Raw genomic sequence first — 269,488 nt, 5'->3', positions numbered from 1 at the left:
GTGTAGCTGCTTCTGTTGCTTTAAGCCCAGAAGGATCGTGAGCATCTTTGGTGTCATTCGGGACACTCCGCTGTGGGCCATCCCCAGGAGGCAGGGCCCAGTTGCCCATGGCAGCTCTAGGCTCAATGGTCCTTACAGCTCCCAGCCCCACAGAGGAAGCAGGTGTCCTCAGCCGTTACTATGGCAAAATACTCGAGAAAGGCCCTGATTGGCCAGGCTTGGTTCCTAAGCCCATCCTTAAGCCAATCACTGCAAGCAGAAGAATTGGGGGCTTGATTGGCCAGGCCTGAGCCCCATGCGCATCCTGTAGCCAGGAGGAGGCTGAGAGGAAGGATGTGGATGGGGGATGAGTGCCTATCTCACCCGCCCCTTAAAAGGAACACCGTGGGCCCGGCCAGGGTGGCTCAGCGGGTGGGTGTTGACCTATGAACCAGGAGGTTGAGGTTAGATTCCGGGTCAGGGTACATGCCTGCGGGCACAGGCCTGCGTTACTGGCTTGATCCTCAGTGGGGGGTGTGCAGGAGGCAGTTGATCAATGATTCTCGTCATTGATATTTCTATCTCTCCCTCTCCCTTCCTCTCTGAAATCAATAAAATTATTTTTTCTTAAAAAGGAGCATCATGGGTCCCCTGCTAGGCAGATACCGAAAGACATTTTGTAAAAAATTCAAGCACCACTATACACAGAGAAGGACACAGATCTTAAGGGTCCAGCTTGATGCATCCCGCACTGGAGACCCTGCATGACCACCATCCAGAGGAGACATGGCACCTCACAGCACCCAGAGCCCCCCCCTGTACCCCTCCCCCCAAGATCCCTGCCGCTGGACCTCAGCCCTGCATTTCGTCTGGCTTCCACGTTAGCTCAGACCATCCCGAACACCCCGCCTTTACAGAACCTGTCCGGTCACCTCGGAAAGACAATGACACATATACGAGTGGCCTGTGCACGGATTCGCTCAGTGAAAGGAAATCCATTAGAAGGTGGCCGGCGGGGCAGCACCGGGCGAGCCGGGCCAGACATGCTCTGGAGACAACCTCCTGGTTCATGGGTCGATGTTCAATCCCGAACCACAGGCCCGGCGGGGAGGGGCCGGGGTTTTATTTGTAGCGAAAAGCAAACCCCACTGAGGCCCGATGCCAGAGCAGAGCCAGCTTTCCGGAGAGGGGGCCACCTTTTCCTCACGCCCATTTCTCAGGGTGGGGAGGGTGTGACCCGCCGGGCCGGCCTCGGGCAGCGGGCCGGGGGCTCGCCCTGGGCGAGGGGAGGCTCAGGGTGGGAGAGGCTGGGCCCCTCTGCCCGGGAGACCTCAGAGGCCGGCTCTGTGTCTGAGGCTCCTTCCCCGTGCTCAGCAGTGGGCGGGCGGGCGGGCAGGCGCGGGAGGGGTGTGGACTTGCGAGAGCTAACCTTGAACAAAGGAAGCGGAGAGGCTGAGTCCGCGGGGCTTTCGCGGGGCTCACCTCCATCAGAGCCCCTCCCCGCAGCCCACAACAGTCCCGGAGGCTTCCTGCTGGGCTCCTGCCAAGGGGTCCCCGTGCCCGGCTTCCCTCGCCCCCAAAGAGGGCCTTCCCGGTCCTTCTCCCTCACCCCGGGGGCAGCTGTGACGCGGCCCTGTGGGCTTCGGAAGCAGGCCCTGCCGGGGGGCTCAGCGTCAGAGCGTCGCCCGCGAACTGAAGAGTCCGCGCCTGCCGCCCAGGCGGCTGCCCTTGGCCGGCGTCGAATTAGGACCCTTGAGTGGCCAGGCTGACGTCCGTCCCACTTATGGGATGGCTGTGCGGCTGGGGGACAGGCCGGGGCTGAGCGGAACCTCCCGCGGGAGAAGGTGAGGGCCCGGGGGCCTGTGCCTGGGGCAGTGCCCGGTGCGGTGCTTGGCAGACACGGGACCGGAAGAGCTGCCGGGCTCCATCCCAGCTGCACAGAGCAGCGAGCGAGCCCGCGATCGGGAGGGACTTTCACCCCCTCCCCGCCGCTCCCGGCTCCCGGCTCCCGGCTCCCAGGGGACAGGCCGGACGGAACCCCCCTCCCTGGTTCTCACTGGCGCCCGTGATGAGGGGCTAACAGTCCCGGATTCAGAAAAGGCTGGGAAAGTGGGGCTTCCGCCTGCGCGCTGCGTGGCGGGCCGACCGCCTCGAACCCAGGGCTCTCCGTCTCTGCCCGCTGTTCCGGGCTGGTCCCCGCCTGGCCCGCCCCGCCTCCAGCCTCTCGAGCGCCCCCTGCACAGCTGGCAGCGGTTACGGCCCTGGGGGCTCAGAGGCGCCTCCGCGGCCTCCTCCGCCAGCTTCCCCGCCGCCGGGGCCTCAGGGCCCTCCCTCCGCACTCCTCCGGGTCCCGGGGAGCAGGTGCCAGGATGGGGGCGGCCAAGGCCAAGGCCGCCCTGGGCCCCGGCGTCTGGCACCGGACTGCGGGAGGGGGCGCGGGGTGAGAGGCGAGAGGGAGGGGGAGAGGGCAGGGGGGAGGGGGAGAGAGCGGGAGGGAGGGGGAGGGGAGAGGGTGCAGGGGAGGGGGAAGAGGGGGAGGGGGTGGGAGGGGTGAGGGGGGGGGAGAGAGAAGGGCGGGGGGGACGGGGAGGGGGTGGGAGGGGGTGAGGAGGGTGAAGGGGCGGGAGGGGGAGGGGCGGGGGAGGAGGGAGGGGCGGGGGGCGGGGGAGGGCCGTGGAGAGAGTGGGGGTGAGAGGGAGGGAGGGGGCGGGGAGGAGGGGAGGGGAAGGGTGAGAGGGAGAGAGGGGGGAGGGTGAAGGGGCGGGAGGGGGAGGGGGAGGGGGAGGGGGGAGGCCGCCCAGACCTCCGCTGGGCGCTGGCCTCTTACCTCGGCGGCGGTGGCGGTGCGAGGCCCCGCAGGCCGTGTTACGGGGCAGCGCCGCCCGCACGGGGTCTGCGTGCGTGACGCGGGGCCTCTGGGAAGGCGAGGCGGGTCTAATGGCACAGCGGCTCCGCACGCACCGCACGCACCGCACGCACCGCACGCACCGCACGCACCGCACGCACCGCACGCACCGCACGCGGGATGGTTGGCGCAGGCCCTGCCCGCAGGCGGTTCTTGGGGAGGCCGCCCCTCCCGCGCCCGGAGGCAGCACAGCTGACCGCCAGCGTGGGCGGGGTCAGAGGTCAGAGGTCAGAGGCCACGCACCAGCGATAAGGAAGGCCACCGGCGGGGTCAGGGCTGAGCGTGGACCTGAGGCCCGGAGGGCAGGGTTCGATCCTGGTCAGGGCCCGGGCCGGCGGCAGCAGCTCCCTCCCGGACACGGCCGCGCTCTGCCCACCCTCAGTGCCCACCGCAGTGCCCACCCACCGTAGGGCCACCCGCTGTGCCCACCCGCAGTGCCCACCCGCAGTGTGTTCACCTGCCGTGCCCACCCTGCGGTGCCCACCCGCGGTGCCCACTGCAGTGCCCACCGCAGTGCGCCTACCCTCAGTGCCCACCGCAGTACCCACCCGCCGTGTGCCCACCCGCCGTGTGCCCACCCTCAGTGCACCTACCCGCAGTGCTCACCGCAGTGCCCACCCACCGTAGGCCCACCCGCCGTGCCCACCCGCAGTGCGCCCACCCGCAGTGCCCACCCGCAGTGCCCACCCGCAGTGCCCACCGCAGTGTGCCCACCCGCCGTGCCCACCCGCAGTGTGTTCACCTGCCGTGCCCACCCTGCGGTGCCCACCCGCGGTGCCCACTGCAGTGCCCACCCGCAGTGCGCCTACCCGCAGTGCCCACCGCAGTGTGCCCGGCGGAGGGGCCCCGCGCTCACTGCCCGGGCGGCCGGGCTCCTCACTGTGGAGCCGGGTGCTGTTTCGCTCAGCTCCCCGGAGGCTTCCCCAGGAGCCGGGCCAGCGCCGGGCCGCAGGGGCCGTGCAGAGGGCCAGTCCGTGCTGTTTCCAGCCCCGTTTGTGGCCGTTTGTGACAGCTGCCCCCGGCTGGTGTGCTCAGTGGTTAGAGCGTCACCCCCTTCACTGAAGGGTTTCGGGTTCGATTCCCGGCCAAGGCACATGCCTGGGTTGCAGGTTCAATCCCGGGCCTGGTTGGGGTGGGCATGGGAGGCAACCAATCACTGTGCCTCTCTCCCATCGATGTTTCTCCCCTCGCTCAAAAAAGTGGATGGAAACACACCCTGGGGGTGAGGATGGACAACCACCACCAGAACGAGGAAAACAGCTGAGGAATGGCCGGCTATGCAGGCGGCTGAGGGGCCGGAGCTGGGGGGCGGGGGGCAGGTTGCCATCCTGGCTGCCGCGCCTGAACCTCCCTCCCATGGGGCGGGCCTTGAGCCGCCTCCTTCCCGAGGCCAGACAGCCCAGATGCTGCTCCCCGAGGCCCTGGCCAAGCCCGGGGCCTGGCTCCCAGCCAGATGCTCCCGCCAGACCCTGCCCTGCCTGGATCAGGAACCAAGGGGACAGGGAGGTGGGGGAGGGGGGGTTAGAGCCCCGCCCTGCTCTCGGACCCAGGGCCGCCATCCTAACCGGACCTCCAGGCTCTTACCACCGATGTGGCGTGTCTGTGTCCCTCACCCCCGTGCACCCACGTTAACGGGGAAAGGTTCCCGGACCTGCTGTCCCTCCCCCCGGGGACCCCACCGGAGCCCCCAGTGCAGCCCCAGGTTTCCAGGACCCCAGCCAGTGTGTGTTCACATGCGACCCCTCGAGTGGCCCACTAGCCCGGGGCCAGCACAGCCGGCTGAGGCGGAGGAAGGGACTCCGTACCCTGCTGAGCACTTTATTTTATTTTTATTTTTTTAATATATTTTATTGATTTTTTACGGAGAGGAAGGGAGAGAGAGAACTAGAAACGTCGATGAGAGAGAAGCATCGACCAGCTGCCTCTTGCACACCCCCTACCGGGGATATGCCCGCAACCAAGGTACATGCCCTTGACCGGAATCGAACCTGGGACCTTTCAGTCCGCAGACCGACGCTCTACCACTGAGCCAAACCGGTTTTGGCCCTGCTGAGCACTTTAATCACCGACGGGGCTGAGCGGGACTGAGCCAGAGGGCGGCAGGCCGAGAGGCCCACGTCTCCGCCTCCCGACCAGCGGGCAGCAGCAGCGGGACTAGGGATGCTCGGCTGGGTGAGCCCCGCTGAACCTTCTGGCGCTTCCTTTTCTTTCAGCTCAGAGAGGCGGGCGGGAGCAGGGGGACACCTGGAGGCCCGGGTGGAGGTGGCTGCTTGCAGAGAGGAAGGAGCTGGCCCAGCGCCCACTGGGGGCGCCCCTGGGGGAGGGAGCCCCTGGGGGAGGGAGCCCCTGGGGGAGGGCAGCCCTGGGGGAGGGCAGCCCCTGGGGGAGGCAGCCCCTGGGGGAGGGCAGCCCTGGGGGAGGGCAGCCCTGGGGGAGGGAGCCCCTGGGAGAGGGCAGCCCCTGGGGGAGGGCAGCCCTGGGGGAGGGAGCCCCTGGGGGAGGGCAGCCCTGGCTAGTCCACCCCCGAGGAGTTGGTCAGGTAGAAGGGGCGGATGACCCCCCGGAAGCTGCTGAAGGAGCCCTCGGGGCAGGGGAAGAAGGAGGCCCTCCGGGAGCTGTTGGCGCCCAGGGCGCCGGGGACCGGGGCCTTCCCGCCCTCGAAGCTCGTGACGTCGGCCACGAAGCGGCCCCCGCAGAGCATCAGGGCCCTGTTGGCGTAGCCGATGGTGGGGTCGGAGGAGCCGGACCGGGAGAGGCCCAGCACGGGCACCTCGTCGGAGGAGCAGGAGAAGCCGTAGTCCCAGCAGGCCTGGACCGTGGGCAGGTAGACGAGGGTCCAGGAGACGCGGCTGTCCCGGAAGAGGAAGCTGGGGTGCGGCGGCGTCTGGAAGGACCCCGTGGGCGCGGACGTGGGAAAGTAGCGGCGGTAAGGGTCGTAGCCGTAGCGGTAGCGGTGCGAGGCGTAAGGGTCGCGGCGGGCGGGGGCAGGGGCGCGGGCGCTCTTGTCCACCACCCAGCTCCAGGTGGGCGCGGTGTAGAGCCGGGGCCGGTAGGCCTCCTGGCTGAGGTTGTGGCCGAGGAGCTCGGCCAGCAGCGGCAGGGGCACCGTGTGGAACTCCAGCGCCTGCAGGGTCCGCTCCCGGATCAGCGCCCGGTGGCCGCGGTACAGGCCCAGGCTGCCCTGCAGCTGGAAGAGCTCCTCGGGGGGGATCATGGGGAAGCGGACCTCCCGCAGCAGGCCCTCCACGTCCCCCGGCTCGGCCCCCCGCTCCCGGCTCCAGGCGTCCAGGGCCGTCAGCAGGGCCAGCTCGCTGGGCACGGCCAGCTCGCTCCGGGAGAGCAGGGCGCGGAGCAGGGCCGTGGGCACGCGGGCCCAGGCCTCAGCCGCCGTCAGCGCCTCGAAGTTCCAGGCCAGGAACCGCACGCACAGCTCCTCCAGCTCGGGGTCCCGCGTGGCCAGCGCGTAGGCGTGGAGGTCCAGGGCCGTCCGGAAGGACAGGTCCTGGGGCAGCAGGAAGACGAAGAGGCCCGCGCAGTAGGCCTGCAGCTGCCGCGCCCCGAAGGCCGAGGCCAGCCGGTGGAAGCACTTCACGCTGCGCAGGGACACGTCGATCCGCCGGGAGTAGAAGTACCTGGAGGGGCGGGGGGCTGAGCCGGGGCCGCCCTGGGCCGCCCCTCGCCCCGCAGTACGACGGCGGGGGCCCAGGGCAGCCGCCACCTCTCTTCCGCGTCTGCCACTGACCCGCTGACCCCCGCGTGCCCCCATCCTCCCCCGGTTTGTCCCAGGTCAGCCCCCATCCCACGGAGTCTGCTCAGAGCCCTGGGCCTGGCACTGGGGCGGACCCGGCCTGGTCGGCTAGGAGAGGCCCCCCACCTCCTGTCTCCCTCTTCCATCGCCACCCTCGGGGCCACCGTCCCTGCTGGCGGGCGAGCCCGGCCCTGCTGGCGGGAAGGCCTCGGTGCCAGGACCTGCCGGCCACCCCGGGCATGACCGCTTTCACCGCACCGAGCCCCCGCCCCCACCCGGGGCCCAGCCAGCACCCTGAAAGCAGTGGGTGTCAGTGACCTGAGAAACCGCGGGCACTGGCGAGGGGCCGGTAACTGACAGGTCTCAGCAGCGGAAGGGGGTGCTGTGGGCTGGCCCCATGGAGAGCCGGGACAGGACGGCAGCTCTGCCGTGGGGGAAGGAGAGACAGACAGGCCGAGAGCCCCCGCCCCCCAGCGCTGCCCGAGGCCTGGAAACCACCGCCAGGGCCAGGGCGCAGCTGGAATCGGGCCGGTTCCCCAAGGCCAAGGGGAGAGGCGGCTCTCATAGGATTCTCAGCCACGGCTCCAACAGCCCCTCGGGGCCCCCTGGTGGTGGCATGTGAGCACTACCAGCAGGCCTTGCCAGAGAGAGAGAGAGAGAGAGAGAGAGAGAGAGAGAGAGAGAGAGGGCGGGGAGAGGTGGTGGTGGTGGTGTGTGGTGTGCGTGCGTGTGTGTGTGTGTGTGTGCACGATATGTGTATAGTGTGTGGTGTGTGCGTGTGGTATGTGTATAGTGAGTGTGTGTGTGCGTTTGTGCACGTGTGTGTGGTATGTGTATAGTGTGTGTGGCATGTGTATAGTGTGTATAGTGTGTGTGGTATGTGTATAGTGTGTGATATGTGTATAGTGTGTGGTGTGTGTGTGGTATGCGTATAGTGTGTGTGGTATGTGTATAGTGTGTATAGTGTGTGTGGTATGTGTATAGCGTGTGATATGTGTATAGTGTGTGGTGTGTGTGTGGTATGTGTATAGTGTGTGTGGTATGTGTATAGTGTGTATAGTGTGTGTGTGGTATGTGTATAGTGTGTGATATGTGTATAGTGTGTGGTGTGTGTGTGGTCTGTGTATACTGTGTGTGGTGTGTGTATAGTGTATGTGTGGTATGTGTGTAGTATGTGTGTGGTATGTGTATAGGGCATGTGTGGTATGTGTGGTATGTGTGGTATGTGTGTAGTGTGTGTGCGCGTGTGTGTGTGCCCAGCCGCCCGGACACCCACCTGATGAAGTCCGTGACCACGGGCAGGCACTCGGCGTCCACCTCCATGGTGACCGAGCTGCCCGGCTCCGCCCACAGGGCCTGGGCCTCGGGGTTGCTGGCCAGGATGAGGCTGTGGGCGCACAGGCTCAGCGGCTCGGCGCCCTCGGCCTTCACGGCCACGGTCAGGTCGCAGCCGCGCTGGCCGTCGAAGATCTGCGCCAGGGCCGCGGGCAGCGCCGCCGACAGGTCCAGCGTGTGGGCGCCGCCGGTCTCTGGGACGGGCAGGGAGGCACCGCTCGCTGGGAGGCTCAGCCAGCTCCGTGACCCGGAAGTACTTCTCCCGGAGTCAGGTCCCCCTTAAACTGCGGCCTCTGCCCCCCGCCCCCCACTCAATACGGCTCCTGGGCCATGGACGTCTGCCCGGAGTCAGGGTGCTGCCGCCCCCAGCGGCCCCATCCTCCCGGCCTCACCCAGGCAGCCCCTCCGGGGGCGGACCCGAGGGGCTGCTTCCACAGCGAGGCCCGTCCTTTAAACTTCAACCGATCGATCGGTGGATGGATCATCACATCGCCTTCTGACCCCACGCCTCCTGTGACGGCCCCCAGCAGAGGCCTCGGGGGCCTCAGAGCCTCCTTCGGGCCCGGGCGCGGTGGCGGGCATGCGCCCCACCCCCCAGGCATCACGGGAACTAACTCCACCTGCTCTTCCTTCGCCCGTAGGCTTAGGTCGGTCCCGACACCCAGTGGGCTCAGCGCCCGCCCCTCCCCACCCGCCTCTCGGAGTGTCCTGTGTGCTCCACACGCATGGGGGGCCACTGTAGGTGCTTCCTGCCCCGCACCCTGGCCCTGCCTGGTGCTCCCCTGCACCCTGGCCCTGCCTGGTGCTCCCCTGCACCCGCCCCAGCCTGGCTCAATCCCCAGGGGGGAAGGAGGGCACACAGGAGACAGCCAAACAATGATTCTCTCTCATCATGATGTTTCTCTCTCTTTACCTCTCCCTTCCTAAAATAAAAAAAAATAAAAAAAATAAAATAATAATAATAATAAAAAGATGCCCCAGCCCTGGCTGGTGTGCTCAGTGGTTGGAGCACCCTCCTGTTCACTGAAGGGTGGAGGCTTTGATCCTTGGTCAGGATGGGGCGGTACGGGCAACCGATGTTTCTCTCTCTCTCTCCCTTCTTTCTCTCTCAAAAAGAAAGAAAAACCCCCAGGCCCCTCAGCCCCAGACGGACCCTCAGCCCCAGGCGAACCCTCAGCCCCAGGACAGACCCTCAGCCCCAGACGGACCCTCAGCCCCAGACGGACCCTCAGCTCCAGACGGACCCTCAGCCCCAGGCCGGACCCTCAGCCCCAGGCGGACCCTCAGCCCCAGGCCGGATCCTCAGCCCCAGATGGACCCTCAGCCCCAGGCGGACCCTCAGCCCCAGGCGGACCCTCAGCCCCAGGACAGACCCTCAGCCCCAGACGGACCCTCAGCCCCAGGCCGGATCCTCAGCCCCAGGCCGGACCCTCAGCCCCAGGCGGACCCTCAGCCCCAGGACAGACCCTCAGCCCCAGACGGACCCTCAGCCCCAGGACAGACCCTCAGCCCCAGACGGACCCTCAGCCCCAGGCCCCTCAGCCCCAGACGGACCCTCAGCCCCAGGACGGGCAGCTGTGGCCGGGCAGCCGGGGCCCGGGTGAGGCTGCGTTGGGGCCGCAGGAATGAACCACTGGCGCTTAAAGAGCGAGGCCTGCACTCTCAGCCCCTGGGCGCGGGGCCGTGGCTCGGGGACGACCCGGGACTGCAGGCCGGGCTGCTGTGCGGGCTCTGCAGGTGGCCCGCCTCCTGGAGCTTGAGCTACCTCCAGCCCGCCCCCAGGTGTGTGTGAGCTTGGAGGGCCGCGTGCTGGGCGGGGCAGGGGGCATCCTGACTGGCTCCTGGGCCCCGGGCAGGATGCTGGGGGGCGGGGAGCCCCGGGGGCCCAGGCTTTGGGGGGGAGCGCGCACCGTTGCTGCAGATGACGCCGGCGTCCTTGCTGTGCTGGCACTTGCTCTGCATCCAGCCCAGGGACGAGCAGTTGGCCAGCGAGGGCTCGGTCCCCGAGCACTGCACCTCGTCCAGCATGACGGGGCCGGTCCCTGTGGACAGAGAGGGCGGGCGCTGGAGGGCCGCTCCCCTCTCTCTGCGCCTCCAGCTGGCCTTCCTCCGGGCCTGTCCGCTTCGTGGACAGCGAGGTGCTGGAACCTCGGGCACCCCCTTTAGGAGTCTTCCTGCTCCGAGCTTCCCTTTGGGGTGAAGGCTCTGAGCCCGGGCACAGGGCAGAGCGGGACACCCTCCGTGTCCCAGGCGATCCCCCCACCCCAGGGCCGGCTGCTGTGGGGCGGGGGGGGCCTACCTGGCCCAAAGGCGGCCCCGCCCAGGGCCTCGGTGGCGTTGGCGAACCCCAGGGCGCGGCAGACGACGCCGGCGTCCACCAGGTCCCACAGGTTGTCGCACACGGTGCCCCACTGGCCTCCGTAGAAGATCTCCACGCGGCCCTCGTTGGGGGCGTCCCCGCTGGCCAGCCGCATGTCACCATCGCTCATGCCTGCGGGGCTCCGAGGGGACCCGGGTCAGCGGGCAGCGGGCAGGGCTGGGGCGGGACAGGCCGGAGGCCGGCGCAGAGAGCGGTCCCGGCCCCGGGGCCTGGTGCCGCCCCCCGGCTCAGCCCTGGCTGCAGCGGACGGTGTCCGGGGCAGTTCTCAGAGGGCACTGCCGGTTTCTGGGGGGCCACAGTGAGGCAGGCCCCCCCCTCGGGGTAGAGAGCCAGGGGCAGGCGCCGGGACTCTGCAAGCCATTGCACCCCGCATCTGGCTGGGTGCACACCCACCGTCCCTGCCCCCATCCCTCCCCTGGGAGCTGGAGGGAGTGGAGAATTCCTTAGTATCCCCCAGAAGGTGAAGCCTGGGCCTCAGTGAGAGGTGTCCTGAGCTGACCTGTGACCTGAGCTGACCCTGTGACCTGAGCTGACCCATGACTGAGCTGACCCATGACCTGAGCTGACCCTGTGACCTGAGCTGACCCATGACCTGAGCTGACCCATGGCCAAACTGACCCTGTGACCTGAGCTGATCCCTGACCTGAGCTGACCCATGACCTGGGCTGACCCATGACCTGAGCTGATCCCTGACCTGAGCTGATCCCTGACCTGAGCTGACCCATGACCTGAGCTGATCCCTGACCTGAGCTGATCCCTGACCTGAGCTGACCCATGACCTGAGCTGATCCCTGACCTGAGCTGACCCTGTTACCTGAGCTGACCTGTTACCTGAGCTGACCTGTGACCTGAGCTGACCCTGTGAACTAAGCTGATCCCTGACCTGGGCTGATCCCTGACCTGAGCTGACCCCTGACCTGAGCTGACCCCTGACCTGGGCTGACCCTGTGACCAGCACCGGTGGAGCGCTGCCTGGCCGCCTGCAGGGACTAAGCCTGCCCAGCCAGGGAGACACCGGCGGGCGCTGGGCCCAGCTCACCTTGAGTCCCTACGACCAGCAGCCACAGGCAGAGGAGCCGGGGGAGGGCCATGGCGGCCGGGGGCCACGCCCTGCAGCAGAAGGCGGCGGAGTGAGGCAGCAGTGAGCCTGCCCGGAGCAGGCACAGCCCTCGGCCCTCACTGAGGGGAGGGCAGAGGGCGTCTTGGGGACCCTACGCAGAGCAGGGAGGGTGCTGGCGCCCCAGGGGTCCCTGGCCTCTTCTGAAAGACGTGCTCCAAGGACCTGCAGGACCTGCCGGATGAAGGGGGCTGGTGTCTCTGGGCAAGGGCCGGAAACAGCTCATCTCAGAAACCAGGCCCTGGGGGGCCGGGGCTGGGGGCCGGGGAGGGTGGGGAGGGCCAGACTGGGCAGGGCGGGGCGGGGCGGGGCGGGGCGGGGCGCCGGGCCAGGCAGAGAGAGGCCCAGGCCCTGCATGAGTGGCTGGAGGTCCTGCAGACGGAACATTCCGTGACCCTGGGGGGAGGGGAGCGAGAGCAGGCTGGGGGGGTGCACGGGGGGCGCGGACATCCCAGCCGGCCAGGGGGACAGAGGCCCTGGGCAGCCAGGAGCGGGGACAGGCCTCCGGCCTCTGTGCAAATTGGCGAGAGGGCTTGGTCCTCTGGAGGCGCAGCCTGGGCTTGTGTGCGGGTCAGGGATGGTGAGGCTGCCCCGAGCCGGCGGTCCACAGGCGGCGACCCCCCGCCCTGGGGACCCGGGAGCAGGCGATGACCCTGGGCTGGGGGCGGGCAGCGCCAGGGCCCCTCAGGCAGCACCCACCTGGGCTCGAAGGCACCGCACGGCCTGAGCGACGCCGGTGGCCCTGGGTCCCGGCTGCAGGGCCTCGGAGACGGCCTTTGCCCGACCACAGAGCAGCGCTCCCCACACCCGGGAGTTTCGATTCCCAGAAGCCACGTGACTCGGGGCTCTGCTGGGGTTGGCTGCTCCGCTGGGGTCCCTCTCCTCCCTCCCCCCTCCCTCCGCTCTGCCCTGGGTGTGGGTGAAGGCAGATCGGGGTGAAAGAAGTCTGCTGTCCGGCCCCAGGGGAGGGGAATGGCGGGAAGGCCGGGTGGGCTGGGTCTGCTAACAGCTGGTGGAAACGCTGACAAACCTCAAGCTGCTCAGTCTTCAGCCCAGGTCCCAGGAAAGCCCTTCCCGTCACCAAAGCCGACGGGTCCGCTCCCGGGCTTCATGCCGCCCCCCCCCCCCCCCACCGACCGAGGGAACGTGGGAGAGCGGGAGACGGTCCCCAGGGTCTCGGCTCTGACGGGGACGGCAGGCCCCAGGCCATCTGCGTCCGCGTGACAGTGTGGCTGGCGCTGCCGGGCCGGAGCCACTGCTGAGAGCGCCGGGGCTTCTGGGATGCTCTCCCGGGCCCCAGCCCGGCCCCACAGCAGGCAGGAGCCGCACTGCGTAACCTCAGACATGAGCTGCTTACTGGTTCACTAACCCTCATCCGAGGGTATTTTCCGTTGGTTTTTAGGGTGAGGGGGAGAGAGCGGGAAAGACGGAAATATCAAGAGAGACACATTTGCCGAAGCCAGTTTGGCTCAGTGGTGGAGCATCAGTCTGCGGACTGAGGGGTCCCGGGCTCGATTCTGGTCAGGGGCATGTGCATTGGTTGCGGGCACATCTCCAATGGGGGGTGTGCAGGAGGCAGCTGGTCGATGTTTCTCTCTCATTGATGTTTCTAACTCTATCCCTCTCCCTTCCTCTCTTTAAAAAATCAATAAAATATATATAATAAAAAAAAAAATCACTGATCTCAGAGAGAAAGGGATCAGCTGCCTCCTGCAGGCCTCACACTGGGATGGAGGCTGCAACCTGGGCCTGTGCCCTGACCGGGAATCGAATCGTGACCTCCTGGTTCACAGGTGGACGCCCAATCACTGAGCCATACTGGCTGGGCTAAATGCTCTTCTATCATCTGAAAATAAGGGGTGGGCTGTTTACAAAGTGTGGAACCTGGAGCTGTGGCCCCTCGCAGGCCGGGAGGGTCAAGGGCCGGAGAGTGCGGAGGGCGCTGCCCGGACAGGGTCAGGGCTCCCAGGGCCCCGAGGTGGCGGCTCCCCCCGTCAGCCTCTGGGGACACGGGGGGTGGGAGGACAGGAGTGGGGTGAGGGACAAAAGGAAGAGGACGGCCCGCCTGCTGCCGCCAGCGAGGCCTCTCCTCCTGCTCCTGCTGTCCGAGGCGGCCTCCTTAGGGCCTGTGTGGGGTCCTCGGCCCGGCGCGGCTCCAGGCTCCTGTAAGTCCCGCACCTCCAGCCGCTGCACAGGTGCTGGCGTGAGTGGCTCTACTGTTGCCTTGTTCCCACGCGGACAAGGAAGTCAGGGCACCTGGCCACAGCGAGCACCTGGGAAAAGCCAGGCCCGACGCCAGAGGCCCGGCCGCGAAGGTGCTGCCCACCAGCAGCGACTGGGCCCACCCGCCCCCTGGTGAGCCTGCCCTGGGTGGCCCTCCGGCTCTGAGCCCCCCGGGTGAGCGTGAGGTGCCGGGGCCTCTGCCAGGCCCCTCTCGGAGCCCTGGGCAGCCACACGGAGCAGGAGACCAGACCAGACCTCGGCCCCCTGCGCTTTATTGTTCACAGAACCTCGGCTCCTGCGAGGAGGAACCGTCAGTCACAGCGGCAAACGGGGGGGGGGGGGGCCCGCTTTACGGAGTCTCCAGCCTGAGGGGTGCTGCAGCTGGCCGGGGCGTGGCGGGGCACACGAAGGCCCGGGGTCTCCGGCGGTGACTGTCCCCACGCCCGGCTTCCCAGTTCCACCTGCACCTTCACGGGAGCAGTGCCCGTCGCTGCCGCCCGCCAGGGAGGGCTCAGGAGGCCCGGGCACTGGGACGGGCAGCCCCGTGGGAGCCGCGCTCCAGGGACACAGGACCGCCAACAGCTCGCCTCCGTTCGCTCACTTTCACGTCTCGGAGAAGCAGCGGGTGCTCAGCTGCACAAAGCATGAGGCCCGAGGGCTCCCTCCCCACCCCCTGGCGGTCATTTCCAAGCTGAGAAGTCTGGGACGGGTCCTCGCAGGGCAGGCGGCCCTCCTCGCAGTCCCGCCCGCGCTCTCCTGGGGATGAGGCAGCTTCTGGCCAGGGCCTCTGCCACTCCGTCTGGCTGGCCCGTCCTAGCCCTCCGCCTGCTCCCTGCGGCATCGGGACAGGCCCGGGGCCGGGACGGCAGAGACAACCGGGGCTCGTGTGGAGTTTCCCCGGAGACAGGCTGCTGGCTCCCGGGAAGAGAGAGGGCAGGAGGGACAGGAAGAGCGGCAGGGCCCTGGCGCCCCGTCCAGGAAACCAAATCCAGCCGCTCCTGGGAGCTTGGAGGGCACGGGGCCGGGGGCCTCGGTCGCTGCGCCCCTGGGCCCGGGCCCAGGGTAAAACCCGCCTCACCCACTGCAGCTCTGACTTCCTCTCGGCCGCCGCGGGGAGGGGTCTCACTGCGGGACTCTGCTCTGTGTCATAAGAGTTGGCCATTCCTTTTTATAAGGAAGGAAGCTGCTTTAATTCCAGTAAGTTAATAATTAAAGCTTCAAAGAGCTTCGGAGCCACAGAGTTTCCCTGGAGGAGGAGATGGAACCGGCCGAGGAGACAGAGACGGCCATGTGAGGCTGGGACCTGCTCACAGCCCTGCCACATCTGCCCATCCGTCCGTCTGTCCGTCTGCCCACAGTGCCAACAGGTCCTCTCCGGGCAGGAGGGGTTCGGGATGGAGCGGGGCTGGAGGTCCCACTGGACAGGGGCACTCCAGATCCCGTCTCTGCCGTGTGCCAGACGGGCTCGGCGCTGGCCGACAGCAGGAGCCAAGACACATTTAGCGAAGAGAGAAGAGAAACGGAGGCCAGAGGGAAGGCAGGGCCGCCCGGAGCCTGCCCTGGGGTGGCCCCTCCGGCTCTGAGAGGTCCCTCAGCTGCTCCCGGGGCCCGAACTCTCTACTCTGGAGACTCCAACCCCAGACCCACCGCCAAGTCCCGGAAGCAAAAGAGCAAAACAGACACCCGCAGAGGGCAGCCCGGGCTTTTCGGAGCGCGGGGCCCCGACGGAGCGCACTGCCCCCGCGGCCCCGCGTCTCCCATCAGATGAACTCGATCCCCTCGTACTTGACGTCCCCGACCTTGGTCTCGGGCAGCAGGAAGCGCCCGTCCAGCGTGAAGGCCATGATGTAGGTGGCCACGCGGCCGCCGTCCTCCTCGGACTTGAGGGCCACGATGACCTGGTCGCCGGTGCCGGGCACGAACTTGAAGGAGGAGAAGCCGTGGGTGGGCACGGCGGGGCCCACGCGGCGCGCGGCCACGGCGGCGAAGTCGGGGCCGGCGCTCAGCAGCAGGTTGGTGCCCTTGCGCTCGTCGTCCCGCTCGCGGTAGCGCTGGTGGCTGGCGCGGCGCGGCAGGAAGAACCAGCGCTGCAGCGTCTCGCTCCAGCAGGCCGCCTCGTGGATCAGGTAGCCTGCGGGCGCAGGGCCGGGCGGCATGCACTGGCTGCTGCAGACCCCGGGGGGAGGGGGGTCCCACACAGCCCTGGGGCGCAGGGCAGGGCCCAGCATGCACTGGCTGCTGCAGACCCCGGGGGGAGGGGGGTCCCACACAGCCCTGGCCCTGGCGGGTGGGGGGGGGGGGATCCCACAGCCCTGCCCTCCTTTGGGTCCCCGCGTCCCCCGGAGGAACGAGGAGGGACATGACAGCCCACAGAGGCCCTCCCGCCCGGGCCCGTCTTCCTGGCCCAGCTCCCCCGGGAGGCCCGGCCGCGCGGTGCCGTCTGTCCTCCGGCTCCCCGCGCTGGCCAAGCACAGGCGCAGGGGAGGGGACCAGCAGGGGCCCTGCGGGGCGGGCTCTCACCCTGCGGGGCACGGGGCCTCGCTGGGGTCCTGGGCCGCATCCCCCCAAGTCCGGAGCTGGCCAGCCCTCTCCGAGCACCACGACACCCCACTACGACAGCGGCCTCTGGGGGCTGCGGGGAGAACCAGGGCTGCCCCCACCTCCGCCCAGGTCAGCCCCCCAGCCCAGCCTGGGGGCCCTGTCTCGGGGGCGCCTACCTGGCGGCTGGATGCCGGCGGCGGCCCGCAGGGCGTGGTAGTGGGCCACCCAGTTCTCGTGGTGCACGCTGCCCCGGAAGCTCACCACCTTCACCCACTCGGGGTTCTCGTTGACCACCTCGCCCGTGGTGGTGGTCCACTCCTTGCCCAGGCCGCCCACGTACAGGTGCTGGTCCTTCACCGCCAGCCACTCCGCCTTGAAGCCTGCGGACCGGACGCGAGGGACTGAGCCCCGGCCTCTGCCCACGGGCGCCCGGCTCCGGGGGTCGGGCCACCCTGGGCGTCAGAGGTCACCGGGGTGAACTCGAGTGGACAGGGCAGCCTGGGCCAAGCCCCATCCTGGAGGGTCAGCAGCCGGCACACTCCTCAGCAGACTCCACAGAGGGACGTGCTCTCCCCTACAGTCCCTCCCGGTCCTCCCCCCGCACGTGCTCCCCTGCCCCCCGTGTGCTCCCCTGTGCCCTCCACGCCCCCGTGTGCCCCCCACGCACCCCGTGTGCTCCCCCAACCGTGTGCCCCCCACGCACCCCGTGTGCTCCCCCGTGTGCCCCCCACGCCCCCGTGTGCTCCCCGCCATGTGCTCCCCACGCCCCATGTGTGCCCCCCAACGCCCCGCGTGTGCTCCCCCAACCGTGTGCCCCCCACGCCCCGTGTGCTCCCTAAGCCCGTGTGCTCCCCGCCGTGTGCTCCCCACGCCCTGTGTGTGCCCCCCACACCCCCCATGTGCCCCCCAAGCCCATGTCTCAACCCATGTGCCCCCCACGCCCCGCATGTGCCCCCCACGCCCCCGTGTGCCCCCCCCGTGCGCTCACCCTTCCCCACGCTGCCGTCGCCGTCGGACAGGATGACCCAGGGCACGGCCGTGGCGCCCTCGATGCGGTAGACCACGCCCGTGCGGTCGTCCACGGAGTAGAGCTTCCCGTTGAAGACCGCCAGGTCGGACAGCTCCATGCCCCGCCCCTTCTCCGCCAGGTGGGACTCCAGGACCCGGGGGCTCGGGTCCCACTCCACGGCCACGCGGTCGCCGCTGGGGGACAGGGTCAGGTGGCCCTTCTGCAGGTAGCTGAACCACGTGTTCTCCTCCCGGGCCTTGGAGTCCGTGTCCAGGTCGGCGATGACCGCGATGCGGTAGCGGGTCCCGCCCGGCGTCCGCTGGGGCGCCGACAGGGGGTAGGTGTCATTGTACCGCTCGGCGGCCGCCTGGCCGAGCCGCCAGTTGTGGGCGCTGGGCGCGGGGGGCCTGCCCGGGGCCGGGCGGTGGGCGCAGAGCAGCCAGAGCAGGGCGACGCCCACGGCGGACGGCAGGAGCACCCTCCAGCGGACGCGGAAGCGGGGGTCGGCGGGCTTGCTCATGGACGCCAGCGCGGGAAGGCGCCCCGCACTGATCCAGGCGGAGGGCATAGACTCACTCCATGCCGGGGGCGGCGGGGCTGGCGGGCGGCTGTGCGGCGGGCTGGCGGGACCTGCACACGGGAGGGAGGGGGGAGGGGGGTCATGACAGCACAGCTTCCTGACACCGGGCTCCAGCGACATCTCGTACCCCTCTTCAGGGAGAGGGCCGCCTCCCACAGCACCCCCCCCCCCCCCAGCTGCCAGAGGGCTGGCAGGCCAGGTACTGAGGGCACAGGGCTGCGTCCTGTCAAATGCGCCTCGTCCGGGAAGCCCTCCCTGGAGGCCCTGCTCCTGACAGCACCTCCACCCCTCCCCGGCCCCGCACACACCACGGTGCACACACCACGGTGCACACACCCCTGTCCACTCGCCCCGGCCGGCGCCTGCCTGCCAAGCAGGTGAGCTGTGGCCCCTCCTGGGCTAGATCTGTGGCTTCGAGTGCAAACACAGAACAGCTGCAGGCCAAGCAGAAATGGTTGTTTCTCGGCAACATCTGCCCCTGGCACCTTCCTGTTCATGCCCAGGACGGGAGGGGCCAGAGCCCGCAGGGCCTCACTGCCTGGAGCCCAGCGGCCTCACGGGCCAGTGGAGGAAGCACACACCACTTCCTCCGAGCCCCGTCCCCACCCCCCCCCACCCCCCCGCACAGGGACCAGCCCGAGGCCCCGCCGTCAGGGCACAGGGACCAGTGGGCAGGCTGCCGGGCGACGGCGGCCACCACATCATCCGCACCGCCTGGCGACTCCCTCTCCACCTCCCCCTCTCCCAGCCCCCGTCCCCGTGCCTGGGCCACTCTCTGCCCTCTGTCCGCTCACTCCTGGCGGGTCAGTAACTCCTGTGACTGTGGCCCACCTGCCACCCCGTCCTGGAGGAACAGCCCCGTCCGTCCCTCCTTCCGAATCGACCTCGTAACCCACAGCGAGGGCTCCCCACACCTTCCAGGCTGCGTGCCCGCCGCCCGTGGCACCTGGCACAGGAAGGTGAGCTGCCGGCCGCGGGCACCTGGCACAGGAAGGTGAGCTGCCAGCCGCGTCCGCCGCTGGAGGCCCGGGGCAGAGGAGGGCACGGATCTTTATAAAAACCCAGCAGCCGCCGCCGCCCGGGGGGCCTCACCCACACGGCCGAGGCCGAGGCCCGAACCCTTCCTGCCACACCAGGCTGACCGCACGGCAGCGGCAGCCGGAAACCAGGGCACCCGCTCTGTAACCGTAACCGCTCCCACCAGCGGCTCCGCGCTCAGGTGGCCGCAGACAGCGCCCGGCGAGGACCGGGGACGGCACCCTCCCGCACCCCCGCGGGGCAAGGCTCCCGCTTTCCAGGGAGAACGGCTCCCGGACACGCCTGTTCGTGGCTCTCGACAACCAGCTCTTCCTGGTGGAGCAGGTCGGCACCGGCGCGGCACAGGCTCCCGGCCCCGGGGCGGCACCAGGGAGACCCTCGGCTCGGAGTGAGCGGGCTCAGGCCCTACCTTCCCGGGCCATGCTCGGCGGCCCCAGCCTCAGGCCTGGCTCGGCGAAAGGGGACCCTCCGGGAGCCGCCAGTGACCACGGGGTCCTTTCCAGAGCTCCTGCTCTGCCAGGGGTGGTGCCAGGAGCGGTCCGACAGGTGGCAGAGCAAACAGCCCAGCGGCTCCGCCCTCAGGGCAGGGAGGGCATCCCGGATCTGAGATAAGGGGCGGCTCCCAGCTCCCGGCCTCTGCCCCGGACTGGGCAGCGCTCTCCTCCAGCGCCCCTGCGGCCGCCGCCTTCCTTCCCGCCAGCCATGGCCTCTGCTGCGCCCACAGAGCCCGAGTGCCCGCCCCGATGGGAAACAAGAGCTGAACCCCCTGCCCTCGAAGACCCTTCCGAGGCCAAGGCCGCCAGCCGACCACCTGGAAGCATGCTCGCCCGCCGCACCCCTTCCCCGGCACCCCAGCATGCACCGCTCCCTGGGCCGCCCCTCTGTCCTCAGCCCCCACCCCAGGGGAGTGCAGGAGGCTCCTATTCCCGCTGTCACGGCATGCGGACTCGACAGCTGGGACACAGCTACCCTGCAGCCCCGCAGGCCGCAGCCGGAGGGCAGTATCGCTGGACTAAAGCAGAGGGCCGGTCCCTCCTGGGACTGGAGCAGAGAATCCGCCTCCTGCGTGTTCATTTCCCGCCTCCAGTGGCCGCCCGAACCTCCAGGCTTGTGCGCCGCCCCCTCCCCACCTTAGAGCCAGCATCTCCGTGCCTCCTGCTTCCTGGGAAGGACCCCGTGGTCCCCTGGGCGCTCCAGGGCATCCAGCACGACCCCAGTTTAAGGTCAGCTGACTAGCACCCTGAGCGCCCGTGGCCCTTCCTCTGCATGGGAACCGTTCCATCCACCGCCAATGACGGCCCTTACCCACGCCTCTACCCTACATGGGTAAGAGAGAAAGATGGAGACTGACCATACCTTCGCAATACCCACCAGACAATCAGGAGTATGCAAATTAACCCAACAAAGATGGAGGTTTAATTTGCATACACAGGTGAAGAGCAGCTGGGGGGCAGGATGCTTCCATGGTCGCCATGGCGATGACACAGGTGGGCCACACCGCCCAGCCCCTCCGGGCCTCTGGGCAGCGTGGGAAGGCGGAGGGCAGCTCCAGCCGGAGCAGAGGCGGTGCCGGCAGCCGGGGAGGCCCGTTCCTGCACGGATCTTCGTGCCTCGGGCCTCTGGGTACAAATAAAGGGGCACCCCAGAGAGAAACGCACATGTTCCCGGGTTCCTCTGGCATCAAGACTTCTTCCCAAGCAACTGTCCTGGTCTAACTCAGGGCCCCGTGGATACTGATGACACCGCTGACCGGCCACACAGTTACCCACGTGCACATCAGCCTGCTGTACCTGGCAAAGATTTCACTGCCGCACCCTAAGGCTCCCCACCCCTGGTCTAAGTCAACACAAAGTCCTAAATAGTCACCAGGAGAGTTTTAAAAGCCCTAAAGTTGGCACGCACTAAGCGCGCTCCAGGGATGGCCACGCTCCTGCGTGGCTGTGGGCCATAAAGCCAGGGCGTGGCTGGGTCTGGGGCACAGCTCCGGGGAGAACGGAGACCTGGAGCTCAGGGGAGGCATCCAATCGCCTCGCCGGAGCGGGATCTGGCCCCAGCGGCACCTGTCTCCCTGGGGGTGGGGTTCCCTCCCCCACCCTGTGAGGTCAGCTTCACCTGGACCAGAAAGAGCAGGGAGACCGGGAACCCTCCGTCCGACCACGGCGGCAGCCCCTGACAGCGCTCTGCTCAGGGCTGCCAGGAGGTGAGGGCGGGCCCACCAACCGCCTCCCAGCCCTCTGGCGGGCAGGCGGGCGGTCCGCCTGAACAGAGGCTCATTGAGGCCGCAGGAGGGGCACCGGGAGGCCACCTTGTCCGCAGGCTTGGGCTGGACTTCTGGAGGGGAGGTCGTGGGGAGGGGTTGGGGGTCGGGGGTTGGGGGGGCCCACAGCCCAGCCGGGAAGATCTGTCAATGGAGCTCCTCCACGGGCGAGGACCGAGGGCTGCAGAGAGCCCGCGGCTCCCGACGGATGTGCCCTGCTTCCTCCCGAGCGGCCACGCTGCTGCCAGTGCGGCCCTTCCGCCCAAGAGCCAGCGAGATTCGGTACCAGCACAAGCGTGTTCCCGCACGCATGCTTCGTTGGAAATGTGGCAGGAAAGCTGCCAAGCACATCCCCCGAGACAGGCATGAGCAATGGGGCTGGGTGCTGAGAGACTGCCCTCCTGGGGGACACAGGGAGCTGGGAAGAAGGGGATCCCAGTGCCACACAAGCCTGGGACACAGAGGACACGGAAAGGCACCGAGCCACACGGGAGAGAGGGAGCTGCTGGTCCCAGGGTGAAGCGATCCAGACCAGGGGGCGGGAGGAGCGGGGGCGGGGGCGGGGGCGGACGGTGATAGTCTGAAGCAAAGGAGAGGAAGGCCTGGGCGTGGGGGTGAAGGCTGGCCTGCTGCAGGTGTGACCAAGAGTCAGGCAGATGGGGGAGCCTAATCCCTCAGGAGAGGCCGGCTCAGGTCGGAGTTGGGGTACTGAAGTCAGAGGGGGCAGGAAAGGGCTGTCCTCAGGGAGAGGAAGGAATGCATCCATCAGGGTCAAAGGGGGTGGTGTCCCCTAGTCAGAGTTCGAAGGAGTCCACTAGACAGAGGGGGGAGGAGCCCCAGTCAGAGGGGGGAGGAGCCCCCAAGTCAGAGGGGGGAGGAGCCCCAAGTCAGAGGGGGGAGGAGCCCCAAGTCAGAGGGGGGAGGAGCCCCTAGTCAGAGGGGGGAGGAGCCCCAAGTCAGAGGGGGGAGGAGCCCCAAGTCAGAGGGGGGAGGAGCCCCAAGTCAGAGGGGGGAGGAGCCCCAAGTCAGAGGGGGGAGGAGCCCCAGTCAGAGGGGGGAGGAGCCCCAGTCAGAGGGGGGAGGAGCCCCAGTCAGAGGGGGGAGGAGCCCCAGTCAGAGGAGGGAGGAGCCCCAGTCAGAGGGGGGAGGAGCCCCAGTCAGAGGAGGGAGGAGCCCCTAGTCAGAGGGAGGAGGAGCCCCAAGTCAGAGGGGGGAGGAGCCCCAGTCAGAGGGGGGAGGAGCCCCAGTCAGAGGGGGGAGGAGCCCCTAGTCAGAGGGAGCAGGAGCCCCAGTCAGAGGGGGGAGGAGCCCCAGTCAGAAGGGGGAAGTACCTTCAAGCCAGAGTCTGCGGGAGAGCGGACGGCGGGGGAGGGAGGGACCGTGCGGAGCGGCAGCAGGCCCGTAGCAAGCGGAGCGCGGGCGGCCGCGGGGCCGCCGTCACTCACCCGGTGCGGAGTGGGTCCGGGCCCGCGGACGCGGGGACCTCTCTGCAGGCCGGACCGGGACCCAGCGGAGGGCCGACTTCCGCCCGGCGCGCTCGCCCCGCCTCCGAGCAACACGCTCCCGGCAGCCTCTGCTCTGCGGCTGCGCACCGGCCGCGGCAGGGGCTGCTGGGAGTTGTAGTTTTTGTGGCTCAGCTAGCGGGTCCCGGAGGAGGAGGCGCGGGCGGGGGAAGGGCGGGAGGGACTTTGTGCCTCCTACCCTGGCCCCTTCCCTCGCGTCACTCAGGAACCTCACGGAGCAGAAACAGGAGGGGGCGGCGGGGAAGGCTACAGCGAGGAGGCTGTCATTCCTCGAGCTGAGACTCTAGGACCCCTTGCCTGGGCCTCTTTCTGCCAGCCCCTTCTCAGAGACCCCCTCCCCCGGCCCTCCGGGCACCCGCATCGGAATGTTGATCAGTTTCCAAAGCAAAGACTAAGGGTCTGATTGCTCCAGCGGCCTGGGCGGGAGTTCCTCTGACAAACCCCTTTTTAAGTAAGGGTCTCGGGTTCATCCCTCTTCTCCAGCCCCAAGTTATCTCAGTGGAATTCATTTAGACATCCCTGCCTCTCACTCCCAAGTCCTGCAAGGATGCTCAACTCTGCAATCCTAAAAAAGCCTGGTGGGAGTGGAGCCAGGCAGGAGCAATGGGGTGGAGCTGCTGCAGGGCCTGCACCTTCAGCGTGTGAGTGTGTGTGAGTGTGAGTGTGAGTGTGAGTGAGTGTGTGTGTGTGTGTGTGTGTGTGTGTGCCTGCAAACCCCGGGCCTCTCAGGAGCCTTTCCTTAAAGTTACAGGCACAAAGGAAATTTCAAATTATGTTAACGGTGCACAGTGAAAAATAACCCCCCTCCCCCTCCCCCTACATTCCCTCCCCAGAGGCAAGCGCTATTATTAGTTTCTTGCGGTTATTCTGGCAGAGAGTTTGTGGCGCACAAACAAGTCATAAACACACATATTACATTACCTTTTACAAAAACAAATGGAAACGTGCTAAACACACGGTTCTGCATTTTGGGGGGAGGGGAGAAGAGGCAAGGGGCCAAGTCTGTTTTAATTCACTTGTGTTTCCCATCATTCTAAACCACGTCCCAACCATATATCGTGTATTACTACAATTACTTTAAATTATTCAAACTTTTATCTATATAATATATAAAAAGTAACGACCAGAGCAGCCAGTCGCTGTGATGTCCACAAGGGCCAGTGAACCAGCCAAATCTGGGGGTGAGGCCAGCTGGCCACCCCCAACCCCCTCCTCTCCCCCTGGCTAGCCCCACCCCCAGTGGGCCTCCAACACCCCATCGGCCTGCGGCCCCTCCCCCAGCCAGCTCCACCCCCGATGGGCCCCTCAACTCAATCAGGGACAGGGCTGGCCAACCAACCACCCATGGCCCCTTCCCATGGCGCCTCACCTCGGTCAGCCCCCGCCACCCTATCAGCCTGCGGCCCCTCCTCCCAGCCAGCTCTGTCCCTGATTGCCCCCCACACACTAATTGGGGGTGGGACTGGCCAGCCCACAGCCCCGCCCCATGGCTGGCCTCACCCCCAATTGGCCCACCCCACCCCAACTGGGGGCGGGGCCCGCTGGCCAACCTCCCGACAGGCCCAGCCCAGATGCACCTGATTGGGGCCAGGCTGGCTGGACCCCACCTGTGCAAAAATTTGAGCACTGGGCCTCTAGCATATAGTATATACAAAAGCCTAAGCGACTGGCCGACTGGCCGACTGGCCGGTAGCTATGATGCACACTGACCACCAGGGGGCAGACGCTCAATACAAGAGCAGAAGCCACAGGCATGGAAACATAGAACAGCTGATGAATCTCAGAGGGAAGAGGGGAGAGGGGAGGGTGGGAAGAGATTAACCAACGATCTTATATGCATACTAAAGGCCCTAGGCCTGAGGCTCTCCGACATCCCCCGAGGGGTCCCGGATTGCAAGCGGGCGCAGGCCAGGCCGAGGGACCCCACTGGTGCTCGGATCCGTGGACCAGGTGGGCTTCTGGTATCTTTATATGCCTCCCGAGCTTAAAAAAATGAAAACTAGCCCTCATCAGTTTGGCTCAGTGGATAGAGCACCGGCCTGCGGACTCAAGGGTCTCAGGTTCAATTCTGTCAAAGGCATGTACCTTGGTTGCGGGCACATCCCCGGTAGGGGTTGTGCAGGAGGCAGCTGATCAATGTTTCTCTCTTATTGATGTTTCTAACTCTCTAGCCCTTTCCCTTCCTCTCTGTAAAAACTCAATAAAAAATATATTTTTTAAAAAGAGTGTAGCATCTTCGTGGGCATGGTCAGGCTGTGCCAAACTGGTGCCCCTCACTGTCAGCAATGACTCCGCGGCCACCAGCACTGCGTTTTCCTCCGATTCCCACTCTCCGGGCCACCTCTGTGTCCTGGGAGCCCTCGCCCCCGCCTCCTGCCGGGAATTCTGTGCTCCGGGTTGTGGATCTGCACAGAAGACTAAGAATTCTTGGCTGTAATCACTCATCCACTCAGCTCAGTAGCTCATTCATGCCCCAGCCCAGGGCTGGCTCCTGGGCCCTCCACTAGGGGGCCCTCCCATTTCACTTGTTAGGGAAAACATTGCCTAACACCGTGGTCGGCAAACTGTGGCTCTCTGGCTCCTTGAGTGTGGCTCTTCCACAAAATACCACGGCCTGGGCGAGCCTATGTTGAAGAAGTGGCATTAGAAAAAGTTTAAGTTTAAAAAATGTGGCTCTCCAAAGAAACATCTATCGTTGTACGGTTGCTATTTGGCTCTGTGGACTCATGAGTTTGCCGACCAGGGGCCTAAGCCCTCGGCCTCTGCCCACCTCTGTCTAACCCGAAGCCCTGAAAAGCCCTCCCCGCAGGGAGGCCAGCGTGGAGAGCGGGGAAACGAAGGCCGGAGGCACGGGGGCTCGATTCGGGCCAGAAAGCCCATGAATGGTGACCGTGAGCCTGGGCAGCGGCTCCCCCACAGACCCTCCGTCGGGGCCTCCGGCGGGCCGAGGGGGCGTCCCCGGAAAGACCTTTCGACGGGTGTGAGGAGAGAGAGGACAGCTGGTCGGCCCGCTCGGTCTCGGTAGCTGCCGGTCCCGATCCCCACGTGCCCCGAACCTTCTAGACCTCGGGCACGGCCATCCGGGAGCCACCGGCGTGGACGGGCCGCCAGGGAGCCGGGCCTGGCTGCCAAGCTCCCATCTCAGCCGCTTCTCCAGACCTCCGAGGAGGCTGTCCCGCCCCGCCCCTTGGCCGCGGGTCCCACCATCTGACTGCCCGTGGCTACCCTTTGGCACGGAATGCAGAAGTTTGCAATTCCAGACTCTGCGCTCCTGGGACCACTGGGCAGCCCGGCCCGAAATAGCCGGGAGAGGCAGGCCGTTAGGGCCTGGGGGGCGGGAGGCCCCAGGGGCCATGGTGGCGGGGAGCTGGAGTCTGACGGACTGGAGCCAAAGGTCACGTCGCTCCCGGACAGACGTGGTGAGGAGCAGTGGCTCAGGGGGCCGAGGGGTTGGCTCACGGGGGACCCGGTGGGCTCCCCGGGCTTCTCTTCCCGGAACGTCTGCTCGGTCTGGGTGGGGGCAGTCTGGGGCTTGGGGTGAGGGGTGGGGGGCAGGAGCTGCCCTGTCCTGGGGATACTCAGGCAGCCCCTGGAGGAGCCCAGACATCCTGGTGGAGGAGGCCTGAGCTCAGGAATCCCGGTGGGCGTGGCCTGCCCAGCTTCGGGAGGCGGGGCCTCGCCGCCGGTTAGCCCCGCCCCGAGCTGGGAGATCTCTCCCAGGCACTGCTGCCGCTTCGGGCTCTGATTGGTCAATGTCGGGTTTTTGTTTTTGTGTTTTTTTTGTCCTGACTCCTGTTCTGGAGCCGGCCAGGACTCTCTGTCCTGCGGGAAGGTATTTGCCGATCGGGGAACATTCGCCCCGGTTTCTGGGGAGACCTTTGGCCGGCCATGGACCGGAACCAAGCTGTCCGGGAGACCGCCCCCGGCTGGCCGAGTTTCCCCTCTTCCTTACTCACACTTTGTTCTTTAAATATGTGTGTTTCATTGCTATTGATGTCAGAGAGGAAGGGGGAGGAGGGAGAGAGAGATAGAAACGTCCATGATGAGAGAGAGTCGTGGATCGGCTGCCTCCTGCACACCCCACACTGGGGATCAAGCCCACACCCTGGGCAGGAGCCCTGACCGGGAATCAAACAGTGACCTCCTGGTTCATAGGTCAACACCGGACCCCTGAGCCGCGCCTGGGATCGAGGACAGAGCTCCGGGGGAGGTCAGCCTGCTGGGCCCGGGCTTGTTGACAGGAAAGGGCCTCCCGTCACGCCCGGGGTGAAGGCCGGCTTATCGGGGTCTTCCTGTCCCTGATCAGCCAGGGGCAGAGCCGGGCCGAGCCTCAGGCACATGCCGGAGACCGTGCGCCGCCTCGAGGCCTCCGACAGGGACGACGGGGTTCCTCAGTCACGCCGGAGCGCCCTGAGCTCCCCCAGGCCCCGGGCCCGGCATCTCCGCGGCTCCCACGGGGGGCGGTGGCGGCTGGGTCTCTGTGGAGTGGCCGCTGGGCTCTCTCTGGCCCCCTCAGAAGCCCCCTCTCCCTCCACCTCCCTGCTCCCCGCCGGGTGGATGTCAGCCCCCCCCCCGCCTTGATGTCTTCCAGGCAGACACGCGGAGCAGAGGAGGGAGGACGGCTGAAGGCCGGCGGGGGGGGGGTCGTGGGCCCTCTGCTCTGCCTGTGGCTCCCGAACCAGCGTCCCAGGGCCTACGTCCTCTGTCCGGGTCCCAGGGACGCGGCCCCGCGTGGGGGGGGCCAGAGGGGCCGGCACTGCCTCAGGGCGGGCGGAGAGGGCGTGGGCGCAGGTCGGGAAAGAAGCAGAAAGATAGAAGGGTCACCGCAGCAGCGTCTGCTTCTCCGGGCAGACCCTGTCTCGCCCCGTGATGGGATGGAAGATTCCAGAAGAAGCCGCCTGGCTCCGGGGTTGGGGGGAGGGGGGGAACATCCGGGAACGCCGGGGCAGTTATTGGGCTGGGAGGCAGGACCAGGGGCTGGCTGGGAAAGAACGTGGGTCGCCAGCCGGTGTGGCTCAATGGTTGAGCATCGACCTAGGAACCGGAAGGTCGCTGGTTTGGTTCCCTGTCAGGGCATGTGCCTGGGTTTCAGGCTCCATCCCCAGTAGGGGGCGTACAGGATGGATGGATGGATGATTCTCTCTCATCATTGATATTTCTCTCTCTCCCTCTCCCTTCCTCTCTGACATCAGTAAAAAAATGTTTTAAAAAAGGAAGACAGGCCGGCACCGGTGTGGCTCAGTGGATAGAGTGTCGGCCTGTGGACTGAAAGGTCCCGGGTTCGATTCCGGTCAAGGGCATGTACCTTGGTTGCGGGCACATCCCCAGTGGGGGGTGTGCAAGAGGCAGCTGGTCGATGATTCTCTCTCATCAACGTTTCTAACTCTCTATCCCTCTCTCTTCCTCGCTGTGAAAAATCAATAAAATATATTAAAAAAAAAAAAAAAAAGGAAGACGGAGTGTGAGAGGGAGGAGAGCGGGGCTCTCCTAGGAAGAACGAGGCTGAGAAGGCAGTGCCAGGCCCTCACGCCCTCCTGGCTCTGACCAGGGCGACAGACCAGCTCGGTCCGAAGAGGCTGGTGTGTGTGCCCCCAGGACCTCTGCGCTCCGCTGTGGGGGTCCGCAGGTCTCCCCAAACCACCGTGGCCCCGTCCCCAGGGGGCGGCCCTGGTCCAGGGCGCGTCTCAGGGCTGCCCGGGGGAGACTCCATCCCTCCGGGCGAGCTCCCGGAATCCCGCCCCCGCCACCAGGCACCCCGGGGTTCCCAGGCGCCCCGCCCCGCCCGGGTGGACTTGCAGGCACTCCGAGGGCGCTCCCCGGGGGCCGGGGAGGAGGCGGCTCCCGGCCCGCCAGGCACACACACAGTTAACGCTCGGCGGGCTGCTGTTTGGAAGGCGGATCGGGGCCGGGCGCTCACATCTGGCGGGGCTCCGCTCCTGACGCGGCGGCCGCTCCTCCGGCTCTTCCTTCACTTTCCAGAAACCCGTTTCCGCTTCTGGCCGAGACCGGAGCCCAGGAGACCGAGGTGCCCGCCGCCTGCACCGCCGCCCCTCCCCGCCTGCCCCGGACTTTCTCCGGCTTCCCGCTCTCCGACACGTCTGTGCCCGGCCGGCCGGCGGCCCGAGATGCTCTAAGAGGCGCTGGGCGGAGGCCCGAGGACCGGCCGGAGGTAGGTGGTGGGGACGGGGCGGGGGACGGGGCGGGGGACCAGGGCTGCCGGCTCCGCTCCGGCTCCTCAGCGGCTCAGCGGGAGCCGGGCGGGAGGACAGGCAGCCGCCTGAGCTGCCAGGCCGGCCGGGAGCCGGTGGGAGGGGCCGGTGGCAGTTGTGGCAAAGCGGCCCAAAGACTGGGAGCTGGGGGGGGGGGGTGTGAGCCTGGGTCCTGCAGGGAGGGGGCTGGGCTCGGTGGCCCGAGGGTGCTGCCAGGAGTGGGGGTCTCTCCTGTGTTTTGTGGGGTGCTCCTCTCGCGTCTCTCTTCTCTGCAATTTTCGGAGGGTGAGAAAGGGAAAGGAATTGTCCCACGTCCCCCTCTGCTCCCGTGGGGAGCCCCCGCCCCGATGCCACCTGGCCCCCTGACAGCAGGGCTGTCCCGCCTGCCCGGGGCCACGGGGCGCCACCCGGACAGGAAGTGCCGGCCTGAGCCGGGCTCCGGAAGGACTCCGGCCGGAATGGGAGATGCACGTGCCTTTTCCGGGCCCCCCGGGTGCGGCCCTGACCTGCCCTGGCGCTGGGTGCGTGGCCTCTGGTGCTTCCGGGCATGGCCAGGCTGCAGGTGCGCTTCCCACCGCCCTGGCCCCGCACCGGTCCGCCTGGCCCACCATGCCGATTGCGGGGCAGCCCGTGTCTCCCAGGGAGCCCCCCCCCCCCCGGCACTCGCAGCCTCCTGACCTGCTGGGGGGCAGGGAGCCGCCTCGCTGGGGACTGGTTCTGTCCTTTTTGTCACTTAGTTTCTGAGCATGGAGGCCGCTGGGCCCACGTGGAGCTTTGAAAATGAGGAGTGGCCCTGGCCAGTGTGGCTCAATGGTCAGTGCGCCCGCCCATGCGCACATGGGTCTCGAGTTTGATTCCGGTCAAGGGCAGGTACCTTGGTTGCAGGTTCTCTCCACGGCCCCTGGTTGGCTGCGTGTGGAGGCAACCAGCCAGTGTGTCTCTGTCTCTCTCACATTGATGTTCCTCTCTCTCTCCCCCCCCCCTTCCTCCCTCCTTTCTACTCTCTCTGGAAAGCAATGGAAAGATTACCCTCAGGTGAGAATTAACAAAAAAAACAAACAAACAGAAAAGGCAGAGTGTCCTGAGGAACTGGATTGCCGCCGCTGCTGGCTGGGTCCCGGTCCCCGGGGGCTGTGAGGTCCTCAGAGGCCTTTTCCCAGGCCGGAGAGCGGCCGGCAGGCCCAGGCCCAGGCCCCAAACCGAGGCCCTGCTGCTGGGCGCGAGGGAGAGGCCGCGGGGCCCGGTCCCTGTGACCGGAGGGGAGGAAGGACGTGTGGGTGGAGGGGAGTCAGGGGTCAGAGGGGACTCGTCCTCCCCGTCTCCTCCCTCCTCCCCTGGACCTGGGAGCTGAGGGGGAGAGAGGAGCTCCAACTACCATCACGGCACTGAAAACAGTGGCGGCCTGGAGGTGTGTGTGCGTGTGCATGTACATGTGTGTGTGTGCGTGTGCGTGTACATGTGTGCGTGTGCGTGTGCCTGTACGTGTGTGCGTGTGCGTCTGTGTGTGTTTCTCACACAAGCAGGCCCAGAACAAAATTCCCAGCAATCCCACCATGGCACGTTCGGCCTCGAAGCTCCAGAGGCTCGCCCTCGCCCCGATGCTGCCGCAGTGGGACCGCTCCCGCCTGCTCTCTGGGCCCCGGAGGGCATGGGGCTGAGCAACCGAGCTCCGGCCGGAACCCGAGCTTCCCCTCCCAACGTCCTCGTCCCAGCTGCCCCCAGAGACAGGCCTGGGCACAGGGCAGGCCGGCTGCTTTCCGGGACCCTGTTCTCTCTCCTCCTCTCTCTCCTGCTCTCTCCTCTTCTCTCTCTCTCTCCTCTCTCTTCTCTCTTTCCTCCTCTCTCTCCTCCTCTCTCCTGCTCTCTCTTCTCCTCTCTCCTCTCTCTGGTGCTCTCTCTCCTGCTCTCTCTCCTCCTCTCTCCTCCTCTCTCCTGCTCTCTCTCCTCTCCTCCCGCCCCATCTCCGGAGAGGCCCAGGGCAGTGCCCGTACTCGGCATCTGCCCGGCAGGCAGCGGCGCTCCGTACCGGCGGCTGCTGCCCATCGGGGCACCGGGAGCAGGCGGCCAGGGGCACCCACAGGTGGGAGGGGACGGGCGACGTGGCCGGGGCGGTCCCAGGCTCCTCCCCGGGGTGGGGCAGCCCCTCACGTTCAGTTGGAATCTGCTGCTTTCTGTCGTTCTGCCGGTGCCTCTGCCCGCCCCCAGCCACCAGCTGTAATTAGCATGACTCACCAGCCGAGCATTTGGGCCGTGAACGTCACCCATCGGAGCAGAGATGAAAGGAATCCGGCAGATAGAGCCGGGCTGCTGGCGCCCTCCGGGACTCCGCGGCTCCTGCCCTTTTCCTCGGGGCTGGAGGCCAGGGGGTCCCTGTGCCGCCCGGGCCTGGCACTGGAACCTGGGAGTTCCGGGTCCCAGCCCCCACTGCCCCGGCAGCGCCGCCTGCCGCTCCGCCGGGGGAGCCCGTCTCCCTGCCCGAGACCCAGAAATGTTTAACCGGGGGCTGGCTTCGCAGCCACTCCTCCCAGGGCTGCGGAACCTGTGGGTGCCATTGTTGTCCTGTTTTCACCTGTGGAACTCTGCCCTCAGCGTGCTCTCTCGCCTCTCTCTCTCTCTTTAAAAATATTTTTATTGATGTCAGAGAGGAAGGGAGAGGGAGAGAGAAACATCAACGATGAGAGAGAATCACGGACCAGCTGCCTCCTGCACATCCCCGACTGGGGATCGAGCCCACAACCTGGGCACATGCCTTGACCGGGAATGGAACCGTGGCCTTGACGCTCCACCACTGAGCCACACTGGCCGGTGAACTCTGCCTTCCCTTAAGGTCAAGCGAGACCAGGCAGCTCCCCGAACAAGATCTCAGGCACATCCGGCCTCAGGCAGCGCCAGGAGCCTGCGGCGTGGAGGGCGGTGTGGACAGGCCCCGGGAAGCCTGCACGGCAGGGGGTGGGGGGCGGGGGGGCGGGGAGGGAGCAGCCCCAAGAGCTGGTCCCGTGAGGCCAGGGTTCGGCACCCTCAGGAGCCTGCCGGGTCTGTGCGGGGTCCCTGGCCTGGCAGGGCCAGTCTGCACACCGGAACCACAGACACCGCGGCCGGGCACACTGGGGGTCCCCTCTCCCCGAGCTTCTGTGACCTCTGACCCCCTCGCCTCCCGGGACAGGCTCAGCTGTGAGAACAGGGCCTCTTGGCCCCTTTGGGTCGAACGGAGTGGCCCTCAGCGCCCCGGGCAGCCCCCCGCCCGCCTCCCAGAGCTGGGCTCCGAGGGGGGCAGTGTGGGCAGGGGTACGGGAGGCTCCCTGCCACCCCCCACAGGTGCTCCTCGCCTGCCCCGAGGCCTCTGAGCCAGCCCTCCTCAGCTGGCACGGGCCTGGCACAGCCGCCTGGGCATCTGCCCGTCCAGGAGGCTGCAGGGACAGCCGCGGGCAGGCTGCCCTGGTGCCCGACCGGCCCTGGCTCCCTGCTCCCTGCTCCCTGGCTCTCTGGCTCCCTGCTCCCTGCTCCCTGGCTCTCTGGCTCCCTGCTCCCTGCTCCCTGGCTCCCTGGCTCTCTGGCTTCTGCAGGAATTTTCCTTGAAAAGAGAGGAAGCTGCACAGGAGGCTGCGGGCAGGGGCAGGGCAGAAGCAGACGGCGGGTGGCGGCCGGAGCAGGGCGGGTAGAGGGGGGCGGGGGCACCAGGACATCCAGGGCCCAGGCCCGGCCAGGTCCCTGGTGGCTGCTGCCCCTGGTGATGCCGACACGTTCCCTAACCCCTCAGGGTGAAGGGTCAGGCATTTGGGGCTCACCTGAGCCCCAGCCCCTCCCCACTGTGGGGCCGGGGTGAGGGGTCACGGGCGACACGTGTGTGAAAACACAGCCGCCCGCACCGCCACCTCCGCCCTGGCCGGTGCTTACGTGGCTCAGGGGGCTCGCCCTGCCGGGGCGCAGGGATGGTTCCTGTCTGTCCGGCCTGACCCGGTCCACAGCTGGGCGTCTGCTCCCCGCGCCCCAGAGCCCACCCTGCCGGCACAGTCACCAAACACCAGGGCCGAATTTGCCTGGGGACCCGGTCCCCTCCCCCACCCTGCTGCTCTGTGCTGGAGGCGAATTCCCGGGATCTGGAGCCCCAGGGCGGGGCTGTTTGTCCTTCTCGGGGCGGAAAACAACGGGACTAATGGGGACAAGCTGGGCCTGGTGCGCCCGGACCCAGGGCGGCGCAGGCCCCCGGCACACCCGGGCTGAGCGCCCGAGGGGCGGCCGCCGGCAGCCAGGTGGGTGGCCGCCGGGTCCTGTGTGTGCATGTGTGTGGGTGTGTGTGCACACGTATGTATGTGTGTGCATGCATGTGCGCGCGTCCACACACGTGTCTGCAGCCCGTGCTTTCACCATCACCACTTGTGACTGCCTCTCTGCGTCCCTGAACGGCCGTCTGTCTGCAGAGGCCGCTGAGGGCTGCGGCCGGCGGACCCCCCCTCCGGCGTCAGTTACCGCTTATTGAGGTGCGTGCCCTGGTTCGCAGCTCTGCCGCCCCCTTATGCGGCACCAGCGGGGCGCAGCGGGAGGTGTGTGCCCCCCAGTTTACGTAGCTCACGGCTCGTCAGGAGACGGGTGGGGGCCGTGGCCACAGGCGTGGGCCGTGCCGCTTCCGAAGCAGCGCTTTTCGGAGCGGGAGAGGCCCGTTTGGAGAAGGACGGTCAGCGGCCGCGCCAGGATCCCGTGTCCTGTGCCCTGCGTCACTCCCCCGCCCCTGTCCGTCTGTCTAGCCACCCGGCCAGTGTGTGGGCTCCCCAGCCCCTGGGAGGACGGCTCTGCCGGGAATGGCCGGGAGGTGGCGTGGAGGCCACCGGCTTCAAAGCCAGCCGCCAGCGCCGGGCCGCGGGCCGGAGGCCCCGCCGCCACGGGGAGCGCCTGGTGCGAGGGGCCGGCCAGGAAGCAGCGGTCGCAGACAGCCCGCCCGGAGGCCTGCCCGGAGGAGGTGGCATCTGGCCGGAGTCTGCAGAGCGCCTTGGGGGAGGGGACGGGGAGGGAGAGACACGGGGGGCTGGGACTGGTGTGGGGACTGCGAGTGGCTCCAGGAGTGGAGGACACGGTGTTGGGAAGGGGGGGCGGCAGGGTGAGGCGGGAGCTGGGGCGAGGCGGCCCTTTATCTCCCCGTGGCCCCGGGGCTCGGCCTGCAGTGTGGGCGCCGCCCTGGTGAGCGGGGGGTGGGGGGGATGCGGCGAAGAGCTGAGGAGGCCGAGGGGAAGGACAGAGACCTCGGAGCGAGGGGACGGGTCAGAGTGGCGGGCACGGGGGCCGGGGCCACATGGCTCCCCAGCCTCTGGCTGGGCCCGGGTCGCGGGCGCCGTCTCCACCCGCTGAGCACCCAGGCAGCGGGCACGGTGGGCACGGGGCCCGGGTCTAAGGAGCCCCGAGGGGTTCAGGGTGGTCGGGCCTGGCTCCGGCCCAGCGCTGCCGGCAGAGCTTCCGCAGAGCGCGTGCCCCTCCCCGGGCGTCCGTCAGCGCGTCCGCTGAGCTCCGTCTGTTTGTTTTGACTCAGTGAGCAGCCGGGGGCTCGGGCTACTGTTTGGAGAGCACAGCCCAGGCGGGCGGGACCGACGCCACGGCCACGGCCACGGCCACGGCCACGTGGGGAATGACAGGCAGCGGGTGTTTGGGGGAGGCGCCGAGGGCCAGGGCTCAGCGGGAGAGCCCCGTCCCTCAGGGGGCAGCCGCTCCGCGCCTGCGGCCGATGGAGGCAGGACGGAGGACATGGCGCTGTGAGCCAGAGCCGGGGCCGGGCCGGGCTGGGCCGTGGGCTGACCGGACGCCGGGCTGGATTCTTTTCTTGCCCGGCAGCCGGCGGCATGGCTCAGGGCCCTGTCTCTGCCGGCTCCCCTGGCGGCGGCTGCACAGCTTGAAGGTGCTGTCCAGGCCCTGGGAACGCCGAGACGGGAACGCTGTGAGCGGAGGGCGGTGGGCGCAGGCTCAGGCCCGTCCGTGCTCCCGTCGGACACGCGGTCGGCTCCGGAGGGGTGGGCTGCGGGAGGTGCGGGCAGCCACCTGCGGCGGCTCAGGGCGCAGCACCGGCTCCTGGCTCCCCGGCTCCCCGCTCCCCTCCGCGGGCTCTCCAGGCAGCGGCCAGCGCCGCCGGGACCACAGCCGGGAGGTCGGCCGAGGACGCCCGTCAAGGAGCCCTTTGTGAGCGCGGCCGGAGCGAGCGCCGGGCGCTGGCAGTTGCCCCGGAGGCCGGGCCGGGCCTGGGCGGCAGGCTGGCTCTCTGCCCCGTGAGCCGCTCCTGGCGGAGTCGCCCCAGGAGGATGGGGATGTTTTAGGGTGCGGGGGCCGAGGCCCCGCTTTCCTTCGCTGCTCTGTCCCCAGCAGAGCCGCCCCGAGTCCCTCCGAGTCCCGGAAAGCCCCGCGGGCCCTGGCCGTGGGCCGGGGGCACAGGCAGCCTCAGGAGCAGACGCTCCCCGGGCCCCGGGGCCGCTTCTCGGAAAGGGGGGGCCAGTGTGTGGTCACCCCGTCTCTCAGGAAAGCACCGCTCACCCCCGTGACCTGAGCCCCCGCCCCCCTCCCCCATCCGCCTCCTCTGCAGGCCTGGGGGCCCCGGAGAGGCCGGGACCGGGGCTGCCGGGCAGGAGGACCACGAGCTGGCGTCTCCCTGCCCCTCCTCCGGGGTCTGGGCGTGCGGGCCGGCTTCTGGGGAGAAACCCCATGGTCATCGGGGCTGAGGGCACCCCAACACGACGCCTCCTCCCTCCGGGCACCCGGGCCCGAGTCCAGGAGCCCTCCTGCAGAGACTCCCGCAGCACCCATGTCCACGGAGAATTCGGCGGAGGCCATGGCAGCCAGGGGCGGGGGCGGGGGCCGGGGCGGGGGGCGGAGGCAGCAGTGGGCGCTGAGCCTGGCACAGGAGGCTGCTGGCAGGGACGCCAGGCTGAGGGCTCCGGACCCAGAAGGCACGGGGTGGGCGGAGGTCCCAGCGGACGAGGGTCCTCGGGAGACACAGATGGGATCGGGGAACGTCTGGGCCCTGTGGCCAGGCAGACACTGGACTGAGTCTGGGGCAGATGGGGTTGGGGTGCAGGACGGGCAGGCGTCTGCGGACCCCGAGTCCCAGCTGCTCTTGCTTTGCGACTCCTTCCTGCCTGCCAGCCGCCCGGCGCCAGGACACGCTCACGGGCGGTCCCTGCCCCGCCGCCCGCTCGGTGTGGTGGCTCCAGCCACGTGTGGCTCCCAGGAGCTTGGGACGTGGCCAGCGTGACCAGGATCTGAGTTTTGAATTTTGTTTCCGTGTCAATCATCTGCCGTGAAACAGCTCCCCGTTGGGCAGCGCCGGCCTCGAGTGCCACCCACTCGCCATTTCAACTCCACGCGTGCCGTCCGCCCGGCGCTGTCCCCGGCCTGTCCCCTCTCCGAGGCCGCGGCCCGGGAGCTGTGGCCGCGTGGCGGGCAGCTGGCCGTGTGCCGGGGGCGGCCGATCCGGAGGTCCGCCCTCCCGCGCAGCAGCTGGCGCCCACGGCGGCGGAGGTGGGAGCGCCACGTTCACCAGGCGCTGGGCCGGGTGTGGCTCCCACAGGTGGTGCTGAGTGAGCCCCCCGCCCCCGAGGGGGGTGACTGTCAGCCTCGGGGTGACCTCACGGAGGTGGGCGGGGACAAAGGTGCCGGCCGGTTTTAACCAGAAGAAATCTCGCTCGGTCAATGTGAGCCTCACCTCCTCAAAGGGTGCACCCAGCCGCGGCCAGTGTGGCCCAGTGGGTAGAGCCTCGGCCTGCGGACCAAAGGGTCCCGGGTTTGATTCCGGTCAAGGGCACGGAGGTTCCTCCTGGGGCCGGGCCCTGGTGGGGGCTCCTGTGGGAGGCAACCCGTCTCTCACATGGATGTTTCTCCGTCTCTCCCGCTCCCACTCTCCCTAAGGATGGTGGGAACATACCCTTGGGTGAGGATGGGAGAAAAAGGGGTGCGCCCAGGCCCAGGCAGGACCGAGAGGGCAGAGTGCGGACAAGGAGGGGTCTGCAGCCTCCTGCCTCCTCCAGGCCCTGCGGTGGCCCTCCCCTGCCCCTGCTGGGAGGGGCCGCTCCTCCCGGCCCGGAGCTGGGGCCGCAGGGCGGGGAGGAGGGGTCTGTCCGAGCGGCCAGGCGGGAGCAGAGGGTGCCCTGGGCGCCCTGGATCCTGGCAGATGGGCCCCCTCCCCGGGTTTGGGAGGCGAGTCCAGACTGGAGTCACGCTGGGAGGGACCCCAGACGCAGAGGCCACGCGGGCCGGTCTCCCGGGAGCACTGCCCGCCCCGCCCGCCCCCCGAGCCTGCGCCTCTGAGAGCCGCCTCCCCGCAGGCCTGCCCCTCGGCGACGTCTGTGGGGGGCGGGCCGGCTCAGCGGGGCTGCAGCCACCGGGTCCGGTCCGGCCGCCCATGGCTGAGGGAACAGAGGCCTCGGCACACGGTTCCAAAGACGTGTCTGGAGGAGGGGGGCGTCCAGAGCGGAGCCCTGCTGCCGCACGGTCCACCCGGGGCCCCGCCTCTCCCTGGGCCGTCACCACCCCCGGCCGTCACCCCGGCCGTCACCCCGGCCGTCACCCCGGCCGTCACCTCCCCCTGGCCGTCACCCCAACCATCACCCCGGCCGTCACCCCGGCCGTCACCCCAACTGTCACCCCGACCGTCACCACAACCGTCACCCCGGCCGTCACCCCGGCCCACCGCCGCTGCCACCTCCTCCTCCGGCACAGAAGCCCTCCCTCATGAGAAGAGACCAGCAGCATCGCCCCACGGACCAGCAGGTCCCGTTCGGGTCCCGGGCAGGGCACACGCCTGGGTTGCGGGCTCGATCCCCAGGAGGGGGCGTGCAGGAGGCAGCCAACCAGTCTCCCTCACTGATGCTTCTCTCTCCCTTCCTCTCCACCTGACAAGCAATAAAAACATATTAGGAAGGAAGGAGGGAAGAAGAAAGAGAGAGAGAGAGAGAGAGAGAGAGAGAGAGAGAAAGAGGAAGGAAGGGAGGGACAGTGGGGCCCCATTTCTCAGGGGGGGTGCCCCGGGACACGTGGTGCCGGGGGAGGTGTGTTTTGGGGACCCCTCTGGGGTGGGTGCTGAGGGCCCCTAGGGGTGGAGTCAGAGATGCTGCGCAGTCTCCCACGTGGCCCAGCCCGCCCCCCCCCCCGAAGACAGAGCAGCTCTGCCCCCCCGCCCCCGTTCCAAAGCGAATGATTTGGATTTCCTTCCGCCCCCCCCGCCCCCCTCCCAACAAAACTCCAGCTTGAAGAAAGGAAAACCTCTTTCCTTCCAAGGGATGCGAGTTGGCATTTAAAAGGGAAAAAAGCGTGATTATTGAGGCGACGGGAAAACAGGAAACGCGGCGATAGGGCCGCCGAGCACGATCGACGGCGCCCGGTCAGCAGTCCGTGCAGCCGCCCGGGAGCGCGGCCGCCGAGGGACCGGCCCCGGCAGAGCGGGCGCGCACAGACGACGGACGGAGGGCAGAGCAGACGGAGCAGGAGGGCAGGGCTCCGCCAGCCGCGTGGGGGAGGCACCCAGTCAGGGCTGAGGGCCGGTGAGTCTCTGATGGGACAGGAGGGCAGCTGTGGAGTCCGCACCCCAACCCCTTCCCTGGCGCCTAAGAATTAGGGAATCTCTGGCTAACTGCTCTCTCTCTCTCTTTCTTTTTAAAAAATATTTTTTGCCGGGACCGGTTTGGCTCAATGGATAGAGCGTCGGCTTGGGGACTGAAGGGTCCCGGGTTCAATTCCGGTCAAGGGCATGTACCTTGGTTGCGGGCATATCCCCAGTACAGGGTGTGCAGGAGGCAGCTGATCGGTGACTCTCTCTCATCGATGTTTCTAACTATCTCTCTCCCTTCCTCTCTGTATAAAATCAATAAAATATATTTCAAAAAAATATATATATTTTTAATGATTTCAGAGAGGAAAGGAGGCGAGAGAGAAACGTCGATGATGAGAATCATTGATTGGCTGCCCCTACTGGGATCGAGCCCGCAGCCCGGGCCCGTGTCCTGACCAGGAATCGGACGTGACCTCCTGGGTCTCATAGGCCAGCGCTGCCCCCGAGCCAATCGCCGGGCTGGGCAGAGGGACTAACGTGCACGTTACGAACCACAGTCTCTGGCGTGGACTGAGGGCCCAGGGATTGGGGGCGGGGGGCCTGGGAGGGTCCCTGGGCCCGATGCTGGGCTGGTGGGGGACTTGGCGGTGGGGCCCGCTGACACCCAGCGGGGAGGTGGGTCCTGCGGGGAGTGGGTGCAGGGAGAAGGGGGTCCCGGGGCGGCCTTTCTGGGTCTGAGCTGTCACATGTGCCCTTTCTGTCCGGCTCTGCCTGCCCAGGCCCCTCCCCCAGCCGGCCCCGAGCATCGCCCTGGTCCCGTGGCCTCCGCGCTGTCAGGGTGAGGGGCCCCGTGGCCTCCGCGCTGTCGGGGTGAGGGGCCCCCGTGGCTGTCGGGGTGAGGGGCCCCCGTGGCCTCCCTGCTGTCGGGGTGAGGGGCCCCCGTGGCCTCCGCGCTGTCGGGTGAGGGGCCCTGGCCCAGGTGACAGCCGCCTCCCCGGGCAGACAGACCGTCACCAACAGAGAAACCGCCTCCGAGTCCCGGACCGTCAGAGGAGAAAGGCAGGCATGGATGCAGGGAGCTTGTCCCCCTTCCCGCGCCCCCGTCCCGTGGTCCCCCCGGGGGGCGGCCCTGTTCCCACGGCCGCTCCCTCACAGGGCAGCCCGGCCGGTGAACTCGGCCACAGGTCCTCGGGGTTAGGCTGGAGCCCAGGTGGGTGCTGTGCACGGGCAGCGGAGCCCGCGGCGGAGCCCCGGGGCTGTGCCTGTTGGAGCCCGAGACCGCCCTCGCCTTCCGTGGGCTCACGAGGCCCCAGGGACAGCTCGTCCTGAAGGGCTGTCCGTGCTTTCCCCCCCAGCACCAGGAGCGAGAGCGGGGCTGGCCTCCAGGAGACAGCGCTCGGGCCGGGCCTGGGCCTGGGCCTGAGCCCCGCTCCCAGTTCGATGCTCCGGGACGCTCGCTGGTGGCGCCCCCTGGTGGCCACAGAGTGCCGTGCAGCCACCTGCCTGCTCACGTGGTTGTGGGACTCGTTACTCACTGTGTTGGGTTCTGCTCATCGTGCTAATCGGGCCGGTAACACCCCTCTGGGGCCCCGCAGCTGCGGGGTCCCTTCCCGGGCGGCTGTGGGCTCGGGCAGCTGGGTGCCCCCAGGGGCCCTGGGGCTGAGGCTCGGGGCGAGCGGTGTGCACATGGATTCCGGGAGGGCTCCCGGGAGGACGTGAGTGTGCGGAGTGTGTGAGCATGTGTGTGCATGTGGCAGGGCGTGAGTGTGCATGTAGAAGTGGACCGAGGTGTGTCAAGTGTGCGAACATGTGTGTGCTTGTGAGTCTGTGATAATGTGCATGTGTGTGTTGCATGTGTGACTGTGTGACTGTGTGTGTGTGAGACAGTGTGTGTGTGTGTATGTATGAGGCAGTGTATATGTGTATGAGACAGCGTGTGTATGTGTATGGGAGAGCGTGTGTGTGTGTGTATGTGTAGGAGACAGCTTGTGTGAGTGTGTGTATGACAGCGTATGACAGTGTATGTGGGAGACTCCATGTGTGACAGTGTGTGAGATAGTGTGTAGGAGACGGCGTATGTGACAGCGTGTGTGTGTGACAGTGTGTGTGGGAGGCAGTGTGTGTGTGACAGCGAGTGTGTGTGACAGCATGTGTGACAGTGTGTGTGACAGCGTGGTGGGAGGCAGCGTGTGTGACAGAGTGTGTGTGTAACAGCGTGTGTGACAGTGTGTGTGACAGCGTGTGTGACAGCGTGTGTGTGACAGCATGTGTGACAGTGTGTGTGTGACAGCGTGTGTGGGAGGCAGCGTGTGTGACAGCGTGTGTGACAGCGTGTGTGTGTGTGTGACAGCGTGTGTGAAAGTGTGTGTGACAGCGTGTGTAGGAGACAGCGTGTGTGTGTGTGGCCGCCCTCCCGGCAGGAGCGGGGACACTGCGATGTCCGGGCCGGGAACACTCCTCTGGGCTGTGTCTCCGCAGACCTGCCGACGCCCCCCGTGTCTCCCGCAGGCGCTGGGACCATGGGCTCCCGCGGACCCGCACGCGTGGTGGCGTGCTGCCTGCTGCTGGCCTTCGCCTGTGGCCCCGTGCTGGGCCGCGTGCCCCCTGACCAGGAGCCGCAGGAGCTGGAGGGCACCAAGGAGCCGCTGCGGGACAGGGACCCTGCAGAGAGGTGCGGGTTCGGGTGCGGGTGCGGGTGCGGGTGCGGGTGCGGGTGCGGGTGCGGGTAGAGGTGAGGGTGCAGGAGAGGGTGAGGGTGTGGGTGAGGGTGTGGGTGCGGGTGCGGGTGAGGTGAGGGTGAGGCTGTGGGTGCGGGTGCAGGTGAGGTGAGGGTGAGGCTGTGGGTGCGGGTGCGGGTGCGGGTGAGGGTGAGGGTGAGGCTGCGGGTGTGGGTGAAGTGATTAAACCATCCAGGAGAAGTGATGAACTCCCAGTGGCACTGTCCGCCCGGGCCCTCAGTGAGGCAGCTCTGTGGGGCGGGGGCGGTGCAGGAACGCAGGCTCTGTGGGGCGGGGGCGGTGCGGGAACGCAGGCTCTGTGGGGCGGGGGCGGTGCGGGAACGCAGGAACGTGCAGGTTTCCGTGGAGCTGTCCACGTGAGCGGGCGGCGCTGACACCGGTGGCAGCCGGCTCGGCTCTCAGGGCTCTCACTGGAGCCCTGGGCGGCCTGGTCCCCGCTCGGCTCCTTCGGGGAACAGCGGGACTCGGGGGGCTGGGCACAGGAGCCCCCTTCCCCCTCCCCGCCCCCCGCTCCTCCGGCCCCTCTTCTGCTTCTCACTCCGCAGACACTGAGTGGCTGCTGTGGCCGCCGTCTCCCAGGCCCCGGCAGACACACAGGCACCCCCTGGCCTCCGGGGACTCTCAGGTTGTGGGGGGCACAGACACAGACCAGTCAGCCTGGCCCACAGTGCCAGGGGGGGAGCTGGGGAGACTCAGCCGAGGGGGGGCTGTGCCTGGAACGGAGGGAGCCTCCGGGGCAGGGGCGGCCGGCCTGCAGTTCACACACACACCCCTGGGGGCGGGTGAGTCTCTGGATGGAGTCCTGGCCAGAGTGTGGGTGGCTGAGCCCGGGCCTGTAGCCCAGCTTCCTGGGTGCTCTGGGTGCGGGGGCAGGAGAGGGGGCAGGTAAGGAGCTGGCCGTCCAGAGGGACTGTGTCACCTCCAAGAGGGTCCTGTCCGGCCCAGAGCCTGAGTGCGGAGATGAGGGTGCAGTGCATCCCATGGCCACACGGTGGCAGCACAGGGCCGCCACCATCCCCTCAGCCAGGAGCCAGGTCCCCCATGTCAGGCTGCACCCCCACCTCCAGCTCCTGTGGCTCCGCGGGACCCTCTCGCTCACAGGGAGTCCGCTTAGAAGCCGGAGCATCTTCTGGAAGCCCAGGGGCCCGAGGGGGACGGCCCGTCACCGGCCCCCAAGGCCTGGTCTCCAGCCCGTCCTCCCGCAGCCGCCCTCCTGCAAAGCCTCCGGTTATGGCGGCTTTGTCATCACTGTTTCTTCTGTCCATCCTCGCCCGAGGGTATTCTTTCATTGGTTCTTAGAGCGAGTGGAAGGGAGGGGGGAGAGACAGAGAGAGAGGAACATGGGTGTGAGAGAAACACATCCATCGGTTGCCTCCCGCACACGCCCTGACCAGGGCCAGGGATGGAGCCTGAAACCAAGGCACAGGCCCTTGACCGGGATGGAACCTGGGACCCTTCTGCCCGCAGGCCGACGCTCTGTCCACTGAGCCACACTGGCCAGGGTCCATCACTATTGACTCCTGTTTGCAGAAGGCAGGGGCTCTCTCCCCGTCTCACTGCAGGCCCCGGGGTCTGTGCAGAGGGGAGGCTGACGGGGCGCCGGGCCCGGCGGAGGGGGGTTCCGGCCCCCGGATCGCGGTGCCCCTGTGACCGTGCTGTCCTTGCCTCCTCAGGGCGGAAGACAGGCATGGCGGGTACGGCCCCCGGCAGGGCGAGGAGCCCCCGGCCTCCCGGTGTTACCGCTGCTGTGACCCCGGCGCCCCCCTGTACCCCTCGGTGCCCGTGCCGCAGATCAACATCACCATCCTGAAAGGTGGGGCCCCCGGGGGGCTGCTCTGTCCACACGGGGGCCGAAGGGCTCCCCGGGGCCCGGAGCGGGCGGCGGTCCCGGGGGGGGGGAGAGGAGGTGCCGTTTGGGGGCTTCGGGCCCCTCTCCCAGAGGGACGGGTCCCCCACCTGCATTCACACGCTGGGCCTCGGGGTTCCTGTTTGGGGCTTGGTGCTCCCCGCCCCCCATCAGGCCATCTGCGGGCCCTCGCCCCGCAAAGTCATGCCGGGAAGTCGAGGGGCCGGGCCCTGCGCCCCAAACACCTGCGTCCATTTGTGCCATGAGCGTGGCCCGGCCTTGCTGTCCCCGGAGGACAGACACACCCTTAGCTCCGTCCGGGGCCGGGGCCTCCCGCAGGGACCGGGTGGCCGCCCTGGGGCACGGCCCGTCCGTGGGGGGGGGGGGGGGTGCGGCTGTGCCTGACGCCCTGCTCTCCTTCGCTCCAGGGGAGAAGGGCGACCGGGGCCTGCGGGGCCTGCAGGGGAAGCTCGGCCGGCCCGGCGCCGCGGGCGTGCGCGGCCACGCCGGCCCCAAGGGCCAGAAGGGCTCGGCGGGCGCCCCCGGCGACCGGTGCAAGAGCCTCTACGCGGCCTTCTCCGTGGGCAGGAAGAAGCCGCTGCACAGCGACGCCTACTACCAGACGGTGGTGTTCGACACGGAGTTTGTGAACCTGTACGGCCACTTCAACATGTTCACCGGCAAGTTCTACTGCTACGTGCCCGGCGTGTACTTCTTCAGCCTCAACGTGCACACGTGGAACCAGAAGGAGACCTACCTGCACGTGATGCGCAACGCGGAGCCGGTGGTCATCCTGTACGCGCAGGTCAGCGACCGCAGCATCATGCAGAGCCAGAGCCTGATGCTGGCGCTGGGCGAGCAGGACGAGGTGTGGGTGCGGCTCTTCCGCGGGGAGCGCGACAACGCCGTCTTCAGCGACGAGTTCGACACCTACATCACCTTCAGCGGCTACCTGGTCAAGCCGGCCGCCGAGCCCTAGCCCGGCCCCCGCCCGCCCCCGCCCGCCCCCGCCCGCCCCACGCCCTCCCACGCCACCCCCCGCCCCGCACCGGGCGCCCGCCGCCCGCAGCTCTCCCCACGCTGGGGGCCCCACGCCCCCGCTTTGGCGTTCGACACGAGGCCCCGCACAGGAAAGGGAGGAACGAGCAGCCGTGGGCGGGGGGCCGGGGACCGGGGGCTGGGGGGCCGGGGGCCGGGGGGCAGAGGGGCCGGGGGCCAGGGGCCGGGCCTTGCCGTCTGTGGAGGTAGGATCATCTCCGGAGGTGTGATCGTGGTGGAGCAGGCGGGTGAGGCTGGCGAGCGCTCCCCGCTGTGGGCGAATCCTTAAGTGACCCCGGCCGCCCCTCCTCCTGAGGCTCCAAACGATCATGCAGATTTTGAAAGCGGAGCCGAGCCCAGGAACCGCAGGGAGAGGAGGGTGGCGGCTGCCCTCCCACAGCCCGCAGCCCCCGGGGCCCCCCCGTCTCTGAGGCTGCAGGAGAGCCTTTCCCAGGAGGAGACAGCGGCCACACCGGCTCCGTGCCTTAGGCCACAGGCAGCCTCCACGGGCCAGCCCAACCGGTGTCCACTCCCGGGACTCCCTGGGCCTCGCCGAGGGCTCGGGGTCTTTCTGAGCCGCAGCAGCGGAGGGGGGTGTCGGGCTGCAGAGGGACCGCCGGCCCTGACACAGCTGCACCTCAGGGCCCGGACCTGCAGATGTTCCTCCTCCAGCAAAGCTCAGGGCCCCCAGCGCGGAGCGGCACGGCCTGGCCTGACCCCCTCACTCCCGTCCTCGGTCCTCACCTCTGCCCTCCCCACAGACACGCCGCCCGCGCAGCGGCCTCGGAGGCAGCAGCCGTGGCGGTTAGACGGTCAGACACTTTCCTACGAGACCCCTCCCGTCTCAGCTCGCAGCGGGAGGAGCTGGAGGTTCGGCCCCCGCCTGCCTCGGGTTTCAGGGACAGGCAGTCCCACCCACTGGGGCCAGACGCCCGCTGGGTGGGGGTGGGCGCCCGGGGGCTGCTGCCGGCATCGGTGCTCTGGCCTGCGGCCACCTGTGGCCGGGCAGCCGTCCCCGCTCCGGGAATGCCCAGGCCGGCCACTCCTACTGCCGGCCTCGGCCCCCGAGTCTCCCCTTCACCATCCGGGGCCCCCGCGTCCCCCCCGAAGGAGCTCTGCTGGTCAGACGCCCGACTCCGTGCCTCTGGCGTGCCCCCCGGCAGGGTGCCCACCGCCGCTTCCCGCTGCCCTGACGCTCTCAGAAAACATTAAACTTGGCATTGTGTGTTCAGCAGCGCGGCCTCCTCCTGTGGTCACTGAGCCTCCATCGTCAGCCCTGAGCACGCACCCCCCCCCACCTGTGGGAGGCCCGGGGCCTCGGATGGGTGCCTGGGGACGTGGGAGCCCAGTGGGCACTGGCTGGGTCCCCAGCCGCCTCTGGCCTCAGGGGACGCAGCCTGTGGGGTGCCCTGTGTCGAGGAGCCCTGCGTGGCAGGTGGGACTCGGACCCCTGCATCTGATGGCTTCCAACAGCAGAGACCAGTTCTCCCCGGTCCCGGAGGCTGAGAGCCCGAAGTTGAGGTGTGGGCCGGGCCTGTGGGAGGTCCTCCCTGCTCTTCCAGGTCCGGGCCCGGCGCTGGGGGGTTTGGGGCGGCGTCACTGCCGTCTCTGCCCTGTCTGTCTGCACACAGCCTTCCCCTCGGGTCCTTACACCCCCCCCCCCCCCCCCGGCACTGGTCCCTCCCGAGGGCCCAGCCAGGTCCAGGACAGCCTCCTCTCAAACCCTCAAGCCCCTGATCTCCGCACAGCCCGCAGCTCCAGAGGAGGCACACGCACATGCACATGCACACACACGCACATACACATGTACACGCACACACATGCACACACACACGTACACGCACGGGGTGAGGATAGGGCTTCTCTCTCAGGGGAACACCACCTGCGGGCTCGCCCCCTCCACCCCCAGGCCTGCCCTCTCCTGCCCCCGCAGCCCATGTGGCCGGGGCAGAGGCTGCTGCTCCCGGCGCCTGCCAGCGGGCGCTCAGCCAGGGCCTGACCGGCTGCCGGCGGGCAGTGCCGAGCTGCCCGCTCCTCTGGCCGCACGCCTGGCGTCCTTCCTTCCTGGTCCTCGGTGAGTGTGTGGGCGCTCAGCCTGGGGCTGGGGCCAGACCGGGCAGATGTGCCATCTGCTTCCTGCAGACAAAGGGCAGGTCCCGTCCCCCGTGAGGCCCGGGGCAGGGCTCCCTCCCGCGCTGGGAGCTGGCCGGCTGAGCGGAGGAGTCAGCTTCACCAGGTGCCCCCGCCAGCCTCCCTCCTGGGACAGTCCCGCCTCGAACATGCCAGCTGGGAGAGGAGGCTGTGTTTGCAATGGGCCCACCCACTGCCTCCTTTTTATAAAAAATATTTTTCATTTCAGAGAGGAAGGGAGAGGGAGCGAGAGATAGAAACATCAATGGTGCCAAAACCGGTGTGGCTCAGTGGATAGAGCGTTGGCCTGCGGACTGAAAGGTCCCAGGTTCAATTCCGGTCCAGGGCATATACCTTGGTTGCGGGCACATCCCCAGTGGGGGGTGTGCAAGAGGCAACTGATCGATGAGTCTCTCTCTTTGATGTTTCTAACTCTCTGTCCCTCTCCCTTCCTCTCTGTAAAAAATCAGTAAAAATATTTACAAAGAAAAAAAAAGAAGAAAGAAAGAAACATCAGTGGTGAGAGAGAATCATGGACCAGCTGCCTCCTGCACCTGCACGCCCCCCACTGGCAATGGAGCCTGCGACCCCAGCATGTGCCCTGACGGGGAATGGAACCGTGACCTCCTGGTTCACAGGTCGACGGTTCCTGCCCCCTCTTTCTCTGAGTGTCACCCGCTCCCTGCCAGGCGCTGGGGCATGGTCACCCACACACACACAGGGGACAGCCGCCAGGGGACTGCTCTGGGTTAACTGAGGTGACGGGCTGCCAGCCGTCACCAGTCCCCTGCGCCCTCTGACCCTTCCTCACGGCCGCCCCGCCAGGAGGGAGCGGACGTCCCTGGACACCCCTCACGCTCAGGCGGACCCGCCGGCCGGAGCAGAGGGACCCGGCGGCGCAGACTCGGGAAGGAGAGGCTCCGGAGGCCTGCGGGGCAGCCAGGGCGGAGGGCGCTCCCGTCCTCCGGGGTCAGCATGTGTGTGTGTCCGTCGTGTGTTTAGCTTTCTGTGGGGCTCACCATGGGAACCCCGCCCAGGGCGGCCGGCCGGCTCCCGGGGGCGTGGGGACGGGGTGAAATGAGGCTGCTCGCCCAGCCCATGAGAAAAACAACAAACACCAGGAAGTGGAAGAAAAGGATGAAAACAAGACGCCTCCGTGTGTGGAGGGAGGCGGACCTGGCCTCACACCGCACACTCTGCACACTGGGCCGGCCGGAGGCTGCACGCAGAGCGGGAACTGTACGTGTGCAGGGGAAACTCCGTGTGAGTGATCACAGCCTGGGACTGGGCCACGGCTCCCGAGCCGTGGGCCACGGCAGGAGTCACAGGGAAACAGATAAACGGGGTGTCGTCAGCATGTGCGATTCTGGGACCCCATTAGGCCCCACGGGACCCCTTAGGACAGCGAAAGGCCCTCCGAGGAGGAGGAAACGTCTGCAGACCGTGGACCTGAGGAGGGACTGCCACTCGCCGACACGGACCACCTCTGTGCCTCAGACACACAGACACCCTGCGAACGGACACTGGACCCCAATCCACTCCAAAGGGAGGAGGCCAAACGACCAATGAGCACACGCGGAGCGCTGGCATCATCAGTCGCTGGGGAAACGCAGGTCAGAACCACAGGAGACACCACTTCACGACCCCCAGGGGCCCTGGTCGGTGCTGGCGAGGACGGAGACGTGGCGTCCGCTCGCTGCTGGCGGGGCCCAGGGGCAGCCGCTGCGGGAAGCAGCGGGCACAGCCGCGGGAGCCGGGCACAGCCGCGGGAAGCAGCGGGCACAGCCGCGGGAGCCGGGCACAGCCGAGGGAAGCAGCGGGCACAGCCGCGGGAGCCGGGCACAGCCGAGGGAAGCAGCGGGCACAGCCGCGGGAGCCGGGCACAGCCGAGGGAAGCAGCGGGCACAGCCGCGGGAGCCGGGCACAGCCGAGGGAAGCAGCGGGCACAGCCGCGGGAGCCGGGCACAGCCGAGGGAAGCAGCGGGCACAGCCGCGGGAGCCGGGCACAGCCGCGGGGAGCCGGGCACAGCCCCAGGGTGCCAGCCAGGGAGCCCCAGGGTGCGGGCCAGGCCGCGGCGAGGTGCAGACCCCAGAGAGAAAACCCGTCCGCCAGCACGCGCTCGCAGCCATATTCATAACAAACAAACATGCAGAGCCCTGGCCGGGGCGGCTCAGCGGACAGAGCGTCGGCCTGTGGACCGAAGGTCCCAGGTTTGATTCCGGTCAAGGGCACATGCCCGGGGTGAGGGCTTGATCCCCAGTCGGGGCGAGCAGGAGGCAGCCAATCAGAGATTCTCTCTCATTGGTTTCTCTCCCTCTCCCTTCCTCTCGGAAATCAATAAAAACATATTTTAAAAAAAGGAAGTAAGAGGTTTATTATGTTCTTTAAAATGTGGAACTAACACAGGCGTCTGTCAGCTGAGGGTCAGACCAGTATGAGCAACGGGAAGGCGGGAGGGCGGACCCTGCCGAGGGCTGACCCCCCAGAGACCGACCCCCCAGAAACCGGCCCCCCAGAGACCGACCCCTCAGAGACCGACCCCGACCCCGACCCCACAGAGACCAACCCCCCAGAGACCGACCCCCCAGAGACCGACCGACCCCCCAGAGACCGGCCCCCCAGAGACCGACCCCCCAGAGACCGACCCCCCAGAGACCGACCCCCCAGAGACCGACCCCACAGAGACCGGCCCCCCAGAGACCGACCCCCCAGAGACCGACCCCCCAGAGACCGGCCCCCCAGAGACCGGCCCCCCAGAGACTGGCCCCTCAGAGACCGGCCTGGTGGGAGGAGCCCCCGTGCTGCGGGCCCGATGAGGGGAAGTGCCCACGCGGAGGCGGGTCAGCGGCTCGGGGCGGGAAGGGGGGCGGGAAGGGGGGCTGGGAGGCTGGTGGAGTCCCCGGTCCCACCGGGAGTGGCCTCAGGCACGTGGCGGCTGGGGCCCTGTGGTCCCGGCTGTGGCCCGGCTGTGGCCGCTCCCGAGAGCGGGAGGAGAGGCCCAGGCCCGATGGCTCCAGAGATGCTGCCCGCGTGGGGGTGGCCGCCCCTTCCAGGCCGCGGGGGCGGGGGGGCTCCCACAATGGGGGGGGGCTCGGAGGCTGGGGAGCGTGTGGTCCGGGGAGCACCCGAGCCCGGCCCCGTCTGCCGTACCGGCCGTCGCTCTCACTCCGGGCCCGCTCCTGGTGACAGGTGAGGCTCATCCCCATCGGAGCATGGGCAGCCCTCCCCCTCCCCCCCCCCGCCCCCGGGGCTGGGCTGGGCGTGTCTCCTCGAGAGCCCGGAGCCTCTGCACAACCCCCCCCCCCCCCCCCGAATCTGTCAGCTCCCGCCTGAGCGCCCTGCCCGGCCTTTGAACCGGGGCCCCGAGCCCTCTGCACACCCCCTGGAGTGGAGTGGGCTCCTGCCTGGGCCTCTCGCCGAGACAGAGGCGGCAGCTTGTTGGGTGGCTGACCATCCTCACCTGAGGAAACTTCCCCGGGAGAGCGGAGCGGGGAGGAGGGGAGAGAGGGAGAGAGAGAGAGAAACTGATGTGAAAGAGACTCGTTGATTGGTTGCCTTCTGCTCGCACCCCGACTAGGGCCAGGAATCGAACCCGAGACCCTTCGGTACACGGGCCAACGCTCTACCCACTGAACCACGCCCGGCCAGGGCCACGAGGCGTCCCGTTAGCCCCCCACCCGGCAGCCCTCTCCGCGTGGGCCCCACACCAACCAGGAAGCCCCCCCAGGCCCGCCTTGTCCCTCTCCGCTGGGGTCTGGGAAAGCGGGGAGCCCCGAAGCCTCACCCCAGAGCCAGCCCCATTGCTCTGGGCGGCTAAGGCTGGGGTCAGGGGTCAGGGGTCAGGGGTCAGGGGTCAGGGAGGGAGACGGCAGGGTGAGGTGACTTCTCCTGAAGGGGGACCAGCGAGCATGCTGGAGCCGCCCGGCGGGTGAGATCACCCAGCGCGGGTGCCAGGGGCGGCGTCCAGAGCCCAGCCGAGCCGGCACAGCCTGACAGGATGGGGGAGGGGCGGAGTGGCCTCGCCTGCCCCGGATGTGGCTCCACAGGCCCAGTCACAGGAACAGCAGCCACTCCGGACATCACCAGCACGAAAAACTCCGGCCCGGCGGGCTCAGGGCTGCGCATCGGCCTGTGGACCAGGGGGTCCGGGTTCGATTCCTGGTTAGGGCACAGGCCCGGGTTGTGGGCTCGATCCCCAGTGAGGGGCGTGCAGGAGGCAGCCGGTCCATGATTCTCTCTCATCATCAATGTTTCTCTCTCTCCCTCTTCCTTCCTCTCTGAAATCAATAAAAAAAATTTTTTTAAGTAAAATTCTGTGCTCCCAGGGACACCATCAGGGCAGAGGGGCCTTTCCCTGCACCCGGCGGCCCGGCGAGGGCAGGGGCGGCCCTGGGGGGCTGCACGGGCCGGAGGCTGGGCGCCAGGTACCTTGGGGGGCCCCCCCCACAATGGAGGGAATGTCTTCACTCCGGAGGCAGCGCAGGGCCAGCCGCCCGCGGGGCCTGCGCTCTGCTCCCTGACGCCGCGGGTGGGGGTCCGTGCCCAGTCCGTGGGGCTCAGTGGGGTCATCGCCATCGGAAATGAAGACCCCCGTCTCCTGGCCCCCGCCCCCGGCCCCGCCTGCCGCCTCTGAAGAGAGAGAGACAGGACTGAGCGCGGCCGAGCGCGGTCTGGTCCAGCGAGGAAGGCCCGACCGGGACTCCGGACGCGGGACTGGAGCGGGGTCAGCGGGGCGCGCGGAGCGGGGTCAGCGGGGCGCGCGGAGCGGGGTCAGCGGGGCGCGCGGAGCGGGGTCAGCGGGGCGCAGGGAGCGGGGCCCAGCGGGGTGCGCGGAGCGGGGTCAGCGGGGTGCAGGGAGCGGGGTCAGCGGGGTGCAGGGAGCGGGGTCAGCGGGGTGCACGGAGCGGGGTCAGCGGGGTTCGCGGGGTTCGCGGAGCGGGGTCAGCAGGGTGCACGGAGCAGCCCCGGAAACTGGTGAACTGGAAGCTGAAGCAGAAGAAAGAGGAAGTGAACATCAGGACGAACTTTATGGCTGTCCGCTGGAGCACCGAGGCCAGGACCACTTCCTGTTTTGTTTTTAAATATTTTTTTATTGATTTCAGAGAAGAAGAGAGGGAGAAGGATAGAAACATCCATGATGAGAGGGAATCACTGAGCAGCTGCTTCCTGCAACCTCCACTGGGGACCGAGCCCGCAACCCGTGCCTGGGCCCTGACCGGAATTGAACCCACGCTCTATCCACTGAGCCACACCAGCCGGGGCCACTTCCTGTTTTTCGACCGCACGCCTTGCCTTCGGGAGGAAGCGGAGCCCTGGAGGTCTGAGCGCCGAGGCCGCGGTGCGCTCTCCGCAGTGAGCTCGGAGGGAGGCCCAGAGGCCGGGGGTGAACGTGCCGGGTTTGTACAGGGAAGTGGGAGCTTCCAGAAGAGGAAAAGGGGCCGGTTCCCGGTGCGTGGTTATCAGTCACACCCGAAGCCCGGTGAGAACGTGGCAGGAGAGGAACGCGGACAGAAAACCCCAAACTCCGTCCTCGCCGCAGCGGGAGGATCTTTCCGGAAGGCACAGGAGCAGCCGCCCGCCCCCCCCCGCCCCCCCCAAAGCGCAGCGCGACCCTGAATTATAAACAGCCTGACCCGGGCCGCCTCCCGAGGGGAAAGGCCCGGGCCCGCCTCCTGGGCCCGGGACGGCGGACACAGGAGCCCGTGTGCCTGGCTGCGGGCGGGGGCGGCGTGAGACACGCGGTCCGGCGGGGAGAGAGGGGCGGTCTGCTGGCGGGGGCGGGAGGCTGCGTGGAGGGGCCGGGAGGGACCAGGTGCTGCTGAGCCACACCGGGGCCCAGGGGTCCCTCAGAGGACAGCCCCCCGCGGCCCCTCACGGCCAAACAAGAGGCTTAGCCATCAGCCGGTCAAACACTAAAAGGAACAACATACACCCGGGCAGCGAATGCGGGGAACACGGACACGGGAAGCACACGGGAAGAACACGGGAAGCACATGGGAAGCACACGGGAAGACAGAGGGGAGCTCAGGGGGTGCTTTGAAAAGACGGGTAAGACAGACAGCCCTGCCTGGCCTGGATGGAACGTTGGCCTGTGGACGGAAGGTCCCGGTTCGATTCCGGCCAAGGGCACACGCCTGGGTTGTGGGCTCGGTCCCCAGGAGGGGACGTGCAGGAGGCAGCCGATCAGTGATTCTCATCATCATGGATGTTTCTATCTCTCTCTTCCTCTCCCTTTCTCTCTAAAATCAATAAAATATATTTTAAAATAAATAAAAAATGAATAAAACAGACAGTCCTCGAGCCAAAGGCGTCCAGACAGAAAAAGAGAGAAAGAGGCACAAACATGGGGCGTCGGTCGAAGGGCCGCGCCCGGAGAGGAGGAGCCGGTCAGAGGCCGCGGGCGGGCGGGCACCCCGGGGCATGGACGCCCCAGGACAGCAGGGTCCACAGGGTCAGCCGGGGAGAAAGCGGGGCGTCTGAACGGCCGAGACCAAACAGGAAGCTGAAACCCGAGAGGCCTGCGCGGGCGGCCCTGGCGGTGTCCCAGGAGCCTGACCCGGGCCGGGGACGCCCCGAGAGCAGGCGCCTCCGTTCCAGGGGGAAAGGCTCTGGCTGGCGGCCGCCCCTCCGCGGCGGGCCAGCTCGGGACACCGGCCCGGGGGGCATTGGACGTCATCCAGGCTCAGGCGGAACAGCACAGCCCGGTGGAGGCTCAGGGGGAGCCCTGACCTCCGATCAAGGAGGCTGCGGGCTCCATCCCCCGTGGGGGGCGTGCAGGAGACAGCCAATTCTCTCTCATCATTGATGTTTTTCTCTCTCTCCCTCTCGGAAATCAATAAACATATATGTGTGCACGGCCTGATACCGTTGTTACAAAGCACAAACCGTGTTACGTAGCTTCGGTCCGTACGTGCGCACACAATGATGTCAAACCACCGGGAGGGACGGGGGCCAAGCTGCTGGTTCTGGGGACCATGGGGGCCTCTGAGGGTGGGGAGGGGGCAAGGAAACCAGGAGGGAGGGGGCTAAAGAGACCCTACTGACTGCAGGGCTTTCCTCGTTAGAAGGCGAAGGGAACGAAGTGTTGGTGCAGCCCAAGCGTTAAGACAGCAGCCGGCGAGCACGGGCACCCCGTTTGCCGTGTAGATTAAGGTGACAGATGTCCCGCTTTTGGCGGGACAGTCGTTTTAAAAAAGTCCCAAATCTTGCTGAAACCGGTTTGGCTCAGTGGATAGAGCGTCGGCCTGCGGACTGAAAGGTCCCGGGTTCAATTCCGGTCAAGGGCATGTATTGTACCTTGGTTGCAGGCACATCCCCAGGCAGCTGATCAATGTTTCCCTCTCGTTGATGTTTCTAACTATCTCTCTCCCTTCCTCTCTGTGAAAAATCAATAAAATATATTAAAAAAAGAAAAAAGAAAAAAAAAGAAGTCCCGAATCTTTCCAAAAATCAGGACTTTTTAAAAATGCCGTGGGATGGGGGACGAATTGTTAAAAATCAGGACTGTCCCGCCAAAAGCAGGTCATCTGGTCACCTGAGTGTAGATGGTGGTTTGCCATGTAATATGGCAGTTTGCCGTGCATCGCGGTGGAGAGTCTGTGCTCACAGGTGGAGGCGCCAGGCGGTGGGGAGGTAGTCATGTGCAGGATGTGGGGCAGGTGAAGCCTGAGTGGGTGTCAGGTGAGAGGCCGGAGCCCGGCCCCGCCTTCTTGCACTCCGTCGGCCTGTGCTGAGGCTGGGGGGGAGGGGAGGGAATCCTTTCGAAGGAAGCAACAGCTCCAAAGGCTTTGACGCCACCTTTGCTCTTGCCCAGCTGCTCCGAGGCGTGGGTCTGAGTGAAGGCACACGCCAGTCAGCTAAAAGGTTTGCCGAGAAAAGATGATGGCTACTGTTGTGAGCGGGCTCTCCGTGTGTGTGTACATATTTAATATATATATTTTATTGATTTTTTTACAGAGAGGAAGGGAGAGGGATAGAGAGTTAGGAACATCGATGAGAGAGAAACATCGACCAGCTGCCTCCTGCACACTTCCTACTGGAGATGTGCCCGCAACCAAGGCACATGCCCTTGACCGGAATCGAACCTGGGGCCCTTGAGTCCGCAGGCCGACGCTCTATCCACTGAGCCACACCGGTTAGGGCAAGAGTTCTCCACATTGGGTGTAATTACCGGGAGCTTCTTTCCTCTCCTCGGCCCAGGCACACAGCCCAGGCGGCACAGTGGTCGGTGCTTCCGGGGACCCAGGCCCCGTCCCTGCTGTTGCTCCGCGCCCTCCACACAATGCTCCCACCGCCTCGCCTCCGACGGCCGCTGCAGCCGCCCGCCTCGCACACAGCTGGCGGCCAGCGGGAGGCAGAGGGAAGGCGGAGGGCACCCCCCACTCCAGCACCCCGTGCGTGTCTGAGTTAGAGCCCGCTCCAGTGGCCCTCAGAGGCACTGGCTCCAGCCGGGCAGTGCGGGCAGCCGCTCTCCATGGTGAGGCTTCCCTCCCGGAAGCAGGGGAGGGATGGCGGAGCCGTTAGTTCCTGCCACACCTGTCCCCTAGCAACAGCCCCGCCTGGGGAGCGGGTGACGGCGATGGCCACTCCACCTGCCTCAGCTTCCGCCGGACATCCTGGGAGGCTGAGGGAGGGGCTGGGGAAGGCAGCACAGGCCCTGGCTGAGTGGCAGACGCGGCAGCCAATGAGGTAATCCGAGTGCCTGTGCTGGTGCACAGAGTCCCGCCCAGCGGGGACCCTGCCAGCAGGACTCCGGGGAGGCCCATTTAAGTCTAAGGACGCTGATTCAGTTCTGAGGAGGAGGACATGTTTACTGATTCCCGGTCACCTCTCACCTCTCAGCTGCCGGCGAGCGCTCGGAACACCTGGCTCGGTGCAGCCCAAACGATGGTGCATCCTCCGTGCTCCCTGCGCACCGGCGCCCACTGGAGCCCCGCGCCCGCCCCCTGCAAACTGCCGGCCTCTGGATCTGTCCTCCCTCTCCTGAGTGGCCGGTGCTCCCGCAGCCTGGCCGAGGCCGGCGCCAGCCTTAGTCATTGTCGGGTGCTCGCTCGGTTATGGACGCGCTGGGGCCTCCTAAAGTTCAAAGTCCCCAGGATAATGAGGCCGTCGGCGTGGGCGGTGGATGCGGGCCAGCTGGGCCCTCTGGGCCCTGCCCCCGCCTGTGCACATGTGTGCACACGCTCACACTCACCCACACGTGCCCTCTCACACCCACACCGGCTGCTCCTTGAAGCCATTCCTGCCAGACACCCCCCCGCACCCCCCCCCCAGCCCGGCTCCGCGTTTCCCCCATCCAGGCCGCAAGTCTTAAAACCTCCTCTCCCCTGCCTTCCTCTCCCCTCCTCTCCCCTGCTGCCCCCGCCCCCGCCTTCCTCCCTTCCTGCCCTCCTCTCCCTTCCTCCTCTCCCCTGCTGTCCCTGGTCCCCTCTGACCCTCTCTGTCTGGGTCTCTCCCACCTCCTCCTGTCCCTGTTCTGGGTCCTCCGAGCTCCGAGGACAGGAAGCTCCTGCCCGCCCCCTTCATTCCCCCCTCCCCACCGCAGCTCCTGCTCCCCTCCTCTCCACCTCCCGCAGCTCCCTGGAGCGGGGCCGGGAAAGCCAGCCAGCTGGCCACAGCTGGGCAGAGGTGCAGGCTCACACCCAGCGGGGCCTAGAGGCCCAGCTCAGCGCCAGGCCACTCCTGGGCCAAGTTCACTTGGGGAGACCTGAGCCACGCGGCCTGCGCTCCCCCTCCCAGCGGCCCGCCTGCGGGGGCACAGGGCTCAGCTGCTCCCAAAAGGGGGGGCGCGGGGGTCCGTTTCCTGGGGCCGCTGCTCTGAGGACTGCAGAGGGGCTGCCCAACAGGAGCAGGGCTCTCCGCTCTGGGCCGGGGCCTGAAATCAGGTGTCGGGGGCTGTGCTCCCTCGGGGGGGAGCCGGGAAACCTCTTCAGCTTCTGGAGCAGAGGTTCCCAAACTTGTTTGTGCCGTAGACCCCTTGCCATGTTTTTCGGTTTTGGGTAGACCCCCTACTTACCTGATATTGATTTTTTTGTAAATTTCTAACTGTAGTGAAGTTTAGTGTTAAAAACTTGAAATAAAAACACATGTTAAGTTTTATACGTTTATTTATTGAATTTAAATTAAAACTACTCAAAATAAAATTTTGTATCTGTTATATAAAATATACGTAACATAAAATTTAATAAAAAATAATGTACCTACTTTTCTCCGGCATTCTCAAACAAAATAACACTGATTCACTATAATTTGTATGATAAACTACCAGTTTATATTTTTTAAAATATTTTCTCAGCACTTTCCTATTCAAGATTCAGGAAACAACGAATGAACATATTTTTCTCACATTCATATTTATAGAGTGACGAATTGAACAAGTCGGTGCAAGTTTGCGAAGCTTTGAGACAAAAATTGGCAAGAATGTTTACTGCGCGTATGCTTGTAACAAGATGATACTGGTATATCATTATGTGCAGGTTTTTATCCTACAACTTACACAATTTTATAAACATATATAATAAATTTTTTACTTCATAGGTACTTTTATAAATATATGTTTTTATATTATAAGATAATATGATGTAAGTAAATAGGTACTATCAGTGTATGTTGAGATCCACTATCGTGGACCCCCATTTTCATTTCATGGACCCCCAAATTTCTTTTTCGCTGACGTAGACCCCTTGCAGGTTGTCATAGACCCCTGGGGGTCAATATAGACCACTTTGGGAATCACTGAATCCAGAATCTGGAGGCTCCAGGCCCCTTCCACCTCATTCTCTGTCCTCACATGACCCTTCTCCAAGTTCATGTGACCCTACTCCCTCTTCGAGTGACAGCCCCCCTTGTTCACGTGACCTCGCCCCATGTTCACGTGGCCCCACCCCCTTATTCACATACTGTGTTAATGCAAAAAGCATGCAAACCTGGAAAGAATTTTTGTACGTTTATTTGAGCCAAACTCTCGACAATACCGGGAAGCAGGACCTCAATGTCTGAGGATAACGCTCCGGAGAAGTAGCTTTTCCCCGTGTTTTCTTGTTTTGTTTTTAAATATATTTTATGGATTTTTTACAGAGAGTTAGAAACATCGATGAGAGAGAATCATCGATCAGCTGCCTCCTGGACACACCCCCACTGAGGATGTGCCCGCAACCAAGGGACATGCCCTTGACCGGAATCGAACCCGGGTCCTTTCAGTCCGCAGACCAATGCTCTATCCACTGAGCCACACCGGTTTCGGCTTCCCGGTGTTTTATACATTACACTCGGAGAAAGAGCCGTCAGTGGGCCACGTGGAAACCATTGGCGATGGATTAGGGAGGCGGGAGAAAGCAGGGTGGGGAACCTCCGGGATTGGGTAGAGTGAAATGATGGACACACTTCTCTAACAGGCGGGCGGACCGTTCACAGTGGACAGGAGCTGGTGGCTTCCGCCCTGGCGCCATTGGTGTGTCCTGAGGGGCAGCGACCTTGATACCTCACGGCTGTTTCTTAGATGCAAAAGGCAGTAGGCTCGGTCAGGGAGGAAGTGGTCTCCGTCCCGGAGATGCTGGCCTGTCAGAGGCGCTGGGCTGGTGAGGAGGGCGGCCTGAGTGTGCTCTGTGGGCCCGGCGGAGTCCGGCCTCCTGGTCCCGAGACCCAGCTCGGTGCCTCCAGGCGGGGCGAGCGGGGCCCTCGCCGCACAGGGGAGCCTGTGCCCCACGGACTCGCACCTCCTCGCCATCTCTTCACAAAGGCAAGCTCACTTGTCCGGAGTCCGCCCCGTGGCAGAAGGGAGCTCTGCCTCGGGCTCCCGACCCACACACAGGTCCCCCAGGCTGCCTTTCGAACCGGTGGTGACGGCCTGGCCCCCGCGCCAACGAGGAGAGTAGAGCCTGAGCCCTTGCCCGGATGGGTGCACGGTTTCGCCGGTTTTGAAAACTGGGAACAGGGATTAGAACTGAGTTCGGTTCTCACCTCTATGGCTGGCTGACTGCGTGACCTCCGGAAGGACGCGCCTCTGAAGGAGGCTGTGAGGACAGGAAATCCGCTCAAAGGAAATTCAGGGGCTCAGACCGGGCCCGCGCTCTCCCCGCCCCTTAGACCAGGCCCCGCCCCTCTCAAGATAAGCCCCGCCCTCTAAGGTACAGGCCCCGCCCCCTCAGCCCCCCGACTGCAAAGCCCAGGCTGCACTGGCCCCGCCCCTCAGACACAAGCCCCGCCCCCTCCGGTATAAGGTCGCCTCCGGCGCCGGCACAGCCCGGAGCGGTAGCCGGGACCCAGGGCCCGGTTGGAGCCGCGCAGCCGCGTCGCCCGGTGCCCATTGGCCGCCGGGGCGGGCCCGGGCCTGCGATTGGCCGGCGGCGGGCTGTGGGCGGCGGCGCGCGGTGTCATGGAGGCGCCCCGGGTGCCGCGGGAACCTCCCTGGCCTGCCCCTGCGATCCCGGAGGAGCCGCGCAAGCTGCGGCCGCGGAGGAGGTGCGGGGCCGCCCAGGGGCCGCGGAAGGGGCAGGCGGGTCCGGGCTCAGGACGGGGTCTCCGGACCCCACGCCTCCCCTGGGTCCCGCACGCCTCGCCCGCCGCGGGCGCCTCCGTCCCGGCTGTGCCCGTAGCCGGGACGCCAACCGCCGGGCGGTGGGTTCCACGCGGCGCCCGCCCCGGGAGCTGCCTGGCGGAGCCCGTGCGGGCGGAGGGGCGGCTGCGCGGGGCTTTGATCGGTGCGGGGGGCGGAGGGAGGTTTCGTGAAGTCCAGGCCGGTGAATGGCAGCTGCGGTGGCTTCTCGCTGCTGCTCTGGGAAGAATAAAAACTTTAAAGAATGAAAGCGGCGCGTTTGCCGGGGTTTTCTGACGCCGAGTCGCAAAGGGGTTCTTTTCCCCCAGAGCAAGCCCCCTGAGGACCCGGTTATACCCCTGGCCGTCCTCCCCCGGGGAGGGGTTCCCCGGAACACACTTAGGGAAACACTTAGAAAAACGTGGACGGCAGAGAAAGCTCGGCCTCTGCTCTCTGAGGCCCTTCCTCGTCCTGGTCCCGGAGCTGCCCTGCCCCTGGGGTATAGCAAACCCGGGGAGGTGTGCCTCTGGGCTCAGCCGGCCCACACGCCTCTGAGGCTCCTTTTCTCCCCCCTTCGCTCAGAGAAAACTTAAAAAGCCCCTCTCTGCTTAGAGCCGAGGAGGCTCGGGAGGAAGCTGTCTTCCGGGAGGAGGTCCGATTCGCCCCGGACCCTCTGCCAGGTGAGACCCCGAGGCGCCCGCCCCCCCGCTGCCAGGTGAGACCCCGCGGCGCCCGCTCCCGGAGTCTCCGAGCTCACGCCGGGCTTGGGGCCGACCCCCACTTCCTGCCTCAGGCTTCAGGGATGACCCCGCCGCCTGCTGCTCCCTCTGCCCAGTCAGGTATTATGACCAGGACACCGCCAGGCCCGTCAGCTTCTACCTGTCGTCCCTGGAGGAGCTCCTGGCGTGGACGCCGGGCCCGGAGGACGGCTTCAGTGTGGCGCTGGTGCCCGCCCAGGGCCGGCAGCCCCCCCTGGCCAGCCGGCGGCCCCGCACCTTGCTCTGCCATGACATGATGGGCGGGTACCTGGAGGACCGGTGAGGATGGCGAGGAGTCGGTCGCCCGGTGGACAGCTGGGGGGGGAGAGTGCGGCTGGGGGGGGGAGGCCGGAGCGGCGGAGGGCAGCGCAGGCCTCGGTGGTGGTGTGCCTGCGCGGAGAAGGAGGGGGGTGGGTTGGGGGTAGCCAGGCTCTGTGGGCTCTGAGCCCATCCCTTTCTGCCTGCACCCGGATCTGGCCGCTGGGCTGGGCACAGCCGCAGGCACCCTCCTCAGAGCCTGGCTGGGACCTGGCTCTTCCCCGAAGGCTCTTTCCCTGCCTGGGCTCTGGCAGGCCTGCCCCGGCCCCGGCCCCGCAGGCCTGAGTTATTACAGGCCCGCCCGCCCGCCCCAGCCCGGGCCTGTGCTGCCCGTCAGCTGACTGTCTCCACCTCAGAAAACAGGCCTGTCCCGTGCGGGAGGCTTGTGGGAGAGCTGGCCATGGGGGGGGGGGGCGCGGAAGTGGCTGACGGAATGGGCGCCTCCCTGCGGGCCCCGGGCGAGAGGTGCTGCGTCCTCCCTGCAGGGTGTCCTCCCAGCAGGGTGTCCTCCCAGCAGGGTGTCCTCCCAGCAGGGTGTCCTCCCAGCAGGGTGACCTCCCAGCAGGGTGACCTCCCAGCAGGGTGTCCTCCCAGCAGGGTGACCTCCCAGCAGGGTGACCTCCCAGCAGGGTGACCTCCCAGCAGGGTGTCCTCCCAGCAGGGTGTCCTCCCAGCAGGGTGTCCTCCCAGCAGGGTGACCTCCCAGCTGGGCGCCCACACCGGGAGCTTCGGCACGGGTCCTTCTGCCTCTGTCCGCACAGCCTCATGGGACGTTTCCCTCCGTGACAGCCCGTCCACCCCATCACAGTCCCCGAGGAGTCAGGGTCCAGGGGCGCACGTGGGGAGCGTGGGCTGGCGGACAGCTTGCCGGCGGGTGCCCGGCGCAGCAGGCCCGGACGTGTGGACGGCGGGACCAGGAGAGGGGCCCTGGGGCGGCTCTGACCTGGAGGCGGCCGCGTCCTCTCCTGTCCCCCAGGTTCGTGCAGGGCTCCGCGGCCCCGAGCCCCTACGCCTTCTACCACTGGCAGTACATCGACATCTTCGTGTACTTCAGCCACCACCTGGTCACCGTGCCCCCGGTGGGCTGGACCAACGCCGCACACCGGCACGGGGTCCGCGTGCTGGGTACGAGCCGCGGCGGGGCCTGGCGGGGGCCGGGGCGGCGGGGCTGGCTGTGCCGGGAGGGCGCCTGGCTGTGCCGGGAGGGCGCCGTGCCTGGGGCTGCCCCGATCGGGGGACCAGACGAATGTCTTCAGTTCTGCGGCCGCTGGCTCGCCGTTGAGCTGCGGCTGAGACAGGAAGTGGCCCCGCAGACAGCAGCGGGCTCAGGGCTCAGGGCGGCCGTGCGGCCGTGGAGTCCTGTTGACCGCGTCCTCCCGCCGCAGGCACCTTCATCACCGAGTGGAAGGAGGGCGGGCAGCTGTGCGAGGCCTTCCTGGCCGGGGGTGACCGCTCCTACCGGGCGGTGGCCGACCGGCTGGTCCTGCTGGCCCAGTTCCTGCGCTTCGACGGCTGGCTGATCAACATCGAGAACTCCCTGAGTGTGCGTGAGCCGCCCCTGGCCGCCGGCTCGGGTCCCTCCCTCCCGGGTGCTCCTCCCCTGCCCACGCCCAGCCCAGGCCGGCTCCCGCTCCCGCTCCCGCTCCCCGCGGCAGCAGCTGGGGCCACTTCTCGCTCCCCAGTGAGAGCCAGCTGCCGCCCAGCACCCCGTGAGGCTGAGCTCTGTTCTCTGGCTCCTTCCAGGGGACTCCCCATCCCCTCCCCCTCCTCCCCCTCCCCCCCTCCTCCCCCTTCCCCTCCTCCCCCTCCCCCTCCTTCTCCCCCTCCCCCTCCTCCCCTCCCCCTCCCCCGTCTGTGCGTGGCTCGGGCTGTGTGGCTTCCTCTCCCGACACCCTCCTTTCTCTCGGTGTTTATCGCCCTGGCCGCTGTGTCCGTGTCCTTCCTGCTTCAGGGAGGACCGCAGAGGTCTGGCTGGCCCCGCCCTCTGTGGCTGTGGGGCTGAGGGTTCGGGGCCCTCGGTGGCTGTGTGCTGGGGCTCGGGGGCCAGTCTGCCCCACCAGGCACTCATGCCAAACGCCTCGGGGCCTCACGGGGTCTTGTCTCGGCCTCTGCAGGCGGCCGCCGTGGGGAACACGCCCCGCTTCCTGCACTACCTGACCACCCAGCTCCACCAGCAGGTGCCGGGGGGCCTGGTGCTCTGGTACGACAGCGTGGTGAGCAGCGGGCAGCTCAGGTGGCAGGACGAGCTCAACGAGCAGAACAGGTGAGCCCCCAGAGGGCGGCACGGCGCACACGGCTGCACACAGTTGCACACGGCACACACACTGTTGCACATGGCTGCATGCACATGGCTGCACACAGTTGCACACGGCACACACACACGGTGCACATGGCTGCAGAGCCTCCTGGCCGCCGGCGCTGTGCGGGTTTGGGCCACGGTGCTGGGCCGGCCCTGCTCGGGGTCGGGGGGCAGCCCGGGGCTGTGGCCGTGAGTGGGTGCAGGTCTGGGCGGGCGGCGGGGGGACAGTGGAGCCCGGGGCCCTCACCTCGGCCCCCACGCCGCAGGGTCTTCTTCGACTCCTGTGACGGCATCTTCACCAACTACAACTGGGGGGAGGCGCACCTGGAGCGCATGCGGGCCGCGGCCGGCGAGCGGCTGGCCGACGTGTACGTGGGCGTGGACGTGTTCGCCCGGGGGAACGTCGTGGGCGGCCGGTTCGACACCTACAAGGTGGGTGGGGGCCGCGGCCCCTGAGGCCGCGCTGGCTGAGGGCTGTCCATCCCAGGGGGCGGGGAGGGCAGCGGGCTCTGCCAGGCCGCCCGGAGCCGGGTGCCCTGCTGTGCCCAGCGCCCTGACGTGTCTCCGCAGTCGCTGGAGCTGATCCGGAAGCACGGGCTGTCGGCCGCCCTGTTCGCGCCCGGCTGGGTGTACGAGTGCTTGGAGAAGACGGAGTTCTTCCAGAACCAGGACAAGTGAGTCCGCCCGCCCGGCTGAGGGCGGCAGCGGGCTCGGGGCGACGCCAGCCAGGCACACACTCTGGCCCTGCCCTCGGGCGCTGGTGAAGGCAGGACGAGCGGCAGCCACCTTGGCTGCGTCCCACGTGGGCCCTCACCCACGGCGTGGTCCGTGGTCCGTGGTCCGTGGCTGGGGGCTGCAGTCTCTGCGGAGGGGGTTGGGGGGGGCGGGGAACACCCCGTCAGTGAGAGCTCAGGGCGTCCGGCGCCCCCCACTCCGGACTCCAGCTGCCGCGCCGTTCTCGCAGGTTCTGGAGTTTGCTGACGCGCTACCTGCCCACCCACAGCATCTGCTCCCTGCCCTTCGTCACCTCCTTCTGCCTGGGCATGGGCACCCGCAGGGTCTGCTACGGCCAGGTGCGTGCCCCACGCCGGGCGGCTGGGCAGCGGGGCCTGGGAGAGGGAGGGGCCTGGGGCTTGTGGGGGCCGACGTCACTTCCCGCACACCCCACCGTGTGCCCGCAGCCGCCTCCAACCCCGCTTCCTCCCCAGGAGGAGGCCCTGGGGCCCTGGTACCACCCGGGCGCCCAGGAGCCGCAGCCCCTGTTTGGGGAGCACCGGCCGGAGGGGCCCGGGCAGGGCTGGGTGAAGACGCACAGCTGCCTGGCCGACGCCTGGAACGGGGGCAGCTCCCTGCTGGTCCGGGGCACCATCCCGCCCGAGGAGGGGCAGGTGGCTGTGAGGTAGGTGCCCGGGCCCGGAGCCCGGAGGACGGAGGGCGGGACCCAGGTTAACTGCAGCAAAAAGCACGTCCCACACTCGACCACCTGACCCCATTCTGAGTGTCTACAGGGTGGGCCCTGCGCCGTGTGCGACCTCCCCACACCCCTCAGCTTGCAAAACCGGAAGTGTCCCCACGCCCCCGGCCCGGGCCATGCCCGCGCTCTGGTTGGCGCCCTGGAGTGAGGACCTCAGAGCGGAGATTTCGGGGTCACCAGGGGGTCTGGCCTGGGGAACAGCGTCCCCAGAGTGGCAGGACGGGGCGTGGCAGCCTGGGCCGCCCCAGTGCCCTGGCCCCGGAGGGGGAGGGGGCCCGCCTGACCGCCTGGTGCTCGGCTGTGGCCTCATCGCTGGACTTCCCTCTCCAGGCTGTTCTCCCTGCAGGTCCCGGTGCCGCCCAAGCTCCTCCTGTCCCTGGTGTATAAGCTGGAGGGGCCGGCGAAGGTCAGGGTGGGTCTGAGCTCACCACCGGGGACGCGGGCAGCTGCCACGTCGGTGGCATCTCGGCGTTGAACGGTGAGGGGCCCGGGCTCCTGCCTGCCTTCCAGGCCTCTCCCTTCTCGGACGCTGTGGGGAGGAGGCGTCCAGGAGGTGCTGGGTGCAGGGCGCGGGTGTGGGCAGTGCCCAGCACCTGCCTCTGAGGGGACGGCGCCGCCCTGGCCCAGCTCAGGGCAGGGGGCGGCTCTCAGCGTCTTCTGGCCGTGGCCTCGAGAGGGAGGACAGCCAGGGTCAGGGAGGGGCCTGGAGACCGCGGAGGGACCCGAACCCACCTGAGTACTTGCTGCTCTCCGCCCTGCTCTCCCGCTGCGGCCTCAGCCTGTCGGGCGGCCATGAGCGCCGGGCGCCTCGGGGTCTGGCCAGCCCCGGGTCCCGCTCAGGTCCTCTTCCTTAAGCCCCGTGTCCTTTCCCAGCAGAAACCAGCGACAGGCACAGACCCCGGCCCCTCCGGGTGCCCCCCACCAAGCTGGCCAGGTGGGCGGCCCGCTGTGGCCGGCGGCTCCGCGGGGGCTGGGTCCAGCGGTGAGTCCCTCCTTCCCGTCCGGCCCCGACGGGAGGGCCCACGCTGGCGGGGCTGGAGGTGCGAGCGGGCCCGGCGAGAAGCCCCGGGACTGGAGGGGTCGGGGCGGAGCCTCTGTGCAGGGGCAGAAGCCACGGAGGGGCTGGGTGTAGGTCAGGGCTGGGTCTGCCCCCCGCCGCGGCTCGGCTCTGACGGCAGCGGGCGCCTGAGCCGCGGCGGCCGTGACCGCCCGTGACCGCGTCCCGTTGGCCCCCAGCTGCTACGAGCTGAGCCTGCGCGGCTGCCTCCTGCAGGACCTCTTCGTCAGCTTCTCGCGGGACCCGGCCAGCCGGGAGGAAGAGCACTTCGTCTGCCGCCTCGGAGAGATCCAGGTCAGGGTCCGGGCCCCGTCCCGTCCCCGTCCTCCCTGGGGGCTCAGCAGGCAGAACACCGCCCGGCTGAGCGCCCCGTCCTCTCTCCTCGGGCTCGGGGAGGCGGGTGGGGAGCCGGGGGGTGGGGAGCCGGGGCGGCACCATGAGCCCTGGGACTTCCTGCTTTCTGTGCCCTCTCTCCCCCCCCAGGTGGTGGACGCCGACAGCCTGCTGAGCCCTCTGCACCAGGTGCAGGCCATCGCCGTGTCCAGGGTCAGCTGGCAGCGGGCGGCCCCGGAAAGCGAGGGCCCCCCGGAAGGCGAGGGCCCCCCGGCCGGGCTCCGGCTCAGCTGCACCCTGCACTGGTCCTACCCCCTGCCCCACGCCCGCTGCTTCCGGATCCACTGCCGCCCGGGGCCGGGCGGTGGCCCGCCCAGCACGGGGCCCCCGGGGCCGGAGAAGCCCGCCTTCCTGGGCCTGGCCTTTGCCAACCAGTACCGCGTGGTGGGCCTGGCGGTGGCCGAGGCCCAGCCCGGCCAGGACGGCCGCGTGGAGTTCCTGGTGGAGCCGGTGCCCCGGGAGGGCTTCCTGGTGCCGCAGGCCGAGTGGGGCCGGGCGGCCCTGCTGTACTCCACGCCCGGCGCCTGAGCGGACAGAGCGGACGCCGGGCTCCTCGCCCACGGGGCGTGGACTGTGCGGACGGCGGCGAGGACCTGGGGCCGCGGCGTTCCTGGTGGGGCCTCGTGACGGGAACACCGAGGAGTCGGTGTGCTGGGCGCTGATCCCCTGCGGTGCCCGGCCCCCCGGCTCTGTCCAGGCCCTCTCTGCGGTGCACATTTCCCGGGGGAAAGTGGGAGGATTGGGGAACGTTGAGTCCAGAAAATTCCATAAAGGACGCTTCCTAACGGCTGGTGCTGAGCGTGGCCACTTGATTCCGCCGGCGGAGCGATCAGAGCGAGTTTCATTGTGGCCGGGAGGCTTCGGAGCAGCCCCAGGGGCATTTCTGAGGGCGCAGGCCCCCAGAGGCCCGTGGGGTTCAGTGGGGTGGGTGCAGGGTGCTCCCGGAGATGGTGCCGGGATAGCCCTTACCCGGAGCGGCGGGAGCCTGGAGCCAGGCCACCATGGGCTGAGCGTTCCTTGTACTGTCCCCGGGGCCCCGAGCACTGCCCTGGCCTGCGCCTGCCACGTCTCCCCAGCGGTGGGCATGAGGGCCGCGGGCACGGGCAGTCTGCACCCGGGCTCCGCCTCTGCCTGGTGGGCGTGGCCTCAGGCTTGGGAGCGGGGGGGGGGGGGGGGGGGTGGGGGGTCCAGGCAGGCCCAGGCGTGCAGCCCAGTCCCCCAACCCCCATCCCTTCAAGCCCCCGGTCTCCGTGGCGGACGTGAGCGGGGTGTGTGGGCAGCCTCTGCACCGCGGCTGCTTCCTGTTGCTCCCTTCCCGCCCAGCACCTCCCTGCTCCCTCCGCGGGCCGAGGAGGCCAGTGGCTCCCCGGGGGTGGGGGGGGCCCCTCCAGCCATGAGCTCCCAGCTGACGGCTGGCCTGCTGTGGGGCTCCCTGGTGTGTGTGTGTGTGTGTGTGTGTGTGTGTGTGTGTGGAGGTCTCCACCCCACGGCCTCGGGGAATTCTGCCCCTGGGGTCCCTCCGTAGGCCTCTAGGCCCGTGGTCGGCAAACTGCGGCTCTTGAGCTTTTAGCAAAGGCCAGCTTCGGAGGACCCTAGTTAATAACAATGCACCTGCCTATATAGTTTGAGGTTAAAAAATGTGGCTCTCAAAAGACATTTCAATCGCCATTCTGTTGCCATTTGGCTCTGTTGACTAACAGTTTGCCGACCACCGTCCTGGGCCATGGGGTGACTTCCCCATCCCTGCTGCCCTCGTGTCTGCTACGAGATGCGGAGTGGCTCTGAGGCGCGGACGCTGGGGTCCCCTCCCCGCTGCCCGGTGTCCAGGCCGGGGGGGGGGGGGGGGGGGGGGGGGGGCGGAGGGCCGGGGATGGTGTCAGCCCAGTGGCTTCTCACTGTAGTGAAGGGGGAGGCCACCAGGTGGCAGTGCAGCCACTGCCTCTGCTCAGGCCCAACCACATGGGGAGGGAGGGGTGCAGGGTGCAGGGGGCCCTGGCAGCATCTGGACTGGGGGCGCCTCGGGGCTTCTGGGAGACACTGGCCTCCACCCCCGCCCGCTGTCCCAGGTGCCACGCCCTCCACCGCGGACACGGGCGCCTCGATTCCGTCTTTCCTAATGGGGAACATCTATGCCCACACGTGAGGCCCAGCGGCTGGGGCGGGGAGGGCCGGGCAGGAAGACCCCGGCGGGCTCGGCTTTTCTTGGTCCTAACTGTCCCCCCAGCACCTGAGCCCCTCGTTCTGAGCCGGGGGGGGCTCCTGGCCCTGCCCCGCGGGGGACCTGGCGGGCCGGGTGGGGGGCCTGGCGGCTGGGCACCCGAGGCGGCCCCCACAGCTGGGACTTATTTCACGAAGCCCTTTTTCTTAAAGTGCCGGCGCCCCTGAATGCTCGATGCAGAGGACGGGGCGTTTACAGCGGCAATCACTTCCTCCCTGTCCGGAGGGCAGCAGACGGGCTCCGCCAAGCACGGGGCCGGAGCTTCCAGCCCCGCGCCCCCGGAGCGCAGCCCCGTCCCCCCCCACCCCTGCCAGGGCTCACCCACAGCAAAGTTCACAGGTGGCACTGAAGCCTGCCCCCTACCCATCCCCCAGGCGTACGGCTCCGGAATAAATTACCGCCTGGAGGAAGGGAAGAGCTCACCTGTGAGAAGGCTCGGGCTACCTGGCTTGGAGTCAGCCTGCCCCACCCCCTGCCCCTGCCCCTGCCCCTGCCCCAGGCTCCTGCCCCAGCCCCAGCCCCAGCCCCAGGCCCAGCCCCAGCCCTGGCCCCAGGCTCCTGCCCCAGGCTCCTGCCCCTGCCCCAGCCCCTGCCCTAGCCCCTGCCCCAGCCCCTGCCCCAGGCTCCTGCCCCAGCCCCTGCCCCAGGCCCAGCCCCAGCCCTGTCCCCACGCCCAGGGCTTATAAGCTCGCGGTCCAGGGCCTGCTGCTCCCCTCCTGGTCATCCCTCCTCTTCCAGGGGCATTGATGGTGGCCCCGCGCCTTCACTCCCGGCCTCAGGACTGGGACCCGCGGCCGGAGCGGAGAGCTTACCTCCTAGCAGCTCCTGGGGCTGCAGCTCCGAGTCACACCAGCGAGGCTGTGGGCGGGGCTTAGTGATCTCCTGCCCAGCTCCACTGACAACAGCCCCCCCCCCCCTCCGCTCCTTGCCCCTGCAGCCCCTCCGCCCCCCTGTGCCCAGCTCTGAGGCCAGGCAGGGCTGTGGGAACCGTGAGCCCGCCCTGGCCGGGCCTGGGATGGTGGGACAGTCAGCCTGCAGGAAGACTGGGCGCTGGACTCTCGCCCACCCCCTTCTGGCCGCCGGGGCGCAGTGCAGCCAGGCTGCTCCACTGACAACAGCCCCCCCCCCCCTCCGCTCCTTGCCCCTGCAGCCCCCCCGCCCCCCTGTGCCCAGCTCTGAGGCCAGGCAGGGCTGTGGGAACCGTGAGCTCGCCCCGGCCGGGCCTGGGATGGTGGGACAGTCAGCCTGCAGGAAGACTGGGCGCTGGACTCTCGCCCACCCCCTTCTGGCCGCCGGGGCGCAGTGCAGCCAGGCTGCTCCGGGACATGCCGCCTACCCTCCGCTGTCCTCCCCCCAATCAGAGCGCTGTCCTGGTTTGAAGAAAGACGTCTTTATTAATAATCTTAATAATAATACTGTGGGTTTGGATGGTCACACCTGGGAAGCATACCGTGGTGAGAAAGGAAGCCGGCCTGGCAGAGGCCCGGGCGGGCGGGGGCGCAGCGGCTGGGAGAAGAGGGCTGGCTGGGGTTCGGGGCTCTGTACACGGAGTAGAAAAGGGGGCGCTTCGGGAGCGGATGCAGATACAAAGTGAGGTGGGCCTTCCCCCGTCAGTGAGGGAGCCATCGGGGCCTGGAGGGGTGTTTTTTGCTATTTTTTGCTGCTGCCCCAACTCTAGCTCGCTGCCTGGCCTGGGGCTTTATCCTGTGACCTGCCATTGGCGCCTCCACCCCCAGGTCTTTCTCCTGCCCCCCCCCAGCCCCACCCCTGCTCTGGCCTGGCCGTCCAGCCCCATAGCACCGTGACTCCCAACCCCGCGGTGAGCCCGGCGCCGGCCGACCCCCCGGACCAGGCCCAGAGCCGCCTCCGAGGAAACCAGACTCAGCAGTCAGAGCGCGTCCCTGGCCTCCGGGCCCCTTGGCCCCGCGTTCTCGGGGCAGGAGTCAGTCCTGGCTGGCTGCCCGGGAGCCCCTCACGTGGAGGGCGGGGGCCTGGGCGCCCCGGGTTCTGGGACCACGTCAGCCCTTGGTGCGGGGGTCGGACCCCCAGGTCCGCGGACACGGGCTGGGGCATGGCGCGGGGAGGGCGGGGCCCGGGGCGGGACTCGGTGACGGCGTGGCCGGAGCCGGAGCCGGAGCCGAGACGGACAGCTGCTGCTCCGGGGCCGGCGGCCACCCCTCTGCCTGCACAGTCCGCAGTCGGCAGCAGAGATCACGTCCTGCGGCGCCCCCCGGGGCCAGGCCCTCTGTGCGCGCCCGCACGGCGGCGGCGGGAAGGAAGACTGGATGGAGCCGCGGCCCTCTGCTCCCTCCCTCGCTCCTGGAGGGTGCGGCCGGCTCTCCCTGGCCTCCGACGGCTCCTTGCACGCGGGACCTGGGCGTGGCGGGGGTGTCTCGTTTGGCTGGATTTGTTGCTTGGATCTTAACATCTTTTTTTGTTTTGTTTTTTGTTTTGTGATTTTTTTGTTTGTTTTTGCGTTTGCCCTTCATGATCCGAGAAGGAGGTTTCACTACAACAGAAACAGAGAGGGACGGGCCGTTCCGGAAGCCACTCGGGCCAGGAGGGCGGCGCTGCGAGGGCGGCCGAGGCCGGGGGGGCCGGGAGGTGCCAGGGACGGCCCCCCAGCCCCCACTGGTCCCCGGCCCGCCTTCAGGACCCCTCCCCTCCTCTCCGGAGCTGGAGGTCAGGGGATGGCTGTCCCAGGGCAGGAGGTGCAGGAATGGAGGGCCTGGGGACCCGGTGGCAGCGGCTCTGCTGAGGTGGGCAGGGGCCTGGCGGGCTCTGGCAGGAGGAAGGGGTGAGGGGTGTGGCCACGTGGGCGGTGTGGCCTGAGGCAGCTGAGAAGGCTGTGCTCCGGCCTGATCTGCCCCCCACCGCAGGGAGCCACGCCCCCGGCCCACGCCGCCTGCTCCTGGACCGAGGTGCATGGCCAGGCCGGGCCTGGGTGGCGGGCTTTCCGGAGGCTCCCTGGCTCGGGGTTTGGGCCTGGGAAGGTGTGAGCTCACTGGGCAGAACTAAGCCCAGTGCCTCCCGGGCTGACCCGCCAACAGGAGCGCCGAGCCCAGGTGGGCATCACCGGCTCCCACCCGCTCCCCCGACCTGACCCGCTCTGGCTCCGGCTCCCCCTCGGAGCAGACCTGAGGAACGGGCATTTCTGAGCTGGGGCCGGGAGGCGGAGCCGTGGGTCAGGAAAACACCAGGCCCGGCGGGCCGCCACCCGCCACCCGCCCCGGAGGACAGCGGAGGCGGTGCCCGGGGCTCCTGGGGGAATTTCTCCCTTCTTTTTGGTTTCTGATGCCGGAGGCCAAGGCGCCTCCGCAGCTGGTGTGGCCCTGCCGGCAGCGGCACTGCCCGTACACAGGGCCAGCCCTGAGTCTCAGCTGGTGGAGAGGGGGCATTGTCCTGCCCACACTCTGGCAGGAGGAGGACTGTGCCCGGCATCTTCTGTGGCTCTGCCCCCCCCCCGGCAGGGGCGTGGCCCTGGTGCTGGCTGGGCCGTCCTGCCGGCTCAGCCCGCCCGCTGGGGGTACTGTACCTGAACCGGCTCGGGGGTGGGGAACACAACGTCAACAAAGCCAAACCCAGGGCTCAGACACACGGGGACCGGGCCACACACACGCCACCGGGGCGGCCAGCGAGCGGCTGGCGGGGCGCACTGTCCTCCTGAGGCTGGGCCTGGCTCGGGGTGCTGGGTGTGGTGTGTGCTAGAGCCTGGGACTGCGCCTAGGGGTGGGCCTCTTGCTAGTAGGGGGTGAAGCGGCTGTGCCCTCCTCGGCAGAGGCCTGCCTGCAACATCAAAGATGGAAAACAGCCAATCAGTACCGCCTTCCGGAGCGGGCGGAGAAGCAAAAAGAAAAAAGAAGAAGGAAGAACAAAAAGAGAAATAGCGAACCCCGTGTTCTGCCCCCTCTCGGTCTGCCTGGGGAGGGCGGGCGTGGCTGTTCCGGCCGCAGGAGGGTATGTGTGGGGGGCAGGGGCATCTGAGCCACGGCTCCTGGGTAAGGTGTGGGGTGTTGGGGGACTGTGGCTCTGGCCTGGCCCTCCACTGCCCTCCATCCGGGAGGCCTGAGCAGGAGCCCTCCTCCTGGGGTCCCAGGGCTGCTGTGGGGTCTGAGTTCCCCAAACATGGGGGGTGGGCGGCCCTGTCAGGGTTCCCCGGCCTCAGCTTCCTGGGGTCCCTCAGGCCAACAGCTCTGACATTCTCGCTGTCTGTCCCCGGCTCAGCTCCTGGGCAGGGGCGGGGGGGGGGGGGTCTATAGGGACCTCCCGCCCGCCCACCAGATGTCAGAAAAGGCGAGAGACTGCAAGGGCCAGGAAAGTTGGGGGGAAATAAAAAATCTTAAAAAGAGAAAAAACCTAAACGGGGCCCCGCTGAGAGGGCACGAGGGCCCTCAGCGGCAGCTGGTGGAGGCTGAGCGGTCCGGAGCCACGGGGCCTGGAGCCCAGCGCAGGCTGCGCCCGCTGCACCCGGGAGGGGGGCTCCCAGGCCACCTCCCAGCTGCCAGCACTCACCCCGCTGGGGTGCCCGAGGCTGGTTAAAAACCAAAACACAAAACAGAACCTGGGAGGGCTCACCAAAGCCAGAGGAGGTGGAAACCGCCCACGTGGCTGAGCCCCCCTCCCCCGAGGCGTTTTCATCTTTGATGCTGGACCCGCTAGCTACGGTCTAATCCCCGCCTGCCGGTCAGCCTGCCGGGGAGGGCTGCAGGGGGCGGGAACGAGGAGCCGGCTTCGGGGCAGAGTGAGCCCGGCTCTATGTGCTGACAGCAGGCGCGCGCGCACACACACACACACACACACACACACACACACAGAGACACACACACAGAGACACACACGGAAAAACACAGACACACACACACACACAGATATGCTGGGTCTCGGGGGTGTGCCATCCCCAGAGCTGGCAGAGGCCGGGAGAGCAGCCCATTCCCAGGGAGGGCCTCCAGGCAGGAACAGGGAGGGAGGGCGACGAGAAACAGAGGGCAGCCCCATGCCCCACCTCCACGCGAGGAGAAGCACAGCAGGAAGACGAGGGGGGGGGGAGGGAATGGCACGGACACACCCACACGAGGGCCCTGCCTGCCTCAGGAGCGGCCTCGGGAGGCTGGTGGTTTCCTGGCGGGAGAGGGGCCCCCCAGGTGCGTCAGGGCCGGACATGGTCCCCGGGCAGCTGCCGGCAGGGCACACCTGCCTCCGCTCCACGAGGTCAGGAGGAGCAGGGCCGCACCCTCAGCTCAGAAGCCGGCCTGGTCTTCCCGCCTCCAGGCCCGAGCCCTGCCCGCGGTCTGGGCGGTCCCCGAGGACCAGCCTGTGTGCCCCCGCCCCCGCCGCCGCCCCCCGCCCCTTACCATGGTCCCGATGCTGTAGGCGGCCGTGGGGCCGATGGGGGGGTGGTAGGGGTCGGCAGCGGTGTAGACTCGGCCGTAGCTGGGGAGACAGCACAGGGAGGGGTGGGGGCGAGGGAGGCAGTGAGGGGGAGCAGACCCCCACCTCCTCCAGGACGTGTCCTGAGCACCTGCCGTGGGGGGGGGTCCCTCCCGGCGCCCCTCCCCTTGTCCCCTGCCCGTGTGGAAGGAGGCCGGACACGCGGGCCACCCTCTCGGCGCCCCCCTGTGCTGACCTGGGGAGCTGCCCACAGGTGCCCGGGACCAGAAAGGGGCCTCACGCTCGCGTGGAGGAGAGACCCCGAAAGGAGGCCAGGATTGGGCACGGGGCTGGGGATGGGGACACGGGGGTGGAGTGTAGGGACTTGGCCACCAGGGGGCAGGCCCCCCCATGACCTTCCTCCCCCTCAGCAGTGTCACCTGACCCTGACTGCACACCTGGGCTGAGGGGGTGAGGAAGGCGTGGCCTGGGACGGGGTGCCGCCCCCACTGGGAGGGAGGGCCAGGCGGCCCCCAGGCCAGAGCCGCCCGTGGACAAGAGGGGCTGCCCTCCTCACAGCGCGGCCATGGGCCCTTCCCCGGGCTCTGGGGCTGACGGGCCGAGTGCCCACGGGGAAGGGTGCCAGCTGGGCCGCCGTGGGGGCCCCTGGACCTGACGGCAGACCACACAGCGCCTCCCCCGGGCGGAGGCCGCTGCTCTCAGGGTCATGCCCTCCCTGCCCGGTCCCACACAGCCGGAGGCAGCGGGCACAGCCACCCCCACGGAAGCACGGAGGACGGCCGGCGAGGGGCCCGGAGCACGGCCGCCGCCTCCCGATGGCGAGCGGGAGGGACTGCAGGGGCCGCCCTGGGGTCGCCAGGCCCATTCCCACCCGCTCTCCTCGGCCCAGGCCCTGTGCCCCCGTGGGGAGCCATCCCGGCCCGGAGCAGCCGGGCCTCTGGCCTGCGGGCCCCGTCCCGGGCGCACCTGTCGCTGTAGGCGGCGGCGGCGGCGGCGGCCGGCTGGGCGTATCTGTAGGCGGCGTAGCCTCCCTGCGGGCACAGGGGGAGGTCCCAGGCTCAGGCCGGCGCGGCCTCCCACCCTCACCTTGGCGGGTGGCCGGTGCGGCTGGGGCACCTGGCTGGTGCCTGAGGGAGGGGGGTGTGTGGGGGCAGCGTGTCCGCCCACATCACGTGTTCACTCTCTCATCCCTTCCTGCGTTCCGCTCACACAGCTGGGCACCCGCTGGGGGTCGGGCTGCGTGCGGGGCTGCAGCACCCGGGGGGGCCCCGGCTGACTCTGGGTGCATCCTGGCCGAGGGGAAGGTGGAGGGAACTATGGGTGCCGTGCCCGGCCAGGCCCGTGTGTGAGCGGGGCTCTGAGCCAGAGGAGCAGTGAGTGCGGCCCCATGGAGGGGGGTCCTGCCCAGGAGCCCTGCCTTCTGTTTCCTCAGGCCTCGCCCTGTGGCTCCTCGGGGATCCCGTCTGGTTAGGGACAGAGTGGGGGGCACGCTGGTGGCTCATTGGGCTGTTGCGTGGACACAGGTGGCCCTGGCGTGGCTGTGTGAGGTCCCAGGGGCGCGGTGCCCTCGCCCTCCTGGGTTCCGAGGGGACGGGACGGGGGAGAGAGCCGGGCTGAGGGGAGTGGGGAGCGGGCAGGGACGGGAAGCCACGGACGGCTCCTGGAGAGGAGCGAGCCCCCCCACCCCCCCTCTGGGCCGCACTTACGTAAATCTCAGCACCGTAAAAGCCATCCTGATACACGACCCTGGAAGCAAACGGACAAGACAGTGGAGGGAACGCCGGAGAGGGGAGGGCCGGCTCCGGAGGCTGCTGAGGAGGGAGGGGGCAGGGTGCCAGGCCTGCCCATGGGACGGGCATTTTAACAAGCGTTTGCTCCAGTGCCCTGTTTGGTACAACAATAGGGTAACAGCCTTGCCGTCAGCTCCTGTCCCACAAACCCAGGGCCCTCGGCCGCCTGGCTTCCCCCCTGCCCCCCAGGCCGCATCCCCCCACAGGGCGGGCCCCGCTGGACCCACTGAGGACATCCGCTGGGGCCCCGCGTCCCCTACATGCCCGCGGCCTTCGTTCCTGGGGCAGGTGGGCCTGGGGGTACTGCCCCTCAGCGCGGCTGCAGCGCCACGATGGGGTCCCCAGGCCCCCGCGTATATGGAGAGGCTGTCTGCCCATCCGCTCGCCCGGCCCCTCCCGGGCCCCCAGGTACTCACGCTCCGTAGGCGGGGATGGGCGGCGGGGGCGGCGCTGCCCGGAACGCGTTGTACACGGCTCGGCCCCGGCCCCGCAGGTGCGCGCCCCGGTAGGCCACGGCCGTGCCCGTGGTGGGGTAGGGGAACCCTGTCACTGCAGGAGAGGGGCAGGGTGAGGGGCAGGCAGGGTGAGGGCACGCCCTGCCCGGCCTGGCCCACAGGCCCCGTCCCGCCAGACCACGCCCTGCGGGCCTGACCACGCCCACGCGGGCTAGACCACGCCCCGCGGCCAGGCCACGCCCCCAACCCCCGCTCCTCTTCTCCAGCCTTTTACCTGCATAGAATTCAGGCCCATAGACTGCGCCGACCACCGGGTTGAGCTTCCAGCCTGGATCAGGAGCAAGGAATCCAGTCACCATCTCCCCCTCCTCCCCCACCGCACGCTGCACCTGAGACACCCCCTCCAAGGGCGGGCCCCGCCCTCTGCCATCTGGGTGGGCACAGGAGGGGGGACCCCATCCCCACCCGCCCCTCTTCCAAAGCTGCAGCCTCCAGGGGGCTCTTCCTGCTCCCCACTCACAGGGGCCAGATCTCTCCCGCCCCGAGGCCGGCGGCCGCCCTCCCATTTCACAGACGCACAAGCGGAGGCCGTGAGGCGCAGCAGCCTGCTCACAGGGCCGGTGTGCGGCGGAGCCAGCCGTGTTCCTGCCGCTCCCGCCCAGCGGTGCCCTCGCCAGCCTCCCCTCCCTGCGTGCCGGCCGCTCCGGGCCGGCCGCTCTGGCACCAGGGACCCGGGCACAACGGAGCCTCCTGTGAGGGCACGCTCCGAGCGCCCAGGCATTCAGACAGCGCGCCCACAGCTGGGTTCTGCCTCCTGGGGAGACCTCCAGGCCGAGGACGGAGTCCTTCGGGGGAGGACCCAGGACGGAGCAGAGTCCCAGAGGCAGTGATCCGAGCTGCCTCCTCAGCTCCTCTGCGGCTCTTCTCCGCCCGCTCTGAGGCCGGGCTGCTATCCAGCTGCCCCGGAGTCCCCGCTGGTCACTCTGCCCCCTGGGGCCTCCCCTGGTCACTCTGACCTCCCGGGGCCTCCCCTGGTCACTCTGCTCCCCCCCGGGGCCTCCCCTGGTCACTCTGACCTCCTGGGGCCTCCGCTGGTCACTCTGACCTCCCGGAGCCTCCCCTGGTCACTCTGACCTCCTGGGGCCTCCGCTGGTCACTCTGACCTCCCGGGGCCTCCGCTGGTCACTCTGCCCCCCAGACCCTTCACTGGTCACTCTGACCTCCAGGGGCCTCCCCTGGTCACTCTGCTCCCCCCCGGGGCCTCCGCTGGTCACTCTAACCTCCCGGACCCTCCGCTGGTCACTCTGACCCCCTGGGGCCTCCCTGGTCACTCTGACCTCCCAGAGCCTCCGCCAGCCGGTGCTGGCCCCGTGTGCTGTCAGGCCCCGGTCAGAGGCAGCGGGGACCCACCTGGGTGGTCCCTTGTCTTGTGTAAATGGCAGCACCTGCCCACACGCAGGAGCCTCCCTCAGCGTTTCTGGGCAGCCAGCACTCGGCATCGGCCGCTTGTTCCCGAGGACCAGCCGCCTGCCCGGTGCGGGGTCTGGCGCTCCGCGGGGCCGTTAGCGCTCGCTCTGCCCGCCCCAACCTCACACGGTGTTCCCACGGCCGGCGACCGCCGCCCTTCCCACACAGCTCACTGCACCTCCCGGCCGGGCGGCCTCAGCGCTGGGACATGAACCCCAGGGAGGGGCCGCTGAGCCCGTGTGCGAAGCCTGTCCTGTGGCCTCTGGTGGCCATGCCCACGTGGGAGCCGCCCTCTCTGCCAGGGCGAGCCGGAACCCGGCGAGGTCAGCCTCGGGGCCTGCGTCCCGGCCGGCGGGGTCCAGCCTCCCAGGTCCCGGGCCCTTACCGTTGGTGTAGGGGTTTGCCGTCTTCTTGTTGGTCATGACGCGGGCCGTGGCGTTATTGACCTGCTCGGCGGGGAGAGGGGAACGTGAGCTTCCGGGGGCCACCCCGGTCCTGCTCTGCGCTCCCCGCCCCGGGGCGGCGGCAGGGTGGGAAGAGGTGCTGGGCCAGGGCCCCAGGCCTCCTTCCCTGGGCCCTCCCGGCCCTCCCCCCGCCCTCCCTACCCCCACCCTGGCTGTCTCTCGGGGACCCTGCCTCCTCCTCCCGCGGCTCCTCTGGGCTGGGTCCCATCTAGGCCCTGGCCTCTCGCTGTGACCCGGTGGGTGAGGGCAGGCAGCGGGGGGAAGGGGGGCGGGAGGCAGCTGCTGGTCCCTGTGAGGGGGTCTGGGACCACTGGCCCCGCCCAACTGGAGGCGGACTGGCCTGGCTGTGGTCCTTGGAGCTGCCAAGCCTCCAACGCACAACTCTGGGGTCCTCCCAGGGTCTGGCTGACCCCCCAGGTGGGAGGCGGGCCGGGGGGAGCCTGGCTTCTAGGCCCACAAGGACAGTGACGGGCTGGGCTCTGGCCTCAGGGTGGCCCGGCCCCCCTTCCTGTTCCGGCGGAGGTGGTGGGGGGACCCTGGCTGGTGCTCCACGGGCGGCAGGGAGCTGGGCGGGTGCCCCCACAGCGCACGGATCTGAGCACCTCAATTTTCCGTCCCTCTACAATCGTCCCGTTCAGCTTCTCCCGGGCGCGGTCAGCATCCGAGCTCGTTTCAAACGTGACGAACCCAAAGCCCTGCGCGGAGAGGACAGACACGGGAGACACGGGGTGAGAAGGAAGAAGAGGGGAGGGGGCCGGGGGGGGGGCAGGGGGGGAGAGAGGAGAGAGAAGGGGTGAGTCAGCCGAGTTGAGACAGCAGCCCAGAGGTCTCCCTGGTGCCACCAGGGGGCGCCCAGGGGTGCGGCTCAGGCGGGAAGCCTTTGGCTGGGCCTGAGCTTACCGCCTGGACTCTCCCAGGGGACAGGCCAAGGCTGCCAGGGACACTGCCCAGTGCTGCCAGGGCCCAGGCCTGCGGCCCTAAGCCCACCTGGGGCCTGAGGCTGGGTTTCCGACCTGCGGGGCAACCAACACCTTCACCCTAAAAGCCGGGGGCGGGTGGGGGGCAGTGTCTTCTTTTCCCACAGCAGGGAGCAGGGCTCTTCTCTGCCGGGCACCCTCTCTCTGCCCCTGCTGCCCCCCTGCCCCCTGCTGTCCTCCCCCTGCCCCCTGCTGCCCCCCCCCCCCAGCCTCCGGCTGACCCGGGCGGGCCCCGCCCCCGGGAGGCCCAGGGCGGACAGAGGTCCCGGCAGCTTAGAGAGAAGGGAGCGGCAACAGCGGCAGCAAGGACAAGACACAGACATGGGGGGGGGGGCGGGCATACAGGCACCCGTGTCGCTCAGGGGTCCTCGGGCGGGTGGGCGGGCGGGCGGGCGCAGCTCTCCAGGAAGGGGACGCACATGGCACACGCTAGCCTGCGGCCCTACACGGCTGTAATGGTGGCGGCCTCGGGCGGCACCCACCTTGGAGCCCCGCTCGTTAAAAATGATCTCCACGTCTAAAATTTTCCCGAATTGCTGCAGAGACAGAGAGGGGGCGGGAGGGACAGGGCACGGTGGGTGAGGGCTGCTGGCTGGGCAGCCTGCCTCCCAGACACCCTCGCCGCTGCTCCCCGCCCTGGGCCCTCCTCCATGTCGCTGGAAGACGCCTCCGCCTCCTGGTGCAGGGTCCCCCCACCCCCCACGGGGTTCCCCCACCCCCAGAACAAGGCCCCTCCCACAAGCTGGGGCTGTGCCTGGTGTCAGGTGAGGGCGTCGCTGCCACCCAGGTCCCTCTCTGCTCTGCCACAGCTGCTGGTTGGCCCCGAATTCACACCCACGGGCAGGGGCTGTGGGAAGGCCCTCCCCCGCGGGAAGGGGCGGGAGCGGGCACCAGGCGGGGCTAGGGGCGCTGCAGTGACTGCACCCCAGGCCCCTCTACCGGCCTGGGCACCGGACTCTGACTCCCCTTCCTGCCCTCTCGCTGCCTGGAGCTGACGGCAGCCCTGACTCGCTCGCTGGCACGTGAGACCCTCAAGCTGTGACCCGGTCCCCCCAATGCCAGGGAGGTCCCAAGGTCTCCAATGTGTGAAATGACGGGCTCCCCTTCACCCCGAAACATCCCGGAGGTGGTGTCGCGGGTCACTGAGGCGACGTGGAGCCGCCAGCAAGGCAACCCCAAGGCTGCCCCGAGTGACGGTCCCCCAGGGCTGGCAAGCTAAGGGTGGCCTGGGGCCCGGGCCCCCAGTTCTATGTGGCCTAGGCTCAGGGTTTGGCCGCCGCTCGGCTCCAGGGCCAGGAGCGGGGTGTGTGCGAGGGAGGGGCAGATTCCTCATTGGATGACTCCCCGTCCCGCACCCAGCGGGGCTCAGGCCAGTGCCAAGGAAGGGACCCCAGGGTGCCGGGTTCCCAGCGGCCGGCTGGCCCGACGGCACGGCCTCGGACAGCCCGGGAGGAGCCAGGAAGGACAGGGCCAGGCGCTTGATTCCCGTGGACTGGATGTTGTCCCGGAGCCCAGAGGCGGGTGCCCAGCCCCCCGCACAGCAGAGGGAGCAGGCGCCTGCTGGAGAGGCAGGGCGCCCTCTGAGGAGACGGCCCCCGGACCCAGAGGCGGCAGCAGCCTGGAGGGGACCCAGGAAACCGAAGGCTGGAGGAGGAGGTGCTGGGCCTCCCTCCCTCCCTCCGTCCCTCCCTCCGGCTCAGGTCAGGACTGGCTGGACCAGGAGGCAGGAGGCCAGGAGGAGGGGGGAGTCAGGAACGGGGGGCCGCACACACTCACCCCGAACATTTGCCGCAGGTCGGGGTCCCTGAACCGGAAGGGGATGTTGGAGACGTGGAGCCGCTTGGGGTGCTGCTTCTCGGTGGGGTCGGAGGGATGGAGCGGCTGGCTGTCCGTCTGGGCCGCCTCGTCTGTGTGCTGTGGGGAGAGACCGGGGTGAGAGCTCCTCTCAGCTCCTATCGCACGGGGGCGTGGGGGCAAAGACCAGTCTGGCCCAGCCCCTCAGACCCTCCTCCCGGGCTGGGACCTGCCGGGGGCCGAGATGCTCACAGGACACGGCCCCTCCAGGCCTGTGCCCAGCTGTGCCCGGACACCAGCGCCCGGCCGGGTCTCCTTGGCCCTGTGTCCCCTCCTGGCTCGGCCCAGGGCTGACCGTGGGCCCTCAGCTCCAGGGACCACTGGGTCTCAGGGTCCTGCGTTTGCTCCGTTCCCCGACGGGACCATTCAAGGTGATGACAAAGTGGGCGTTTCCGAACCCGCCTCCGGGCACACCCATCGTGGGGGCGCTATCCCCCCCAGTCATGGGGGCTGCCTCCCCGCACTTTGGGGACAGGCGCAGTGACCCGGGGAGCCGGCCCTCACTTTGGACTCAAACAGTGTTTCTGCAGAGGGCGTCCGGGAGGCCTGGCCTCAGGAAGAATGCTGCCACTCAGCCCCCCACCCCCTCCCCCGTGACGACGGGGCTGGGATGAGGTCTGAGGCACCACGGTGTCTGGGGAAGCAGGCCCTGGCCGAGGGGGCGAGGCCCGTCTGCGGGAAGCTCCAGGATGGGTGCCGGCTCCCGCCAGGCTGGCCTTCAGCCCGGCCCCTCCCTGCCAAAGGCCCAGCGGGTGCTCCATCACTGCTGCTGGGTGTGAGCGGCTCTGACCGAGGTGCCGGCCAGCTCCCCAGGACCCGACGCCGGGGCCCGAGGCCTGCTGTGTGCCACTCACAGGGACGTGCCTGAACCGCCCACGACCGCTGGAGACTCCCTCCCCTGCCTCTGCCCACGGGCCAGGCAAGTGGGGCGTCACCGTCCAGCAGCCATCCTTAGTGGCGACAGACAGGACGGTGGACAGCGCCATGGGGCTCCTCTGCCCCCACACCCCACCGTGGGGGTGAGCTCAGCACCGAGGGGGTAACGAGACGAGAACATAACCTCCATCTCCTCCTTCCCTTTCTTGCCTCTCTGCCCTGCCTCCTGCCCCCGCCCCCCTCCCCCATGTTATTTTGGGATGCATCCTTGTCTCGGGATCAGCTTCCCGGACCCCTACCTCCAGCAAAGCCACCCGGGCCTCCTGCCCTGCCTGGCGGGAGCGAAAGCGGAGGGTAGGCCCCCTGAGCCCACAGGGAATTTGTACAGACTGGTGGTTGCGGTCTCCCTGGTGGCCTGGGGAGGGGGTGCATTGCTGACGTCCGGCCAGCAGAGGGCAGTGGTTCACTCGGCCACGAGGCCTGGCTGGAGATGGGAGCCCCGCATGGGGAGGGCGGGGAGGACCACAGGAGGCGGAGGCCACTGGTGTCGACAAGACCCAGTCCCCCCCCCCCCCCGAGCCCCCAGGGAACAGCAGAGGGCGAGGCGGGAGGAGGGGGCGTGGGGCCGGGGCACCGGGAAGGAAGCAGCAGATACGCGGGCTCAGTGAGTGTGAAATTGTAGGATGTGCTGAGGAGCCCGGCGTGTCACGGCACACTGGCTGCCCGCGGGGAGACGCGGCCGGCCCACCATTTATCGCCGCGGCCCAGGCAGCCTGCGCCCCGCCCACACACAGGCACGGAGCCACACCACGACACCTCTGCCTCCACCGCCAGTCTCGGTGGCTTTGCTCCTGCGCCCTCCTCTGTCAGCTCGCCACCCCCCCTCACCCCTCCGGGCCAGGAGCCATTCCCCCCCCCGCCCCTCCGGGCCAGGAGCCCCCCCCCCGCCCCTCCGGGCCAGGAGCCATTCCCCCCCCGCCCCTCCGGGCCAGGAGCCATTCCCCCCCCGCCCCTCCGGGCCAGGAGCCACCCCCCCCGCCCCTCCGGGCCAGGAGCCATTCCCCCCCCGCCCCTCCGGGCCAGGAGCCACCCCCCCCCGCCCCTCCGGGCCAGGAGCCATCCCCCCTCACCCCTCCAGGCCAGGAGCCATCCCCGCTCACCCCTCCAGGCCAGGAGCCACCCCCCCCCCCCGCCCCTCCGGGCCAGGAGCCATCCCCCCTCACCCCTCCAGGCCAGGAGCCATCCCCGCTCACCCCTCCAGGCCAGGAGCCATTCCCCCCCCACCCCTCCGGGCCAGGAGCCACCCCCCCGCCCCTCCGGGCCAGGAGCCATCCCCCCTCACCCCTCCAGGCCAGGAGCCCCCCCCCCCCCGCCCCTCCGGGCCAGGAGCCACCCCCCCGCCCCTCCGGGCCAGGAGCCCCCCCCCCCGCCCCTCCGGGCCAGGAGCCATCCCCCCTCACCCCTCCAGGCCAGGAGCCACCCCCCCCCCCGCCCCTCCGGGCCAGGAGCCACCCCCCCCCGCCCCTCCGGGCCAGGAGCCACCCCCCCCCCCGCCCCTCCGGGCCAGGAGCCACCCCCCCCCCCGCCCCTCAGGGCCAGGAGCCATCCCGCCTCACCCCTTCAGGCCAGGAGCCCCCCCCCCCACCCCTCCGGGCCAGGAGCCATCCCCCCTCACCCCTCCGGCCAGGAGCCGGCCCTGGCGGACCTCAGGAGCGGCCACCCTCCGAGGAGCCTGCAGCCCCCTCCACCTGGGCCTCCCCAAGGCCAGGAAGGAGGAGGCCAAGAAGGTGGTGGGCAGGGGCTGTGGGCCAGGGGCCTCGGGCAGCAGACTCAGACCCGTGCCCGGTGCTGCCATGAGCCAGGCTCGCCGACGTGTGACAAGACGGAGCGGGTCTTGCAAAGCTCCTTTCTCTGCAGCCCTGAGCCCTCACCCTCCTTCAAATCCTCTGTGCCTGTGTGCTGCCTGCCAGCCGGCTGTCCAATGGGGCTCCCCCCGCGGGGGCCGGCGGCCTGGAGGAGGCGTGTCCCGAGGGCGGCCTCCGCCATCCGTCCGGACATCTTGTCCCGCCTGGGGCGTGGGCAGCCGCTCTGGGCAGAGATGTATCCGTCCCTCGCTGCCTCTGCCAAGAGCACGAAGACGGCCGACCAGGGGATCCAACGTAGAAGAGGGGTCTGGACAAGAGGGGGCTCGTCGGCCTGCATCCCCGGTCTGAGCAGGCGGCTCGCTGAGCTGAAGGACCTCGGAGAGGGCAGGGACCGCTGACCAGGCAGACGCTCAGCCTTCAGGTGGCAGCGGAGAGCCTCCGGGGAAAGGCGGCTCCTGGAGTCCAGAGCAGGCGGGTGGACATGGCCAGGCTCCAGCTCCGAGGCGGCGACAAGGCTCCGGCAGCTCGGGGTCCAGCCGCCCAGCGAGGGCCCCGCGGCGCTCCTCGGGCCGGGGCCTGGGCACGGCCTGTCCTCCTCGAGCCCGGCTTCTGTAGGACCCGGAGCCCGGGCAGAGCGAGGGCCGCCGATCCCTCAGGCCGGCGCGGCCCCGGGGGCACTCAGCTGGTGCCCGAGCCTCTCCCCTCTCTCAGGGGGACTTCACCCAGGACTCTGGGGTCCCCTCCGGGCATGGACTCTCACAGCCACCGAGGCCACGGCTGGCCCCTTCGACTTCTGTGTCCGTGGCCAGTGAGCCCGGTGGCCGTCACTGCTTCTGCCTAGTGCTGCTCGGTGCCAGTCATGGTGCCCACGTACCCGCCGAGGGAAGGCAGACTCCACAGGCCCCGGTCAGGCATCGGGCTTTGGCGCCAGCTGCGCCCTGATCCTCTTGCCTCCCACGTGTCCACTTCCCAGGCGAATCCGGGCCCCCATCCGTCCGTGAGGCGGCGTGAGGCCTGACCAGGCGCCCGTCCTTCAGTCCATCAGGAGGCCAGCGGCCGGCAGCACGTTCCCGGAGCGCAGTCACAGACCGCGGCGTCAGGAGGAGCAGGGGAGCGTGGGGCCTCCCAGGTTGGCAGCCCCCGGGCCCGGCTCCTCCCACCGGCAGGAGCCCCGCGTCCGTGGGAGACTCCGCACCGGGGACGCAGGGCGCCGAGGTGGCGGCTTCCCGAGGACTCCGCTGGCCAGCGCTCCACGGGGGGACGGCCCTGGCGGGGCCCCAGCCGAGGGTCCGGTCCAGTCCAGTCCAGCCGGGGCGGCTGGGTGGCTCTCCCCAGAGCTAGAGGGTGCTGTCCACGCAAGAAGGGCAGGTAACAATTGCATCTACGCAGCACCTGGGGAGCCAGACTGGATCACGGGGAGGGGGCACCCATTGGGAGCAGGGCAGTGCCACTCCTGGGCAGCTCCTTTGAAGCTGCTGGCCCCTTGCCCGGACTGGGCAGCCAGCGCTGGCATGGAGCCAGCAGGGAAGTTGGATGGCTCCCCAGCCCAGCACAGCGGTGAGGCGGGCAGGGGGCGGGGGCTGGAGACCGGTGTGGGGGGGTGCGGGGTGGGCCAGGATGGCTGGGGTTTCAGGGGGATCTCAGGAGGGGGCCAGGGCAGGCTGGGGTCCTGGTCTCGGGAGGGGGGCCGGGGATAGCTGGGGTCCCGGGGCTGGTCTCAGGAGGGGGCCAGGGCAGGCTGGGGTCCTGGGGCTGGTCTCAGGAGGGGGCCAGGGCTGGCTGGGGTCCTGGGGCTGGTCTCAGGAGGGGGCCGGGGCAGGCTGGGGTCCAGGGGCTGGTCTCAGGAGGGGGCCGGGGCAGGCTGGGGTCCCGGGGCTGGTCTCAGGAGGGGGGCTGGAGCACGGCCACCCCTCTCCACAAGCTCACATTGAAGTGCAGGCTCAGCCTGCATGACAACCACATAATGAAGCTATCTGATTGGAGGGCAGCCAAGCAGGTAGATTACAAATGATCAGAAACGAGAGGAGCGCCCGCCACCAACAGCTCCGAGGCCCTGGGCTCTCCCGCCGCCGCCCCCCACTCACCCCACACCGTGAGCCCAGGCTGCCTGCCTCCGCGTGTCTCCACTGCCCGCTCAGTCCCTGGCAGCCGCACGCTCCCTCCGGGGAGGCGAGGGCTGGGCCTGGCTGGGCAGGGGCCGCCGAGAGAGGCTCCAGGAGGACCGAGAGCTGCGAGGCTGGGACCCCCACGAAGTCCCTCCCTCCACCCAGGGGCTGGCCTCGCGCCCTGAAGCTGGGTCTCGGGTCCTTACCGGCACTGTGGGGGTGCCCGCCATGGGCTGCGTGCTGGCCTCGGTGCCCGGCTGCTCGGGGTGGGTCTGTGCTGGTGTGAACAGGGTCAGGCCGTGCTCCGGGGGCACCGGGGTCTGACCTGGGTAGTCCGGGGTGGGGTGCGGCGGGGGCGGGGCGAACTCGGCGGGGATGCTGTTCTGTGGCGGAGGCGGGTACTGGGCGGGGGGGTAGGGCTGGGCCATCGCTTCAGGCGGAGCCGTGGCGTCCTGGCTGCCCTGTGGGGAGAGAGGAGGCTGGTTAGACTCGGGGGGCCCGGGCACTGCCCCCCTGAAATCGGGGTGCTGTGGGGACCAGCGATGGGGGGCACACACGCAGCCTCCGAAGAGGGACTGGGGCGCCTTATGGTGTGTGTGGGGGAGGCAGGCTGGGAGCACCCGGCCCGAGAAAGCCCTTGGCCTGACCCCGGTCACTGGAGCTGCCTCCACAGCCCCCCACCCTCACGCCCCCCGCCCGGCCCGGCCCCTCCTCTGGCCCCGGCCTGGCCCGGCGGGCACCGGGGAGGCGGGGCCGGCGGCCACGGAGGCGGCGGCCTCGCTGCCCGTTTGGCGCCGGCTGGCTCATGGCGGGCGAGCGCGGATCCAATCTTGGGCTGATTAAATGTCCCTCATTAACGAGCTTCTTTAATTAATGAAGTTTGGGTCCGCTCCACTGCTTCGCCCGCCGCTCTGCCTCCTCAGCAAGGCCGTTTCCGCGGTAATGGAGGCAGCGCCTTCCTGCCGACGCTGCACTTTGCTGATTGCGCCCGTCAGCGCGGGGCTGACAGCTCCATTTTTAAACGCTGCTTCCCCAGCAGCCGCGGCACGTGTGGGCTGGCACACGCAGACGGCCAGGCCCCGGGCCCCCGCCCGTCACGGCAGCACATGCACAGAGATGCTCACGCGTGGGCATGCTCACATGGTCCCAGGTCATCTCGGGTGACCCAGAGTGCACACGGCCAGCACACACAGGCACACGCTCCTGTACGGGACCCTTGCGTGCACACAACACGCCTGCACATGGGCCCTCACACTGTGCATGCACACCCACACGCCACACCTCGCCGTATCCAGCTACCATGTGCACCCACACACACCTCGCCCACATGCGCACACAGGGCATGTGCTCTCAGTCCCGCCCTGGTGGGCGCTCATACCCATGTCCACACTCACGCCTCCCACACGCAGTGCACACGCACCCAAACCCCACCAAGAGCCAGCCCGGCAGGGAGAGCGCACACAAGCCCACGCAGGCAGGCCTCGGCACCGCCCGCCCTCCCGGGGTCCCTGACCCTGCTGGGCTGCCCTCGGCGCCCGCCCTGCTGTGCCAGGTGCCAGCTCGGGCCCTGGGCCTGGGGGTGGTGCACCCCCTCTCGCCGGCTCCTGAAAAGCTCCTGAGTTAAAGACGCTCGTCTCCCGCCGACGAGGCGCACAGCACACAGGAGACCGGGCGGTCAGGGGTCACCGCGCCTCAGACGGAGGGGCCCGCTGCCTGTGGGTGGGGACAGGAGCGGACAATCTGTGGGACCAGGACTCGGCCCCAGGGCAGAGATGGGGCTTTTGGGACCAGGCAAGGCTTCGGCCGGGCAGGACCGCACTTGGCGGAGATGACACCCGGGGGGGAGGGCACGTTGGCTGTACAGCTCTGTCCCCAGTGCCCAAGGAGCCAGGCACACTGTGTGCTGCGCACCTATCACGCGCAGGCGCTGTCACCTCCCCACGGCCCTGGGAGTGCTGCCGCCGGGGCCAGCGGAGCGCCCACAGCTCGGAGGCCCGGCCACCGCCGCCCAGCTGTGCTCCGGACCAGCACTTGCGAGGCGCATGGACTCTAGTCTTCTGGAACGTTCTATAAAAAGGCCCCCACCTTCCTGCTGCCAGCACTTGGGCCGCCCGACTCATCCCCAGGCAGCCCGGCGGCGGACCGGGGTCCTGCTGGCCACCAGGCCGCCTGCGCGTCAGCGTTCACTGGCCCGGCTCCACGTCCAGGTCCTCTCAGCCAGCTGCTTGGCTTTTGTCTTTTTAAAAATATGTTTTTATAGATCTCAAAGAAGAAGGGAGAGGGAGGGAGACAGAAGGATGCATGATGAGAGAGAATCATTGACTGCTGCCTTCTGCACGCCCCCCACTGAGGATGGAGCCCGTAACAGGGCATGCGTGCGGACCAGAATCAAACGGGACCCTTCAGCCCACAGGCTGGCACGCTTTCTACTGAGCCAACCGGCCAGGGCTGCTTTGTTTTTAACTGATTTCGTTGCACTAAGACCAGTGGTCAGCAAACGGCGGCTCGCGAGCCCCATGCGGCTCTTCAGCCCCTTGAGTGTGGCTCTTCCACAAAATACCCCGGCCTGGGCCAGTCTATTTTGAAGAAGTGGCATTAGAAGAAGTTTAAGTTTAAAAAAAAATGTGGCTCTCCAAAGAAATGTCCATCGTTGTGCTGTTGATGTTTGGCTCTGTGGACCGATGAGTTTGCCGCGACCACTGAGCTCACTCTGATCCTGAAACTGCAGTCACAACACGAGCAGCCACCCTGGGCTTCTCTCCTCACAGACCCCGAGGCGGAGCCTGGGGCCAGAGGTCACACAGCAAATCAGCAGGGGGGGGGGGGGGAGGGACGGGGACAGAGGACAGGGCTGCGCGTTCTGAGGTCCAAGCACAGGAGGGCACAGCCAGCGCCGGGGCCACGACGGCCTGCGCTCCAGCCCTGGGAAGCTGAGGGTCCCCGGGAGACCCCTCGCCTGTCTCCTGGCTGGGAGGCAGGTATGAGGACAGGGCCACCTGGGCGGCCGGGCCAGACGGAGGTGCCACCCAGGTCAGCGGCGGCCAGGCCGTGTCATGCCTGTGAGCGCTCCTGCCGGGAGCCAGCACGTGTGTGTGTGTGCATGTGCGTGCGTGTGCGTGCGTGTGCATGTGCGTGTGCAGATGCCACTGCCAGGCGCCGGAGCCTTTGGAGAGCCGCCTGCTGCCCACCTGCCTCCGAGGAAGACACACACAGCGGCGCGAGGCGCAGGCCTGGTGGGCTCAGCCCGACGGCTCCGAGTCCGGGGGAGTGGGAAAGGGAGGGACACGGCGCTGCTTACTATGCGGCAGGAGCACTGCCGGGACCAGGGGGATTACACGTCGCAGCTTTTAACGCAGTAAATGAGCACCGGCTTACCGCCGTGACACGTTCATCTGACACCCCCGCCCCCGCCCCTCATCTGCAATCACTCCCAAACCCCGGGGAGGACGGGCCCTCCCGCCCCCAGGCTGGGCCGGCAGTGACCACAGCCCTGTCCAGAAGGTGGAGCGGGGAGGAGGGGAGACCCTGAATGTGGCTCATCACGATTGAGACTCAACTGAGAAATCAATTTAAAAAAAAATTTTTTTTACATTATTATCTGTGTACATATACCATGGCCCCCCCCCCCATACATGCCCTCCCTCCCCAGAGTTTTGTGTCTATTGGTTGTACTTATACGGAGAAATCAATTTTTAATTGAGGTATTCTCCGAGCAGGCCTGCTGCCCACGGCCAAGCACCAGCGGCATTTCCACCCAAGCTGCCCCTTCCCTGTGGGCACCCCTCCCCGGCCTGCTGGCCCCAGCAGGTGGGAGGGGCGTGCAGGAGGGAGGGGCGTGCAGGTGGGAGGGGCGTGCAGGTGGGAGGGGCGTGCAGGTGGGAGGGGCGTGCAGGTGGGAGGGGCGTGCAGGTGGGAGGGGCGTGCAGGAGGGAGGGGCGTGCAGGTGGGAGGGGCGTGCAGATGGGAGGGGCGTGCAGGAGGGAGGGGCGTGCAGGAGGGAGGGGCGTGCAGATGGGAGGGGCGTGCAAGTGGGAGGGGCGTGCAGGAGGGAGGACCAGCTGGTGGAGAGCCTGCCTCCCCCACACGCTGGTGGCAGGGCTCCTGCCGGTACTGGGAAGACTGGCCACTTCTGGACTCGGCCTGGGTGCTGCATGGCGTGGGCTGGCCTGCTGGGAGGGGGCAGATTCTCATGGGCTGGGCTGGGCTGGCTCTGGGCCCTCATCACGGGGCCAGGACAGGGGCAAGAGGGTCCCAGGGAGCGCTGCCCCGCCCTGAAGCCTACAGGAGGCCCCCCCCAACCATCCCCCCCCCCCCCCCGATCTGCAAGAGGCTCCTCCTGAGTCCCGAGGGATCTGGGCCTCAGAACAAGGGGAGGACGTGAGGGGCCTGGAGCAAGGGGTGTCCATTTTAAAAGTTATTTCTTATTGATTTCAGAGAGCAAGGGAGAGGGACAGAAACATCAGTGCTGAGAGACTCACTGATCGGCTGTCTCCTCCGCCCTGACCGGGAGTCCAACCGCGACCTCTGGTTCACAGGTCAACGCTCACCCACTGGGCCGTGCGGCCAGAAGAGCCGTTCCTGGGGGGACCTCATCACGGCCCCCTGGACCGGCTCCCGGCACAGGATGACACCATTTATCTCCTCTTTGGGGGCAGCCGGCTGGGTCTGGGATGGACTGAGCCCAGCAGGGGGTCCTCATGCTGCACCTTGGAGGGGTGTCCCGGGCCCCTCCTGCTCCCGCCAGGTGGGAGGCAGGCCTGTGAGACCTGGGAGGGCCGGGCGATCGGGGCCACCAGCCAGCGCCCCGCACCCGGGGCCGAGCCAGCCGGGGACCCTGCCCGCACCCACGGGGGGCCGGCCCCGCGCCACAGCCCGTGACAAGGCGGCAGCTTGTCCTGAGCCCTGACAAGTGTCTTCGATCCGGCCTCCCTCTTGTGCTGATGGCAGTAACACAGAGCATGGCTGGAGGAGAGACAGTGACTCCGAGAAGGAACGTACTGATCCCATCATTTCTCCAGGAAGCACTGGCCTGTGAGCATTTCATTACCGAACGCCGCGCCACCCACACAGCAGCCGCGGCGGCACGGGAGCCACCGGGACCAGCCCCCCGCAGCGGGTCCCCCTCCCGGCTGTGTCCCCCGGGCACGTCCTCAGCACCCCAGTGACCGGCCCGAGGCCTGGGTGCATCCCGGGCGTGACCACCCGCACCCCTGGCCCTGAGCACCTCCCAGCGTCCAGCCCCAGGTCTGGGGTCCTGCCTGCAGCCGGGGTCCCTCCCGAGCCTCCCTCGGTCCTTTTCTGCTCGTGGGGGGTCTGGCCTAGATGTTTCCAGAAGCTCCTGCTGCCCTGCTCTGTGACCTCGGGGGGCGGGGGAGCAGTGCTTGGCCACGTGACTGCTGAGCCGCACCCCGATGCTGGCTGGGCCTCCGCTTCCAAGCCCCCAACGAGGCTACAACCCGGGGCTCCCCCAGGTGAAAGGAGGCTGAGGGGGAACGGAGACAGGAACCCGTCCGGGCACCCTGGGGACGAGGAGCGGCCGCCGGCAGCGGGGTAACCGGGAGACGCTGCCCAGGCACTCGGACAGGGTCTGAGGGCGGAGGGGGGCGGCCCTCACGGCAGTCCCTGCACCTCCAGGGCCTCCGAGGCGCAGGCGGAGGCAGAGGCTGAGGCTGGACTCCCCAGAGGACGGGAAAGGCTGGGACCCTCAGCCACTGAGTTTGCAGGACTGGCGGGCGGAGGGGACAGGCGGCCTTTCTGCAGGAACTGCAAGGGGCTGAAACTCATGTAAGAAACACTAACAAGACCCCCCCAACACGCCCCCTCCCTCCCTCCCTCCCTCCCCACGCTGCTCTGGGCTGGGGGAGGGGGAGGGCCCAAGCACCTGGCCTGCTGGGGACGGGGCACCTTTAAGCTTGAGACACCAGCAGACCCTCCGGGCCTGAGGCTCCTGCGGCTGCAGCTGTGGGGAGGCGAGGGCGAGGCTGTTCCTCCGTCTCCATGGGGGGCGGGGGGGGGGTTCCAAACCAGAGGCAGAGGCCTCCCCTGCCACCGGGCACGGAGGAGGCAGAGCCTCCCCAGGTCAGGCCTGGCTGCAGAGGAGCTGGTGCAGGCAGCAGGGAGGAGGGGGTGCAGGGCTACAAGGAGGAGGGGGTGCAGGGTGGCAGGGAGGAGGGGTGCAGGGCTACAAGGAGGAGGGGGTGCAGGGTGGCAGGGAGGAGGGGGTGCAGGAAGGAGGGGTGCAGGGTGACAGGGAAGAGGGGGTGCTGTCCTGCGGGGGGCGGGGGGGGGGAGAGCAGAGGCGGGCAGGGCCCTGCAGTCCTGGGACGGGCTGCCTGCTGGAGGAGCTGGAGCAGCCAGGCGTGTGAGCCGGCGGGAGGCGTGACCTGGGGGCCTCGGTGGAAAATTCCTGCCGCAGAACCTCACAGTGTCCTCCCTGCCGCCAGGAGAACCCCGGAAGCCCGGTGCTCCCTGGAGCTCCTCCCGCCTGCCCAGCGCCCAGCTGGTCCCGGGGCACCGAGGGGGCCGGCTGCTGACTGAGAGACCCCCAGCTCCCTGCAGAGAAGGGCAGGACGGCCGCCATCTGTCCCAGCACGGGGCCTCCCTGGGCATCTCTGCGCCGGGGCCCATGGGGGAGGGAGCACTTCCCCAGGGGGACCCTGGCAGGGCAGGCGCTTCCCCGCTGCCGGGGGGGGGGGGGGGGGGGCTGTTCCCCATCCCACAGGGGCTGCAGGCGCCATGGAACGGGACAGGGGCACAGTGAGGGCTGAGGTGAGTGAGGCCGGGACAGGGCAGAGCCCAAGGCAGCCATGCTGAGGCTTGAGTTCTGAGCTCACCCCCCACCCACGGACCCTCCACTTCCCGGACTGGCCACGTGGCCCCTGTGACTCAGTGCTCCCGGCCACACAGGCAGCCCTGCTCAACCACTGAGCCATATGTGCCGGCTTCTTTTCTTTTCTTTCGTTTTAAAAAATATACTTTATGGATTTCTCACAGAGAGGAAGGGAGAGGGATAGAGAGTTAGAGTCAACCATGAGAGAAACACGGTTCAGCTGCCTCCTGCACAACCCCCACTGGGGATGTGCCTGCAACCAAGGTACATGCCCCTGACCGGAATCGAACTCAGGACCCCGCAGTCCGCAGGCCGACACTCTATCCACTGAGACACACTGGTTTTGGCCGGCTTCTTTTCGTTTCTCTTCTTCCCGACCATCGTTTGTTGCCCTCAGCTGACCCCCACAGGCCTGGCCCCCCTAGAGCTGGGAGGGACGGGCCTACCCCCGACGCCTTCCTCAGAGCACCTGGGTACTTCTGTGCCACCTGCACACACACACACACACACACACACACACACACACAAATACGTGCATGCACGCGCACACACACCTGTGCACACATGCACACACACATGCACATGCATGTACACACAGGCAGCCGCCCCTTCCCAGGCCCTCGGGTCCTGTCTACAGCACCCCCCCCCCGGGGCGGGGGGACAGCCTGGCCTCAGAGCTTGGGGGGGCCAAGGCCGCTGTGCCAGGCTCCGGGGGCCCGAAGTGGAGGTGCCCGCACAGACATGAACGTGGGCTCCCTCCCAAGGCCTGGGGGGGCGTGGGGGGTCTGCCTCGCCCACTGACCGGCAGCGGCCCGCGCCGGAGCATTGTGGGAAATCAGCCAGCGGGGCTGTGGCTCCCGCCCTCCCCAGGGCTCTCCACCACACGGAGATTTTATCCTGAACGTTCAGCCCACAAAGTGGGGTGTGGCCGCCCCAGAGCAGCTCCGGACCCACTCCACGTTCCCGAGCCCCCCAGTCCCCCCAACAGCCACTGAACCCCTCAGAGTGCCCGGTCCCACCTCCTCGGGCACCCCGAGCCCCCCAGTCCCCCCAATAGCCACCGAACCCCTCAGAGTGCCCGGTCCCACCTCCTCGGGCACCCCGAGCCCCCCAGTCCCCCCAATAGCCACCGAACCCCTCAGAGTGCCCGGTCCCACCTCCTCAGGCACCCGAGCTCAGCCACGGGCCCGCTGCCCCCGCGGGCGGGAGGGGGGGAGGAGACGGGAGGGGGGGGGTCCGGACGGCGGCTCCGCTCTGTCAGACGGACACCCGGAGCGAAGCCAGCATGAAATATTCATGCGGTAAGTGGTGCAGCTTTGCCTGCATCCAGCCAAGTTCATGTATATTTCAGAGAATTATGAAACCGTAATGTGCGGCCCGGCTCTGAGACCCGGTGGTGGGGGCGCACCCAGGGCTTGGGGTGGCCAGGTGGGGGCCGGGCTGTGAGGTGGTGGCCTGGGCCGGGTGTGGGGGGCAGGGAAGGTCTGAGCAGAAGGAGGAGAGGGTGTACCCCGTTTCCACCTTACCCTGCTCCCAGTTGGTATCCCCGTCAGGAGCACAGAGCAGAGGCCACTCGGAACGGGGTGAGGGGGAGACGGGGTGCACACCAGCTCCCGGCAGGGCATGGCGAGGGAGCCCCTGAGGGCTGCAGGACGGGGAAGGAGCCGGCCACCCCACCCCTGGCCAGAGGCAGGGGCACCCTCCTGTCCTGTGGCTCCCCGCAAGCACCTCTCCCCTTGAGGCCCAGACAGCTCCGGTTTCAGCCACGTCAGCACCAGTGCTCTGGGCCCGGAGCAGCCGGCGCCTCTGGGGGTTTCGGCGGGTCCTGCTGTCCCGAGGCGGCCCCTGGGTCCCCCCTCAGGCCCTGCCCCAGCGGGCGGACGGCAGCTCCGGCCGAGCCCTCCCTGGCCAGGGGGCTGATGTGGTTGCTGCTCTAGGCACCGGCCCGCTGTGCGTGACATCTCGAGGGACGCCTGGCCCTGGACGGCTCTGGACGCCTCCTGGGACCTCAGCTGGCTCTGGGCTGCAGGGCCACCCAGGGGGCGAGCAGTGTCCTCTGGCCTTGGGGCCCAGGTGTCGTCTCCCGGGCCAGGCTGCCCTGGCCTCCATTCCCATCCACCCCCAGGGACAAGGACCCCAGAGGCCTGGCACCCTATGTCCTGCTGAGGCAGGAGCCTTCCCCGAGCCCTGGGCTGCTGACTGGGTTTCTGTGTCCCGCCCTGCCACCCCTTTTGGGCAGGCCTAGGGTTCCAGGGTCAGGTGGACCAGGGGATGGCCAACTGGAGCCCACAGGACAAAGCTGGCCCTTGGCTTGTTTGTGCAAATAAAGTTTTATTGGAACCCCGCCACACCCATTCACTTGCACAGTGTCCGTGGGCGTCTCCGCGCTGCAGCAGCAGAGCTGACTGTGAGAGACGGACAGGCAGCTGGCCCAGCTTGGCCCAGGTATGGCCTGGCCCCTCCCCGGACCCCCGGGCCCACGAGCTGGGCCAAAGGACCGGGCATGCTGGCTCGCTGGAGCCTCAGCGTCCGCGGAGGGGCGCTGGCCCTCCCGGGAGTCAGAGGACGCAGGGCCCTGGGGGCGAGCAGGGACTCCACGCCCTTGGCTGGCGGCGGCGGACTCCACTGTGGTCACCGGTAAGAATGAATTTCCTTCCTGGCGAACCACAGAGCCACACTGGCTGGTCTGCAGCCTCCCTGGCAAGGGCGGCCTCCCCCGCTGCCCCCCACCTCCACGTGGGCCAGGAGGCGGGGGAGGGGCGGAGGGCCCAGGACCCGGGGAGAGCCTGTCCCACTGGACACTCCCCGTCTCTCTCCGTCTCAGGTCCAGTCTCGGTCTGTCCTCTCGCTGAGTCTCCGCCCCACCCCCGTCTGTCTGTCCTCACCCTCTGCCTCTGCTCTGGCCAGGCGGGTGCCATCAGCACTGGGCACTGTCCAGGCTGCAGCTGGCCCCTGTGGCTCGGGAGTGGACTGACTCCTGGCCAAGAGCCTTTCTGCTGGCCCCCGGCCAACAGAGTCCCCGCCCTCCGCCCCCGGGCCGCCCTCCGCCCCCGGGCCGCCCTCCGCCCCGGGCCGCCCCCCGCCCCCGGGCCGCCCTCTGCCCCGGGCTGCCCCCCGCCCCCGGGCTGCCCCCCGCCCCCGGGCTGCCCTCCGCCCCCGGGCTGCCCCCCGCCCCCGGGCTGCCCCCCGCCCCCGGGCTGCCCCCCGCCCCCGGGCTGCCCCCCGCCCCCGGGCTGCCCTCCGCCCCCGGGCTGCCCTCCGACCCCGGACTGCCCTCCGCCCCCGGGCTGCCCCCCGCCCCCGGGCTACCCTCCGCCCCCGGGCTGCCCTCCGACCCCGGACTGCCCTCCGCCCAGCCTCCGGAGGACACCACCCCCCCCCTCACCATTCCGCAAACAGGGACAGCTCCTGTCTCCCCTGAGGCCGCAGGACCCGAATCAGAAACCCTGCGGGGACCCTCGATGTTAGAAGCTGGCCCCGCCGGGCTGATGACCGGACTCGGAGGAGAACTGGCTGGTGCGGTTAACGATGTGCCCCAGGAGCCGGCACGGAGCCTGGAGGACACCCCGAGCCCCAGGAGGCGTCTCCCGGGGGAGGCCGGCGGGGGCGGGGCAGGAGCGGCCCCCAGGCAGCTGCCACGGGTCCGGACTGTCCACCTCCGCCTCCCGGACGCCGTGGGCAGCGTGCTTGGCTGGGCTTGGCACACGCTGGCCGTGCTGGCCGAAGGCACTGACAATGGCCACCCAGCCCCAGACGTTTAACAGTTCCTGCCGCTGGTTTAATCGCGTGACGAGAGACCATGCAAGGGGTGGCTCTGGGCTCCGGTGGCGTTGGCGCTGCCTCGGCCCCATTCCGGCTGACCTGCGTCCCCTCCACACTCAGACGGCGCCCGGCCGGCACCGGGCGGTGCTGCAGGGGAGGCCACGGGTTAGAGGCGGCCTCGTGGGCGGGCCCTCGTCCAATCTGACGGCGTCCTCCTGAGAAGAGGTCAGGACACCAACGCCCAGAGGGAGGCCGAGCGAGAACACAGGGACAGGACGCCCGTCCGCCAGCCAAGGAGAGCGGCTGCCACGGCCCTGCCAGCACCCGTCTCCGCTCCAGCCTCCGGCAGAGACGCCGACACTGCTGTCCGAGCCGCCCGGTCCCTGCAGATCGATATGGCCGCTCACAGACAACGGGCAGGCTGCTCCGCCCGCACCCGCGCCCGCAGCCGTGCAGAGGGAGACACGGCCCCCGGCAGGGGCTGGGCGGTTGAAAGGTGTAGAGAGCTTCGTCCAGGCGGGCATGGGGCGCTCTGCACACGCTCACTCTCACAGCCGCCACCTTTCCTCACTCTCCCGGGCAGGACCCCCCTCCGAGCCCCAGACAACCCGGGGACCAGGGCCTCCTGCAGGTTAGACAGTGGCCGCCACATCAACCCACAGCTGCCGACCGGGTGGCTCAGTGGTTGAGCAACGACCTATGAACCTGGGGGTCAGGGTTTGATTCCCGGTCAGGGCCCAGGCCTGGGCTGTGAGCTCCATCCCCAGCGGGGGGCGCGCAGGAGGCAGCGGATCCATGACTCTCTCATCAGGGATGTTTCTCTCTCTCTCCCTCTCCCTTCCTCTCTGAAGTCAGTAAAACTATTGTAAAAAAACCCCACAGCTGCCCGAGGACCCCAAGCAGCCACACCGCGAGCCTTTGGGGAGTGGAGACAGAAAATCCCGGGGCCGGCGGGTCATAAATGACCCCCAGCCGCCCCCTAAAGGGCCCCTCCACGCCCCTCCCCGAGGTCCCTCCGCCCCGTGACCTCGGGGCCCATCACCCCCGCCGCCCAGTCCCGCCCCTCCCTCCCCACCCCCCCCGCAGAGCTGGCGTCACGGGCGTTAGACGTGAATTGTATTTCCCTTTAATGACGAGGCCCACGGAGAGCGTGTGCTTGTCACCGGGAGTTAATGTGGCTTCCCCTCCCACCCCGGCTGTCTGTCTGCGCGCGCACACATACACACACACACACACACTTCCCCTCCCACCGGGGCTGTCTGCGTGCGCGCACACACACACACACACACACACACACACACACTTCCCCTCCCACCGGGGCTGTCTGCGTGCGCGCGTGCACACACACACACACACACACACACACACTTCCCCTCCCACCGGGGCTGTCTGTCTGCGCGCACACACACACACACACACACACACTTCCCCTCCCACCGGGGCTGTCTGTCTGCACACACACACACACACACACACACACGATCGGACCCTCGGGGACAGGGCGGGACAGACAGGACCCTGCCCGGGGCCCTGCCCTTCAGGATGCTGACGCGGGACACGCAAACCTCCCGCCCTCGCCAAGCCCACCCCGCACAGGCCGACCGTGTGGCCGTCACATACATGTCATGCGGCTCACGCATGCATGAGCTGTCCTGAGCGGCAGACGGGAGCATAATTTCCCCTCCAGATACGTGCTCAGCGCTTCTGAGAAAATGAGGGTTTAGTGATTCAATTGGACAGAGAAGCGGGTCCATAAAAAAATGAGATTTGTAACAATCGTGCGGCTAAATTAGTTAAATGGAGAGGAAGGCGCTGTGGAGAATTGACCCCGTGCTCTCCTAAGGATGATCAGCGTGTGAACGAGCTGTGCTGACAGAGCCCCGGGGTGCTGCAGGCGGTGGTGCGCGGCGGCCGGGCCGGGTGCGGGCCGGGGTCTGGGGGAGGGGGGGACAGGGGGGGAGGGGGGGGCAGGCAGGCCTGGCCCAGGCCCCAGGACTGTGAGGCAGTGCAGGAGGGGGAGGAGCCGGAGACGCAGGTGGCTGGGATGGAAAAACCCAGGCACAGGCTTCCTGGATCCGGCGGTTCCCGCTGCAGCGAGCTGGAGCAGCCCCTGTGCCACCTGGCGTGGGAGGCGCCACGGGGACCTGGCTGCCAGGCCCGTGCGGGAGCCGGTGCGGGCGTGGCGGGGGCTAGCAGGACGAGTGACAAGCGGGGGCAGAAACTGCAGGGCCCCGTGCTCCTCCGACCCCAAACCCAGAGGCTCAAGCTGGTGGGAGGGGAGGATGGGGGGGGGGGAGGCAACCTCCCCCGCGGCCCAGCCACCTCTCCCCACCTGCCTGGTCCTCCTGGGGCCCCTCTAGCGGGGGTCAGAGGTCACTGGAGTGGGGCTCTGCATTTCAGGGTGGCAGCAGGCCGGGGCCTTTCTGGGGGAAAGAGGCCGCCTGGCTGGGCCCCTTGGGTCAGCGCTGGGCACGGACCCCCAGGGCCTTGGTGTGAGGACCGGCTGCGGGCGCTCGCTCCAGGGGAACCCCAGGCCCCAGGAAGGAGGCTGCAGCTCTGCTCTGCAGACGGGGGCCCAGCGCGGGAGGGTGTGGAGAGGCGGGGGCACCCACAGACCCTCTTCCTGACTCTGACCAGCCCCCTCTGCTGTCAGAAACGCCACCAGGGGAACAACCAGTGGGCCCCCAGGCAGAGCAGCACAGTGCTAGGGCCGAGGGCTGAGCGGGGCAGGATCTGAGCGGGAAGGAGGGGCCGCTCAGCCACGGGAGGGGCCAGCTGCTCCCAGCGGGGCCACAGCGCTGGCCAGTCCATCGGGCCTGCTTCCCGTCCAGCGGAACCGAGAGCCTTGCAGACAAGGTGCCCGCGCTCCCCGGCCGCCAGGGACCCCAGAGGCAGAGCTCCCGGCCACACGGCGGCCCCCGACCAGCCGCTGGCCCACCCTGCCCAGCCTCCGGCGGCCTTTGCCGAGGCCTGAGCCTCACGCTGAGCCATGCAAAGGCCAAGGGGGTGGCCCTGCGACCCGCCCGCCCCGCCTGAGCCGATTCTGGACCATCAGCAGGAGCCTCGCCCGCAGCTGGAGGAGGCAAAGCCCCTGGGACGCTGGAAGCGATGGCGGCAGGAACGGCCTGGGAGGGTGGGCGTGGCTGCAGTCCGCAGGCTACCCCACCCGCCCGTGGGTCCTGGGCAGAGGCTGTAGGTGGAGAGTGGGGGTGGGGTGGGGGAGGGGGATGTCCAAGCGAGGTTTGGGGGGGCGGGCAGGGCAGCTCCCTGCATCAGCAGTTCCACGCAGGCCCAGGCCAAGCTCCTTTGGGGCAACTCCATTTACCCCTCACATCCCCCCAGACCTCCATGCTGGCCCTCAGTCCCCAGGGGACATACCACACACACACACACACACACACACCACACATACCACACCCCACACACACCCCACACACACACCACAAACATACACACACACCTCACATATACACCCCACATACACACCCCATACACATACACACATACCCCCACACCACACACACACACACACACACACACACACACGAGGATGTATCATGGAAACGTGGTTTTCTCCCATTTCCCCACGGAGGCAGAGACTGGGATCTGGGACCCTGTGCAAGGCCAGCCCCCCCCCCGCCCCCCCCCCATTGTCGGGAGGGTCTCAAGGCCATCCTGTCCATGCCCCCGAGATGGAGGTTCTGGAGCAGCGCAATGTGCGCCCCCCCGCTCCCGCCCCTTCTGTGCGGAGTCCGCCGCCTGCAGCCTGGGCTCCGAGCTGTGCTGTCCGGTCCGACGGGCCATCACCACCCGCTGAGCCCGAGCCCATGAGCGCGACAGTGCCCACACGAGGACGCTGTGGTGGCTTCGCTGGCTCTGCAGCCTCCGCACGGATGGGGACGGGAGCCTCTGCCGCACTGCCTGCCTCACGCCGGGGGAGTGTCCGAGGCGCACAGGCTGGAGAAAGTGAATCCGCCGGGCCTGCTCCAAGCACTTCCTTTGGCTGCGAGCACATGTCAGCTGTGCGGCAGGCGGCACCGTGTCTGTGTGACAGGAGCATCGCCCCGGAGCCTCCGAGGCCCACAGCGGCCTCTGGTTCCTCCGGCGGTGGGGAGCTCACCCCCTCGCCCTCACCTGACAGTCACGGCGGCCCTGGGAGTGGCCGAGGCACCAGCGGGAGCCCAGCTGCGCCACCCTCCTCAACAGGCCGCCCCCCCCCCCCCCCCCGCCAGGATATGACGCCGGGACAGGGCTCACACACTCTCCGCTTCTCAGCCCACGTCCCGCCCGGCCGGCCCTCTGCTCGCTCCTGGGGAAGGAAGGAGGCCCAGGAGGTGCCCGTGCCCTCTGCCCGCGTGGGCTGGGCCCTCGCTCTGGCGCTAGCTCCAGGCCACTGGCCCCGGGCAGTGGGCCCCTTCCCGCCACTCGCTGGGGGTGGGGCTGTGCAGAGGGCACCTCTCAGGACCACCTGGTGGGGCGCTGGAGGGAGTTGGCCTGCTGGGCCCGAGGAGATGGCGTCTGCGCCACAAGCACAGCCCCTCCGGAACCGCGCAGCCATGACCACGGCTGGCAGGCCACCGGGCGGGGGGGGGGGGGGGGGGGGCGGTGCACAGGTGGCTGGAGCGCAGGATGGGGAGGGTCTGAGGAAAGTGGGAGGACGGGGGAAGGAGGAGAGGCTTGGGAGGCAGGAACCTTCTAGAGCCAACACTGACGGAGGCGGACCAGAGGCCGAGGGCTCGCTGGGCAGCACAGAGGCCAGTGCTGGGGGGGCTGGGACAGGCGCTGGGGGCCCCGGGGTCTGGGTCAGACCCACCCGCCGGAACAGCCAACCTCCCTCCTGATGCCCGCCCTGCCCGTGGGACCCCGCCTTTGGCCCGGGGGAGGCAGGCACACCCAGAGCTGGTGAGGGCCCCGGCTTCCTGCCCTCCCCGGCACCCCGGCCCTCTGCGGTGAGCGGCCCGCGGGTGCGTGTCCCGGCGCCAGGGCTGGGATTGGCCTCGCCGCCGCCAAGGACGACGACGCGGTGACTCGGGCTGTGCGGCTCAGCGCGGCCTGCGGCTGGCGGGCGTGGGCACCGGCTGTGCCTGGGGGGGAGGGAGGCCACGGGCCCAGTCTCTGCCGGCTGCAGGTTCTCCCTGCCCTCTGCGGGCCTCCCAGCATGCCAGCTGGCTGTGGGCTGCACCTCAGAGCCCGCCATGAGGGGAGAGGCGGGGAAGCCGGCACTGCCCACAAGGCCACCGAATCCCAGGCCTCAGGGGGAGCAGGCAGGACCAGCTTCCTCTGTGCCCCCCGGGTCCCCGAGCCTCAGTGCGGGGGGCCCGCTGCCCAGGCCGTGGGGTCCCTGGGGCAGGGAAGGATGATGGCGGAGATTCTGGGATATGGGCTGTGGGGGGTGCGCCTTAGCCATCAGCTGTAAGCCCAGGAAACGGACGCAGGCCTTCCTAAGGGGAACGCGTGTCAGGATGCGCCAACTGGGTCCCACACGCCGCATCTCTGTGTGCACTGGGGGGCCCGAGACTGCTCCCCGAGGCGCAGCCTTCAACTCTGCTGGGTCTGAATGCCGGCGTCCGGCCGCCTCTGGTCTGTGCCCGGGGCTGGTGCTGCCTCGGCCGCCGCTCTGTGCCACGCTCACTGCCCAGGGTGTCCCGCGTCCTGCTCACCATGACACCCAAGCCCTCGTGCCTCAGTCTCCCCAACTGTATAGCGTGCACGAACCCTCAGCAGAGTCCGGAGCAAACAGGAACCACAGGGAGCACAGTGGAAAAGGAGTCCCGGTGGGAGGGCCGCCTCCAGGGGCCCCGAGGGGCAGGAGGGCTCCGGACCAGGTGGGCCAGTTGAGAATGAGGTTGATGAGACCTCACCTACCTGCCTGGTTAAATTCTCTACCGGTAGGGTCATTCCATTTCATGGTTTTTTTGTTAATCCTCACCGAGGGCATTTTTTCCATTGATTTAAAAAAAAAAAAAATATATATATATATATATATATATATATATATATATATATATATATATATTATTGATTTCTTACAGAGAGGAAGAGAGAGGGATAGAGAGTTAGAAACATCAATGAGAGTCACTGATCCTTGACTGGAATCGAACCTGGGACCTTTCAGTCCGCAGGCAGACGTTCTATCCCTGAGCCAGACCGGTCCCGGCTCCATTGGTTTTTAAGGAGAGTAGAAAGAACGGGGAGGGACAGAGAGGGAGAAACATCCATGTGGGAGAGACACACACATTGGCTGCCTCCCGCATTCGCCCTGACCAGGCCCAGGGGCTGAGCCTGAGCCAGAGTACGTGCTCTTGACCAGCATGGACACTGACCACTGACCCACACCGGCCAGGCCATAGGACACGTTTCAGGACGTGGCGCGGGCCCCGGGGCCAGACCTCCTCAGCGTGCACTGCTGAAGGAGAGGGTGGGCGAGCCGTGTGCGTGGCCCCTCGGGCAGCCAGGGTGTTCTCACAGGCGCCCATGCCGCCCAGAGCAAGTGGCCCCGGACGGTCCCCGAGTCGCCGGCCGCGCCAGGCGGCACGCTCCCGGGAGAGGTCCCCTCGCTGCCGTGACGCACCCTTCCTCCCGCGCCGGGAGTGGAGTGGTTGCTGTGCCGCCCCAGAGGCAGCGCCGGCTCCCCACGCAGGCTCTGCTAGCGAACCTCAACACCTCGAGACGTCCGACTCTCCGAGGGGGTGCTTCCTGACTGCTGGTGCCGCGCCCCGAAATGGGATGGGAGCCCCACAGCCCCCGGAGACTCCGGCGATGGCAGCCGGGCCCCTGTGCGCTCACCGTGACTAAGAGCATAAAGATGACAAGACGGGGAGGACCAAGAGGCAGCCCCAGGAAGGCCCAGAGCGCCGCCCTGGGGGCCAGCGGCCCCTCCCTCATCTCCACCCCACTCGCTTCTTACACTCAGGCTCTGGCTCTCCCTCCCCGGAGCGATCCCCGGTGTGCCGAGCAGCAGGAGGCTCTGCGGGAGGGCGCCGCAGCGGAATGGTAAGTAATCACCGGACAAGGCCCGTTCCCCTGCCTGGGGCCTCCCTCTCTCCCAGTGTCTCCACGGCGCCAGCCCGGCCGCCCAGGGCGCCCCCTGGGAGTCTGCATGTCAGACCAGCCCTCCCTCCCCAGAGAGGAGACCAGTCTCTCCATTCCTCACGGACACGGTGCGCAGGGACCACAGCCTCCCGTGTCGCACCCCAGGGCTGCCTCCCCGCTTCCCAGAGGGCCAGATGTGGGGGGGCCAGTGTCCTGGGCTGCCCTGGAAGGGAGCCAGAGCCCCAGGTGGGCCGGGCAGGTGGGGAAACCAAGGCCAGGCCTTGCGGGGCGTCACTGGAGTGGCACCAGGACCATTCCGGGAGTGAGCTCTTAACGAACACAGCCCTCCCGGCGTGGGGCCTGAAGTTGGGCACCCGGGAGGGTTCTCAGGGCCGAGAGGTCGAGAGGAGGGCAGACAACACGCGCCTCTAATTGGCTGCAGAGCCGCTGTGTCTTGGGGGGACGGCGCCCCATCTCAGCACCCTGGGCGCAGCCCACGCAGCCGGCAAAGGCTGCTGCTCCGGGGGGTGGGGCTACTGGGGAGCTGGTCTTCTCACTCCCGGAGCCGGTCTAAGGGGGCCGGCTGACGCCCCTCACGGGGCGCACACCCCGTCTGGTCTCCCGCGCTGCTAGCGAACGTGCTGTTGCCTCAGACCTGCCGCCCTCCCGGGGAGACTGCGGGGAGCGAGCCTGGCTCGGGACGGGGCCCCTCCTCAGCCGCCCTCCGCGTCCAGGACACCGGGGAGCCGCGGGCGCTCGAGAGCCGGTCTGGGGACAGACCCCCTGCCTCACTTCTTCTGTGTCAGCCTGGGACCTCAGAGCCGTGTGCGCCTGTGCAGGTGCGCCCTGGGAAGAGCCAGGAGGGGCTGCGTTCTGGAACCTTCCACCCCGCTGAGACGCAGGGCACCCTGCGACGGCTGTGACGGAAACTGGGGGCTCCGAAGCGAAGCCTGGCCCGATGGCAACTGTCTTTTCCCAACAACTGCCCTCACGGGACGGATGGCTCCCAACACCACCCACTGCGGACGCCTCCACCCAGCTCTGGAGGGACCGGGGGCCTTCACCCCACCGTGAGCACCGGTCCGACCCCGTGCAGGCGGCACCCTGCCTGGCACCCCTGGAGGCCTGTAGCTGCATCATCGGCACTCAGGCCGCCGCCCAGTCTCCGGGGGCGCGAGCTGACCTAAGGGGGCAGCCCGAGACTCCTCTCCCATCTACACACCGCCCCCAGGCAGCCCGCAGGGGTGGGGCACATCCTGGCTCCTCCGAGCAGCTGCCCCTGGGAGGGGGTAGACGAGCAGGGCCTCAGCCCCAGCTGAAGTCCCCTGGGGACCCCAGCCATCACGCACATCGGGAGGTGCAGGAAACCCACCTGTGAGGTGCCCTGACTGTCTGCACCCCAAATGACCCTGGGGAATTCGGGGAGCCGGCCTCGGCCCGGTGTGGGGGCCCCTCGCCCGCTCTCACGGCCCTGGGCGGCGAGCAGGACGCCCAGCTGTCACAGCTGGCCCCGGGGACGGTGCAGACCGGCCTCTGCAGTCGCGGACACGCCTGGCAGTTCTGCTGCGTGAGTCCTGGTGCCGAGCCGACCCAACCACCCGGAGCCCAGGGCTGGGCCGGGCCCAGCGCCTCCTGAGCCACCTCCCCGGCCCTTCTCTCTGGGGTCCCGGGAGAGCCCCCCGGGCGCCAAAGACAAGAACCCCCATGCCAAGGCCCAGCCGCCCCTGAACTCTCACTGTCTCCAGGGGACACACTCTGGTTCCTCCCTCCCACCCACTGGGGAGAGCAGGAGGGGCGTTCGGGACCCCAGGCCTGCCTGACCCTGACCGCGGGCTCAGGCGGCGCCCCACTCCCACCCCCAGCGCCGGGCGCCCGGTCCTACGGGAGCGTTCCCCCTGGGCCAGGCAGGCCGGGCAAGGCAGCCGCAGCTCTCCGGCCTCTCCAAGTCGCCCTGGGCCCCTGCAGACCCCGCAGAGGGCACGGGACTAGCCATAAAGGGGGCTGCGCCGCACCCACACGACGGGGGGGAGGGTGGTCGGCCAGGGCGCTGCGGGCCCCCGGCTCTGGCCAGCCAGGCGCTGGGAAACGCAGACCCAGAGGCCGGGCCTGGGGGGGCGAGGGAAGCCCTGGCCGTGCCCAGTGCGCGGGCACTAATCCGCATCGGGTGGGATGGCAGGGTCCCCGCCCGCACTGGGGCCCAGAGGGCTGGAGGCAGGAGGCAGCCTGAGGCTGTGGTGCGCACCCTCCCGGGGCATCCTGGGGCTGGGGTCCAGAGTGGCTGGGTTCCCAGCTCTCCTCGCCGGCCCAAGCCTCCTGCGCAGCCCGCAGATGGCACAGTCTGGCTGAGCCCCCTTCCCCCCGGAGCTCCGGGCCTCCCCTGCAGCCCCTCCGGCGGGTGGCCTCCTCCGTAGGCCCAGCACGCAGTTCCCGCTGCAGCAGAGCTGGCGTCCGCCGCAGCCTCTCCGCCTCCGCCCACCCCGGGCTTTCCCCGCTCGGCTGGAGGGGGCCCGGCTCCCCGACCTCCCACCCCGGGCTGACGCGAAGTTCCCCAAAGTGACCAGGGCGCTGAGGACGCCGCCCCCTCCCCGGCTTCCCCCGAGACTCCGCCCGCCGCCCCCTCCCGCGCCTTCCGAAAAGTTGCAAACGAAGCCCCAAACTCCCGTTCTCCCCCGCTCCCCGCCCCCGCCCGGCGCAGCGCGAGCCCCGCCGCCCCCCACGCACAACCCCTGCGCAGGGGCGCAGCTACCCGCCCCGAGCCCGCGCCGTGGCCGGGGACGCAGCGGGCCCCGCGCGACAGGCGGCGGAGGGCGGTGGGCGGCGCGGCGGCACGTGCGCGGGGCGGGGCGGGGGGCGCGGGCCGGGCCGCGGGCGGGGGGCTTACCTGTTGGAGGAAGAGGAAGGCGGGAGAGCAGGGCACGGCGTGCGGGAGCATGCTGCCGGCGCTGGGCAGCAGGAGGCAGCCGGAGTTGGCCATGGAGCACAGCATGGGGCGGCAGGGGGGCGCCCCGCGGGCGGCCGAGGCGGCTCTGCGCTCGCTGCGCCGCCCGCACCCTCCGCGCGTCCCTGGGCGAGTGCGCGCGCCCTGCCTCCCAGGCGCCCTCTGGGTCTCCGTCGCCGCCTCCTCCTCTTCCTCCTCCTCCTCCTCCTCGCCCCCTCCTCCCCCTCGTGGCGCTCCTGGAGGGGGGAGCGGGAGGAGAGCCCTGCGCCCCGGCTCCTCCGTGCTCCCGGCCGGCGCGGGGAGCGCGCGCGAGAATATGGCCAGAGCGGTCTGTGCGCGAGACGAGAGGACGGCGGGGCGGAGGGGGGGTGGAGGATAGGGGGGCGCCACCTCAGAGCTCCCGGCCTGTCTGCTAAGAGTGGTGTGTGTGCCAGTGCGCGCGCGTGCAGGGGCGGGGGGGGGGGGGGTCCCCGGACTCCGACGTCAGACAGCCCCGCGGAGGGCAGGGAACCCGGACCGGGCACAACAGCTGACCCAGCGCTTAACCCCTAGCCCGCCGGCGCAGGGGCCACCACCTCCGCCCTCCCGCAGCCCCAGCCCCCCAGCCCCCCAGCCCCGCCGCTGCTCAGGTTTGGGGTCTGGAGCTGCCTCCCCTCCCCGGTCCACAAGCCACTGCAGAGGAGCCCGCCGCTGCCGCAGCCGCTGCCGCTCGGCTCGGAGAAGCCCGCTCCTAAGGGAGCCGGGCGGGATGGCGCTGATGCAATGAGGCCAGCTAGGCAGAGGCCTCCCCTCCTGGCGCCCTGGGCTCGGGAACCCAGCAGGAGCCCCCGGGAACTCTCCTATCTCCTTAGCCACAGACTCCCTCCCCCCCGCCTGCCACAGCACGCGGTCTTGTGGATCCTTATCATGGGCTAGGGGGCAAGGGGCACTAGCTACAGCACGTCCTCTCCCCCCCACACCCACACGCCACCCCGCAGGAGGGCACGGGTCTCCGCCCCTGGCCCTACACCACCAGTGACAGGTGTGTGCGAGCCCACATAAACCTGCAGCTTCACCTGGACCCCCACGGGCCTGCCACGCAGCCTCGCTCGCCAGATGCCCACCGGCCAAGCTCTGGCAGGACCAGCCGCAGGTGAGCGTGGCTGAGAGGCAGCGGCAGCAGAACATGCCCCCACAGACACACCTTCTCCCTGGCAAGGGGCGCCTCAGGGGCCCAGCAGCAGCTCTGGACTCGCCCGTCTACCTAAGGGCAGCTGGGACCCCCTCTTCTCACTTCGGAGAACAAGCCCTCTGGAGGGGGCAGGCCTGGGACCCCCGGGCAAGGGGCAGCCCCGGGGGGAGGCGTGCCGCGGCCCTCACTGCCGCCTGCAGACAGGGGCCCGCAGGCTGGAGCCGGAGGAGGGCGGAGGGAGGGTGCCCTGGCTCCCTGTGCCCAATCTGGGCACCTCCTCTGAGCGCCTTCTGAACAAGCAGGAGGGTGTGTGCCCCTGGACACCCTCTCGCGGGCACCCTGCCGCTCGAAGGAGGCAGCCCTGGCTCCCCTTTCTCCTGGAGAGCGAGGGGGTCGGGGTGTCTGGCAGGGACCGGAAGGGCCGAGATCCAGAGAGTGGCGCCGGGGAGAGCGGGCTCCCTGGCCTGGTCGCTGCACCTGCCTGACCTTTTCTGGAATCCAGGCAGGGATGCCGCCGGGGTGGCTCGGGCACACCGCGGGGGGTGGGCACCTAGGCTGTGGACTGGCCAGGGGGCCCCCTGCTTTCCCGCCGATGATCACTGAGGTGGTCTCTGCAGCGGCGCCCCTACCGCCTGAGGCGCTGGTGGGGGGCCTGGCGCCGAGGCCCAGGCGTCTGGAGCAGCAGCACTGCTGGGCACCGCGTTTGCAAGTGGAGACCTGGCAGAGGGCTCTCCTGTGGCGTGTGCCAGCCCAGATCGGCTCGCTGCAGGAGCAGGGGCAGCCCTCCCCTCCAGTGGCACAGCTCTGCCCTCCCCCCTGTTGCTGAAGCCCCCAGCCCCGCTCTGCCCTCTGCCAGCCTGTCAGGTGGCACTGCTCCGCCCTGCGGACACTGGAGTTTGGGGCGGCCATGACAGTTCACCCTCACCTGGGACTCCCGACCCACCCTGCCTGGGACCATTCCCTCACGGACTGCCCATCGCTACCCCACCTCCACGGAGACGCAGGCTTGTTCCTCCCGCTAGAGGGCTGGGGAGCGGGCCCCGAACAGTGCCCAGCACACAGCTTCCGACCGAGACCCAGGCCCCGTGCGGGAGTGATGGCGGTCTCTGTCCCGGAGGGAGACACGGTTCGGTGCGGAAACCAAGCCCTCAGCCTGCTGTGCTGAGAGCCGGAACAGCCCAGGGTTGTGGGAGCTCAGACCTGGGGTGCAGTCAAGGAGGGTCCCCAGAGGGGCCCTTGCACTCAGCCCCCAGACCCCAGAAAGCCAGATGGGTCTCGGCACCTGGTCAGCCTCGGGCTGCTCAGCCCAGCCACCTGCCTCCATCAGCCGCTCCTCACACCCGGCTCCGGCCCCGGACGGCCACCGGGATGGACGAAAACCTCCCCAAAGGACCTGAGCGGCGTGCGTGTTCGGCTCACGCCTCAGGACGGCCTGGACTGTGGGCGGTGATGAACGGCAGGCGAGGAGGCTGGCCCGCTGGGAGGCAACCGGGGGTCAGGGAGGAGCAGCTGGACTCGGCAGCCCATCTGGACTCCCCGGTCTCCCCTTGAGAGTCCAAGGGCCCGGGCAGCACAGCCCCTGAGGTGGAGGTCCCAGTGTCCACCGACTGCTGCCCCTCGACCCTCCAATATGCTCATGGGCACTCCCAGGGCACGGCCGCCCACCCAGACTCACTGTGGGCAGCCTTGCCCTCCTCACCTCCCTCAAGGGCCTGGCCTGGGAGGCGTGTTAGACGGGGAGACAACAGTCTCCAGCCCTCCCCCAGCCCTCTGGACACCCTCTGCCCCTGGGCCAAGTGGGCGGCCTGAGTGGCAGGTGGGGAAGCCGGGCCCGGGGGAAGGAAGGCTGTGAGCGGGAAGAGCTGTCAGTCAGTGCTCATGTTCACGACGCACGCCGGGAGCCAGGGAGAGATACCTGTACGCCCTGACTCGGAGAAGGGCTTGCTAGGGCGGCAGGAGCTGAGTGTAATTATCTCTGTGCTCCTGGGCACCCTATAAATACCGCCGGCCCAGATGGTTTCCAGGCTCCGAGAGCGCCCGGATCTTCCTGCCCCCGCCCCACCTGCATCACCTTCCCCCAGGAGCCCCGCTGGGTGCAGGCGCTGCCCCCACTGGCCCTCCCAGGGCAGGGCCTGGCTGTCCTCCCTCCCTGGCGAGCCGTGCAGACACCTCGGCCCTTTGGTGTGCTCCTCGGTGACACAAGAGACATCAGGGAGAGAATGTGCCAGAAAGTGCTCACAACGGCCTGGCCTTTGATTGAAAATATAACGTGGGGCTCTGGCCAGTGTGGGTCAGTGGATAGAGCATCCGCCTGCAGACTGAAGGGTCCCGGGTTCAATTCTGGTCAGGGGCATGTGCCTAGGTTGAGGGCTTGATCCCTAGTAGTGGGTGTGCAGAAGGCAGCCAATCCATGATTCTCATCACTGATGTTTCTCTCCCTCTCCCTCGTCTCTGAAATAAAAAAAATATTTTAAAAATAGTAATGTGGGCAGTTCTGTGACCGAATGGTTTGGGGGTGTTGCTGGGACGGCACCCCAGCCCGCCCTTGGGGAATTCCACGGCTGCACACGGACCCGCCTGGGGAAGCAGGAGGCCCTGCGGTCCCTGTAGGGGAGCCGGGTGGGGGCGGGGGCCGAGTGCTCATGGGCCTGCTCTGCTTCCCGCTCTGAGTGCCAGGCTGGCATCCGCAGCTCCGCCCGCAGAGAGGACAGTGTGGAGCCCGGTGGAGGCATGCCAGGACGGGAGGGGGTGAGCTCACCGTCTCCGGTGGCAGCTGGCCGTCATCTCCGGCTTCGCAGCGCCAGGCCATCCTGCCCGGACTTCAGGCGCTCGCTTGGCACAGGCTGGGACCGGGCGGGGGCGGCAGAGCCGCAGGGGGCATCCCACGGGGAAGGGCAGTGTGGGTACAGTCCCTGTGCTGCGTGAGGATGTGGGGGACCGGCCAGACACCCACATCACCGGCGAGCCCTCCCGGGAGCTCCAGCCCCCGTCCCGCGGTGTCTGATTCTCCCAGAGCGGCAGGGATGGTGGCGGGGGAGGCCCTGCAGGGAGAGAGGAACACGGCAGGAGGGAGCCCCCTGGCTGACCAAGTCACTCCGGAGGCATCCAGCAGGGCGCCCCACACCCGCCAGGGGTCATGCCTGTGAAGTGGGGGCACTAGGGAGCTCCCCGCCCCTGAGCCCCTCTGCACCCCGAGCCGCCCAGGTGCCCAGGCTGCCTGGGCAGCACCCACATCCAACCGTGTAGGGGGCTCCCTGCCACGGTGCCAGCCCCCGGCCCAGCCCCGAGGGCGGCAAGCGAAGCAACGGGGAAAGGAAGCTTATTTATCTGCTGAATTAGGAGGCCTTTGCCAGTCGTATTCGGTCCTCCATCTCACTTACTGGTACAACCATGTCCCAGCAAAACTAAACATTATAAATGCCGAGGCTGAACGCACAGGGCACGCTACACGCGGGAGGTACATGCTCCGGTTACACGCTCGAGGTACACACTCGTGACGTTTACGATACACACTCGGGGTACACGCTCAGGGTACACGGGCAGAACCAGAGCCGCACAGGCTCATAGCTGCCAGCACCTCTTCCCTGGTAGGCTCCTCTCCTTCGGGGCCTGGGACCCGAGGATGGTGCGCGCAGAAGGCCTGCTCTGCCACTTGGTACTGGACCAAATTTACTTATTTTCCTTTTAAAAAAAAATAAATATATTTTTTATTGATTTTAGAGAGGAAAAGAGAGGGAGAGAGAGAAACAACAAAGATGAGAGAGAATCATGGATCGGCTGCCTCCTGCACGCCCCCCACTGGGGATGGAGCCCACAACCCGGGCCTGTGCCTGACCGGGAATCGAACCCTGACCTCCTGGGTCATAAGTCAACGCTCACCCACTGAGCCCCGCAGGCCAGGCTTTCTTCCTTTTCACTGAGCTCTCAGGACTTCACCCTCCTCCTCTCCTGGGGACGGAGCTCGGCAGAGCCCAGGAGAGCAGGTGAGACCGGCCAGTGGGGGAGAGGCCGCAGCAGGGGCAGCCGGGAAGCCCCCATGGTTCCACGGCCTCTGGGCCCACCCCACCCCCGGCAGAAGGCGCTCTTGGTGCCAGCAGTGGCCCCGCCACCATCCAGGATCCCGGCCCAGAACCACAGGAGCCGGTGGAGGTGGGCTGCCCAGCTAGAGCCTCAGAGCCGCTGCCTGCTCCGACTTCCCAGGAGGGAAGAGGGTGGAGGAGGACAGGCCCACGGCCATTTTCTGCTGACTGCTAATGGGGCGGCACCGCGCACCCGCTCACTCGCTTCTCTCCCAAACCCCTCGTCTTGCCGGCCGGGTCCTCACAAGGGGCACGGGAAGGAGAGTGATGACACGTCCAGGGTCAGGGAGGTGGCCTGAGGTCACGTCCAGGGTCAGGGAGGTGGCCTGAGGTCACGTGCCCAAGGGACGAGTTTAGGCTGTGGAACAGGCCTGGCCCGTGGACCCACGCAAGATGCGTTGCTTGTCTTCCCGCCACAGCTGGCCAGGCTGGGCCTCCTGGGAGCGTCCAGGCCTCAGCCCTGGGCTCCCCTCCCAAACCCCACACCCAACCTCTTAACTCCTCGTCGTTAATAAGCACGGCTTATCCCAATCAACTGCCCGCTCAACTTCCTGGCGATGATCTCGCCTCCTCTCTCGTTAGGCCAGAGGGAGAGCGCGCAGTGGGGCTGCTGAACCGCTGAGGCCGAGGAGAGCAACTCCGTTGGACTGAGGGGCTCCTCAAGGATCCCCCTGGAGGTGCTCCGTGTCCTAGCTCCACCCCCCACACTCTGAGCCTGGTGCCCCCAGGGGCCCTCTGCCCACCTGCACCTGTGATGTCCACTCGGCGCCCTGTGCCATGACCACAGAGGCCATGGGAGGCATGGCAGGCAGCGGGGCGTTCAGCTGGTGACTGGCTCCCAGGCGAAAAGCCCTTGCGGCCGGGTCCCCCATGGGCCATGACTAGGGGCACCCTCTGCCCACACCAGGGCAGGGCTCACGGTACAGGCTGATCACTGGCGGAGGTTTGGGCCACGAGAAACCCACATCACTCCCCCCACACTTCACAGGCAACCCAGCACGAAAACCGACCTTGGCTCCCCTATGGGCTAGGTGTCAGCACCAGGGACAGCTCAGCCCCTGCTCCTCTCAGGTCACCCCATCGCCCACAGGGGACGGGTGGTCGGCACCCAGGTGGGACGGGTGGGAGGGAGATGTGGGTGACACTGCCCAGCAGTCGCCTGCCTTTGGGGACAGGTGTCTCCTCTCCCTTTCCTCCCAGGAGCCCTTCCGGTCTCATAGCCCTGAGATTCTGCCTCACGTCTCACACAAACCTTTTCCTCCTCCTTTTCACCCAAGGGGGAGAAGCCGAGAGGCGCGTTGAGGGGAGCGTGGACCGGCAGCCGAAGGCACAGTGGCTCCCAGGAGGGCAGGGTCACCCCCAGAAGCTGCAGAACAAAGCGGGTACCCCGGGGGACAAGCCCAACAGCAGCCCTGCCGCCTTGGGAGTCAGAGAGGGAGGACTCCACGCGGTTAGAACGGACTGAGGGAGACTGGCCTCTTCCCCGCCGGGAGCAGCGGCATCCGGACAGGGAGCCCGCGGCTCCTTCCCCCCTCCCCGGGATGCGTGACTTTTGTCTCCCTCTGGGCGAATACACCGCCGGCGGACACCGCGGCTGAGGCGGCTTCAGTTCTTCGGTCACCCCCCTGGGGAGCAGAGCTGTGAGGAGCCCGCCCGCCACAGATCAAACACGGCCTTCCAGTCGCTCCGTGGCCCCATTTCTCATCGCTGCCGCCGCCTGACAACCCTCCCGGCCCCGAGCCTGCACCCCGCTTCTCCAGGGCTGGGGCCAGGGTCGGACTGGGATGTCCTCAGCAGGACCCTCCTGCAGCCGGGAGCCAGGGCGGAAGGACTGGGCCCTCCAACTGGGCAGATGGAGCCGTCAGCACCGGGGACAGCTCCCGCGGCCCAGGGCGTCCGGCAGGCACATCCCGCCTTCCTCAGCCAAACAGGGGGTGTAGGGACCTCCCTGTGAGGTCAGGTGGCCGGTGGCGAGCCCTGCAGATGGCCATGTGTCCGGCTTTCCCCACACGGCCTCCCACCGGGAGCCTGTACACCTTCGCCAGCAGCCTCGGCCGGCGGACTTGCTCTCAGCCTGGCTTCTTCCTTCTCGGGCTCCTGAGCCCTCCCCAGAGAGAAGCCACTGCTTAGCGCTGCCTGTGGGGCCCCGCTGGGCCCTGGTGCCCACAGCTCCCGGGGGCCAGCCGTCTCCCTCCCGGCGCAGTCTATCCCCTCCCCACTCGCCTCGCTGGCATCTCCCGAAAGGCAGGCTGACTTCTCAGCGAGCACCGGGGGTGCCCGTGCTGGGTGGGGGTGAGGTGAAGCTGGGGTGGGGTGGGGGAGGAGAGAGGAAGCCTGTGTGGCTGCCATTTCTCCCCACCCTCTCTCACAGACCTGGCCCGGGTGCCACACCGAAGGCACCGCGCAGCTGCACTATGGGGAGGCTGCGCGGGAAGCGCCGTGTGAATCACCTCCCGGTGGGGCAGGAGAAGCACGTTCGGCGCGCACAGCCGTTCTCACTTGAGAGCGGGATCTTCCCGCATCAGAGCCCGAGCCTTCCTTTGGGCCACCCCCACGCCAGGCACCAGGGAGAATGTCCGCATCGCGGCCGAAGGAAGCCGCACATGCGTGCCCCCCTCCCCGGCCGCCTTTTTATCAGGACACCCGGGACCTCACCCCCAGACTGCCCCGCCCCCTCTGCGTCTGTCCGCTCACATGCATGGTCCCTGAGTGCAGGGACCACATGAACAGCCTGTGGGGAGGAGTCCTGTGCGGCAGCCACAGGATGGGGACAGCACAGCGGCCTCGGTCTGGGTGCGGCCACTGGAAGCCAGCTGGGAGGCTGACCGGGTGCGTTTGGGCGGGAAATGCCAGGAGAGAGTCCGTGGGGCCTGCAGCGGCCGGTTCTCCGCTGGAGGGAAGAGTGGCTCACTGTCCCTTCTTGGGTGGGTGGGGCAGGTGTCTGGGGCAGGTAGGAGGTTGGTGTCTGAGGCAGGTGGGAGGCGGGTGGGAGGCAGGGGCCCAAGGGCGGGGCAGCCCTGATGCCTGGTGTGGAGATGGCAGGAGAGCGAGTGAGGGCAGGCTCTTTACCAGCTGAGCAGAAGGATTGATGCCCACAGGGGTCAATCCCCACCTACCCCCCTACAGCCAAAAAAATTGGTGTCCGGCCAGCATGGCTCAGTGGTTAAGCATCGATCTATGAACCCTGAGGTCAGGGTTCGATTCCTGGTCAGAGCACAGGCCCGGGTTGTGGGCTCGATCCCAAGTATGGGGTGTGCGGGAGGCAGCTGATCCATGATTCTCATCATTGATGTTTCTTTCTCTTCTTCTCCCTTCCTCTCAGAAGTCAATAAAAAAGTATGTATTTTAAAAGTTGGTAAAAATACATTGACGTTGTTAGTACGGACACAAACACTGTCTCCCCCGCTCCCCCAGAGCAGCCTCCGCGCCCACAGCTGCCGCCGCAGGAAGCAACATGCGGCCTTCTGCTCTCTTCCCGCCAGGCCCCAGGGCCCGGGGTCCGACTGAGGAGGGAGTTCTGCCAGGAATCCAGACACAAGCCGCCTCCTGGTTCTGGGCGAGGTTTCTCGGGACCTGAGGCAGGCGGTCCACGCCGGGGCCACGGGCTCCCACGTGCGTGGTACACGCTGGGCTGGGGGCCGTGGGCCATGGAGCGGGAGCGCTCTGGGTGACTGGGATAACGGGGCTGAACAAAGCGGACTGTAAATCCACCTCCTCACTCCTCTCCATCTTTCTGAAGGGCTGCTGGGAAGTCACGCGTGGGCACACGTGGTGTGTGCCGTGTGTCTGCCGGGAGGCACGGGCTCCGGCTCAGGACGCCGTGTGCACACCCGGCCTCGGCACCGCCCGCTTGTCATCGTCAGCACCGCCGGCGACACCGAATCTGCGCCCCAGGAGGGAGCGCCCCCCACACTCGGGAAGAGTGGGAGAGCACGGTGACTCCTGCTGGCCTCTGAGAGCCGGTGCTCATTTCTCCTGGGAGTTAACTTCCCACCACTGCTGTGTTCCGGTGATGCCCGACCTGTCTGCTCTCAGAACACCCTCCGCTGAGTGTGTGGGTGAGTGTGTGTGTGTGTGTGTGTGTGAGTGTGTGTGTGTGTGAGTGTGTGTGTGTGTGTGTGAGTGTGTGTGCGTGTGTGAGAGTGTGTGCGTGTGTGAGAGTGTGTGTGTGTGTGAGTGTGTGTGTGTGAGTGTGTGTGTGTGAGTGTGTGTGTGTGTGAGTGTGTGTGTGAGTGTGTGTGAGTGTGTGTGTGTGTGTGTGTGAGTGTATGTGTGTGTGTGAGTGTGTGTGTGTGAGTGTGAGTGTGTGTGTGTGTGGGTGCTGTGCCAGGAGCAGGCTGGGCCCAGCAGCCCAGGCCCCGGGGGCGGCAGACACCTCTCAGGATGAAGCCGTGGGCGCTGGGCTCGTCCTGAAATGTCCCCGGAGGAATGACAAGGACACCTCTTCCCTTCGAGGCTCTGCCTGTGGGGGCGGCTGGGCCCGGGGGCTGAGCGGAGGCCGGGGCCATGTGGGCTCCCGAGCTGTGTTCTCTGTCCCGGGAGGTGTCGCCGGAGCCGGGTGCCCACCTGCCGTCTCTCCCGGCCTTGCTGTCTGGGCCGTCTCCACCACTTGCTCCGCCTCCTCCCCAGGTTCTGTTTCTATTTCAAGCGCTTTCCTCCGGGCAAACCCGGAAACAGGTCTCCCCCGCCACAGACACCTCTCCACGCGGGGGCGGGTGGTGGGGCCTGTCTTCCCCTGGAACCCTGAGCTTCGCTGGCCAAGGGGGTCGAGTGGAACTGGACACTCCTCTTTACACCCCCCCCCACTGCCCAGTGTAGGGTGGGGGTGGGGAGAAAACAGTGAACTCCGCCTCCTGGGCCTGCCTCTTCCTCGGCCCCCCTGCCGCCCCCCACACACAGCAATCTCCAGTCTGGGGGTCCCGCCCGTTCACTCGGTGCCCCGTGGCCTCGCTCCCAGGGCCGTGCTGTGCCAGGAGCGTGGGGGCGGCTGGCACCCAGGCTGTGGTGGGGCCTCCGTCATCCTCCACCCGGGCCAGAGTGACCGCCCAGGAGCCCTGCCCTGCCTGCCTCTTCTCCGTCCACACGGTGGGGCGGTGCTTCAGACGCAGGTGCAAGGTGGGGGGGAGATTTGGGATGTCCTTCAAGCTCTCAAGGGCGCACCTGTGTCCCACACACGGCTCATGACACACGTTCCCTACGTCACCTCAGTGTCCTTCACACACCCGGTGAGACAGACGGGTACGGGGAGACTGAGGCTCAGAGAAGGTAAGGGACCCCAGAACCCGCCGCCCAGGCCTCTGGTCTCCCCTGTGGTTTTGGGGGTGCCAGAGCCCCCGCTGAGCCCCGAGCTCTCCGGAGCGTGTGGTCCGCGGTTTCCAGGGGTAAGACGCCACCTGCTCCCTAAAGATGCAGAGACACGGGAGCGGGGCTCTGGTTCGGGGGAGGAGCGGGCCCCCCACAGGGCAGTCGCTGGGGAGCCAACACCACCCGGGAGCTGCGGGCTAGCGGGGTGACTGTGGCCGCCCCAGCTTCTCGAAGGCAGAGGCGGGACCATGAGGCCGCCAAGCCCTGGCCACTCTGGGGGGCAGGGAACACGCTGGGGGGGTGCCCACACTCCTCAGGTGGGCCTCACACTTGCTCTGCTGTTTCCTCCGTCTCAGTGGGACCCGTTCTTCCCCCAAACCCTCACCTCTGCAGCCTCCTCCAGCATGTGCAGGGGGCAGGCCAGGGCCGGAGTGTACTGTGCCCCCGCCCCCAATCCTGGCCCTGCAGCCCCCAGCTGAGCTGCCTCCGGGCTCTCTCCAGGGAGGGAACTCACCCCTGCAGGGTAGGAGGAGGGCCTTGGAGGCGCCATCGCTGTTCCTGGTGCTGAACAGGCCCGGGGCAGTTAAGGCACCTCTCTTAACTACCCCCCTTCACCAGGAGATCCCGTTCCATTCTTGAGGGTGGGACAGGCGACCAGACGGCCTGGCTGGTCCCAGCTCTGAAAGGAATTAGATGCTCGTATGTCAGTCTCTACCACTTTAAATGAAATGCAGTGAGACCAGCCCTGCCCCCTCCCCCCCACGTCCCAGGTGCGCACAGGGCTGCCCCGGGGGCAGGTGGGAAGCTCTCCTCTCATTGGACAGCCCCCACACCCCGCAGCTCTCCCCAGGCATCCACGGTGCAGGCTCCTGATCATCAAACGCAGCGAAAAGCGAGAGAGCAGGCGGCAAAGCACGGCGCCCGCGTAAACGAGGAGCCAGCGGCTCGGCCCAAGCTGCCCGTCTGCTGGGTGTGTGTGGGGGATGGGGGGGCACTGGGTCTAGGAGGGTGGCGAGCCCACAGGACACGGGTGCTTCGCCGTGGCCGTGGCCAGGCCCAGCGGGTGGGCGAACGGCCTCCAGGGGCTATCAGAGCCTCTCAGCAACGGGCAGGCATCGCGGGACCAGCCACCCCACTGATACTGCCCCCACTCAGGGCAAATACAGGAAAAAGAGGAGACAATCTCCACAGACAGAGCCCCGAGAGGGCGGCTTCCGGCAGAGCCGCTGGGACAGCTGTTCCACCCGCGGGCTCCTGGCTGCGGGGAGAGCCCGCGGGCGGGTTCCAGGCGGGAGCGACCCCCGGGGAGTCCTCGGAGCCAGGAAGCTTTGCTGGGCTGGCGGAAACCTGCCATCCGCTCCATCGGGACACACAGGGAACTTCTGGGAAAGGAAGAAACACGAACGGGCCTGTGGAGGGCTCTGCCCGCGCCAATGCAGAGCGGGTCCTGAGGGCCCTTCCTCAGGCCACGGAGCCACAGCCACAGGCTGCCCTGGCCCTGGGCGTGTCCTGGAAGTGGGCAGCTGGGCCAGCCCGTCCGATTCCCCCAGCAGGAGCCCAGCCCACCCCCCAGGGCACCTTGCCCTCCGCTGCCTCCCCGCCCGGCCCCACACACCTCTGCTCCCCCAACCTCCTCCTCTCCTCTCCTCGTTTCCAGTATCACCTTCTCTTCCCACAGAGCAAACAGAGCGAGCGGAAAACCACCCCACTCGGCCAGAAGCCCAGGTGTGTCCTGACCGGCCCCTCGCTCCCCAGGTGCCCTCTCCTGCTGCCCAGGTGTGGGCCCACCCGCCCTCCGTGGCTCCGCTGAGAGAGGGGGTCCTGGGGCCGCGGAGAGGGGAGTGGGAGGTGCGAGGTGAGAGAGGGAGGTGGGACGTCTGCTTCCCGCAACCCCAGCGCTGGCAGCCTCTGCGGGAGGCAGAGTGCCAGGCACAGCAGCCCTCGGGGCTGGTGAGCCAACAGGGCTTGGCGGGTGCGTCGCTGTCCCGTTGGCACGGGGGCTCGGTCGGCCTGACACGGCGGAGAGCTCCGTGCTCACCCTGGCCTGAGTGAGAACTGGCCAGGCTGCATCTCCGCTCGGGTTGCTCTCGCTCCCTTTGACCTTGCTCTGCCCCTCCCTTCTCCTCCCCGCCAGGTGAGGCTGCCCTCCCGCATGGGCCCTTCTTCTGCAGACACTTGTCCCGGTTGGTGGTCGGTCGAGGCTCCTGCCGACCTCGGATGCGGATGCGGCAGAGGCTGGCCTGCGGGGTGGGCAGTGCGGCTGCTCCGTGCTGAGATGAGATCTTGATTCCGCCCTGCCCCCCTCTCCCCCGCCCCCAGCTGAAGCCCAGCCCCTGCCCTGCGACCTCGTGCCCCCACCTCTAACGTCGCTTCGCATGCCCAGGGACCTGTCCCACAAGTCCCCCCGTGGGCGCTGGGCACGTGGGCCAGCGTCAGACCAGGGTCACCCCTGCTGGCCCAGCAGCCGAGCCACACGCTCCCTGCCTCCTCCCTGCGCACCTGCTGAGGGACGGGCAGGCGGACACTCAGCATCGCGCCCCGGCCCGTCTGCCTGAAGCGCCGCCTGGCAGATGCCAGAGTGCCATCCTGACCCTTCACGCCAGCCCCACGCCGGGCCCATGTCCTCGGGACACGATCTCAGCAAAGAAGAAACACGTGACTGCGGAGGTATTTATAGCGCGGCAGCAGCCGGGCCGGCGGGGTCCTACCTGTCCAGGCCGGGACGACGGAGTGAACTGCACGGCCACTGCTCGCCCGCGGGAAGGGCCGTACGGGGAAGGTGTCGGAATGTCGGGGAGGGCAGGGGGACCGGCCAGGCCCAGGGACCCTATCCACGCACGAATTTCATGCACTGGGCCTCTAGCTTTAAATGAAAGCAACATGGATGCCCGTGGGGGTGGGGGGTGAAGGGGCCAGGGTCTACCTGAGGAGAGAGTGGGAGAGAGGCGGCTGGAGACCCAGGGGCCCCAGATTCCAGGCCCCGGGAAAGGAGAGAACCAAACCCTCAGACTGAGCCTTCTCCCTGCATAGACAGGGAATCAGCTCGCGGTTAACCGGCTTCCGTGGCCCGGGCAAACTTTAAGAAACAACATTTTCAGGCTACTCGGCCCTGTTTGCTCCTTATTTCTCAGCAATTACCGCTAATTTGGAGGTGGTTTGCTTTGCCAGCTCTGCCAGTTGCCCGTCAATTATGAAGCCACCCACTGCCCACCCTGGAGGCGGCGGAGGCTGGGGTGCCTGTGCCACAGGCTTGCTCCCCGCCCGATCTTCCTCCTCCAAGACGTGGCCCTGAACCCAGGCCAGGAGGTGATGTCGGCCAGGAATTCAGTCCCCGCCTGCCCTGCCGACGGGTGGCAAGCAGCGTGCAGGGGACAGAGCGACCTCCGCCTGGAACAGCAGTTAGGAAAGAACGATGAGGAGAGGGACTGCGGGGAGCACTCCTCCACCGCGGGGCGGGGCGGGGGCGGGAGGGTGCAGGGGACCCGAAGTACCCCTTGGGCTGCGGCACAGTCCCACTTGGCTCTCCCACTGCCCCCAGCACAGCCGCAGAGCCCCCGCACTCTCAGGGATTCCGCAGAGGAGAGGCGGGCGGAGAAGGGAACGGGGGGGGGGGGGGGGGGGGGGGGGGAGGAGGCTGAGCTCCGCCCTCACACCCGTGGGCTCTGCGTCTGATCTAAGGAGGCGCCGCAGGCTCTTCCTCCCCAGCAGTGATTGACGGCAGCTGCCTGCACTGCCTCCGCTGCCACACTGGAAGTCCTTCTTGGGGCAGCCCCCAAACCCGCCTTAGCCCCTCTGAGCCACACGGAGAGGTCACCTGTGTCCCCTGAAGGCCCGCCCTCGGGACACAGCGCCTGCCGCCCAGGCCTTCCTCCTCTGGGCAGAGCTCACACCTCATCAGGCAGTCCCCTGGCACTCTCCAGAGTGAGCCCGCGTCCCAGGCCTCCGGGCCAGTGTCTGCCTTCCCCATCCGGTAAACCTCTGCTCACACAACCCAAATAGCACTGGCTTCCTGGGGTTGTGAGGGGCGCTGCCTCCCGCTGGCCGGACACCCCTGGCTGACAGCACGTCAGCGACAGCACCTCCAGCTCAGACGACACACTACTGGGTCGCTGTTATGGACTGAGGGTGACCCTACAGATTCACGTGTTGAAATACCCCCAATGTGGCGGCCCCAGGAGCGGAGGCCTTGGGAGGGGATCGGGTCTCTTGAGGTCGGGGGTGAGGCCCCGTGAAGGAATCGGTGCCCTGAGACTTGGAGGACACGGGGAGGAATCCACAGTGGAGGGGGCCCTCCCCAGGACCAGCCGGGCCGGCACCCGACATCCCACCTCCAGACCGTGAGCAACAAGCTTCTGTGTCCGCAGCCGCTCAGCCTGTGCTCCGCACTCGGCCTGGAGGAGCGCAGGCAGCCCCACCCCGAACTGGCCGGTCAGCGCCGATGCCCGTGGGCAGGAAATGCTGCCGCCTTCAGCCGCCCGTCGGTACCAAGCCCACTGCCCCGGTGCCCTGCCAGTCCCGCGGCCCCCCAGCCTGACACCAGCCTCAGGACCAAAGGCACCAGGTGTGGCAGCCGGGCTGGCCAGGTGCCGCCTGTCTGCCCGTCTCCCCCCCGAGGCCGGCGTCCAGACGAGACCGGCGGTTCCTCCCTCCAGCCCAGGGCACACGCGGCTCCCCCCGCGGCTGTCCCACGGGATCGGTGGTGTCGAGGCACGCTGTTCCCCTCCTCTTGCCCCGCCTGAGCTCTCCCTCTGCCTGTGGCTCCCGCTGTGAGCAACACTGCCGCCCCCCACACCCCAACCCCGAACCCCCAACCCCGGAGCAGGGGCGGCTGGGAAGCCTGTAACAGACGCGGGTCCTGCTCTCTGCACCGTGACCCGCCCGCCGCCGCCCCCGCCCCGGATGATAAATGACTCCGGCCGGCGGAGCCCGGACCGGCCTGCTCCGCAGCTGTAATTAATGCCCCGGGGAGCACACAGGCCGGGTTTTACACTTTCACGCACACAGGCACGCATGCATGTGCACGGCTCTGCCTCAGCCTCCTCCCATCCCGGCTTCAGTGTCTCAGTGCGAACCGCGCTGCACAGACCCGGGAGCCAGGAGAGGAGGCTGTGGGGGCCCTCCCCAGCCCCGGGCGGGCCTGAGAGCCGGAGCTGGCTTCCGGCAGGCCGGCCTGGGGCGGTTCGACGCAGCTCTGGCTTTTGAGGAAACATCTGTGGGTTGGGGTGGTTAGTGTTCTGGGCATCTCCCCTCCCCTGCCCCTCCTCCTCTCCCCCGGACAGCCTGAGGGACGCACTGGCCCGAACCCCACGTGCGTGCGTATTGGGGCCGGACAGCCACCCGCCCTGACCACCGACAGCTTTCTCCACGGGCGAGCTGCCAGGGGCCAGGAGGTCCGGTCCCGGGTCACAGCCTCCCGCTGCCTGTGCACCGAGCGTGGCTGGAGCCCGTGCTCCCGACACAGACGAAGGGACGGGACCCCAGCCTGGCTCCGGGTTCCCCACGCACTCCGCCTGCCCCTTCCCATGGCCCCGAACGCCAAGGTCCCGTCTTCCCCTCGCCACCCAGTTTCGGGGTGACCTCCCCTGGGACTTTGCAGGGGCCGACGGCGGCCTTTAACCCCCAGTGGGGCCCCTGCTGCTCTGCAGATGGCCCCCCCAGGGCCTGTGCATGGGGTCACCAGATGGACACCACCCACGCAGCCCCAGTGCTGCACACCTGTGGATGCACCCCACCCTGCCCTTCACTTTGGAGATTAGACAGGTGTGTGCGTGTGCGTGTGGGGTGGGGTGGGGTGTGTGTGTGTGGTGTGTTGTGTATGGGGTGGGGTATGTGTGGTGTGTGTGTGGAGAGTGTGAGGGAGTGGGGTGTGTGTAAGGGTGTGTGTGTGGGGGTGTGTCATGCACTAAGTTCTCCTTGTTTATTTTACTAACAGTGCACGTGTGGTGCATGTCTTTCCTGAACGTGAGACTCACCACTTTAACCGTTTTGTTTTTATCGGTGAATCTTCACCTGAGGATACTTTCCGTGGATTCTCAGAGAGCGTGGGCGGGAGGCAGAGCCTGAGAGAAACACTGACGTGAGAGGACACCGACTGGCTGCCTCCCACACGTGCCGACGGGGGCACTTAGAGCGAGTTCTCCCAGCTCAACCCACTTCAGCTGCACTGAATTCAATCCTTGCAGCTGGCGAGCGAGAAGCGGCCGTTGCGGCCTGCGGGCGGGGCGGGTGGGCAGAGGGCCTGCCTCCCACTCGCCCCTCCCCACCTCTTCTCACCGGGCGGCCGTCTTCCCGGGATGCAGTGCCGGGCCTCCTGCCTGTCCCTGTCTTTCTCCGGCCCCTCTCCCAGCCCATGGCTTCCTCTCACACAGGGAGGGCTGGCCTGGAACCCAGTCTCCGGCGACCTCACACCGCCCAGAGCTGGCACCCTCATCCCACCCGATCCCCCCACGGCCCGAACCCCTCAATGACCCAGGGCCTCTGTCCTTGTTGGGTCCAAGCAGAGGAGCTGGCGGGGACACGGGTCCGGGCCCTTCCCAGGGGCGCTTGCTCCTGGGGTTCGTCCTCTCTGCTCCCTGGTCCCCACGTCTGTCTGCTGACCCCCTGCCCTCTTATTTCATGGTGACGGACACGGCTCAACCGCCTCTGGAGTGGGTGGGCACCAGACACCCAGCCAGTCTCCTCACGCAGCTCCCCACAGCCCCCAGCTGTGCCCCCCCACCCCGGCTGTGCCCCCCAGGCTGTGCCCCCCAGGCTGTGGCCCCCCAGGCTGTGCCCTCCCCGCTGTGGCCCCCAGGGTGTGACCCCCCAGGCTGTCCCCCCCCAGGAGAGCCGGGGCGGCACAGCTACGGTGTCACAGTTCGTCATTCGTGTGACACGTGTGTCGTGTCCGGGCGGGAGGGCGGAGCCGGTCCTGTCCTCCAGGTGCCACCACAGGGACCCGGGACTGGACCGCCCGCCGCCAGCCTCGGGGCGTGGGCCCTCTCCGGGCGCGGGCCCTCTCCGGGCGCGGGCCCTCTCCGGTGCGGGCCCTCTCCGGTGCGGGCCCTCTCGGGGAGCGGGCCCTCTCCGGGTGCGGATTGCGCTGAGGCGGCGGTTCTCTCCGCAAAACAAAGGCCCCGCCACGCCGTCTCCGCGGAGCCGCCCGCGGTGCTCCGTCCCCTCAGCGGACACGGAGCTGCTGGGGCCGGGCGGGCGGCCGTCCAGCTCCCTGGCTGCGGGCCTTGGCGGCCGGCCCTGCTGCTTCTTTAAAAGCCGCGGCCCGGGTCCGAGAGCCGGCCTGGGTGTCAGCCGCCGCCACAGCGTCCCCGGCCTGGCGCCCCCCTCCCCCGCCCCGGAGGCGCCCGGGACACGCCAGGGGGACGCCCCGCAGAGGGCCGGGCGGGCGGGAGCGCGGCCCCGGCAGAGGCGCTGGGTGGGCGCTGCCCTGAGGCCGGAGCGGCTCTGTGGGGGCGGGGAGGGCGCAGGGAGCTGAGGGACCGGCGGCACGCACGCGGCACGCACGCGGCACGCACGCGGCACGCACGCGGCACGCACGCGGCACGCACGCGGCACGCACGCGGCACGCACGCGGCACGCACGCGGCGGGCACGCGGCACGCACGCGGCGGGCACGCGGCACGCACGCGGCGGGCACGCGGCACGCACGCGGCACGCACGCGGCACGCACGCGGCACGCACGCGGCACGCACGCGGCACGCACGCGGCACGCACGCGGCACGCACGCCTCTGCCTGTCAGGAGTCCTGCGGGGCCCCTCCTCCGGGGAGCGAACCCCGGAAACCACTGCGCACGTCCCCGGAGGTCAGAGCCCGCTCCCCCCTTCACCCAGGACAGGCCGGCCAGTCCCGGAGCCCGCGGTCCCCGGACCACCCCGGGCGGTGACCCCGGGCGGTGACCCCGGGCGGTGACCCCGGGCGGTGACCCCGGGCGGTGACCCCGGGCGGTGACCCCGGGCGGTGACCCCGGGCGGTGACCCCGGGCGGTGACCCCGGGGGTTCCAGGATCACCCCGGCGGCGTCCCCTCCGGGCCCAGGCCTTCCCCCAAGACGGACGGCCAGTCCCTTCCCCGCGCCCCCCTGCCCGCCCACCCAGAGCCGGGGAGCCGGGAGGCGCCCCGCTTCATGCCAGCAGCTCTGGGGAAAAGGCCTCTGTTCACACCAGCGCAGGCGGAACCGGAAACGGCCATTTCTCTCCGCTCCACTAGAGGCTTAACGTTTGATTCATAGCGGCTTCTCCGGCGGGGTGTCCAGACACAGTGTCCACGTTTTTAATTAATGAAATTTCTTTTTATCGCGAAGACATACACGTGTTGTAAAAGCCACATCCGAACCAGCTCGCCGCCTCGGTGCTGTGGCCTGGGGCGGGTCCTGGGGGGAGGGAACCCCAGGGGCGGGTCCTGGGGGGAGGGCGGTCTGGGGTTTCAGGTCTCCGCCGGGTCTGTGCCCGCTGGGGAGGCGGCCCCGCGGTGTGGCCGGCGGTGGGAGGTGGCCGCAGTGTGATGAGCACCTGCTATGTGCCGGCCCGTCCCAGATGGTTGACACGATGCACCTTCGATGACCCCAGTGATGTCAAGCAGGGCAACTCGCGTGGACAGAGCCCAGACAGGGCCCCGCACAGGCCACGGGGGCGTGGGGGAGCTCACCTGTGGGGCTGGCCGATTCCCAGACCCACCTCCGTCCTCTCCGCACGCAGCCCCCGAGGGTGGGTGTGGGCAGGAGCCTGCCCCCTGCCATTCCGGTCATCAGTGACTAAGGGGGTGTCCTGGGCGCCAGGGCCGTAGGGAGGGGCCTCACCCACCCCTGCGCTCACTGCAGGTGGGGCCTGATGGGACCTGTGTGCCCCAGCAGGGACCGTCGGCCCGGCCCGAGGTGCTCCGGGCTTTCCTGTGGGCCCACACGGGCTCTGCTAACCCCTGCCTGCCCCTCCCTCCCCTCCGTGGCCAATCCTGAGACTGGACCTCTGGCCAGGACTTTCCTGGGGTCCTGCCCAAGCGCACACCCTCCCAGCCAGCCTGGTCTCGGTCCTGTCCCAGGAGGAAGCGGGCAGCCCGTGACAGTGTGGTTGGGGGCGGGGCGAGAGGAGGACACAGCAGCCCAAGAGGAGGTCAGGGGGACGGTGCCCAGACCGGGGTGAGGCCCCGCCCCGCCCGTGGCATGACACCGTGACACTTTGAGTGACATGTGGGCACCCCCACATCTGTCCTGTGACAGCCGTGCAAAGTCGTAACCTCGAGGGGCACGGCCATACCCCCATCTCCCCACCAGGGCGCTGTCCCGTGGCCCCGGAAGGAGTGAGAGGGCCAGAAGCGGGGGCTGGCAGAGCCGCCGCCTCTAATGGCCCCTCACCCCCCTGGGCGGCACGTCTCCCGGGAAGGGAAGGCGGGAAGACGCTGACTCAGCAGTGCAGGCGGCCGGCGGGCTCAGCAGCCAGCACCCGCCTGGCCTCGGGGCCCAGCGCTGCTCCCACCCCAGGGCACCGGAGGCTCGGGGCGGGCTGGCTGGGTGCCTCCCTCCCTCCCCCACCTCCCCCAGAGAACCCCGGAGAGGAAGCCCCTGCCGGACACCCGGGTGGGGGGACAGTGGAGCTGCTGGGGCTGACGCAGAGCCCAAACCAAGCCCCCGACTTCCATCTCTGCTTCGGGCCGGGGCGCCCGCACCCTCCGCCTGCCAGCGCCAGGGACCGGCTCAGCTGCCATCCCAGCAGCCTCGGGAGCTGAGATCCTGACGCCCCCAAGGTTAAGCCCGGAGGTCAGAGGCTGTGGGCTCCGCTCCTTCCTGCGGGAGGCGAGCGTGGCCTCCGGGGCCCCCGTTCCTATAAACTGGCCCCTCGTGTCTCATGTGAGTCCACCTCGATCCCAAAGCTAAACAGCGCGGAGGAGACATTAGGACGAAACACGCACGCACGCCACCTACCCAGAGCGCCACGCCGGGCGGCCACGTCCCAGCGCCGAGGCCAATGGCACTGCGATGGCACGGCGCCACTCACTAAAAGCCTGAGTGTCAGCCAATCAATAATTCATCTACTTTAATGAGATCAGCACTTGGAGAGCTAATTGCAAACCTGCTCCAGTTACCCCGACCCGGCCCAGCCCCAGTGATCATGCGGGGCAGAGGCTGGGGGGCGGCGGGTGTCTCGGGCGGGAGGCACCTGCTGTCACTCCCCCTTCCTTCTGAGAAAGAGAAAGAGGTCTCGTGGGGGTGGGAGAGGTTGGGGAGCCCACGCACTTTGCTGTCGTCCAGCTGGCTGTGAGAAAGTGGGGCTCGCCCTCGGCCGGCACGCGGGCTGCAGGCCCCAGCAGGCTCTCCGTGGGCGGCCCCGGCCCCAAGAGGCTCGGTCCCAGCGCACTGGCCTGCGGTGCGGGCAGCTGGAGCCGGATCCCTGGGGACAGATGCTGGCGGAGGGGAAAGCCAGGGGTGAGGGTTCAGGTCGGCATCACAGGTTCGTTCTCAGGGTAAATCTCGGCTGTTCCTGGCCCGAGGCCCCCTGGTCCCAGAGCAGGGAGCCGCCATGCCCGCAGGCCCCTGACCCACACCGCAGGCCCCTGACCCACGCCGCAGGCCCCTGACCCACGCCGCAAGCCCCTGACCCACACTGCAGACCCCTGACCCACACCCCTGACCCAAGCCGCAGGCCCCCGACCCACGCCGCAGGCCCCCGACCCACGCCGCAGGCCCCCGACCCACGCCGCAGGCCCCCGACCCACGCCGCAGGCCCCCGACCCACGCCGCAGGCCCCCGACCCACGCCGCAGGCCCCTGACCCACGCCGCAGGCCCCTGACCCACGCCGTAGGCCCCTGACCCACACCGAAGGCCCCTGACCCACGCCGCAGGCCCCTGACCCTCGCCGCAGGCCCATGACCCACGCCGCAGGCCCCTGACCCACACCGCAGACCCCCAGCTCAGGGCCACGGCCTCCTGGGTCCCTCGCGGGGCTCACAGGACGGAGCGTTTCTCTGAGTGCCACCTCGGCCCGGCCTGAAGGGGAGCCGTGGAGAGATCTCTGTGAATCACACTGCGAGCGGAGCGGGACCCTAAGTGGGGTCAGCACGCCACTGCTCCCGAGAAACCCCACGATCATTGTTGCGTTCCGAGGTGACCACGTACGTGCCCGCTGGGCCACGGGAGAGCCAGGCCGGCCCTGCGGCAGCCGGACCGGAGCTCCCAGGAACAGAACGCTCCAGCGAGCCTCCCCCTCCTTCCCTCCAAAGCCCTGGCTGCTGAGGCGTGGGCAGCAGCTGCACTGAGGCCCGGGAAGGTAAGGGGCTCAGGGAGGCATCGAGGCCTCGCCCCGAGAATGGGCCCTGGCCGCTCCGGTGGCTGCCACCTGGCTGAGTGGCTGGGCCTGAGCCCGGGAGGGTGCCCTGCCGGGGCTGATGGGGCTCTCGGGGCTCCCCTGGGGCTTCCTCCCCGGGACCAGAGGCTCCGGGAGGCGTGCGGCTCGCAGACACCGGGCTGAGCGCGGCCTCGGCCGGGCGGTCCCGGTTTCCCCTCGGGGCCTCCCCTGCTCAGCGCGCTGGAGGGGCCAGCAGGTTCGGGGCGCCCGTGGGGACGTGGGGTGTTATAGGCGCTTTGTCAGCTCCGGAGCGCTTCAGATTCACGCCGTTTGTTCGGAGCAGGAAGGCACTCGGCGGCTTTCTGCTGACGCGGCTCCCAGTCGGGGCTAACTGTTCTCGGCGGGCCCCACGCCTGGCAAAGAATCCGGCCCAGACGCCGGAGGCAGGGCCGCTCTGAGCCTCAGCGAGTCCGCCTCCCCCCGCGGCGTCTCTCCAGGCTGCGCAGGTGAGGCCGCGGGAGGCAGACCACAGGTGCCAAAGCCCCGGGGCCTAAGGCCCTCCCCACTGTCGCCGCATCTGGAATGGCGCCCGACACACGGCAGAACCGTGTAGGGGGTGGATGCACCCTCGCACACTGGGTGTCCAAGGCCTAACCCCGGAACCGGTACCCGGGACCTCACAGGGAGAGAGAGTCTTTGCAGGTGCACGAAATCGGGGCCTGAGAGGAGGCCGTCCTGGTCTGGCTGGGCCCTCCATCCAAGGACGTGTGCCCATGGGGGTGGGAGAAGAGGGGTAGAGGGGGGAAGGGGAGAGACGCCAAAAAGAGGCCCAATGAAGACAGACACAGGTGGAAACTGGACAGACAGAGCCACAAACCCCCGAGCGCCCGGGGCCCTGGAAGAGGCAGGAAGGACACCCGCCCCCCCCCCCCCCCCCCCCCGCAGACCTAGGTGGGGGCGTGGTCCTGCCCACACTCGCTCCCAGGCTTCTGGTCCCCAGAGCTGGGGGGGGTTCATGTGTCTCCTCTGAGACCACCTGTAACAGCGGCCACAGGCAGCTCACAGCACCCTCTGGCTGGGGCTGAATCCTGGCCAGGCTCCTCTCACCGCCCGCCTGCCACCTGCCCGCCGGTCCTGGGTCCTCCTCCCCGGCCTCAGGGTGGGCCCCGGTACGGTTCGGGCCGATTGTCATCACTGCCCGGGACCACGGTCCAGGAGAGGCAGAGCTGCCAGCAGTTAACACAGCTGTGAGCCCGGCCGGCGCGCTCAGGGTGAGCGTCGGCCTGTGAACCAGGAGGCCCGGCCTGACTCCGGTCAGGGCACAGGCCCGGGCTTTGGCTCCCCGATGCCCAGTGGGGGGCGTGCAGGAGGCAGCCGGTGAATGATTCTCTCATCGTTGATGTCTCTCTCTCCCTCTCCCCTCCTCTCTGAAGTCAATAAAAACACATTTAAACAAAGAACAGCAGCGACCCGTCCAGAAAGCAGCCGTGCGCCGAGAACTCCAGCAGCAAAGCTGCCCTCGCCTGCGGAGCCCGCCCGGCCCGGCCCCGGGAGCTGGGGGTCTGTTAATTGAGCGGCGGCTTCCTCCCCTCAGGTGCTGGGGTCCCGGCTGTAACGGTCTGCAGGTGGTTCTGGGGCAGCCGGCCGGCTCAGAGCCTCGCGTTACCGAGGGTTTAACCCCCAGCGAGACCGTCCTCCCTCCGCGCCCTCCGCGCCCTCCGCGCCCTCCGCGCCCTCCGCGCCCTCAGGAAGGACTCGCCGCCCCCGCTGCCGGGCTCCTGGGAACAACGGGGCGAGCACTCGGCGCGTCCCAGGCCGCTTCCTCCTCGCGGACACGGAGCTGTGGGAACTCATTACCCCCCACTCGGCTGTGACTTCCAGTCCCCCCTTCCCCTGCCCAGGGCAGGTCAGCACTTCCCAGCTTCCAGAAAGGCTGCCTTCCCGAATCCCTTTCAAGGTCCCGCTGTTTCCATGAGCTCGTTCCGGAGGCTTCCTGGGTGGGACCCGGCAGGCAGCCTGGAAACGGCTTCCCCGCCCCGGCCACCAATCCTGCCACCCTCCCCTCCCCCCCCACCCCCCGAGGACTCAGTGAGCCCGCCCAGGGCTGCCGCCCTCAACGCTCCTGCTCCCTCTCCGCGGGCTGTGTGACGCCCCCTTCCCCCCCCCCCCCTCGCCTCCGACCCGACGTGCCATCGGTGACCTCAGCTCCCAGGCCATGCCCACGCCCACACCCACTGCCACGGCCACGCTTGCTTGAAACCGCATGGCGCTGGGATGATCATCAGCGTTTCCCTCCGCGCAGGCAGCCTCTGCCGGCGTCTCAGCGTCCTGGGAGCTGGACCTGGTTCGGCCTCAGTGCCCCCCCTGCACCCCGGCCCCTCCAGGGAAGGCCCCTCGCTGGGCCGCACACACACAGCCTCCCATGTCGGGAAATGGATCCTCGGTGTCTGCACAGCTCAGCGTGGCGCCACGGCCCATTCTGACACTGACGTGCCTCAGTGTGGAGCCCGTCCCTGGGCTGCGGGGAGGCCCCTGTCTGCAGGGAAATGGCGGGGTTCACACCATCCCAGCTCCGTCCCCCACTCTGTCCCCATCGCCCAACAGAGGGGGGCTGCAGGGACCCCACACCACCTCCTGCCACAGAGTGGTCTGCCCTGCCCTCTGGGCACTGCCCGCTGGCTCTCTGGGGCTGCCGGCTGGCTCCAGGCCCTGGTTTCAGCCCGTGTGTCCCCCCCCCCCCGGGGTCCCCCCACACACACTCAGCCCTGTCCGATCCCGTACCCTCTGGGGCCTCGGGACTCAGCGGGTAGGGCCGCTGGGCTCCGTCTGCACCGGGAGCTGTAAACACAGCTACAAGCGTCGCACTCGGTTTAATATTTAATACGGCCGGTGCGTGTGCCTGGCTCATCAGTAACCACCGGCGGGCTCCGACGGTGCTGGTGGATCCGCCTCATGACTAATTTACAGGCCAGGACGTTCCCGCACCAGCTCCCCACAACGCCGCCAACCCCTCAGCCCGCCTCTGGTCAGACGACGGGTGGGCTGCCTCGGCGGGACGGCTGCCGGGGGCCTCTCCCCAGCTCAGGGCTGGCTCAGCGGGGAGCTGGCAGGCTGTGGGCCCTTACAGCCCCCGCCGCACTCGGCTAAGAACCAGTGGAAATACCCTCAGGTGAGGATTCACAAACAGACAGCAAAGCAAGCCGCGCCTCTGGTCAGGGCCCGGCAGGGCAGGGCATGGCGGCCGGACACGGCCAGCCCTCAGCACCGGGCAGGCGCGGGCGAGGTGGGAGAGCGGGGGTGGGAGGGCGCGGGGCGGGCAGAAGAGGGTGAGGGTGGGTCCTGGCCGGGCTGGACCCACACATCAGGGCAGGACTTCAGTGGCCGGGCAGGCAGACACGGTGCCCGTGCTGGCGGCGGCGGTCAGCGGCGGTGGCTGCAGTGCGTGCCGCGTCCTGCTGGCTGCGGCCCGGGCGGGAGGGAGGCGGCCGCTGTGGCGGAGCTGCTGGAGTCAGCACTGGCCGCAGCCCCGCAGGTGCCGCTGGGCCGGAGACAGGCGGCGGGCGCGGGACCGGCTGGTAAGTAAGGCCGAGCGCGGGGCGTGGTGGCTGGTGCAGAGAGCAGGACGGGGCGGGGCCCTGCTCCCGAGTGAGTGAGTGTGAGTGAGTGTGTGAGTGAACGTGAGTATGAGTGAGTGTGAGTAAATGTGAGTGTAAGGTGAAGTGAATTTGTGTGGGTGTGTGTATGAGTGTGAGTGAATGTGAGTGTGTGTGGGTGTGAGCATATGAATGTGTATGACTGTGAAAGGGAGTGTGAGTGAGTGTGTGAATGTGAGTGAATGAGTGTATGTGTGAGTGTGAGTGAATGTGAGTGTGTGTGGGTGTGAGCATAGGAATGTGTATGACTGTGAAAGGGAGTGTGAGTGAGTGTGTGAATGTGAGTAAATGAGTGTGTGTGTGAGTGAATGAGTGTGTGTGAGTGTGTGTGAATGTGAGTGTGTGGGAGTGAATATATGTTGTGAGCATGTGAATGGTGTGTATGACTGTATGAGAGTGAGTGTGAGTGAGAGGTGAGGGAAGAGAAAGGCTGCTGGGAAGGGAGTCTCTACATCAGATCCCCTCCCCCAGGCAGGACCGTCCGCAGAAACCCCCCCACCCCCGCCCAGAGCAGCGCTCTCAACAGCCGACAGGTGGGAGCCACCCAGTGCCCGCCGCTGGGTAAGCGTAAAGGTGCTCTGTGATGTGCTGTGACGTGTGTGTGTGTAACATGCTCTGTGACATGTATGTGACGTGGCCTGTGGCGTGGTGTGGCGTGCTCTGTGACGGGAAAGCTTGGGAAGGGGGCCAGGTGGAGTGAGCTGAGGGTGGATCACGGACGCTCTCCCCGAGGGCGCCCTGCTGACGCCTCCGGGTGTGAATAATTACCTGCTAATGGGTGTTGGGAAATGAGGTACAGGCTCAGCGGCTGATCCTGTTTTGTGCTGGGAGACCTACGGGGAAGGGGGGGTAAGTAAATGACGGAGCTTCTCCTTGATGAAATGGAGTCACGTGGGGGTGCCTCCACCGGAAACACGTCTGCGGACGCGGTCAGCAGCAGCACGGTTCCGCACCACGGCTGGGCACAGCCCACCGGCCAGACGCTTTCCTGGTCCGTGTCCACCCTGAGCACCTGCTGCCCAGCCGGAGGGCTCGGTGCCGGGCCTGACCGCTCTCCGCAGGTGCCGGGGCCCGCAGCACCCAGGCCGCCGCCCTGAGGCCTGGCTGCGTCCTGGGGCCGTGCACTCACCCCCCTGCCTGCAGACACCCCAGCCCCCTTCCACGTGCTGTTTCTCATCCTATTTCTCCTGGCAGCCCCCACGCATCCCTCAGACCCCACTCGGCCTCGCCGTCAGCCCGGGCTGAGCCCGCGGGCCACACGGGAGGAGGCCCGGCCTGCAGGAGGCACGGGTCCGGCTGTGGGTCATCCGTCATCCACCCTCCCGGGCAGACAGGCTCCCGACCTCTGACCTCACGCACCGCCTCCAGGGCTCGTGGCCTCGTGAAAACAATCCACCCTCCACTGTGTGCCCCCCCCCAAAGGCCCCACTGGGCCGTCCTCAGACCCGCCGGCTGGGCGCTGGGCCTGGGGGGAGGGAAGGGGGTGACAGGAGCCCACGCCCCGCCCGGGGCCCGTCGGCCATGCTCTGGGAGCGGCGGGGACAGAGTGGGCCGGGCCCTCTGGAGGGCTCTTCTCGGCATCTGTTAACCCACTTCCTGCCCTGGCACTGGGAGCGGGCGGGGCCTCCGCCAGGCTGTTCGCCGGCCAGAACCCCCGGGAGCCCAGAGAGCTGGCACGGACAGGCAGTCCCAGCCAGCAAAGGGTGCTAAGTCCGCTGGGACCTGGGCAGTGCCACAGAGGCGGCCGGCAGCAGGCCTGGGAGCTGAGCGCCACCGCCTGGTCTCCGCCCGCCCCAGCATCCTGGAACCAGATCCTAAATTCCCGTGCTAGTCCCGAGCCCTCTGCCAGGTGCCGGGGCCGCTGACCTGCGAGGCCCTGAGGTCAGGTGTGCAGCCCCGGCCAGGCCCGTGGGAGACCCGGGGCAGCGGGGAGGCACCGCCGGAATGACTCAGGCACACAGGACGCCGCAGACGGAGCTTAACGAAAAGGCAGAGAGGGAATGGGGGCAGCTGAGGGTAATCTAAGCCATTTCCCTCCTCACCTCCCCCCTAGCCGATCGTCTGTTAATTGTCTATGAAACACTCGCCGATTTGCATTTGGTGACGGGTCCAGGAAGAGCAGGGGAAGCACAATGGGTCCAGGAAGGACGGGGCGGGGGTGGGCCCGCCTCTTTCCCGGCGGGGGGGGGGGGGCGGGACCTTTTTTGGAGTCTAAATACACATGCTAGTCCAGACCACCATTTCATCATCCCAAGGTCCTGCCCTTGTCCCAAACATCCCACGTGGGCCCACAGCGCCCCCTGGTGACCACACCCCACCTGAGCACCCAGACCTACATCTCCAGGCCGGGACCGGAGAGCCGAGGCCGGGACCGGAGAGCCAGCGCGGGGGAGAAGGCACGCCTCGCACTCACCTGTCCGCAGGCGGCTCGGACGGGCCAGCCGAGGCCGAGGGCAGCTGGGAAACTCGACGGCTCCCGGACGGACAGACTCCACCCGCGCTGTGGGGAGAAGCACAAACAGCACGTTTCCACCTCCGACCGCCCGTCCCCTGCTCCTGGTCACACGTGTGCTAGCACGGCCCTGCCCTGTGGCTCAGGGGCTAGAGCGTCGGCCTGCAGACTGCAGGGTCCCCGGTATGATTCCCGCTCAGGGCACAGGCCTGGGCTGTGTTCGCCCCCAGTAGGGGACGTGCAGGAGGCAGCGGATCGACGATTCTCCATCATGGGTGTTTCTCTCTCGCCCCCTCCCTCCTCCTCTCTGACGTCAGTAAAATGCCCCAGGTCGAGGTCAGGGGCACAGCACCTGCAAACACTGCCCCGGAGGAAGCAGGAGGCCGCTCACCGCCCGGGGCACCCACGGGGCAGGCTGGGGCTGGGCTGGATTTTCCAAGTGCGAGTCGAAGAGGCTGGGGTGCCCACAGACACGGGGAGGGGGCGGAGGGGCCAAGCACTGAGCCCTGTTCCCGTCTGAGGGTCACGTTCTGGAGGACAACCGGCATGCGGACGGGCTGGGGTGGCGGCTGTTGGCGCCCCAAAAAGCCCTCTGAAGGGAGGATGAATGTACCTCTGCGTGTCTGCGGCTCACACGCGTGCACCCGGGAACGCAGGTATGGCTGCGCACACACGTGCATTGCATAGTTGTGCACACAGGAATTCAGACAAGCACATATGTGTGTGTGCGTGTACAGAGGCATGCACATAGCATCATGGGCCTCTGTACATGTGTGGGCATGTGCATGGTTACCCTCAAAGGGACTCAGGCATGTGCTTATGGAAGTGTGTGTGTGTTTGTGTGTGTGTGCACACGCGTGCGCCCACGCGCGTGCTGAGTCATGCACACAGCACTGTGGTCACCTGTACATGTGTGTGCACCTGCAGTTACCCCCACAGGAATTCAGGCATGTGCTTATGGCAGTGTGTGCACACATGTGCGTGCCTATGTACATGTGTGTGCGCACACGCACAGGAACATCCAAAAGTTCACCTGCTGCAGCTCATTTCTGCAGCTTCCATTGCACCTGCTCAGGCCGTCAGCACGGTTCCACACCCTGCCCTCCTGGTGTGTAACCACTCTGCTCCATGCTCCTGGCGCCAGCCATGAGGGTCAGGAGGCGGGGAGGGGGGGCGGCAGAAGGTGTGGGCGTCTGTCCCACCGTCACCAGAGCCGGGCAGGGCACACACCACGGCCCTCGCCTGCCCCGGTGGTCGCCTCTTCCTCGCTCCCTCGCCAGGTCTGCTCGGCGCATCCCCGTCGGAGCAGCCGAGGAGGGAGGCCTTCTGCTCCCGGGCGCAGCCTGCAAGCCCGCCGCCCGCCACCGGCCACCGGCCACCGGCCGTGAGAGGCAGCAGAGGCCCGCGCCCCGCCCGGCGGCTCCGGCCTGGGCTCCCGCCGCAGCAGCCTTCCCTCGGGAACGCCCGTCAGCGGTGTGAGGCCGCGGGGGAGCTCCGGGCGGGCGGGGAATAACAGGAGCCGCGGCGCTGGGCGGGCGGGCGGGCGGGCGGCTCCTCCGCCAGCCTGCAGCACGGCCTCCCCGCCACGGCTTCCAGGGGAATTTATGGGTATTTTGTTGGCATTTGTTGGTGTATTTTTTTCTCCTCTCGGCTGGGGGATGCCGGTCAGAGTCGGTTGGTTCTTCTCTCTCTCTCTCCCTTAAATATATTTTATTGATTTCCGAGAGGAAGGAAAAGGGAGAGAGACAGAGAAACATCCATGATGAAAGAATCATGGATCGGCTGCCTCCTGCCCATCCCCCACTGGGGATGGAGCCAGAAGCCGGGGCCTGTGCCCTGACCGGGAATCGGACGCTGGCTTCCTGGTTCCTAGGTCAGCGCTCCGCCCCTGAGCCCTGCAGCCGGCAGGCGGTTCTTCTCTCACACAGGGACCAGCAGAGGCCTGGGAGGCGGGCCTGAGCGCCGGCCAAGCACCTCGGACCTCGCCGGGCAGCGTGTCTCCTGTCCCACCCGCTCCAGTCCCTGGGGCCCTCGAGCCGGGCTACAGCTGCTCCCAGCGGGTCCCGGCGCCTGGCACGGGCGGCGGTCACAGCCCGGCCTCGGGGACAGCACTGCAGACGAGCCGCCGCTGCCCGGAGGGGCCCAGGTCCCGCCCGATGCGCTGTGTTTTGTCTGACCCCCGGGAGGCGTGAGTGACTGACAGACACCCGTCGCTGACTCCCCGGAGAGGTGACCACGGCCCCCCTCCCGCTTCCAGGGGGGCGAGGACGTGGGGCCCAGGGGCCGCATGGGGGGAGGGCCGAGCCACCGGCTCCCTCGCCCTGGGCCCCCGAGGGCCGTGTCTCCAGGGGACTCACCTGCCATCGGCCCCGGCTCCCCCTTATCTCCTCCTGAGAATCCAACAGCCCGCCCTCTGGCCACCAGGGACTGGGCACAGGGCTCGGAGCCCCCACACCGGCCCTCCTTCCTCTGGGGAAGCCGCCCCGGCCCCCTGAACCCCAGCTGTCACTCGGTCTGGCCTCTCTGAGTGCCTGGCAGCACCCACCCCGACCACTGAGCACCTCCTCCCCTCACCGGCCCTCCTGCCCCAGCCGGCTGCCGCGAGGCTCCCAGCAGAAGGACTTAATTGCGTGTCAGAATTAAATCGCTTCTGATGGAGAACAATCCAGCCACAGCACCGGCTAATCAAATTAACAAAGTCTTTTTGATTTTCAATTATCTCCTCCGCGGACACGTCACCGAGGTTCCCGCGACGGCTCTGACAGCCGCACACTCAACGAGGGTCCCGCCTGGACACACTGACCTCGCCAGCTGCTGCTCCCACCGGACAGGGCCCCACACACCCGGACACACTGCTCCCACCGGGACAGGGCCCCACAAGCCCGGACACACTGCTCCCACCAGGACCGGGCCCCACACGCCCGGACACGCCCGGACACACTGCACCACCTCAGCACCTGCCACCTGCCACCTGAGGGCAGCAACACCGAGGACGGAACCGGGCTCTCGAACCAGCTCCCCATGGGCAGAGGAGTGGGGACGGGGGGCGGCCTGAGCCTGTTTCCTCATCCTGATAATGGGCGCTCTGCTCCCTCCCTCTGCCCCACAGTGCCTGCCTGCCCAGCCAGAGCATCGCCACCCTTTCCCCGGCTCCGTGCCGGCCACGCGGGTGGGATGGATTGGAAATGAGGCCCCGACTGAGGCAGACGTGCGTTTGGGGGGGGGGGGTATGTAGGGACCCAGGCCACTGGGTCAGCAAACCTCCCTTCCGGCCCCCCGCTTCTTTACTGTAAGAGACGGGGTCCAATGGAAGGTCCCGGCCCCCCTCCCGCTTCCTGGATCCCAAGTTCACTTGGCAGGTGGCAGGTGGTTTGCGCGAGGACACTGCTGCCACCTCGTGGGAGAAACGTGCATGGCACTGCTCCCCACCTTGGCCAATTGGTCCCAGGTTTCCTGCTGCCATGGCAACGCTGCTGACCAGCATCCGCAACTGTGTTGGCCTAGGTCAGTGGTTGGCAAACTGTGGCTCTCGAGTTTATTTGTCCACTGGTTTTCTCCTCCTCCTCCTCTTCCTCCTCCGTTTCCTTCTCCTCCTCTTCCTCCTTTTTTTTTTCAAATTTCCCATAGCTTTCATTTTTTTACAAAAAGGCAATAAGCAAATATTTTTTTGATTTTCTGCTACAAAGTCAGTTATACCTATAAGAAGCCAATACACAAACAAAGCCACCCTCCGCTTTAAAACAGCATGTCAAAGGAAGGCGAGAGCTCTTCGGCAGCCAAAGGGTCCCAGTGGCCTTCTCCGTGGCCCACAGGATTTAGAATGCAGTGGCCCGGCCGGCGGGGCTCAGTGTGAGTGTCGACCTATGAACCAGAAGGTCAGGGTTCGATTCCCAGCCAGGGCACAGGCCTGGGTTGTGGGCTGGATCCCCAGTGGGGGGCGTGCCGGAGGCAGCCGATCCATGATTCTTGCACCGGCCCCCATGGGTGCTGAGTCACTAGTAAGTGTGAGTTCACGCGCGCACACGCACTTCCTTTTCCTGAACTGGAATTCCGAGCGAGAGCACCAGGAACGTGTGCAACTCAGAGACGTTGTCACGCAGGCGAGGCCACGCGGTGAACCCAGCGCCCACAGCCTGTCCGGAGGCCCATCCGGCTTCCTGGCTCCGTCCTGGCGTCCCCGAGACCGTCTGCCGACGGCCGGGAGGCACAGGCCTGGGCGCCTCTTCCAACAAGCCCCACTGGCCCGGCCGCTCACGAGGAGACCACGTGGCCGGTGGCTGGAGCCTGCCGGGAGGAGAGGCGGAGGGCAGGGGCCAGGTGCGCATCCTGCATCCTGGGAAGACTGCGCCCTGCCTGTGCCGCGGCCTTTGGCGCCGCCTTGTGGTGATGGTCGGTACAGCAGGGCCAGCTCACGGGCCAGCCCAGAGCACCTGTGCTCCACCCTCAGGTAAACCCGAGCCGCACCGGTAGCCGGGGCCGCCCTCCCCGTGGACAGAGGCGGGAACCACCTGCCGTTAATTCTGGGAGAAAGCACTAAAAGGCCGGCAACGTCCAGAGCGAGAGGCAGTCCCATCGCCACGTCTCCGCGTGCCCACTCGCTGCCTCGCCCAGGGTCTTCCCGACAAGGCCCGACCGACAGAAGGACCTTAACTTCCCGTGTGTGTCCCCCTCCTTCCCGCCAACGCCGGCTTCTGGGACTTCAGAAGGCCCAGAGCTGCCGGGGGAGCGGGGACAGCTCCTCCACGCCGAGGACACGGCCCCCCACACACCAGGCCCCGGCAACACGTGTTTTTTTTTTTTTTTAACAGAATGTCTTACATTGGTGTCAGCGAGGGAGGGAGAGAAAACAAACTTCAATGAGGAGAGAGCATCGTGGACCGGCCGCCTCCTGCACGCCCCCCAGTGGGGATGGAGCCCACAACCCGGGCCTGCGCCCTGACCGGGAATGAACAGTGACCTCCTGGTCACAGGTCCGCGGTCAGCCAGCCGGCGGGAGGAAAACCCAGACTTTCAGAACAGCCACGTGGGCGCTCACTGTCCCTCCTGCAGCCCCGGGCCTGTGTTCACAGCAGCCACCCCATGCACTTCACCGGGGCGGGTTCTAGAACGATCCACGGGCCAGCTGGGGCGGTTCACCCACAAAGGCTGCCCTGTGGGTGGTTCGCCTGCGCCACCAGGTGGTTGACCATGGGTACTACCGCTCTAAACAGGTACTAACTTTGAACCAGACAGAACAGGGAGGAAGGACAGAAAGGCCCGGAAAAATCCTCCCGGGGGCCATGGGCTCAGGCAGCCGGCCGGCCCCTCCAGGGCCCAGTGAGGGCGTTCCTCGGGCGGCACGGAAACGCCCACACGTGTCCTGCAGGAGGCACCTGGTTCCCCGGGCGCCAGGCGCCTGAGAGAGAGCAGAAGCAGGTGTGGCCATGCCCGGCCTGGAGCCTGGTGGGGCCGTGAGTGCCAGGGAGGGGCCTGGGGGTGCTGTGGGCGCTGTGGGTGCCGCCATGGGCAGCCCCGCTCAGCGGACAGCGGGTCTCCGGAGCTGTGGGAGGGCCGGGAGGCAGGACCCGTTGGCAGCTGCTCAGCCCCGGTTGGCACCTCCTGGGCCAGCAAATGACCTGCGAACCCGCGTGGGAGTGAGGCTCATTAGCCTGAGCGCTGACAGCTCCATTCTCTCCGCCGGGAGCCGGGAGCCGGGAGCCAAGGGTCCTCCTCTCTGAGGGGGAGGGGCCGAAGGGGGGCAGGGGGTCTGGGCACCCAGCCCTCGTCACCGTGGGTTCCCGGGCGTAGATGGCGGGAGTTTGTCTGCGCGGGAGGGGGAGGCTGCGAGGCGCCTGTGGGGGTGGGGGCGCTGGAATGGGGGGCACCTGGAAGGAGGCGCTGTGGGTGCCGCGGGCCACACGGCTGTTCCAGAGAAGGTGCCCTGGGCCCGGGCGCCTTTGGCTGTCAGTGTCCTTGTCGGGATGTGGGAGGCAGACACCGGGGTGAGCAGAGGAGGCCAAGGGCCGGGGCAGGGGGCAGGGCCTGGTCAGGGGGCAGGGGCAGGGGGCAGGGCCTGGGGGCAGGGGGCAGAGTCAGGGGGCTGGGCCTGGGGGTAGGGGCAGGGGGCAGGGCCTGGGGGTAGGGTAGGGGGAGGGGGCAGAGCCGGGCACACCTGGCACCTGAGTGCGGAGCAGGGTTGGGGTCGAGACTCGAGACTCGGACCCCGGTCGGCTCCCGCGGCCTCTCTGAGCCTCCGGTTCCTCATCTCCAATGTGGGGACACGCAGCCACGTGCCAGGATGCCACAGGTGCCACCAATACCCCCTGCGCAACCGCAGCCGACGGGCTCAGAGGCCCAGCCACAGCGTGAGGCCTCCTTCGTTCTGTGGTTTAAAGGGCCAGCGTCCAGCCAGGAGCCCTGCCCCACCCCCAGGCACAGGGCGGGCAGCTGGGTTGCCCGAGCCCCACTCGGGCCCGGCCCTTGCCTCCGTCTGCCGGAAGCAGGACCCTCGCCCACACATCCTCTGGGCTCACCAGCTGGCAGCCGGTGCTAACAGGCCTGTCTGTGGGGTTTGCACAGCAGCCCACACGGAACCACACGCCAAGTCACCTGGCGGTTTAGCTGTTACCTGCTGCGCGAGGGGCACCTTCTGGGGGACACAGAGCGACCAGGGCTGGGTGTTCCGAAGGATGACAGCGATTGTGGGGGGCCAGCTACGGGCCCCCACGCCCAGCGCGCCCCTGCGCCCTGCGGACACTCAGTGAGTGGCACACCGGGCTCTGGCGGGAGCCGGGCGGTGACAGCGCGGTGGCGGAGGTCTGGAGCGCCGGCCACTGTGAGGGGCTGCCGGGGGAGCCGGGAGGGCCTCCTTCCATGCTCCGGGCACGCGGACCGTGGAAATGTGGCAGAGCGTGTCTGCCTTCTCCCAGAAGCATGTCATTCCTCTGGAGAGGCAATCACTCACCACACGAAACTGCAATCAGGCCCGGGTCTGGCTGGGGTTCGGCCAGGAGGCGGGAGTGACAGGAAGACAGGAGGTTCCGGGGGGGGCGGGGGGGACAGGGAGGAGGAGGACCCCTGAGAATCGCAGGCCGGAGGGAGCCCTGTGAGCAGGCTTTGACTTGGTGACGGGCCCTGGGCTGTTCCTTGTCGTGTGCATTAGCTGAGCACCTACTCCGTGCCCTCAGCCAGTGGCCCTGCCAGACTCGCATGTGCTGGACGGGGGGAGGCTGGGACCCGCCTGACTGCCCTGAGCGAGGGGGGCCTCTGGCCCGCCGGTGCGGCTCAGCGGTTGAGTGTCCACCCGGGAACCAGGAGGTGAGGGTTCGATTCCCGGTCAGGGCACAGGCCCGGGTTTCGGGCTCCATCCCGGTGGGGGGCGTGCCTCTCATCACTGAGGCTTTGCTCTCACTTCCGCTCTGACATCAATAAAGATATTTTTAAAAGGAAGAGGATTCTGGGGAGCAGGGGCTCGGGGGGCGTCTGAGGACGGGCAGCAGGGCGGGCGAGGCAGGCCCCCTGCAGGGAAGGGCGCGGACAGCGCTCAGAGGGCACAGGGGCTGGGCAGCTGCAGGGAAGCCTCGAACCCTCGCACCCGCGCTCGGCGGCACCCTCCGCGCCCCGCCCGGCCCCAGGCCCCGCTCCTCTCCACAACGCGGACATGCCGGCGGCGGCATTCGGTGACAAGATGCAAGTCGGCGATTGCAGAGCTGAGAGGAGAGGGGCGACCACTGTAAACAAACCTGTCGCCATGGAGACCATTAAAAATAGCTTGGTCCCCCCCCCTCGGGTAATGCACAGCTGAGTTCCTTCGTGGGTCATTATTACTTTTTTTCACTATGTAGAGCTCATTATTGCTTTTTAATCATGAGGGATCCGCTGCTCCCACAGGAAGAGGGGGAGGGCACAGACCTTCCCACGCAGCCCTGAGGGTGCACCCCAGGTGCAGGAGAAGGGCGGGACCTCGGGCCCCGCCGCCCAGCTGCCGGGTGAGGAGTCCAGGCCTGGCCAGGCCCCGGCCACGGACAGTGGGCTCTGCGGCCTCCGGCAGGGTCAGAACCACCACCTGCGCCTCCAGAGGAAGCAAAGGCCCCCTGCGCCTCCCCACGCCCAGACCATCCCAGCCACACCCCTCCCCAGGCCCCTCCCGCCCCTGAGCGTGCCGCTGGCTCCCGCGGTCTGGCCCGGGCAGAGCCGCAGGCAGAGGCCATAAAGGCGCGCCTGCCCTCAGGGGTCTCGCCTCCTGGGCCTTGGCAACCAGAGAGGAGCGGGTGGCGCTCTCCTGCCCACGGGCGGGGTGCCCGTGCGGGTTAGGTCTGAGGTGGAGCGGGCAATGCCAGGCGGCTGCTCCGCTGGCAGAGGCTGGGAGGGGCAGGCCTGGGAGCCGGGTGCCCAGGGGAGCGGGTTCCTGGGCCGCGGGCTCAGAGGAGCAGGGTGACCCGTGCAGGGGCCCCTCCGAGGCCAGGCGTGGGGGACGTTGGAATCTGCAGAGTGACACCCGCCCCGGGTTCCGGAAGGACGGGGTTGGGGGGCGGGGATGCCTGGCAGCCTCGCGGGGGGAGACGCCCCTGAGGAAGCCGGGCTGTCACCGAGGACGCGGGTCACACACCAGGCTGTGGCCTCGTGCGCCTCCGATGCCTCCCTGCCCCTCCTCCTCGGGCGCCTGGGTTACCCCCTCCATTCAGGACCGTGCTTAGCCAGGACCGCCTCAGCGGGCACAGCGGGCACAGCGGGCACAGCGACTCCCGGCCCCTCCGGCCCTGCGGGTGTTGGCGCCCACGTCAGCTCGCGCCCGTGCACCGTCCTCCACAGGCAGCTCCACGCGGCCCAGCCCTGAAGGCCCGCCCCCCACCCCACCCCGAGTGCCCTCTCCCCGCCCCGCGCCCCTGCTGCTCCCCCCACGCTGCCCGCACCGGGTCCTGGGGATGCAGGCCATAGTACCCTGTCCTGCCAATCGTGCCTGGGAAGGTGACCCCCCCACAGCCCAGTCACCCCGTACCCCAGCCCCGGGCCCCCCGCGCCCTCCCCGGGCCTGCGGGCGCTCTCCTGCCCGCGGGCACAGCGGCAGATGGGCCTCCCGGGAGCGTGGGCGGCTGCTCAGGCAGCAGGCAGCAGCCGGCATCTGCCGTGTGGGCGCATGGAGACGGCCCGGTGCTGCCGGGAGGGGGGACAGGGCGGGGGCGCGGTGCCGCATTCGGGGAGCAGCCTCTGGGGGCAGCGGGAGGGAGGGTCAGTGGCCCGGCGCCCGGAGGAAGAGGGGGCCGAGAGGAGGCCGGTGGCAGAGGCCCCTCCGAGGCCGGCCTCCGCCCTCCTCCGTTTGTGAAGGTCACACTCTGGGGCCCTGGCTGCCCCCCACCCAGGCCCGGGGTCGCCCGGTCCCCCGGGGAGGGCAGGAGGGTCCTCGCTGGGCCGCGCCTCTGCTCCTGGGAGAAGCCCCGTCAGAGACGGAGGCCCGGAGCCAAGGCCAGGCCAGGCTGGCTTGTCCCTTTGTGACCCGCCCCACCTTCCCACCCCGGCCCCGCCGGCCACTCCCCTCCCCGCTGCCACTCGGGGCACTGGAGCCCCTGCCTCCGTTTTCCAGCATCACCCCTGCAGCTGCCTGCCCCCCACAAGCCTTCTGGAGTCGGCCCTGTCCCCACCCCACCCCAGACCCACCATGACCAGGACCTGTGCCCAAGGCCTGGGAGGGGCCTGGCCTTGACTGACAGCTGTTCCCTCAGAGCACCCTCCGGGGCTGGGGTGTCTGCCCCCTCCACATCCCCTCTCCCGTGACGCCTCCAGAGTCAGAGAGAGACGGTTAAATAAACGATGAGCGCAGGGCAGCCGGGCGGGGCGCCGCGGCACCTCCGACAGCAGCTGCCAATCACTGTCACCCCGTCACGCCGTCACTGCGCTCCGGGGTCAGAGGGCAGGTTCTCGGGGGCCTCTCGAGCCGTCCACCCCAAACACCCCACCCCAGGCAGACATCCGGCTGCACCCTGGGACCTGGTCTCCTGGCCTGGGGGCGGGGTGTTCAGAAGGCCTCTGGCCTGGTTGCTGTGCCCTCTGGGGTCTGGAGCATTTGTCCCAGCGCCTGCCACCCCATCCTTCTGCACACATACGTGCACATGCTTGTGTGCACACGTGTGCATACACATACACACACCACCCCCCGGCGCCCCAGGGAGCTGACAGGGAACTCCCCCCGCCCCTCTCTCTGCTGGCCCTGCCTCAGGCCCAGGCCCACACTGCGCTTCCTGTCCCATCTCCCCTCCAGGCCCTGCTCTCCAAGGCCCAGCGCCCGGAGCCGGCCCCGCGCCCCCGCCCGGAAGCCCGCAGTGCTGCGTGGATCTCCAGACACGGCTGGAGTCCGGCCACACGCGTGCTGCTGCAGACATGGGCCACTCCCGCCTGGGCCTCCCCTCTCCCCCAGCCTGGCCCAGGACCGGGGCGGGGGAGGGGGGCAGCGGGGATGGGCCCACGGGGCGCGGCCTCCAGGAGCCCAAGAGGCCGGAGTGCTGGGACCTCCCTTCTCCGCAGTCAGATCCCAGTCAGACCCGGTCACCCCCACCAGGTGCCCCTCCTGCCTCTCAGGACAGCCAGGCGTCCGTCTTCCCTCCGGAGGGCCGGCTCTGGGGCAGGAGGGGGAGCGGGGCGGGGCAGGGAGCAGAGCGGGGGGGGGGGGGCGGGGGGGCAGGGAGAGCAGTGGGGGGGGCGGGGGGGGGGCAGTCCCCAGGCCGGCGGGAGGAGGAAACCCATCCGGTGGGGCCTGGGCTCTGGATCCCGGTGTGTGTGGGGCTGAGGGGGGGGGTACTGGGGGGGGGGGGGCTGGGAAATCTTTCTTCCCGATCCCCCGGTCCCGGGTTTAATTTTACGGTTCACGTTCCTCCCGGCAGAGCCGGTGCCACGGTGGAAAGTCTGCGTGATTAACGGTCCCGCTGGCGCCCGGCGGCCGTGATGGATGGCGGGGACGGAGCGGGGAGGGGGCGGCGGGCGGCGCGGGCGGCCGTAAATCCCCTGATGGCCGCCTGAGTGGGCATCGGGGGGGCACCACAGCCAGCGGCTCACAGAGCTGGGCCCTGGCACCCCCCCCAGGCGCCCTGCTCTCCCGCGGGGACACTGTCTACGGGAGACGGAGAGGACGGCTCTGGGTGCATTGATTTCTGACAAAAGCGGCCATTTCTCTCTCCTCCCTTTGCCCCGGCCCCGCCAGCCCAGCGGCAGTGGCCGGTGCCGGAGGGGACGGGCCAGGCCTTTGAGGTTTCTAGGAGGTCTGGGCTCTCCCTCATCTTTACATACGTGTGCACAAGTGTACAGTGCACACGTGAGCATGCATGCAAGTGTATGAGCATGTGCACACATAAGCACATGCCACACATGTGTGGGCATCTTCACAGTTAGCACACCACACTCACGTGTGCGTGTGTACGCACATGCACCCTCACACTGCACATGTGTGCGTGCTCACATTACACACGTGCACATATGATTATCACACTGCATGCACATCCAGCACGCTGCACACACTTGTGCACACATGTGCTCACAGTGCACACTCATGTGCCCACACGTGCACACTCACATTGCACATGTGCACGCACACCCACACACTCTGCGCACTGCACGTGCGCACGCACACACGTACACGCCTGGTCAGCCAACGAGGAGGGACAGCGAGCCTGCGCTCCGCTCCGACCTAATCTTCAGCCTCCGATGACCTTGAGCGACCTGAGTACAGGACGCGCCAGGAGCGGCAGGTGCCTCCGAGGAAAGATGACAACGGAGGCTCCGAGGACCGAGTGGCTCCATGAGATCGTGGGAGCCGGAGTCTGAGCCCCAAGACCTGCTCCTCCTGATACCCAGTGACACACGATGCCCGAGGAGGCTGCCGGCTGCCCGGCCCCAATTCAATGCGGGAGCACCTGCCGGGCGGGCGGACAGGCACAGGCCCCGCGGACAGCGGCCGGCAGGCGGCGTGCGAGGTGTGGAGCCGGGGGAGGCCGCAAGCTGGTTACCTCGTGCCCAGGGGAGGGAGGAGGGCGGGAGGGAGGGCAGGCTGGGCGGGAGGCGGCTCTTTTTATAGCCGGAAAACAAACAAGCCGTTTTGCTCTAAGAAGCCGAAAAGAGAGAGAGCGAGCATGAGCCTGCTGCCCTGGCAGAGCCTCAGAGCGGCCGCCATGGTGCCCGGAGGAGGGGGAGGAGGAGGAGGAGGAGAAGGAGGAGGAGGAGGGGGCCAGGAGCGGCCCGCCGAGGCCAGGACCCGCCTTCCCGTGCGTGCCCCCTCCCCCCTGACCGCGAGGGCGGGCGGCCCGTGCCATGCGGCCCGGTCATGCGCTGGGCACCAGCGGGCACTGGGCCCCCACCCTGAGCAGAGCCCGGACGGGGCTCCCCCGGGGGCACAGCTCTGGGGCTCGGCGGGCGCATGAGGCCCGGGTGGTGAGGGGGAAGCGGGCTGGCCCAGCTTCGAGCCCGCCTACCGCACTGTGGGGAGGGACTGAGGGTCATTCCAACGAGCCCGCCTGAGCAGAGCCCTCCTGAGCCTCTCCCTCCTCCCCCTCCGTCCCCCTCCTCCCCCTCCTCCGGTCCAGTCTCCGTGGCCGCGGCCTCCGGCCCCCGCCCGCCCGAAGCCGGCCCCCTCCCGCTCCCCCTTTGTTTGCGGTGGAGCCCGCTGCTCCTCCGAGCGCTCCGTCAGCGGCGGGAACTATTTATAACCCGCGAACATCTTTATTATTACTCCTCCCTCCCCCACGAACAGCCGCCGCGGCTGCCGGTCCCCGCCGCCGGGCCCGGAGGGCGGCCCGCGCTCTCTCCGGCCGGCCCCGCGAGCAGACGGCGCGTGGGCGCTCGGTACCGGCCCCAGGCGATCGGAACATCTGTTCCCGTTAGAACACGCTAATTGCCCGCCATCAGGACGGCCCCGGCCCGCATTGACATGCGGCGCACATGCAGGGAAATCTACACGTCTCCGCGCCACGCTCACTGCATGCTAACCAGCGGGAGCGCCCCAGGCCAGCACCCCTCCGAGGGGCCGCCCAGGTCCCTCCGCGGGGTCCCCCTCCCTGGCCTCTCACCCGCCCGCCCTGGGTGGACACAGGGTCGGGTCCTCTGAACAGAGCACTGCGGAGACGGGACGTCCCGCACCTGAGCTCTCCTCCTCCAGGGGGACCGGGCGGCCTGGCTCGGTTCAAAGTTGGGGCGTCCCCATGTCTCCCAGGATCAGAGCTTCCAAAGTAGGGGGGCGCTCCCCAAGCTTCCCGCCCCAGCGCGTGGGGGGGAGGGGGGCTCTGGGTCCATGGCCTGGCGACCCCGCTGCTGTGTGTGCCGCCCGCGGAGTGCCCGTGGCAGGTGGGACCCGCCGGCCCATCCCCCATCCTCGCGCCCCGGGCTCGGGTTTCACCAGCCCCTGCGGCTGCCGTGTGGGTGACACCCCACCTCCCGGCCCCAGGGGAAAGCCATGGCCGTGGGGCGCTGTGGGCCTCTGTCCACAGGCACAGCCGCCCCTTTCCCCGGCCGAGCACAGCCGCCAGGGCCCGGCTGGGGGCGCGTCACGGTGAGAACAATTATAACCGGCCCTTCCCTCAGCCCAGACAAGGAGGAAAACCCGCCGCTCCCATCGCTTCCTGGCAGACCACGCGCCTGGGCCTCCCCAGCGAGCACGCCGGCATCCGCACTGCAGAACGCACAGCTCGGGCCACGCGCCCTGCAATGCAGGCTGGGAGGACACGCGGCCTCCGTGGGAGCGGCCCCCAGGGCCACGCTCCGGGTGTGGGGTCTCCCGTGGGGGCGGCCCCCAGGGCCACGCTCCGGGTGTGGGGTCTCCCGTGGGGGCGGCCCCCAGGGCCACGCTCCAGGTGTGGGGTCTCCCGTGGGAGCGGCCCCCAGGGCCACGCTCCGGGGTGGTGGGGTGGTCAGGGTGTTGGGCGGAGCCCAAGGCCGGCAGGTGCTCGGGGCGGGGGGGTGGGGGGGAGTGCCAAGCGTGTGAGCTGGGGAGGCACTAAATAGTTTAAGAGCCGGTCTGCCCTTGCCTGGGGAGCGCTGTGAGCACAGAGTCCTCTAGAATAACGACCGGCCAGCGACGTGCTAGCTCACAAACAAGAGACAACGTTCAGCCATCTTTACTGACTTCAGAGAGGGAGGGAGGGAGAGGGAGCGGGAGAAGACACATCATTCCGAACGCCCCCCCCGCCCCGGATGGAGCCCTCACCCCGGCCTGTGCTGACCCCCGGCTCACAGGTCGACACGCAGCCCCTGAGCCACCCCGGCCGGGCCTACAGAGAGCACTGTAAGGGAGCAACTAAAGGGGGCCCAGAGCCCTCCATCGAAGACGCGCTTTGGAGACCTACGACGTGTGGAGCCTGTGCCTTAAGAAAGCCACGGGGGACGGGACGGGGCGCAGGGGCACGGACCAGGGGAGGCCGTGGTGGGGAATGCAGAGCGGGTGCCCGCCCCCGGCTCCCCACCTTCCAGGGCCCTGGCAGAGGGGAGGGCAGCGCCTGGCGACGCCAACTGAACATCCCCCCAGACAGGACCACAGGTCTGTGCTGGGCCCCGGTGCCTCGAGCCCTTCCGGTCCTTCCCCGAGGTCGACGTCCTGCTCCCCCTCGGGAGCGCAGGCGGCCCCCTGCGCCTGCTGCCCTCCGGCCGCTGCTCCGCCAAGGTCAAGGTCACCGGCCCGCCCACACCATCTGCGCCCGCCCCCCCCCCACTCCTCCCTCCCGAGGAGAGAGGCGGCTCTGTCACACACACACACACACACACACACACGCACACGCACGCGCACGCACACGCACACACGCACGCACACACACACACACACACGCACAGGCGGGCTCACCCTGATGCTACGTCTAATTCCCTCTTTGTTCCCCGGCGTCTGCTGACAGCTCTTCCTCCTCTGCCAGAGCACAGGTGCCTTTGAACGGCGGGCCGGGAATTCTCACTGTGACGCGCGACCCAGATGAACAGTTTCCTGCGGCCCCTCTGCCCGCCGCGGGGGTCACCTGCGTCCAGGGTCCGAGGAGGACCGCGGCGAGGATCCCGGGGCACCGTGGCGAGGGGCCCGGCGGCTGCCCAGGGGCCGCCAGGTCAGCAAGACCAGCGTCCACCTCCGGGAAGGACGCCGCCCGCCCTCGGGGCCCCCGGAGAAAAGCCCATGAGCCCCCAGCGCTGCCCTCAGCGTGGCCCACGCAGGGCGGGTCTGGGGAGGTCGGTGCCGGGGGAGGGGGACAAGGAGGGGAGCATGGGGGTCACACAGAGGTCACCGTCCTCTCCTCGTGTTTCTAACCATTTTTTAAAAGTATGTATTTTTATTGATTTCAGAGCGGAAGAGAGAGAGAGAAACACTGATGATGAGAGAGGATCGTGGATCGGCTGCCTCCTGCACGTCACCCACTGGGGGTCAAGCCCACAACCCGGGCCTGTGTCCTGACCGGGGGTCAAACCGGGGCCAGCGGAGGGAGGAGCCTGTCCCCCCAGCGGCACCCGGGCTCCCCAGGCGGCAGGAGTGCATCCGCGGTGACAGGGGAATCCCCTTAGCCCGGATGCTACCACAGAGAGGCCCGCCCCCCTCCCACCCCCGCCACCGCCACCACCACCGCCACCACCACCACCGCCACCGCCACCGCCACCGCCCCCGCCACCGCCACCGGGAGCCGGTGCTGACAGCCGCGGTGACCTACGGGATGGCGCCCGGTGCCACGTGCGGACCCGTCCCGGGTGGACGGACAGGTTTGAGTGTTGGTGGCCTGTGCTGACCCCGGGGAGGGCTCCGTGCGGCCCTCCCAGCCTGCCCTCTCCCCCTCTGCAGTAAAGCCGGAGCCCTGGGCGGAGCTCACGTGGCTCCCCGGGTCTTTCTAGAAACAATCGAAGACAGGGGCATGGGCACCCTCCAGTTCACAGCCCCGGGGCCAGAGCCCGAGGGGCTGGAGGCGTGGCTGCGGTGTCCCGGCGCCAGGCCCTGGGCTGCGTCTGCCAGCGGGGAGGGCAGCCCCGTGAGGAGGCACGGGCGGGCACCCGTCCCCTCTGAGCCGGTGAAGGCGCCGCCGCCGCCGCCGCCGGGCCCACAAGCAGGGGCCGTTGGCCCACCCTGGCCCCTGGCGATTCGTGCCAACACCTATCAGGGCACCACCCCTGGGCCCCTCCGTCCCCACTGAGCTCCTCCGCGGCCAGCTGGGGATTTCGGGGAACAGAGGGCACCCGCTCCTCACAACTTCCCCAACACGTCCCGGGACCTGCCGACGCCCGGAGCCACTCGGTCCGCGCCCTGCCATCCCGGAGCGACCGTGTACCCGTATCCGTCACAAACGGCGGCTCAGCACAGACATGGCGGCCTCAGCCTTACCTGGCGGGGCAGGTGCGCCCTCTTCCGGGCCTGGGAGGCCCCGCGGGTCCCCACGGAACTGCCTGGGGCGGGCGGTGGTGGACGGCAGCCGGTGGGCAGTGGCGGGTTTCGGCAAGAAGAGGCTCAGAGCTCAGAGAGGGCCGCTGCGTCCCACCTGAGGGAGAAGGAAAGAAAAACACTGAGCGCCTGGGACAGAGGTCTGCTCTGACATGAAGCAAACCCTGGGCGGCGGGCCCTCTGGTCCCCGACACCACCACCACCACCCCTTTCCCCCACCCCGCCCCCCGCCTGCCACACCCTGGGCCGGACCACACCCGCCACGTCAGGCCCCAGGACCTCCTCAGGTGCCCTCCTCCAGCGCCACGCCAGCCAGCCCTCCAGGAGCCCCCAGGCCCCAGCTATTGGGGGCCTCACCCCTGAAGGAAGGGAGGGGGTCCCAGAGCTGCCGTAAACAAAAGGCGGCTCCTGTGTGCTCCCGGGAGGGGCTCGCTCGCCGGGGGGACCTGTGGGTGCCGTGCCTGGCACAGGGCGGGAGAGGGGTCAGAGAACCAGGAAGTCAGGACTGCACACATACCCCCTCCCCCAGTGCCCTGCAGGCTGTGGCCCTGGCCCTGGGCCTCCACGCTGGGCAGGCTGGAGCGTGGCACCCTGTGCCCGTCTGCTCGCTGCCCCGGGCCCGCCGTGGGGAGCGGAGGCTGGTGGGCTGAGCCATCACGATACTCAGGCAGCCCGGCCGGCATGGCTCAGTGTTCGAGCTCCGACCTACGAGCCAGGACTTCACGGTTCGATTCCCAGTCCCTGGCCGCAGGCTCGATCCCCAGCGCAGGGCGTGCAGGAGGCAGCCCACCCGTGTTTCTCTCCCTCTCCCTCCCTCCCTCTCTGGCAGAGGAGGCCCCTGCTGGGCCCAGGCCACCAGCAGCCACGAGGTGGGACCTGCAAGCGGACCTGGAGGAGGGACAGGGAGCCCGGAGGAGGGAGGAGGGCACTGAGACTCGGTTCCTGCAGACCCTGCTGGACCTCTGTGCCCGTGGCTGTCCTCCACGGAGCCGCGGGGGGCGGGGGGGGGGGCGCGGGGAGGAGGAGGCGGGCCTGGGAGGGGCCTGAGGGGTCCTGCAGAGGACAGGGAGCAGGTCCAGGACTCCAGCGTCCCCCGGCTCCCGGTGGCTGAGCCAGGAGCGCTGTGCCGCCATCTGTCGGGGAGCGGGGAGCAGGTGCCCGCTGGCAGGACGCTGGCCCGGTGACCTCGGCGTCCGCCCATCTGGGCTCCACGTGCTGCCGAGCGCTCCGGGAGGGAGCCGGCCGGCCCGTTCCAGCCGCTCGGCCCGCGACCCACGGCCTGAGCCCGGGCAGGGTGAGGCAGAGTCCGGGCAGCAGGACAGGCGCTGAGCGGGGCCCGGGCCTCACCCGTCCTGTCTGTCCCCGGTCGGGAAGCCGGGGGCAGGGATCACGCCGTCAGCTCAGCAGGCCGGGCGGGAGGAAACGCCGGGTCCGAGGAGAAACGGGGCGGGCGAGGGGAAATGTGCCGAGACCGCCGGGCCTGCTGGGGAGGAGCAGAGGTCTGCACATGCTCCCGCCCGCCGCCGCCGCGGGGACATCCCGGAACCCCGCCCCTGCGGGAGGCTGCGCGGCCTCAGACTCGAGGGGCGCCTCCGATGTCGAGGTGCTTCTGTCCACCGTGCCCGTCCCCGGGCTCCCGGCCCCACTCCCTTCCCGCCACGGTTCCCTCCGCAGGAGCCGGGCGGCCTGTGTGCCACAGAGCTGCCCTCCGGCCCTCTCGCGCCTCTGTTTCCCCAGCTGCGAAGGCGGCCCGGCGCCAGGTCATCGGCAAAGCCCCTCGGACCCTCCCGTGGGGCCCAAAGCCCCGGAGAGGAGGCGTTTGCCGGAAGTTTCTAATGAGCACGTGGCACTGCACAGGCGGAGAGAGGCCCGGCTCGCCCCGGAGCCGACGAAGGGACGTCAGCTCGTCCCCGCCAGCCCCCGAGGATGGCGGGGCCTCACGCACCCGGGGCACCGCCGGCCACGCCCCAGCCGAGACGGAGCCCGATGGCCAGGCGTGGGCAGAGGTGTCCCGGAGAGCCGCCCCGCCCGCCCGCCGGCAGGAGGTCTGGGCGTGCTCTGGGCAGGCCGGGCGGTCCTCTCGGCCCCGGGAGACTCAGCTCTGACCCCCGGGACCCCTGGCCGGCCAAGCCCTGGCCCTGGCTTTGCAAGGTGCCCACAGTGCACCCCGCCCGGGCCCGGCCAGCGTGCAGGCCACGAGGGCGGGAGCGAGGCGCGTGGCCTCGGACGGCAGGCTGACGTCTGTGCGCCGCGGCCGGCAGGGCCCACGGCCGTGGCGCCGGGGCCACGGGGCAGGACGCGAGCCCGCTCCGCCCCTCGGCCGCGTGTCCATTAGCATTCCGGGCATGCGGCTGTAATCACGGCCGCGGTGAGCGCCGCCGGCACCTGTCACGGGAGCAGGTTAACGGGAGCCCGGGCGCGCTCTCCTCGGACCTCCTGAGCCCCCGACAGCGGCACCCGGGCTGTGATTGATGGTGGAGCGAGCGGGCATCTCCGTGGCACCGTCTCCAGCCCTGTCCTCTCGTGGCCTGGCAGGGGGCGGGGGTGGGGGCAGGGAGGAGCAGGCCTCGCTCCACCTCCCCAGCCACGTGCACCCGGGCAGCAGCTCCCCAACCAGAGGGGGAGGCAGGGCAAGGCCACATCCACGTGAGCCACGGCATCGGGAGCCAAGAGACACGGCCCTGCCCTGCCCTCCCCCACAGAGCCCAGGCCGCCCTCTGGCAGGACTCCTGCCCAGCCAGGAGAGGGCGCCGGGGAGCCTGGGGCAGGCACCCTGCTGGGGATGATGGGCAGAACCCCCAGGCGGGGGGCGGGGGGGGGGGAAGTCGTTTGCAGGCACACGGATGTGCTGGCGTCCACGCAGAGGAGACAGCACTGTGTGCTTATGTCACAGGTGACACACAGCCGGACATGTCACCATTCACCCAGTACGAAAGCGCCCGCGCTGGGTGCTGGGTGCTGGGTGCTGGGTGCTGGGTGCTGGGAGGCAGACCGTTCAGGGCCAGCGTCCCGCCTGAGAGGCTCGCGGTCCCGCAGGGGCAGGTGGGCAGGGAACCGGCTCTGAGGACCAGGCCACGGCTCTGCCCGTGAGGGAGGGGCGGGAGGTGGAGGACCCCACGCACAGGCGGCCCCGGAGCAGTGAGATCCCCGGGTGGGGAGGGGGCTGGGGAGCAGGGAGTGGCTCATGGGGGCAGATGTCGGGGTGGGGGCGGACGGGTGGCGGCTGCACACCGAGGTGCAGGTAACTCCGCAGCCTGGGCCCGTAAACACAGTCACACGGTACATGTACACGGTGTGTGTTTGACCTCGATGAATGTAGACCCGCCCGCAGGCATGCTGGGCCCTGGAGGGGCGGAGGGGGTGCGGGAGGGCGCCTCCTGCTGGCCGGGCCGCCCTAGCACCCAGCGTGAGGAAGTGCGGGCACAGCCCTGGGCCACCCGGGAGGCCGGGCAGGAGAGCCTGCGTGCCCAGCGGGACCACCGTCACGCCAGCGTCCCCGCAGCCTCAGGAAGTTCCCCTCCCAGAGACAGCCCATCCTCCCGGCTCCGCCGGCGGCTCCGGAGGCCTCATCGGTCCTGACGGGACCCGGCTCCGGGCGCTCAGCCTGAGCCGCGGCAGCAGCGGCCAGGGACCGCCCCATGCGGCGGGCGGCGGGCGGCGGAGCGGCCCAGGCGCCGTAATTACAAGGAGATAAGGCGATCTGGTATAATTAAACCGCGTCTGCGGGCAGACCCTCCCCTCCCCGGAGCCCGAAATAAATCACCGGGACTCCGGGCTGGGCTGAGCTGTGGAAACAATTAACCAGAAATTAAATCTAATCCCTCCCGCTCCCTCCTCGCCGCCGGGACTGACGGGGATTAATCACCGGCCGGCGACGGACGCGATCCATCACGGCGAGCCCCGGCCAGCTCCGGCCGCCAGAGAGCTCGGAGGAGACGCCGTCTGGGGGACGCGAGGCCGGCCGAGGGGGCTGACCAGTCGGTGGGGCCGCCGGGAAGGACAGTTTCCTGCCGTCGGGGTCCGGCCGGGAGGAGGCGTGGAGCCAGCCCTGTGCCCCTGGGCCCGCACATCCCTCTGAGCAAGGCGCACACGTGTGTGCATAGGCTCCTATACCCGTGGGGGGGACACATGTGCACACGCACAAACACGCATGTGCGCCTGTTCGGCTCGGGGTGCTGGATCTGCGGTGCAGGAGGATGCAGCCACGCGGGGAGAGGCGCTCTGAGCCAACGCTCCCTCAGCCTGACAGGAGCCGGGGGGACCCTCCTCACCGTCCCCCTCGCTCTCGGAGCCCCTGAGCGGCTGCCCACCACCTCCGCCCCCCGGTGCGCTCCCCCCACCCCCACCCCCACCCCCCGCACTGGCTCCCCGACCGGAGCTCCTCTCTCGTCAGCTCTGAGCAGCTCGAGGCCAGGCCGTCTCTGCGCTGGGCACCCCGGCCTCACACACGGTCAGCCTGAGGGGAGCTGCTGCAGGCGGCCACACCCCATCGCCTCCTGCCGCGTGGCAGGGCCACACCCAGCGACGTCTGGGCCTCTGTGGCCCGTGGGCCCCACGTTCCCCACCCGCCGTGCACAGGCGGAGGGGGGGGGCGCCCACCGTGCGCCCGGCGGTCCCGTCCCCAGCTGGTCTCTCGCGTCTGCGGTGGGCCGGGGGCCTGGCTCCCCACAGGGCCACGGTGAGCGCCCATCCAGCCCTCCACGGAGGCTCCGAGCCCTGCAAATGGCGCCGAGTGCAAACCGTGGGCTCCTCCGGCTGCTCGCACGCCCCCACGCCCGAGTAACCGGCTCGGGGTGCAGCAGACGTCGTTTTGTAAACCCAGTCGGCCCTGGAGCGCTGCAGCCCCGGGACAGAGGCGCGGCCTGGGCCGGAGCCTGGGGGCTGGCGGGCAGGGGGCCGCGCTGGGACCAGCTGGGGGGGGAGGAGGGGGCACACCGGGTCCCGGCAGAGTCCTGCCCTCTGCCTGTCGGGATTGAATTGTGCCCCCCCCCCCCCGAAGGTAAGTGAGGCCCTAACCCCGCACCTTCGTGCGAACAGGGACTCGTAGGTTAAGGTGGCCGGCGCGGCTCAGGGGTTGACCGTCGACCTTTGAACCAGGAGATCAGGGTTTGATTCTCTGTCAGGGCACAGGCCTGGGATGGGGGCTCGTCCCCAGTGAGGGGTGTGCAGGAGGCAGCTGATCCATGATTCTCTCTCATCCTGTATGTTTCTAACCCTTTGTCCCTCTCCCTTCCTTTCAGACGTCAATAAAAATATATATATTTTTTTAAAAAGATGCAGGTTAAGAGGAGGGGGTGCTGGCGGAGGCTGGGCCTGGCCCAGTATTCCGGGGCCCTTACAAGAGGAGAGGACACGCAGGGAGAGGCCAGGCGAGGCCGGGCAGAGGCTGGGCTGCAGCAGCAGGAGCCAGAGGGGGGACGGAACCTCCCCAGAGGCTGCAGACCAGCCGAGCCTGCCCACTGCCCCCCTACCCGCCCCCCCGTCCCCGCTGCAGCCAGCCCCCCGCAGCCCCTGCCCACAGGGCCTCCAGGGGCAGCAGAACTGGGGCAGGGTCTATTTTTAACGTCCGCCGTGCCCTCACTCCCGCCTCAGGGCCTCAGGGCCTCAGGGAAGGTGCTGGAACACACCTGCAGAAGGAAGGCCGGAGGCTCAGCGGCCGCCCCAGGAGAGGGAGGGGGCGGGGGAGGGGACGGTGAGCAGGGGGAGGGGACACGGAAACACTGCTGTGTTTAACCCTCGTCTGTTCCCTCTAAGACCCCACGTCACGCCCCGAGGACGCCGCTGCCATCATGCCCGCCGCCTGTCTGTACACACGGTCTCCCTAGGACACGGCCCGTGTATTCCCGTGTCGGCCGCGTGGCCTCCCTGTGACCACGGCAGGGCTCGTCGCTGCCTCGGGGACCGTCCGGCCCAGCCGCCTGGACCCCCTCGGGGTCCTGACCAGCACGTGCACAGGTCCCGGCCCCACACGTCTGCCTCCTCCGCAGCCGAGGGTGACAGAACGGGAGCACAGACATTGAGCTCACCGCATCCCAGGAGGAGCCGCCCCGGGGACCCCGCGAGGCCTGCGGCCAGGGAGCTCTGCACGGTGACCCCACGTAACCCCGTGTCTTCCGGAAGGAGCGTGCCAGGCGTGGGGTCGGGTCCGGTGGGACTCGGGCAGGAAGCCAAGCGAAGACCACCCGAGTCCAGAGGGAGCCCAGTGGCCGGAACGGTGTCGAGGCAAAACCTAAGCCAGGGACCGAGGCTGTCTGGGACCCCCCCCATGACACTCGCGCTGAGTGGCCAGCAGCCCCGCGAGCCGTCCAGGGCGGGCAGAGACGAGGGGTCTCTCCCGGGGGTTCACCCCTCACTCCAGCCTGCACAGCCCGGGCCTCAGGGCGCCCATGGCGGAATGCGGGCGGGGGGGGGGGGGGGGGGACAGCGATGGAACCCACACCAATCATCACCCAGGGCAGCCTGGTGTGCGGGCGGGCGTGTGCCCCCGCGGGGTGAGCGTGGTGCTGGGGCCACAAGGACAGCCCCAGGGCCCCCCCCCCTTAGCAGCGACGCCAAGCAGCTTGGGGTTAGCGTGCAGGTTTCACTGTGTGTGGGGGGGCACTCTGTGCGTGCTCTGCCAGCCACAGCCTCTGGGGCATCGAGGGGGCTGCTCCAGGCCTGCTCCTCCCCCGCTGCCCCGGAGGGCCCCGGGGTCCGGGCAGCCGCGGCCGCGCGCTCTCTGCCTCAGCGCCCTCGGCACCTGAGCTACTCAGCTGGAGGACCGGCAGCTGAGCGGGGAGAGCGGCCGCGGCTGCGGCTCATCGAGGCCTGGGGAGGGGAGGGGGAGTGCGAACAGCCACGTGTCCGGCCACGCGGGCGCTGGCCACGGGGACCGCCTCGCACACACGGCCCAGGAACGGCCCTCCAAGGCCTGGCCCCAGCCCGGCCCGCAGGCCAGTGTCCCCACCGGGGAACTCGGCCCCACCTCCCACCCCTTCCCTTTCTCACTTTTGGCTAAAAATGTAGCCTCGTCTGGCAGCAAAACACACCACCCCCACCCCCACCCCCACCCCACCCCCCTCCACCCGAACAGTCGCTCCGGAAGCCGGGCCGGGAGACGCTGCTTCCCGAGCCCCACGGCTTAAGGCGCGTCAGGACAGTTTGTCCACTGTCCCGTCCTCCTGACTCACCGCATCCCGGACCCGCTTCCCTCCCCCAGCCCCGCCCGCACACGGCACACGGCACACGGCACGCGGTCACGGCTGGGAGGGAGGACGGCCAGGACGGGGCAGACTCGGCCCTCCGCGGTCACTCCTGGCTGGTGCTGGCGGGAGAGCAGCCCTCGGGGGCCTGGGGGCCCGGGCGGGGCACAGGGTGCTGAGGGTGGGAGGGGCGGCCGGGTTCCCCTGGTCGGGGAGACCGAGCTGCTTTTGGCAAGACCCGTGGTTCTCGTTTTGTCCTCGTTATAAAACAAAGCACATCCGTGGCAGCAAATGCAGACACTATTCGTACCAGAAAAGAAACGTTTAAAATAGCCCGAATCCCACTCACTTGAAATACTCTGCTCAGGCTGTGGCCCGGCCTCCGGCGGCCCTGGGCGTGGAGCTGCGTGCGAGCGTGGTCCCCGCAGCCGCACTGGAGTCCCACCCGGTCCCCTGTGTCCGGTCCCCTCCTTCCCTCCCCCACTCAGGCGGCCGCACGCCCTGCTTCTGCAGCTCCTTCCCCCACACCGCCGTGGCCCCGTGGCCCCGCACACGCCGCCGTGGCCCCGCACACGCCATCGAGACCGGGTCGGCGAGAACAGGTCTCCCCGCCTCCCCAGGAAACACCCTTTGCAGACAGGTCAGCCCTGTGACGGCAGGAAAGGTGGTTTAAACACAGACATTAAATGTGTTTTCATTGACGTCAGAGCGGAAGGGAGAGGGAGAGAGAGACATCAGTGAAGAGAGAGAGACGTGGACTGGCCGCTGCCTACACGCCCCCCGTGGGGGATCCACTCCCAAGGCGTGTGCCTGACCTGGAATCGAACCGTGACCTCCTGGTTCATGGGCTGGAGCTCAACGCCCCAGCCACGCCGGCCGGGTTGAAAAAACACGTTTTTCTCTTTAGTCCAGAACCTGCGAGACGGAAACAGCACTGATGCTGCCTGGCTGAGGACGTGACACGCAAAAGCGAGACCCCTCGGCGGGGACAGACCTTCACCAGGACATGGCGTCATCGTTCAGGGGCTGCAAACTCCTCTGTGGACGCCCTCCCCCTCAGTGTGACGATCCTGGGAGAGGACCCCTTTGGGAGGGCACGAGGTGAGGTCATAGGTCATAAGGGTGGGGCCCCTGCGATGAGATCAGTGCCCTTCTAAAGAGTGACAGGCAGCCCTGGCCCAGGCCTGGGCATGGGGCGGCCTCGGCGCTGCAGGCCCGGCACCCTCTGCGGGGACTGTCGCCGAACCGCGTGGTGCCAGGCTCTGCGTGCCAGGAGCCCGGACAGGACGCCAGCCTCGCGGCCGCCCTGACCCCTGCCCGGACGCTCGGCCTGTGAGCTCTAAGCAGCTGCCGGTGGAGTCCAGGCCGCGTCCTCGGCACAGACAGACCCGGCCGGCCTCTCAGCCCCGAGGGGGAGTCCACACGTTTCACACGGCCTCCGCCCGTACCAGCAGGAGGGGTAATTAGATTCCGGCTCGGGGTATGTCTATGCGATTTCATTACGTGCCCCTGAGCAAGCCTGGTTCCTCCGAGACGCGCTGAGTGAACACGGAGCGATTTCCCCGCCTCACCGGCGGGCGCTGGGCGGGGAGCGGGGGACGGGCCCCAGCGGGGACCGGACAAGAGGGGCTGAGCCCACCGCCCTGGCCCAGCGGTGCCCGCGGCACTCGAGCCTGTGCCCACAGTGCGTGCTGCGCCGGCCCGCGAACGGCTGGGCTGTCCTCAGTGCCCGGTGGCTGGAGGGCAGGAAGGCGGAGGGGACACGGGTTGTGCCTGGTGAAGCAGGGCTGGTGCCACAGCCGCGCTGCACACGGGTCCCAGGAGATCAGCCCCAGCGCCCACGGGTCCGAGCGAGCCCTGCCTGTGAGGGGCCTCCTGGTGCGGCTCCGTGGTCTCGTGGTGTGACGGTGTCGGGGGAGGAGGATCGAGGACATATGGGGGGGGCGCCCCAGCTGCTGGCACTGAGATGGAGAATGAGGAGCAGGAAGGGAGAGGGGAGGGTGACAGAGAGAACAGCCCTCCCACAGCCCGGAGGCTGCTGCTCCCTTTGGAGCTCCCCAGGCCCCACGCCGCCACGGCCACGCCGTCATGGCCACGCTGCCACGGCCACGCCAACAGACACCCTGATGTCCACCTGCAGGGGCACCTGCCCAGCACGGCCCGGGCTCCCGGCCGCCTTCCTGGAGGGACCGAGGCGGACGTCTGCTTCCTGCTCCATCGGCGTCCCCAGGCCCCCCCCCCCTGCATAATCGGTCCTTCCTCACCCCACACAGCCCGTCCTCAGTCCCACCTCCCAGACACGGGGGCGTAACATCTGCTCTCACTGTTCTCCCCAGAGAACACACACCTCCCCCACACCCGCACCCCAAACGGGAGCACTCCGCCCCAAGCAGCAGGGACAGAAAATAAAACACCTCGCCTCGGCGAGAACAGACCCCACGGAGGAGCCTCCGGCGGGAGGCGGGGCGGCGGGGCTCCCCTGCCCCTCACGGCCGAGGTCTCGTCCAAGCTGGCAACCTCACCTTTTTATCTTACTTTTAATATATCTCATCAATTTTTTACAGAAAGGAAGGGAGAGAGAGAATTAGAAACATCGATGAGAGAGAAACATCCATCAGCTGCCTCCTGCACACCCCACACTGGGGATGTGCCCACAACCAAAGTACATGCCCTCGACCGGAATCGAACCTGGGACCTTTCAGTCCGCAGGCAGACGCTCTATCCATTGAGCCACACTGGCCAGGGCTTTACTTTTTATTTTATTAATTCAGAGAGGAAGGGGGAGGGAGAGAGAGAGAGAAACATCACCGATGAGAGAGCATCATGGATCGGCTGCCTCCTGCACGCCCCACACTGGGAGTGGAGCCCCCACCCGGGCCTGTGTCCTGAGCAGGAATCGAACCCTGACCTCCTGGTTCATAGGTCGACACCCAGCCCCTGAGCCTCCCGCCCGGGCAGGTAAACTTTATTTTAATACCCACGTGGAGTGGCAAGGAGGCCAGAGCCGACAGGGACCAGGACAGGAAGTCCGGAACCCCAGTCCTTGGGGTCCCCGCCAGAGAGGGTTCGGCAAGCAGCTCTCCCTGCCATCCGCCTCCTCTCATGGGCACTGGGGTCTCCTCAGCTCTCTCCCCTTTTTCCCCCCAAATCAAGGAGGTGGCAGGGTGAGCCGCTCTGTGGGCGTAGATCCCTCGCTGCCGGCAGCAGGGGGATCGGATTCGTTCTCACCCCGGCCACACGCTTCATCCCGAATGAGCCTGAGGGAGATGCCGCAACGGACACTTCCCTCCTCCCGGCCCCAGGTCAGGGCCCCGGGGTGGATCCGGGGGGACGGGGCCCAGGTGCGGGGCTCCCACCCAGGATCCAGCAGGAAAGACTCGTGAGGGGCAGAGCAGGCTGTGGGGTGCGAGCCTGAGCCGAGGCCCGAGCCGCCCACGGCCTCGGAGAGGGTGCGGGCGGGCGGAGGAGGGCAGCAGGCAGCTCAGGGATCTGAGACGGCGGATCTGAGCACACAGCTGCCGGATCAATACCCGCAGAAACCGCCGCCACAAAGAGGCCTGCGCGGGGAGGGCGTCAGCCAGCCTTCGGGGGAAAAAATCGAACTCTCCGCAGAAGGAGGGGCCGGGCGGGGCTGCTGCTGGCCGGGCAGGGCGGCGCCTCGGGGGCGGGTCTGCCGGGGGAGGGCAGGGCCGCTGTGGCGGGGTTCCTGGGGGGGGGGGGGGGGGGCCTCAGGTGGCCAAGAAGAGCTACATCACCGGAAGACAGAGACGCCGCTTAGACCACCTCTGGTTGGTTTGTTTGTTAGTCCTCACCCGACACTTGTCCGCTGATTTTTAGGGAGAGAGAGAAACATTGATGAGAGAAAAACACGTCGATGGGTTGCCTCCCGCATGCACCCCAACCAGGACCCAGGCCAGGGAGGAGCCTGCCACCAAGGTGCGTGCCCTTGACCGGAATCGAACCCGGGCCCCTTCGGTCCCCAGGCCGACCGGCACTCTGTCCACAGAGCCACACCAGCCGGGGCTAAACCACTTTAACGCTGTTACTTGGGGTGGGGCGGGGGGCTGTGTTTCTGGTTCCAGGTCCCCCGGCGAGAGGCCGATGGTCCCCCAAGTGCGCGCTAACAGGACCGCGCGTCCTGCGTCCCCTCCCCGCCCGCCCGGCGCACCCCCCTGCGCATCCTCGCTGCCGGCTCGGAATTGGCTCCGGCTCCGGAGCAGCTGGTCACCCGCCTCCTCCCCGAAAGCCTGGAGCAGGGGAGGGGGAGGGGGAGCGGGAGCGGGAAGGGAGGAGGGGAGGAGGGTGGCCGGGCGGGACAGGATGGCCCCTGGACCGAGACTGCACTGGCTGCAGCGCCTCCATGCCCACGCTCTGACCGCGCCAGCCCGGGGCCCTGGCACGAGGTTCCCCTGGACCGCAGCCCGGGGCCGGCTCTGCGGGCCTCTGTGAGGGCCTGGCGTGAGGGGCACTGCCCACGAGCTCCTAACACAAGCATCCGCTCCGCCCGGCTCCCGCTGCCCCTGCACCTGGCCCTCAGCACCCCACTTCCTGCGGCAGGCCGGCCGGCTCACCGGAGGGCCGGAGGGGGGAGGGAGGGGAGGAGGCGGCGGAAACCTGGCCATCCCGGTGCCTCCAGCTCGCCCACCAGGGTTCGAGACACCAGGCAGCCTCCGAGCCCAGAGAACCCGCCGCTGTGCCCACAGCACGCTGGGACCACGCAAGGGCCTGTCCCCCCACTCCCGGCTGATCCGTAATGCAGCGCTGGTGGCCGGCCGGGCACGGAGCAGGCGGACGGGGCAGACAGGAGGGCGGGCGGGCACAGGCCCTGCCCTCCTCTGCCCCGGGGCCGTGGTCGGGGAGGTGACAGCACCCGCACAGGGACCGCCCTGTCCCTGAGGCCCAGGCAGAGGCTGGGCTCCCCGCGGTCCCAGAACCCCCGCCCCGGCCACGAAACCCGCGCCCACCGGGCCCCCCCGCATCCCCACATCCCCACGGGGCCCGCGCGGCGAGCTGCCCTCGGATTTCACAGTCTGTGGAGAGGGATTCCCTGCTCGGCTTTAAAAATAGAATAAAAACATGGAAACGCAGCCCTCGCTGCAGCGCCTTCGAGAAAGTCAGAGGCGCCGGAGCTGGTGCGGGAGGCTGGGCGTGCGGCCTGAGCACACCGGGATCCTGCGTGGGAGTTCCGAGCCTCCCGCGAGGCCTCGCCGAGCGTTTCCCATCCCCCGGGGCCTCGGCCCTGCGAGGCGCTCTCAGCGCCGCAGCCCTCCTTCCCATGAGCCTCCTCTCAATCCCGAGCGGTCACAGCGCCGGACGCAGCCGGGGGTCTCGCGGGCAGGCGGGTGGGCGAGAGGAGGGCGGGTGGGCGAGAGGAGGGCGGCTGGACGGAGGGGAGGGAGCCTCCCTGACCCGGTGCAGGCGCCAGACCCAGTGGCTGGGAAACCGTGGCCGTGGCTTCAGGTGACTCAGGGCACCTACTGTGTGCGGGCGCTGCGTCAGCCTGAGAGCACGGCCGAGGACAGGACCCTGCGGGTGTGTGTGTGTTTCCAGGTTAAAATACCCAGAATGCTCTGCGGCCTTCCCTCCCCGCCCGCCTGCGGCCGCTGCAGAGCCCACCATTGGAACACCCGTCTTTCTGGCCGGTTGTGACCGCCCCTCCCCGGGTGGGGGCCGGAGGCGGGTGCCAGCGCCGGGGGGAGAGGGCAGGTGCGGGAGGGCGGCCCTGCTCGCTCGGCGCCGGCTGCCAGGTCGCGAGGCTCTCGGGCGTTCCAGGGCCCTCCTGGAGGAGCGCGGGTGGTGGCCTTGGCCCGCGGACAGCACGTTCTTGGATCCCGAGAAGCACAATCGCAGCGGCCGGTCTGCCGGCGGGAAGTATGCAGCGCACGCCGCATATAAATAATATCGATTCCTCTGCCTTCACGAGTTACCCGTCCGCTGCTGCCTGCTGAGCATCGATAATCAGAAGCTGACTCCCCTGTAGACGGGCTACAATGCACCCTGAGGACGCAGCCAGCCCCAGGCTGGGCATCTAGAGGAGGCTCAGGCTGTCTTCCAGAACAGTCCAGCACCTTCCAGAACAGTCCGGCACCCTCCTAGGCATGACCCCTCCCTTCCATCGACTTCCCTCACTGAGCCCAGCAGAGAGGAGTGGCTCAGGCACGCACCTGACCCCCCTGTTGGAGGCAGGCTGCTCTCTTGGCAGCAAACCCCGGTTCTGGGAAAGCAGTGGCACACAATCCAGGGTTCGCGTCCAGGCTGCAGGGAAGGAGGCGGATATGGCCGGACACACAGCCCGGCCGCACCTGCAGGGCACCGCCTGGCTGTCGCCAACCCGGGGGCAGAGCCGGGCCGGACACCGCGGAGGCCTCCGATGGAGCCGCGGCTCCTCGTCCCTCTGGCAGCACCCGCCCAGGCCCAGGCACACCTCCACCTCCACCAGGCTGCAGCGCGCTGCTAGCCATGCAATCCGGGCTCGGTAACCACCCGGCCCCGCCGGGCGCTCACCGGCCAGAACGGGGCTAACGGCACAAAGCCCAATCCCCACCCGCCCACCAGCTGCCGGCACCCAGTGCCGAGCGGGACCCGTGAGGAGAGGGGCTCCTCCATGTGGTGGGGAAGCAGAGACGCTGCTTCGAAGCATCTACAACCCAACGCGCAGGAGGTGTGCACCTGCCAGGACGCGCTTCTGCTCCTCCTCGTCAGGCAGGTGCGGCTCCGGGAGCTGGGAGGGGCCTCCCCGGACAGGTCCCGGTCCTCTGTGTGCGCTGGGCCCAGAACACCCACGCACGGCGCTGCTCTGCCCCGGGCCTGGGAGGACACACACCTGCCCGCCTGCCTTCCCCATCGCCTCGCTGGCCGAGCATCCTGTCCGTCCGAGAGAACGGCGTCAGACCAGGCGGGCGAGGGCGCGGCGGCCACAGCCTGGGCTTCCTCCTCCAGCTGGTGAGTCAGCCCCGGGGCCCCACACGGCCGGCGGGGGGCCCTCACCCAGCCCGCGGGCCCACACGGCCGCCGGGGACCCCTCACCCAGCCCGAGGGCCAGCCTCTGCGCGGAGAGCAGTCCGGGCAGAAGGAATCTTGGTCCGGCTTCCTCCTGCCTTGACCCCCTTTCCCACCGTCCCTGTGGATGCTCCCAAAACACTGCGGAGATTCCCACCCGGTAGTGCGGTGCGGGCACATGCTCTCTGGGCTGCGGCCGCCCTCACACGCGTGGCCAGGTGCCGGCTGCCCCGCCCTAACACTCGTGGCCAGGTGCCAGCTGTCCCACCCTCACACGCATGGCCAGGTGCTGGCTGTCCCACCCTCACACGTGTGGCCAGGTGCCGTCTGTCCCGCCCTCACACGCGGGGCCAGGTACAAACAAGCACCGGCCCCCCGCAGCAGCACTGAGGCTGGGGCTGGAGCGCTTGCACGCAGCGCCTCGCTGTGGCCGGGAGTGGCGTGGTCCTGCTCTTCGATAATTAATCTCGGGTGGGAGACAGAATCTGTCTCTGGTTCCTCCTCGTTCCTACCCGGGACGGCGCATCACAAGGGCCCAGGACACCTCGTGGTGCCCCGCCTCCCCTCCAGAGTGCGCCGCCCTGGCCAGGCCACGCGTGGAGGGCTGAGGGCTGAGCGCCTGCCCCAAGCCGCCCCTCTTACAGCGAGGCCGAGGGAACCACGCATGCGGGTAACCATGGCAATGTCCAGAAGTTAAAAGAAAAGTTTGTGAGTTGTCACAGACACAGGACAGAAGAGGGAGGACTGCGGGGCCCGGTGGGGCTCAGAGGCCTGGCCTGCAGCCGGCAGGGGAATGTGCGTTCATACAGGGGAGTCTGGGGGTGTCCAGGAGGTAAGCACACACGACACACATGTATACACGCCTGCTCACGGGCACATACAAGAACATGAGCGTACACGTGTCATGTGCACCACGTGCATATATGCACAATTGTGCACTGCACTCGTGCACACACAAGCACGTGTGCACGCATATGCTATGTGTCACTGCTTGAACGCGCACACATAATGCACACACGTGTGTGTGAACAGGTGGTCATGTACACACACGCACACATGAGCACACTCTAATCTCAGGTGGGGTCACCATCTGCCCCACAAACATCCCACTTTGTGGCTCTCACGGTGCCAGGTGCTCAGGAGACAAACCCCCTCAATGTGCGACCCAGGACTTGCCCGCAGGCCCCACTGCTCACCCCACTGCCAGGAGGCCTGGGGTCTCCCGGCCCCACCCCCACGGCGCTGAGTCCATCAGACCCTCACCCTCCAGGGCTCCGCCTCCGAGGCCCCGAGGCCCCAGCCGTCTGAGTGACGGTGACTGGCTCCCCCCCCCCCCCCCCCCGGCCTCAGGCGGGCGGAGCGGCTGTGACTGCCATCAGCAGGCAGGAGGCCGTAAATCCTCCTCCTGCCGTTCGGCTCCGGCCGGCCACACCGAAGGTGACAGAGGGAAGGGGGGCAGGCGGGGAAGAGGCTGGTGGGGCGGGAGGAGGCAGAGCGAGCGGGCGGAGAGCAGGGAGCGTGGCCTCGTGCTGAGACTGCACACACACAGGCTGCTCTGCAGCCTCGAGGGGAGGTGGTGAGGCTGTGCTGTGTGCGTGTGCCCTGGGCCACGGCCTCCCGGGCCCTGTCTATGCGCCTGCCTCCCAGGCCCTCCGCGCGCAGGCAGCCCGAGTCTCCTACAACGCCAGACCCTGGGGTGTCTCCTCTCGGCACCCCCTCTCCTCCGGGCACCCCCTCTCCTCCGGGCACCCCCTCTCCTCCGGGCACTCCCTCTCCTCCGGGCACCCCCTCTCCTCCGGGCACCCCCTTTCCTCTGGGCACCCCCTCTCCTCCAGGCACCCCCTCTCCTCGCTGGGCCGCCGCAGAGCCCCGAGCGAAGCCCGTTGGAGGAAAGAACATCCCCACCCGCGGCCTCACTGTGGACAGCTGGGCGCGGCGGCGGGCCCGGGGACGGCGCTGGCCCCAGAGCAGGCCCCTCCCCTCCCACAGGCGAGCGCCTTCCGGAATGTTCGGTACATTAACGCACTCCAGGCGGCAAGCATCGCAGCTCTGTTATGGCGACACACTCCCTCTACTGCGCGTTTCCCAGCGCTGTCGCTTCCTGAGAGATCCCTGGGGCCGCCATGTCCCCGCCATGTCCTGGGGGCGTTCTTCCCGGTCTGAGCGCGGCGTCTGATCCCGACCTCGGCAGGCAGGGGGCGATCACTCCCCCCGCGGTCGGTCCCCGCAGTGCGTGTGACACGGACGGAGGACGCGGGGGAGGGGCGGGGGCGGAGACTGCCCTGTGAGCACGCCAATGCCAAAGCCCTCCCCGCTGCCCGGCAGCTCTGCCCTCTGCGCTGCGCCAGTTCTACTTTTATTTTTTAAAATATGATTTTATTGATTTCAGAGGGAGAAAGAAACATCAACGATGAGAGGGAATCCCTGACAGGCTGCTCCTGCTCGCACCACACTGGGGATCGAGCCCGCAACCCGGGCCTGTGCCCTGACCGGAATCGAACCGGGACCTCCTGGTTGATAGGCTGACGCTCAACCCCTGAGCCACAACGGCCAGGCACAAGATCTACTTTTAAAAGGAGGTTTCAGCCGAAACCGGTTTGGCTCAGTGGATAGAGCGCCAGCCTATGGACTGAAAGGTCCCGGGTTCGATTCCGGTCAAGGGCATGTACCTTGGTGGCAGGCTCATCCCCAATAGGGGGCATGCAGGATCTCACATCGATGTTTCTGGCTCTCTATCCCTCTCCCTTCTTCACTGTAAAAAATCAATAAAAATATATTTTTTTTAAAAAGGAGATGTCAGGCCTCGGAGGGAGGGGGAGGAGGGGCGGGGGAGCCCCCATGGACAGCCCGTCTCCCCGCTTGCGCCCGGGCCGGCCGGGGAAGTGGCGCTCAGCTCGGCAGGCGGTCAGACGCACACACTGTGGCGGGCACGCTCTCCAGCTGCAGGCACAGGGGCAGCACGACCCAGGCCCGGCCGGACGCAGGCAGAGCGTGGGCACGGCTCAGCGCGGTCTCTGGCATCGGCCGGGCAGCCCTGCCCGGGAGAGGGGAAAACGCGCTGCACAGAGCGGCCTTAGTCACTGGAATGTTTTCCCAGACTCCAACACGAGGCTCTCCCGGTGAGGACCAGGGCGACGGCTTCCTGTCCCTCCCGGGGGCCATCGGGTCAAATGCATCCGACAGGCGCCTGGGCGCTAAGACTGGAGACACCAGCTGTCTGGGCGTAGATGACACTGTCACTCCCCTGAGAACAACAATCCGCACCGCCCACGCCTCCACCACGTCTCTGTCCCTAATCTTAGAACGCGCTGCGGCCTGCACCCCCAGAGGGGGCCCCAGCACCCCGTCTCCCGGGGCCTGGGAGAGTCCCGTGTCCCTGCAGCGGGACCAGCCAGGCCTGCCGCCGCCGGGTGGCCCCTCCAATGAGGGGTTAATATTCCTGAGACACGCACGCTTCCCAGGGGTTTGCAAAGCCGCGGTGAGCCCCACCCGAGCGAGAAGCAGACGTCCCCACGCTGAACCGTGTCGGGGCGGCGGAGTCGCCGGGGCTGAGAGCCGTGCCGGGCCGGCGCATCACGGGCTCTCCCCGTGTGTCACGGAGGGGCTGCCTGGGAGGCGCTCGCGGGGTCGGCTCCTCCTGGCAGGTTGGTGTTGGTTTTGGTGGAGGGATCTCTGAGGTGAGAAGACACCAGGACGAGGGCAGCACACGGGATTCCCCGCCCTCCACCAAACACACCGCGAGGCCGCCTCCAGGCCTCCCCCGGCGGAGCGGGCGGCCGGCCGGCAGCCGCTGTCTGTCCACCCCGGCCGGGCGCTCCTCTGCACGCGGCTGGTCCCTGCAACAGCCACCTGCCCCCGCCTCCCTCCTGGCCCCGGGCTCGGCCGGCGCCGACTCCCCGGGTCGGCAGACACCTGCAGGGCCTGCGCTCGACGCCGAGGCCGCCATGGCCGCCATGGACGGAGGGTGCTGGCAGCTGCCTCGCCCACACGCCGTTATTCTGGAATCCCGGGAGGAAGCGTTGTGTGCAACCCCAACCAGAGCCCCGGGGAGACGCGGCTGAAGGCCGTGCGGGCCCCCTCCCTCGCGGCCGGGAGCACACTCCGACTGCAAACAGCTAAACCTTCGAGACAAAAGCCGCCCGCCCGCAGGGAGCTGCTTCGCTCCTGGTCCTGAGGAGACCCCAGAGTGCAGACCCTCCCCTCCCCGCCCCACAGGCCGCCCCACCCCACCCGGCGGAGCCGCGGGGCCAGTGCACTCACAGGACGCTGCCCCGTCACGGGCACACCGCCGGCCCGCGCCCTCCCAGGCCCCGAGGACCCCGCCAGCGGGCGTCCCTCAGGGTGGCCGGCTTGCTCCTGAGGTGCCGACTCCCCACACCTTCCGAAGAGCCATGTGAGGCCGCGAGCACTTCCACACACGGCGACAGCCCGGCCGGCGGGGCGCAGTGGCCGAGCCCCGACCCAGGAGCCAGGAGGTCAGGGTTCCACTCCTGGTCAGGGCACAGGCCCGGGTGGCGGGCTCCATCCCCACCGGGGGCATGCAGGAGGCGGCCGGTCCATGATCCTCTCTCCTCACTGATGGTTCTATCTCCCTTTCCCTTCCTCTCTGACATCAGTAAAATATATATTTAATGATAATAATTAATAATAATAATAAAGTGGCAGGCCTTGTGCTCTTTACTATCTCGTCGCCTCCCGTGGCATATTCCCATGTCACCTTATGTGCTGGAGAAGCTGTGACTGCAAATGAACGGACCGAGTGCCTGGCACCTAAAAAGATGCATTCTGTGAGCCAAATCCGTCCACGTCTCCAGGTGCTTCCCTAAGCGAGATTCTCCCGTTCCTGTCTGTGGATCCCAGACCAGAACAGGACCCCACTGCTGTCCAGGACCGTGCTCAGTCCCACTGCTGTCCAGGGCCGCCCTGAGGGCCAGCCCCACCTCGCACGGGTGCCCCTCAGACAGGATGGGGGACAGGCAGGAGAGACACGAACAGCCAGGGCAGAGGGGATGGGGCCAGCCGTTATCCTATATAATAAACGGCCAAACAGCGGAACAACGGAACCACAGGTCGATATGGCATGAGCTGGCCACCAGGGGGCGTGTGTGGAACAAAGCAGTCCTCGGCCCCGGTGGGGCGGTGGAGCAGGTGAGCAGGGGTGTGAGACCAAGGCAGGGTGTGGGACACTGTCATCGGGGCGAACCTCTGGTGATTACTGAAAATTCTTCCCTATCACTCGGCACCATCACCGGGTGCAAGCAGCAGCTGCCAGCCCTGATGACCCCTGAGGGCTTCTCCACCTCCCCCTGCTCCTGAGGGGCGATCGGGACAGCAGCCACCACTCACATCACTGCTGGTGCCGGCCCCAATCGCTCCATGCTGTCAGCCGGTGCAACCGGGGCCAGTGCCATCTGCGTATGGGGGCGGGGGCGGTGGGAGCAGGGCTGCTGGCAGACAGGGGGCTGGGGCTGTGGCGGGAGGGGCTGGGCAGGGGCACAGAGGATGGACTGAGACCTGCCCCTGTGCTCATTGCAGCCTCGAGGCCCACAGTTCCTTCTGAGGTGCACGCATTCGTGCACTGGGCCCCGGTCAATAAATAAAAGGAGCCAGCGGCCCGAGGGGAAGCTCTGCAGAGGCAGCAGAGAGAGAGAGAGCTGGCGGTTGGGCTGTTCCTGAGCCCATGGAGACAGCGTGTCGTTCTGTGAAAGACGGGGGCAGGCGGGGGGGGGGGGGGGGGGAGTGGCAGCCAGTGAAGGAGACTGGGCACAGACTGGCTGCGTTTGGATGTGGGGAGAGGCGGGTGCCAGGGGGAGCACCCCATCCCAGGTGTTGGGGGGCGGGGGAGCTGCGAAGTGGCTGCTCCCCTCCACTCGTTTAAAAATAAAACATCCCTCACCCCGTGTCGGCGGCGCGTCAGCTCCCATTTGTCTCGGTAACAGAGTGTGGAGCAGGAGTGAGGACATAAATAAACACGGAGCCGCACGCCGCGGGCCCGGACAGGAGGCAGGCCCCGCGCTGCCACCTGGAGAGACAGTTCCATTCCCAGGCGACGCCGCGTGTGGGAGCCGCCTGCACAGGCTCCCCGGCCCTCTGCGAGCCGCGCCCACCCCCGGCCGCCACCCTGACACACTCCTGATGGCGCAGCACCGGACAGCTGTGTGCAGAGGCGGGTAACCCCGCACCCTGACCCAGAGCAAGCCTCCAGCTTCCACGCGTCACCCAGTAGTGGGGCCTGGAGTCGGTGAGGGGGGCCCTCAGAGAGGGGTACAGGGGAGAGGCAGCCCCGGCCTGGACCAGGCAGGGAGGACGGGACTGGAGGAGAGTATTCGCCCCGCCACCACCCCAGCTCCTCCTGTCAGCCGGGGCCTCTCTCTCCCCGCCTCTCCGCGCCCCGTGGCGATGCTCAGAGCTGAGTGAGCGGCGGGAAACAGCCACGTCCCTCTGACCCGGTCCCCGGAGCTTCCCCCTGCCCCCTGCCTCCTGCCTCCTGCCAACCCGCCTCTGGGCCTGGGCTCTGCGGGGCCTGGGGCAGGCAGGGTGGTGGGGAGCTCAGCGCCCCAGCGGCTCCAGGACAGCGGGTGGAGGGCGGACTGCAGGCCCCTGACCCTGTCCGTGGTGCTGGCTCCGCTGCAGCCCCAGCGGCAGGGGGCGCCCGGCCTAGGGGTGCCGGGCGGGCCAGAGGCGCCGCCTGTGCCAGGCTTTCCTGGGCTCCCGGCTGCTCCCTGCGACCTGAGGTGACCCAGGTGGACAGAGGTCTCTCCAAGCTCGGGACCCTGGAGGGTGGCTCAAAGCGGCCACCGGAGTCCTCTTGCTATGGGGGGGATCTTCCCGAAAACCCCAGCCGCCGAGCACCAACCCCCAGCCATGGCCAGCCCGCCCTGGCTCACAGGCCCAGGCTCTCCGGCGGGCGCGCCCTCCACTGCGCCGACGCCTCACCCCCGGGGGCAGCCCTGCCCCTCCCGGAAGCTCCCGGCGGGAACGAGGGGGTTCAGCGCTGCCCCGGGAGCGCGTCCTCACCTGTGCCCACGGGGGAGGGGGGCCCTCCGGCTCCAGGGGGAGCGAGGGCAGCTTGGCCTCCGCACAGGGAGAGCTCGCGCCCAGGAGGTGGGGGTACGGGGGGGGGGGGCGCACCCCGAAGCCACCGCAGGGCGCTCCTCCGCCAGGGAAGCCCCCGCCCGCAGCCAAGCGCCCTCCGCAGGCCGGCAGGGGGCGCTCACCCTGAACTTGTCTCCCTCGCCGGTCGCCCCGGCGGGTCCCGTGGCCTCGGGGTCACCGCCCCGAGCCCCGCGCTGATGAGGACGCCCCGCAGCTGCGCGCGCAGGAGGCGCGGGTTCCGCCGCAGATGTTCCCACTGGTTCCCGGCGGTGTCTGCACACCCGGAGCCCCCGGCCCTGGAGCCCTGCGCCCTGGGACCCCCCCCCCCCCAGCCCGGCGCCCAGGGCACCCCCTTGCCGCCTGTGCTTTCGCAGGAAACTAGCGACCTGCCCTGGACAAGCCACTAACCTGGGGGCGCCCCCGCCCCGGGGAGGAGCGACCCGCAGGGGGTGAGGGAAACAGCCCGGCCCGGGAGCGGTGGCGCTGGGAGGGGCGGGTGTGACTCCCCGGATCCCCCTCCGCGTCAGCCCGGACCCCAGCCGCTGGGGCAGGACCAGAGCCCACGGTCCCTCCAGCCGGGCGGGCTCCGAGCCTGCGCCCCCGGCCCCCCGCCCCCCGGGCCCAGGGCGCTGCGGACACACGGCCCCGGAGGCTCCCAGCCCAGCGTCTGCGACCTCCGAGGACACCCCAGACCCCCGCCCCGGGGCCGCCGGGAGAAAGTTTGGCCAGGGCCGTGCCCGCCCCTGGGTCACCCCCGCCGCCGGAAGCCCGGTTCCGTGGAGCCCCTCAGGCCGCGCGGGAGACGCGCCGGGATCGCCCCGCTGCCCCCCTCCGGCTTGCCTCCTGGGGGTCACCCCGCCTCCGGGGGAACCCTACTCCGGGGACCCTCGGCGCTCCGGCCGGGCCTGGGCGCCGGCAGCAGAGCCGCTGCCCCCCGCGAGGCCGGGGCAGGGCCGGGTCTCCGTGCGCCTCCCCCCCCACCCCGCCAGCCCCCGGTGCCTCCGCCGCCGCCGCCGGGATCCCAGTCTCCATGGAGCCGCCTCCGCGCTCCCGCATCGCCCTCCGGCCCGCCGGGCCACGTGCCCGGACCCCGATCCGGAGGGACCGGAGCCCCGACCGCACGCGGAGCCCCTGACCTGAGGGCGCCACCCCGGCCGCCCCTGCACCCGCCCGTCCCCCCGCGGATCCTGGGCCGCCCCCGCCCCCGGCGGCAATGACCGAGCCGGCGGCAGGGCCGCTACTCACCGCTCAGCGCTGCCCGCGGCTGGGCCCGGGGTCCGGGCGGCCATGGCCCCGCTGCATCCTGGCCGCGGGCGGCGGGTCCGGGAGGCTCCGGCCGCGTCTCCGGCGACCACGCGGGCGGCGGCCGCGGTCCTCGCAGGCTCTGCGGGCTGGCGCTCCGCTCGCTCCTTCCCGCAGCCTCCGCTCCCTCCGCTGCGCCTCTCCCCTCCTCCCCTTCTCCCCGCCTCCCCCTCCTCTCCCCGCCGGGCTCTGGCTGCAGCCGGCGGAGCGGAGACGAGGCGCACGCGGCGGCGGCGGTGCGCGGCCCAGGGAGGGGGCTCCGCGCGGGAGGCGGCGGCACCAGACGCGCCCCGGCCCGGCCCGCAGCCCAGCCCCGCGGAGCGCGGCGCCCGGCGATGGGCACGGCGGGCGGGTGAGGGTCCTGGGGGTCTCCCTCAGGCGCCGCCCTCCGCCCAGAGCCCGCCTCCTCCCTCCTCCCGCCGCGGGTGGGAGCCAGCAGCCCCAGGGCCCTGCCCGCCGCCCCAGGAAGGACCACCCCAGGGAGCCCACAAATGGGGGGAGCCCCCACTCCTCCGCTCGCCCGGCTGCCTCTCTTCTCACGGTGCCCGCACTCGCCTGCTTTTAGGCCTGAAACCCGGGCCCTGGCCTGGGGGTGGGGGACAGCCGGCCACACAGGGTCCAGGTGCCACATCAATGGGCTCAGCTGGGGGTTTGCCTAGAGTGGGAAAAGCAGGAAGCCCCTGTCCCCTCCCAGGCGTCCCCAACCGGGGAAGGGGCCGGGTGTAGGGCCGGGGAGGGTCTCCAGCTTGGGGGGGGGGACGGGGCTGGGGACCCTGGGCTGACCGGCCGAGAGGGGCAGTGGGGCAGCCAGGGTGCCCTCCGGCACCGGGCAGGGCAGAGGCCGGATTGTCCCAAACAGGAGGCAGGTCGGGCAGGGCCTCCATCCTGTTTTCTAAGCAAAAGACAGACAGACAGACCGACACAGTGCCAAGACCCCGCCACTGATGAGCAGGGCGGGGGAGGGGTGCTGCACCCTAAGACAGCCTCCATCTAAAGACAGATGGAGGCCAGTGTGGGACGTGCAAGAGGCAGCCGACCCATGATTCTCCATCATCACTGATGTTCCCCTCTCTCTCCCCCTCTCCCTTCCTCTCTGACATCAATAAAAACATTTTTAATATATTTTATTGATTTTTTACAGAGAGGAAGGGAGAGAGACAGAGAGCTAGAAACACCGATGAGAGAGAAAAATACACTTGCTTCCTCCCGCACACCCCCCACTGGGGATGTGCCCGCAACCAAGGTGCATGCACTTGACCGGAATCAAACCCGGGACCCTTCAGTCCCCAGGCCGACGCTCTATCCACTGAGCCACACCGTTTTTGGCACTAAAAATATTTATTTTAAAATTAAAATAAATAACAACAAATGGAAACCTGGCCCAGGTTGCTCCACTTCCGGAAGCTTCTCCTGGGACAGTGATGTCCCTCCTCTATGTGACGGCCTGCTTCTCCACGTGTGGCCCAAAGCTGGACACGGAGCCCGGGTTCAGCAAGGCCTGAGGGGTTCGAGCCGAGAAGCGAGGGCCACAGCCCAGCTCCTGGTGCCCGGTGCCTGGCCTCCTCCCCGCCCCCGCCCCCCTGCAGAGCACGGAGGCCGGGCGGCGCCTGAGACCAGGGCCAGTGCTCGCAGGGGAGCCTGCGCTGGGCCCGGCCGGCCTGTCCGGTCCCTGACCTGCCGGCCAGCGGGGTCGCGCCATGCAGGGTGGAGTTAGCTGCTCGGCCTGCAGCTGAGCCGACGAGCGCCCTGTCTCCCCGGAGCAGGGCAGCGGCTGGCGGACTGAACGGCTCCCCTGCTTGAACGGGCAGCGTCGGAGGGGGTTCTATGCCCTCCTCACACCAGGACTGGAGGCAGGTGCTGCTTCAGGAGAACGGCCGGAGGGTGAGGTGGGGGGAGCAGTGAGGGGCCACAGCGCCAGGCACGTCCGGGTGCGGAGCCAAAGGGCGTGGAGAAGGGGGGGGGGTGCAGGACTCGGACAGGGGCATGTGTGGGTGGGGAGAGGCGTCCATGGTTTAACTCAGGAACTCTCCCAGAGTGAGTTTCCATGTGCTCCACACCACGGAGGGACCGGGACCCACACGGAGGCCCCTCGTCATGGAAACAAAACCCCGGCCGGCACGGTCCCTGCGTGAGGGCCTGGAGGACCCGCGGGAGGAGGACCAGCGGGAGGAGGACTCACTGCGGGAGGAGGACTCACTGCGGGAGGAGGACCCGAGGGAGGAGGACTCGCTGCGGGAGGAGGACCCGCGGGAGGAGGACCAGCAGGAGGAGGACCAGAGGAGGAGGACCAGCAGGAGGAGGACCAGCGGGAGGAGGACTCGCTGCGGAGGAGGACTCGCTGTGGAGGAGGACCAGCAGGAGGAGGACTCGCTGTGGAGGAGGACTCGCTGTGGAGGAGGACCAGCGGGAGGAGGACCAGCAGGAGGAAGATGAGCTGCGGGAAGAGGCTGAGCCGCGGGAGGAGGACCAGCGGGAGGAGGACTCGCTGAGGGAGGAGGACCTGCAGGAGGAGGACTCGCTGCAGAGGAGGACTCACTGAGGGAGGAGGACCCGCGGGAAGAGGCTGAGCCTCGGGAGGAGGGTGCGCCGGGGAGCCCAGCGGGAGGAGGACCAGAGGGAGGAGGACTTGCTGCAGGAAGAGGCTGAGCCTCGGGAGGACGCACTGGGGAGCCCAGCGGGATGGGGGGGTGGGGGTCTGCAGGGGCGGTGCCTTCCACGTGCCAGGGGACAGGCTTTCCAGCCAAGAACTGCTTCCCGGGCTGAATCAACAGCCACACGGGCGATTGGAGTGAAACCAGTGAGCGTGCATGCACTCCGGTGAACCTGCTCCCGGCCCCGCCTCCCAGGGGGCCCCGGGGATGGGCTCCGCACAGGGAGTCACTGTGATGGAGGCCCCCGGGGAGCGGACACGCGGGCCCGTGAGCGGGAGCAGGAGGCGCCCACGGGCGCAGGAGGCGGCCAGGAGGGTGGCGTCCAGACGAGGGCAGGTCACACGTCCACCGTCTGGCACACAGACGGCCCAGGCTGCCGCCACCACGTGCCTGCTTGTGCGGGGCCGCTCGTGAGCACCGGCTGAGCTGGGCCGGGGTTTGACCGTCGTGGCCGGTGTGGACCAGGTCCCGATGGCTGGCCAGCTCTCCTCTCCACACGGAACTAGACACTGCACACCCCCAGCCTGAGCCATCATCTCCCCCTCCTCCCCAACACCCCCCGGGAACGGGGTCACCAGGGGTGGCGCCAGGCAACCTCGCCCGTGGTCCCTCCTTGGTGCCCTTGGTCATTTCAAGCAGGTGGCCCTGCTGTCCACGCCGTTTCTAGAAAGTTCTTCCTTCTCCTTCACCACAGCCCTGTCCCGGGGGCCGCTCTCTGCGCCGCCGATTGCTTCCCCACTTCAGAGCCGGGGGCGAGGCTGGTCGCCCTTTGGCACAGCCCATTCTACAGATGAGAAAACCGAGGCCGAGCGACCACGCCTGGGGGCGGAGGGCGCGCACGGCGGCCTGGGCAGGCGCCTCCTACCATGGACGCCGTGCAGAGGGTTCCTCCTCCTCGGCCCCACCTGCCCTGGGGGGGACGCACGGGTATCCCTGAGCTCAGCCTGTGGCTGCACCATAACACCCGCCCAGAAACAAATTAAAAATAGGGAAGCCCGTCCCCTGGTGCTGCCGAGGCGGAGCGCTGCCGGATTGCTAGGCAACCCCGGGCCCGTGGGAGGAGGCCGCGGAGCTCTGCGCGGAGGGCGCTCGGGGCCTGCGGTGAGGACGGCTCTGAGCACCGCCCGGGGCGGGGCAGGTGCAGCAGCGCACGCCACCAGGACAGCCGCTGCCGGGACAGAGGACGGCAGAGAGGAGAGGGCGCGGGTGCCACGGGATGGGACAGCCCGACACACAGGAAGATGCACCCCACTCCCCGTGCTCCCAGCGCCCAGGCGTCCCGAACTGTGAGGGCAAAACGCCTGCCTTTTCACTGACACCCTCCCTCCCCCGTTTTCTTCATCATCTTCAGCGAGAGGTGGCTGAGCGGGGCAGGAGCGGGGACGGGGAGAGAGATGGGTGTGTCGCACAGCGCTAGGGGGGGAAGGGGTGGAGAGCCGGGGGGGGGGGGGAACTGTGCCCCCTCCTGGGCAGGGCGGAGGGGCGCACCTGCTCCATCCTCACAGCTCAGCCCCCAGAACCACGCGGAACGTGGGCGCTAAAACCTCGACTACGACCAGGAAACGCTTTTAGAAGGAAAAACGGGAATTTCCCTCTGACCTCCGGGCCCCCGGGGAGCAGAGGCGGAGCCGGAGCCCCTGGCCTCGGTGCCCGCTGCACCGGCACAGACGCCGCCCCTGGGCCGCCGGCCCCGGAACCAGCGCCCACACCCGCCGGCCCGGCTCAGGGCTGAGCGCCCACCTCCGAACCAGGAGGTTCCATCAACGATTCTCTCTCATCATTGACGCTCTCTCCCCCTCTGCCTTCCTCTCCGAACTCCGTAAGAAATCAACAATTTTTAAAAAGGACCCCACAGTCAGGACGACACCCAATGTCCTGGCCACCAAAGCAAAGCAAATCAGGACATGGCTGCCTCCTGCGGGTTTAGAAGCGATGGGCCGGGCCGGGTTCGGGCTGCGGGCGCGGGCCGGAGGGCGGGAGGAGGGCGGCGGCTCTCCCCGCGGCGGACTGGCCCGCAGCGCTCAGGGCTGGGCCTCTCACTCCGGAACTCACCGGAGGAGACGGGACGGCTCACAGGCTCATCGCCCGAGCCGTCCGCACGAGGACCGGCTTACCTGTGGGTCGCAGGTGGGAAAGCAGCTCCGCGTGACACCGTCTGGGAGGCGGCGCTCGGAGGCGTCTGTGCCGGCCACCGGGCACCGTGTGAGGTGCCATGTGAGGAGGTGTGTGAGTCCGCCTCTCACACCGCCTCACACGCCGCCTCACACTCCTCCTCACACGCCTCCTCACACGCCGCCTCACACTCCTCCTCACACGCTTCCTCACACTCCTCCTCACACTCATCCTCACACTCCTCCTTACACGCTTCCTCACACGCCGCCTAACACTCCTCCTCACACGCCGCCTCACACGCCTCCTCACACGTCGCCTCACACTCCTCCTCTCACTCATTTCACGCCGCCTCACACTCCTCCTCACACGCCTCCTCACACGCCGCCTCACACGCCTCCTCACACGCCGCCTCACACGCCTCCTCACACTCATCCTCACACTCCTCCTCACACTCCTCACACTCCTCCTCACACTCCTCCTCACACGCCTCCTCACACTCCTCCTCACACGCCGCCTAACACTCCTCCTCACACGCCGCCTCACACTCCTCCTCACACTCCTCCTCACACTCCTCCTCACACGCTTCCTCACACTCCTCACACTCCTCCTCACACGCCTCCTCACACTCCTCCTCACACTCCTCCTCACACGCCGCCTAACACTCCTCCTCACACGCCGCCTCACACTCCTCCTCACACTCCTCCTCACACGCTTCCTCACACTCCTCACACTCCTCCTCACACGCCTCCTCACACTCCTCCTCACACTCCTCCTCACACGCCGCCTAACACTCCTCCTCACACGCCGCCTCACACTCCTCCTCACACGCCGCCTCACACTCCTCCTCACACTCCTCCTCACACTCCTCCTCACACGCTTCCTCACACTCCTCACACTCCTCCTCACACGCTTCCTCACACTCCTCACACTCCTCCTCACACGCCGCCTCACACTCCTCCTCACACGCCGCCTCACACTCCTCCTCACACGCCGCCTCACACTCCTCCTCACACTCCTCCTCACACTCCTCCTCACACTCCTCCTCACACGCTTCCTCACACTCCTCACACTCCTCCTCACACTCCTCCTCACACTCCTCCTCACACTCCTCCTCACACGCCGCCTAACACTCCTCCTCACACGCCGCCTCACACACTTCCTCACACTCCTCCTCACACTCCTCCTCACACGCCGCCTCACACTCCTCCTCACACTCCTCCTCACACTCCTCCTCACACGCCGCCTAACACTCCTCCTCACACGCCGCCTCACACTCCTCCTCTCACTCCTCCTCACACGCCTCCTCACAAGCCTCCTCACACTCCTCCTCACACTCCTCCTCACACGCCTCCTCACACTCCTCCTCACACTCCTCCTCACACTCCTCCTCACACGCTTCCTCACACTCCTCACACTCCTCCTCACACGCCTCCTCACACTCCTCCTCACACTCCTCCTCACACGCCGCCTAACACTCCTCCTCACACGCCGCCTCACACTCCTCCTCTCACTCCTCCTCACACGCTTCCTCACACTCCTCACACTCCTCCTCACACGCCTCCTCACACTCCTCCTCACACTCCTCCTCACACGCCGCCTAACACTCCTCCTCACACGCCGCCTCACACTCCTCCTCTCACTCCTCCTCACACGCCTCCTCACACTCCTCACACTCCTCACACTCCTCCTCACACGCCTCCTCACACTCCTCCTCACACTCCTCCTCACACGCCTCCTCACAAGCCTCCTCACACGCCGCCTCACACGCCTCCTCACACTCCTCCTCACTCCTCACACGCCTCCTCACACTCCTCCTCACACTCCTCCTCACACGCCTCCTCACACGCCTCCTCACATGCCGCCTCTCACGCTGCCTCACACGCCTCACACGCCGCCTCACACGCCTCACACGCTGCCTCACACGCCTCCTCACATGCCGCCTCTCACGCCTCCTCACACTCCTCACTCCTCACACGCCTCCTCACACGCCTCCTCACACTCCTCCTCACACGCCTCCTCACACTCCTCCTCACACGCCGCCTCACACTCCTCCTCACACTCCTCCTCACACTCCTCCTCACACGCTTCCTCACACTCCTCACACTCTTCCTCACACGCCTCCTCACACTCCTCCTCACACTCCTCCTCACACGCCGCCTAATACTCCTCCTCACACGCCGCCTCACACTCCTCCTCTCACTCCTCCTCACACGCCTCCTCACACTCCTCCTCACACTCCTCCTCACACGCTTCCTCACACTCCTCACACTCCTCACACTCTTCCTCACACTCCTCCTCACACTCCTCCTCACACGCCTCCTCACACTCCTCCTCACACGCCTCCTCACACTCCTTCTCACACGCCTCCTCACAAGCCTCCTCACACTCCTCCTCACACTCCTCCTCACACGCCGCCTAACACTCCTCCTCACACTCCTCCTCACACTCCTCCTCACACGCCGCCTAATACTCCTCCTCACACGCCGCCTCACACTCCTCCTCTCACTCCTCCTCTCACTCCTCCTCACACTCCTCCTCACACTCCTCCTCACACGCCGCCTAACACTCCTCCTCACACTCCTCCTCACACTCCTCCTCACACGCCGCCTAATACTCCTCCTCACACGCCTCCTCACACTCCTCCTCACACTCCTCCTCACACGCCGCCTAATACTCCTCCTCACACGCCGCCTCACACTCCTCCTCTCACTCCTCCTCACACGCCTCCTCACACTCCTCCTCACACTCCTCCTCACACTCCTCCTCACACTCCTCCTCACACGCCTCCTCACACTCCTCCTCACACTCCTCCTCACACTCCTCCTCACACTCCTCCTCACACTCCTCCTCACACTCCTCACACTCCTCCTCACACTCCTCCTCACTCCTCACACGCCTCCTCACACTCCTCCTCACACTCCTCCTCACACTCCTCCTCACACTCCTCCTCACACTCCTCCTCACTCCTCACACGCCTCCTCACACTCCTCCTCACACTCCTCCTCACACGCCTCCTCACACGCCTCCTCACATGCCGCCTCTCACGCTGCCTCACACGCCTCACACGCCGCCTCACACGCCTCACACGCTGCCTCACACGCCTCCTCACATGCCGCCTCTCACGCCTCCTCACACTCCTCACTCCTCACACGCCTCCTCACACGCCTCCTCACACTCCTCCTCACACGCCTCCTCACACTCCTCCTCACATGCCTCCTCACACTCCTCCTCACACTCCTCCTCACAGGCCTCCTCACACGCCTCCTCACACGCCGCCTCTCACGCTGCCTCACACGCCTCACACGCCGCCTCACACGCCTCCTCACACGCCGCCTCTCACGCCGCCTCTCACGCCTCCTCACACTCCTCCTCACTCCTCACACTCCTCCTCACACGCCTCCTCACACGCCGCCTCTCACGCCGCCTCACACGCCTCACTCGCCGCCTCAACACTCCGCCTCACTCACCGCCTCACCATGGATGTCTCCATCGCTCTATCCCTCTTCTCCGAAATCAATAAAAACCCATTTTAAAAAAGACCGAGGCTGGAGGTCAGCATTGCTGCCCACACCGGCCAGCAGGCCCGGCTCAAGGTCAGGGCCAGCGACCCGGAGAACACGGCCTCGGTCACCTCCCAGCCATGAGGGCCGGAGGGACCCGTGAGTGCCGGCGGGAGGCGGAGGTCTGGGGGGGAGCAGGGACCCCGGCCCGGCCTCTCCCCGCACACGTCTCGGAAGCGCAGAGGGCCCCTCGGGAGGCCAGCGCTAATTACATTTCCCGGGATCGCTGGAGGGGACGCGTTAATATTCCGAGCAGATTGAATGCGTGAAGCGTGGCGGCCCGGGCCGGCGTGGATGGCTCTCTGCCATCGGGGTTGGGCCGGGCGTCCCATCGGGCGGGAGGAGCTGCAGCCCGGAGCCCCGCACAGCCGGAGCCTGTGGGCATTCCGGATGCTGCCCTGGGCCTGGGTCCGCCCTGCCCAGCTGCGAACGCCCCTCCCCTCCCCGCCCTGTGGTCCTCTCGAGCCAGTCACAGCTAGAACCCGCCCCCCCACACTGCCCCCTGTGCCCCCGGCTTCCACGCCAGGACACCTGGAGGCCTGTCCCAGCCGTTCCCCAAGGCAGACTCGAACCCACATCCAAAGCGGACCTGCTGGGCACAGGCCAGCCTGCAATGCCAATGACCCATCCACAGGGGTTCATAAAGCACCCACTGTGTGCTCAGCACAGTCTGATCAGGCGGGTGACAAGGAGCAGCAGGTGCAGTCGGACCTCGGGAGCCCCTGGGAGACCAGCTCAGCGGGGACGTGAGCTGCGAGGGGCCAGCCCTGGGGACGGGCCTGGCGTCCAGGCTCCCGACTGCCCCTCACCGACAGCGCGTCCTGACTCCCTCCCCCAGGAAGCGGAGCCGGCATCGGGGCCAGGGCTTCCCCGACCGCACGGTCCTCGCCTCTGTGACCGGTCTGAGGTGGAGGCGGGGATGGACAGGCCCAGAGCCCGGGTGCTGTCCGGGGCTGGAGGGCCCCGAGCTTCCTGGCGGCCTGAGGCGGCTGCACACAGGCCGGGCCCGAGGGCCACGTGGCAACCGGAATGCGCTGCCCCTTTGGAGGCTGGAGAGTGCATCTGGGAAGGCGTCCTGGGTGCCTGGGGCCCAGGTGAGGGCACACCCAGGTGAGGGCACATCCATTCACCCAGGTGAGGGCACACCCAGGTGAGAACACACCCATTCTCCCAGGTGAGGGCACACCCATTCACCCAGGTGAGGGCACATCCATTCACCCAGGTGAAGGCACACCCAGGTGAGGGCACACCCATTCACCCAGGTGAGGGCACATTCATTCACCCAGGTGAGAGCACATTCATTCACCCAGGTGAGAGCACACCCATTCACCCAGGTGAGGGCACATCCAGGTGAGAGCACACCCAAGTGAGAGCACACCCAGGTGAGGGCACACTCAGGTGAGGGCACATCCAGGTGAGAACACACCCAAGTGAGAGCACACCCAGGTGAGGGCACATCCAGGTGAGAGCACACCCAAGTGAGAGCACACCCAGGTGAGGGCACACTCAGGTGAGGGCACATCCAGGTGAGAACACACCCATTCACCCGAGGGCACACCCAAGTGAGGGCACACCCAAGTGAGGGCACACCCAGGTGAGGGCACACCCATTTACCCAGGTGAGAACACACTCAGATCAGGGCACACTCAGATGAGGGCACACCCAGGTGAGGGAACACCTATTCACCCAGGTGAGGGCACACCCAAGTGAGAACACACTCAGGTGAGGGCACACCCAGGTGAGGACATACCCATTGGCCCAGGTGAGGGCACACCCAGGTGAGGGCACACTCAGGTGAGGGCACACCCAGGTGAGGACATACCCACTGGCCCAGGTGAGGGCACACCCAGGTGAGGAGGCACACATTGCCTCCCTGCCCCTCCCAAACTCCCCCCGGAGAGCACGAAGCTAGGGAGACCAAAGGTGAATGACACGATGGGTTATATTTAATCCCTGGAGCGGAGAAGGAGTAAATACCACATAAGACTTAGAAGCCAAAAAATAATAATAATAATAAAAAGGAAAAGATTTTTTACTAAAGAAACAATTTCTCTATAGAAAAATAAATACTATAAACGTTCAAAGAAAAATCACACAGTGAGAAAGAGGTTGGTAGCGTGTATAACTAAAGATGAATCCTTCATAAATAAAAGGCGATGGCAAATGAGTCATAAAGGACAAACAGCCAATAGGAACACACGCTCGCTGGAAAATAGAAACGGCCATTGAACACGGACGGGGACGTGCTCCGCCCACTCAGAACTTTAAAAAGTCAACTCGTAAGCCCTCCGGTGTGGCTCAGTGAACAGAGCGTCGGCCTGCGGACTGACGGGTCCCGGGTTCGATTCTGGTCAAGGGCATGTACCTTGGCTGCGGGCACATCTCCAGTGGGGGGTGTGCAGGAGGCAGCTGATGAATGTTTCTCTCTCATCGATGTTTCTAACTCTCTATCCCTCTCCCTTCCTCTCTGTAAAAAATCAATTTTATATATATATATATATATATATATATATATATATATATAGAGAGAGAGAGAGAGAGAGAGAGAGAGAGAGAGAGATATATATATATATATATATATATATATATATATATATATATATATATATATATATTTTAAATCCAACTAACAAGAGGCCAGGAAACACTTCCCGAGCTTGGTGCTGACGAGGAGTGAGTGAGCAGACACCGCGATGGGCAGTGGGTGGAGCTGTATTGGGAAGCTCTGGGAAGGGCTGTCTGACGCTCTGTATTAATCTTTGAACCCAGGTGCCTTTGATGGGACAATTCCACTGCCAGGACCCTCTCAGACTGATTTCCCCTCAGAGTAAGCTGACGTGTACGTGCAATATACTACGCGCAATATTGTTATCACAGCAGGAAATACACGTGGTCGGCAAACTGCGGCTCTCAAGCCACATGTGGCTCTGCGGCCCCTTGAGCTTTTAGCGAAGGCCAGCTTCGGAGGACCCTAATTAGGTTAATGTACCTACCTATATAGTTCAAGTTTAAAAAATGTGGCTCTCAAAAGACATTTCAGTCCTCGTCCTGTTGATATTTGGCTCTGTTGACTAATGAGTTTGCCGACCACAGCCCTAGGAAATAAATTATGGGACACCCATATGATGGCATCATCAACAACCTTTCTTTACATTTTTATTCATTTATAGCATGTTTTTATTTATTTGAGAGAGAGAGAGAGAGAGGGAGAGAGAGAGAGAGAGAGAGAGAGAAACATCAATGACAAGAAACATCAATCGGCTGCCTCCTGCACACCCCCCACTGGGGATCGAGCCGCAACCCGGGCCTGTGCCCTGACCCAGAATCGAACCAGCAACCCCCTGGTGCCTGAGACGACGCTCAACAGCTGAGCCACGCCGGGCAAAAGCACACCTTCCTGTTAAACAAGGGAGAGCTGCACGTGCTCAGAAACCGTGTCACCAAAGAGGAAGGTTCCAGAACATCAGCCCTCCCTCACACTGGAGTGAGACATTTTCTGGGGAAATGCACCAGCCACCCTGGGCCGTGGGACGGAGGCCAAGACGGGGTGAGGGCCCAGAGCGCTGAGTTTCCGCTTGTGAACTTTTCTTCACGGTTTTAACGTTTTTGCCAGGAGCGAGCCCACCTTTCCCACAGAAAGCCGGCTCTCAGGAGGCGAGAAGCCCCACCTGTGGTTTCCTCGGTGATTTAATTACCTCCCGCTCCGTCTCTCGTGTTAACATCATCGGAGCTCACTGCAGCGGAAAAGGCAGAAAGCACAGGTTTTTCAGATGGAGACAAAAATCCTAACCACCTTCCCACTCCCGTCATCAAAACGTACGCGACTCACACTGGGGTTTACCCCCACCGTGGCCGGCCGGTGTGGGCGGACACGCAGGGCCTTTTTCCAGCACCTACTGCTCCGCACACCCTCCGCCATCCCCCTCGGACATAAACATGCTCGCCAGCTGGTGTGGCTCAATGGGTAGAGCGTCGGCCTGTGGGCCGCAGGGTCCTGGGTTTGCTTCTGGCCAAGGGCGATGAAGTCCCGGAGACGTGGCCTGGACAGCTCCTTCTTCCTTCTAACACAGAGCACCATGCACTGCTCCCAGCACAGGACCCGGCCTCCCTGGGGGCGAGGGCCTGCACCGGGCGCAGCTCAACGAGCAGCACTGCAAATGAACCTGTGGCCCCCGGCCGGTGTGGCTCAGTGGATAGAGACGGAAGGGTCCCGGGTTCGATTCCAGTCAAAGGCATGTACCTGGGTTGCAGGCTCGATCCCAACCCCAGTCAGGGTGCATGCGGGAGGCAGCCAATGGGTGTGTCTCTCTCACATCAATGTTTCTCTCTCTCTCCCGCTCCCTCCTGATCTAAGAATCAGGGGAGATTACCCTCAGGTGAGGATCAGAAACAAGGGGAAGTGCCCTAACCGGTTTGGCTCAGTGGATAGAGTGTGGACTGAAGGGTCCCAGGTTCTATCCCGGCCAAGGGCATGTACCTTGGTTGTGGGCGCATCCCTGGTGGGCGTGCAGGAGGCAGCTGATTGGTGTTTCTCTCTCATCGATGTTTCTAACTCTCCCTCTCCATTCCTCTCTGTGAAAACTCAATAAATATATATTTTAAAAAAAAAAAAAAAACAACAGAAAGTGCCCGTGAAAGCTCCTGTCAGCTCCGAGGGGCGGGAGGGGACGTGAAGGCCTTGGTTAACCGTCCCCAACGCATGTTCCCCCTTTGGTCCCAGAGCCTCCGTCGCCCCATCTGCTGGCGGGCTCTGTGCCTGGGGTGCTCACGCCCGGCCCGGGCGCTGGGACTTCGGGGACCCCTCCAGCTCCGTCAGTGCGGGCCACGCGCTGGCTGCCAGGCCCGAGCCCCGGGACAGAGGCCCCGCAGAACAGGAGCAGCCCGGGGCCCCGCCACCCTCGCCTCCTCCCAGGGCAGCCCCGGTGGAGGAGGGAAGGCCTATGGGGGCGGAGCAGATGGGGCCGCTCGGACCCCCGCACGGCCGCCATCTGTCCTGACAGCCAGCCGTCTGCCCGGGCAGCCCTCCTCGGGCCTCCATCTGCCACAGCCTGGCCCTCCTCCCAGCTCCGCCAGGGCCCCGGGAAGGGGTGGGTGCCAGCCAGAGCCAGGCCTGCTGCCGCGGGCCGGCCCATCTGGCACCCCTGCCGGGAAGGGGGCAGGAGCCTGGATGGGCACCTCCACTTGCAGGGAGGGCAGAGGGAGGAGGCCTGGGCGGGAGGCGGGTGGCGGAGGTGGGCAGCGGGGAGGGTCGCCCCTGTCAGGCAGCCCGGCTGGACAGGCCCTGCTGGGACCCAGCTCCTCCTCCCCGCTGGCAGCCCCTGGGGTCGGGGTGCTGGTCTGCCCCCCAACAGGTCCCCGGGCTGAGAGGAGAGCTGTCTCTCCCAGGGCCCAGGCGGCTGGTGGGGAGCAGGACACCGGAGCCCAGCTCTGCCTCGGGCCCAGCAGCCCCCCAAGTCCCCCCGCCACTTGCTCAGTGGAGCCGACGCTGAGGGGCCCGGCCTGCCTTGGGGAGCCCACCTCAGGCACCACACAGAGGGCCCCCGGGAGACGCTGAGCCTGCAGGCAGCTGGGGTGTCAGGGGGACCCCTGCCCCTCTCTGCCTCAGGTCCCCTTCACTTATGGAAACACCCCCCTCTCTCCCTGCCCCCCTATACATAGCGAGATCGCTCCCTAGAGCCGAAAGGTCAGGGCGGGGTCCTCCCCGGTGAGAGGTGCTGGGGGCACAGGGAGGAGGCGCCCCCACCTCATGAACCCCTGGAGGCTGCCGGCCTGCCTGGTCCCACAGGCCCCCCCTCTCCACCTGCTCTGAGCCCCCAGGACGGCACCCAACAAGGAGGGTGCCCAGCAAGCTGCCAATCAGAGCGTTGCCCCGCCCCCATGCAGAAGGCCCCTCCTGGGGACCCCCAGGAAGAGAGGGTGCCCTCCTGCGGAGCCTGGGGTCCCCTCCCCGCCATGCACCCCGGGCAGAAGCAGCGCCCAGCGCCCCCACCAACTTGGCCCCCCAGCCTCGGGCCCACGTTGAGGTCAGGGAGGGCGCAGGCACCCAGCTAACGTCTGTCTTCCCTGCAGGAGCGCCGGGTGGACAGGCCCTGGGCACCCACGTCGGCGGGTGGAGGGGGCTTTGGGCTGTAGCTGGCGCCGGCAGGGGCACCAGCTTGCGGGCGGTGGGGATGGCACCGAGCCCCCCTCCGCCAGCCCAGCCCCAGGGCCGCTGAGCCCGGAGCCGCTGCATTGGTGGCTGGACAGCGCCACCTGGTGGCCGTGTGGGAGAGCACAGCCAGGCCTGGTCTCCGTTCCCATCCCAGCGAGGAAGGGGAGGGAGGAATATCGTGATGAGAGAGAATCTGAGACAGCTTCCTCCGCACGCCCCACTGGGACCGAGTCCACACCCCGGCCTGTGCCCTGACGGGAGTCGCACCCTGACCTCCTGGGTCATAGGTCGCCGCTCAGCCTGGCTTTCGGTGGCTTGTTTTCAATTCCCTTCCTGGCTCTTCGGCCTGGTTCCTTCCTGCTCCCTGCGGCTCGGTGGTCAGCACCCCGCCCGCCCTCTCCCCGGCCCTGCTGGGACGGCTGGCTGTCAGTCACCCCAGAAAGAGCCTCTCTCCCTCGGGCCCCCCAACGCGGCGCACCCCTCACCCACCAGCCAGGCCGCCCCTGGCCCACGACGGGCACACCACGCCCGGACAGGAGCCACGGGCGGCCAGGCTGAGACACGGGGAGCGTAAGGGCAGTAAATCCACGGAGGGAGGAGAGGACCAAGCCGCCGGGGAGCCCCCCGGGTCAATCGGCCCCGACTCTACCTCCCTTTCTGACGGCAGTCAGCGTCCCCACTGACTGCAGCAACAGGCGGGTTTTCTTCCTCGGAATTCCAGCTGCACGGGGGACGGACGGGGACAGACGGGGACAGACAGGGACGGACGGGGGACAGACGGGGGGGGGGGGGGCCGCGGATGGGACAGAGGAGCCACTTGCCGGCTCTTGTGCTTCCGGTCCTTCTCTCGGTGTGTGGGGGGGGGCGGTGTTACAAACATGGACACTGAGCCCACCGGCGTCCACTGACCAGCGAAGCCCCGGGGGGGGGGGTGGAGGGGGCCTGTGGGAGCCCCGCCCACAGAGCTTCCGCCAAAGGCCAGCCCCACGCAGCCCTCACCGGCCTTGGCTTCCACGACCCGCGGGGACAGGGCAACGCCCGAGGAGGCGGGCAGCCGGGGAGCGAGGGGGCGCCTGGCCAGAGACAGGCCTGCTGCAACGGCCCCTGGGGCAGCGGACGGGACCGGGCAGCCTGGCTTCCCCTGACCCGGCCACCAGCCGCCTGCACTGCGGCCCCGTCCCAGGCACTTTCCCCAGCCCCAGAGGCCCATCCCTGGCAGCCATGACCCTCTCTCCACAGCCTGGTGGGTGCCAGCCTGAGTGCCCCTCAGCCCTCAGCGTCCCCTCACCCCCGCTCCACCCCCGCCGGGTCCCAGGCCCCGGCTCCATGGGAGGGGGCAGTTACAGGTTTCTGCGGCTCCTGGTCCCAGACGGCAGCTCCAGTGCCATCGGCCTCCCCACGCAGGAGGGTCTCGGGGCGCACACTGACCCGCGGGTCCCGGTGGCCGGCAAGCACAGCCCCAGCTCCGCCCACACGCCCGCAATGGCCCGAGCGCCCACACGTGCCGGCCACCCAGGCTGTGCCGGCGCAGGGCCAGTGCGGGTGACACCTGCCTGGGCCCTGCCCTGCCGGTGCCCGCACCCCGGGCCGGACCAGGGATGAGCGGGAGGAGCGGGCCTGGCAGGACATCCTGGCCGCCCTTATCCGCCCACCGTGGCCAAAGGTGGGCCCTTATCACCCGATGGCTCCCGCTATCAGTGCTGTAAACACGTCCGGAGCGAGCTGTCCCCCGGCCCCGCGGGGGGGCTCAGCCCCATCTGTTTATGGAAACAGCCCCATAGACAGATAAACAGATGGCACCTGGCACAGTCAGCACCCACCCACCCCCACCTTTGAGCCTCCTGGAGGCGTGCCCCTCCCCCCCGACCTGTGAAGGCCTGGACTCGCCTCCTCCCGGCCGTCAGCGCCCCTCAGCCGGGGCACCGGGAGGAACACTGACAGGCACTCCTGCAGGAGAAGCTCCTGGAAGGTTCCAGGCCGAGTCCCAACTGCGGCCCCGGGAGCGGCGAGGACCACGGGGCGCAGGCTGAGGGGACCTGACAGACTGGCTGTGTGGGAGCCGGGGAGTCGCAGGGGCCGGACGTGCAAAGGGGGTGGCAGCACGCCTGGGCACTGTGGCCCCGCCCCTCCCCGTCCGTGGCCCGGCCTGTCTCCGGGGGCAGAGGGTGGGGAATCAGGCATGCGGGCCCTACACAGAGGGGCCCTCCCGTGGGAGAAGCACAGGGCGCTGGCCCAGGAGGGGGCCCAGAACCCCAGCTCCCAGCGATGGCGGGGATGGTGCTGGCCCAGGAGGGAGCCCAGAAGCCCAGCTCCCAGGGATGGCGGGAGGGCTGGCCCAGGAGGGAGCCCAGAAGCCCAGCTCCCAGCGATGGCAGGAGGGCTGGCCCAGGAGGGGGCCCGGAACCCCAGCTCCCAGCGATGGCGGGAGGGCTGGCCCAGGAGGGGGCCCGGAACCCCAGCTCCCAGCGATGGTGGAAGGGCTGGGCCGGCTCGCATTCTAAAACTCTGGTTCGGGCCCGGCCGGCAGGGCTCAGAGCGGCGACCTCTGAACCAGGAGGTCATGGTCAATTCCTGGTCAGGGCACAGGCCCTGGCTGCAGGCTCCATCCCCAGTGGGGGGCGTGCAGGAGGCAGCTGATCCATGATTCTCTCATCATTGCTGTTTCTCTCTCTCCCTCTCCCTCTCCCTCTCTCCCCTTCCCCATCTCTCTCTCTCTCTTTCTCTCTCTCACTAGTTCCCTCTCCCCTCACCCATCCTCCCCACAGGCAGTCCAGCTGCTGACCCAGGACACAGTCTGCAGTGTCCATGGGGATCTCACCGCCAGGCCGCCCCCCCAGGACACACCAGCCCCCCAGAACCCCAGTCCCCCCACCCACCCAGAGCCTGGAAAGGGTGGCCCAGCCAGAGACCCTCCCCTGCCCCCCCCAGGCTGAGGGAGGTGGGAGCTGAGGGAGGTGGGAGGCGGAGGGAGGGGGGAGTTGGAGGGAGGGGGGAGGCGGAGGGAGGGGGGAGGCTGAGGGAGAAGGAGGCTGAGGGAGGGGAGGCTGAGGGAGGGGGAGGCTGAGGGAGGGGGAGGCTGAGGGAGGGGGGAGTTGGAGGGAGGGGGGGCTGAGGGAGGGGGGAGGCTGAGGGAGGGGGGAGTTGGAGGGAGGGGGAGGCTGAGGGAGGGGGGGCTGAGGGAGGGGGAGGCTGAGGGAGGGGGGAGGCTGAGGGAGGGGGGAGGCTGAGGGAGGGGGAGGCTGAGGGAGGGGGGAGGCTGAGGGAGGGGGGAGTTGGAGGGAGGGGGAGGCTGAGGGAGGGGGAGGCTGAGGGAGGGGGAGGCTGAGGGAGGGGGAGGCTGAGGGAGGGGGAGGCTGAGGGAGGGGGGAGGCGGAGGGAGGGGGGAGGCTGGAGGAGGGGGAGGCTGAGGGAGGGGGGAGTTGGAGGGAGGGGGAGGCTGAGGGAGGGGGGAGTTGGAGGGAGGGGGAGGCTGAGGGAGGGGGGAGTTGGAGGGAGGGGGAGGCTGAGGGAGGGGGAGGCTGAGGGAGGGGGGGCTGAGGGAGGGGGGGCTGAGGGAGGGGGGGCTGAGGGAGGGGGGAGGCTGAGGGAGGGGGAGGCTGAGGGAGGGGGAGGCTGAGGGAGGGGGGGCTGAGGGAGGGGGGAGTTGGAGGGAGAAGGAGGCTGAGGGAGGGGGGAGTTGGAGGGAGGGGGGAGGCTGAGGGAGGGGGAGGCTGAGGGAGGGGGGAGGTGGAGGGAGGGGGGAGTTGGAGGGAGGGGGGGCTGAGGGAGGGGGAGGCTGAGGGAGGGGGAGGCGGAGGGAGAAGGAGGCTGAGGGAGGGGGGAGTTGGAGGGAGGGGAGGCTGAGGGAGGGGAGGCAGAGGGAGGGGGGGCTGTGAGGGGGAGACTCCAGGTCCCGCGGAGCGCTGTGACCAGCACATAATCCTGTTAAAATATTAATCCTCGAGGCGGTGGCTGAGATAAAGCCCGAGAAGTGATGAAAGTCCGGGCTGATACCAGGACCTTCGCTGATAAACCTGCCGCCAAGGTCGGCCGGGCCCCGCCATGGGGACAGCAGGCGCCCCGGTCTCCGTGGGGGGGGGCGGGGGGGCTCCTAATCTCTCCCAGGCTGGAGCCCCAGCCCCCCGCACCCCTCACCAGCCCAGGCCTCGCAGTGGCCGGCCAGCCGGGCGCATCCTGTTCGGAGGGTGTCCTGCTGCGCTGGCCGAGGACCGAGGACCGGCAGGGTCCGTCGGGCGCGGCCCTGGTGGGACCTGCTCATCCCGCCGCGTTCTTCCCTTCCCGCCCGAGGTCGGGCCCGCCTCCTGGGCGCCGGAATCCGTGCGCCGGGCTCCGGGGGCCGGGGGCCAGGGCCGGGCTCCGTGCACTGGCTCCGGGCCCGGGCTCTGGGCGCCAGGCTCCGGGCTCCGGGGGCTGGGGGCCGTGCGCCGGGCTCTGGGCGGGTCCATTGGCACCTGGCTGGGAAGGAGAACGGGGCAGGGACCCGGTGCGGGCCTCGGGGGACCGGCCCGCACGGCTCTCTGCCCAGCGGAGCCAGGCCCAGAGCTGGGCGGCTGGTTCTTCCCAGCCCGGCCCCCACGGGGCTCACCGGCTCGGGGTACGTGTGCACCGTGTCCACGCAAACCTGCTGCCCTCAGGAGCCCACTGGCCCTGCCTCTGACTTCCCGCCACCCAGCTCGGCGGCGACCGCTCCAAACTCTGGCCCGCCCGGCCGCTGGCTCAGGGCTGCGTGTGGATGGGGAACCAGGAGGTCACGGTTCGATCCCGTCAGGGCACAGGCTGGTGCGGGCTCCGTCCCCCGTGGGAGTGCAGGAGGCGGCCGGTCCATGCTTCTCTCCCGTCACTGATGCTTCTCTCCCTCCCTCTCCCTTCCTCTCTCTGACATCCACAAACACGTATCTTTAAGAAGACCACCCCCCTCAAAAAAAAGACCACCCCAGCTGGGTGCCCAGCCCTGCCTTGGCCTGTGACATGGCAGCCCCTGGCACATGCCCTGCCTCCTGCCCTGGACAGCCAGCGGGTAAGTCACCGCCTGCACAGCAGCCAGCGCCCGCATGGCCTTGGTGCTGAGAGCGCCACAGACCCGGGACCCCCAATGCTCTCCATGGGGCTGTGGTCCCGCCCCAGGCAGCACCCCATCTTCGCTGGCTGGGGGGCCTCTGAGCTCAGAGCACCAGAGGAGCGAGAATCAGAAAGGGGTGCAGCAAACCTGGGGTGTGACAGAGGCCCAGGGGGGCACATCCTATTTCCCCCCCCCATTGGCCAGCGTGTGGTCACATGGCCAAGCCTCCCTGCAGAGAATGCTAGGAAATGTAGTCTTTCTCGTTGGTGGCCATCTTGTGAAGACAGTGGATTTTACATTAAATTTTATGTTAGGTATTAGATTATATTCGCATAAAATCCAGGCTCCCCTGTGGCCTGCCTCCTGGTTTCAGCCTGAGCACGCCCCTCCCATGGCCCTGCTCCTCCCGTGACCTGCCCTCTGACCCCGTCACCCCAGCTGCCCGGGTGGGAACTGGCCGTCCCCGGAGATGCTCCCTTTCCTTCGCTCCCACGGCCACCACCGTGTCTGGGCCACGGCCACGGCCACGGCCTGAGGACGGCACACTCATCGCCGCCCAGCACCCAGCTCCCTGCCTGCCTCTCGCCCACCACCTGCCCTGCCCGGGCTGCCCTCCTACCTAGACCCGCGGGCGCCAGGGCCTGCTCGCCGCTCCAGGGCTCCGGATTGCACACGTGGCCTCGGCCCCGCCGGCCCTGCCCCCATCCTACCCGCCCCAATCACCCTCCCAGGAGGCCCACCCACCGCCCACCAGGTGCTGCCCACAAACACCCCATCTGGTCCCCTGCCTCACTCCCTGCGTCCTGTCCTGCCGTGTCCTCCTTTCATTGTGTGCCCACCAGGTGGACAGAGTCAGGAGCACGCCTGCCCCTCACTGCGGGGCCCCCAGGACTTAGAGCGGCTCCGTCAGGTGGGGAGGGGGTGAGTAACCAGTGTCACCCCAATAAATTCAATTTTTAAAAAGGGTGGTAAGCCGAAACCGGCGTGGCTCAGTGGATAGAGCGTCGGTCTGTGGACTGAAAGGTCCCAGGTTCGATTCCGGTCAAGGGCATGTACCTTGGTTGGGGGCACATCCCCAGTGGGGGGTGTGCAAGAGGCAACTGGTCGATGTTTCTAACTCTCTATCCCTCTCTCTTCCTCTCTGTAAAAACTCAATAAAATATTTTTTAAATAAATAAAATAAATAAGAGTGCTAAGTCCTCACCGTTGTGGCTCAGTGGATAGAGCATCAGCCTGCAGACCAAAGGGTCCCAGGTTTGATTCCAGTCAAGGGCATTAAAAAAAAAAAAAAAATTGGTAGGGAGAGAGACAGAGATGGAAAGATAGGGAGAGAGGAACATAAAGATAGAGAGAGAGAGAGAGAGAGAGAGAGAGAGAGAGAGATAAAGAGACAGAGATAGAGAGAGATAAAGATAGAGAGAAATAAAGATAGAAAGATAGAGAGATTGAGATGAGAGAGAGAGAGAGAGAGAGAGAGAGAGAGAGAGAGAGAGGGAGGGAGGAGAGAGGAGATAGTCGCTGAACCATGCCCCGGCCAGGGCTCTCCCCCCCCCCCCCCCGCCATGGGCACAGTGACAGGGCGCCCCTCTCTGAGCGCCTTGCCGACGAGGCCGCCGTGCAGCGCCCCCTGAGGACCGACAGGCCCAGAGGGAAGACACGGCTCTGCTGACCCGGCCCCAGTGTGGCTCCGCCCGCCAGCCCAGGACACCCCCCACCCTGAGCGAGGGCAGGAGGCCGTCCCAGGCTGGGCTCCCCGCGGCCCTGGGCTCCCTGGCCCTGGCACGCCCCCTCCCCTCCCCCGTTTCCGCATGGCCCTGGCCCAGGCAGGCCCGGGGCCCACGCACCCCAAAGGCCCCCGACTTCCAGGCTGTAGGTCAGAGAGTGGGGCCTGGGGACGGAGAGAGCGGGCAGGGGCCAGGCCACCCCGGGGAGGGCCCCTCTGCCCTCTGATCCTGGGGCGTGCCCCCCCCCCCCCCCGCGAGGACACACGCCCGCGGGGGAGGAGCGTGGGCAATAAAGGCAGGGGCCACGGCCTCTGCCCGAGCCTCGGAGAGCAGGTCAGACGCCGGCGACCCTGGGACTTCGCTCCCCTCCGTCCGCGGCAGGAACACGCCCGCCCCGGCGCTCAGACAGCCGCCATGAGCCGCCCGGCCGCCCTCCTGGCCGTGGCCGCGGCCCTGGCCGCCCTCCTCGCCCCGGGGGCGGGCAGGCCCGTCGGCCGGCAGGGCTCCCGGCACAAGCTGCTCCTGGTGTCCTTCGACGGCTTCCGCTGGGACTATGACCAGGACGTGGACACCCCCAACCTGGACGCCATGGCACTGGACGGCGTGAAGGCCCGCTACATGACCCCCCCCTTCGTCACCATGACCAGCCCCTGCCACTTCACCCTGGTCACCGGTGAGTGTCGCTGCGGAGGGGGCCGGGGCTGAGGGGCCAGGGGAGCAGGGTGCACACAGCCCTGCCCCAGGGGCCCCATGCGGGGCAGAGGGGAGCCAGGAGGGGACACTGGCTGGGGAGACAGCGTGGCCAGCAGCCCTCAGCATTGGCAGCAACTGGTCTCTCCGGCAACAGTGACCTCAGCCCGGGGGCAACCCAGGAGGCCTTCCCGGAGGAGGTGAGTGTGGCCGGGACGCAGAGATGAGTCTGGGGCGCCAGCTTCATCTTTTCTTTTTTATTTTAAATCCTCACTCAAGGCAGCGGACACGGAACATGGGACAAGGGTGTTTTTCCATTGGTTTTTAGGGAATGGAAGAGAGAGGGAAAGGGAGAGAGAAACCTCAATGTGAGAGAAACACATCGATTGGTTGCCTCCTGCACACGCCCCGACCAGGGCCCGGGCCGGGCAGGAGCCTGCAACCGAGGTACGTGCCCCTGAGCGGAATCGAACCCAAGACATGTTGGTCTGCAGGACAACTCTCTATCCACTGAGCCAGGCCAGCCGGGGCGTCCCTCCATCTGAACCTAACGCTTACACCTGCCAGGACCCCGTGGGCAAACAGGCCGCCTCTGAGGCGCTGGTGACGCGACTTTGGGGCGGCCCGTCCTCGCCCGCGCTTCTGTGGCCTCCGCCCCGGCACACACACACACACCACCGGCACCGGCTGTCACCCCCTCGTCCCCCCACAGCTCCTCTCCGCCGCACGGGTCCGGGGGAGGGAGAGCCGCGCGCCCTCAGGCCCCGCCTCTGGGGCCCACGCTCCCGTGCATTCTCCACGCAGCACCAGCTGGCAGGCTGCTCGGACCCGCACCTTTCGTCCAGACGCCTGCCTGGCTCTCTGCCGAGGCTGGGTCCCATCTACGTCATCAGTCCCTCCCGAGAGCCACACAGGCGCAACCAATCTCTTTTTAATTGTTATTGATTTCAGGTGGGAGGGAGAGGGAGCGAAACATCCGTGATGAGAGAGAATCGTGGATCGGCTGCCTCCTGCACGCCCCCTACGGGGGACCGAGTCTGCAACCTGGGCCTGTGCCCTTGACAGGAATCGAACCCAGGACCCTTCCGTCTACAGGCCTATGCTCTATCGCTGAGCCACACTGGCCAGAGTCACACTGATCTTTTGCTAAAACCAATGAGGCTGCAAGCGACGCCTCCCAGGGGTTCTCAGGGGCTGGGGTGGGGCAGGGCGCGCTGGGCCAGCGGGTCGGAGCGCGTGGCCGTGGCCGTGGCCGTGGCCGTGGCCTTGGCCTTGGTAACCGAGCCCCGCCCATTCCCTCCACCTCCACGCAGGCAAGTACATCGAGAACCACGGCGTGGTGCACAACATGTTCTACAACACCAGCAGCAAGCTCAAGCTGCCCTACCACGCCACGCTGGGTGTGCAGCGCTGGTGGGACAACGGCAGCCTGCCCATCTGGATCACCGCCCAGAGGCAGGTAATGCCTGCGCCCCGGGGCCCAGCCCGCACAGGGCGCCCACCCTCCCCGTCAGACAGAAGCCACCTGTGGGCCCTGTGGCACTTGGGGAGGGGGGTCGCACGGGGAAAGGACCCCACTCGACACAAAGGTGTGTGACCTCAAAATGGCTCTGTCCCCTCCCCGAGGGGCGAAGGGAAAAGAGAGGAGCCGCCGTGTCAGCCCAGGAGTCCCATCGCCCCGAAATGTCTGGGGGGCTTCCGGGGTATAGCTCCTTGTCAATGGTGTCCAGTGGAGGGCACCCCTCAAGTCTGAGCCCCCCGTGGCTATCGGGCCCCACGCCCCAACCCCACACCCCCACCTACCCCAGTCCAACCCCGAGGCTTAGACGTTGGCCTGGGGGCTGCACGGGCAGCGGCCGGGGGGAAGGTGGGTCTGGGTAAACAAAGCAGCGGGTGGTTGACGGACAGACAGATGGATGGACGGATGGACGGATGGACGAGAGGGTGAAGGCTGGAAGGACAGTGTAGGGCACGGAGGAGGGGCTGACACTCCAGGGCATGGCCGTGGCAGGGAGGGGCCGGGCTGCAGGCCGGGAGGAGGGCTCTCAGCACCGGAGCCTCCGGAGGCCTGGCCGTGGCAGAGAGGCCTGGCATATCGGGCACCGGGCCTGGCGCTATCTATTGGAGCGGAGTCCACCGCACCGGCTCCGCCTCCGGAGGCTCTGCCCGCGATAAGAGCCTGTCAGACAGGGAAGCGGCGCCCGGCTGGTGTGGCCGCGACCCAGGAGCCAGGAGGTCGCTGGTTGGACTCGCGGATTCCTGGTCGGGGCACAGGCAAGGGTTATGGGCGCAGCCCCCTGTGGGGAGTGTGCAGGAGGCAGCCGATCGAGGATACTTCTCTCCTTGATGTTTCTCTCTATCCCTCTCCCCTCCGCTCTCTCTAAAAATCAATAAAAACATATGATTTTTAAAAGAATAAGTTCAGCCCTAACTAATGTGGCTCAGTGGATAGGGTGTCAGCCTGCGGACTGAAAAGCCCCAGGTTCGATTCTGGTCAAGGGCATGTACCTTGGTTGCGGGCACATCCCCAGTCGGGGGTGTGCAGGAGGCAGCTGATCAATGTTTCTCTCCCATCGATGTTTCTAACTCTCCATCCCGCTCCCTTCCTCTCTGTAAAAAAAAAAAATCAATAAAATATATATATTTTTAAAAGCATAAGTTCAGGGTTGCATGATAAAAAGTCAATGTACAACAAGCCATCTTAAATAAAAAGAAATGAAAAGGCTGGGCAGCAGTGGGCATGGCAAAGGGAGGGCGGGGGGGGAGGGAGGGTGCGCGGGGGGGGGGGGGGAAGAAGGGGCGCGGGGGGGAGGGAGGGGCGCGGGGGGAGGGGACTCGGGGGGGGGGGGTGCTGAGCCTCACGCTGCCTCCCCGCAGGGCCTGCGGACCGGCTCCTTCTTCTTCCCGGGCGGCAACGTCACCTACCGAGGCGAGGCGGTGATGCTGAGCCGCAAGGAGGGCATCCTGCACAACTACAAGGACGAGGCGGAGTGGCGGGCCAACGTGGACACGGTGCTGCGCTGGCTCACGCAGGACGGCCTGGACCTGGTCACGCTCTACTTCGGGGAGCCGGACTCCACGGGCCACCGCTTCGGGCCGGACTCGCCGGAGCGCAGGGCCATGGTGCAGCAGGTGGACCGCACGGTGGGCTACTTGCGCGACAGCATCCGGCGCAGCGGCCTGGAGCGCAGCCTCAACCTGGTGGTCACCTCCGACCACGGCATGACCGCCGTGCGCAAGGCCGGCGACCTGGTGGAGCTGCACCGCGTCCCCGGCTTCTCCTTCAAGGACATCGAGTTCGAGCTCGTGGACTACGGCCCCAACGGGCTGCTGCTGCCCAAGCCGGGGCGGCTGGAGCAGGTGTACGCCGCGCTCAAGGGCGCGCACCCCAAGCTGCACGTCTACAGGAAGGAGGACTTCCCCAAGGCCTTCCACTACGCCAACCACCCGCGCATCACGCCCCTGCTCATGTACAGCGACCCCGGCTACGTCATCCACGGGGTGAGGGCCCACGCGCGGCGGGGGGACGGGGGCCGGCGGGGGGGGGCTGCTGGTCTCTTCCCCGCCCCCTGAAGAGCACCCGTCTCCAGCCAGCCCCCATCTGAGGCACACCGGCCACCAGAGGGACACAGTCATCACGGCAATAGGTGTGCGTGCGTGTGCATGGGCATACATGTGTGCACACGCCTGGTGTTTGTGTGGTGTTACGTGTGCGTGTGTGTTGGCGCACTGTGTGCTTGTGTGTGCACGAGTGCCTGTGTGTGGTGCACGTGTGTGTGCGTGGGTACATGTGTGTGCTTGTGTGCACCTGCACGTCAAGTAACGTGTAGGGAGATCAGCCATACGAGTGACAGGGACAAGGCTGAGCCCTCAGAGGCCAGGGCGGAGCTCAGGGAAGGGAGATGCAGGTGGGGGGCTGAGGGGGGGGTGCGCTGCGGGTCGGGGCAGCCCGGCTGGGTGCTGGGGTCCCTGTCTATGTCACAGGGTCCTTGCAGAGGCGCTGGCTTCAGGCCACTGATCTTTTAAGGCTCAGAACCCCCGCCCCATGTCCGCACCCTTTGTGGAGGAAGGGGCTGTTGGGGGAAGGGGGGCTGGCGGAGGGGCGGGGGCCGGGGAGTCCCAAGAGGCCTCAGGACCACCCCCCCCCCCCCGCAGAGGGTGAACGTGCAGTTCAACAACGGGGAGCACGGCTTCGACAACGGGGTGCTGGACATGAAGACCATCTTCCGGGCCGTGGGCCCCAGCTTCCGGCGGGGCCTGGAGGTGGAGCCCTTCGAGAGCGTCCACGTGTACGAGCTCCTGTGCAGGCTGCTGGGCATCGCGCCCGAGGCCAACGACGGGGACCCCCGCGCCCTGCTGCCCATGCTCACGCCCGAGGCCGCCGGGGGCACCGGCGCCCCACCGACCACCACCCCCTCAGGTGAGGCCCGCCCTCGGCCTGCACCCTCGGCCCCAGCGGCTGCAGACGGGGCGCCTGCCACGGGGGGGGGGGGGGGGGGGGCCTGCTCCCTCCCTGCCCCGGCGTTCCCTCCGCAGCGTCCTCTGTGCCTCGCAGTGTGGGCGGCAGAACGGACAGGAGCGAGTTCAAGGTGCAGGGCGGAGGACCGGGAGGGTCGGCCCAGAGACAGGCCTTCTGGGTGAAGCCCCTCCAGGCCCCTGGTCCCAGGGAGCCCAGACTCCCCCAGAGGCACTCCTTCCTGAGTCCCACTGCCAGCTCCCACCTCCCCCACCCGGCCCGGCCCAGTGCAAAGGTCACGGGGAGCTGGACCACGGAGGGGGGGGGGGGGCTAGATGAGGGGGAGGCCGGGGCGCTGGGGAGGAACAAAGAGGGGTGCTGAGAGGTGACTGGGGGCTCGTGGGCGGCTTCGGGAGGAGCTGGGTGGTGACATGCCCCCGTGCCCCTCCTCCTGGGGCCTCCGACTCCCCACAGGGTCTGCACCCCTGCCTGGCGCCCCCGTGATGGCAGGCCTGCTGGCGGCTGCAGTTCTGGCCAAGGTCGCATAGTGCCACCGCTCAAGGTCAGAGCCCGGGAGGTGCAGGGAGGGTGGAGGGAGGGTGGTCCCCTGGCCCCCGTAGACCAGGCCCTGTCCCACCACAGAGGAGTCAGTCCTCGGCCAGGGCCTGGAGCAGCCCTTCAGAAACAGACGCCCAGCCTCCCCCTCTGCTTTGGGCTCTGCTCTGGGACCAGCAGGGAAAGACTAGCAACTGCAGAGGGGGTGCAGCGGGGGCGGAGAGGGGCCTGGAACACTAGAGCCAGCTCAGAGGATTCGCTTACTGAGGGACAGCCCCTTGTCTGCCCTGTGATGTCACAGCCCTTTGTCTGCCCTGTGATGTCATAGCCCCCGTGATGTCACAGCCCCTGTGTCTGCCCTGTGATATCACAGCCCCCTTGTCTGCCCTGTGATGTCACAGCCCCTTGTCTGCCCTGTGATGTTACAGCCCCTGTGTCTGCCCTGTGATGTCATAGCCTGTGTCTGCCCTGTGATGTCACAGCGCCTGTGATGTCACAGCTCCCCTGTCTGCCCTGTGATGCCACAGCCTTCTGGCCAGAGTGACGCAGGCTATTCACTCTGAGAAGGCAGTGGGGCTGGGGAGTCGGGCTCCGCCTGGCTCTGGAGGCGCAGGGAGCCAGGCAGCCAGGCCCCCAGCTGGCATCTGCCTTGGGAGCCAGGAGGGCGATGAGACAAAGGAAACCATGGCCCAGAGGACTGGGCGGGGGGGGGGGGGGGGGGGGCACAGGGCCACGCCAGGGTCTGACGTGGTGACTAAATGGGCCCAGACACGGGGCAGGAGCAAGGTTAGGGACAGGCACTGCCAGTCGAGGTCACCCAGAGGTCGGGCAGCACATCTGGGTGGCAGGGCAGAGGGGGCACATGAACCCATTCCGATGCCTTCGAGGTATGAGGGGTGGAGTGGAGGACAAAGGACACGGGCCTGAAGGCTGGGGGGACGGAGCCTGAGGCCCCAGGGTGCCTGAGCCGGGAAGGACGGGCACCTGACACGTGCGGAGCCGGGGACAGAGAGACAGAGGGCTGGGCCCACACGCCTGACTCCCCACCGCCCGCCCCAAATGCCTCCATCTCCTCAGCAACCCGCCCTCCCCCCCCTCCCACCATCTCTGCCAGGAAGCTCCACAGCTGCCCTCGCGGTGAGGACGGACACGCGGACCTGTCTCCCCAGCTGGCCAGAGAGGGCGCGCCGCGGGCCTCAGTGTCCCCACAGCACGGCCACGCTCCGTCGTCACACGCTGGCAGTCCGGCCCCTGCCCAGGCCCGCTAGTTCCACGGCCCAGCCCGCCCCTCCCTCTTCCCTCTTCCCTCTTCCCTCCTCCCTCCTCCTTCCTCCCTCCTCCCTCCTCCCTCCTCCCCCCAGAAAACCTTCCAGAGCGAAGCCTCCGTCTGCGGCCAAGTGGGGGCGCGCAGGAACCCCGCTCCGGAAGGTCCCTGTCCTGGACCACCCATCGCGGCCTCCAGGCAGCGGGAGGCGCTGCCCCTCAAGCTCGGTCCCCACGGGGCTGGCCGGCTGCTGCTCCGGGCGCGGTCCCGCGAGGGCACTGTGCCCGTGGGACAAAGGACAGGCAGGGCTTTGGAAGTCACCGGCCATCGAGGACGCGCTTTCCCCCTTAGCCGCCGGGCCCTCAGCCTCGCCGGCGCCCCCGTGTGGAATAAACTCCCAGCGCCTTGGAACGACCCCAGACGCGGGCACCCATTCACTCCGGATGGGGGGGGGGGGGGGGCTGGGTGGACCTCCAGGGGCAGGGGGTGACGGTGTGCGCCTCACATTGAAAAGAAAGGGGCTGGGGGGCCGAGAGGGCTCCTGTGACAAGATGGGGAGCGAGAACCCCCAAGCCACGGTGCTCCGTTAAAAAGCGGCCAGTAGCGCCCTGGGGGCGGGAAGGGAGACGTGCGTGTGAGCACCTGTGTGTGTGTGGGGGGGGGGGGGGGATGGACTCAGCTCTGGGGACTCAGGAAGAGTGAGCACTGCCTGTCTCCGAGGGGGTGGGGGGCCAGGCCAGGACCCAAAGGGACACTGTCCAGCCCCTCGTCACCCGACCCCGGACGCTGGGCCACTTCAAGGCGTGGGGTCTGGGTCAGACCAGCTTCCCCCCCGTCCCCCCACAAGGGGCTGCCCAGGACCTGCCTGCTCACCTGTGACACCCTCCTCCCCACCTGGGCCTCTGGGAGCTCCTTCTGGTCTCTGGATCCCCCCACCCTCCCCCCACAGGGCTCTCCGGCCCTCCCCAAGGTTTCCTGGAAGCGCCCACTGCCTGGTGCCCAGCCCGCCCGCCGGCTCCCGCCCGAGGACGGGCCTCTGTCCTCACCTGGTCGCGGGGCCGGGCCATGTCTCTAAGTCATCGCCTCCCAGGTGCCGGGAGCCCTCACCAGTGCCGGGAGCCCTCGCCGGTGCCGGGAGCCCTCCGCCGGTGCCGGAGCAGCCAAAACGGCCCAGGTCCCCAAAAGGCACCCAGCCTTCCGCCGTCAAAACAAGAGCCCACCAGGGTCGGCCTGCCTGGCCTCGCCTCTCGATTGGCTTTTTAAACAGAGAGAGAGAACCTGGTCCGTCCCACACATCACAGTGACCCCCAAAGTCCCATGGGTTGTCTGACGCCCGAGGGGAACGAGGGGCCCGAGCGGCTTCGGCTGCGTGCTGAGGGGCTCAGGGACTGCGGCCTCCGCAGGCTGCAGACGGCTCCAGGCCTCTCCTGTGCTTCGGGCTAGTGCACCTGCCTCTACCTGGGTGCGAGGAGAGCAGTGAACAGCCCTGAGCCCAGGGCGGGAGCCCTCTGCTCTGTTAGGGAGCCCCTGGGGAGGGGTCCTGGTGAGGAAGGAACCCCCCGCCGTCCCTAACACCGCCCCCCCAAGCCTGTTTCTCCAGCAGAGTCTCTGGTCCCAGACCCCCGGCCTTGAGCGCCGCCCGGTGCAGCCGCCGGCCCCAGGCCCAGAGCCCTCAGGGAGCAGCCGCATCCTTTGCATTGTGTCTGTGCCCTCCACCACCCTTAGGTTCGGGCAAGTGCTTCTGTTAGTTTACAGTTAAGTCAAAGCCTGGCCAGTGTGGCTCAGTGGTTCAGGGCTGACCTCTGAACCAGGAGGTCACGGTCCCATTCCCAGACAACACACAGGCCCGGGGTAAGAGTTCAGTCCCCAGTGGGGGCGCGCAGGAGGCGGCCGATCCATGACTCTCTCATGGATGTTTCTCTCCCTCCCTAACTCCCTGAAACCAATAAAAAAACATATTTTTAAAAAACAACAAAAGAACAAGTTGCATTGAAGAAAAACGGTGAGAGAAGAACCGTGCGGGTGTCTGAGGGCCTGACAAAAGGGACCCAGGAGGCTGGGCAGGAACCCGCGGCTGCTGCCCACACGCCTGGCTGCCTCCTCTCCCTTCCCGGCATGTGGTGCCCCAGAAGCTTCTGGAAGGCACACTCGGCCTCCCAGGGCCCGCGTGCAGACTCCCTCTGGGACTGACCCTGTGGTCCCCGGGCCGGCACCCTTCCCGGCCCGGCCAGGGGCGTCAGGAGGGGCAGCCGAGGCCCACGCTGCTGCAATGCCCCGTCCGGAGGCCACGGCTCTGGCCGGACAGCGGGGTCTGGAGAGTCCCAGTCGCAGCCCCGGTCGTATGTTCGAGTTTCAGTCGCTCGAGCAGCATGTACACGCTTACTTCAGACGGGATGACCTGCCATTGCGCGGGGAGCGGCATCGGGTGGAGCGTTTAGCCGGAATGTACCCGTTTGCCGGACTCGGAGCCGTGTCTGTGCATTTTTAAATGCTGGCACGTGTGACAGAGCACGGGTGGCGAGGGTGGACTGTTCCTGTTCCAGGGTCACTGAGTGACTGCATTCCGGCTGCTTAAAGTATGTCTAGGGTGTATCCTTGCCTTCCTGTAAACCGGTCCTGTCTGGTATGTAACTTTTTTTTAAAATATATTTTATTGATTTTTTACAGAGAGGAAAGGAGAGGGATAGAGAGCTAGAAACGTCGATGAGAGAGAAACACCGATCAGCTGCCTCTTGCACACCCCCTTCTGGGGATGTGCCCGCAACCAAGGTACATGCCCTTGACCAGAATCGAACCCGGGACCTTTCAGTCACGCCGCCACCGCCTGGACTCCAGTTTGTTCTAAGGCATCGCCCCCTTTATCAGGTCATTTCACTCCCCTGAAACCGGCCGCACCTGTTTCTCCAAAGAAGTTACCTAAACGTTATTTCAGCCACAGTGAGTGCTGGTGGTTGGCCCGATGCCGCGATGGCAGGCAAAGGCAGGCTGGCCGGCCGGCCGTGCAGCCGGCTGTGTGTCACGGGGAACAGCACCCCCCGGCCCGCAGTGCGCAGGTGTCAGACCCAGGAACAGGAGCCGTGAGGAGCGGCTACCCTCCCAAGAAACTGACCTGCACCCCCAAGTGGGCTAGGACCAACTCCTAGAAAAACCAATTTCTTAGGGGGGAAAAGAGTCCCCTTTATAAAGCTTTATTTCCTTTAAAAACGACAACTGTCCAGGATCCATGTCCCCAAGAGGAAGCTGCCAGGCAAACCTCAGCGGTCCTCCCCACCCCCCGCCCCGCCCCCTGGAGTCCCAGCTGCCCGGCCCTTCGCCCTTTAACAGCGCGGATGCTCTCGCCTCGCCCACGTCTTGTGGAGCTGGGAGCTCTCTCCACCCCAGGGGGCAGGTTTCACCCCCAAACCGGGGTCCCACCCCAATGAACCTCCCTTCTCCCCACCCCTTCCCAAGCCACACCAGAGTTTGCAAAGGTCACCCCGGTCTTTCCAGGGCAGCGGTGGAAGGGAAGCTCTTTAACCCAATGGACTGGAGACCATGCCCCATGGACTAACCCATGTCCTCCTGCTGCGCCCCAGGCTTTGCGGTTAACCAAACGCATCCCTCCCGCAGGACCTTCTACAAACCGGCTCTAATGACCGAACCCTATGGGGACAGGTCCGGCCACGGGAAACGAGTTTTTTACTTGCTCAGCAGAGAGGACTGTGCAGCTGCGTTGGAGGAAGACACAAAACCAGAAAGTGAATTTCCACCGAGTTGCACGGTATTGATGGGGGGGGGGGGGGTACAGCTTGCGTTGATCTCCATTCGGCGTTTGGCTTCCTCTGATGCAAAAGCTGCATGGCTTCAGGGGGGTTTGCTCACGGAATACGGATCTCATCAGCAGGAAGTAAAAGGGTCGCCTCCACCGAGGACCCCAAGAGGGGCCCCAGGCCACCCCACTGGGGATACGCGGTCCAATCCCCTCTCTGCGGCGGGCAACTGGCCCAAAAGCTGCACATTTCCAAATCCTGGCGGCCCGACGGTGCCTCAGTCCTGGGTCACGGCCGCCGCCCGAAGCCTCGCTCCCAGTCCCACATGCACCTCATAACCGCGGAACGAATGAAGGCGCCCCCCGCCCTCCCACGCGCGCCCTGCAACGCGGGGCTCGGCTCCGCTCGGCGGGGCTCGGCGGATGCATCCTCTCCCGCCTTCGGGGGGAGCGGCGGCTCCGTTCCCGCAGCTCCCCTGCTCCCGCCGGCACTTTGGCCCCCATTCCCTCCCGCTCCCGCCCCCCGCCACCCCCCGCGGCCCCTGTGCTCCCGCGCAAAACGGGACGAGTGCCGAGACCCGGAGGCCCCGTTCCAAAAGGCGGGGGTCCCGTGGCGCTGGGCGCCCGCAGCAGCGCCCCTCGCAGGCGGGCGCAGGAACTTCCCGCTTCGGGCAGGAACAATGGCGCTTTTCCCGGAAAACCCGGTCAGGAGGCGGCCGGGCGCGTCCCGGGGGCCAAGCAGGACTCAGCGGTCGACTTCCCGGGTCCGAAGCCCCGCGGCGTCCTCCTCCCCCTCCCCCTCCCCGTCCCCGTCCCCGTCCTCACCCCCCAACAGAGGGCGGGGCCCGGCCGCGCCCCGGGATTCCCGCGCGAGGGGTCCGGCCAGCCCGGCCCGGAGCGGCGCCCGCGCGGACCCAGCCGCGGGCACGAGGCCGAGCTCCCGCGGACAATGCGCGCCCCGCCCCGCCCCCGCGCGCTCATTGGCCGGCGCCGCGTCCCGCCCCCGCGCGCTCATTGGCCTGCGCCGGGTGGGCCCGCCCTCGGGGCGGGGCGCGGCGCCGTGGGGGGCGGGCAGCGCTGCGCGTGCGCGGGGCGGGCCTGCGGGGGCGGGGGCGGCGCTTTGTGTGCGGCGGCGGCGGGCGCGCGGCGAGCGGCGGTGCGGGAGCGGCGGCGCCGCGGAGGGACGCGCGGGCGCGGCAGCATGGAGGAGCTGAGCAGCGTGGGCGAGCAGGTCTTCGCCGCCGAGTGCATCCTGAGCAAGCGGCTCCGCAAGGTGCGTGCGGCCCGGCGGCCCCGCTCGGCCCGCGCCCCGCGCCCCCCGCCCGCCCGCCCGCCGCCGCCCGCTCACGCGCCCCTCTCTCCCGCAGGGCAAGCTGGAGTACCTGGTCAAGTGGCGCGGCTGGTCGTCCAAGTGAGTCCCCGGCCTGCGAGGCCGCTTCCCGCCGGGCCCCCGGCCCGGGAGGGGAAGACCCCGGCGCCGCGGAGCTGGCGGGCGGGGGGAGGGTCTGCGCAGCGCGGGAAGGAAGTTCGCGGGTCCCGCCGCTCCTCCGGCTGCGGGGAGGGGCGCCCGCGCCGCGAGGGGCGGCCCTTTGTTTACAAACCCGGGGCGCGCGGCGCCGGCGGCTCCCCCTGGGGTCGCGGCCCAGCCCCGCGGCCCCGCCGCCGTCCCCGGAGCCCGGCCCGCGTCCTCCGCGCCGCGCGGGCTCCCGCCCATTTGTTGCTGACGCCCCTGCCCCTCCGCCTCCCGCGGACCGGAGCGCCCTCCTGCCGTCGCCCCGCTGTAACCTGAGCTGCCTATTGATGAGCGCGGGCTTCCTTTTTTTTTTTTTTTTTTTTATGGGAGGGAGGGGACTTGACGTTCCCCGAGGGGGCTCTGTTTACAGTCGCTCCCGCGGGCCCGGCTCCCCCTCACCCCCGGACCCCCGGGCCTTTGCTCTCCTCTCTGGTGCCTGGCCCGCGCTTGCTTGGGCGCCAGCCACGTTTTTATAGTCTTGGGGCTGCGCCCCCCGCCCCCCGCCTCTGGACAGCCTCCCCTCCCCTCCCCGCTCGGGCTCCGGGCCAGGGTTTGGGGGCTTCCTCCGCCGACTTCCCTTTCTCCGCCGTTTGATTTCCTCCCGGTGGGGGACCAGCCCTCTGGGGCGGGTGTTCATGGCGGGTGGAGCAGCTGTTTCCCCTGGAGCTTCAAGGCGAGGTACTGGCCTCCGAACCCCGTTTCCAGGAGCGCACCCTGGACCCCTTCTTGGGGTCCCCCGAGACCTGCCGGCCGCAGGGACTGGCTGCTTTCTGAAGGGGCTGCTGCGTGACCACGACCTGCTCTCTGCTTTTCCAGGCACAACAGCTGGGAGCCCGAGGAGAACATCCTGGACCCGCGGCTGCTCCTGGCCTTCCAGAAGAAGTGAGGAGGTGGGGGGGTGGGGGGGTAGGGGGCGGGGCGCTGCTGGCCCTCCAGGGGTCCCCCAGCAGCTGCCCGGGCTCCCTGCTGCCATCCCCATGGCTGGTGGGAAAGATGAAGCAAACTTTCCCCCAAACAGAGCTGCGTCTCCCCCTAAGGAGCCCATCGAGTCAGGGTGCCGTTGGCTGCTGGGAGCCAGACCTGCCGGGATGAACTGTCTCGGTTCCTTCACGAAAAGCTTTGCCCTTTCTGTTGAGTAGTTTGCACACGGCTGATGGAGGCCAGGACGGGGGGTTTGCTGTGGCAATGCAGACCCTGCCCAGGACGTTTCTTTTTCTCGGGGCCGCAGAACACACTACCGAGCGCGGTGCTGAGTGAGCGTGCTGGCCGCAGCCCCTGGCCCGTCTGGGCTGAGTGTGCTTCAGTGGTCCTAGGTGCCATTTCTGTGTTTGTTTAGGAGCCCTGGGCTAGAGAGGCCTTGAGCTGCCGAGGGGAGGGGTGGTGAGAGGCAGGCGAGGGTGGCCACCCCCACCGGCAGGAGGGTCCAGAGGTGCTGTTGGGAGCACACTGGACAGGGCAGGTGTGGGCACTGGGCGGGAGGCCCTGAGTGGATGGAGACAGCTGTCCCTGCTGAGGTCCAGCCGAACGTGACTCGGGTCCCAGAGCCAAGAGGGAGTGTCCACTGACAGAGCCCACGGCCCCGGCTGCCCTCCTTGTGGTCCAGCCGGGGGGACCGGGCTCGGCGGGCAGGGTCCCTAGGAGATGGGCTGTGGGTGCCCAAGAGGCCCGAGAGGTAAAGCGGGCGGTCTGGTCACATCCTGGGCGGCGGGTGCTCTTCCTCCGGAAATGGGGGCGGTCCCGCTGGAGGCCGGGAGCTCGCGGTGTCGTAGGAGGTGACGCGGGAGACCGTCGGCTGCCTCAGTGCCCGCTCGGCGGGTGCTCCCTGGATTCTGGAAGGGCCACGTGCCAGGCCCCAGTGAGGTGCCGTCTGCCGTTTCAGTTACCGGGAAACCCCTCCAGACAGAGCCTCTTCCGGAGGCGGGGGGAGCCTGATACACAAGCGCACGTTCATGTTCTCTCTCCTCCTTTCTCTCTCTCTCTCTCTCTCTCTCTCTCTCTCTCTCTCTCTCAGCTGGGAGGCATCTCTTGTCGCCGTGGCCCTGGCGGGGGGGGGGGGGGGGGTGGTACTGGGGCAGGCCCTCACTCGGCCTGGACTTCAGTTTGAAGTGAGGGGATTGGACCGGGTGACCACAACGGCCCCCTTGGCCTTCTGGAATTCTCCGGGACATTCTGCCTGCAGGGAAGCTGGGGCAGGCGTGCTGTGAGTGGAGTCGGAGAGACCAAACCTGCTCGAGTGCCAGGTTGGCTTGGCGTTCTGACTTGGCTTTGGCTGACGCCGGTGAAGTAGGGGGGCGTGCAGACGTCACGGTGCTGCAGGGGGCTGGACCGCTCACTCCCGTCCACTGATGAGCCACCTCGGCTGGCGGGAGTGGCCGGGTGTTTGCAGCCGTGGGGTTCCGTGACCCTGATGGGTGATTCTCTCCAGGGAGCAGGAGAAGGAGGTTCAGAACCGGAAGAAAGGCAAGCGGCCCCGGGGCCGGCCGCGGAAGCTCACGGTGATGTCCTCCTGCAGCCGGCACTCCAAGCTCAAGGTGGGTGGCCGAGGCCTGCTCTGGCTGCTCGCCTCCCGCTGGGGCGGGTGCAGTGCAGGCGGGAGGGCCGAGGGCTTTGGCGGAGGGTGTCTCTGGCCTCCCACCGCCTCCCGGCCTCCGCGGGGTAGCAGTGTGCCCAGGCTGCTGAGCTTTATTTTTTCCCACTGATTTTTAGAGAAAGTGGAAGGGAGATGGGGAGACAGAGAGAGAGATGTGCATCGATCCGTTGCCTCCTGCACTGGCCTGACTGGGGCCGGGGATCGAGTCACAACCAGGTACAGGCCCTTGACCAGAATCGAACCCAGGGCCCTTCTGTCCTTAGGCCAACACTCTGTCCACTGAGCCAGGCCAGCGCCTTTTTCCTGCTTTTAACTCGCTGCCCCCACTCCCACCCCCAACCCCCTGTAGTCTGGAAGCGACAGGAGGTGCTGGCCTCGGCGTGTCTGAGACCCCTGGGGGGTGGGCGTGTGTGTTCTGGGCCCCGGGACTAGGCCACGAAGGGCGACACCTCCCCCGGTCTCTGCAGGAGCCGGACACCTCCTCCAAGTGCAAGTCCAGCAGCTCCTCCTCGTCCTCCACGTCGTCCTCCTCGTCCTCCGATGAAGAGGGGGACAGCGACCTGGACGCCAAGAGGGGCCCCCGCGGCCGGGAGACGCACCCGGTGCCGCAGAAGAAGGCGCAGATCCTGGTGGCCAAGCCCGAGCTGAAGGACCCCGTCCGGAAGAAGCGCGGCCGCAAGCCGCTGCCCCCCGAGCAGAAGGCGGCCCGGAGGCCCGTGAACCTGGCCCGGGTGCTCAAGACCGCCAGGAAGGACCTGGGGGCGCCGGCCGGCAAGCTGCCGCCTCCGCTCAGCGCCCCCGTGGCCGGCCTGGCGGCCCTGAAGGCCCACGCCAAGGAGGCCTGCGGCGGCCCCAGCAGCCTGGCCACCCCCGAGAGCCTGGCCAGCCTGATGAAGGGCATGGCCGGCAGCCCCAGCCGCGGCGGCATCAGCTGGCAGAGCTCCATCGTGCACTACATGAACCGCGTGAGCCAGAGCCAGGCCCAGGCCGCCGGCCGGCTGGCGCTCAAGGCCCAGGCCGCCGGCAAGTGTGGCCTCGGGCTGGACCTCAAGGTGAGGACGCAGAAGGGCGAGCTGGGGTTCAGCCCCCCGGGAAGCAAACTCCCAAAGGCCCCTGGCAGTGGGGCGATGGAGCCCAAAGGAGGGGCCGGGGGGGCCCCCCACGCCCACAGCGGCAGCAAGGTCCCTGCCGGTTGTCTGGGCCCCCAGCCTGCGCCCACCCAGGAGCTGAGCCTCCAGGTCTTGGACTTACAGAGCGTCAAGAACGGCATGCCGGGGGTGGGCATGGCCGCCCGCCACGCCACAGCCGCCAAGGGCGTCCCTGCCACGGTGCCCGGCACTGGGAAGGGCGCCGGGGCTGGCGCCACCGGGGGCAGCGGGGCCGTGCTGACCGACACCGGCAAGGGCGAGAAGCTGGCCGCCCGGGCGGCCGCTGTGCCCGCCCCGGCGGGGAAGAGGGACTGCGGCAAGGGCGGCGCGGCCCCCGGCGGGCAGGAGGGGCCCGGGGCCCTGGGCAAAGCGGCCGCGCTGTCCGAGATGAGCACCGGCGAGGAGAACAGCAGCTCCGACTCGGACCCGGACCCGGCCTCGGCCTCGCTGCCCGGCGCCAAGCAGAACCTGTCCCTGTCGGTGCAGACCAGCCAGGACTGGAAGCCCACCCGCAGCCTGATCGAGCACGTCTTCGTCACGGACGTGACCGCCAACCTCGTCACCGTCACCGTGAAGGAGTCCCCCACCAGCGTGGGCTTCTTCAGCCTGCGGCACTACTGACCGTGGCCGCCGCCGCCGCCTCCGGCCTGGCTCCCGTGGTGGCCACGCCAGGCCGCTCCGGGGCGGGCAGACGGCCGGCCGTACCTCGATGCCTTGCCGGGGCCCGCCCGCCCCGTTCCTACCTCGGCCTTCGCTTCCCTTCGGCCTCAGGAAGTCTGGGCACACCTGCAGCTCGAGCCAAATCTCCGAACCGCCTCCCGGCTGCTGACGGCTCCTCTTCCCCGGGCACCGATGCTCCAGGAGGAGCTTCTGGGCCAGCGTGGCTGGTGGGGGGCAGGGCCTGGAGGGCCACACCAGGCAGGCAGACCAAGATGGGGTGGGGCAGGGGCCTTGCTGCCAGAACTCCCCCCCCCCCCCCCGAACTGTGCCTGAGCTGTCAGGGTGAGGGGGCGTCATCTCTCACTGTCCTCTCCCCTCATAGCTGAGGGCTGTGGCCTTGATGTAAGGACAGGTCTTGGGGGGCGGGGGGGGGGGGGTGAGGTAGGGGAGGCAGGGACTCTGAGAGGCTGGTTTGGGGCCATCTAACCGGGGGCCAGCTCCGCTGGGCAAGTCCCTGAGCTACTGCACCTGAGGAGCCAGCCTCTGGGTTTGGGGGGCAGGAGGAGAGGGTGCCTGCCTTCCTGCCATCTGTGCCAGGACCACCCGTCCTCCTCTCAGCCCCACACTCTGCCCGGGCCTGCTGGCTGTGCGGGAGCCTCGCCACGTCCCCCCATGGAGAAGCCACCGTCCCTGACAATCCCCCCGCCTCTGGGCCCCGTGTCCTTCCCCGGGGAGACGCTGTCTGCCGGCCTGCGCGTTTGGGAAGCTGGACAGAACCAGAGAGGCCCGCCAGGCGGAGGCCGCAGCCGGAGCTGCCCTGCGTGGATTCCCACCCACCATGCAATGCGTGTCCTGGGCACGGGGGCGAGGTGGGCCAGCTGGGGTGCCACTGAGCCTGTAATGCCAAAAACGGGGCCTTGGGGGGACTCCGGTTTTATTTCTGTGATTGATTAAGGCAGCCTCCACCCCTCCCCCACTCCCAGCCCCGCCCTCCATGCCAAATAGGAACCAGGGCTTCGCTGTAGCCAAATCTGAACCGAGTGCCTTTGGGGACAGCCTGTGTCCAGGACCCCGTTGAGGGGTCTCCACCGGACACGGGGGCTCCAACATGGCATCCCCGACCGGCTGCGGGCGTGGTGCCGCCTTGGCAGCCAAAGACTAGATGGAGTCCCCGCCTGCCAGGCTGAGTCTAGGAAGTGGGCAGTGAAGGGAGACCTGCCCCCTGTGCACCCAGGCAGGGGGAAGCAGTCCCTGCATGGACTGGGGCTCTGGCTGCAGCCCCCTCCTGTCCCCGGGGTGATCACAGGGGTTCACCCCCGCCCCCTCCAGAGGAGCTGATGCCTCCAAATTCTGCAGCTGCTCCGCCTGGTCGTGCTGCCGCCCCTCTGAGCTCACGGGCGCCGGCAGCCAGGCCTCCGGTCCCAACGCGGTGCCTTTACCAGCTCTCTCAATCCCAAAGTTTGATCTGTAAACACCTTGCTCCCGGCCTCTTGGCCTTGCTGGGTGGTGTGTGTGTCTGGGTGCTGTGACCCTAACAGTGTGTGTGTGAGTGGGCCCAGGTGCTCTGAGCTGGTCGCCATGTTTACCAATTAATAAAGCCCTCCTGTTTTATTTGCTGCTGTGTGTGTGTGTAGGTGGGCGGGTGGGTGCATCTAGGCACTGGTCACAGGTCCAGCGTGGCATTGCCTTGTTCCGTAGGGGCCCCTGCCACACAGCGGTGAGCGGGTGTATACGTCCTGTCCTGTCTCGGCTTCTGGGAGTGGGTGGGAAGAAGTAGCCGGCCTGCCCTCCTCCAGGGGGTTGGCATATTTTTATACCTATATTTTTGGTGCCAAAAAGAAGGCTCCTGTTTTGGTTACACTCAAAACTCTGACCTGACTTCAGAGAGCTTGGGCCTCGCTAGAGGTCTCATTGGGGGGAAGCTTTGGGGAAAGACCAGCGCTGTGGGCCAGTGCCAATCCCTGGCTTGATTTGTGTTAAAAGAAAAAGCCAAATTGTTAGTGTATACCACTTTTTATTGCTTTCTTAAGAGAACAAAACTGGGTATGTTACTTCCCTGGGAAACCTAGGTCTTTGTTGAAACAGGACAGCAGCCCAGCCCCCAAATTCAAACAGGACCAACCAGCTAAAGGGAACACCTCCCCCAGAAAGCCCACCAGGGTTTGCTGGGCGGAGTGAGAGCTAGGGGAAGATAGTGCCTCGATGGCCAGGTTTCTGCTCACATGCATCTGGAAATTCTGTGCATTTTCTAGTATTTTTGGGAAACAACACTAGCCATAGGTTGCAGGGTTTTTTTTCAGACGGACATTAATTTATTTAGCAGGGGGAAGAGAGCCAATGTGTCAGACCTTTGCCTTTTCACTTAGTATATCAATAAATGTTTTTTTTTTAATTACCCTGTTGAGTGTCATGAGCGGTGCCTGGAAACACGTGTCTTCACTTTCCCCTTCTTGAGGCAAAATCCTCCAACACGATGGAATAGAAGGAGGGGGATCCAGGGCTCGGGAAGGCGTGGCCACCTTTCTGGGGTGCAAAAAAAATATTTTTAAAATACATTTTATTGATTATCTACAGAAAGGAAGAGAGAGAATTAGAAACATTGATGAGAGAGAAACATCGATCAGCTGCCTCCTGCACACCACCTACCGGGGATGTGCCTGCAACCAAGGTACATGCCCTTGACTGGAATCGAACCTGGGACCTTTCAGTCCCCAGGCCGATGCTCTATCCACTGAGCCACACCGGTTAGGGCCAAAAACAGGTTTTTCCTAAGCAAAGGTGTGGGCTTCATTATAGAAGTGAGTCCCTGCACCAGCGTTTCACAGCGGTTTGGCATCTCAGGGGACGGGGAGCACAACAGGGTCCTGGGTGAGGGTTGCTGCTGGTGTCTGGCGCTGTGATAACGCCATAAACTCACTGAGACCCCTCCCCGCGTCCAGAGACGCTGCCCCGGGAGCCCACCACACGTGGTAACACTTGAAAGGGACACGGCTGTAACATTCCGGGGCCGCAAAGCCCGCAGACTCTGGCTGCGAGGCCTGACCCAGGCTCCCTCAGGGCTTGCTTCCTGAAGAACGGCCCGGGCACCCTCTCCCCGGGGCACCCTCTCCCCGGGGCACCCTCTCCCCAGGCACCCTCTCCCCGGGGCACCATCTCCCGGGCACCCTCAGCAGTTTATCCACACACCTCGCCTCCGGGAGAACTGGCACCCTTGGAAGGAAAGGGAGCGGCCTGCCTGTGGGCGCCCTGGTTTGGGGCAGAGGCCTGGATGCTTTCGTTCAGGGGGTCCTCCTGCAGCTGGAAGCCACCCCAGCTGGAGGGTTTGAAATCAGATTCTACCCAGGAGGCGCTGGCTGGCTTTTGTTCGCCTCCTGAAGCTGGAGCTGGTTGTGTTGGGGGAGGGAGGCTGGGGCCACCCTAGCGGCCTGACCTGGGGTGGGGGCGGCTGCAGGGGGAGCTGGGGGGCTGGGAAGGAGCGGACTGGCAGAGTGGGAGCCGGTGTTACACACAAACACACACACACACACACACTCACACTCACCCGGATGGCCAGCCACTCCTGGGATCATTTATAAGGAGCCTCCTCGGACAGACCACCGTGCGGGCCAAGGTCCACCCCGGCCTTCGTTCCGGGGGTGCGCTGCTGGGTTTGCGGCCTCACCCACCGCCTCCCGGGAGAATGGGCTGGGTCGCCAGGGGCCCCGCCTGGCCTGAGGCGGGCCCGGAGCCCCAGGTCCGAAGGCGCCTGGCATGACCCGTACGTCCAGGCTCCTAGACGGTCCGGCGGCTGGACACCGCGTGCCCTCCCTCCGCACACTGGGAGACCTGGCCGCGGAGGGGCGCGCTGGCCCCCGGGGCGGGGAGAGGGGCGGCCCTGCTCCCTTCCCACCCGGAGGGCAGGGGCCGCCCCGGATGGGCTGCGGCCTCCGCCTCTAGAGGGCGCACGCGTCCCGCCAGGTGGAGCGGCCGGCGCCGGGGCGCGCGGGGCCCGTCTCTGCTCCGCTCTGAGCCCCGCGGGGCCGACGGAACCACCGCGCCCAGGCGCCCCATCGCCCCCGTTTTCCAAGTCTCGGCCCCTCCCCGGGGTCCAGGCCCGAGGCTGGGCGCCGCTGGGAGCACACGGGCCTGCGCCCCTCCGGCCCGCACTTCGGCCCCATCCCGGGCCGCCTCTGGGCGGGGAACTTCCCGGTGAGAAGAAGTCGGGGTGCGAGCCCCCCAGTGCTGGGCGGGACTGCGGGGCGGGGGTCTCCCTCTGCACCGCACAGGGCCCCGATGGGGGTCCGCGCACCCAAGGAGCGGAGAACGGAAAAGCCGCGCCGGCCCCGCGCTGTGGGGCTGCCCTGGGGCGCAGGGGCCGTCGGGTGGGGGTGGGGGAGGCGGCCGCGGCGGGGCCTCCACTCCCGGCGCTTTCCTGGAGGTCCGCCCGGAGAACCGACCCCGAGAGAGGAGCTCCGGTCCCAGCGGCGGTCGGTGGAGGCCGAGCAGCCGGGGAGGGGCAGAGGGGCTCCCGCCGCGCCGCCCCAACACCGGCAGCCGCGCCGGAGGGGGTTCCGGCGGAGCCGCTGGGCCGGGGTTCCGGGGTGACCGCCTGCTCCCGCCCCCCGGGCCTCCCCGCGGGCCTCCCCGCGGGCACAGAACCGGGCAGGAGGTGGGGAGCTCCCGGACTTGTGGGCCGAGAGGGGACGCGGCCCTCCCCTCGCGCTCGCCCCGCTCCTGGGCCCGCGCTGGTTCGGGGCGCCGTCTGCGGGGCTCGGGGCGGCCACTGTGGGGGTCCCGAGAGCGCTGTCCTGTGCGGGTTCACCACCCGCTCCACTGCGGCCAGGGAGGCCCGAACCGCACCCCGCGATCCGGTCCCCGGTCCCCGGTCCCCGGTCCCGCCCCCAGAAGGCCGGCCGGGAGGCTGGGCGCGCGGGGAGCCGCAGCTCCGGGTTCACTAATCACATCAGTTCGCGCCGCGCCGCTCGGAGCTGCCAGTTGCCTAGCAATCCCCGCGAATCCAATTCCTCAATCAATAGCCAGCGGCCTGCGTCGGGGAGGGCAGTCGAGGCTGGAGGTTGGGGGGCAGGTCCAGCCGCGGGACTGGGAGCAGGCGGAGCCCCCGGAGCGCCGGGCAGGGAACTCAGGCCCGGAGGGGGATGGGGGGACCGGCAACATGCGGCCTGGGGTGGAACTCGGCGGGGGAGACCCGACACAGGAACGGGGGACCCTCCAGGGGTCCCCAAGTTCTGCTGGGTCCCAGAGAGACGCACTGGGTAGGTGAGGGAAGCCGGGACCTCTCCTCCCACTCCCTCCAAGCCCAGCTCTCTTCCCGCCCGGTTGGAGTTTATCTTTTTAGGGAAGGGTCTTCGGAGGGGGGATCCGCTGGGTGCTGGGGGAGAGTGGGGGGGAGGACTGAGAGAGGAGGGGCAGGGGCGGGGTGTGACTGCTCCAGTGAGGGGGAGGGGGAGAGGAATAAAGCGGAGACATGTCTATTTACAAAGTATATATTTAAACACGTAAAAAGCGGCATTGGATACAGACAGACACAAGCTTCACTGGAGCGGAGGCGGAGGTCCATCCCAGCTTTGCACGAACCTCCGAACTCAGTAAACCCGACCTGCTCCAGCCCCGGGCGTTTGCAGGCCACCAGCCCCAGCCACGCCCCTGCCGGCCCGTCCCCAGGTCAGCGTCCCAGAGCCAGCGGGGGAGACACACAGCGCGGACAGACGGAGGGACAAAGGTGGGGGCAGAGCCAGGCTGGCCTGGGTGGGAGGGAGCGCGGGCAGCCGGGAGGGAGGAAAGAGGAGGGAGGAGGGAGAGGAAGGAGGGAGGGCAGAGGGAGGGCGGACAGGCGGCAGCCAGGTAGGACCACTCGGTACAGACAGGTCCCTCCGAGGAAGTCTCATCTGAGAACAGACACTCAGTCCCCGCAGGGCGCTGCTTACACAAAGTCTAAAATCCCAGTTTACAAACGGGAGCAGAGAAAGCCCCATCCTGGGGCTTCTTCACAGGCGCAACCTAGCATCCAAACAGACAGCACCAGGGCACACAGTTCACTCTTCTCCCCCCCCCCCCAAGGCGAGAAGTCTGCGGGGAGAGGCAGAGGCAGGCGGTGGGAACACCCAGTGCGAGGGCTGCCCGGTCTCCCCAGTGAGCAGCTCCCCCTCAGCCCCGCCCTGCCCTGCTCGCCCCAGTCTGTGCCTCCTCTGGGCCCTGCCTCGATGGGCGCTGACCAGTCGGGTCTCCGCTGGCCCTTTAAGGGCGGGGAGGCGGGGAGGCCGCAGGGTCCGTCTTGGAGGGGAGAGGGGAGGTTTGTGCTTTTGAGTCGAGTTCTGCAGGGTCGGGGGCTCGCGTTCTGCGTCCGTGGGGTGCAGCGTGCTCACCGCCGGCCGGGACGGGGGCGTCGGGGACGGCCGCCTCTCCCAGCTCCCGCTCCTCCCTCCCCTCCGGCGGAGTCTGGATGTCGAGTTCAAACGGAGAAGCCGCGCATCGAAAAGGACTATAAATTATAGCTTTTGCTTTGGGGAAGGCGGGGAGGTACGAGCAAAGTTCCGAGGCGCATTCTTGGACGGAGACCTCGCCGCGCCCCTCCTTCCCGGCCCCGCCGCCGGGTGCGAGTCCTCCCGGCGCCCGCCAGGCCCGGCCCCGCCGCCGCACCCACAGCCGGGCCGGGCCCAGGCCCCGCTCCAGCCGCCTCCCTCCGTGGGTCCGCAGGGTGGGCCCCTCTGGCCGCGCGTCCGTCCGTCCGTCCCGGAGCTGGCGGCCCGCCCTCCGCCAGGGAGGCGGGTCCGACTCCTCCGGGGAACCGGGGGCCGGCTCTGCTCCCGGGGCGCGAGCAGCCACGAAGAAAACGTCCAACCCAGACCCCGCTGGTGAGACGGCCTCCGGCTCTGGGCACGGACGCGCCAGCCTCCCCGTTTGTCCTGGCATCTCGGGAATGTAAACAGATTCGCTGGGTTTCTGTTCTCTGCGGAGCGAGGAGAGGAAGGGAGGGAGCCGGGCCCCGGTGTCCGCGTGACACACTCATACGCACGATCCGATCTGCGTGGAGAACAGGCACGTCCCCCCTAAAGTGCATTTCCTGGCGCGGCCCTGGGGGGCGTCAGCTGCTCCCACCCGCCCCCCGCGACTTCTCACCTCCGAAGTCACACACACACAAGTGATTCACGTTACTACTCCCCCCGCAGCCCTCCTTCTTAATCTAAAAAAAAAAAAATGGAAACACAGACTGACCCCACCCCCTACTTTCTGATTGGGGAGCCAATCTTTGGCTGGCCTGGCTGGCCAATGGGGGGAGAGAGAAAATCTGGGTCCTGCCTCGGTGCCAGGGGGCTGCCCGGGCGGCAGTGGGGTTGCCGTGGGGCTGTGGGAAAAGGGAGGAGGGGAGGAGGGCCAGCTGAGTCCCTCCAGACACCGCCAGAGGCCCAGTACCCGGTCCCCAACCTCCCCAGACCCCTGGGGAGCGGAGGGGCCCTCGTGCCCCAGGCAGCCTGTCGGCCCCAGCTAACCCACACGGAGCCCGTCTCTCTCTCCGTGTTAAATAAAACAACTTCGAGAGTTGAAATATATATATTTAGATATTTTTTTCTTAAATAACATATTTACATCTAATAGAAAATATAACTCTAGAATAATCTTCCAACCAAAACTGACAGGGAGGAAGGAGGGAGGAAGGGGTGGGCTGTGGGACGTGGGGGGGGGGACGGGGGAGCCCACAGGCTGCCTCCCACCCAGAAATAAAAAGCATCCTTTATGCCAGGCTCGCGCTCTCTCTCTCTCTCCCGCTCTGATCCGGGGTCACCCACCCAGCACTTCATCTTTTCTCCTTAAAGAAGCCTTGGTCCGTGTTACTTTCCTTGATGGTGACGGTCAGAAAGTTTGAGGTCACGTCGGTGACAACCACCTTCTCCAGGTTGGTCAGAGAAGGGCTCCAGGACTCCTCCTCGGGGTCCCCCAGGATTCTGGCCACGGGGATCCTGGCGATGAGAGAGGGCCTTCCCCCCTGAGCCCCCATGTCCCGGTACAAGCCCCCCACAGAGCCGGGGGTGCCTGAGCCGTGCCGGACCCGGGGGCCCCCAGGGTCCAGGGCACTCTGGCCTCTGGCCTCCAGGAAGGCGGCCCTGTGCTTTATGACCCTGGCGGGAAAGGTGTCCACGGCCAGTTTGCCTGTGGCCTCGGCCGGGCCGGGGCTGGCCACCCCGCACTGGGCCAGGTGGGAGTCCTGCCTCCGGGCCAGCTGGATCACGCTGTGGCCCGCCGGGAGCTTCCCGGGCCCAGAGGGGGCGTCCTCCAGCTTCCTGCTCTTGAGGTAATCCCCCAGCCCGTCGCCGGCGTCTCCCGAGGGCCTCTGCGCGGGGTCCAGCAGCTCCTTCCGGGGCTTGGGGCCCCTCTTCTTGGAGCTGTCCCCCGGCGAGCTGGGCTTGTCCTCCACGCGGCCGGCGCCCCGGTCCCGCTCGCGGTCCCTCTCCCTCTCTCGCTCCCGGTCCCTGTCCCGGTCCCGAGGGGGCTCCACGCGGCAGGTGCTACTGGTGCTGCTGCTGCTCCCGGGCGGGGACAGACCCATGTTCCGGAGGCCCTCTCGGGCTCGGGAGGTGGAAGCCAGGTCCTGGGGCGAGCGGCCAGGGTAAGGGATCCGGAGGCCCCGGGCAGAGTCGCTTCGGAACTCGTACGTCTTGGCCTTGGCCTTGGCCTGGGCCTACCGAGGAAGGCGGTGTCAGCAGTGGGGCAGGGCCCTGCCCACACTGCTCCCCAAGACCCCTCCTCCAGACAGCCTCTGGGTCTCCCCCCCAGAATTTCTGGGCGGGTGGGGGTGGGGTGGGTGGGGGTGGGGCTGGGGGTGGCAGTCTGGGGGAAGGGGTGGGGAGTCACAGGGACCAGCCATTCACAGCAAGCACACCGCCTGTATTCACTACGTCTCTATTCGGGAAGGCTGGGGGCGGGAACTCAGAGTGGCTAAGGCCCTCCCACAAGACAACCCTCGGCACAGCCACTGACCTGGTCCACGGCCTGTCTGGGGGTTCCCTCCTAGATTACAAATAGACAAAGTGTGTGGACACCCCGTTGGTTCACCAGCCCGCAGGGTCAACACTGCTGTCCACCACTGGACAAGTCCATCCTACCTTGAGGAGGAAGGTTTTGGGTTTGGGTCCTCGCTTTTTGGGGCCGTAGAGCTCCATCTCGCGTTCCCTGGAGGAAGGAGGGGGAAAGGTGAGCGGAAGGGGCGAGGGGACGGGGCTGGGCCGGTCCAGGCTGGGGAGAAGCCGCCGCCTTGTGTCTGAGGGGGAAGCGGAGGCCGGAAGGGCCTGTACCTCTCCTCGAAGGCGGCGAGCAGGCGAGCATCCAGGATGTTTTCCTCCGGCTCCCAGGTGCTGTACCTGGAGGGAGGCAGGAGGAAGGGGCGTGAGCCCGGGGCGGGGAGAGAGCAGCAGGGGGGAGTGTCTGTCTGTAACTTTTCTCCTTCATTGTGTTGTATTTCAACATAAAGGGGGGAAAAGAGGAAGAAAGAAACCTCCCGAATAACAGCCTGGGGTTGAGCATTGCATATAACCTACTTACTTCTGCGACCAGCCCTTCCATTTCACGAGGTATTCCATGCGGCCCTGTGGATGCAACGGGGGGATGTGTGTGTGCACGGGAGTAGTGCATGACGGGGACACAGAAATACATGCAAAAAATGCATGCACCGAATGAATGCCTGGGATCCTGTCGCAAAGGACACGAGTCCACGGCATCGCCCCCTGCACGAAACGCTGCACAAAGTGCATGCACCGGCATCCACCCCCACCCCGCCCCCCACTCATGCAATCTGTGCATCGCTGCAAGTCTAAGGAAAGCGCTTGGGCTCAGAGCCGCCGCCGCCGCCGCCGCCACGGCCGCGGCCGCTGCTGGGACCTGGGGGAAGGGAAGCTGGGCTGCAGCAGGGGGAGGGACCTGGGCCGGGAGGGGAGGGCCCGCCGGCCTCGGCTCCAGGCCCAGGGGCACCTACTTTCCGTATGCGCCGTTTCAGGAGGGCTTCGGCCGCGAACACCCGCTCCCCAACCGCTGAAAGCTCCATGTTGACTCGCCGCTTCCCCCCTTGGCTGCTTCCAGGAGCAGAAAAGCAGCAGCCAGCGCACGACAGACCATAATACTCTGCCGCTGACGTCAGTCTCCTCCCCCTCCCGCGCGCTCGCTCCCTCCCCGCCTCCCGCCGCTCCCCGCTCCCCCGCCCGGCCGCCCGGCGCTTCCTCCCGCCCCACGTGTTGCTAACGACGTTGCTAAAGCCGAGCGGACGGGGGCCGGCTGCCCCGCGCGCTGATTGGGCGGCCGCCGGGCCACGCCCCCTCCCTTTCTGCCCGCGTTGCTACGTGACCCGCGTTCCGATCGCCAGGGGGCGGAGCCGCGGCCGCTCCGGGGACCGAGCGCGAGGGGGTGGGGGCCGCCGCCGGAAGTGACGTCGCGGGGAGGGCGGCGCGGCCGCTGTCAGTCTGCCGGGCTGGCGAGAGGGGCCGTCCGCCCTGTGTCTCCGCCCCGGCCCCTTCCCCCTCCACCGAGCGGTCTCTCCGGCGCTCCGGGCTCCCCGCCGCTCTCGCTGGGACCCCCGCGGCCGTGTCAGCCGGGCCCCGCCCTCCCGGCAGACCCCCGGCCCGCCCCGCCGCCGCCGCCGGGCTCGCGCCCTCCCCTCCCCCCGGCGCCCGCCGCACAATGCACAATGCACAGGTGCTGGGGCGCCCTGGCCGCGCCCGGACCCCGGGAGCCGCGGCGCGCCCCTCGCCCGCGTCTCCTCTCCGCCCCTCCCCGGAGCGCACGCCCGACCTCCGGTCTCCACGGCAACGGCCCCCCCCCCCCGCCGGCACGGTCCTGCGGACAAATCAATGTGCCTGTGTCTCCGTCTCCTGTCGCACGGCCCGGCCCTCGGCCGCCCTCCGGGCCCTGCGGACCGGCCTGGGCTGGAGAGCGCGCCCCCAGCCCGGAAGCCGAGCTCAGACCCAAGGGGGACCCACGGTTCCGTCCCTCCGCGCCCCGGGACCCCGCGGAGGGACGTCGCGTGCCGTCTCCCGGCGCCCGCAGCCACCTGCCCCCGCCGCCCGCCCGCGCGGCTCGTTCCCGCCGCCTCCGGTCCTAGTGTGGCCGGCTCGCCTCCGCCGCCCCGGCCCGAGCCTGGATGTGGGTGGGGGGGCCTCGACCACCGGACAGAGCCCAGCGCTTGGCTGGGATTGGAGCGTGCGGCCAGGGGTGCGTCCCGGTTCCCCTGGACCCGGCGACCTGCGGGGACTGAGCACACACTTCCTGTCCACGGCTCCTCCCGACGTGCGACACGCACTCGGCGAGAACACGCGTGGCCGGCGCGCGGCGGGGTCCGGTGCGGTGCAGTGAGAGGGCTCGGCCTGCGGGGGCCGGGGCCGGGGCGGCGGCGGGGACGGCGGCCGATCTGTCCTGTTGGCCGCCGCCCCGCTGCCGGGCACGGCTCTCGCTCCGGGAACCCGGGCTCAGACATCGACGCCCCCGGAGTGAGAGCGGCTCCCGGAGGGCGGGGAGGAGGGACAGGCCGGCCTCCGGGGCGCGGGACCCCGGCGCCGCGTCCCGAGTTCGGTGCGCGCGGGCGGCGGGCGCAGCGCGGCCCTGGCCCCGGGGACAGCGGCTCCGAGCCCACCGCCCGCTCCCTCCCCGCCCCGCCCGCAGACGCGGGTTCCAGGTTCGGGTCTCCTTCCCAAACGCCCCCGGGCGGAGCGGGGCCCGCAGTCCCGTCCCTCGGGCCGCTCCGCGGCGACGCCCCGGCCAGCCCGCCCCGGAGAGCCGCCCGCGAGAGGCCGCGTCCTTCATCATAGAATCATTCCCGGTAACAAATAGTTTCGCCGGCCGGTGCCAGCGGGACAGCTGTTTCTGTTTAAGCTTAAATACTTTCCAACAGTTTGGGCAGTAAAAATAAAGTTGGTCGCCGCCGCCTCCGAGTGTCTGGTTTCCCCGCCCCAGAGAGCCCACCCTCCGCCGGGCCGCGCCGTCTGCGCCCGCCGCGCGCCCCCCAAGCCCCGCGCCCCCCGCACCGCGTGCCCCTCCCGTAGCCCGCCGCCCCCCGCACCGCGGCCGCCCCCTCCCGGAGCCCTGCGCCCCTGCCCCGCGCGCCCCCTCGGAGCCCTCCGCCCCCCGCACCGCGGCCGCCCCCTCCCGGAGCCTCTGCCCCCGGCCCCGCGCGCCCCCTCCAGAGCCCGCCGCCCGCCCCCAGCCCCGGGCCTGCGCCGCCGAGGGCCGCGGCTCCCGGCGGACGGGGTTTCCGCAGCCCGGTCCCCGGGGTGTGCGGGTGCCGTTACCACCTGGAGCAGAGGTCGCCGGTTTCAGTTTCACGCTGAGAAAGTTCACTGCCCTGCTCACTCCCCACGTTTCTCTTCTTTCCGTTTTTCTCTTCCTCCCTCCTTCCTCCCTCTCTCCTTCCATCTCTCCTCTCTCCTTCTCTCTCTCTCTCCTTCTCTCTCTCTCTCTCTCTCTCTCTCTCTCTCTCTCTCTCTCCCTTCCTCCCCCTCTCGGTCTGTAGCCCCTTCCCCTCTTTCCCGCTGCCCCAGCCGCCGGGGCGGACACGCTGGTTCGGAACCAGATCGCCGTGGGAGGTGGTTCCGTTTGCAGACGTCGGGGATTCCTGCGGAGCAGGGCAGAACTCGATCCCGAACCCAGTCCTGGTGGGAAGCTGGCCGGTGGCGGGACGTCCTTCCCCCTCCGCTCTGTCCCTCTCCTGCTCCAGCCGTCGGGGAGAGTGGGGCGCAGAGTCGGAGCCCACAGGCGCGGTGGCCTGCACTCCCTATAGCCCAGCCCCTGAGAGGCAGCGATCTGAGAAAGGATTTGTGGACCCAGCACCGGGCCGGGCCGGAAGGGTGCCTGTCTGTGCCAGGAGGGGGCGCCAGCGTGGGGCCCCCCATCTTTCTCACTGAACCTCTGTTCCTCCATTAGCAGTTCTCACACCTCCCTTCGCCCGCACACCCGCTCCTCCCCCAGGGTGAGAGCCGGGACTCCCAGGAGCCCCTCCTGGAGTAAAATCAAAGCTTCCAGAATGAGAAGCCGCTCGGGCCGGGCTCCCTGCGCCGCCGCTGCGGTGAATAAGGTAACTGCTCCTCGGACCAGCCCATATGGCTGCAATTTGAGCGTCTTTGGAGGAGACAGTGCGTGTGCTGGGGCAGGGGCCGGGAAGTGAAAGTGGAAATCAAAAGCTCTCCGATCGCATTTTTAGGAAGGAAATTGTCGGCGATTCTCTCTGCAGCCTCCCTCCACCTCCACCGGGTTCTGGAAGGAGCCGGCTTCTCTGTGCACCGATGCAGGCGTTGGCCCGCCTGGGTCGCCCGTCTCCTGCACCCCGGGGTCTCCTCTCTGACCCTGCACCCACGTGGGTGACGGGCACACACCTTCCACTTCCCTTCCCGACCGAGGACCTCCAACCTGCCCCGGACGCCGGGAGCCTGCCGAGCCATCGCCCGGCCCTGGAAGGTGCCCAGACTCTGCTCTGTGCTCTGTGCTCCGGCCTCATCCGCGCCAGGGGCCATCTTAGGCCTCCGGGTACCCGCTGCCAGGGCACCGGCCGGGGGAGGCGAGGCCAAGGTTGGCCTCCTCAGAGGCCAGGCGGGACGGGCCGCCCCGGGAGGCGCTGGGCTCCTGGGTCGCCCGCCAGACCAGCAAGCCCCAGCGCGTCCCCTCGCCCCAGGGAGCGGTCAGGCCCCGGCGCGTCCTTTGGGAGCGTTTCAACGCTGCGGCTTGGCCACAGACACGGGCTGGGTCCCGGCCACAGACACGGGCAGATCTGGAACCAACCGCGTGCCTCGGGCGTGTGGGCAGGCGGCTGTGAGGTGAGCCGCGGGGCGGTGGCCTGGGCGCAGTTGCTGGGCCCGGGGCTGACTGGAGCCGGCCTGGCGCTCTCCCACCCCAGCCGGACACCCACGGGCGCTGATCGCCCACGGCTGGGGGAGCTGCAGGGGTGGCCCAGCACCCCGCAGAGACCCGGCCTGGGCTCCAGCTCCTACTTGGTCGCCATCCTTGTCAGAGCCCCTGGGACTCCACAGGTAGCAGGAGGGCTGGCGGCGGCAGGAACTTCCCACAAGCCCGCACTCCCTCCACAGGGTGGGGTGCGGGGCCTTCCACATCAGCCCTGACATCCCGGGACCCAGACCAAGCCCCTCCGGGCGTCCGAGGAGGCGTGGCGCCCCTCCCAGGCAGACAGCCTTTCCTGAGCAGCTGTGGGCGCCCGCATTTCCCCACGTAAGAGCCGCACCGACCCGCTGTGATCCAGTCCTTCCCCCACCCCCCAGGCCGAGCAAACTTTTCGGGGAGAAGAAGTGGCCCAGCCAAGGGCACAGCAGGGCTTCTGCCTCTAACCCCGCCGCGGCTGGCTCTGCACCCAGCGGGCACTCCGGCTCCCGCAGGGCTTCCAGGAGGGCGTCCAGGGAAGAAGCCCGTGGCCCTGAGCAGGCCGGGGGCAATGGCAACAAAGATGAGGCTGGAACAAAGGTGGGGGAGGGACTCCGGAGCCGTTCACCCCTCCCTCCAGGCTGGAGGCTGGAGAACTCTGTTTTCCTTCCGCAGAGAGCTCAGTGCTAAAATGTGGGCTCCAGCACCAGCCTCCTGGGCTCCAGCCACTTCATAATACCGTGGGACACACCCCCCACCCCGTGCCTCTGTCCCCAGGGCGCTTTTCAAAAGGAAGGTGACCGTGCTGAGGGCTCTGAGGTGTGTGAGCACCGCCACCGTCAGGCAGGCAGTGCACAGCGGGTGCTCATTGTTCTGTCAGCATCCCTGATCTGGGACCAGGGTAGTGGGTCTGGTTTGGGGAGCGTCCAAGGAACCCAGTGTCAGTCTGTCCCTGCTGCCCAGGGGGTGCCCACAAAGGGAGCCGGTGCCCACTGACCTGCACGAGGGGGAGCCCTCAAACCGTCTAGACTGGCCCCGTAGGGTGCCTCCCCAGGACCCGTCCCAGAGACAGGCACCCGCGGACCTCGCAGCCCCGGGGGCACACTGCGGAGCCATCCACAGCTCTCCCAGAAGGCCGCCTGGCGGTGCTTATGGAATGCGGGAGGCACCCTTGGTGGGGGGGGGGGCGGTGCAGGAGAACCAGCCAGCTGCACCCATGACTGTCCCGCCGAGAGGATGGGGTCCCAGAGTGGGTGGGTCCCGGCTTGGGTGGGGGCACGTTTCCATCGCCCCTGGAGATGGACTCAGACCCCGAGGCCTAGACAGAGCCCGGGAGGGACTGTGAGACCAGGGAGGAGGGGCTGGCAGGGACACGTGGGCGGCCTAGGGGTCAAGGCCTCGGCCTCGGTCAGGACACTGGAGCTCTCAGGAGCCGCTGGGCCGGATGTGCGACACTCTCACTGTCCCCGGTGCCCTGCCTGTCATCGATGCCCCTGGGCCGTTGGACCTACTGATGCCCGATGCAGAGCGTGGCCCGGCCTGCCTGCACGGACACCCTTGGCTCCTCGGGGTCATTCCGCACAGCTGCCCGCACCCTCCCCTCCCCCAGCCTTACCATCAGACAGGGGAGCGGACCCAGAGCGCCTGCTCAGCAGGGGCGCCTGGCTCCGCCAGCCTGGGGTCCGCTGGCCGCCGCCCTGTCCACTCCCTCAGGCTCTCCTCGGGGAAGCTACGGGAAGCCTCGGCTCCGTCCCCCTGGCGCGGCCCCAGCGGCGGGAATGGCAGTGGTCTGGCTGGGACTGCAGGGACCCGGGCAGGTTCTGAGCCGCAGGCCCCGCCGGTGCCTCTCCCCGCCCGCCTGGTGCTGCCGCCGGGGAGAGGCCAGAGCGAGGGGCCGGGAGCCTGCCGTCCTTGGGGAAGGCGAGCCTGGGGCGCCGGGAGGACCAGAGGTGTCCACCCCCCGCGGGAGAGGGCACAGCGGGCGGCGGGCCCTGGGCAGACAGACGGGGCGGGATCCGCCGAGAAACGGTGTCAGCGCCCGGCAGCGTCCAGCCTCCCGGCACCGGCGGGCTTCGTCGTTGGCTCAGTGCCTTTCTGTCCACCCCAACCCCGCAGTGCGCCCATGGCGCCCCACTTGGTCCCAGGAGGGGGCGCTGTCTGGAGTCCGACCAGGCCGGGTCGGCGTCCGGGCTGCCGGGAAGCGTCCGCCTCCTGGCCCTTTGCTGGGAACCCAAACCCGGGAGCGCGGTACCGGTACCGAATGAGAGCCGCTCGCCTCCTCCCGCCGCCTGCACGCGGGGCGCGGCCGAAGTCGCCCTGCAAACCCGGGGTGTCCAGCCTCTCTGCCGCACCTCTCGGTGCTCTCGTTGGCATGCCGGTGGCATCAGGCAGGACCGCGGGCGGGTCAGTTCTCCCCGGTCCTGGAGCCCTGACCAGGCGCCCAGCAGACGCGGGGCCGCAGGGGCTCCTGCCCAGGCCGGGGGTGCGGCTCCAGCCGCGGAAACGGGGTGCTCACCGGAGTTGCTGAGTTTCCTGGTTTCAGCCTTGGAGTTGAGCTACTTTTTGGCCAAACGGGTGATGGGCTGAGGTGCCCTGAGAGAGCCCCGCGGACACCCCATTCATCAGCCCTCCCGCTGGGGGAGGTTTGGTGACCCCAGAAGCGGGGCCGGCGTGGACTGGGCCTAAGGGGCTTGGGGGGCAAACTCTGAAGGTGGATGGGGCAGGGAAGGTCCAGCTGGGGCCCGCTGTGGATCAGGGAGCGCCCGCCCACCGCGCTCGGTCCCGCCGGGACCCTCCAGGCCTCCGAGCCCCATCCCCCCCTCCCCGCCCCCGCCCCGCAGATGGCGGGGAGCCCTTCCCTGGCTCTGGCCTCGGCGCGGGGCAGCAGGAGTTTCCGGGTGTAAAGCCGGAAGCTGGGCGCCTGGGTGGCAGAGAGGACGTTGTGTGCAGCGAACATCACACGTTCAAGAACCTTTGAGGTCTGGTGTGAAGAGGAGCGGGCGGGAGACACCCACAGGTGAATGTGGGGTGCCTTTGGCCCAGGATTGTATCGAGGGCCACATGGGGGTGATGCTGGGCTCCAGAGGGCTTTCACAGCCGAACTGGTCTCCTTCAAAGCCACTGCCTCCCAGAGGCGGGGCAGAGAGAAGCGAAGCGGGGGCAGTGAAAAGACCCCATCTCCTCTGGGAGGCTGAAGGAGCGGGAAGCTCCGTCCAGTAAAGTAACCCCCAGTTCCAGTGGAAATTGCTGCAGTTAGGAGGGCGGGCGGCGGGAGGGAGGGAGGGAGGGAGGGCGGGATGGGGACGGTGGGTTCCACCCAAGGACGCTGTTTCCAGGGGGAGGGGGAGGGCCGGGGACTGGGGTGTGGAGAGGGTGTCTGGAGAGTGGGGGCTGCTGGGAGCGGCAGGGGGGCCTGGCTGCGCCTCCTCTGCCCTCTGGGTCCCCGCCGCCTGTGGGCGCAGTCTCCCTGCTCACCCCCTCCCTCTCCCTGGGGTGCAGCCCTCCCAGGGGCGGCACCTTATTTCTAGCGGAGGCTGTGATAGTACAGCTTTTGGGGGGCTCCTCGGAAGGGCTCCCTTGGAACACTCCAGCTAGAAGCGCATGCAGGGGGAGTTGGGGTTCTTGGCCCCAGGCTCCAGCCTCCGTCTCCCCCTGAGCGAGGGGAGCGGGATGGCGGAATAAATGGAGGAGGGGCCGCCGAGCCCTGCCCGCCAGAACCTCACAGCTGCAGGGAGAGTCACCTGCCGGCCTCCGCCTCCCAGCCCCTCCCCCAGGGACTGCCTCCCGCCCGCGGAGAAGAGGGGAGACCGCTGGGGCCCCAGCCGCCTCTTGGGGGGGGCACCAGTTTGCAGGCCGGCAATGGCAGCGTTTGCCCCAGAGCCCAGCCAACGGCCATGCCGTGCCGGTGCGGGTGCCGGTGGAACCCAGAGTGGCCCCCAGGGGAGGGGGGAGGAGGTGCTGCGGCCCCTCGTAGGGCGCCTGTGGGGGTCCCCAGACTCAGGTGCTGGGCTTTGGCCTCCAGGCCTGGTCGAAGCCCGGCGCAGGTGGTGGTAGGGAGTGAGCTTCTGCGGGGAAAGCCCAGTCCAGGCGGGAGGAGAGTGCCCCGCACCCGTCCGCCAGGGGTCTGTCCGATGGGAGAGGGAGAAGGTGGGCACAGGGCCAGCTGGGCTTTAAGGCCCCTGGGCCACCTCTCTGCTCCCCTCTCTGCCTCTGGATGAACTGGCAGCAACCTGGCTGAGAGCTCCAGGGGAGAGGAGGGCGTAGAAGGGGAGGGTGTGGAGGGGGAGGGCGTGGAGAGGGAGGGGAGGGAGGGTACAGTGGGGTAAGTGCAGGGAAGAGAAGGGCTGACAGGTGAGGAGAGGAGGCTCGGCTGACCTGGGCCTGGGGCAGAGCCTCCGCCCTCCTCACCTGCCCCGGGTTGGGCACCCAGCCCCCCCCCCCATCCCTGGGCTGTGGTCAGCCTGCTGCTGCAGGGGGAGTCGGGGGACACACCCTCAGCACCGCACCACAGGGCCAGGCTCCCCCAGAAAGCTAGGGGCAGCTCTGTCCTGCTTCGTGGCTGAGACACACACACACACACACACACACACACACACACACAGCTAGCCGAGTTTTTTCCAAATCTGAGAACTGAGAACGGGGCCCAGGCTCCGTGTTGGGGAGTGACAGTGCTTCTAGACGGGAGGGATAGGCCCTGGACTCCGACCCTGGAGGCCCCTCCCCTACAGACCGCTGGGTCCTGGGTCCTCCTGGGGCCGCGGGGAGGATGGGGCCAGGGCGCCTGCTGGGGTGCAGGGGAGCTGGGGAGCGCAGTTTCTACCCGGCTCAGGTGGGTGAGGTGCCCGCCCGGCAGGACACTGGGCTGACACAGGTGGTCCCACTGTGCTCTGCTGGCGGCTTGCTGAGCTCCCTCATCCTCATCACAGCCTGAGGACGAGGCTTGACTAACCGCCTGACAGGGGGACACACTCAGGTACCCAAGCAACAGCCGCCCCAGCCCTGGACCAAGTCCAGTCCGGCTGCGGGACAGGGAGTGCCGCCCGAGGTCTGCCGTCCAGGAGCCGAGGGGCCTGGGAGGTGAGGTGGTTCTGGTGTGTGTGTGGGGGAGAAGGGGGTCACTGGTTCTTGGACTCCCCTACTCTGGTGAGACCAGAACCCAGTAGCTGGGGCCAGAGTGCCCGGGGGACTTTCCCGCCTCCTCCCGGCTGCCTGGGGGGCAGGGACTGCCCCTGAGCCTGCTCCAGCGGCCGGCCGGGCTGCACACGGAGCAGTGGATTGGGAAGGAGAGATGGTGGGACCTGCGGCTGCTCCGCCCTGGCTGCTGAGTTGCCTTGGACAGGTTATTCCCGCCCCCCAGCTTCTCCCGTGAAGCCATCCTGTGGAGCGGCAGCCTCAGAGCCGCTGCCTGGCCCCACACCCGCGCACTCGGCACATCGGCAGGGTTAGGAAGTGCTTGTCCCGCTGACAGCCAGCGCCGCACACAGAGCCCCAGGTGGTGGCAGGGGGCACCTGGAGCGCTGTGAACTCCTGCCAGACACCCAGGGAGGAGGCCCAGGAAGGCCGGGGCGCCCCCAGAGGAGCACTGGGTGCCCAGCCCGCTCCAGGCGCCCTCAGTGGGGACGGTGAGGGGTCTGGCGCGGAGCTCTAGAGGCTGACGGAGCAGCGGGACTTCCCGGCACTTTCCATAGGTGGCATCGCGCTCCTGGAAATGGCGCTGCTGAGGGGCGCTCTCGCGGCATCTTCAGACGCGGGGGGGGGGGGGGGGGGTCAGCACAGCCGGGGAGAAGGCGCTGGGTGCTGGGGAGAGTGGGGAGCGGGTTCTCCGGACCGGAGGGGGCAGCGGGCCAGGGGCTCCGGCTTCTCCGGGGCCGCGCTGCTGCGCGCAGGGGTCTCTGGGAGCCCCCTGCCCCCTCCCACACACGATGGAGGAAAAGGCCTCACGCAGGGCAGTGGGGCGTGCTGGGTGGGCTCTGCCAGGCGGCAGCAGCAGCAGCAGCAGCAGCAGCAACGTTCCCGCACAGCGATTCTGTGCCACCCAGTGGGTGGGCATGGCGCCAGCACCGAGCCTGAGGCTCCTCCCCAGCTCAGGTCCTGGCCAGGGGCCACTCCATGTCCAGACCCCATGGCAGGAGCCCAGACCCCTCTCCTGCTGGGCCAGGGGTCGGCCAGACGTCGGGAGGGAGGAGCAAGCAGCAGCTGCGGATCCAGGACGCCGCCGAGGGGAGGCCCAGCAGGAGCCCAGGTGGGCGCTGACTGCCCGGTATCCTGGGCCTGCGTCCTGGGCCCGCACCCTCTGCCAGCGGCCCCATCCTGCAGGCAGAATCCCACAGCTGGGCCGAGCCTGCCAGGCCCGTCACTGCGGCATCGAGCGGCCTGACATCGGAGCACCCACAGGACAGCGATGGCAGAGGCAGCGGGGGACGCTTCTCACCTCTCCCTCGGCCGCCCCGCTGGCTCCAGGCTGCTGACGCCCGCCCGGGCACGGTGCCCGCGGGTCCTTGCTGCCCTGGGAGCCCAGCCTGGGACCGGGGCCAGGCCTGGCGCCGAGGTGGTCGGAGGAGTGGGGCACCGGCTCTCAGAGCAGCAGGAGGGTCAGGTCCTGGAGTGGCAGGAGGGACCCCGAACCCCCAAGTCCCAGGCCAGGTCTCTCCTCCGCAGCCCCAGGCGTTGGGCTGGGCTCCTCCACAGCCTGGGCCTTTGCTCAGACGCAGCCCAGCCTCGCACACAGTATTTTTTTTAAACAAAAGCAATTAGATTTCGATCCCGGCTCATTTGCATTGTCACCTCGGAAACGGTAGCGGGGAGCAGGACGGAAAGGGGGGGGGAGCCTGGCAGCAGCGGGTGACACCTCCGAGCGCCGCAGCTGGCGCGGCCACATCTGGGCCGGCCGCGCGCCGCCGCGCCCGGGCCCGCGCCCCGGCCCCGCGGCGGCGCGCCATCGATCGCGGCGGCGGCGCGCCGAGAACAAGGTATAGCCTGTATTTAGGTTCCTGCCCTTATATGGCGAGCAGCGCGGGCGCCCGCCGGCGGCCGCTCCTTATAAGGGCACGCGGAGGGCGCCGGGCTGAGCTGGTGCGCGCTCATTGGCCCGCGCGTCTCTCGGCAACCGGCTCTCACGAGTGGAAAGCAGCCAGCCGCCCCCGCCCGCCCGCTCCCGCCCGCCCTCTCCCCCGCGGAGTCCCGGCCTCCAGCCGCGGCGCCCCCTCCTGCCACCCCCATTTCTGCTTGCGCCGTCTCCCCAAGTTTCCTCCCTCCCGGTCTCCCCCACCCCCCGCGGCCGTCCCCCGCGCTGTCATTCCTCCCGCTCGGCCTGTCTTCCATCCCTTCGCGCACGCTCCCACTGCCACCCCACGCACCCCCCTCCCCAAACCCTGCGAACCGCGGCGGCGGAGCGGGAAGGCCCGGATGCGGGAGGGGGAGGGAGGCGGGTGGGGTGGGTGGATGGGGGTGGTGCATCGCTGCCGCAGTGGCCGCCGCAGCGCCGGGTCCCGGGCGCGTACACACCGCACCGGGCTGGGAACAGTCCGAGGTGCCCCCTGCGAGCCCCCTCCGTCCCCTCCCGCCCTTGCGGCGATCAGAGCGATTAGCCGCCGATAAGCGGGCTTCGGAGCCAGAGATGCGCTGACCCGCCGCAGCCTGCGGTAGCAGCGCATTACCATCTCCCAAGGTGTCCCTTCGGGCTGCAAACCCGAACGCAATCATCATAATGATAAATCGATGTCTCATTTAAAGGTGGCTTTGGAAAAACAGCCAGTTGTTGAGGGGGAGCCTGAGCGCGGGGCGGGAAGGGCCTACAGGAGCCGCCGCGGCCTCGCAGGCGGAACGCAGGGGAGAGAGGTGCGGGGCGCAGGCCAGGTGCCCCGCGCCGGGCCCACCGCGGGACGGGACCCCGCGGCGGGAGGGGGCAGCGCGGATCCCCCGGGGATTGGGCTCCGGTTAGCCTCAAACGCAGGCCGCCCCGGGGGCTCCCCGCGGTCCGGGGCTCCCCGCTCCCACGCGCACAGGCTCGGGGGCGCGCGCGCAGGCGCACGTACGCACAGGTGTCCGCCCGCCCCCTCCCGCCTGCCGCGGGTTCCGAACCGAACCTCCGGTTCCCCTGGCGACGCCCGGGCGGCCCGAGCCGCCCCCTCAGGAACCCGCTCCGGCCCCCAGGGGCCCGCGGGGGACGGCTCAGCAATGGCACCCCGGCGCCTGGGGACGAGCCTGTGACCGGGCTCCAGGGCCGCCGCGATGGCTCCGGTACCCCACCCCGCCCCGGCCTCTCCTCCCTACCCAACCGCCGGTCCCCGCCCGGCCCTCCCGGGGGCAGGTAGCGGCGGCGGCAGTGCCAGGAGCGCGGTGCGAGGTCCGGGAGGGCGCCGGTTGCGGGGTCGGGTGGCTTCGGCCGCCGCCGCCGCCTCCCGGCCGTTTCCGCGGACAGAAGCCCCGCGGCCGCCTGACTTCGGCGGGAGCTGCCCTGCGGGGTCCGCAGTGTCTCCTGCGGGGATCGACGTGCCCCCGGGACAGGGTGCCCTGCGTCTGCGCCAGAGCCCACTTCTGCCACCAGCCTTCCCCGCGCCCTGAAGCCCCGTGGGTGCCCGGTGCCCGCACAGCCCTCCCTGCCCCCGCGGTGCCCGGTGCCCGCACAGCCCTCCCTGCCCCCTCGTGTGCCCGGTGCCCGCACAGCGCTCTCTGCCCCCGCGGTGCCCGGTGCCCGCACAGCGCTCCCTGCCCCCGCGGGTGCCCACGCCCACGGACACCGGTCGTTGACGTGAAACCCCGTCCGCGTGCTGAGGGGCGTGGGTGCCCTCGCCGGCCGGGCGAGGAGAGGCGGCCGACGCCCACCGGCTTCCCCGCGGGGCCGGCCCCAGGCGCCTCCGCTCCTCCTAAACCCAGAGCGGCCGGGACGCCCCTGCCGCGCCCCTCGGACCCGGCCCGGCCGGCCCTCCGGCTTGTCGGGGGGCTTCCCAGCCCCCGGTGGGGCTTACGGGCCGGGAGCGCCGGTGGCGGGCGGGGCGAGGAGACCCGTGTCCGCAGGAAAAATAAAGCCCCCGACTCTCAGACACCCTCTCTGCCGGCGGGCGCCCGGGCCGGGGCTCCGGGGTCCGGTCCGGGAAGAGGGGGCCCCAGACCCGCTCCCCTCCGCCCAGGGGACCCGACGCCGGAGCCCCACCCAAGCCAGGAGCCCGGATTCGCGTTTTTCGTTTATTCCTCCGCCGCCCTGGCCCGGGGCTTCGGCAGCAACGTTACCCCACCCGGTGCGCCCGGGCTGCCCTGGGCTCGCGCCCCTCGGGCCGGGCGCCGCCCTCCGGGACCCGGGCTCCCGTGGCGCCCAGACCGGCGTCCCGGGCCGGTGCCGGGAGCAGCAGGGAGGCCGCCCCGGTGCGGGCGGCGGGGCCGGGGGCGGGGGGCGGGGCGGGGGCGGCTTCCCGGGGAGGAGGGGGCGCGGCACCTGCAGAGCGGCCTGGCCGCCCCTCCGCGCCGGGCCGCTCCGGTCCGCTCGGCAGCTGCGGGCGGGCACCGGCGGCCGCACGCACACCGCTCCCATCGATTCCCTCCCGTTCGCCGGGCGGCGGGGCCTCGGGACCGGCCGCCCGCCGCGCCGAGGGGGTGGGTGGGGAGCGGTCTCCACGGGGCCCCGGGCGCCGAGGTCAAAGCCCGAAGCATGTCCCCCCACCCGGCGCCGAGACCTCGCGAGGGCACCGGCCGGTGTGCGGTTGGGGTTCACCCCGCGCCCTCCCTGCGCCCCCCGGCCCCCCGCCCGCAGGGTCTGCGCGCCCCGCGGGGCCGGGGCCGGGCGGGAAGGGCCGCGCGGGAGGGACCGGGCTGCGGGGCCGCACCCCCCGCCGGGCGGCGTGGCGCCGGCGCGGATGGCAGCCATTTTCTGCCGCCGCCGCGGCCCGGCTCCGCCGACTGGGCCGGAGGCTGCGGCGGCCCGAGCGCGGCGGCGGCGGCGGGGGGCGCGGGGCACCGGGCGGAGCGGGGGGCCGGGCGGAGCGGGGGGCCGGGCGGCGGGGGGCCGTGTCCCGCGCGCCCCTCCCCCGCCGCCGGGCAGGCGCAGCTCCGCGTGGCGGCGCCGCGATCCCCCCGCTCCGCCATCTTGTACCCGCCCCGCGCCCGCCCCGCGCGGGGCTCCGCAGACAAAGCCGCCGGTCCTGGGCCCCGCACCCCCGGCAGCGCGGCCCCGGGGCCCGCGCCCCTCCCCCTCCCCTCCCCTCCCCCCGGAGCCCGCGCCCTCCCCCTCCCCCCGGGCCCCGCGCCCTCCCCCTCCCCTCCCCCCGGGCCCCGCGCCCCTCCCCCCGGAGTCCCCCTCCCCCCGGAGTCCCCCTCCCCCCCGGGGTCCCGCGCGGGCGACGCCCCCGCTCAGCCCGGAGGGTCAGCGGGACCCGCTCCTCCCGCGGTTGCGGGGACCCCCGCGCAGCCCGCCCTGTTTGCGGGGAGGGCTGGGCACTCCCAGCTCCGGGTTCCTATTCCCGCTGAGCGGGCTGGCGGGGTCCTGGCCCCGAGCCCCCGCCGCCCCGGGGTGCCAGCCTCCGGAGCACCCTCAGGAAGCCTGCTGGCGGGCGCGACGAGGCCCCCTGGCTGCCAGCATCTCGGCCCTCCATTTCCTGGGGGGCAGCGCTGTCTCCCCTGTCCCCGTCCTGCTCAGCTCCTCCTTCGAGGCCCCCGGACTTGCAGGCCTCGGGGCTGTGGGGTGTGGGGGAGGGAGGCACCCCTTCTTCCCCAGCCAGCCCGCTGCTCCTGGCGAGGGAAGTTGCTCCCCGGAGTCTGGGGTGGGTGGGGTCCCCACTTCTCAACCCCGGTGAGCCCATCGCCACGGGCTCCGGCGCCATCCTTCCACGTCAGGGGGTCCCCGTGGCCCCAGGCCCCAGGCCCGGGAGCGGTGGATCCAGAAACTGAGGCCGGGCGGGTTGTCAGGTGAAGGTCACTCACAAGGTCACTGGCAGAGCCTGCGGCTGCTGTGCACACCCTCCCCGCTTCTCCCAAAACAGAGATCAAAGCTGGGCTCCGGGCGGAGGGAGTCACTCCGCCCGTCACTCCGCCCCGTCCGGCCGCCGGACAGGGGCCAGGGCTGGGGGGGCGGGCCTCGCTCACCCCAAAGCTGGGCTTTCCCACCCCAGCGCCTGCTCCCCTCTGCACCCCAACCCCAGGGTGGCCTCGGGGGGTCTAAAATTAAGGCTTAGGGGCGGCCTCTCCAGGCGCTGGTGGGGTTCCGTGCCGTCCCCCCCTCATGCCCGCGTGGATTCCGAGCCCGGCTCCAGAAACCAGTCTGACCACTTCGCCCATTTCCCAGGCTCCCCAGTGGGTGAGGCTCGCGGCCTCGGCTGCCCCTGAGGGAGGGCGGCAAAGGGACAGGAGCCCGGGCTGGGGCCTCCTGGCCTCCTGCCCCATCCCCCCTCCTCTCAGACACTCAGCAGTTTGGAAGCTGCCCTCCTGGCCGCCCGCGAGGACCGGGTGGAGCCGCCCCCCCGCCCTGTGCTCTCCTCGGGAGGCCGGCTGGTGCCCCGGGGCGCCTCCGGGCGGGCGGGGGGGGGGGGGACCACACTGAGTTGAGCCCCACAATCCACAGGCTTCAAAGGGGAACTTCAAAGGTCCCCAGCAATTCTCCAGGTCGCCCCAAGAAAGGGAGCGCCCCCTCAGCCGCCCGGTGGGTGGCAGATGACAGCGCTCTGGTCCCACCTGCCATGGGGCCACCAGTTGTGTGTGCGTGGCCATGGGGCTGGCCTGAGCCAGGTGGGGCGTGGCTCCCGCTCTGCGAGGCTTCCCTGTGACAGCCACAGGGGAGGGAGGGGGAAAGGGCCGGACGCTGAGCCCAGGGGTGCGAGAGGCAGCCCGGCAGGGGGGCGGGGGGCCGAGTTGGAGCCTGTGAGCTCCTTCCCCTGCTCCCTCGCCATCTCCGTCTCGCTCTAGGGGTGAAGGTGAGGGCAGTGAGCCCCAGGCAGTGCTGGCGGTGTGGTGGCACCCTCCCCACCTGGGAGCAGGGAGAACAGACCCCCCCCCCCCCCCAGCAATAGCCTGGGATTCCTCCCAGCCCAGGTGGACAGGCTTAAGGAGAGGGGCGGGTGGAGAGGACAAGGGAAGGGTGCTGGCCACGCCCCCCATGCAGGGTACTGGCTGTCTCTCCTCCCAAGGTGTTGGGGGACGGGGTACAGAGCCTGGGGGAGGAGGAGCCTCCTGCTAAGGCTGTGTCCCCGGAGCTCTGAGCACTTGGAGCCTGCACCCCCGTATCTCCCCCCCTGCTCTGCCCCCGCCATGAAGAGGGAGGGAGTACAGGCAGCTGGGTTCCAAAGTGGTTCTGGGGGAGCAGCGGCCAGTTAGCTGACCCTGGAATGGCCAGGGCTGGGCGCCGGGACACCTGCCCCTCGCCCCCCTGGGCCCCGCCCCAGGCCCTGGGCAGTCGTGGGCGGACTCCTGCTTTGGTGGGAGGGGAGCCTGAGTGACAGCGGGGACTCCGCCTTCAGGACCCCAGGGGACAGGTGACACAGGAGCATGGCCGGCCAGGGGCCCGGGCCTCAGGTCCGTGCGGCGGGGCCCTGACGTGACCCGGAAGTGCCTGGCGCTCAGCAGAGGGAGAGCCTTTGTTCTCACATCGGTGCCCGCGGGCTTCCTCGCCCGGCGCCCGGGGCCTGGAGAAGGCCTGTGAGGTGCCACGTGCCACGGGCTGAGGCAGCTGCCACGGGAAACGTGTCTCCAATGGTAAACCCTCCTCCTCCTCCCCCCCACCTCCTCTCCCTCTTGGGGGAACCCCAGGATAAAAAGAGTCATAGACCCGGATTGTGCTCCTCTGGAAGCCCATGAGGACCCCTCCAGTCTGCCGCTGTGCGCTAGCGTCACAGGAGGTCACGGGTCCCAGCATGACGAACAGTATCGGAGAAATATGGCCGGCGCGGCCCAGTGGCTGAGCGTCGGCCTGTGAGCCAGGAGGTCACAGCACCGGGTCAGGGCACGGGCCCAGGTTTTGGGCTCCGTCCCTGGGGGGAAGGGGGCGTGCAGGAGGTAGCGATGGATGATTTTCTCTCATCTTTGATGCTTCTCTCTCCCTGTCTCCCTCTCTCTCTCTCTCCCCCTCTCCCTTCCTCTCTGAAATCAATAAAAATATTTTTAAAAAATTATCAGAGAGAGAGGCCGCAGAGGAAAAGGAAGACGCTGCCCGCTCCCATGAGCCAAGGTGGGCGCCTGGGACAGGCGGGGAAGGCCTCGGCCTGGAGCAGGGGGGAGCAGGACCCCGGATCTTCACGTTGGGGAGAAAGAGAGCAGCAGGGACTCACAACCTCACAAACAGCACAGGCAATACCCACCTCCCAGGCCTTCCTGCCCGCCTCTGCAGGGGGATGGCACAGACACAGGCTCCACCTGCAGACACTCAGGTCAGCTGGGGTGGGAGGGGCAGCTGCCAGGCAGGAGCTGGAGACACACGGTGCCTGCAGGGCGGCAGACCCTTCCTGGAGGCTTCTTCCTGCCCAGGATCATTTCTGGGGGCTGTGGGGCCGAGGGCCGTGGGGAGACGGGGACTCCGGGCTGGGAAGGCGCATGTCCCGGCTCCGGGAGAGCTGACGGGAGCCGGGCGCCTGCAGGTCCCGCGCTGCGGAAGGGCCCGGGTGGCGTTATTTATAGCCGGCTGCCCACTCCTGTGGGTCACACGCAGGCCCATCCTCTGTCAGCGCCACTCACCAGGCACTTCCCACGCCGCCCCTCGAGGCGCCGGCGACACGGAGCAGCTGCCAGCAAGGCCCGTGCGTGGCCCTCTCTGCAGGGCCGAGGGGAAGCCACGCGGCAGTGGGCACGGCCGGCGAGCAGGGTCCGGGGCGGGCGGGAGCCTTTGCCCCGGCAGCTGCTCCCTGCCTCTTGGGTTTCAGCTCTCCGTGGGCCTCGTCAGGGTGGAGAGGGGACCAGCTCCATTTGGGGTGCCCACTCGCCTCTGGGGAGTCGTTGCCACACGCCTGCTGGCCCTCCAGGGCACAGAAGCCAGGCCCAGCTTCCAGCCGTCCTGTGCTCCAGGGAGAAACGGAGCTGACCGACAGGTCAGAGGTCACCGCTCACTCACCCGCTTTCCACTCAAGGCCCCGCCGGCCGGGCCGCGTGTCCTGCCCGCACTCGCTGGCCTTCCTGTCCCTTCCCCGGAGGCGAGGGGAGAGGTGACTCCCATCCTGTGGGTTCTGCCATCGGGATGGGGAGACCAGGGTCAGCAGGAGGAGGGCACCTGGGGTCTCTGGCCGGGACCCAGGCCTGGCCCGGCAGCCCCCTGGATGCCAGGCCTGAGGCAGAGCTGGGGGACTCAGCTAGTCCATTTCCGCTCACAGGACCGAAGGAAAGGATTCTCTCTCCTCATTGATGTTTCTATCTCTTTCCCTCTCCCTTCCTCCCTGAAATCAATTATATATATCTATATATCTATATATCTATATATCTATATCTATATCTATATCTATCTATCTATCTATCTATCTATATATTTAAATATTTAAACCAGGACAAAATAATTCACCGCTGCCTATCCACTCTTCCCCAACAGCACGCTCAGGTGGCCAGGCCAATGGCAGGACTTCCCAGCAGGAAGGGGCCGGCGGGGACCGCCCTGGGCCTATCCTGTGATCAGTCAGAGCTCCTTCCTGCCTCTTCCAGGCAAACTCCATCCCAGGGCGTGGAGCCGCCCAAGGCCAGACCCTGCCTCCGGAGTCCCTGCCTCCGCTTCCCAGGCGAGGAAACCGAGGCCCCTCCCTCCGTTCCTTCAACAACCAGCTCTGTTGCCGGTGCCGTGGCTCCGAGGTTGAGTGTGGACCCCGGAACCAAAAGGTCGCCGGTTGGGTCCCCGGTCAAGGCACATGCCCAGCCTGTGGGCTGGATCCCCAACAGGGGGTGAGCCGGGGGCAGCCGGTCCCTGGTGTTCCTCTCTCATCGATGTTTCCCTCTCTCCCCCTCTCCCTTCCCCCTCTCTAAAAATCAATGAAAACATATTGTTTAAGAACTCAAAACCAGTAGCTGTGGTGAGCCATGCTCTGGGACCCACGAGCAGACAAACCCTTCTCCTGTGGGCCCCACTCCGCGTGGGGCGGGCGGGCACGGACACAGGGCCACAGCTTCCGGAAGCCGCCCGCACCTCGGGGTTCGGAGACGGGTCACTGCTGGGGAAGCCGCTCTCAGAAGGTGACGTACGTGGTGGGAGGGACTGGCCTCGGCCACTCCTTGGTTTTTTGTTTTCTGTTCCCGGAGCCAAGCCCAGGGGTGAGCTGCCCTCCGTGTCCTCCCTCAGAGTCGCCTGTGAGCGGCACAGAGCCTCGCCCTCTCTGGTCCCGAGGCCGGAGGAGTGCACCCCAACCTCCATGTGCCCCGCAGGGTCCCCCAGGCACCACCGCAGGGGCACGTGGCTGTCTGTCCTGCTGGTGTCCTTCACCTTGATCCCTCCTAACCTGGTGTTTGAGTGGCTCCTGTACCTCTTATCCAGGGGTTCTCAACCTTCCTAACGCCACGGCCCTTTAATCCAGCTCCTCATGTTGTGGTGACCCCCCACCATAAAATCATAAAATCATTTTCATTGCTACTTCATAACTGTCATTTTGCTACTGTTATGAATCGTAATGTAAATATCTGTTTTCCGATGGTCTTAGACCAGTGGTGGGCAAACTGCGGCTCTCGAGCCACATGCAGCTCTTTGGCCCTTTCACAAAACACCACGTGTGGGCGCGCACGTACAGTGCCATTGAGCCTTCGGGGCCCATGCGCAGAAGTTGGTTTTCAGCTCTCAAGTTTCAATCGTTGTACTGTTGGTATTTGGCTCTGTTGACTAATGAGTTTGCCGACCTTTTTACTTTTATTTATTTATTTTTTTAAATTGATTTCAGAGAGGGAGAGAAACATAGGAACATCGATGATGAGAATCACGGATTGGCTGCCTCCTGCACACACACACACACACACACACACACACACACACACCACTGGGGATGGAGACCGCTACCCGGGCCTGTGTCCTGCCTGACCAGGAATCGAACCCTGACCTCCGGGTTCATAGGTCGATGCTCAGCCCTGAGCCCCCCGGCCTGGTGTTTCTCCTTGTCTTTGATGGGTCCTGGGCTCCCCTTCCCTCTGGGTGTGTCTCTGTCTCCGGTTCTCTCGGCGTCCTTCCCTCCTGCTGCTGCCGCACCCTTCCACACTCTCCCAAACGGGTGGAGTTCCGCCTGGACCCGCCGCCAGGTGGTGAGAGTTTGCTGAGAGCCGACCTTCGAGGCGTCAAGTGGACTCGGTGAGGCCTCGCTCCGGGCCTCACCTCCGGGCCAGGAGAGGGCAGGCCTCGGAGGAAGGGGCGTCCTGCAGGAAGCCCTCCCCCAGCTGCCCTCTGACCCCCACAGCCCTCCCCCGGGGGAGGGCGCGCAGCCCCACCCCCCAGGCCCGGGGCGGAGTGCGCTGTGGCTCGGCCCGGGAGGAACAAATCCTGTCTTTCCACCGCGGCCGGCCGGCAGCTCCCGCTCTGGGGTCGGCAGGTCTCTCGCCGCTGGGAGCCCAGCCCACGGCAGCCCTGTGTGCGTGTGGCGGTCGCTGGCTGGAAGGCGCCCAGACCCTCGGCTCTCCCTCCGGGCTGGCCCAAACCGCAGCCGGAGAGCAGAGGCCACGCGGCCCATCCCTCGCGGCTGTGGCTCTGACCTTGGGATTGCGTTCGATCATTCCTATTAATAAACCTGTTTTTTAAAAATATATATTTTATTGATTTTTTACGGAGAGGAAGGGAGAGGGATAGAGAGCTAGAAATGTCAATGAGAGAGAAACATCGACCAGCTGCCTCTTGCACACCCCCCACCGGGGATGTGCCCACAACCAAGGTACATGCCCTTGACCGGAATTGAACCTGGGACCTTTCAGTCCGCAGGCAGATGCTCTATCCACTGAGCCAAACCTGGTTTTATAGCAGGTGTGCCGGGCGAGCACGGCTGGGGAAGGCACATACCCACGTGTGGGCAGAGCATGATGGGTAATTTACCTTGACCTTAGCTCTGGTCTTTTGGGGACTCAGTTTCTCCCCTGGTAGAGTGAGGGACCTGAAGTAGCCCTGCCGGTTGGGCTCGGTGGGTAGAGTGCCGGCCTGCCGACGGAAGGGTCCCGGGTTCAATGCAGGTCAAGGGCATGTATCTCGGTTGCAGGCTCGATCCCCGGCCCTGGTGGGGTCTCCTGTGGTATCTCGGTTGCAGGCTCGATCCCCGGCCCTGGTGGGGTCTCCTGTGGGAGGTAACAGACTGCTGTGTCTCTCACATCGATGTTCCTCTCTGTCTCACCCCCTTCCTGCCCCTCTCTCTAAGAATCATTGGAAATATCCCCGGGGAGGATTAACAGCAACAAAACACCCGGAGGCCTCTGCTCAGCTCCCAGGAGCCCACGCCTGAGGTCAACGGGCCCACCTCCTCCTTCTCGCAGGCCTATCCACCCGCCCGCAGGGCCCAGGACCTCGCGTGGGGGTGACTGTGGGGGTGACTGTGTGTTTCTGGCCCAGCCCCAGGGGCTTTCCGCCCTGCGGTCCCCGGAGCTCTGCGTTCACCTGGAGAGCCGCACTGAGGGCCAGCCTGAGGGAGAGGAGAGAGAAGGCAGGCCCCCGCCCGCCGCCCCGTCCTGCTGGGCTGGGAGCACCTTGGCCTGGGCGGGGGGCGGGGGGCGGGGGGCGGGGGTGGGGAGGCTGGCGCCACAGGTCTCTGGGCCTCATGGGGGTCACAGGCCCAGGGGACTCAGGCCACGCAGGAGGCCCCAGGGAGCTCACAGGCACCGCCCTCTTCTGCATTAAGGAGGAGCCCTGGGCGGGGGGAGGGGGGGGGCGGGCGGGGGGAGCCGGGGCGCAGCAGTGGCCGGGCAGGACCGAACCCCAGGGCCCTGAACCCGCCTCAGCGCTGCTCCCTGCGGCCCTGGGTTTGCTGGCTCCCGGCTCCGGGACTCGCTCCCATCCCTAGGCCAGTGGGCAGGGAGAGGAATAGCTCATGTGAGTCTAAAGCAATTTGCAAACATAAATAATTCCCGGCCGGGGAGGAGCCAGGAGGATGGAGCCTGAGTGTCCTCCCAGCCGGCCTGGCGGGGAGGGAGTCAGCAAGGAGAGCAGAGCAGGAAATGGCCTGAGGGTGCTGGCTTCCGCTCCTCCGAGGCTCCTGCGGGCCAGGTCCTCCCCCCTCGTCCCCCCCCCCACGATTTCCTAACGGCACCCCCTCAGAGCCGGAGGACAGAGCTGTCCCGGCCTGCATCTGGAGCAGCCAGGCCTCCCCGCACCCCGCCCCGCCTGGCCCCTCCGGGCCCGGCCCCTCCTGTCCCTCGGGCCCCGCGCTGTGTTGCAGGGAGCTCTGGCCCAGCGTTCCTCCGCTCTGCGTGCGCACTGACCACCCAGGGCCGCCGCCTCCGATGCCGCGATAGGTGTCCCTCGCTTCCCCGGATGTGGGGCTCAGGTTGCTCCCACAGCCGCGGCCCTTTGAAGAGCGGAGGCTGGGTGCCGAGGGGTGGGCGCCGTGTCATGTGGGGGCCGCGGGAGGCACCTCTCTGAGCCCACCCCAGGGCTGTCTGCAGCGAGAGGAACAATGAGAAACCAGATGCCGCGGCATTAGCGCAGAATTCCTCAGATGGAACAGGAAAGGGCGGAAATCCCGGGGTTACCTTACACCTGGAGCAGGTTGGAAGGCGGCCGAGCCCCTGGCTGGCAATCTACACTCCGGGGCGTTTCCGAGGAGCCTGCCTTGCGCGGCAGCGAGAGCGTGCCTGCCGTGGCCCTGAATGTGCATGTGCACGCACACATGCACCACACACGCACATGCATGTATGTATGTGAACACCACACATGCACACATGTGCACAGACATGCACTCGGGTGCACATGCTCCTCGGACATCCCCTGGGACACTGGCTCTGCCCCTGCCTCGACCTGAGAACCCGCAGAGAACTGGTTAAGGGCAGCCAGAGCCACAGGCCACACAGCAGCTCTCACTGTCAGGCCTCCTCCCCCCGCCCCGCCCCCGCCCCCAGAAAGGGCGCACACGGAAGGGAGAGACGGCGTGTGCTGGTCCTCCGCTGGGCGCTGTGTGTGTGTGTGTGTGTGTGTGGTCCCAGGCCCACACCTCTGCATCCTGAACCTCACGTCACACTGCTTACGACAGGGTGAGATGGTGCCGCTGTCAGCAGCCACGGGCTGACGGTGGGAGCAGAAGCATTCGCCTGCCTGGAGCCCCCTCCGGGATTATCCCGAGGGCTGTGCCCTGAACTCCACGGCCACTGATTCACGGGAGTCTCGGGGCGAATGGATCTGATGAGGGGCCAGGGGCTGGCGACCCCAGGGCAGCTGGGTGTGAGCTGTCTGCAAAGCCGGTGGGGAGGATGGTCTGGCCTCCACTCTGCAGCCTCAGGGCCTGAGGGCTGAGCCCCCCCCCGGCCCAGCAGAAGCTGCGCCTGTGCTGGGTCAGTGGATGCTGTTAAAGGTTGTCATGCAGGAATCAGCCTCACTGCCCAAGAGGGTCCCCCCCCTCGCCGTCTCACACACACACACACACACACACACACACACACGCGCGCGCGCGCGCGCGCGCGCAGGCACACACGCACTCTCTGACTCCAAGGCATTCAGCTCTGAGCCGAGCACTAGCTGCTGGGGTAACGTGCCCCTCGCCTTCCTGGCGCTCAGGCCCTGCAGCTGGAGCCTCGGCCCAGCCTCCGGGCGTGCTGCTTGGCGAGGCGCTGGGCGGGAGCCTGGTGAGGCTGCCTCGTCCAGCCCTGGAACAGCCTCGGAGCGGGGGCGGCCCCAGCTGGCCTCCGAGGGACCAGAGGACACGGGGGCGAGAGCAGGGCCCTGGCCCCGGAGACAAGGCCACGGAACCCTGCCCACTGCCCTGGAGACGCATGCTGACCCGGGACGGGTGGCTGCAGCCCAATCTTCATGTTCCCGTCTTGGGGGGCAGCCCCAGGGCACCCTGGGAGTGGGCGCATCCCCGCCCGCTGCCGTTAGCCATGCGGAGGCGGAGCAGAGCGCCTGGGGAAACGGTTGCTTGTGTCCAGGAGAACCACCTTCGGTCCTATTTCCTCTTCAGGGTCTGTGCCCTCTCATTCGAGCTGTGGGCCGCACAGACCCCCCAGAGAACCGTGGGCTCGTCCTGCCTCCCTCCTGACTCCAGGTCATCCTGTGACGCAGAGGACGAGGCCCCAGGTCAACGGGGAGCCCACGCACGGGGTGTCCGTGGCAAGGGTGCCATGGCGGGGTGCCCGCTGGGCTCTCCAGGGTGGCCGGCGGGCGCTGGCAGTCAGTGCAGAGTCACCCTGAGACTGAGCCAGGAGCCACTCGAAGGCCTTGGACCTGACAGGCCGTTTCACGTGGTGGCAACAAGAACTCAGTGCGTGAACAGCCCGGGTGCAGGCAGGGGCTGGCTGCTGGCCCGCGGTCCTCAGAGGAGGCTGGTCCCTGGGCGGGCAGGGCTGTGGCGAGGGGAGTGGGCACGGCAACTGTCTGTTCTGCCCTCTGAGAGTCCTAGAAGGTGCTGTGGGGGGCTGTGGGGGGCTGTGGGGGGAGATGCCTAGATCCAGGAGCCCATGATGGGCCTGTGGACAGGGACCACCTGGTCTCCCCTGACTCCTGTGGGCAGGTTGGGTCATAGAGGCGGCCCACGCCCCCCTTAAATCCAGCCACTGCTCAGGCCACCGCTCAGGCCACGCCAACACCTTAGGGTCGAGAGGATAACTGCACGTGCAGGGCCCAGCGGTTTAGTCCTTGAACCTTCTCCCCTCTTGGGCTGCACCCCCTCTCCTGCCGGCTGCACCTTCTCCCCAGTTGGGTTCTGGCATCTGCAGAGCCGGGCGGTGGCCACCCCCTGGACGAGCTGTCTGCCACCAGAACTCAACTCTGCCACCCGGGGAGCCCAGGGGCCTGACGGGACCGGGTGCCGCTGGTGCCCAGCCTGTCCTCAGGGCTCAGCAGTGGCACCCGGGAGCCTCTTGGGTCCGGCACCAGGCTGGGTCCTGCAGCTCCTGGTGACCTGCCATTTACCCCCCCCCTGGCCAAGGCTCAGGCTGCCTCTGGGCCCGCGCTGAGCGCCCACCCCAGGGGCACACCGCCAGCCCGGGTCCAGGCCCCAGGGGTAGCGGCCCGTCTCCTTCCGGCTGCTGGCAGTGCCACCCCACCTCCCCTTCCCCAGCTCAGCCTGGCAGAGGCCACCCCAGGGGACGGGGGGGGGGCACCGAGGGGCACCCCAGGGGACAGGGCTTCTTCCCAGGTCACCCACTGCCTGCCCTGAGCCAGGGGCTCCCGCTCCCCTCGCTCACTTCTCCACCAGAAAAAAAAACAGGGAGCCCGGGCCGCCTGGCATGGCCTTTGTGTGCCAGCCGGGAGGAGCAGGCCGATGCTGGTGTGTGGGCAGCCTGCCAGGAGCGTCAGGATGGCCCTCCCTCGGCTCCCAGGGTGGCAAAGGGCATTCATACCCAGAGGGGGAGGGGTGTGCTTAACTCGCCAGGGGCGGGGGGGGGGGGAAGGGGGAGAGGGACAATTCACAAAAGCTGGCCAGAAACTCTCAACCGTTTTTTTTTTCCTTAGAACTTTCCTTCCCTCCCTCCCATCCCCCCGCTGGCTTCCCTCCCCCACCCGGTCGCTGGTGGCCTGCAGCCAACACTGGCCACACTGTCCGAATTCAGGCCTCCTGGCCTCAGCTCTCCCGGGCCACCACCCCCCCCCCCCCCCCCCGTTCGGAATCACCGTGACCTCTTCCGCCCCGGCGCCCCCCGCGGGCTTGGGCCCCGCTGGCCCGGTGGGTCCCAGGAGGGCAGGCCGGGCTGTGGGCCCCCGCCCCCCAGGGAGACTGCTGAGTCTGCAGAAAGCTGCCTCCGCCCTGCATTCCGGGTGCGCTTCCAGGCTGGGGAGCTGCGCCTCCCCTCGCAGTCCGGCCCACTCCCCCCCACCCTGGGCCCTTAACCCCTTACCGCCCGGTCAGCAAGGGCCCAGCCTGCCACCCAAAGCAGGATGGGGGAGCTGGGGTCCCACACCTCCTGGCTGGGGAGGTGGGGTGAGCAGGTCTGGCTCCCACTTCTCCCCCCCATTTCCATCCACCTTCCCCGAAGCCCTGTCTGGCCCTGGAGTGCCTCCAGGCAGAGCCTCGGCTGACCTGACGGGTTCTGGGAGCGAGCCTGGCAGAGTGCCTCACAGGCTTTCTGGGTGGGGCGGGGCCCCGATGCCGGGAGGGACGCTGGAGATGGGGGCGGGAGGGTCTCCTCCCCGCGGGAACCTGCCCAACCAGGCCCCACCAGGCGGCACCTGGGTGTGCTGCGCCCGGAGGCTGGGGGCAAAGATCAGCAGGTGCCTGGCTGGTGGGACTCCGGGTGGGGGCCAGCTCGCCCCGGTCTCTGCACGCTCGCTCATCCTGCAGGAGCACGCCCTCAGGAACCCCCCTCTCCTTGGCACTGCCTTCCCATGGACTTCCCTTCCGGGCGCTGGGTCACTCCGGCCGGCCTGCCGCTGGCGCCTCTGCCCTGAAACCAGGCCACTTGGCTCCGCAAGAGAAGCTGGGCTTCCTCCCTGACACCCGAGCAGGAAGTGGGGTGGGGAGGGGGCCCCACGTCCGGCCTGCTGCGCTCACCTCGGACAGCGGACAGCGAAAGGCACCTTCAACATCTCCATTTAATATGTACATTCAAGCAGGTAATGATCGGAAGCTTATAGTTTAGACATTTCTAGTAGCAGCAGTTTAGTCTAGAGAGCTCATTTAGCCTTTTAACAAACGTTTTCTTTTCTTTTTGCACATAGAAACAACACACCCATGTGTACGGTATCAAAAAATATAGACCAAGGTCACCGCTATGGCAGTTCCTGGGAGGGGGAGGGGGAGGGCAGGAGCGCACCTGGGGCACAGAGCACGGGAGCGGGGCGACAGGAGCTGGCCCGTGTGACGGGGAAGATGCCATGATCTAGAGAACTCCATAAATCTAGGCTTTCATATTCAATATATAAATACCTACAAATAAATATAGATATATCAGCCCCACGGGGTGGCCAGGCCTTCGGAGCTCAAACAATACATTTCCATGATAACACCACGTACAAACGGGAGTGGAGTCTGCACTGGACACATTAGCAGGTTAAAATATAATACTATGCCTCCGAGGCCCGGCTGGCTGCCGCGGGGCTGGGGGCCGGGGGCCGGAGGCCGGTCAGCGGGGAGTGAGCCAGACCCGCAGGCTCCGTGCGCTCACACGGCGCCAGTTCCCACGGAGGCAGCCGGCTGGACGCCCTGAGTCCCAGCCAGGCCCCCCCAGCTGGACACAGGGGGGCGCGCTGCTGCGGCTTCGGGCGTCCCTGGAGCTCCCCTGGGAGTGGAGAGAGGAGTCGCGCCCTCGGCGCTGAGCGGAGCCGAGACGGTGCAGCCGTCCCTCCCGTTACACCGTCACATACTCCTTGAACGTGACGGTGAGGCAGTTCGCGGTGACGTCGGTGATGATTATATTCCCGAAGAAGGGCTTGAACTCGCTCAGCGGCTCCTCGGGCTCGTCCTGGGCCTCGGCGGGGGGCTTCTGGGCCGCCGTCCCCGGCGCGGCCGCCGTCATTCCCTCCGCGGCCGCAGGCGCCTCGGGCTTCACGCGGAGGCCGCCGGGCAGCGCCCCCGCCTCGCCGCGCGCCTTGACGCAGCGCAAGTCTATGGGCTCGTCCAGGTCCGAGTCCAGCAGGATGACCTCGGGCTGCGGGGGCGCGGCGGGGGGCGCGGCGGGGGGCGCGGCGGGGCTGCCCGCCAGGCAGGTGGGGGTGCTGACGCTGCGCGCCGTCAGCCGCTTCCTGCCGGCCTCGCGCTCGCCGTGCGTCTCGGAGAGGCAGCGCTTGCGCGCGTGGGAGAGGCTGAGGCCCGCCGCGTGGTGGTGGTGGTGGTGGTGGTGATGGTGGTGGTGGGAGGCCGTGTGCGCGCTGCGGCCCGAGTCCCAGGCCAGCAGGTCGGGCTTGGTGGTGAGCTGCAGCGGCTGCTCGCCGAACGCCGCCTCCTTGCTCGGGGAGAGCTTGCGGGGCCCAGGGTCCTGCGGCTGCGGGTCGCCCGGGCCCGCGGCCTCCTCCTCCCGCCTCTTGAAGGGCGCCTGCGCCTTCTTCTCCTCCGCGGCCCCCGCCGCCGCCGCCTTCTTGAAAGTCCGGTCTGGCGGCGGGTGGCGCTCCTCGGAGGCGCGCTTCTTGTGGCCGGGGGCGCGCGCCTCGCCCTCCGCCGCCGCCGCCTCCCCGGACTTGATCTTCACCGCCTGCATGCCGTTCTCCATGTACTTGCTCATCACGATCACGATGCGCCCGTTCTTGTTCTTGTTCTTGACGATCTTCATCTTGCCCCCGATCCCGTTGCCCGCCACCGCCTCCTTGGGGGCGGGCGCCATGCCGTTGGGGGGCGCCTTCTCGGAGCCCTTGCCCGCGGCCCCAACGGCGCCGCCGGCCACAGGCTTCACGGTCCCCAGGAAGCCCTTGGCCCCCGCCCCGTGGGCCCACTTGTCCTGCGCGTGGCTCTTGGCCCCCAGGTCCGGGCAGGTGGGGCTGGGCGCCTCCTTGTGGCCGCCCTGGTACTGCAGGTCGTACATCTTGGGGTCGGGCTGGTAGGGGTGGTGCTTCTTGCTGTTGAGCTGGTAGTAGTACTTGCTGCTCTTGCCCGGCGGCGGGGGCTTGCCCGCCCGCTCCTTGCTGTGCGGCTGGTACTGGTGGTGCTTCTTGCTGTTGAGCTCGTACTGGTGCCCCTGGCCCTTGCCCTGGGCGCCCAGCTCCAGCTTGGCGCTGCGGCTGTCCGTGGAGGAGTCCTGGAGTCCGCTCAGCACATTGGAGCGCCTGGCAAAGGTGGGCACCTGGGGGCGGGGCGGGTGGAGGGCGCGGTGAGTGGAGGGGTGAGCCAGCCTCCCAGCCCCCACCCGGTGGGCAGAAACCAGGGAGGGGCGGGCAAGCCAGGCAGGAAGGGGGAGAATGGGGTGCTCAGGAGGAAACACCGCCCTCCCGCCCCCGCCCCCGCCTGGAAGCAGCTCAGGTGGCAGCTCAAAGGGAGACTGGGGCGGGGCTCTCACCTGCACCACCAGCGGCTTAGGCTTCGGGCCTCGCTTACGATATCCCATCAGCTGCTCCTGCCGCTCCCTGGGGGCGGGACAGAGGGCGGCGCCGTGAGCCTCCGCTCCCCTCCCCTCCCCTCCCCTCCCACCTGCGGGGCGTCCCCCTCCCGGGAGCCGCAGGGCCGCCCAGACCCGGAGGGAGCGCACGCAGCTCGAGGCAAAAGGTCGCCCCGGCAGCCGGCTGGGCGCCAGCCTGGTCCCAGAGCCCCGCTCTCCACTGCATGGACCCTCCTCTGCCCAAGGGGCCCCCACCCGAGGAGCGCCCCCACCTGAGGTCCCCCTGCACTGCCGCCCCCCACAGCCCTGCCCCCTACGGGGGTGGGGGTGCTTGCCGAGCGGGGCGGGGCCGCTGGCACTGCCGCCCACAGCCCTGGGCCGTGGCCCTGCGCAGAGCGGGTGGGCACGGGGGCCAGGGAGGCAGACGAGGCCCGAGGAGGAGCTGGAGGCCCACGGCCCTCCGCAGAGCGCGGCGCTAATGACCTCATTAGGATTCAGGGAAGGAGCGCGGGGGGCGGAGGGAGGGCCGTTCCCGGAGGCCGGGCTGACCCGCCGGAGGGCTGCGGCCTCGTCGGCGCGGCGGCGGTGGCCAATGAGGCGCCGGGGCGGAGGCCGCGCCGCCAGGTTCCCAGCCGCCAGGTGAACCCGCTCCGGGCGGCGGGGCGGAGCCACAAGCCCCGCCCCCGCCGAGCCCGGCCCCTCGGTTTCCAAATTAGCCGAGTCCACGCGTGACGGCGGGTCAGAGAGCGCTGCCTGGCTTCCGCCGCCGCGTGGCCCGGCGTGACCCAAGGCCGGGGGGCGGGTTTCCCCAGCGCTGCCCCGTCCTCCGTGGGAGAAGGGGGCGCCGCTGCAGCCTCGGCCCAAGAAGGGGCTCATTTCCGGGCCAGAAACTGGTCCTCCCGCGGCCCCAGGCACCCCTTGCAGGTGGGCTCCCCCCGGGGAGTTCCGCCGAGCCCGGGAGCCCCCGCTCGGCCTGACGCCGAAGTTGCATGACATTGCAACAGCCGTCTCCCCGCTCCCCGGGGACCGTTACGCAACATGGCATCAGCTGCTGACATGGTTACGGGGCGCGCTCCCAGGTGGAGGCCGCCACATCCCCGCTCCGCGCCCCCCTGCGTCGCGGAGGGCCAGCTCCCCGCCGGTGGCTCCCTCCGAGGGCCTGAGTGTCCTGCAGCCCTCCCCAGGAAATAATGCAAAATAAAAAAGAGGGCAGGGGTGGGGACAGCGGCGTGGCGGCGCTCCGGCCCCCCCCCCCCCGTCCTCCCTCCTCGCCAGCCCTTCCCCCTTCGGTGCTCCCCAAAACCGAGACCCGCAGCCGCCGGCGGGGAATCCAGCTGCAGCAGCCGCGGCGGCGGCGTGACAGCCTCTGAGTGCGCGGGGATGAGCCCGCGCCCTCCACCACCCCTCCGCCGCCGGGCAGCGCCCGCGCCCGCACCCTCCGGGCCAGGCTCACCCGCCGAGGAGCCAGAGCGCAGCAGGAAGAGCGCCCGCTGTCAGCCAGAGCCCGGCCCGCCCCCCAGCCCGCGCTCCCCGGGCCCAGGGTGGGGGCTGGAGGTCTCGCCAACTTCCCTCCGGCCCCCAACAGGTTAAGCTCGGCTCCGGCTCCGTGACGTCCGGCGGCTCCGCCGTGCCAGCGCCCTCGGAGCTGCCCCACGGCGCGCCGGCCCGGGCAGCCCCGTGGCTGCCGCGGAGCAACACCTAGGTCCTGGGGGTGGGGCTCCAGGGTGGGGCCCGGAGGGGGCCCTCGGGGGCCCAGGCGCCGCGGCTCCGAGTTCTCTGGGGCGGCCGTAGGGCCACCCGCCCTCGCCCTCCCCGCAGTCCCCCCAAAACACAAGCCTCGCCTTTTCTCCCCGCCCCGCCCCCACCGCCGGGCTGCAGCAACCGCCAAGGACGGTGGTTGGAGAAGCCGAGGCCGCAGCCGTGCCTTCCGACCCGCCTGGGGGAGGGGGCTCCCCGGCCCCTCCCGCTCCCCCTGCCCCCCCCTTGCTGCGTGGCCCTCGCCCCGCTCCCACACCGGCCCCCCGCGGCGGGAGGCGGCGGGGGGACGCTCACCTGTTCTGGAAGGCGATCAGCAGCCGGGGGTCCAGGATGTTCTCCTCGGGCTCCCACGTGTTATATCTTGCAAGGGGAAAGGGAGGGGACATGGCATAAAAATTAAAAAATAAAAAAAAAGCCGAGCCAGCGCCGCGGCCTCCAGGTGGGAATGACATAAGGCCCTGCTCTGTCCTCCTGCGCCCACAGCCCCTGCGCGGCGGCGCGGGGCGCAGGGTGGGTTTCTGCAGGCCGGACGCGCCCCTATACTCCCCCCCACCCCCCAAGTCAAAACAAACAGCCCGGCAGGAAGGGGAGGGCAGAGGAAAATGAAACCAGCGTCCCTCCAGCAGTTGTCAAGAATGTGAAGCGTGTCACCGCGACACGTCCCACCGCCACCCGCTCCCCGGAGCCCCGCGTGCAGAGCGGCCCGCAGGCAGAGTCGCGTCCCCTCCGGCCGCCCCCGCCCCCGCCCCGCGAAGACTTTGGAGGCGTTCTCCATTTGACCCCTAATCCCATCGCCGGCCGCCCCGCCGCTCCCCACACCCCCCGGGGCCCCCGAGCCCGCTGTCACGGGCAAGCACCCCCCCAAATACTCAGCAACACAAAAATCCGCCTGTGTGTGTGCGTGTGCGTGTGTGTGCGCGTGTGTGTGCGTGCCTGCGCGGCTGTCTCCATCCGGTGCCTTCGCATTTTAAATAAAAAAAAAAAGACCCCCCCCCCCCTAAAGCCCGGCCGCGGCGGCAGCGCCCTGCACGGGCTGCCTCCCCCTCCCCGCGCCGCCAGCAGGGAGGAGGCACACAATTGCATTTTCGTCGCTTTTTAATTTTTTTTTTTTTTTTTTTTTTTTTTGGTTTTGCAATATGGAGCCGTTCGGTGGAGGGAAAGGGGAAAGGAGCCATTTTCTGCTGCACATCAGCCAGTGCCTGCGCCGCCCTCCCTCCGCCGGCCTCCCGGCTCGGCCCGCGCCGCCGCCGCCGCTGCTCCGGCTCCTTCTGGCGCATAAATTAGTGATGGCATTTCCCGGAGCGGAGCCGGCGCGGGGCGCCCGGCCCGGGCTCGGGCTCGGCTTCCCCAGTGCCTGCCACCGACCTCCCCACCCCCTCCTCCACCGCCTCACCCCGCCTCCCGCCGCTCCCCCCGCGCCCCACCGGCCCCGGGTCCCGAGCCCCGCGCCCCGCGCCGCGGACCCCGCGCCCCCGCCCCTGCGCCGCTACTTACTTGGGGGACCAGCCTCTCCATTTCACCAGATACTCCACTCTGCCCTGCGGGGGGAGAGACACACTCCCTCAGCTTCCGCGGGATCCCCGGCCGGCCGCAGCCTCCCCACCCCCTCCGCGCCTGCTCGCGGGCCGCTCGGGCCCCGCTCCCGCCGCCGCGCCGCCGCCCCCGCGCCGCCCCACCTTGCGGATCCGCTTCTTCTCGATGCTCTCCACCGCGAAGACGTGCTCGCCAACAGCTGGCAGCTCCATGGCCGGGCCGGAGCGCGCCGGGCGCGGGTGGCCGGCGCCGCCGCAGACCCCGCTGCCTCCCGCCGGCGCCCCGCGGCCGCCCCGGCGCAGGCGCCCCCGCTGCCCGCGCTGCCGCCGCCGCCGCCGCCGCCCGCAAGCCCCGCCGCCCCGCCGCCCGCTCCGGCTCCGGCTCCGCTCGGCAGACACTGAGCCCGGGCCGCGGCGGCACAAGAACTCATGCAAATCCGGCGTCGGCGGGCGGGGCCTCGCGGCCGAGCGCGGCGTCAGGGGGCGGGCCGCGGCCCGGATTGGCGCAGCGCGGCCTACCGGAGCCCGGGCCCGGGCGCCAGGGGGAGGGGACGGGAGCGGGAGGGGCCGGCGGGGGAGGCGCGGGAGTGCGGAGGGAGGGAGCCTCGGGCCGGGGCGCGGGGGGCGGCGGGGAGGGAGCGGGACGGGGCCGGAGAGGTGTCCCGGCCGAGGGCGCGGTGGGGTGGGACGCGTGACAGGTCTCCGCGCGGCCCCCGCCTTCCGCCCGCGCGGCGGCCGCCCCTCACCTCTGGTTCCCAGTGTGCAGCGCCCGGGGACCCCCGCTGGGGACCACCAACGCGCCCCGTGCCGTTTCCAGTTGCATCGGATTGCGTCATGTGCGACGCCCGCCCGGGGAGCCAGCGGCGGGGGGCGGAGGGGGCGGGCGGCTGGGAGGCCCCCGCGAGGCCCGGAGCGTTTAGGTTGGCGAGGAAGAGAGGAGAGAGGCCCGGGGAAGAGAGGATGGCGCCCGGGGTCGCGGGAGAGCGCGGGGAAGGGACAAGAGGGCGCCGCGGAGCAGCCAGCCGGGCCGCACGCGAGAACCCTCCCAGAGGGGCTCCGAGTCCTGTCGCACCGACTGGACCTGCTTCCCAGTTACCTGCGGCCGCTCCTGGCGCAGGGACAGGATGTCTGCTTCCCTCAGCATCGCCCGCCCTGCCCGCACCCGGAGGCGGAGGACGGGAGGGGGCGCAGGGACGGCCAGGCCCGCTGGACCGGGGTGCGGGTGGGGGGAGGACTTGGTGGGGTCCGGGGGAGAGGCATCCAGAGAGGAAGAGAGCGGTGGGAAGAGGCCGAGCTGGACAGGGGCGGATGGGGCCGCACGGAAGCGGGAGGAGGGGGGAATGGAACGGACCCGGAGCCCAGCCTTCGCCAGGAATTCCGTCGCCCGGTGCGGGTCAGGCAGCCCCGCCAAGGCCTTCCCGGGACAGGACGCCGAGGAGCCCAAAGTGTGAAGTTTAGCACCTCGGCCGCCAGACAGCGGCCCAGCTGGGGGAGCTGCTGCGCCCCGCGAGGCCTCCCGAGGGCGCCACCGGGGGCCGCGAGCTCGGTGGGGTCGGGTCGGGGAACGAGGGGCCGCGGGGACAGGCCCGGGGGCCGGAGGGGCGGGGAGGGCGCGCCGGGCCTGGAAGGACCTGGAACAGGAAGCTTGCGCAATCCCTGGCTGCGCGTCCGCGGCGGAGAGCCGGGCCGCGCAGAGTGGAACCCGAGGGGGGCGGGCGAAGCGCCATCCGGGTCTCCGCTCCGCCCTCCGCGGCCTGCAGTGCGGGGTGGGGACTGCTGGGGCTGCGGCTGCGCTGGGGAGGGGTGGGGTGCAGAAGCGAACCCCCAAAGCGTGTGCGGGGTCGCATTCTCCCGGGAAGCCGGGAGAAGCCTGGGCGGCCTGGTGTGTGAGCGCACACGTGGACGCGCCACCATGTCACCGCCGCCTCGCAGCTCCTGCCGCGGCCCCGCTGCTCGGGCTGCCTAAGGCCGGGCTCCCGCTTGGGGGTCCGGGCGTGGGCGGGGCGCGGCCTGCAGCCTCTGCTCTCCCGAGAGCTCCAGGCACAATCCCAACATTCCCGGGGTGGGGTGGGGTGACCCGGCTGTAGTCCCGGGGCGGGCGGTGGCCCTGGGCTGCTATTGAAGGTGGGGATGCGGGGAGGCACGTCTGTCTTCCCGCTGTGCTTGGGGCTTTCCCCGCACATTCCAGGGCTAGAAGCTCTCGTACGGGACAGGGTCTCGCGTGGGACATCTCCCCGGGAAGGGAGAAGGGGAGGGTCCGAGAGGTGGAGCGGGAGGCGCTGTCAGCCGCAGTCCAGCCCTGGGCGAGGGCTGCGGGGTCTGCGGAGTCCGGTCCCGCACGCCTGCGCCCGGGGCTGGGCGGACGTTCCCGGCACTGCCGGCCCCTCGTTAGAAAACCCCCTGGAAATTCTGTTTCCAGTGGTTGTTTCCGTGGCGGCCGGGCCAGGGGGCGCCGTCTGGGGCGTCGGACTCCGCGGTCCCGGCTGTGAGCGCTGGGCCCCCGCCCCGCGTGGCCCCTGGTGCCCCGACGGCGGGTCTGCGCAGGAGCCGGGCGGGAGGCAGGGCGGCTCCCGCGGCCAGGAACGGCCTTTCTTGGAGCTGCCGGTGCCGGGAGGGAGGAGTCGCCGGGCTCCCAGGACTGTCCGAGGCGCGGCCCAAAGCCCCCCAGGAGCAGGGAGTCCTGGCGGCCCCTGCTCCGGGCCTTTCCGCCGCCGCTGGGGGGAGGGAGCGGGGAGGACCGACACCGCCGGCTCCCCGCGGCTCCCGGCGTGTATTCTGGAGGGAAGGCGAGCCCAGAACCCAGAACCCTGGAGGCCCGGCCTGACCACCCGCCACCTGCCGGTCCGGGAGCAAGGCGCCGCGGGGCGGGCTGGCCCGGGAGGGGGCTGAGCGCTGGAAGCTCCCTGTCCCGCTCCCTCCGGGAACCTCCCGGGGGCCTCCCCTGCCACCCGCCAGCGCGGCCCCTCAGAGGAGCCGCGGGGAGCGGGGCCCTAAGTTGGGATTCCCAGGGCCTCAGCTGGGCCCCTGCCTCTGACCCGGGACGTCCTGCCCCCGCGGGGAGCCCGGGCGGGGCCTGAGCCCGCACAGCCGACGTGGCCCCTCCCGGCCAGGGTCCGACCGCGCCCCGGGGTCCCGCTGAGGGACCGAGTCTTCTGGGTGCCGCCCCGGGCTGGGGCCCCCAGGGGCCTCAGGGGCCCCGAGCGCGGCGGGAGGAGAGGGCCGAGCCTGCGGCGTCCTCAGGACCCCGGCGAGGCGGCCGCGGAGAGGCCGGTCCCGGAGGGGCTGGTCCGGGGGGCGGGACGCCCCGCACGGAGGTGCCCGGGCCCCGCGCCCCGCAGGCCTGGCTCCGCAGGGGAAGCGCGGGGAGGCCCGGCCTGTCCCGGCTGGAGGCCCCCGTTGGCGGCTTTCTCGCCCGGACGTGGTTCAGGAGCCGCGGAGCATTGAGGAGCCACGACTCCCAGCCCCCCTCGGCCCCCACCCGCAGCTCCCCAGAGCCCGGCCCCCCTGTGTCCGGGGAGGCCTGCCGCAGCTGTCCTTGGGGGAATCGGGAGGGGGTGTGGGAGCCCCAAGCTCCGCCTGCGCCCTCTGGAGGGGCGGCTTTGCTCGGACGGCGCCCCTCCGCCCTCTGCGCCCCGAGTTTCTGCTCTTGTCAGGCCGCCCGCCGCTGAGGGTCGGGCTCCTTCGGGCGGAGCAGCCCTGAGCCCCGCAGGCCTCCGAGGCGGGTCCTGGGCGGATCGGGCTCGGGGGGCGGGCCGGGCCGAGGCTGCGGTGGCGCCGGGCCTGGCGCGCCCTCGGGCCGGGGCCCCTGGCCGGTTTGGGGCCGTTCTCGGGGCCACGCCGCCCGGTCGCCTCCACACTGCGGCCCGCGGGGTCCGGGCGCCCCAGCGGGACCAGCTTTCGACACCGGCGGCTGGCCCACCCCCTCCCGGCGTCAGGCCCCCCAGGCCCGCCCGTCCCGCTCGGTCGCGGGGTCCCCGCTGCCGGGACACGGGCGCCCCAGGATCCACGTTTCCTACGCCTCTGGAGCCGCTCCCGCCGCCTCCGCGTGCGGGGCGGTTTCCGTTCGGGGTCCGCCCGCCCCGCGCCCGCCCTGCGCGTGGCTCCCGGTGCCCCTGTGGCGCCCCCCGCCCGCGGAGCCCACACACGGGCAGACCAGACCGCCTTCCTCCTTTCAGCCGCGGGCGGCGGCCAACCCAGCGGACCGACACCGCCGGCGGAGCCGCGGCGGCCAGGCCGGAGCGGACTGCTCCCCTCCCCCGCCCCGCGCCCCCCCCCCGCCCCCTCCGGTCCCGGCGCGGCGGGTGGGACGCGCGCCCGCGGGGTTTGGCGGCGGGGGGATGGGGTGGACGGGGCGGGGGTGCGGGCGGGGGCCTGGCTCGCCCTCCTCCCCGCCCAGGCCTGCAGCGGCGGGGCGGGCGCGATCGGAAGGGCCGCGCGTCCCCGCCTCCCCCGCTGGCCCGGCGCCGAGTCTGGCAGCGCCCGGAACCGCGAGGCCGCAGCTCGGAGGCCGCGTCCCGCCGGCGCGGGGGGAGGGGAGGCCGCGAGCCGGGCCGGGCGTCGCCGGCCGATCGATCCCCTGGGGCGGGGGCGCGGCGGGCCCCGCAGGCGGGGGGGGGGGTCCCTGCAGGATCGAGGGTGATCGAGGGGGCGCTCAGGGATCCGGTGGCCGTGGATGGCGGCCGAGAGGGCCCAGCCCGAGCAAAGCTCAGCCTGCCCGCCCTGCGGGCGGGGTGGGGGCCGTGGTGAGTCCCAGACACCCCCAACCCCACGTCCTCTGCAGGGGGCGGCCGTGGCCACTTCCGGAGCCGAGTCCGGCCGCTGCGCCACGTCGCCCCCGGCCCGGCGGACCCCACCCCCACCCCGTGACGAGGCCCTTGGCGCGGCCACCCGGCCTCCCCTCGCTCCGCCCTCCGAGCCCAGAGCAATGTGTGGGTGCCCCACCCCCGGAGAGCCCCCAGGTTTGCCCAAGAAGCCCCCCTCCCAGCCTCTTCCGGGGTCACGCCCCAGGACGGCCCTGGGGGCCCGGAGGAACCCCGTCCGATCCTCCAGATCCGGGCCCTTGCCGGGCTTCACCTGCTCGCTCCCGGCCCGGCTGGGCTGGGCGCCAGCGCTGCACTGGCTCCGGCCTCCCCTAGGGGGAGGGCTCCCCGCGGCTGGCGGCGCCCCTGGAGCTGGAGGTCAGTGCGGCAAAGTGCGGGTCTCCTGCGGGGGGCGGGGGTGGGGAAAGGGAGACGAGGAGGGGATGGGGGGCCTGCGCGCCCCGCCTCTGGCTCCCCCACCCCCTCCCGCTGGCTGCTGCTTGCCCGGCCAGAAACCACGGGCCCCACAGCGACTTTGGACCCTGGGGCCCTGCACCCCAGGACTGCGCTGCCTCAAGGCTGAGGCCACGGTGTCCCCACAGCACCCCCCCCCAACACGCCCATGCCCACGCCTGCGGAGAAGGCCTGCAGAGCGCATCTTTCCATTTGAGGTTTTTACAGGAAATCTCGGGCCAAGAGCATCGCAAAGCCCCTCGTTCTGTTATCGGAGGGCCGAGAGGAGCCAGCAGGCTCACGGCGGAATCAGGGGCGCCTGCGGGGAGGCCCCACAGGCACCCTCTTCCCTAAACCGGGGTTCGCTGAGAAGAGCTGGTTCCCCCGCATATGCCCCTTCTTTTAAAATCTATTGTCATTGATGTCAGAGAGGGAGAGAGGGAAACGCCCATGATGAGAGAGAACCATGGACCGGCTGCCCCCTGCACGCCCCACACTGGGGACAGACCCCGAAACCCGGGCCTGTGGCCTGACCGAACTGTGACCACTGGGTTCATAGGTCCACACTCAACCACTGAGCCACACCGGCTTTGGCTGCAATTTCTTTTTACGTCAGGAAACAACAACACCTTCAGGCTGGAGAAAACGTTCTGATAAGTAAGACTGTTCAATGCAGTCCCAGTGCAGCCGCAGCTCAGTCAGTGGAGGGACGGGCCCACAGTCCAGGGCCCCGGAGAGCTAGGTCCCGTGTCTGGGAGAAGTTTCGAGAATGGCACCTCTGGAGAGACAAGAGACGGGGGACACCGGCTGGTTCTCCCAGGGACGACGGGTTCAGGGGGCTCAGCCGCCCGGGGCACTCCCCGCCTGTGGCCCTGGCACCCGCAGGCGCCCTCGGCCCCGCTCCTCCCTGCGCACACAGCCTCTGGCTGATCCTGAAATACAAGCAAGGAAGTGAGGGCGCCCGGAGCCACACCGCAGCCCGCCTCCCTCCGCCCTCCTGCCCTGCCGGGGAGGCGTGGGCCCCGCCCGGCGCAGACCCCGGCTCCCGCAGTCCCGGCTGCCCACCTGGCCTGTGCCAGCGCCCGAGGCCTGCGGTTTGGCAGTAACGGGTCTACGGGTGATTCCGTGGCCTTTGACCCCCTCGGACGGGAAGGCCCAGACACGGACTCGCCCTCCACCCTCCACCCCTTTGCCCATCGGGTGTTCTCCTTTGGTTCTGAAGAAACGTGTCCTGGAAGATGGTCAGACGGAGACGGGCCCTTTTCTGGAGCCGGTGGTGGTGCCTGGTTTCTCTCTGCGGCTTGGAGACTCGGAGCCAGCACCATGGAAGTTGATAATCATGCCGAGGCCTAGGCGCCGGCTCCCTGGGAACTGAAAAGCGGCCGCAGCTGTGGGAGGCCTCCGGTGGCCACGCCCACGCGCCGTGGCGGGACCCTGCTGCAGGCCCGCGCACCCCACGGCCGCTAAGCTCGGCTCTGACTCCCCGAGGCCTGTCAGCCCAACGCACCCCGGGGGCTTTCCGTCCGTTCGCAGGGCGAAGCACACTGGAGGCCTTCGGTTCAGACGTGGTGAGCAAGTGCAGGATGGCTTGCTGGTGGCTGTCCCGGAGGCCCTGCCTCACCAGGGCCTGAGCGCGCTCTGGAGGTCGCGGGGCTGTTCCTCCTCGGCTGGCAGCTCACCGTGGCCCCCTGAGCCGGCTCTCCGGCAGGCCCCTTCCTCAGCGTCACCGTCACCTTCACGCAGACAAGGTCCGGCCTGGGCCTGCGTCTCCTGCTGCTGGGACAGAAGCCCACACGGCAGGTCCGCTCACTCCCCTCCTCCGATGTGTGCCCGGCCTCTCACCACCGCCCGGCCCGGGGCATACGCCCAGCAGAAATCTGTCAACGCTGAACAAACAGGACTTCTGCGAGGGACAGGGTGCTGCGCAGTGGTGGCCAGAGCCGGCTCACGCTGGCTGTGGGGGCCGCTGGCTGCGTTCTCAGGCACAGACATTGTTAAAAACGGAATGATCTGCGTTGACCATGAAGTAAGTTCTACTCAGACAAATGCTCCCACCTCACATTTTCCCGATGACTTCGCTGCGTTTCATTCTGACCACGTTCCCGGGGCGACCTGCATCTATGGTGTCTGTGTGGCGGGGGCTCAGACCCCGGCGGGCTCCTGCGCCTCTGGCCCCGGCTCCACGCACGTGTCTGCGTGCTGGCAGCGGGTGGGGCATGAACACCACAGGAATGGGCCCCCGCGGCAAGGCGCAGCCTGGCTTCCTGCTGTGTTGACCGTCCAGACTTAATAAAGTGCCGGAAAAGGATGTTCATGATGCAGGTACGACGTGGAAGCGTGTCACACCTGCAGCCGTTTTGCTGTGAACGGCTCCAAATTTGGGGAGATTTCTTTCAGGATAAAAAAAACTCTGATTGCACAGGAGTCACTCACATCCTTAGGAGCAGGTGAAACTGACATACCTCTGGTGTCTCCCTTCATTTCAGGTCACATGACAGCATCCCCCGATGTTTGTCTCAGAACCACACTTGTTCATTGGGTGCAAATTCAGGTTGGCTCCTGACCCAAGAATTGGGGCAAAAAAAGTCAACGAAAGTGTTCTGTGAATTGATGGGTTTTACGGAGTTTACAGAAAGGGACATTGTTAATAAAAGGAAAAGATGCAAATTGATGTACCTCCACAATGCCCATAAGCCAATCAGGAGTGAGTATGCAAATTAACCCAACAAAGACGGCTGGTTAATTTGCATACTCAGGAGCAGAGTGGCTGGGCAGAGTGGACACTGCTATGAGGGGGTAGGTGGGGAGCGGAGGGAGCTATAGGAGCGGCACTCAGGCCGGGAGTGAAGCCTGCAGGCGGGGTCCCCAGAGGCGGGGTCCGCAGAGGCGGGGATTGAAGACATGCAGGCTCCTGGGCAGCCGGGAGCAAAGCCAGGGGAAGAAAGACCTAATCTTTTCTTTAAAAAAAAAAAAAAATATATATATATATATATATATATATATATATATATATATATATATATATATATCTTTATTGATTTCAAAAGGTAGGGAAAGGCAAAGAGAGATAGAGACAGAAACATCCATGATGAGAAGGAATCATTGGTTGGCTGCCTCCTACACACCTCCCACTGGGGATGGAGCCCGCAACCTGAGCATGTGCCCTGACTGGAATCGAACCCGGGACTCTTTAGCATACAGGCAGTCGCTCTATCCTCTGAGCCAAATCGGCCAGGGCAGGAAGGCCTATTCTTGCATGAATCTTCATGCAATGGGCCTCTAGTTTTATCATAATTTATAAATTGCATTTGTAAAATTTGTATCAGTGAAGTTTATAATTATGTGTATTTTTCTCCAGAGCAGAGGTTACTAATGCAGAGCATTCACCAGGGCCTCGTGCTGCCCCGCCAGGGAGGCGGCTCGGTGACGGTAAAGAGGACACGCGGAAGACAACGGGGCCCAGGGGACGGATTCGGCCGCGGGCGGCCCCACAGAGGGCGAAGGGGCGGGAGGAGAGGCCGGGCCGGGACATGGGTGGTGAGGCCTCCAGAGACCTGCACACACGCCGGAGATGTCCAGCCCCTGAGGCCTGTCCCGAAGGCAGGTGTCCCGTGGTCCGTGGGGCTGCCCCTGGTGCTCGCTCTCCGCCTCCCAGCCTGTCCGGGACCTCAGGCCTGGGGCCACCTGCGGCCTCTCCGTCTGCGGAGCCGAGAGCTGGGCCTCCCGTTCCGTCCGTTCCTCCGTGTGTTCGCACGCAGTGTGACGGGCTGGGGAGTCGGAGCGGCCCGCCGAGTGCGGCCGGCCGGTGTTGGGGAGGAGCTGAGCACCGGCCCAGGCGGGCGGGATCCGGGCGGCCGGTCCTCTGTTCTGGGTCTTTGGCTCCCGCCTGCGAAGAGGATCTTCGAACTGACGCCAGGCCCAGTGCCGGCCTTGGACTCGTGGGGGGCCAGGGCGGCCCGCTGGGCAGGGTGGGGCCAGTGCACCCCCCAACTCCCACTGGAACAGCAAGCTGGGGCGCCCACCAGCTTCCGGAAGCCACTTCTGGTTTGTGTGTGGGGTGGGGCCCCGAGTTATATGCCCGGGATTGAAGCAAGCGCCTCCAGATTGTGTCCAGGCAGCTCCTCCGTCACTGAGATGGGGACTGGGGTTCTCTGGGGCTCTGGGAGGGAGCCGGGTTCTGGGTGGGGGGCCGGGTTCTGGCTGGGGGGCCGGGTTCTGGCTGGGGAGCCGGGTTCTGGGGCCGACAGTTCAGATTCCCAAGGGATTCACGGAATGCGCAGATGCTGGTCACGCCAAGCCCCGCCCACACCGGGCGGTGAGGCAATCGACGCGTGACTCTTGACAGCATTTTCGGGAGATGAGTCGGCGGCAGAGGGTGGGGGGGCAGGGGCAGTGACAGGCAGACAGAGCGCAGGCCGGAGCCATCACCGCCTGAGTGGGTGGCGCTATGGTTAGAGCAACAGGCCCTGGGGGCCACGCGGGCAGACGGGGCCCCGCGGGCAGAGCAGGAGGCCGCAGGCTCCTGCAGGCAGCATTGACGTGACCAGGGGCAAGCAAAGGGGGAGGGAGGGCACGGCTGGGCGTTGGAACACAGGCACTGACGGTGCAGTGGGGGGGCTGGGAGCCCCAGTGGGAGGCGACTCCGGGAGGGAGGAGGGTGGCGGGTCAGAGACGAAGCAGAAGGGGTGACGCCGGAGCGCAGGGAGGGAGGCACCCACCCTGGCAGGGGTCTCCAGAGAAGCTGGAGGTCAGGCCCACGGGGTGTCTGGGGGGCATGTTAGGGTCAGCATGGAGCCGGCTGGATCAGAACCTGCGCAGCCCCCAGTGTCCCGGGAAGCCGGGCGGAGGCGAGGCTGCAGACAAGGGGTGCCGGCGTCCGGGGGCGGGGAGCCCGAGTCCTGGGCCGCCGGGAAGTAGCCCGCTCCCTGTCCCTCCCTCCGCCCGCCCGGCCTGTCTGGGTCTCAGGGGCAGGCGGAGCGGAGCGTGGGCTGAGCGCCGTCTGTGGGTGTGAGTTAGCTCCCGGGGGGCCTGGGGGCAGCCCCCTGGGCTTCACCCGGGTGTGGCGCCTTATGTTTTTCACTTTCCTCCTCGCCTTTAAGATCTATTTCACTGACTTCAGGGGGGCAGCGAGGGGGAGAGGGAGAGAAACACTGATGATGAGAGAGAATCATGATCCGCTGCCTCTGCTCGCCCCACACCGGGGACGGAGCCTGTGACCCGGGCCTGTGCCCTGACCGGGAATCGAACTCTGACCTCCTGACTCACAGGTCGACGCCCAGCCACGGAGCCACGCCAGCCGGGCCACTCCTCCCTCTTTTGTTTTGTTTTTAAATTCTTTTACGACAGCTGTGCCCTGTTTGTGTTTTATTTCCTAAAACCGAGACGGCAGGTAAAGGCCGCGCACCCAGGGCTGCCGGAGCCGGAGCGGGAGCCGGAGCGGGAGCCGGAGCGGAGCCGGAGCCGGGGCGGGGGAGCTCTCTGCCTGTGCCCATTGGCCCACGTCTGTTTGAGGGGCCACTTCTTAGACCCCCCAGGTCTGGGGATGCAAGTGGACCTGGAGGAGGGGCAGCCAGCATCACCAAATGCACCCCCCAGCCCTCCCCAGCCGAGATGCCCCTCCTGGAGAGAGGGGGTGTAGGTGGGGTCCTCCTCCCGCCACTTGGCTAGCCTCCAGACCACTGAGCCCCCAGACCACTGAGCCTCCAGACCACTGAGCCTCCAGACCACTGAGCCCCCAGACCACTGAGCCTCCAGACCACTGAGCCCCAGAGCACTGAGCCCCCAGACCACTGAGCCCCAGAGCACTGAGCCCCCAGACCACTGAGCCCCCAGACCACTGAGCCTCCAGACCACTGAGCCCCAGAGCACTGAGCCCCCAGACCACTGAGCCCCCAGACCACTGAGCCCCAGAGCACTGAGCCCCCAGACCACTGAGCCCCAGACCACTGAGCCCCAGAGCACTGAGCCCCCAGACCACTGAGCCCCCAGACCACTGAGCCCCAGAGCACTGAACCCCCAGAGCACTGAGCCCCAGACCACTGAGCCCCCAGACCACTGAGCCCCCAGACCACTGAGCCCCCAGACCACTGAGCCCTAGAGCACTGAGCCCCCAGACCACTGAGCCCCAGACCACTGAGCCCCCAGACCACTGAGCCCCAGACCACTGAGCCCCCAGACCACTGAGCCCCCAGACCACTGAGCCCCAGAGCACTGAGCCCCCAGACCACTGAGCCCCCAGACCACTGAGCCCCCAGACCACTGAGCCCCAGAGCACTGAACCCCCAGACCACTGAGCCCCAGACCACTGAGCCCCAGACCACTGAGCTCTCAAACCACCTGAGCCCCCAAACCACCTGAGCCCCCAGACCACCTGAGCCCCAGACCACTGAGCTCCCAAACCACCTGAGCCCCCAAACCACCTGAGCCCCCAGACCACCTGAGCCCCAGACCACTGAGCCCCAGACCACTGAGCCCCCAAACCACCTGAGCCTGCGCCCATGAACTACAGGCTGACCGTGGCTCAGAGGTTGGCAGGAAGACAGACGGGGTGCGGACAGCTGTCAGCAGGGACAGCTGACGGAGGAGGAAAGGGAACGTGATACGAAGTGGAAGGCAGCTCCGAAGGCAGCCAGGAGGGGAGGAGGGAGGAGGGGCGGGGGGGGGCCCTCCCCTGGGGCCTGGGCTGGGGGGGTGCCACGGTACTCCCCCCCCCCCCCCCCCCGCCTCCTCACTGGGACGGGGGGTGGGGGGGGGGGGGAGAGCTGGCAGTCCCTGCCCCTGCATTGAGAGCTCGGTCACCTGCATGGGGAGGAGGATTCTCAAGTTCCTTTAACAATTCAGCGGCCCCATTTTGAGTGTCTCTGTGTCAGTGATGTTTTCCATCGAGCAACACATTTACTGAAAACATAGGGAAACTTTAAAAAGGGAAATAAACAAAAACTGTCCTCAGGCCTGGGTTCAGGAGCCGTCGCTGTGAGCGGGGGAGCCCCCTGGCGCATCTGCCGCCTCCTGCCTCCGGCCTCTCCCCCGCCCCCGCCCCCCTCCCCCCCCCCGCCTCCCCCCCCTCCCCCGCCCTCCTCGGCCGCTGGGTCCGTGCCGGTGCCGCTCCCTCCGTGGACACACAGGAAGCTTTAAAATGAGTGACGGCAGCAGTGTCTTCACGGGTCTGCGTCCTGATTTCTCGGAACTTCTCCCACCGGGGGCTACAACACCCCCCTCCCCGGTCTGGGCACCCTCACTCAGATTGCCCGGGTCCGAGATACAGACCAGATTGCCGGGCACACTGGAGGCTCATAAACAACGACTGCCCCACGCAAACACGGACACTCGTGCTGAAGAACAAGGGGTCGTGTGCCTGACATCCAGAGTCACTGCCCTGCAGGCCTGGCAGCCGACCCCCGGGTGCTGAGGGCTGCGGACGCTGGGGCCAGCCTGCTCACACCTGGCCTGGCTCACACCTGCAGGGCCTGGCCTGGCTCACACCATGCCTGCCACCCGGGATCCTTCCCCTCGGCTCCGTGTCCCTGCTCCCCGCCAGGCGCCCGGCCATCCATCCCTTCCCTCCCCCGAGGCCTGCGAAACCCACTGGCAGACGGGGAAGGCAAGGCTGAGCTGAGCCGGTGCCGGGGACTCAGCCAGAAAGGGGGTGTGGGTCTAGGTCTGCCCACTGGGGGCCCTTCATTTGGGCCGAGGAGAATGAGAGGCGGCTCAGCCCGGAGGCGGGGAATGGGCCCAGGGGCCTCCACCAGAGCTCAGGGGGCCACGGCCCGCTCCCGGGCCCCCCCGCCCCCCAATGGCGGGCTCCGGCTCGGGCTGGGAGACCTCTGGGACAGGCAGACCGGCCGGCCGGAGAGCCTCTGCCTGACCGCCCGGCTTTGAGCTGCGGAGACAGCTCCTGCGGAGCCTCGAGGCTTCCCTGCACGTGTGCTCTGGTCCCGGAGCGTTCACGGCGGGAGAGCGGTTCACGGCGGAGAGAGGTTCACGGCGGAGGGAGGTTCACGGCGGAGGGAGGTTCACGGCGGGAGAGGTTCACGGCGGAGGGAGGTTCACGGCGGGAGAGGTTCACGGCGGAGGGAGGTTCACGGCGGAGGGAGGTTCACGGCGGGAGAGGTTCACGGCGGAGGGAGGTTCACGGCGGAGGGAGGTTCACGGCGGAGGGAGGCTCACGGCGGAGGGAGGTTCACGGCGGAGGGAGGTGGGCGGGGCCTTAGGAAAGCGCTGGAATTGGTCTCTCTGGCCCCTTTGCTGTCTCCCCCTGCAGACCCTCCCCTGCTCCCTGTGCCCCCCTCCTCCCCCGCTCCTCACCGAGGTCTGCAGACAGGGAGGCACCGTGACCAGCCGCGGGGGCCCCGGGCTCCTCCCCAGCCCCTCCCCAGGTGCCTCCACCTTGCAGCCGCAGCCCCGCAGCCTGGCAGCGCTCCCGGGCACCGGCCGTGCGGGCAGGTGGGAGCCGGGCCGCTGTCCGCCTGCAGCGGGGTGGGGGCAGGAGGCCCTCGGCAAGGCCTGAGGGATGGAGCTGTCAGAGCCCTGTGTCCGCTCCCGTGTCCCCATGGCAACAGCACAGCCTCACACCCAGGACCTGGTGCTGAGCCAGTGCAGCCCTGACAGCACCCCTGCCCTCTGAGCCCCTCCCTGTGGTACTCACAGGCCGGTCCCCTGGGGGGCTGTCACCGGGGGTCCTGTCACCCGGGGGTCCTGTCACCTGGGGGGCTGTCACCTGGGGGTCCTATCACCTGGGGGGCTGTCACCTGGGGGTCCTGTCACCTGGGGGGCTGTCACCTGGGGGGCTGTCAGCTGGGGGGGCTGTCACCTGGGGGTCCTGTCACCTGGGGGGGCTGTCACCTGGGGGTCCTGTCACCTGGGGGGGCTATCACCTGGGGGTCCTGTCACCTGGGGGGGCTATCACCTGGGGGTCCTGTCAGCTGGGGGTCCTGTCACCTGGGGGGGCTGTCACCTGGGGGGCTGTCACCTGGGGGGGCTGTCACCTGGGGGGGCTGTCACCTGGGGGTCCTGTCAGCTGGGGGGCTGTCAGCTGGGGTCCTGTCACCTGGAGGGGCTGTTATCTGGGGGTCCTGTCACCTGGGGGTCCTGCCACCTGGGGGTTCTGTCACCTGGGGGGGCTGTCAGCTGGGGGGCTGTCACCTGGGGGGGCTGTCACCTGGGGGGGCTGTCACCTGGGGGTCCTGTCAGCTGGGGGGCTGTCAGCTGGGGTCCTGTCACCTGGAGGGGCTGTTATCTGGGGGTCCTGTCACCTGGGGGTCCTGCCACCTGGGGGTTCTGTCACCTGGGGGGGCTGTCACGTGGGGGGCTGTCACCTGGGGGGGCTGTCACCTGGGGGTCGGGGGTCCTGTCAGCTGGGGGGCTGTCACCTGGGGGTCCTGTCACCTGGGGGTCCTGTCACCTGGGGGTCCTGTCACCTGGGGGTCCTGTCACCTGGGGGGCTGTCAGCTGGGGGTCCTGTCAGCTGGGGGGCTATCACCTGGGGGTCCTGTCACCTGGGGGTCCTGTCACCTGGGGGTCCTGTCACCTGGGGGGCTGTCAGCTGGGGGTCCTGTCAGCTGGGGGGCTGTCACCTGGGGGTCCTGTCACCTGGGGGGGCTGTCAGCTGGGGGTTCTGTCACCTGGGGGTCCTGTCACCTGGGGGGGCTGTCACCTGGGGGGCTGTCAGCTGGGGGGCTGTCACTTGGGGGGCTGTCACCTGGGGTCCTGTCACCTGGGGGTCCTGTCACCTGGGGGGCTGTCGCCTGCGGGGCTGTCAGCTGGGGGGGCTGTCAGCTGGGGGGCTGTCAGCTGGGGGGCTGTCACCTGGGGGGCTGCCAGCTGGGGTCCTGTCACCTGGAGGGGCTGTTATCTGGGGGTCCTGTCACCTGGGGGTCCTGTCACCTGGGGGTCCTGCCACCTGGGGGTTCTGTCACCTGGGGGGGCTGTCAGCTGGGGGGCTGTCAGCTGGGGGGCTGTCAGCTGGGGGTCCTGACCTGGACACAGACCCCTGGTAGAGACCTGGGGGCCCCATGTCGCCAGGCTGAGGCCTCCTGTCCCTGAGCGCCATGTCCAGGCGGCTGTGCCGTGCCCCCGCCTGCCCAGGTGCCTCCTGGAAGCCCTGCCCTCCCTCTGGGGCCAAACACCCGCTCTGGCCTTGCCACCCCCCTCCCGCTCCCCCAGCACCAGCAGCCCCCTGGCCCGGCCTCCGTGGCTCCCGCGGTGCCAGGGGGCTGGCCCTCCGTCCCGGGCACCTCCCGAGTGCGACCCCAGCAGCCGGAGGGGACATGGGGACCACAGGCCCAGCGCCGTTCACCCCTCTGCCCACAGCGTGTGCGCGCTGGCCCCTCTGCAGAGCCTGGGCACACCAGCCGCTCTCGGGGGCGAGAGCCTGCGGGGCCCAGGGGGCAGTCAGGCCGGGGCCCCAGTGCCGGCCTCTGGCCCCTCTCCCGCCCAGCCCGGCCTGCCCTGCCCTGGAGGTCATGGGCAGCCACCAGCTCTGCTGCTGGACCCTGCCGCTCGCACCCTGGGCACGGGGTAGTCTTCATCCTCAGGAATGAAGTGGGGTGCCCTCGTGCCCGCCTGCCCACCGCCCCGCCTGCTGCCTGCCACTCACCTGCCCACCACCCGCTGCCCACCACCCTGCCCACCACCCTGCCCGCCTCCTGCTGCCCGCCGCCCTGCCCACCACCCTGCCCGCCTCCTGCTGCCCGCCGCCCTGCCCACCACCCTGCCCGCCTCCTGCTGCCCGCCGCCTTGCTCACCACCCGCCCACCCTGCCCGCCTCCCGCTGCCCGCCACCGCCCACTCACCTGCCCACCTGGCCGGGCCGCATTCCCTCCCCGGGAGGAGCTGACCCGGGCTGCCTGGGCGCTGAGTCACAGCCTCGGCAGGTTGGGCTGGTCCAGGGGCTCGGCTGTGGCCTCCCCAGCACCCCACCCCGAGACGGACCCTGCCCCGGCTGTTTGCGCACAAACTGGAGCCTCCTGTGTCCCATGTGCACAGGGTTCCATCCGGAGGGACCGAGGCCCCGCTCCCGGAGCTGCACTCAGGGCGGCCACCCCCCTGCCCCGGCCCCGGCCCCCTCCCCGCCCTGTCCCCGGCCCCGGCTGTGCAGCCCACCATCCCCGCGCCCCTCACGGCCCCAGGAGCCCAGTCCCGTCCGTCCGCCGCCACTGCCCCTGCCTGCCCAGGCCCCACCCCACCCCGCCCCGGCTTGTGTCCGTAGCTCCCCGGGCCGGTCCCACGAGGGAACCCCCAAAGGCCTGCGGGACCGTCAGGTTTCTGGGAACCAGGTGAGCGGGCGCCCTGCTCTTCCCGATCCCGGGACACAGGTCCCCTCCCTCCGTTTTGAGGGGCTGGCAGGGCCCATGACCCCTCTGTGCGGGGAGCCCCTGCCTGGCCTGAGGGCTTGGCCGGCTGGGACCCTCCAGCTGGTCCCTGAGTGAAGGCTTGGTCTCCTGGCCTCAGTCTCCTCGTCCATAAAACGGGACAACAGTGAGGCGCTGGGGGTGAGGAGATGCCGCAGGGGCGTGTTCAGGAGGCCTGCTGGGGCCGCTGTGCCCCGGGGCCTCAGGCCCTCCTCGCTCCCCGCCCCTCGGCCCCCCCTCACCCCCGTCCGGCCTCCCCACTGCCCTCCGCTTCTCGTCTGTCCCTCCCTCTCTCACTCTCAGTTTCCTTCCTCGCGGCCACATGCGGTGGCACCCGCACTGCCTGTACCTGCCTGCGGGCGCCCACCTGCGGCCCAGGATGGGGGCGGGCGGGGCAGGAGGCCCACGTCCTGTTTGTCCGCGTCCCCCGCCAACACAAATGTCACCCTCGTTCTCTCTGAGTCAATTTGCTTTTATTGCCTCCGCTGCTCAAAAGCAATTTTTCAGGAACAAAAAGGTCAGCACGTCCAAGGCTAATCAATTCCGGGCGAGCGGAGCCGCCACCAAGGGAGCCGGGCCGGGCCCCCCCACCCCCCCGCGTTTATCGCTCCATGACGCCTGTCGTTACGGCGTGGGGGGCGCCCCTCCGAGCCCCACACATAAAGCCCGGCACCTGGGGGGGTGGGGGAGGCATGCGTCATGGCCGTAGGGGCGGACAGACCGGCGAGCGGAGAGAGCAGGACCTGCCGCCAAGGGACACACTGAGGCCGGGCCCCGCCGGCCGCTCCCAGGCCCTCTGCCGGTCGCCGTGGCCTGGGCACCAGCTGCCACCGCCCGGTCTGTGCTCCTTGGGGGTGACCCTCTGCCCCTCGGCCCGTCCACACGCCCATTTCACAGACGAGAAGACAGACCGGGAGCCAGTGTGGCGCTCAGGCCGCACAGCTGGAGGCGGCAGCAGGGCCACTTCCTGCTCCTTTAGAAATGGCTCAGGGCCCGGCCGGCGGGCTCCGTGGCTGAGCGTCCACCTCTGAGC

General features: G+C 68.2%; 9 protein-coding genes and 2 long non-coding RNA genes across 27 annotated transcripts; 4 read left to right on the top strand and 7 right to left on the bottom strand.

Annotated features, from left to right (window-relative positions):
• Positions 1-4,714: 4,714 nt before the first annotated feature.
• Positions 4,715-12,284, bottom strand: LGALS3BP (galectin 3 binding protein). Its single transcript, XM_084861981.1, has 6 exons — positions 12,164-12,284; positions 11,387-11,457; positions 10,267-10,458; positions 9,878-10,009; positions 7,909-8,161; positions 4,715-6,516 (listed from the first exon to the last, which is right to left on the bottom strand). The coding sequence occupies exons 2-6, from the start codon at positions 11,436-11,438 to the stop codon at positions 5,397-5,399; spliced, it is 1,749 nt and encodes a 582-aa protein (XP_084718107.1). The 5' UTR covers positions 11,439-11,457; positions 12,164-12,284; the 3' UTR covers positions 4,715-5,396.
• Positions 12,285-13,943: 1,659 nt separating this feature from the next.
• Positions 13,944-22,664, bottom strand: CANT1 (calcium activated nucleotidase 1). 3 transcript variants are annotated; one of them, XM_084862013.1, is made up of 4 exons: positions 22,558-22,664; positions 17,217-17,867; positions 16,405-16,608; positions 13,944-15,818 (listed from the first exon to the last, which is right to left on the bottom strand). In XM_084862013.1, the coding sequence occupies exons 2-4, from the start codon at positions 17,803-17,805 to the stop codon at positions 15,448-15,450; spliced, it is 1,164 nt and encodes a 387-aa protein (XP_084718139.1). In that variant the 5' UTR covers positions 17,806-17,867; positions 22,558-22,664; the 3' UTR covers positions 13,944-15,447. The 3 variants fall into 3 exon arrangements, with proteins under 3 accessions (XP_084718139.1, XP_084718140.1, XP_084718138.1); XM_084862014.1 differs by having other exon boundaries at positions 22,444-22,654; XM_084862012.1 differs by lacking the exon at positions 22,558-22,664 and adding an exon at positions 18,154-18,325.
• A 5,728-nt stretch (positions 22,665-28,392) lies between these two features.
• On the top strand, positions 28,393-45,217 carry C1QTNF1 (C1q and TNF related 1). Of its 5 annotated transcripts, none has more exons than XM_084862063.1 (4): positions 28,393-28,804; positions 40,870-41,032; positions 42,773-42,912; positions 43,374-45,217. In XM_084862063.1, exons 2-4 carry the CDS (start codon positions 40,881-40,883, stop codon positions 43,922-43,924), a joined length of 843 nt encoding a protein of 280 aa, XP_084718189.1. In that variant the 5' UTR covers positions 28,393-28,804; positions 40,870-40,880; the 3' UTR covers positions 43,925-45,217. The 5 variants fall into 5 exon arrangements, with proteins under 5 accessions (XP_084718189.1, XP_084718188.1, XP_084718191.1 ...); XM_084862062.1 differs by lacking the exon at positions 28,393-28,804 and adding an exon at positions 30,787-30,924; XM_084862065.1 differs by lacking the exon at positions 28,393-28,804 and adding an exon at positions 33,299-33,322.
• Positions 45,218-58,315: 13,098 nt separating this feature from the next.
• ENGASE (endo-beta-N-acetylglucosaminidase) lies at positions 58,316-66,091 on the top strand. Its single transcript, XM_084861936.1, is given in 15 exon segments — positions 58,316-58,573; positions 59,259-59,326; positions 59,482-59,683; positions 60,699-60,847; positions 61,108-61,265; positions 61,837-61,985; positions 62,288-62,453; positions 62,592-62,695; positions 62,986-63,094; positions 63,230-63,420; positions 63,826-63,911; positions 63,914-63,973; positions 64,369-64,477; positions 64,732-64,846; positions 65,036-66,091. Coding segments are annotated over 15 exon segments (2,190 nt in total). The 5' UTR covers positions 58,316-58,487; the 3' UTR covers positions 65,474-66,091.
• Positions 58,591-60,762, bottom strand: LOC311610641. The gene is made up of 3 exons (XR_014792998.1): positions 60,666-60,762; positions 59,526-59,672; positions 58,591-58,881 (listed from the first exon to the last, which is right to left on the bottom strand). It is a non-coding gene; the product is annotated as an uncharacterized lncRNA (long non-coding RNA).
• LOC311610645 lies at positions 59,816-60,655 on the bottom strand. Its single transcript, XR_014793003.1, has 3 exons — positions 60,422-60,655; positions 60,294-60,309; positions 59,816-60,197 (listed from the first exon to the last, which is right to left on the bottom strand). It is a non-coding gene; the product is annotated as an uncharacterized lncRNA (long non-coding RNA).
• A 2,561-nt stretch (positions 66,092-68,652) lies between the features above and the next one.
• On the bottom strand, positions 68,653-171,981 carry RBFOX3 (RNA binding fox-1 homolog 3). Of its 8 annotated transcripts, XM_084862024.1 has the most exons (13): positions 132,856-132,905; positions 131,211-131,275; positions 84,611-84,865; positions 79,481-79,618; positions 78,187-78,240; positions 77,330-77,422; positions 76,649-76,709; positions 75,071-75,124; positions 74,758-74,890; positions 74,258-74,435; positions 73,518-73,582; positions 72,515-72,593; positions 70,424-70,949 (listed from the first exon to the last, which is right to left on the bottom strand). In XM_084862024.1, exons 3-13 carry the CDS (start codon positions 84,830-84,832, stop codon positions 70,905-70,907), a joined length of 1,122 nt encoding a protein of 373 aa, XP_084718150.1. In that variant the 5' UTR covers positions 84,833-84,865; positions 131,211-131,275; positions 132,856-132,905; the 3' UTR covers positions 70,424-70,904. The 8 variants fall into 8 exon arrangements, with proteins under 8 accessions (XP_084718146.1, XP_084718150.1, XP_084718152.1 ...); XM_084862020.1 differs by lacking the exons at positions 70,424-70,949; positions 131,211-131,275; positions 132,856-132,905 and adding exons at positions 68,653-69,672; positions 104,909-105,155; XM_084862026.1 differs by lacking the exons at positions 131,211-131,275; positions 132,856-132,905 and adding an exon at positions 171,769-171,981.
• A 21,403-nt stretch (positions 171,982-193,384) lies between these two features.
• Positions 193,385-200,250, top strand: ENPP7 (ectonucleotide pyrophosphatase/phosphodiesterase 7). Of its 2 annotated transcripts, XM_084862011.1 has the most exons (6): positions 193,385-193,755; positions 195,086-195,231; positions 196,650-197,273; positions 197,928-198,192; positions 198,703-198,790; positions 199,898-200,250. In XM_084862011.1, the coding sequence occupies exons 1-5, from the start codon at positions 193,497-193,499 to the stop codon at positions 198,774-198,776; spliced, it is 1,368 nt and encodes a 455-aa protein (XP_084718137.1). In that variant the 5' UTR covers positions 193,385-193,496; the 3' UTR covers positions 198,777-198,790; positions 199,898-200,250. The 2 variants fall into 2 exon arrangements, 1 of the variants encoding a protein (XP_084718137.1); XR_014792973.1 differs by lacking the exons at positions 198,703-198,790; positions 199,898-200,250 and having other exon boundaries at positions 196,650-197,419; positions 197,928-198,066.
• Positions 200,251-204,907: 4,657 nt separating this feature from the next.
• On the top strand, positions 204,908-209,758 carry CBX2 (chromobox 2). 2 transcript variants are annotated; one of them, XM_084861994.1, is made up of 6 exons: positions 204,908-205,068; positions 205,163-205,206; positions 206,125-206,190; positions 207,734-207,839; positions 208,366-208,884; positions 208,915-209,758. In XM_084861994.1, the coding sequence occupies exons 1-6, from the start codon at positions 204,997-204,999 to the stop codon at positions 209,665-209,667; spliced, it is 1,560 nt and encodes a 519-aa protein (XP_084718120.1). In that variant the 5' UTR covers positions 204,908-204,996; the 3' UTR covers positions 209,668-209,758. The 2 variants fall into 2 exon arrangements, with proteins under 2 accessions (XP_084718120.1, XP_084718119.1); XM_084861993.1 differs by having other exon boundaries at positions 208,366-209,758.
• Positions 209,759-217,253: 7,495 nt separating this feature from the next.
• On the bottom strand, positions 217,254-219,840 carry CBX8 (chromobox 8). 2 transcript variants are annotated; one of them, XM_084862040.1, is made up of 6 exons: positions 219,671-219,840; positions 219,241-219,284; positions 218,994-219,059; positions 218,805-218,871; positions 218,680-218,709; positions 217,254-218,380 (listed from the first exon to the last, which is right to left on the bottom strand). In XM_084862040.1, the coding sequence occupies exons 1-6, from the start codon at positions 219,737-219,739 to the stop codon at positions 217,499-217,501; spliced, it is 1,158 nt and encodes a 385-aa protein (XP_084718166.1). In that variant the 5' UTR covers positions 219,740-219,840; the 3' UTR covers positions 217,254-217,498. The 2 variants fall into 2 exon arrangements, with proteins under 2 accessions (XP_084718166.1, XP_084718167.1); XM_084862041.1 differs by lacking the exon at positions 218,680-218,709 and having other exon boundaries at positions 219,671-219,837.
• Positions 219,841-246,114: 26,274 nt separating this feature from the next.
• On the bottom strand, positions 246,115-252,213 carry CBX4 (chromobox 4). Its single transcript, XM_084861986.1, has 5 exons — positions 252,000-252,213; positions 251,818-251,861; positions 250,618-250,683; positions 248,527-248,593; positions 246,115-248,313 (listed from the first exon to the last, which is right to left on the bottom strand). Exons 1-5 carry the CDS (start codon positions 252,066-252,068, stop codon positions 246,889-246,891), a joined length of 1,671 nt encoding a protein of 556 aa, XP_084718112.1. The 5' UTR covers positions 252,069-252,213; the 3' UTR covers positions 246,115-246,888.
• Positions 252,214-269,488: the final 17,275 nt, after the last annotated feature.

This window comes from Pipistrellus hanaki (genome assembly GCF_964339955.1).
Source record: "Pipistrellus hanaki genome assembly, chromosome: 16".
In the NCBI taxonomy this organism is placed as follows: Eukaryota; Metazoa; Chordata; class Mammalia; order Chiroptera; family Vespertilionidae; genus Pipistrellus; species Pipistrellus hanaki.
This window is presented reverse-complemented; position numbering and strand designations above follow the sequence as displayed.

What these genes read in the sequence shown, in the direction of transcription:
- LGALS3BP (XM_084861981.1), bottom strand. Translation starts at nt 11,438, where the DNA reads ATGGCCCTCCCCCGGCTCCTCTGCCTGTGGCTGCTGGTCGTAGGGACT. An exon ending in GCTGGTCGTAGGGACTCAAG is followed by an intron (nt 10,459 to 11,386) that starts GTGAGCTGGGCC and finishes GGAGCCCCGCAG; the next exon opens with GCATGAGCGATGGTGACATG. An exon ending in GTGGTCACGGACTTCATCAG is followed by an intron (nt 6,517 to 7,908) that starts GTGGGTGTCCGG and finishes CCGCCCCTCCAG; the next exon opens with GTACTTCTACTCCCGGCGGA.
- ENPP7 (XM_084862011.1), top strand. Translation starts at nt 193,497, where the DNA reads ATGAGCCGCCCGGCCGCCCTCCTGGCCGTGGCCGCGGCCCTGGCCGCC. An exon ending in CCGGCTACGTCATCCACGGG is followed by an intron (nt 197,274 to 197,927) that starts GTGAGGGCCCAC and finishes CCCCCCCCGCAG; the next exon opens with AGGGTGAACGTGCAGTTCAA. An exon ending in ACCGACCACCACCCCCTCAG is followed by an intron (nt 198,193 to 198,702) that starts GTGAGGCCCGCC and finishes GACTCCCCACAG; the next exon opens with GGTCTGCACCCCTGCCTGGC.
- RBFOX3 (XM_084862019.1), bottom strand. Translation starts at nt 105,013, where the DNA reads ATGCTGTGCTCCATGGCCAACTCCGGCTGCCTCCTGCTGCCCAGCGCC. An exon ending in CCTTCCTCTTCCTCCAACAG is followed by an intron (nt 84,866 to 104,908) that starts GTAAGCCCCCCG and finishes CTCTCCCCACAG; the next exon opens with GGCAGCCAGGACGCCACGGC. An exon ending in TAGAGGGACGGAAAATTGAG is followed by an intron (nt 76,710 to 77,329) that starts GTGCTCAGATCC and finishes CCCGCCGAGCAG; the next exon opens with GTCAATAACGCCACGGCCCG.
- CBX8 (XM_084862040.1), bottom strand. Translation starts at nt 219,739, where the DNA reads ATGGAGCTTTCAGCGGTTGGGGAGCGGGTGTTCGCGGCCGAAGCCCTC. An exon ending in TGAAACGGCGCATACGGAAA is followed by an intron (nt 219,285 to 219,670) that starts GTAGGTGCCCCT and finishes TTGCATCCACAG; the next exon opens with GGCCGCATGGAATACCTCGT. An exon ending in TGGAAGGGCTGGTCGCAGAA is followed by an intron (nt 219,060 to 219,240) that starts GTAAGTAGGTTA and finishes GCCTCCCTCCAG; the next exon opens with GTACAGCACCTGGGAGCCGG.
- CANT1 (XM_084862012.1), bottom strand. Translation starts at nt 18,289, where the DNA reads ATGTTGCCGAGAAACAACCATTTCTGCTTGGCCTGCAGCTGTTCTGTG. An exon ending in GCCGGGGCGAGTGGACAGGG is followed by an intron (nt 17,868 to 18,153) that starts GTGTGTGCACCG and finishes TCCCGTGTGCAG; the next exon opens with GTCCCGCCAGCCCGCCGCAC. An exon ending in CGACGGCAGCGTGGGGAAGG is followed by an intron (nt 16,609 to 17,216) that starts GTGAGCGCACGG and finishes TCCGGTCCGCAG; the next exon opens with GCTTCAAGGCGGAGTGGCTG.
- CBX4 (XM_084861986.1), bottom strand. Translation starts at nt 252,068, where the DNA reads ATGGAGCTGCCAGCTGTTGGCGAGCACGTCTTCGCGGTGGAGAGCATC. An exon ending in AGAAGAAGCGGATCCGCAAG is followed by an intron (nt 251,862 to 251,999) that starts GTGGGGCGGCGC and finishes CTCCCCCCGCAG; the next exon opens with GGCAGAGTGGAGTATCTGGT. An exon ending in CTAAGCCGCTGGTGGTGCAG is followed by an intron (nt 248,314 to 248,526) that starts GTGAGAGCCCCG and finishes CCCCGCCCCCAG; the next exon opens with GTGCCCACCTTTGCCAGGCG.
- C1QTNF1 (XM_084862063.1), top strand. Translation starts at nt 40,881, where the DNA reads ATGGGCTCCCGCGGACCCGCACGCGTGGTGGCGTGCTGCCTGCTGCTG. An exon ending in GACAGGGACCCTGCAGAGAG is followed by an intron (nt 41,033 to 42,772) that starts GTGCGGGTTCGG and finishes TTGCCTCCTCAG; the next exon opens with GGCGGAAGACAGGCATGGCG. An exon ending in CAACATCACCATCCTGAAAG is followed by an intron (nt 42,913 to 43,373) that starts GTGGGGCCCCCG and finishes CCTTCGCTCCAG; the next exon opens with GGGAGAAGGGCGACCGGGGC.
- CBX2 (XM_084861993.1), top strand. Translation starts at nt 204,997, where the DNA reads ATGGAGGAGCTGAGCAGCGTGGGCGAGCAGGTCTTCGCCGCCGAGTGC. An exon ending in CTCCTGGCCTTCCAGAAGAA is followed by an intron (nt 206,191 to 207,733) that starts GTGAGGAGGTGG and finishes GATTCTCTCCAG; the next exon opens with GGAGCAGGAGAAGGAGGTTC. An exon ending in GCCGGCACTCCAAGCTCAAG is followed by an intron (nt 207,840 to 208,365) that starts GTGGGTGGCCGA and finishes CGGTCTCTGCAG; the next exon opens with GAGCCGGACACCTCCTCCAA.